The 255,626-nt window shown below is 41.6% G+C and overlaps 1 protein-coding gene and 1 non-coding gene across 2 annotated transcripts; one reads left to right on the top strand and one right to left on the bottom strand.

The window, feature by feature from the left end:
• Nucleotides 1-12,595: 12,595 nt before the first annotated feature.
• On the top strand, nucleotides 12,596-185,591 carry COL28A1 (collagen type XXVIII alpha 1 chain). The gene is made up of 34 exons (XM_068973166.1): nucleotides 12,596-12,716; nucleotides 13,538-14,094; nucleotides 20,597-20,617; nucleotides 22,237-22,293; nucleotides 24,686-24,739; nucleotides 26,764-26,805; nucleotides 30,889-30,915; nucleotides 36,193-36,237; nucleotides 38,736-38,780; nucleotides 39,780-39,833; nucleotides 56,152-56,220; nucleotides 57,641-57,709; nucleotides 64,418-64,486; nucleotides 67,223-67,291; nucleotides 71,721-71,789; nucleotides 75,986-76,054; nucleotides 78,830-78,898; nucleotides 87,878-87,949; nucleotides 88,703-88,771; nucleotides 91,685-91,756; nucleotides 95,089-95,157; nucleotides 95,773-95,841; nucleotides 99,585-99,653; nucleotides 99,861-99,929; nucleotides 111,830-111,898; nucleotides 114,302-114,370; nucleotides 157,114-157,182; nucleotides 158,256-158,336; nucleotides 158,426-158,461; nucleotides 163,746-163,782; nucleotides 165,618-166,172; nucleotides 167,926-168,083; nucleotides 181,243-181,444; nucleotides 185,419-185,591. The coding sequence occupies exons 1-34, from the start codon at nucleotides 12,596-12,598 to the stop codon at nucleotides 185,589-185,591; spliced, it is 3,444 nt and encodes a 1,147-aa protein (XP_068829267.1).
• On the bottom strand, nucleotides 137,465-137,536 carry TRNAC-GCA (transfer RNA cysteine (anticodon GCA)). The gene has a single exon. It is a non-coding gene; the product is annotated as a tRNA-Cys (tRNA).
• Nucleotides 185,592-255,626: the final 70,035 nt, after the last annotated feature.

Below are 255,626 nucleotides of genomic sequence, written 5' to 3'. Positions count from 1 at the left end.
GAGATTCAGTTTACAATAATGTTTATGAATTTGGAGAAATCTAATTTATTAAGTTAATATATTTCATGGATTATCTGTAAAAATAAGGTATCAGTTCAGTTCAGTTCCGTTGCTCAGTTGTGTACGACTCTTTGCGACCCCATGAATCGCAGCACGCCAGGCCTCCCTGTCCATCACCAACTCCCGGAGTTCACTCAGACTAACTTCCATCGAGTCAGTGATGCCATCCAGCCATCTCATCCTCTGTCGTCCCCTTCTCCTCCTGCCCCCAATCCCTCCCAGCATCAAAGTCTTTTCCAATGAGTCAACTCTTCGCATGAGGTGGCCAAAGTACTGGAGTTTCAGCTTTAGCATCATTCCTTCCAAAGAAATCCCAGGGCTGATCTCCTTCAGAATGGACTGGTTGGATCTCCTTGCAGGCCAAGGGACTCTCAAGAGTCTTCTCCAACACCACAGTTCAAAAGCATCAATTCTTTGGCGCTCAGCCTTCTTCACAGTCCAACTCTCACATCCATTCATGACCACAGGAAAAACCATAGCCTTGACTAGACGGACCTTAGTTGGCAAAGTAATGTCTCTGCTTTTGAATATGCTATCTAGGTTGGTCATAACTTTCCTTCCAAGGAGTAACCGTCTTTTAATCTCATGGCTGCAATCACCATCTGCAGTGATTTTGGAGCCCCCCAAAACAAAGTCTGACACTGTTTCCACTGTTTCCCCATCTATTTCCCATGGAGTGATGGGACCGGATGCCATGATCTTCGTTTTCTGAATGTTGAGCTTTAAGCCAACCTTTTCACTGTCCTCTTTTACTTTCATCAAGAGGCTTTTTAGTTCCTCTTCACTTTCTGCCATAAGGGTGGTGTCATCTGCATATATTATTTTAAAATTAATTGTTTTGTTCAGTCACTCAGTCGTGTCTGACTGTTCACGACTATACCAGGCTTCCCTGACCTTCAGCATCTCTCAGAGTTTGCTCAAACTTATGTTCATTGGGTCGATGATGCCATCCAATCAACTCATTCTCTGTCGCCCCCTTCTCCTCCTGTTCTCAATCTTTCCCAGCATCAGGGTCTTTTCTAATGAGTAGGTTCTTTGCATCAGGTGGCCAAAGTATTGGAGCTTCAATTTCAGCATCAGTCCTTCCAATGAATATTCAATACTGATTTCCTTTAGGATCTACTGGTTTGATCTCCTAATAAATGGTGAATATTCCTTTCTATGTAACATATACAAAAGCTTCTGGGATATTAAAAAAAATTATCAACATGAGGTTGTCCCCATTCTGGCCCAAAATATCTTTTCAGCTTAACCCTTTAATACGTTCTAGCTCCAGCCCTACTGAATTGTTCCCAGTTACTTTACACAGCCATTTCCCTAAACATGCTTTTTTTCCACTTTCCCCTGGAATATCCTTCCCTGAGACATAGAAAAATTAAATTCTCTCCATTCCTCAAAATACATCCCTCAGCTTCTCAAAGTCTCCCACAACTGAAAAAATGTCTACTGTTCTGAACTCCTTGGCACTTGTAGCTGGGCCTTGTTTCACATCCTCAGTTTCTTTACATACACACACACGTGTGTGTGTGTGCACACATGCACACATGCTTATATATAATTATGTATTATATTAATGCTATTGCAGATTATATTACAGTATACTCATATGATTCTCTTGTGAATTCCTTGAGGGTAGGATACACATTACAATCATCACTATTCCCCTTATTATTTGTTGAATCAAAACAACAAATACAAGATGAAAAATTAAACAAACATAATGAATGCTTCCATTTCAACTCAAAATTTTAAAATGTTATTATGAAGACAATATTGAAGGACAAGTTTTAAAATTCAGATATTTCTACCATGCACGACTTTTGTCATTTCCCTATTTCAGTTTAAGGATTTAGCCATGCTCATACAACATATTTGTTTATGTAACAGAATGTTAAAAATAGGATTTGTCATCTCTAGTTTTGGCTAAAGCCCCACTAGAGTGGAACAAAATAAGAGGTGATCTCATTCCAAAAATGAGATGCTAACACTTAACACCTATTCAGACCCTACTTATCCTCTGCTCCCTGCACTTCCGACTTCCACGTCACTATCGGGGCCAGGTGCCCTCTTTGCAGGTCTCTATTATGGACATTATCACTCTGTACTGTCGTTGCCTTTTTATCTAACATTTTATTATACAAGTTTCAAATATACTCAGAAGTTGACAGAATTATATAACAAACCCACTACCCACCATCTAGATTCTGCACTCAACATCTGATCTATAATATCTGACATGTTTCCTTGATCATAATGTTCATCCATCCCTCTATCCATCTTCTTTTCTTTTAAATGCATTCAAAGTTGCAGACACCAGTGCTCTTTACTCTCAAACACTTCAGCACGGTACTGTTAGCTAGAGCTGGATATTTAACTACTTAAAAATACTTTCGGTAAAACGTGCCATTGCCTTTTACTCTATCGCTTCCACTAGGCTGAAGTGACTGGGTCTTTTTTGTTTTCTACCCAATGCCTCACACATAGAAGGAACTAGGTTAACATTTGTTAAATGAATGCATTTCAGTTTTCACCAGATGCTAGTTTCTTGATTCATACATAGAGTAATTTTGTCTCTTCTTTGATTCATCTTCTTGTTACCCTACCCAGAAAATCTGTAGGTGGCTACCTGCATTTTACCTGTTTAGCATCCCAGGAAGCTAAGAATTTTAATCTGTTAATGATTGTAGACACTCTCTCAAAGTGTCTTTCTACAAAGCCCCACAAGGTGGTGCCCAAATATCTTTTTTCAAACAATAGTCCTTCAAGACCCATGGTCAGTCCTCACTCATTTCTGTTAGTATTTGGCATTTTTAATTTGGTTAATTAGCATAATAGAATACTTTATATTCATATATATAATTAATTAATTAATTAAAAAGTACTTACTGGTTGAATAAAACTATCCATATGTATTTCAGAATCTGCAGTTCTGGAAATAAACAATGAATAATGATTATATTAGGTACTTTACATTTGTCTTGGTTTGTATTGAATGAAGTATAAGTGGAATGGAGTATGAGTGGGAACGGGAATCCACTCCAGTAGTCTTGCCTGGAAAATTCCATGGACAGAGGGGCCTGATGGCCTAGGTCCATGCGGTCACACAGCATCGGGCATGACTGAGCAACTGAGCATAGTATTGAAAGGTTTTTCATACCCAAAATAATAAAATATAAATTCAAGTCCCTTTCCCTGTAAACTTTGAATAATTTACCCTTGTACAAACTTAAAAGGACAGAGGAGGAAACAAACTATTGTATAAAAGGAGCTATATAATTTAGGTGTAACTCGGGGAAAAAAAAAAAAAGATGACTGCTACCTCAATTGGGGACATTGCTGTGTGAACCAGAGCTGTAATGGATTGACATACTATGAGAAATAAGTTACTTAATGTTCTTAAGATACTTTAGTTCCACGAGTTTGGTTGATTTATTTAAAAAACTTCGTTGAATATTCTTATGGAACACCAAAATGGACCGACTAGAAAACTCATAAGGGTGCTGAGTTTCTATAACTTATTACTCATACAAGTGAAGATATCTATCTCTATTTCTGGCTTTATTTCGATCGGGTATCAATAATATGCACCAAATCATTTTACTTAAATCATTGTAACAATCCAAGGCTACTCTGGCAACCTTGCCCAAACCAGGAGGAGAAAGTTCTTCAACTCTGAGCCCTCAGAAATGGTGTTCATTACCTTTGATGACCTAGGCATGAAGATTTACAGTGAGTGATGAGACTTGTTATTGTGCTGGAATTTAGTCCATGATAATTTACCCTGAGCCAGTTCCTGCTAAAGGAAATATCCACATTTATGAAACATAAATTGTTGGCCAAATAACAGCCTCCTTTTTCTCCTGCTCTGTACAAAGGCCTATAGAGACCTGCTGGGGTATTTAGGGACAGTGAAAGATGGCTGGCTAATGTACAAAGATCTAAACTGTATTCCCTCACTATCTCACGGGATGATCTTTGGATAAGTCTCAACACCCACTCTCTACCTTATCACCTGTGAAATGGAAGAATCAAATGAAAGTGGTCTCAAAGTTTCCCTCAGGTTCTGAGATTTGATGCTACTATCTGTCCCCAATATAAGAAAAGTCTAACTACCATCTAGTGGAGAAATGGAAGAATTTACCAAGATACAACATACTTTCTAACACCTGAAAATAAAACCAGCCAAATGAAAAACAGAAAATACTTTCCAAATTAAAAAAGCAGACTTTGGTCAAAGCTTAGTAAGTAGATCCTATATTTCTCTTTTTGGGTGGATTCTGCATGCAAAAGGTAAGACTTCTTTATTCACTGAAGGGAATAATTTTTTTAAAACTTGGACATTCAAACCTATGATAGAGGAAGACCTGTACACTTCCAGATATTTCTTAGAAAGGAAAATTGTAAAAAATTTCCAGATAGCACCCTGATTGTTTTTTCATAAGAAATCTGCTCTTAGTAAAGAATAGTACAGAAAGAGAAAATATGAATGTTGAAGGAAATTTTTAGAGAAGGATTTTCACAGTCATAAGATTGGTCGATGAGGATTTATGCTGGGTTCTAGGACCCTCTCGTTGTATATGAGACTCAAGCTGAGGATCAGGTGACAAATAATAAAGCAAGATGACAGACAGATAGAGAGTAAATAATACAAGAAAAGTTGTGGGGACTTCCCTAGTGGTCCAGAGTTAAGGAGTCACCTTCCAGTGAGGGTGATATGTGTTCCATCCCTGGCCGGGGAACTAAGACCCCACATGCCTCGGGGCGCCTGGGCCAACGCACCACAACTAGAAAGAAGCCCTGCGCTGCAACAGGCAACTAAGACCTGACGCAGCCAAATAAAAACAAATATATATATTTTTCATTGTGGAAACAGCAGGGGAAGGAGAGGACGGGATCAATAGAGCATTGATATATACACTATCATGTGCAAAATAGATGGCTAGTGGGAAGTTGCTATATAAGACAGGAAGCCCAGCCTGGCACTCTGTGATGACCTAGAGGGGTGGGGTGAGGGGAGGGGAGGAAGAGGGAGGGGATGTATGTATAATCATAGCTGATTCGAGTTGTTGTACGGCAGAAACCAACACAGCAGCATAAAGCAATTTCCCTCCAATTAAAAAATAAATTTTTTAAAAAAGAAAAAAAAATGTAGATGGATGTTAAGGAGCCATGCTGCTCCAGATGTAAGAGATGGCACAATTTCTACATTTTATTACCAAGGATAACGTTCACTTCCTTGTCATTGAATGCTTTGCATCCTTCCCTTAGTTGATAAGTAGACCAATACCATTTGGGTGTCTTTCTAATTTATGGTGAATGACACGAGAGAGTATCTGTTGGACTCAAGTTCAGTTCAGTCGCTCAGTTGTGTCTGACACTTTGCGACCCCATGGACTGCAGCGTGCCAGGCTTCCCTGTTCATCAGCAACTCCCAGAGCTTACTCATACTCATGTCCATCGAGTTGGAGTCAAGAAAGATAACAAATTACAGAACCTCCAGAGCTTTGGGACAAGTGTTAAGATATTCTACTGTATCAACATTTTATACTGAAGTAAATAGACTGCTAAGGACTAACTTCTCCAAGCTGGGTAAGAAGGACACTGGTTTCTCCTTTTTCAGCTGAAAATGTTCTTTTCTACTGTGGATGAGCAGTCTGGGAGGTAGGTGAAATTAGAAGATTGTGAAACACTAAATTATACCTTGGTCTTGGTCCAGATATGCAACTATGAGACAAGTCTGTTCTGATATGTTACTAGCCCTTTTGGTGTTTCTGTAACCCCAGGCACATAATACCTTCCAATATTCACAAGTCATCTCAGGTTTTGGTTCCTTTTAAATGATCCTTAGACCATAAAAAATCATTACTGTTGAAATGGAGACTTTGGCATTGGTACCAAAACAAACACAACCAACATAGGTTCTATATGGTTGAATATTTCAACAAATTAAAACATTTCAAAAAAGGATTTCCTGTCTAGCAGTGCTTTGAAGGAGAGCAATCTGTTGTAACTAGAGAAGGCAATGGCACCCCACTCCAGTACTCTTGCCTGGAATCCCATGGGCAGAGGAGCCTGGTAGGCTGCAGTCCATGGGGTCTCGAAGAGTCGTACACGACTGAGCGACTTCACTTTCACTTTTCACCTTCATGCATTGGAGAAGGAAATGGCAACCCACTCCAGTGTTCTTGCCTGGTGAATCGCAGGGATGGGGGAGCCTGGTGGGCTGCCGTCTATGGGGTCGCACAGAGTCGGACACAACTGAAGTGGCTTAGCAGCAGCAGCAGCAATCTGTTGTATCATGATTCTCAAGTGATTGATGAACACTTGAAAACTACTAATTATCATTCATTCAACAAGTATTTACGGGGTGTTTACTTAGGCCACCTGCAGCAGTAATAGCAAAAATAGCGTGTTATCGTTCTGTATAAAGGCTGCTGCAGACCAACAGTCAGAAGGGCGTGGACTCCAAGTTGCCTTGTTCTAGTCATCACTGTTATCTCCGCTCCTTTATTTGGTCTGTGTGTGTACCAATTCAAGACCCTCCTTTAGGGTTAAGATTGCTTTATTAATGTACCTTTGTGCATTGTTCTTCTGGTTACAAATCAAATTGCTTTATATAAATGAACAGAACACAAGATTTTCTTTTGAGTCATCTACCCAGTCAACTTAGCGGCGATTTCCACACTTGAGAGTGAAAGGCAGGAAATGTTAGGTTTGAGGTACCCTATCTGCCTTTGAGGTGGGCTTTCCTGTTGGCTCAGATGGTAAAGAATTTGCCTGCAATGTAGGAGATCCAGGTTTGATCCCTGGGTTGGGAAGATCCCCTGGAGAAGGGAATGGCTGCCCACTCTAATATTCTTCCCTGGAGAACCTCATAGATGAAGGAACTTGGTGGGATAGAGTCCATGGGGTCACAAAGAGTTGGACGTGACTGAGTGATTAAGCACATCTGCCTTTGGGGTACAGATGAGTACCCCAATGAATGAGTAGGCAGGGTTCTGACCCCTCACTTATTTCAGTCAGAAGAGTTCTAAAGCAGGAGGTCTTTAGTCCAATCTTTCACCTCAGGAGTCACCTGTTTGCAGCCTTGAGGTATTATTTTTCTGCAAGTTGTTAACCTACCCTAAGAAAAAGAGCTGATCTTCTGAAGAACTGGCACTTCCTTGATCCATGACTCTCATCTCACAAAAGTGAAACATGCAGCTAACATCTACAGGCTATTTAAGACACATATGTGGTTGCTTCCTAGATCATTCCGCTGTTACTTCTGTGATATACCCATTATTTCCTTTTTCCTATTACCAGAGTCCCACAAAACTTCCTTAGTTGCTCAAAACCTGCTACATGGTGAGGAGGCAAAGAAAATGTTCACATTTCACATGGATGTCAAACTTAATGGTGCAGCCTCAGGGATCAGAGTGATCTGAGTTAAGATCCTATTCTGGTATTCTCTAGCATTAGCAAGACCATGGGCAAATCAGTGAGCTCCTCTCTTTCTCAACATCCTTTATCTGCAAAACACAAACCCCTGCAGTCCTAACAATCAGCAGATGATTTGCTTTTGGAGGGTTAAATCCCATAATGTGTGTGAAGCACTTAGCCCAGTGCCTGGCCACCTGGTAAAGAGTTCATGGAATGGAAGCTATTACTGTCACTATAAGCGGAGATATAGATGCTAAAATGTCTTCCTGAGAAAGCTGATTCTAAATTATAACATGAACACTGCTACTGCTTTCTCTGACCATCTCGCTCTTCCTGATCCTTGAGGGAGTCTGTAGAGAAACCTGCTATAAATTGTGTAGGGGTCGAGTGGCTTCTTGGCAATATGTTTTGCAGTGACAAATATTGATTTTTTCATAATATGGGCTGTAACCACAGGCAGAAAATAGGACAAAAGGAGAATGGAATGACTATAGTGATCACCTTTCCTGGACAGAGACCTCAGAATATTGACCTTGGCATGTAACTCTCCTCGTCATGTTACAGTTTAACAGAATCTTGATAAATAATCAAATTCCCTCCTTCACTTCATAAGTGGGAAACTGAGGTACCCATGTGAGAGACAGAACCAGGACTAAATTCTATACAATAGTCTATATATTTGATTATGAAGCTTTTTAAAAATCACAAATGTAGAAAGACTAGAATCACAAATTTTTATGCTCATCACCTATCTTCAATAATTATCAACCCATTGCCTCTGTTGAAAAGCCAGATTTCCATCTGAGTCTGGGTTGGGAAGATCCCCTGGACAAAGAAATGGAAACTCACTGCAGTATTCTTGCCTGGGAAATCCCATGGACAGAGGAGCTTGGTGGGCTAAAGTCCATGGGGTCACAAACATTTGGAACAACTTAATGACTAAACATCAACAACAAGACCTTGTTTTCTTTGGAGTCCTAACTCTATAATTATAGTCACTAAAATCCCCCTGCAATGCAGGAGATGCAGGTTTGACCCCTGGATTGGGAAGATCCCCTGGAGGAGTAAGTGGGAACCCACTTCAATGCTCTTGCCTGGAAATCCCATGGACAGAGGAGCATGGTGGGCTACAGTCCATGGGGTCACAATGAGTCGGACACGATTGACGCGACTTAGCATGCACACTCAAGCTGGTATGATTTATCCTCCTTCACAGAGCTCTTCAGCAACAGTATCTTACCGAGCAACTCCCGGGCAAAGGACCAGAAAGAGGACATGGCCTGACAAACAAAGGCAGGCTGTCAATAAATGTCTAAACTGTAGAAAATCTGCCCAGGTTATTTTTACAACAGCCTGGAAAGCACAGACTTATTATGAAAGGCACTGCTCCTTTAAATTACTCACTGATCCCACCCAGATTTTGCACCCTGGCCAAATGCCTAGCCACTCTTGCTTTAATTTAGTCTAAAAAACATGAGTAAAGAATTACAAAAGGTCTAAAGGGAAAGACAATTCTTATTTCCCACCAAACAAATAGTCAGCTCCATCCTCAGCAATGGTCCTTGCTGTTGGCACTTGCTTAACCAGTCTCTAATTCCTGTTTGATAAACTTTATAAGGTAAGACATGACTGTTTTGTTTTAATCACTCGAAACTAGTTCAGACATCTAAGAACTGTGGAAGACTAAACAGTTTACATATTTATTATGTGAAGAAAGCTTATCAGATTTTTTTATCCTTTGTTATTACTTTAATTATATTATCAGGGAAATAATAATTGTTAAAATGTAGAAAAATGTAAATTTTAAAGCTATTTTAAAATTTATTTTTAATTTATAGCCTACTGTGTAGCATTGTTATACTGTTAATATCTTTTGGGACATCTTTTTCTTAATTTGGACACATTTTTATAACTCAGTAGTCATTGCAGAATGCTTTAGAACATGGTAAGTTTAGTGATTTGGATAAAGTATCCGATCACTTTATCTTCATGGCAAAACAAATGAGATGGAAACTGTGAATAAAATTAGTAAACTTTGCTGAAAGATAATGTTATTTCCAAAAAGTCATAAAATATAAGTTCTCTTGGATTTATTGATCCTGATATTTACCCCAAATAAATTTCACACAAAAAAGCCAAAACTATGGCATTTGATTAAAGGTAACAGTTGTTTCTGCATTTATGAAATGCAAACTGTAGTAAGCACAGAGGTTTATATTTCCTTTATTTAACTAATGACTCTTTTCCCCTGAAACCTATTTTGCTTGTATATAACATCTAAATGAGAGAAAGGTGGGAAGTATTAAAAACCGAGGCAAAATAAAGCATGACAAAAGGGATCCAAAATGAGTGGGCTCTTAAGATACTAAACTAATAAGAGATTTCAGGATGATAGTAGAACTGAGAAACTAGAGGAAGTGTAAGGGTGTCCTCTGGCCAATATCGGAAAGAAACAGCACGACTCTGGTTTCGGAGAACTAGATAAAAAATGTCAGAACAAATGGTAGTAAAGTATGAGATATTGTGATTATTGCTAATGAATCAGTTGTGTTAGGGAACGTTATATATATATAAGGCTTCAGTTATGAATTCATAATTACACGTCAACAAACTGTCTGAGCAAGTGCCGAGTGTAGGAGAAAGATATCTATTTAAAGCCAGCATTTCCGAAGCCCAAAATGAGGCCTGCAAATAAGAGAAATAGTGATTTTCATCTCAGGATCCTGCATGGGAATCTCCTTCTTTAGGTTTTTGAAGAGTTGTCTTGATCTATAAGCTACAAGCTTGTAAAATCTCTCTTGTTCTCAATGAAATTAAATTTTCAGTCTCTTATTTCCAGAACTTCTGAGAACTTCTTTAAGTACAAGGGTCAACAAAAGAAAGAAGTCATATGTGATACCAGGGACATGATGTTATACATCTTCCCCCTCTGAAAATTTAACAGCGGCTGCGTTTTGCTACACAGCTTTGAATGTGAAAATGTGAAAGTGTTAGTCGCTCAGTCATGTCTGACTCTTTGCGATCCCATGGACTGTAGCTCACCAGGCTCCTCTGTCTGTGGGATTCTCCAGGCAAGAATGCAGACGTGGGTAGCCATTCTCTTCTCCAGGCGATCTTCCCGATGCACAGATTGAAACGGGGTCTCCAGCATTGCAGGCAGATTCTTTACCATTTGAGCTGCCAGGGAAGTCCCTTTTAATACCTGCTACTGCTAAGTCACTTCAGTCGTGTCCGACTCTGTGCAACCCCATAAAAGACAGCCCACCAGGCTCCCCCATCCCTGGGATTCTCTAGGCAAAAACACTGGAGTGGGTTGCCATTTCCTTCTCCAATGCATGAAAGTGAAAAGTGAAAGTGAAGTCGCTGAGTCGTATCCGACTCTTAGCGACCCCATGGATTGCAGCCTTCCAGGCTCCTCTGTCCATAGGATTTTCCAGGCAAGAGTACTGGACTGGGGTGCCATTAGTACCTAGTTGTCTCCAAATCTTAGCATACCGGGTCTGAAGAGCAGTTAACACTTAGTCAATTGCATTTGAGGCAAATGCCAAGAGATATGGGGCTTCCCTGGTGGCTCAGACAGTACAGAATCTGCCTGCAATACAGGACACATGACTTTGACCCCTGGGTTAGGAAGATACCCTGGAGAAGGGAATGTCGACCCACTCCAATATTCTTGCCTGGAGAATTCCATGGGCAGAGGAGCCTGGTGGGCTACGGTCCATGAGGTCACAAAGAGCTGGACATGACTGAGCGACTCAGCACACACAGCACACACACTTGGTCATACTGATACAAAGTCAGCTTAGGAAGCTTCCTGCTAATCGAGGCTATTTGAGGAGCAGACTATGGCATGGAGCTCTCCACTGATTCATCCCCAGTCCGATAGCTTTGCTTCTCACTGGGGCTTCTCCATCTGGCATGTATGAAGAAATCAGTCTCCCATCTCATTCCTTACTGCCTTAGCATGTATTTCTGACTCCCCTCCCAACACCCCCACCCCGTTGAGAGTCTGGAAAAAATCATGCTCATGGTTTCCCAGATTACCATTCCCTGAAGGCAAGGTGCCAAAGAAGGAAAGCATGATTCTTTTCCCAGAACTTCTAAAGTCTATACACTTCAAGCTGGCAAGCATTTCCAAACCATGCAAAAGATGGGGTTCAAAATAAGCCTTCTTACTTCCATTCTCAGGTACACTGAGCTAGCCACACATGAGTCTTCTTTTGCCAGGGAAGTCTGTGGCTTTTAAAGGCATTTGGTACATAGCTGGGCTTACTGAGCGCTGAAAATTGCTGAAGATTTAAATACAGGATCATATTTTAATCTACGCAGGAAAATAGTTTTACAGGGCCTTTCAGAGGGGATTGCTTCCTGATTTCAAGTCCTATATCTGTCCAGGAGTTCTTCCAGCTAACACTTAGCAAATTTGTTTCCCCCCTTTTTTTTTTTTTTCTCTTATACTCTTTTGACTGACAGGATATGCAGCTGTAGGACAGCTTGAAACTCCAGTGGAGATGAAGTTAACAAAGTAAATGTAGAAAATGGGGTTCTGTGGAAACAGAAGGGCAATTCAATTTTTGACGACCTCTGAACTCATTGAAATCGTGCATGTAATATTAAGACTGAAATCGTGGTGGCTCTCTACAACCCTGTAAAAATATTGGCATGGTCAGGAGTTAGTTATAATGAAAATGGGTAAAACAACCTTGCAGCAATCTGATACTACCTTGGAGAATGTGGATATGTCAAACACCCTGTGATTGAAACACAGTCATCATACAGAGTGGGACTGAAATGTTTTGAAATAGCTCTCCCCATAATATAATGGGAAATTCAGACTACTTGGATGTAATTCTTTGAATATACAAAAATATTTGTTGCTAGAAATTTGGTTGTGTCACCATGGTTTATTTAGATTAGAAACTTTAAAAATCTCCATGTGGATAATTCTCCATAAATACGAATGAAAAACCCTTTTCTCTTTCCGCATGCTAGCTTTCAATTTTATGGGCTTGAAATTAAAAATAGCAAACTCTATATCTTATTAAAGTATTTATAACTGATTTTTTTAAATTAAAGGTGCTACACGGCAGATGAATTTTCACCATCTATCATAATGTGGAACAGATATTTTGTCCTCTATCTCCTGCTTTTGCCAGCTTTTATGAGTCAAGCAATATATGGACAAAGAAAGAAAGGCTCAAAGACCAATTTACTTGCAAGGAAAAATCTCCAGGGTAAAAAAAATGTTTTATCTTTGTTAGTTTTAGTTTCTTAAAACCCTAATATGAATTTTTCCAAATAGCACTTGGTATAAACAGCAAACCACATATTTATGTATATGTGTGATATTCTATTTTGATATGATCATAAGGCACCTTACATACTTACAGAGCATACTTATACGGGTACTTACAGAGCATACTTAAATGGGCACAACAGAGAATGCCACTCACATAGATAAAGAAACTGAGGCCCAGAAGGTGAAGTGGCATGCTTGAGGCTGCAGGCAAATTAACTAGCAAGTCACACAGCTAGGATTCAACCTTCAGTTCTATTAGGTTTCTTTGTCCCTCAGCACTGCTGCAATGCGATGCATCCAGTCATTTTCTCCCTTGATTTAAAACATGTCAAAAAAAAAAAAAACATTGCACCCAAACAAGATGAGGCCTCACCAATATGTTACACAATCTGATAGTGAGGCAGAGTATTATTTACTTCTAGACAACTTTGCCTAGTGTTTGTTGAATTTTTAACTACAATGTACTTTCTTTTCCTCTCACTTTAAGTAAGTTTTACCTTGGGAAGATGCTCAGAATATATGGTATTTTCTTTGCTTTTGATTTGCATTATTTTAGAAGAGGAAAAGAATTTGAAGACTTGGAAAAAGATTTAGTTATTTACTATCTCAGCCCAATCTCTAAGGTGCCTCTCTTTTTCACTTCCTTCTCCTCTTGGAAATCAGCTATTCAGACCACACACCTCAGGGCTTTCTTTATGCAAAGCTGTTTTACAAGTGGGGACAAGGATGCTGCCTAACCTATTTCCTCTATTTCAGACTCCATGTGCTTCATAGATCTTGTCTTTATCGTGGACAGCTCTGAAAGTTCCAAAATTTTTCTCTTTGACAAACAAAAAGATTTTGTGGGTAGCTTGAGTGACAAGATATTTCAGTTGACCCCAGTTGGCTCCTTGAAATATGACATCAAATTGGCAGCCCTTCAGTTCAGCAGCTCTGTCCAAATTGATCCACCTTTTTCCTCCTGGAAGGATCTACAGACTTTTAAACAGAGGGTCAAGTCTATGAATCTCATTGGGCAAGGTACTTTCTCTTATTATGCCATTGCCAATGCTACGAGGCTACTTAAGAGAGAAGGGCGTAAGGATGGCGTGAAAGTGGCTGTGCTGATGACTGATGGCATTGACCATCCAAAGAATCCAGATGTTCAAAGTATTTCTGAAGATGCCAGAACTGCAGGAATATTATTTATCACCATTGGACTTTCTACTGTAGTCAATGAAACCAAACTGCGCTTGATATCTGGGGATTTACCCAGTGTACCCATTCTCCTGTTGAATGATTCAACCCTTGTCGACAAAATTCAGGATCGCCTGGTAGGTACCTAATGTGTTGATTTTATATATATTTCTTATTATAATGCTGATAATTTGTTCACAAATTCTGAAAGGATAATAGGTCAAAAAGATGAAAGGGAAAAAAATCTACCTTTGAAATGGAAAGAAGAATCTTTCTGATGTGTCTCTATATTCTAGACAGTTTGCACCACGTAAACTGGGGAGGTACCAGGCTAATTCTCTGTAATTGCATTCCTAACTTTACTATCAGCCGATGCTGAAGATTTTGGAAGGATTCACTTCCAGTCATCCATCCGGGACTCCTGTTTGTGCGTCGTGGGCTCAGGGAACACTGCTGACTTGCATTCGACTTATGGTCAAATTGCAATCTGCCATATTTGTCTTAAGTTCTTTTTTTTCCTGTTCCACTTGTGCAGATATTTTTTGACCCTTTGTCTCACCATTTGCCATATTATGCTCAAGTGAAGGTCACACACTTCCATTTTTAAAATTTACCTCCTTGCTTCTTAGGTGTTAACAAGGTCATCTAATTTTAAGTCACAATTGGCGGTATCACTGCTTTTCTTTATTGGTTGTAAGAACCCTTCCTTGCTGCTAGGGAAAACACCAGCCAAAGCAATCAAAACAAAATTCCTCTTCACCACATTTCTCAAGGAGGAACTCCTGGAGATGAGGCCATTGCTTTGTTAAGAGTCAAAAATTAATTTTCTTAAAAATGCTGATTTAAAAAAAAATTCTTGATAGGAGGGCTAGGCTCATGTGTCCTTTAGGTCCTGAGTACTTCATATGGCTCTTTGCTATCGGTTGAAAAAACCTCAGGCCCTCTTTCAGAGATTGTCTTGCTCCTTTTGTCCCTTCTCTCAATTCTTTTTACCAACATTACTTTGATTTTGCTACTCTCAGGTGCTTTTAGCACAAGATGCTGAGTTTTTCGTGCCTAAATCATAGTGATTATGTCTTGAGTGCTGTGTATTAGGCATTGCTCTGAGTGCTTTATAGATTTTATTTTATTCAATGTTTACAACAATCTTATGATGTAGGTACTCTTATTATCTCCATTTTATAGCTGAAAATTTAAGGCCAGGCAAAGACCCAAGAGTCTGCATGCTTGACCCTCTAAAGTTACACTGGGAGAGAAGAGAGTAATTTTTTTTTAAAGGTTTTCTCAAGCAAAAATTCCTTGAAACAGTTAAGAAACATCCCTCCTCCAAAATCTACTGCTGTTTTTAGCCTTTTGAAACTTGGGCCTTAAGGGAAGATGAGGGGGCAGTTCTGCCTAGACCTCAGACTATGGGCTCAGTCCCAGGTACCTGGGGTGAATGCTTACGTGAGCATCTCTTCTGCAGGAAAAGGAACGTGCAGGGGGGTCAGGCTAACTGCCTAGCCCTGCCTCTACCTACTTTGAGTCCTCACCACTGAATGGGACAGAAGTTCCCAGCATGTGCAGGAAAGAACCCTGGGGTTGTGATAATGAGTCACCTGCTGCTGCCTGGGGAAGACCCAGGACAGGCAGCTCCTTGTTTGGCCAGCTGTGTCAGCTCAGGAGGTTCCTACTCCCTCCAGACACGCCCTGGCTAAGAACTCCTGCCTAACTGAGAGCGCAGGCTCTTGGCAGTACATCCAAAGCCAAACTGTTTCTGGGGAAACCGAAAAATGACCAAGCATCCTAACGACTCTGCTCTTCCGTAGCATCCTCTGGTTTCGGCTTGTTTGTTCAGATGGAAGCTCTGAGAACAAGCCATTTCTTAGAAGGAGGTGCTGCTTTCCAAACAAATTGCAGGATCCAAACAGCTCATGGGGGTTTTTAAAGAGATATATACTAAGTATCAATGTTTCAAATGGCCACTGTCTAGGAAGCAAAACTGGACTTTTGCTCAGACTATTTGAAAAAGTCCTTACCTAATCTGTTTCTATTACATCTGTAGTTCAATTTTTTAAACTTTTTATTTTGAAATAATCATGAACTTGACTTAAAAAAATGTTACTTATGTATTAAGTGCAAAACTTCATCTACTTTAAGTGCAAAATTCCGTGAGTTTTTCTAGATGTATTCGCCCATGAAACCACCAACACAAATAGGATACGGAACGTTTCCATCATCTCTAAAAGATTCCTTATGCCTCTTTGCAATACATGCATCCCTTGTTCCTGGGGTACTACTGATCTGACTTGTCAACCTAAATTAATGTCCATCTTCTAGAATTTTATATAAACAAGCTCACATCATGTGTCAGGTTCATACTCCCAGTTTAATGATTCTGAAATTCATCTGGGTGGTTTTTTGTATTGTCAGTTTATTCTTTCCATTGCAGAGTAGACTTTAGTTGAATTTATGGACAAGAGTATACACAGTGAATAGATTTTGCAGGAGCCCAGACAAATCAAGGAATCACTGCATGTTCCTTGGCGCCTCTATCAGGGAGTACCATGTAAGAACCCCTGAAAACAATGGTTCTAAATTACCCAAGAGAGACCTGATGACTCCAAGAAGAAAATATTCGTGTTTCTGTCTTATTATGATTTACAGAACAGTACTGAACCCTAGAGAAACACATTCAAACCAACCTTCTGGATATATTACATGGTCCTTTAAAAGAGCATGAGAGAGTATGTGGATATTAAAAAAAAATTCTTTATTACCTTTGACATTAAACTTTTAAAAAAGTCTTTATGGGAATAAAAATTGTAACAAATTGCTCTCTTTATTTGGAGAGTACTAAGAAAAACATTAATTTAGTGCATCTTCTCCCTCACAGAGCAAGAAGGGATCAACTTTAGCATTTCTGTATCATCTTTAGAATCCTAGGCTTCATTGATTTATTAGGATGGTCCACTTCCCGGTTTTTCAAGGCCTCCTCTGTTTAGAGCCTTATTTCTGTTCTCTGAGATTTGATAATGGCTCTTCTTCTGCTATATTAAGTTGCAAATATTATTTTTGTCATGGGATTTATAATCATTGCCTACTAAGTTCTGTATTCTCACCCCACTTGCTGTCATGCTGGTAACTTTGGCAGCTTCCTCACATTTCCTCTGTTCCCTTCTGAGAGCATTGACCTCATGGTCACTCACAAAACTGGCAATTCCAGTCTAGACTTCTTTTTTTCCCCACATATCTACCATCATAAAACTCTGACTCTGTTAATAAAATGCCCCTTCTTTTTGCTCGGATGAGGTCCTTTCTCTATTTATACTTCTTCATTTAAATCACAGTATCCACCTAGACTTTCACTGAACACGCCCTTCCCTCTGGCTTTGACCACGTTTTCCCGACTGTTCTCCACAGGGCCTGCCTCTCTGCTTAAGCAAAATGCCTTACTACTCTCCAAGCCTCCAGCCCTGTCCACTTTTTAAAAATGTCCCTCCTCAGTGCTTCCTTTGTCTGATTGCCCACATTGGTCTTTATGCCTTTTTTCCTTATCAACTTTGACATATAGAACAACATTCCACTAATGAGTTGGTCCTTTGCATTCCTTTATTCAAAATCATCCAGAAGGCCAACCATTTCCAAACAACCATCCTATTCCTCTTTCTCTGCCCGCCAAGTCTAAGCTCTCCTTCCCACGCAGCTTGCGGTGCGGTATTCTCTATCACTGGGGTTTATGGACTACAAGTGTCCTTAGGGAATGCAGCTTTGTTCTTGCTTGAAACAGTCTTATCTATTGTGCGGTTTGGATCCATTTTTGTTTCCACGGAAATATAAATTCAAGCAAACAGAAAAGCCAGTGGGTTCCAAAAATAATTCGTTGCATTGTTATGGCTTTTAAGCCTCATGGCACTTACATTTAAAGGTAATGTGGCAAAACAGAAATTGAATTTTCAAAGGAAAAGCTAAAAAAGTGTAAAATTACACATCTGCCGCACTAACGGCTAAATTCATGAGTTTAAAATCTATAAGGACATTGCTTAGTATAAAAAGGTGACAAAGGGACACAACTTTGAATTTTTCTTTATTTCAGTAGCTATTTTACAATCTGACTGGAATTATTAGTTGCTTTACTGCCTCTCTTTCAGATTTCTTTTCCTTCTCTCCCTCTCAGAGAAAACCAAGTTTCTGGTGTATATTTTAAATATTTTCACAATTTGGATCATGTTCTAGGCATTCATCTTCAACCAACTTTTTAGGAAATTTATCTGTTACAATATATAAATTCAATACATTGATTTTAACTGCTGAGTGGTATTTTGCTTATTGATCCAATACGTTATTGATGGATATTTTATTTCAAATTTTTCACTATTAAAAAACAATGAATGCTGAACTATACAAGAATTTCTCTAGGGTGTGTCTGGAAAGTATGTCAGGATCACAGGTGGAAGCCAGGACTTGTCCTGGGCAGCCTAGAGATAAAGTATATAAATTTCAACTTTCTAGGCACAGCCAAATATTCTGGAGAGGGTAATGCTGTTTTACACTAAAATTATCAGTTTAGCTGAGTTTCCATTGTCCACATCACCTACACAAGTATCCCATCTGCTTTCAGCCTGGGTTTACTTTGCCTAGTAATTTAAAATCACTGGGGTAGGGCAAGAGAACGAGAGCATAGTTGAGATGCTGATTTTGGTAGAGACGGAATGTGGCCAGAGTTGGACCGCTCCCGAGACCACGGGGTCAAGCGTTTTACAGGCATGGAAAATGAACTGCAGGGATTATATGACTTGCCCACGGTCAGGGGCCTAGACAATGGTGGAAACAGGATGAAAATCCTAGATGACACTTAATTCCTAGTCTAAATTTTTCTCTGATTAAATCACCAGAACTACTTGAAGCATGTTGCTATATCTTCTCTAAACAATTCATTTGTATCAAAACAAGCATAGAGTAAAAACAAAACTAAAAGGATGCAGGGTCTTCTGGAAAGGTGCAACTCTGACTTACCTTTAGCTTCCTCATTACATTCTTTATTTTTAACAACTTACAACAAATATTCTAGTGCTTTTTGCTTCCATTTTCTATTTTATCATGTGTGATCTACCCCTCAGATTCAGTCATAAGGCGTTAGTTTGACACATAAATTCAGAGAGTAATAATTCTATCTGCAAACATAGCTTGTGTCCACTGACTCAGACATGGTCTTCAGTATACTTTTCGGGTAATAATACCCCGCTGAACTGGAGTGTGATCTTCAGTATACTTTTTGGGTAATAATACCCCGCTGAACTGGAGTGGAGTAGTGAGGCCTAAAGGTCTGACAAAAACCACGTTGCGAATTTCTCTAAACTTATGAATTGAAAGCAGTTTTGAAAAATATTCTGGCTAATTCATCTCTGTGTGGTTAAGTAGGCAATAGAGCTGAGCTTGGTCAGGTAGCTCAGCCCAAGAGTGTGACCTTGGGCAAGTCACAGCACTGTGTCTCAAATTTCTTTATGACAGAAGGAGCCACTGGACCACACTGACTTCTAAGGCTCATTAATAGTTCATGAAGTTATCACCCTACAATTAATGTTCTAATGCTAAACAATAAATGCACATCTGTTTAGGGATAAAATAGCTTCCCTGATAGCTCAGATGGTAAAGAATCCGTCTGCAATGCAGGACAACCCCATTCAACTCCTGGGTTGGGAAGATCCCTGGAGAAGGGATAGGCTACACACTCCAGTATTCTCAGACTTCCCTCGTGGCTTAGATGTTAAAGAATCCAATCTGCTTGCAATGCGGGAGACCTGGATTCGATCCCTGGGTTGGGAAGATCCCCTGGAGGAGGGCATGGCAACCTACTCCAGTATTCTTACCTGGAGAAACCCCATGTACAGAGGAGCCTGGTGGGCTACAGTCCTTGGGGGTTGTAAAGAGTTGGACATGACTAAATGACTAAGCATAGCACAGCACATAGGGATAGAAAAATAGAGAAGAGAAAATACACAATTACATGCTGCTGCTGCTGCTGCTAAGTCGATAGTCGTGTCCAACTCTGTGCAACCCCATAGATGACAGCCCACCAGGCTCTGCCGTCCCTGGGATTCTTCAGGCAAGAACATTGGAGTGGGCTGCCATTTCCTTCTCCAATGCATGAAAATGAAAAGTGAAAGTGAGGTCGCTCAGTCTTGTCCGACTCTTCGAGACCCCATGGACTGTAGCCTACCAGGCTTTTCTGTCCATGGGATATTCCAGGCAAGAGTACTGGAGTGGGATGCTATTGCCTTCTCCAACACAATTACATAAGTCTTTGTAAATAAAAGAAAGAAAATTCTCATTATGGCTGATTGAGCTTGTAGCCAAACTATGGAGATTTTAGAGCTGATAAAAAGGAACAAGAGAGAAAACATGGGATGCAATAGGATGAAGTTTCCAGAAAAAAATATTTTTAATGAATGTTAGTATCCTTCATGTCTTCTATTAGTATATGGCTCAGAGTGCTCCTTGGGTGGTTGGCTGGGGCTTTACTGCTTTTATAAGATTAAAAAGGCTGAATTGCTATTCTTCTTGGAAATTGCATATCCCATTGGGAATAATTAAGGCTAATAAGAAGCTGGAAGCAGAATCATGAATTGAGTTAATGTTTCATTCTTTTTTCCCTCCTAGGATATCTTATTTGAAAAGAAGGTAAGCACCACATGCTTTGATTACTATGAATTACTCTAAAATGCTCACATAATCAAATCAGCATTATCATTCACATTAGAAGGTAAGGTGTGACTAAATAAAAATCCTTACTTTTTAAAAATGAGCTGCTCTATTTTGAGGCAGCCACTTAATTTCTTTTATGTTGCCATATCCATTGCAGGTTGGAAATTTTAGAAAAAGTAGGAAATATTTAAATGATTTTAGAGAGTGGTTTTAGGAATCAGTGATAATGCACATGACACAGTTTTGCTTCCTTTGATATTGCTTCCTTCATCCTAACTGGGTCTCAATACCCACTGCTCATGAGGGTCCTCCACTCTAGTATGCCTTGAGTTGGCCAGGATGAAGTAGTGTTCCTGGCTAATGGACAGGGCTCAGAGTCACCCCTGCTGCCTGATGACTGACTAAGCTCATTCTCCTCCCTGACGGTGCCCACCAGATCAATTGGCGAAGGAAGCCGGCCAATATTGGTTGGACAGTACTCAGCACAATTGATGACCATCAGCTTGCTGAGGACTGCTGTACTGGACGTATGTTTCTGGGTAGAGGGTTTAGAACATCTGAACTTCGTTTGAGAAATTGCTTCTTTAACATGAGGACACTTATAAGTAGTATCACATAAAATACTTCGGAGCCAACCAAAGCTTGTAGAGAACCATGCTTCACTGAATCATACATGGTCAGATACATCACTATTTTATGCGCCATTTAGAGAGATTTTTAGAAAGCTCTCTGCCACTTAAAATATGATACAGTGCCTTCTTGTGAGTCACAACTTTTAATTTTGTACTTAAGGCAAGAGTCCTTTTAGATGTACTTAGATATAGATTTTTAAATCCTGTATCACTTTTGTGCATACTTAAGAGAGAAAATATAAGCAAACAAAATTGGTTATTTCTGCAACTTCTTTGCATTCAAAGTCAAAATCTTCTGAATCACTTTCTGTCTCAGAGTCATTGCTGCCCTGGCTTTTGCACACAATACCGGCCCCTGTGCCACACAAAGTATAGATGACACAGCATTTCTTCAAGTGCTCTGGTTGTGCCTTTGGAGTTTTCTTCCATCTCATTCTGGAAGAGTGGGAGGGCATGTGCAGAAAACATCCGTTTCATCCTGGTCAAGCCTGACTCATAGAATACTTCTTCTGATTTCAACGATGTGAAAATAAGAAAAAAGATGCATTTCAGAATTGATAAACTATGGTTTAAATAAAAAATTTTTCCTTTGTTGAGTAAAGCAGTATTTGATATTTGTATATTATTGAACCTGGATGTGTTATATAGAAGAAAAACAGCAGAAATTCCAAGTCCACTGAAAGTATTTGTTTTCTCGTTTTAACGGACAAGTAGATGTTATATTAATACATCCATTTTTAATGGAGGTCTACTTTATTTAACCATGCCAACATTTAATACTGTATTAGCTGGCTCATCCTAGCTCAGAGTTTTCTTAGAAGAATTTAACAGAGAGAACAAAAGCTCCATAAATTTTCAAGGTAAAGTTTCTTCAAGGGAGTGCTCCGTTTCGTTATATGTTGAATGAGATTTAATATGCTGTATTTCACTGTGTGTTAACGTTGTGTTTCATTGTTGATTTAGTGTGAACGCAAGATTTGTGAATGTGAGAAGGGGGATCCCGGCGATCCAGGGCCTCCTGTGAGTATATTTCTGCTTTGAACTTAGGGTCAGCTCAGGAAGTCCTAGCCATGATAGTTTATCCTGAAAACACTGGGCTACTTTGTGCTGTTGAAAAGCAAATTGCAGCAAAAACGGAAATGTTGTGTCTTTCTTTTATTCCTAAAGGGATACATTCTGTCCTAAGAAATAAGCTTGGGATTTTACTGACCTGAACTGAGAGCAGATTTGCCTTAAAATCAGAGGTTCTTCCCACAAAGGATATTTCAGCATCTCTTCTGATGTGACAATTTGACCCAGAGTTTCTCAATACTGAAGTGAAAATACAGAGAAAGGGTTCATATAGGTCCTCAGTGAGCTAGGCAAAGCTTCGTCCTACTTTCAACTACAAACAAGTGACTGCTCCAGAAGTTAACTGTGTCTTCACAGTTAACCAAGAGCAACCCCAAAAATGCCTAGTGGGGAGGAAGCTTGTTAGGGAGCTCTAGATGTTAGTGAATTGTGTGAAATGGAAGACACCACTTGGCAACTGGAGATAAATGGCAGGATTTGCTAACATGGTTCAGTACTTGAAATGATAATCCCCAAAGACATGTGTGCTTCCCTTATATCCTGCCCTAATACCTGGTAGGTGCCATGTCTATTCTGGGAAGGTGTTGGAAACGACATCACAATGACTGGAGATGCTAGACATCCCTCTAACACACGCTTTTAGACAAGAGAGTGAAAAAGTTGGCTTAAAGCTCAAGATCATGGCATCTGGTCCCATCACTTCATGGGAAATAGATGGGGAAACAGTGGAAACAGTGTCAGACTTTGTTTTTTTGGGCTCCAAACTCACTGCAGATGGTGACTGCAGCCATGAAATTAAAAGACGCTTACTCCTTGGAAGGAAAGTTATGAACCTGGATAGCATATTGAAAAGCAGAGACATTACTTTGCCGACTAAGGTCCTTCTAGTCAAGGCTATGGTTTTTCCTGTGGTCATGTATGGATGTGAGAGTTGGACTGTGAAGAAGGCTGAGCGCCGAAAAATTGATGCGTTTGAACTGTGATGTTGGAGAAGACTCGAGGGTCCCTTGGACTGCAAGGAGATCCAACCAGTCCATTCTGAAGGAGATCAGCCCTGGGATTTCTTTGGAAGGAATGATGCTGAAGCTGAAGCTCCAGTAGTTTGGCCACCTCACGCGAAGTGTTGACTCATTGGAAAAGACTCTGATGCTGGGAGGGATTGGGGGCAGGAGGAGAAGGGGATGACCAAGGATGAGATGGCTGGATGGCATCACGGACTCAATGGACATGAGTCTGAGTGAACTCCGGGAGATGGTGATGGACAGGGAGGCCTGGCGTGCTGCGATTCATGGGGTCGCGAAGAGTCGGACATGACTGAGCGACGGAACTGAACTGATGATGTTCCTTCAGTTTTTCATTTTCTTCTGTGATTTCAAACCTTAGCGGTCAAGAGCCCAGAGGAGACATTTCACAAAAATGCATGAATAATGGTTTTGAACTGATGCTTGCATTTGGGGGCAAGGAGGGAAATGTGCACAGTGAATTTCTTAGACTCGGACACATTTTCTTCTGAGTCTTGGGTCTAAAACCTATACGTTTTCAAATCATTCTACCAATCAAGGCATCAGAAAGAAAGACTGTTTGTCTTAATTTTTTTCTTCAAAATACACACTAGATACATCACACGAAAATGTGGCAGTCAGTAGAATCTGATTTTGGTCAGAGTAGAGGTTTAACTTCTCCTTCCTATGCAGTCTTAGTTTATACTTGTTACACCAAGAAATGGGCAGGAAAGGTTTGCTTGGGATATTCAATCATGTTTTAGAATAAACAGAAAACTTACGATTGCTAAGCTAATCTGACAATTTCAGTCACTCAATATTGTTAGAAGAGATTACTGTACCATGTTTTTATAGGGATAGCCATATGTGTACATGTATGCATAGTCACTCAGCTGTGTCTGACTCTTTGGAACCCTCTAGACTGTGGCCTGTCAGTCCACAGTCATAGAACTATGTCATTTGGCATTTATTGAGTGTTCCCAAAACCGGTTCACAGAAGAGTGAGATTTTTGGTGATTTGAGAACAGGAAAATAAAATGCCTTTCTGGAACAAATCTGAAGAACTCTCTTATCCTATCTTTCGAAACCCTCCCTTGGATATCAGGGAGAGAGAGACATTATCTTTTTTTGAGCAAATCTAGAGAATCTGCCTATTCGAGACTGCGATCTCCCTGGTGTGTAGTAAGGGAAAGCAGAGTTGAATCTTTGCTTGGTAGGCAACGTTTTGTTTTTATAATCTTCTCTCATTTTATGGGATGAAGCTGATAAGAAATTACTGTAAGGTGTAGGAAACGAATAGAATGGCTGTTCCATATAATCTTTTTCCCCTTTGCCTTCAGGGTACACATGGAAACCCAGGTATCAAAGGTGAGCGAGGACCAAAAGGAAACACGGTAAATGACTAAACAGCTTTTCTTTAAAGCAATGTACTCCTTCTAGTTCTACTTAAAGAACAAAAATTAAGAAAACAAAGCCTTGTACTTTATGCCAATGCCAAAAAATATCTGATGATTCCTGTGAAGAATACAGGCTGTTTGCCTCCTGCATTATCTGTCTGGCTTGTATAAGCTTATATTTACAAATTCAGAGAAGCATATGGCCATTTCGGTCAATAGATTCAGGAAACCTAGGGAGCTGAATAAAGAGAAACTCATTCTTAAATAATGGTGGCCTAAACTGAGTACTACAATGTTTCATGAATCATTAATACGTATTCCAAAACACATTGTGGTTGGCACTTGAGTTTTAAGAATTAAAACTCCTTTATGAATTCCTTAATTCTTTTCTTTGTGTGCCATCCAAAAAAGCAAATCTTTGATTTAAAAAATTATATCATTGTTGGGATGGTCTTTCAAGAGAACAGAACAAATCATAGGAGACAGATTAACAAGTGTGACCATGTGAAAATTTAAAGAAAAATTGTATTCAATGAAAAACAATAATTAAAAGAAAGAGGAAGACATATACAGAAATGTTTATGTCAAATACAATGGACATTGAGGTAATTGCTATAATGCATCCGTCTGATGTCCTAAGTCACTTCAGCTGTGTCTGTCTGACTTTGTGACCCTATGAACTGTAGCCTACCAGGCTCCTCTGTTCATGGGATTCTCCAGGCAAGAATACTGGAGTGGGTTTGCATTTCCTTCTCTAGGGGATCTTCCTGACCCAGGAATCGAACCCGTGTCTCTTAGTCTCCTGCATAGGCAGGAGGATTCTTTACCACAAGCACCACCTGGGAAGCCCTGCCATAATGCATAACAACTTTATAAAATAGGTGAGAAATGAATAATTAAATGGTCAAAAGACACAAACAGTTTTCAAGAGAGGAAAAAACTCCAGTGAATAAAGAAATAGAAAAATGTCTAATTTCACTGGATAATGGATGAAATTTAAAGACTGACAATGAGGTGCCCTTTAATACTAACTATTCACATTTTAGAAACTTTGGACTCCAAGGCTCTTGGGGCATTTTGGAGGGGGCGGTGGAGGGAAGTTCACATAGTTCATATCTAGTTCACATTGTTTTTTCTGTATTTTAAATTTTAAAAAGTTTCTTAAAGTAACTAACATAGCAATATTAAAACAATAATAACTAGCAATATGGTGGAGAAACTACTTTCTTTTTCATTGCAAGGGTAACTTGGCACAAACACAAACATTTTGGGAAGCAATTAGGCACTACATAAGAAGCATTCAAATATTCAAATTTTTAATCCCAATAACTCCATTCCTGAGAATAGGTTTAGGGAGTTAATGAAAAATATAAGTTAGAAGCATGAAAGCATTTTGCAAATTGCCTGCTTGCCAAAGAGAGGGAACGTAAAGTATTCTTGGGTGGCTTTACAACACACACAAAGTCACACTCACACTCCTACACTCACCCACTTTCTACGGATCTGAATTAATGCCATCACGTCTTCTTTTTGTTTTGTTAAATACCTGTTGTAAGTCTTTGTGACCATTTCATTTATTTGGCTTGTAATTGTGTGCCACATAATATATTTTCCTAAGTCTTGCCGAAATCAAGCAATCACTCTTAAGGACATTTTGGAAAACATTCCAAAGCCCCTTGGAGAAAAGCCAGAGTGGCTGGCTCTGAGAGAGGCCACAATGGTCTATTTGAGAACAACGGCCGTGTTGTTAAACTAGCATGCGAGTCTCAGCCTGAGCTGTGAAAACATACCTGCATTCTGCACCCTATACATCTGGCTTCACTTCAAAGGGCAAAGGCTATCTGAACTGCTGGTTTCTTCCTTAGACTGCATGGTGAGAATGTCAGTCAGTGGTCAAGGTCAAAGATACTTTTCCCATCGGGTTGACCTATTAATCTGAGAATTCTGAGGAGTGCATTTTATTGAGCAATCACTTGCTCTGCAGGGCTGTGGAATTTTGACTGAATTTTTTCTTGTCACAGGGTGATGCTCAAAAAGGGGAACCTGGAGAAAGAGGCCCAGGGGTATGTACTTGACTGAAATGCCTTCCTAAGAAAGTAATCCCAGGATGCTAAGATTCGGTAATGGATCATTTTGACCCCTGCAGTGCAAGTGCAAAAATGATTTATGTCTACCTGTGCTCTGGATGGCTCAGACAGGCAATCAGACAGATTATGATCTCAGAAGCTGAAATGTGAGGAGAAAATACTCTGTCCAAAAGGAGTGAGGACGGGACAGAGTGCTCCACCACATGACGCCCCTTGATGCTCAAGCTGAGATTTGTGAAAGGCTCAAATGAGAAAAATATTTTGCTCTGCGTCTTGTGCTTTTTACAAAAAATAAAAAGATTAATTTAAAGATCCGGGGAGCCTAAGAATGACATCATCTCAACTATGGTTTTGTAAATCCAATTCTACAGGCAAAAGAAGAGATCATTCTGGTTGATTTATCATCCCTAAAATTAGATGATGTCAGAGACTGAACGACTGAGAAATAATTACAATACATTTCTTCTTTTGCATTTTCCTGGAGAACTGCAGTGGTGTAGCAAATAGCAGAGAGGTATACAGGAACTTAAAAGGAAGCTGTATTATGTTTCTCTCTCAGCTTATCCCCTTGGATGAAAAAGCCCAGGACCCAGACCCAGAGGTTTAAAAAACACTTCTCTTGGCGTTTGTAATCAATGTCATGGAAAATCTGATAGAAAGCTTGATACGCTCAATGGAAATTCCTTCAGAAATTTGTGTTATTCATTCAGGAAAGACTTCATTTTAGGTATGTTCTATGTATAAAGCATACTGTTAGTGAAAATAAAATTAAGACAAAGTACTTATTTTCAGGAAAATCCATTATCTCAGAGGAGAGGTAAAACAGCTATAATACGAAGCAGAATGTCAAAACAGTATAAAAATTTCATGTGTCAAATATTATGTATAAAGGGCATTCAGAGACTGGAGCTGTCAGAGTGGGTTCTATGGGATGAGCCCTCACGAGTGAAGAATGAAGGAGAAGGTCAGATCAAGACGGACTGGGAGGTGGAGGGGCAGGCACTGCGGCTGGAGAGCGCTGTGAGCAGCAACCAGGGGGAGGACAGAGAGCGAGGAATGGTGAAATGGGGCCTCGGGAGGAGTGCTGGCAGACACAGCCTGAGGGGCCGAGTGGCTGGCCCCTGATGCCTGGAAGGCTGGGCTTTGCTGGGTGATGGACTCCCCTTGAGATTTTAGATGAGGCACATGGCCCCAGAGCTGTGGTTTTGGATTAATTGGGCCTGGCTCTGAAAGCAAAACCGAAGTGGGGATAAGCAGAGAGTGTACTTTGAAGAGGTCTGTTGCTACAGGCCGCATGAGAAGTAACAGGGACATTAATTAGCCAGAGCTGCTCTGGCCAATGTGAGCCTCTGACCACGTCTGCTCAACCGGCGGTCAGGACAGGCAGGCCGGAGGGGCGGTGTGCTGGCGGAACGGACTGCACACTGGATTTTGATGAAGTGAAATGAAGCAAAGTTGCTCAGTCGTGTCCGACTCTTTGCAACCCCATGGACTGTAGATGACTCAGTATCAAAAAAAAAAAAAAGATAAAATGTCTCACTGATAATTTTTTAATATTGATCATGTGTTAAAATGACAGAATTTTGACCTGTTAGGAGACATAAAACATATTATTAAAAATTAATTTCACCTGTTAATTCTTACATTTTTTAAGTGGCTATGAAGGAATTGAAAATGATATATGTGGCTCACGTTATATTGGACAGAACTGAGCTACGGTGATGACAAAACAGAAAGGAGGGGAACATTGTGAGAACCACGAAGGTGCAGAAATGCAGGGATGTGGTGACTCACTCTGCCTCAGCTGGTCAGCAGGATTTACTGAGCACTTGCTATGTGCTGGGCCCTATATTGCGTGCCACGGAAATGGAGGTGAGCAAGGTAGAGAGACCGTGTTTCACGAAGTGTTCACGCAGCAGGAGGCAATCAATAGGTGAATCAGTGAGTAAGAATTCCAGTCAGTGAGAAGGTTCCATTCAGTCACTTAGTCACATCTGACTCTTTATGACCACATGGACTGCAGCACACCAGGCCTCCCTGTCCATCACCAACTTCTGGAGCGTGCTCAAACTCATGTCCATTGAGTTGGTTATGAAAATACAAAACAAGGTCACATGGGCTCCTAGGCAGAAAGAGCAGTAGGTACAAAGGCACCAAGGCGGAAGAAGCTTGGTGGGCGCAGGAAATGGGAAGAGAGCCAGAGCTCGAGGAAGAGTTGGGGTAGAAGATGAGGCTGGGAGGTAGGCAGGGGCTGGATCGCATGGGCCTTGATTTGTAACTAAGGGCCCTGGGACCTACATGCAGGTCCCATGGTGGAGACTCTGTGCTTCCATTGCATGAGGCATGCGTTCGATCCCTGGCCAAGAAAAGTTCCTGTGGTGTGGCAAAAAAAAAAAAAAAAAAAACACTAATTATACACATAGGTGTAATTACCAACAAACAAGAAGCTCTGTATGAAACCAAGTGCCCTGGAAGCTGTTGGAGAATTTTAATTCGTTGGATTAAAAGAATGGAAGGGGTAAGTAGAGAGAAAAGATGATTATAAACTTTTGATTTCTGTATGATTTGAAATATGATGGTACCATTAATAGAAATAGGAAAGTCAGAAACAAATTTTGCAGAGACCAATGAGCACAGTGTTGACTGTCTTAAATTTGAGTATTTTAAAACTAATAAGTAAAACCAGAGATCTCAGGGAAAAAACTAAAAAGAAAACAAACAAACAAAAAAGCAAGAAAATAAAACAGGAAAAAAATTATGCTATAAAAAATAACATTCCTTTATTTTTGTAAACTGTATTGGCTCCTTCCTAAATATAATCTCACATTTCTGAACATAAAATAATGACAGGATTTTAAATATGATGGTGGGTTAGAGGGAATGCAGATCACCCAAGATTCCTGAGATAGGAAGTCCAGCTTTTTTTTAGTGCTGAAAACATGAATTGTTTTTATAAAGAACACCAGTTTAACTATGGGCTTCAACTTTAAGCACTATACTAAACCTTAAACCATTTACGTGGATAAGTGTTTCCAACATGGATTAAATTGTACCGTAACATTTCCTTCTTTTTACTAGTTTTACTCTTCAATTTCTCAGTGACTGCACATTTGGAGAGAAGTGTTATTTGTTTCCTAAAGTTTTCCTTTTTATCTTTTGTAAAGAAGTCCTACACAACAAAATTTTGTACTCTGATTCACACGTAACTACATTCACATCTTGTTTATTCCACTGGTTTCTCCAGCTCACTTAAAAATATATATTACAATTCTATTTTTACACTTGGAAACTATAGTTGTGTGAAAAAGACACTCGATCCAGTTAAAGACTTGATGTTGCTTAAAGCTGGTAATTTCCCAATCAGGTTAAAATTCAGTATCGTGCTACTTAAAGGACTGTGGGCAGTGACACAACGGAGAAGGCTGTGCAGCGTTCCCAAGAGTGACACACAAGAGCTGCAGAATCGCTGGCCCCTTATTTAGCGTGGGATAAAATATAGTAACTTAAAGGTCACTGTCTCACCAGGGTTGACAAAGGAACCATTCATTTCCTTGATGCTCTATATTCGAGACCGAATTTGAAAGGAGGACCTGAATGGATATAAATATTTACGGGCATTTTAAAGGTCATTCTCTCAGCTCGTTTTCAAAGCCAGTTTCTCTAACAGTCTCCATGGAACATCCTCAGCTGTGAGAGTTCATAGTTTAAAAGTCAATATAACAATTTTGAAAGGACTGTTATAGGTTGTCACTGCTACAGTGAGTTTCAGTGTATATAGTCTCTCCTTTTGCTTTGGGCCAAAGGGTAAGAAATTGGGTTTGAAAAAAAAATATGTGGAACTAAGAATAGAATATAATAAAAGGAAACATGGTTCTTTTCTTCCCTCTACTATATGCACATTCCCTAAGAGCAAAGATAAGTGAACGAGCTTATCTTTACATGGTCTTACTTTCCAAGACTGTACAAATGTGCTTTGTTATACTTTATAAATGAAAAACATCAGATACTTCCTCAAACTATGCCTGCTAATATCGTATTCTACTTTTCTTTTTTAATTAGGGAATCCCTGGGTACAAGGGTGAGAAGGTAAGTTGGTAACAACAAATAGAATTTTATAAAGAAAAATAGAAACATAACTGTATTTATATACTCATGTATATGTGTTAGTCACTTAGTCGTGTTGGACTCTTTGTGACTCCGTGAACTGTAGCCCACCAGGCTCCGCCATCCATGGGATTCTCCAGGCAAGAATACTGGAGTGGGGTGCCATTCCCTTCTCCAGGGGATCTTCCCAACCCAGGGAGCGAACCTGGGACTCCTGTATTGCAGGCAGATACTGTCTGTGCTACTAGGGAAGCCCGTTTATAAACTTAATAAAAGTTATTTTACCTTATTTTTGGAAGTCTGGATTCTCAAATTCCTAAGTACATTTTAAACTCTGTTAACATAAAATAATAATAGAACTTAAGATATGGGTATATGCTATAAAGAATAGAAGGTGGCCCAAGATTCCTGAGATCAGAATTTAGTCTCTCTTAGTCCTGCAAATATGAATTGTTTTTAATACAGAATCCTGACTTTTACAGCCATGCATCACAAGGATCCAGCCCAAAAGTTTCTATATACAAAAGAATACAGCAATACTGCAATTAGGCTAGTCCCCTGGCACTTAGCTTCCCATGAAATGTAGACATAAGACCATCTACCGGGGGAAAGAGGATGGGTCATCCTGCTTAAGCAGTAAAGAACTACTTATTTCATTTAGTCAATCATCTAGGTAGAACTTGCAGGAGAAGTGAATTTGACAAACAAAGGTTGTGAGTTGTTATTTTATGATTATTTGAAAATTACAAATTATGACATCAAACTGATTCAAAAGAAATGAATGTGTTAGACTGGAGTTCAGGAATCTTTGAGAGTGTTCAGTTGTTCATTCCTAAGTTTATGCTGCTACTATTATATGCTCTCTATGGTCAGATAAGCTATTTAAAATCAGAACATGTCACTATCATTCATTCTGTCCTAAAACCCTCAGACCTGGGCAAGTGAAAGTGTTAGTTGCTCAGTCGTGTCTGACTCTCTGCGACCCCATGACTATTGCCCACCAGGCTCCTTTGTTCAAGGAATTCTCCAGGCAAGGATACTAGAGTGGGTAGCCAGGGGATCTTCTGTAGCCAGGGGATCTTGCCGATACAAGGATTGAACCTGGGTGCCCACATTGCAGGTAGGTTCTTGACCATCTGAGTCACCAGGGAAGTCCAAGGCCTGCATTACAGGGTCCTGTTCTGGGTCCCCTCCGACCTCCTCACTCATGATGGAGCCAGGAGTCTGCAGGGTGAGAGGCCCATGGCCCCTTCTCCCGGATCATCCTTTGGGTACTAACACCCTAGAAGACCCTGCCAAATGGGTCAAGGCTCACACAAACCTCTTTCCCATGTCCATCGTCTTCCTAGCCCTGAGGGAAACCAAATGGAAGCTTTGCTGGGGCAGGAGGGGCCATGGAGGGGGCTTTGTTACACTGCTTGGGGCACCTTCACAGACACACACTCACAGCTTCTTTTGCTGTGGAAGGAGCTGGAGATGGGAAGTGAAGTGGGAGCTGGGCTGTAGGTCGGTTGCAAAGGTCTGCAACATGGACCTCTGAGGAATTCCAAAACTCCTTTAACTTTTTACTCCTTTTGTAGGTTCATTTGTCAAGAAAGGAAGTTAGAACAGTACTAGTTTATTAGCTTGACTTGTAGCTTTCAGCTACTTAGATATATGGTATGTGGGCCTCTGCTTGCACTCTTGCCCCAGGGCCCTTGTAAACATTAGAGTTAAACCTACATACAAGCAAATAAATATATTCCTAAACTGGAAATGTTAGGTCTTAAAGGGGAAGAGTGCAAGAAATGCCATGATTCTGTACTTGGCCATAAGAACATGGACAACTCAATATCTTAGAATGTCTGTTTTTTCATCTGTATAGAACTGGATCAATGCAGGCCTCCTTAATTTATCAGGCTTTCTCGGTGGTTCAGTGGTAAAAAAAATCCACCTGCCAATGCAGGGGATGTGGGTTCGATTCCTGAGTCAGGAAGAACTGGAGAAGGACATGGCAAGCCGCTCCACTATTATTACCTGGGAAATCCCATGGACAGAGGAGTCTGGTAGGCTACAGTCCATGGGGTTTCAAAAGAGTCAGGCATGACTTATGACTAAACAAACAATTTACAGGGTGATTGGAAAGTGAAATAGAATAATGGATGTGAAAATGTACTGTAAATTATTAGCTGGTCTATAAATATATGGGTCTATTATAAAGAGACAGGGAACAGATGAAAGTATGGGAAAATTAAGAAAGTGTCATGATTGTAAATAATTGTGCTAAATGGGATTCCCTGGTGGCTCAGATGATAAAGAACCTGTCTGCCAATGCAGGAGGTGCAAGAAATGTGGGTTGGATACCCGGGTTGGGAAGATCCCCTGGAATAGGAACTGGCAACCCACTCCAGTATTCTCGCCTGGAGAATCCCATGGACAGAGGAACCTGGCAGGTTACAGTTCATGGGGTCAGAAAGAGTCTGATATGACTGAGTGAGCAACACTAACTAAATTGTCCCAAATACATAGAGCCGAAGAAAATTCTCCATGGTGCCATCTTGATTTACACAATATGTTAATTATCAACACCAGGAAACTCTCTGTATATATATATTTAAAAGATTCACTTAAACTTCTGGAGAATAATAAGTTTACTGGAGGGGCCCTTGTTTGGAAAACACAAGATATCAGAGTGAAAGGACCCTGAACTATCCACATTCAAGCCAGAATTTCACCTGAAGTGGCATCAGAAATTGGAGGCTGGGAACAGAGCTAATCTGTTCAGAGTTTTCTGAAGTGCTTGCTCTCAGGAACTTTGTAACTGTGACCATTCCACAGGGATTACTGAGCCCACCAAAGAAGAAAATGCATTTGCAGAGGCAAATAACATGAGTACAGCATTTTCATTGATGGCAATCACCCTCAAACCAATGCTGCCTCTCAGGACCCTATAGCTAACAAATCTGTCTGGACAAATGGAAAGTGAGTTTTTAGCCAAAAGAATTTTGAGCATATTTACAGTACTTTTCTGTTTTATATTTTGGTGGTTGGCTCATTTTATTCCCACTCATATTTATTTCCATTCATTTTACTCCACAACAATAAATTAATTGCTTTCTAATTGATTCTTCAAGAGTGATTTTCCATTTGCATTGAGAAATAAACGTTCAGCTTGTTTTCAGGGAAAGCTCAGTTTTTCCTGGGTCAGGCTGACTCACAATATGATGGGGAGAGAGGACAGATTGCTTCTGAATAGAGGCATAGTTGGATGTAAAAATTGTACCTCCCTCTTGCCTGCTGCAGATGCCAGCAATATCCCAGGCAGGACCCCAGGCAGAATGTCAGGTTAGTGAAGAGTAACTTGCAGACCATGCCCTGTTCAGCTCCGGGTGGTTGAGGAAGAACACAGACTTGGTGTCTAACAGACTCAAGATTGTGGTCACGAACAAGTTGCTTAATCTGTCTGAGCCTCATTTTCCTTGTGATGAATGGAGACATATATGCCTTGCAAGGCTGTTGTGGGGATCAGCAATAACATCAAGACGTTTTGGCACACACTCTGCATCCATAATTGGTGGTCACAATTATCATTTCCCTTCTTAGAGCAAAGTGTGGTCGGCAGGTTGGCTGTCAGTCTGCAAACTGTTGCTATTTTGTGTGGAGCTGAAGCTTGCAGCAGAGTATAAATCCACTGTATCATTAAACGTCCTGTTTAGCTTAGCTGACATTTTTCATAGCAAGGTTTCCTTAATGAAGGAAGCAGGGCAGTGACGTTCGTGCTAGCATAAGTTACTTACGTCATTGTGTATTAGTGGTTCAAGGCAGCACAGAGATAATAAAACAGCAGCAGAAATAGAAACTCGTAGTGACGGCACTGGATTAAGAGTCACTGGCTGGCATGGACGTTGATGTAAATCATCTACCCTCCCCAACAGAACTGCCTTCTCTTAAAAATATGAATTGCTTGGAGGCTCAGAACAAACAAATATATCTGTGAGCACACTTTGAAAATTCGAACTTTAGTTGTTTTTCTAATTGACTTTGTTACTTTTAAACTCTAATTATTAAAAGTCTTAGAAGTCTGATAAAATGGATTAGGATTCAGAGGCCCCAGTTCTCATTCTATCTGAGCAAGTCACATTTAAATCACAAATTTTCATTCTGTGAGACTGAGCTAATACTATCTACCTCAGACGTGATTTACATTATTAAATGATTAAAGATTTACATCAGTGATTTAAATGATTTACATCGATGTCAGATTAACTGAGATAATGTCTATAAAATAACACTAATAATAAACAGCAATTTAATTTTTCCCCCATTAATATGCCAGGAGAGGCAGGACCGTAGGCTGAGATGATGGAAAATACACAGCACGCTTGCCGCCACGCCTGACCCTCTCTCTCTCTCTCACTGCAGACCTTGCTCATTCATCGTGACTCCCTTCTCTGTCAAGTCAGAACATGCTCTCAGAACCTTTTCCTCACGGATTTCTAGGCAAACGCTGCTAACTGATCAAAGTTGGTGCTCAGGCCAGAGCATGCGGTGTTGTGGGAAGAACAAGGTCTCTGACTCTGAGTAGACCTGGTTTCAGACCTTGACTGCTCTTTACTAGCTCAATGATGGAGTGAAGTTATCTTATTGAGCTTCAGTTTCCTCATGTATAAAATAAGATGACAGTGAAGGGGATCAGGAGGTACAAACTGCCAGTTATAAAATAAATAAGTCACATGGATGTAATATCTAGCACAGGGAATACAGTCAATATTTTAGAATAACTTTGGATGGTGTGTAATCTATAAAAATGTTGAGTCACTGTCTTGTACACTTGAAACTAATCTAATATTGCAAGTCTACTATACGTCAATAAAAAAAGACATCTAAGGACCAAACTGCAAAAAAAAAAAAAAAAAAAAGGAATGGCAAAACTGATCTCACTAGGCTGTAATGTGGATTCAATTAAATCACATATACGCAAAGGGCATATAATATATCGTAGATGCTTATTAAGCCTTAGTTTCTTTCCTCTTAATTTCATCCATGTCTCAAAAATGGGAAGCCTCATTAGGTGGTATTACTAATTTGATTCTGTTAAGTTAGGAATGACTCAAGGATAAAATTTTTCAGAGTTCAATGCGCAAACAACCCACAGTATTGAGGATAAAATTGTGTTTAATTCATCAGACTGCTAATGTCATAAGATTCTGCTGGGAATCTTATAAAAAGAATCCTAACACTGAATGACCATCTTCTTTATCTTGTGTATTTATTTTTCAGGGTGAACGTGGAGAATGTGGTAAACCCGGCATAAAGGGTGACAAAGTAAGGAACATGCTTTTTAAAATGCTAACAGCTGTGATCTCTTTGGGGCTGAGTTTCCTTAAGAGGAAATCCTGGGAAGCATAATGTTGCTCTCACTACTGGAATTAGAGAGTCACCGTTCAATTTTCACATCTGTGAAACATGAAGCCGAAAACAAAGCCACCCCTAACTTTAGTTAATGGAGCCCTCACACGCCTCTGCGGCACCCTAACCTTTGGGACCAGGCCCACTAAATGTTAATGGTAAAAGAGGAACTTAACTGGCAAAGTCAGTTTAAGATCCAGCTGGATCAAAGTGGAATAGTTTTCCAGATGTAAATTAAACCCTGAGAACAAGTACCTTCCAAAACAGAATGAAGAACTCTATGAAATATGTTAATGAGCTACTTTTCAATAATAGGGAAGAACTAGGCACAGATAGGGGGTTTGAAACTGAAAATGCAGCCAACCACAGATAACTGAGTAGTTATTTACCTTTCATTAGAAAATAAATAGGAATAAAATATGTAAACTGGAGACATATTAAAATATTAAGGAGTTCCTTAATGGACCAGAAATACACAGAGAGTGTATTTGAAACATGATAAAGGATCCAAAATAGTACAGAGTGAAAGTAGATAGTTTTGTTAACTGTTAACAGCATGCCACCAACATAATAAAGTGTTTCAGTGTCCATCTTTTAATTATGGGAAGAGTCCAGGAGAGAAAATAAGGCAGAAGGTAAGAAGAAAAGGAGAAAATAGTGACCCTGGCCTGTTAGCTAAACGCTTTAAATAGCTTGAGACTTTCTGAACGCTTTTAAACTACTGTAGAGTTAAAGGACAGGTGAATCTGAAAAATGTAGGCTTGGTAATTATCTCTGGGAAAAACGAAAGGTGTGATAATGAATGGATTCTTCCCAGAGAATAATTGAAAACGGGAGATGGACATGGACTTGAAAACAACTGAAGAAGGGACACACAGAACAGAAATGAAAGTCAAACAATAACTGGAAAAACTATGTGAAATAAAAATGGCTGACAAAGATTTAAAGTAGTTCATTGACTAAGATGCCAGGGGTTGCTAAATGCCCTATTATTTTCAGTGCTAGAAAGAAAGAAAAGAACTGACAATTATAAATGTAAGATGGGGTTGATTGTATAATGTATTCCGATATCAGAGATGTAAAAATCTGAAAAAAGGCATGTCTAAAGTCAAAGAAATGTAGTGTCCTTGACATGATGAGTTCAGGTAAGTTTACATGTAAAATGCACAAAGAACAGGAAAATACATAAAACAGAAAATATAAATGGATAATAAATGAACATATAAGCAGTCAGAGAAGTAAAATTTAAAACATTAAAATATTTTAGCAATAAAATATTAAAATAAAAGTAATATATAATACTCAGTATTGATGGGGGTTCTATAAAATGAAGATGTATTCTCTCTGCTCAGGTAGTGAGAATGGAGATCTGAGCACATTTATGGAGGAAACGTTCCTTTATCCTTCCATATGGAAAGATAAGAGAGACAAGAGAGAGTGAAAGAGAGCCTTAAATGTGCTTACAGGCTCTTTGCCAATCATCATCTTCTAGGAAATTACCCTTAGGGATAGATCAGAAGTTGAACAAAGATTTATACACACAGATATTCACTATAATATCGCTAACAATAGAAATCATAGGAAAGAACTTAAACGTCAAAACTAGGGAAATGACTAATTATAATTATGATAGATTCACATTCTTAGATATTATTCCATTTACTAAGAGTTTTTAATGACATGCAAAATATTTTTGATCAAATGGAAGACCAGATAAGGAGGACATAAAATTGGATATACATTTTGATCAAATTATTTAAAGAAAAAAAATCTATTGGGAACAATATTGTATGAAAATATGCCTAAAATGTTAACAGCAGTTGCCTCTGTGTGATTGTTGTCCGTTAATTTAGTTTTTTCTATAATTGTCATGGTATAAATATTATAAATAAGTTACATTTTGGTAATAAAAAAATAAATTTGAGAAAAGAGAGACTAGATTATACTCTTATAGAAAGAAACTTTAAAGGGCTTCCTAGTTAACAGACATATTGAAATATTTTGTTAGAAGAGTATTGAGTATAAACTGTGTTTTGCCAAGTTCCATGTCCTGAAGATGGGGAAGAGAGTGATGTATACATTGTGGAAACTCACTTAATTTAACTGATATTGCCTTGTTGGAAGAATACAGTATTCCACAAAGTATACTGCTTTCTAAAATTCTGACCAAAATTTCAAATATATATAGGTAACGAATTAATCCAAAATTGTAGTTGCACGGATTTTCTTACTAAAGAAAAGCTGGAACCCAAGGTGGCTTGTTAATAAGGATCATTTTGTTAACAATGAATCTGATGTTTGGATAAGCTGGGAAGACTGGCCATTACTGAGAATAAAGTCCCTTCTGTGCCGCCTAATATCACTGCAAACTAAATAGATATTTAGAATATCTTACTACTAATTTTATTTCACAGGGATCCCCAGGGCCAAATGGACCAAAAGGACCCAGAGGAATTCAGGTAAGGGAGTGAAAACCAAATCTAAGTCTGTATTAGAATCATCTAGGAAGCTTTTAAAATCCCTTTGCCCACTTGTACCCTCTACCAATTCAGTCAGAAGATTCCCAGGTAATTACAGTGTGAAACAAAGTTTGAAAACTGATGCTCTAATATTTTGAATAACTAATCCAGGCTCCCTCAAGATAGTTACCAGCAGGTGAGTCTACTTAGAGAGTAGCTAAAGAGTAAAAGTTAGAAAAAAAAAAATAGAGTCTAGGAAGATAAAAGCATAATGTCAAAGCAATTGAAAACAAAATGTACCTATGTTTGCACTGCTGCTGGGAAAGCTATGCATTTTATCTAAATTACAGCACTTGTATTGTTCCATCATAAGTAGTCACTGCTCAATAACATGCAATGATTCTTCCAGAAAATGATTCGAATCAGTTTTTTCCAGTCTGAGGACTTGCCTTGTCTAAACTTGTAATGGGAGGAGTGTGTGTATGCGTGAAGTGCTAATTTCAGCATTTCAAAAAGTCTACTGAAAATTATACCTTTACCCCAATTTCCTAGACGACATCTTGTTAACCATCATCTTCTTTGTTCTGGTCTGGAATTGTGTCAGGGCAGGGCAGTAACTGATTATTATCAAAGGGTCATTGGACACTCCAATTTTCAGTTATATGCCTTAGATATTAATACGTATTTTTAAAAGCTGTTTAATCAAAATCTTCCCAGAAAGTGGTCCAGCACAGGAATAATGGTGGAAGCACAGGTTTAGGAAATGAACAGCTCATCAATAAATATTCGCTCCCAGCTTTAGGTACTATTTTAGACGCTGTGTGTTTGACACAGGGAATTTTGTCTCATCCCATTTCTCCATGTGAGTAACCTTCACTTAACTCTGAGTCAGACAGTCTTGACTTCCAACTCCAGGATCTCTAGGGACCCTTATGAATGATTCATTCCTCATTGGCCTTTTGTACGCGGAACTAATTCTTCATTTTCATCCTGGAGCAGGGCATTGCTGGACCTCCTGGGGATCCAGGCCAGAAGGGATTTCAAGGCAATAAGGTAATCATACTCATCGGTTATAGACAGGCAGAGTGCCTTTCCCCGATTGACCTATGGTGATGCATGTTTTTATTAAGCAGGAGTCCGTGGATTCTTCGGGGATGAATCTTTGGGAAAACGTAATAATCTCCAGGTGTCACACACAGAATCATGTTTAAGTCTATGTAGGAAGCTAGTATCATAGTTTTTCATTTATTATATTATTCAAAGGGGCATTATTAAATGTAACCATTATCCAGAATTTCTGCAGAGTTTCCGTCTTACTCCTGTGAGTTAGTCATTTTATGACTCACTAGAAATTGAAAAGTAGTAATAAATAACACAATTGAAATCACTCTATTGCCCACAGGTAATGTCAGCTCAGTATACAATTGATAAGTGAAAGGGATTTATAACTTTCATATTGACAAAAATTAAGCTTTTTAATTGAAATAGTATAACCCTGTGGCTCAGATAGTAAAGAATCTGCCTGCAATGTAGGAGACCAGGGTTTAATCCCTGGGTTGGGATTGAAGGGAATGGCTACCCACTCCTTCATGGGCAGAGGAGCCTGTTGGGCTCCATGGGGTTGCAAAGGGTCGGACTTGACTGAGCAACTAACACTTTCAATCTCAACTCTCAGTATCAGCCTTGTAATGTCATTCCACAGATAACCAGGCAAGACAGCCAGGGCGCAGTTGAATAAGTCAGATAGAACCAAAAGACGAGATAGAAGGGATCTTTAAAAGACCAGTTTATAAGATCCTGTTTTCCAATGAGAGTTACCATTAATTTGCAGAAAACAGGCATTTTAGTGCCTTTTTAACTCTTCTAAATGCTTAGAAAATTTCAGATACAGTAAATACCCAGTAAACCTTTTGAGTTAGTGATTGGAGTTCCATAGAATTTATGGTAGTAATAAGAGGAGACGATGCTGTCCCCAGAGGACCCTAGGTAAAGCCAGTCTTTTAAGGGTGCTTTAAATTTAAGTTGTGGGGAGCCGGTGGGCTATTTGAATGTTCTTTTTTCAGAGAGAGGTAAGGGAAGGACACACATAGCATTTTTAATGAGATAATGACAATGCGTGATTTCCCAGGGCAGTTTTAATTGGCAAATTAAAACAGAATGAGCTTCTCAGCAGGTATGTGCTTAAGCTTCCTCTGGGGAAACTGTCTTTTCCAGTCCTTGCTGCTGCTGCTAAGTCGCTTCAGTCGTGTCCGACTCTGTGCGACCCCATAGACGGCAGCCCACCAGGTTCCCCCGTCCCTGGGATTTGCCAGGCAAGAGTACTGGAGTGGGGTGCCATTAGGGAAAGAAATGGCTCTTTTGAATACTGAGTAGACGTTTTTTACAAAATTGCTTTGGCCGTAGGTAAAAATCCTGCAGCCAGAAAAAAATATATATATATTTTTTGACATCCATACTTATTTCTTGGATTCTGTAGTCACCTAAGATGATAATTTTCACCTGTTCATAAAAAAGAGGCTTAAAATCAGGTATCAGATTTGAAGTTTGCAACAGTGATATAATTATAGATATTTTGAGTCACGAGGGATATTAGAATCATACCAGCCCAAAGTTGTCATTTTGGAAAAATGAGAAATGAAGTCTGGAAGTCAGGGCATCTGTGGAGATGCTGGGCTGGGAGCTGGACATGCAGCTTCAGGAGATGGCTGATGGCAGTTCATGTAAGAACGTGATTGCTTGATCATGTCTCTTCATGTCTCATACAATTACTACTTAGAGTTTTCTTTTAAAATGAGTTTATTTCCACAGAATTTAGCTTTTAATTCTAACAAGGCATTAATTCTTAGAAAGAAAATATAATGAGTCAAGTATTTTGAGGCAGGCTGTAGTTTTCTGACATAATGACACTTCATTCTTGTCTTTCACAACTTCGCCATAAGAGGAGTCATTTTTCCAAAAGTAGTTGAGGACTTCAACTTTTCAAGAGCCCCTCTTTTAAAAATTTCCTTTTCCCCCCTAAAATTGTGGTGAAGACATTTAATGTAAAATTATCACAGGTTTAAAAATCACAAACTTCACTGCCAATTGAAAAGATGTCAATATCTAGAGAATACTGAGGGTTGTTGGAAGATAGCGAGATGGGAGTGAGTTTCTCGTTTTTCTCCTAGTTATATTTTTGGCTTAGGGTCACAGATATAATGGTTTCTTGACTATTACTTGGAGACTATTAGTAATTTCTACTCCTCTTTCGATCTGCCAACCAGAGATGCATGCATATTCATTAACTGTCTTAGGTTTTATACACTTATTCTTGTCTTAAAAGTCAGATTTCAGGGCGTGATTTCATCTTGCATCCCTGAATGTACTTCTAAATCTTAAAAACTGGATAAACTATTTTTTCCCAATTTGGACACAAAGTTTTTCAGTGACATTTCTTTTCATTCATGACCATTTTATTACAAAATGGTTTTATGAAATTGCTATTGCAATTTGTGCCCCCACAAAATCTCTAAAATGCAGTAAGTCTGTATTTTCCAGTGGACACAGGGATGACCATTACTGTGAAGTTTCTATAATTATAGCATTATGGAGTATATATTTACTACGTGCAGATGCCGTTCTAAATACCCATTTAACACCGCCTTCTGAGGCATGACCTAGTCTTACCCCTATAGTACAGAGTAGGCTACTATGGCACAGAGAGTGTAAGCAGTAAATTCAAGCCTGCACAGCAATGAAGGGACAGAACCAGGATACCAACCCAGTCAATCTGCTCTTTACCCCCATATTTTATATTTATTATATCTCCTTAGGAAAACTGCTGAATTTCCTAGATAGCCAACCTGAGATAAATGTCTTTCTTTTGGACAGCATGGAAACTGCATGTCTCCCCTTCTAGCATACTCTGGCTAGAAACAATACTCTGTTGGGGCTTCCCTAGTAGCTCAGTCAGTAAAGAATCTGCCTGCAGTGCAGGTGACCTGGGTTTGACCCCTGGGTCGGGAAGATCCCCTGGAGACGGAAATGGCAACCCACTCCAGTATACTTGCCTGAAAAATCCCATGGACAGAGGAGCCTGGCGGGCTACAGTCGGACATGACTTGGTGACTAAACCACCACACCACAATAGTCTGTTGAGTTATAGTCTACTTGGTTATAATGTTCATCTGAAAATGCAAGGAAAGAAGGAGAGGACTCTCATGGGAAAAAGAAGGCAGTAATGTGCGTCTTCAAATATTTTGTCTCCTATGAGACCTTAAAATAGAAACCTTTGGACTTGTAACATTTGCAAAGATTCCATGGGAGTTTCTAGACGAGGCCTGTCTATGAATGTGAAATTATGAATAGTCTCTCTCATGAATGACAATCCCGTTCTGTTGCTCCAGTGGGTGGGTTTCTTCATCAAAGGCTCTGCAGAAAAGGTGGCCAAAGAATAAAAGGAAAAAACTGCATGTGTGAAATCAAAGAAAAATGTGATTCTTGCCCTGTTTCATACATCATTTCTGTCATTAATAGTTTCCATATGTAAAGTGCCTCCTATTCTACACTAAATGACCTCGTTACCTTAGAAACAAAACATAGATCTTAGAATGAAGCCTTTGAGGCCACCTCAGCCTCTCCCAGACATGAGATGAGGGTCAAGAGTGGTATTCATAAGAAGATCACCCCATTGGTCTCTAAAATCAGTTAGAACTATCATCACACAAGTGTCTGAGAAGCCATATCCTTAGGCCCAAACTGACACCACGTTCTTTCTCTATAAAAACTGAAGGCCTCCGAACCCTACGCCACCTCCCAAGGGCTGTTGTGGGTCAGCCAGCCACTCCATCTGGTCATAGAGTGGGCCTTCCAATAACTAGAAAGAATGGCTCAAGACTGGCAGGCCTTTCAAATCACAGAGAACAAGTAACCAAAATTAGTTTGGAACAAATAAACACAGTAGAATGCTGGGTGTGCCAAGCCCACAATGGGTAATTTTTGCCATTTCTTGATGTCCTTCTGAGGTTATTTCTGAAGGATGTTTTCATCTCCAATCTCACCCAAATCTGCTCCTTCGAAGAAGACCCTCTTTGTGCTCTGGGAGGAGGGACTGCTCACTGTGGTCTGAGCAGGAAATAGCTTGTGACTTGCTGAAATATCCTAGCATGAGAGCTCAGTGCTGGGGCCAAAAGGGCTTTAGGAATTATCCCTGATGTATTCCCTTGTGTCAAAGTAGCACAGGCTAATCCTCAAACAATTTAAAACTGCTGTGATATTTATATTATATATTGATTTCTTTCAATAGATGAATTGCCTCCCTTCTTCCAACTTCTTCCATTGTTCTACTTGAGGCTGTTCATACATTTTTCTTTAGGGATCCACTCCCCTGCCCCGCCCCTCGCCACACTCCCACACAAGTGTCTTCTTGTGTGGTACTCAAGTGTAAGAAACTCAAAGTACTCTTACTTTATGTTCAGTTTAGCTTCTGAGATGCTACAAAAACTCAGAGGCAGCGCCAGTCTGCTCCAGTTTAATAAATGGATATGGTCAGAGTAAATAATCTCTGGTGAATCAAACATCCATCTACGCACCCAAAATAAACAACGGACCTAGTATTAATGAATAAGTGAGACTTAGGTTTTAGTGGGATTGGGGGCAAAAATGAAGCATTTAGCCCACTGTACATGATTCTTGGACAGCCTGCTCCTCCTTATCTACCTCTGTCATGGTTCCATCTCATTTTTTTGAGGTTCCCAAGCACAACAGATACTTCTTTAAGTAGTTGATGTTCTTATAAGGAAATTAAGTAAATGAAAGCGAAATGTACAGATCTTGAAATTAAAATTGTAAGGCTAGTAAACATCCCTACACAACAACCCGTTTTCTTCAAAATGCTCTATGAAAAGAGGTTAGTTTTTTAAAACAGGAATGGTTATCTTGACACAGCTACTAGGAATGTGTATGCACGTTGTAGCTGGAAGTTTAGTTAAAGAAACTAATCAAGTTTCTTTATAGCGTTCATGCACTATACCTTTAAACATGGTCAGTCCTCTTTCAGATATGAACCACTGGCAGAAGAATTAGACAGATGTGTACAGGTCCACTACGGTTTTGAAAAAATCCAAAGTAGAAAATCTAGAGACAACAGTTCAGGAGTACCACTATCATATCTGAGAGAGAAAAAAATTATGATATCTACACTCATGTTTAAGATAAGCAGAAAATAAGCATTTGTTGAATGAAAGAATGAGGAAGTGGTCTTACATGGAATGAGCTGTCAACAGTATCGTACTGCAGACAGGTCAAACAGGTAGGACCTATGGAATCACTTGGATTGTCGAGTGATCAATCGACAATTGAGGGTTGAGGGTTTTGGAGGGTTTTGGAAATGTTTGAGAGATTGGGGGAAGGGCGGTGACAAGGGATTGTAGAGGAATCAGAGAGAAGGGTGCAAAAGTCAGGATTCTGACCATTCTTCCAAGATATTAGAATAATATATAGAAACAGGACAGTGTTCACATAACCCATCAAAAGCTTCTTGTGCATTCAATGACCTGATACCTTATTTATAATTCCACTTACTTCTGAGTCAGGCATGGAACTTAATTGTTTTTCCCCCCATAGTTTCAGATATATAAACTTAGAATCTTATGTTTTTATGTCACTATTTTCACTAGAATATATATATCATAAATGATGATTTGTTGTTGTTGTTTAGTTGTTAAGTAGTGTCCGACTCTTTGTGACCCCATGGACTGCAGCATACCAGGCTCCTCTGTCCATGGGATTTCCCAGGCAAGAATACCAGAATGGGTTGCCATTTCATTCTCTAGGGGATCTTGCCAACCTAGGGATTGAACTCGTGTCTCCTGCATTAGCAGGTGGATTCTTTACCACTGAGCCACCAGGGAAGCCCTGTGAAGATTTAGTAATTTTAAAAATACATTCTGGGACTTCCCTGGGGGATCCAGTGGTTAAGACTCTACACTCCCACTGCAGGGGTGAAGGTTTGATTCCTGGTCAGGGAAGTAGGATCCCTCATGCCCTGTGGCAAGACCAAAACCAAAAATTCTTAGTTTTGCTGCTGGAGAGGGTGTGGAGAAAAGGGAATCCTCTTACACTGTTGGTGGGAATGCAAACTAGTACAGCCACTATGGAGAACAGTGTGGAGATTCCTTAAAAAACTGGAAATAGAACTGCCATATGACCCAGCAATCCCACTGCTGGGTATACACACCAAGGAACCAGAATTGAAAGAGACACGTGTACCCCAGTGTTCATCACAGCACTGTTTATAATAGGCAGGACATCGAAGTAACCTAGATGTCCATCAGCAGATGAATGGATAAGAAAGCTGTGGTACATATACACAATGGAGTATTACTCAGCCATTAAAAAGAATACATTGGAATCAGTTCTAATGAGGTGGATGAAACTGGAGCCGATTATACAGAGTGAAATAAGCCAGAAAGAAAAACACCAATACAGTATACTAACGCATATATATGGAATTTAGAAAGATGGTAATGATAACCCTGTATGCGAGATAGCAAAAGAGACACAGATGTATAGAACAGTCTTTTGGACTCTATGGGAGAGGGCAAGGGTGGGATGACTTGGGAGAATGGCATTGAAACATGTATAATATCATATAAGAAACGAATCGCCAGTCTAGGTTCGATGCAGGGTGCAGGATGCTTGGGGCTGGTGCATTCAGATGACCCGGAGGGATGGTGTTGGGGGGGAGGTGGGAAGGGAGTTTGGGATTGGGAACATGTGTACACCCGTGGTGGATTCATGTTGACGTGTGGCAAAACCAATACAATATTGTAAAATAAAATAATAATAATAAAATTTAAAATTAAAAATATTAAATAAATAAATATATAGTATTAATATTTAAATACTTGTTTTGACTTAAAGTTAGCTTAATAGCTTTAGTAGATCGACCTACTGAACATCACTAATATTTCCGCTATGGTTTGGAAATAGTTCAAATACCACATATATGTACAATTATGAAGAAGCTGAAACTTTCTCCTTACACTAGAACTTTGGATAATTTTATTTCCGCTCTCACACAACTCAAAGGCCTAAAAATACCCCAACATCATGATATTGCTTTCAACCACTGAAAAATGCTGATTTCTAATAGGATATAATTCTTTATAACTTGATGGGAAGGAAATCAGGTGAAATACGTAGACCTCAACAGTTGCCAGTACAGAATAATTAACCAAACAGAAAATGTATTTTTAAGTCCACAGATCTCTTAATAACAGAATTACTACATTTTTGGCTTCATGTAAATAAAGTATTTTAAGTCCAAGGTACTCAAAGATGTCAGCTTTTCCAGTTGTCCAAAACCAATAATAGGCCTTCTGGTTCTCCTGGCAGGCTCACACCTTTGAACAAAGTTGTGACTGCTTGGTGCATAGCAGTGTAAAGAGAAGAATCACTTTACAATTTTAATGACAAGTATCTGTCTAATGGATAATCAGAGCCGAGCTGCCAAACTGTGTGACTGTCTTTTTCTTCAGGGATGTCAAACTCTAAATACTATTGCTTCCGGGCCTGGGAAAGAATCCTTAGTAATCCAGCGATACTTGTGGAAAGGGCTTTGACCTCCATGCCTATGTGCCCACCAGGATTCTAAATGAACATGTTAACTCATTTGATGTGAGACAACTGATATTGACAACTTCAAGTGGCTGCCAGAACATGCGGTGTGTCAGCCATTGACTTCAAGATGTGATTTTCCTCCCCAAATATGTGATGCATATGGTCCTCAGCAGATGGGGCGTGCCGTGTGCGCGTGTAAATGAACGCATGCGTGTGCCGAGTCTGCCAAGATGAAAGCTCTGATGGATCAAGGAAGCCAAATGCTGCCCGTGTTTCCCATAAAAGGGTGCTGAGTCTAACCCACATGCCCAGTCAGGTGGGGCACTAATGTGGGACAGAGTCAGTTACTGCAATGTCTTCAGAAGGATGTCAGAGGTTTTTATTTTTTTTTTTAATTGTATCACCGTTCTTAATTAATTCAAGTAAGTCTGAATTACCAGCAACATTGCAGCACGGAAGATCAAGTTTATTCTAAGAGTGAGTTTTTTTAAAATTATGGTAAAATATATATACTATTTATCATTTTAACCATTCGTAAGCATAACAATTCAGTGGTATGAAATACATTTACAGTCTTGTGTAATCATCATCACTTTACAACACTTTTTCATCATTTTAATATAAACTTTGTACTCTTTCAACAATAACTCTTGTCACTTTCCTCTGCCCCCAGTCTCCAAGAGTAAGTTTTTAGGAAACATATCACACTGTTATGAACCTGTCATCTCTCTGTAAATTGACGTCCTTCTCGGATTTATGGAGAGGGTTCACCCTGAGTAGTTTCTAGCAACTCCTTTTGTGCTGGAGGAGTCCTAAGAGTGTCCACCAAAGCTGAGTTTCTCAAAAGCTCTACTGATGGACTGTGGAGCAGTCCCTCCTTTTAGGGAAAATGACACACAATCCCTTAGATTTTACCATATATATAATGAAATATGACTTTCCTAATAGATTGAAACATATGAATCATCCTTTTGGTAAGTGAAACATAGTTGAATGTTGACAGTGCCATGTGATTTAACCTAGCAGCAACTAAGAAAAGGAGCTGAGTTACTAAAACCTGCTACAGCGCTACAGTTTTCACCCCATTCTCCACCATTTCTTCATTGCTGTGGGTTTTTTGCTTGTTTGAAAAGCATAAGTAGGTGGAGAATATGGACAGTGGTCTTTTTTCTTATCCAACTAGATATTATTCAAAAAAGATTGCAACTGGAGATTTTAAATAATCATGGTCCAAATTCAGTGCAGTTGGTTAACAATTGCTTTATATGTAGAGTTACACTGTGTGATCATAGTATTGCCAAATATAATTTAGATGGACTTTACCACTGACTCAGTGACAACACTAATCCAAGTCAACTTTATGTGCCTGAAGTGGCATATATGTTAGCTTGCAAAAGTATACTTTCTCTTGGCTTATTTTTATGTTAGATTCTTTGTCTTCATCTGATGAATCTTCAACTATGGGGAGATGGTAACTATCTGACTTGTGTGTTTTTCATACTAAAATAAAGATATAAATTTAGTCTGCAAGCAAATGATTTTTTAATTACTTTAAAAACTGAGAAGCCCTAAGGGGCACTTTTGCATGGTGGTTATTAGCACTGGCTCTAAAGCTAGACTGCTGGGGTTCAGATCCAGCCTTATACTGTGTTAGCTCTGTGATCTGGGGAACTTACTTTTGCTTCTCATGCCTCAGTTTTGTCATCCACGTAATGGGTCAATAGTAGAGTTGTTCTGAGTATCACATGAGTTAATACATGAAAAGCACTTAGAACAGCACCTGTTACATAGTAAGTGCCATATGTGTTGGCAATAATTAGGCAGCTAAGTATTTTGACAACCTTTTTTTTTCATTAATGTAGAACAGAGCTGGCCTGATACATTTTCTAAAAATAAGCCCCTTATTAAATAACACTTCTCTGAAAGAAAAATTAGGAACTAAAAATAGAGCTTGACTTAACAAGAGCTGATAAATATTAGTTTCCTGTCTCTACCATTCCCCTGCTTTTTTCATTCCTTTCTAAAAAAGGGCTTTTCTTTATTTTTTTTCCCAAGCCTTTTAATATAGTAATCACATCATTGAGTTTCAGGTAAGACTGAATTTTGTGTATGCGTGCATGCTAAGTGCCTCAGTCGTATCCAACTCTTTGTGATCCTATGGACTGTAGCCTGCCAGGCTCCTCTGTCCATGGGATTCTCCAGGCAAGAATACTGGAGTAGGTTGCCATGCCCTCCTCCAGGGGATCTTCCCGACCCAGGGATCGAATCCACGTCTCTTACATTTCCTCCATTAGCAGGCAGGTTCTTTACCACCAGCGCCACCTGGAAAGCCCATTTTGTGCATACTTGAACCATTTTTGCACCTTACAAAATACTCATTCATCATTTCCTTCCACTGGGAAAGTATGAGAATACTTGTCACAAGACTTAAAGTATTAAAGTTGGTGTTATCCATATCTGGGAAATGATAAAAAGAAGTTGCTAAATATCTGCCTAATGTTAAGAGTTCAAGGTATGACTAAATGATCCATAACTGTATTGTTTTAGAAAAGGTAAAGTTCTGCTCTCAAAAAATCCAGTCTTGGACAACCACTCATTATTTATTTTAGGGATATGAAAGATATTGACTTTGGTTAGAGCCAGTTCCAGGAATGAGGAGTGCTGGATTTCTGAACTGAACTTTCCATACAGTGTAACCTTATACCATCTATTTGGGTTTCATTATGACTTCAACTGAAAAAAATGATTAACTGTGTCTGGGTAAGTTTGCAGGAGAAAATGTGATAAGGACTTGATATCACTATGTAATGTATGCACAGTTGCTCTCAGCTGAAAATCTAAGTAAACCAGTGGGAATGCCAGAGGAACAATTCCAACCCCCGAACTCCCCCTGCCTAGACCAAGTTTCTTGTTTTGTTCACCCCTAGCAGGTGGCACAATACCTGCTCTTTAGTTGCTGTTCAGTAAATGTTTGAGGCCTGGATGGTTGAGTAGATAATATCAATTAGGCAAATACTGAGAATGGAAAGCTGAGCAGAATCATGACACCCTCCTCACAGTCTATGGGAAGACATATTAACACATGTAAAAATGCAAAGCTGCAACTGTAACGAATGCTCAGAAAACGGAGAAATGATGCTATCGGTGTCTCTAGAAGAGGGATTTCACCTGACCAGAGAGGGCCTCCCTGAAGCCAAGCTGCTTAAAATGATATCTGAGGGATTAATAAAGACTAACTAGGAAAAGAGAGAGGTAACCACATCCCAGAAGAGACCATAGCACATGCAGAGGTCCTGGGGCAGTGGGGAGCATGGCAAGTACAGGGACCTGAACAAAGGCCAGTGATGCTAGGGTGGCTAGTGAAGAGTTTTGCACACCACAGCGCCACACCATGCAGGGGCTCACAAGCCTTGGAAGGAGCTCTGTCCTTACCCTAAGAGCAAAGGGAAAGGACCTGAAGGGTTTTACTCAGATTACTAGTAGAAGATTGCTCTGGCAGCAATGGGTGGGTGGAGAATAAATTAGAGTGTGCTAGAATGGATGCATGTGGAGTATTAACGTTGTTGTAATCTGAGCAGGAGATGATATTACTTTGGAGTAGACTACAGAGGCATGGTAAAGGACACAGAGGTGGAGGACTTGAGAGTTAGGGGAATATTGCTAGGTGTTGATGATGCATTGCATTCGATGGGTAAGGAAGTGAGAGATGTTAAGAATGACTTGTAGGCTCTCACTTGACATATGGGAGGGGCCCTTCCCTGAGATAGAGAATGCTGAAAGATGATCAGGTTTGCAAGTGGAAGATTATCACTTTATCTTTGGAAACAATGAGTGCCTTTTGAAATTCTCTTTTTCCTGACTTCTTTTATACTGGCTTTGTCAGCAAACACAGCCCACCACCCAATTTTTCTTGACCTCTGTCTTCCGCAGATCCCAAGACACTGTCTTCTTTCACTCCCACCTGACTTAAGTGTCGGTACTCTCCATGGTTCTGACCTGAGCCTCCAGCCTCTTTAATCACTCTAAATCTGTGCTGTTCAGGAAAGGAGAGGTGGGATGAATAGAGAGAGTAGTACTGAAACATATGTATTGCCATATGTAAAACTGATAGCTGGTACAAATCTGCTGTATGATGTAGGGAGCTCAAACCCGACGCTCTGTGAATACCTAGAGGGGTGGGATGAGGTGCGAGGTGGGAGGAAGTTTCAAGAGGGAGGGGACACATATATGCCTATGGCTGATTCGTGTTGATGTATGGCAGAAACCAACACAATACTGTAAAGCAATTATCCTCCAGGCAGGCAGGCTAAGTCACTTCAATTGTGTCTGACTCTGTGAGACCCTATGGACTGTAGTTCTCTGTCCACGGGATTCTCCAGGCAAGAATACTGGAGGGGGGTGCCATGCCCCCTCCTCCAGGGGAATCTTCCTCCAATTAAAAATAAATTAAAAATATAGAGTAGCCACACATGACTTCTGAGCACTTGAAATGTCGCTAGTCTGAACTGAGATGTGCCATAAGTATTAAATACGCATAGGATTTTGAAGACGTCACATTAAAAATAATGAAAAATAAAATTATTATTAAGAGTTTTATATTGCTTATGCTGAAATGATAACATTTTGGATACACTGGGTTAAGTAAAATCTATTATTACTTTCTGGAAAATTAAAAGTTTTAAATGTGTTTCTTCATATATTTCTCATGGGCAGTGCGGCTCCACACAGTGACCCTACCGTCACCTTCATTCCTGTCTGCGTGAGCCCACAGAGCTGCTCACTGTGCCCAGAACATTTCACATCATACTCGCTCCTTTTCCTGGAACTTTGTCCCCTTTTCCTACCAGATGAGATATGATTCATACTTTTTTTTTGTTCAGAGAAAATATCTTCACTACTGTATAAAACTTTCCCAATTCCTTAAGGTAGAATTAAACATTTCTGCCTTAGAGTCTCGTGTGCTGCGCTAATACCTTTGTTATAGCTAATTCACATGCTTGTATTTTGTTTTATATTCATTTATCTCTCCAGCCAGATTGTAAGTGTCTGCAAAGTACAGGTGCAACCTGATTTATGTCTATAATTATGTAAGGAGGTTCTGGGTACCAGGCTGGTGCTCAGTGAAAGTCTAGTGAGCAAAAATTGCTCTACAAATGTTATACAGCCAACCACGTGACTGATTACGACTCAGACATTTTAAGATGGTATTTAGAATCCTTTCAGCAATGCTGCAGGGTAAATATAACGACCCTCATTTTGCATATGGGGATCTTGCAAAAGCTCGAACTGGTTATAAATTATAGAACCAGAATTCAGCTAGACTGGTTGAAAGAAAAAGCCATGTTTTTCCCCCTGTGATACCATGCATACTTAAAAATGAATTTAAAAATAGAGATGATATGCCTACAGCATAAAATGGGAAAAAAATACCAATTTCCTAAGATGGTTAGAAGATTAAGTGAGATAATCTATATAAAGTCTACTTGAAAATAGTAGGTTTTATTAAACACTGACTTTCTTCCATCTTGAGGCCCATGGTATCAGTTCAGTTCATTTCAGTCACTCAGTCATGTCCAACTCTTTGTGATCCCATGGACTGCAGCACGCCAGGCCTCCCTGTCCATCACCAACTCCTGGAGCTTACTCAGATTCATGTCCATTGAGTCGGTGATGCCATCCAGCCATCTCATCCTCTGTTGTCCCCTTCTCCCCATCCTCAATCTTGCCCAGAATCACGGTCTTTTCCAGTGAGTCAGCTCTTCACATCAGGTGGCCAAAGTATTGGAGTTTCAGCTTCAGCATCAGTCTTTCCAATGAATATCAGGACTGATTTCCTTTAGAATGGACTGGTTGGATCTCCTTACAGTCCAAGGGACTCTCAAGAGTCTTCTCCAACACCACAGTTCAAAAGCATCAATTCTTTGGTGCTCAGCTTTGTTTATGGTCCAACTCTCACATCCATACATGACTACTGGAAAAACCATAGCTTTGACTAGATGGACCTTTGTTGGTAAAGTAATGTCTCTGCTTTTAAACCAGACTATGCTGTCTAGGTTGGTTATAACTTTTCTTCCAAGGAGCAAGCGTCTTTAATTTCATGGCTACAGTCACCATCTGTAGTGATTTTGGAGCCCCCCAAAATAAAGTTTCTCACTGTTTTTCTTGTTTTTATTGAAGTGATGGGACCTGATGCCAGGATCTTAATTTTATGAATGTTGAGTTTTAAGTCAACTTTTTCATTCTCCTCTTTCACTTTCATCAAGCAGCTCTTTAGTTCTTTGCTTTCTGTAATAATTGTGGTATTATCTGCATATCTGAGGTTATTGATATTTCTCTTGGCAATCTTGATTCCAGCTTGTGCTTCATCCAGCCCAGCATTTCACATGATGTACTCTGCATATCCTGGAGAAAGAAATGGCAACCCACTCCAGTACTCATGCCTGGAAAATTCCATGGATGGAGTAGCCTGGTGGGCTACAGTCCATGGGGTCGCAAAGAGTCAGACATGACTGAGCAACTTTACTCTGCATATAAGTTAAATAAGCAGGGTGACAATATACAGCCTTGACTCTACTCCTTTTCCTATTTGGAACCAGTCTGTTGTTCCATGTCCAATTCTAACTGTTGCTTCCTGACCTGCATACAGATTTCTCAGGAGACAGGTCAGGTGGTTTGGTATTCCCAACTCTTTAAGAATTTTCCACAGTTTGTTGGGATCCACATGGGGATTACAGGCTTTGGTCAAAGGCTTTGGCATAGTCGAGAAAGCAAAAGTAAATTTTTTTTTGAACTCTTTTGCTTTTTCAATGATCCAATGGATGTTGGCAATTTGATCTCTGGTTCCTCTACCTTTTCTAAATCCAGCTTGAACATCTGGAAGTTCACGGTTCACGTACTGTTGAAGCCTGGCTTGGAGAATTTTGAGCATTACTTTGCTATAGTGTGAGATGAGTGCAATTGTGCAGTAGTTTGAGCATTCTTTGGCATTGCCTTATTTTGGGATTGGAATGAAAACTGACCTTTTCCAGTCTTCTGGCCACTGCTGAGTTTTCCAAAATTTGCTGACATATTGAGTGCAGCACTTTCACAGCATAATCTTTCAGGATTTGAAATAGCGCAGCTGGAATTCCATCATTTCCACTAGCTTTGTTTGTAGTGATGCTTCCTAAGGTCCACTTGACTTCGTGTTCCAGGATGTCTGGTTCTAGGTGAGTTATCACACCGTGGTGGTTATCTGGGTCATGAAGATCTTTTTTGTATAGTTCTTCTATGTATTCTTGCCACCTCTTCTTAATATCTTCAGCTTATTTTGACAGCAAGATCAAGTATTGTGAATTTTGAGTATCAGTTGACTACCTTGTTTCTTGCAGCTGGTATAAAATTTAAAATTGATCTCATGAAATGTCTAGGAGTCAGATTTTCATAAGCGACCATAGATCTCCCCCACTGTGCTCTCTGGCTGGCATCTGAACATATGAACTCCCTGAGTGTGAGAATAAGACTTCATAATTAAACTCATGTTGGTGTCAATAAATAAAGACACATTATTTTGTTAAACAGAAGAAATTAGCAGTATAAAAAAGAAATGGCAATCCATAGCCACCGTCCTTTTCTCTGTCAACATGATGGGACCAGAAGCCTGAAAGACCCGAGGACCCATATCCCTGTGGGTGATACCGAGGTGTGAGTTTGTGCAGGCCAGATAATCCCTCCGGGACTCCGCTTCCTCACCGGTGAAACGCAGGAGTTTGAGTGTCATGGTCACGTTCAGTTGTATAGCACCCAAGCTCCATGATGGGCCTGCCACCTCATAGACTGTATTAACTGAACTGCTTCTGCTATCTAGTAACAAATATCTTGACTAACAGCAGCTCAAATTGTTAAGAATGCTTCTTGTTGAGTGAACTGAGTATTTGAAGGTGGGTAGTCAGGACCGGATCAGGAGCTCAGAGAGGCTGTCCAGCAGCCAGGCTCTTCTAAATTTCTTCTGCCTCACCCTCACCTGGGAGACTGGTGCCTCATGGTTATAAGACGAGCTATTACCTCTCCAAGGAACAAAAGAAGCAGAAGCAAAATTTCCCTTTGCATCCCATAAGGTCCCCACATCTCATTTCTCAGAACTGAGCCAAAGGATTAATGTAGACTCATCAGTGGCAATGAGAAAGAAGAGTCTCCCCTTATTTTAGACTGATTCTCATTCATCTTACACCTCCAAGGGTGAAGAATACCTGCCCACTGACCTGAACAGATCAGATTCATAACAGCAGGGAAGAGAGAAGGGAGAGGATGATCACTGGGTAGGAAACAAATGTGTCTGCCAGAAGCACTTAATAAAGATGTTCTGAACAAATGAATGAGGGCCGAATTATGACTTTTCACGGATCCTAAAAACTTTCGTGCTTCTGAGGAATTTTCCTCCATAAAAATGTTTAAAATTACAGATTTTAACTGAGTTGGTATGAAGAAAATGTGGTCCAGACTGGATTCACTATTATAATCAATATTTTTTTTTTAATTCTGATTTTAAAAATTTAAATGGAGACATTTTCATGAACCCTAGAATCTGGGTCTACTGTGTCTCATGGCTAATTCCACCCTGGGTCTGTGTTGTCTGTCCAGTTGGATGGTAAATACTTGAGGGTGGAGACCGTGAGACTGTGTGTTAGGTTGTACTGATGCCCTCAAAGCCCCTATCACAGCACTGCACATCTAAGAACTGCCCAACAAATATGCTGGAGTTGACCTAACATCTCACTGTTTCTTCCTCCAGGGTGAACCTGGCCCTCCTGGTCCCTATGGTCCTCCAGGAGACCCTGGTATTGGACAGCAAGGTGTTAAGGTAACGATACTTGCCTCTCTGCCCACTGATGATTTCTCAATTTATTGTAAGGCTGGGAAGACTGTGACTTGTGCTCAGTCTTACCCTCAGAGACACAAGGAGTCTGCCTGTAGATGAGTTACTTACAGTCTGGATGCTTGGACACTCACAATGCCCTAGTTTGGGCCAGTTACCCCAAGAATAATCTATGTATTTTTTGATTGTTTGGAATGAAAATTACTCTTGGCTCCAAATACCCGCCCTCTCGCCAATGTACATCTGGTTCTATTGAGTCTTCATGGACTCTAAATGTTATCACGCAAAAATGTCATTAGGGTGTGAAATACATCAACTATCACCTGCTCACATCAAATAAGCATAGAGGGGCAGAAGTCGGAAGAACGCTGACAGTGAATAAGTAAAAGCTGACAGGTTTGTTGGAAACTAGGAAGGGCTGAATCTTCCCAATCCAAGGACTGAATCCGTTGTCTCTTATGCTTCCTGCATTGGCAGGTGGGTTCTTTACTACTAGCGCCACCTGGGAAGCCCAGAAAGGACTGGAACACCCTACACTCTGGAGTGCTCTGCATCAGGCAGGGTGTACTAGAGCAAAAGTGCTTATTTTCAATGGCTTTTCTATGTCACTGGGACAATAAGACTTCAACGTGGGCCTTAAACAGAGAGCAGTACAGAAAAGTGCACTTCGAATGTAACCAGGTGTCCCCATGGATGGCATTTAGACAATAAGCACATTGAGACTCCAGGGAATGTGGAGTTTATACTGGCAGAGTTACTGGAGAAGGGTTCTGAGGGAGATGAAAGGTGAAGCACGAATGGCGAGGTGAAATGGAACAGGACAGGGCGGGGAGGGGAGGGGACGGGCGGCGTCCCAGGACAGTGGCGGCCGGCATGGAAGAGCACAATCACTGTCGGGTGGTCTCCTAGTAATCAGGACGAGTTACACACAGTCTGTTCTGCCAATTGCTAATCATTTCTGAAAACTAAAATTGCATTTACATAGGAAGGAATGAGGAACATTTGGGGGTAATTTGTTCACTTAAATTCACGGCGTTTTTCAGGCTCTGTTGTTTAGTCACTGAGTCGTGTCTGACTCTGCGACCCCATGGATGGTAGCCCACCAGGCTCTTCTGTCCATGGAATTCTCCAGGCAAGATTATTGGAGTGGGTTGCCATTTCCTTCTCCGGGGATCTTCCTGACTCAGGGATCGAACCCGCGTCTCCTGTATTGGCAGGTGGATTCTTTACCTCTGAGCCACCAGGGAAGCCCTTTCCTCCTTTAGATTTTTTTTTTAACCTTTAGGAATTTGAAAAGTTTGACATTTTTGCTATCTATCTTTGTTGAAATCTCCAGAGTACTTTGTGCTATGTGTGTTCTGTATTTAAAATCTCAAGCTTGCATTCAATTATTTCTTCCTCGTAGGGGCAAAGAGGCCAGGAAGGAAGAACTGGGCCTCCAGGACCTACTGGTGTTGGTGAACCGGGCCAGACAGTGAGTAGCAAAAAATTCTAGGTGGAATTAAAAGGATAAATTCTTATGTGCTCCTTTGGATTAGACTATGGTTAAACTAAGCTATCTTTATCTTTTTGAACAACAAAAGTCAATAAATATATACAGGTCAGATCCAAGTGTTAGTCTTCATAATACTTGAAAAATGGATAATTATATATAGGATATGTACATAGTCTCTCTCTTAGTGTAATCTCTTATGAAATTAATCAGCTTGTCCATGAAGAAAAGCGTTCTCATATGTCAAAATTTCTTAGGAGATAGGAGATCTAGGTTCAGACTTAATATCTATAATTTGTACTTGACTTTCCTATAGTCATAAGAAAAATCACTGAGAATAATCCCCCAATCCTGAGTATATTCTAAAGTTAGAATTAATAATGGTAGATGGGTAATACATGTGCTATTTGCAGCTTCTACCTTATGTAGCTTTGATATTCACTGTTGTTGGAAAGGAAAAAGTTTTCTATCAAAAGACAGCTGGAGAGGAAATGAATAAAACATGACTTCTGGAATAAGAAGGTTTTAAACTTTTCAAGTAATCATTATCCTTCTAGAAAAGAACAGTAGCTGACTTGCTGGGCTACAAATAAAAACAACCGACTGAACAGTTGGTCTCTCAATTGGGTTTTGTAGTTTCTCACACGTAAATATTAAGACAAATGTGTGCTTCCTTGCTATACTCTGGGAATGAAATGGCAGCATGCTATTTGAGGGTTAGACTTTTCACCAATGTCTGAATACACAGATTAAAAAAACAGAGCATCAAATAGAGGGAAGATATACTGGTTTATAGAGAAGGCAATGGCACCCCACTCCAGTACTCTTGCCTGGAAAATCCCATGGGCAGAGGAGCCTGGTAGGCTGCAGTCCATGGGGTCACGAAGAGTTGCACATGACTGAGCAACTTCCCTTTCACTTTTCACTTTCTTGCATTGGAGAAGGAAACGGCAACCCACTCCAGTGTTCTTGCCTGGAGAATCCCAGGGATGGGGGAGCCTGGGGGGCTGCCGTCTATGGGGTCGCACAGAGTCGGACACGACTGAAGCGACTTAGCAGCAGCAGCAGCAGCAGTAGCATACTGGTTTAACTATCTGCTGTTTCCACTAACTAGATAGTACTCTTAAAACTTAACTACTGAGAAAGAATATGAGTTCTCTGCAGACGCTGCTCATTCTACACTAGAGGAGCCTGGAAACCTAGAAAAGCAAAATGACATCAGTTAGAAGGACGCAGGCCCACACATGCTGCCATGTGTAGAGAGAGTACAGCAGAGAATTTGGGAAGTTTTTGACAGAAATGAAAAAATCTTCTCACAATGTTCTGAATAATTGGGAATAAAAATGAGGTTCGTGTTTCAACGTCAAATCTTTATGAGCTGTCCAAAAGAAACCTAGATTTTTGAAACAAACATAAGACTTCTTCTTTTTCTCCCATATGCCTACTTTTAAAAAATTAATTTATTTTTAACTAAAGGATAATTGATTCACAGTATTGTGTTGGTTTCTACCAAACATCAGCATGAATCAGCCATAGGCTTACCACCTACTTTTAACTTAATAAACAGCTCTGCCTTGCTGTGCTGAATCCTAAAAGGGACCGCATGGCTAACCAAGGGACAATCCGTGACCATACATGTTGAATTATTAATCATGAACTGGGTGTTACGTAAGACGTCTAGGCTGCATGCAGTGGAAGTCCAGCGTCAATTCTTGAAGATGCAAATAGTTTCATGAGTAATTGACTTGGAGACTCTGATGGCATCTTCTCCATTGTTACTCTTCCCACAAGCGATACCTATAGCCCCATATGAACAGACAAGGAGAACAAAACTGAGCATGTTAGGCTGGCCTAGCTGGAAGTGGACTCCTGTTCTCTTCATGAGCACAGAGTATGAAAATATTTCTGTCCTAGGTGAATGCTCCCCAAACCACATCCATTTCAAAGATGGTTCTAAATAAGCAAATAGACAGAATGTCAATCAGTCTCATTTCCCAGCTCTACTACCATCCACGCAGTTTTACTGAGTGGCTGGGATGGAGACTATACCCAGAAGCAACATCAACTTCCTTTTAACAAAGCTAACTTGGATGTTGCCACTGCTGACTATGCCCAATCTGCAAAAGTTACATGGAAGCCTGATGTCACCTTTCTCTGGAAAGGGCCAGTTACATTTCTGATATGTTGACTATCATGGAGCTCTTTCATAATGGAGGGGGCCATGATGATGGCCATAATCGGTGGGGGGTGGGGGCAAGCAATTAATCAATAATCAAGTGAGGATTTGCCATTACTATCCACCATTGAAGGTCTTACTGTCTCCATAGATTACTATGATGCAAACACATATGGATATATTTTCATTTATATTGCTTCAAATTCATGAGTTTCATATCTCTGAGAAATCAACAATTTTGCAAGTTATTAGTTATGATCTCTTCAGATATTTTCTTTTTTACATTATTTATTTAAGAGTTCTATTATTTAGTTGCATTTTACGGTGGTTTCCTAAAATCTAACATAATGCACAAATTTATTTTTCTCTACTTAGAAAATGTCCTTAAATCATCCCTTGTATTTTTAACTTAATACGTACTTTTTAAAATTCTTGAAGTTATTTTTAAAAATCTACCTCTTTTTATTAATATATTTTTGCTACACTGTCCTCTTCGCTTCTTGTATTTCTATTCTTAAGACCATTAATCATTTAAAGTCTACCTTCCCTTTTTTTGGTATCTATTGGTTCACTTTTACTCACTGAGAATTAATTTCTTGTATGTTTTGTACCCTGGCATCTGAATTTATTGTCAGCCAGGTTTAACTGTGAAATCCCAGGTGTTCTGTGTCGGAGCATGTTTGAGAGGAATGTGCATTTATTTGCATCTCTTATGTATTCCAGGCACATACTTGATGTTAATGCCTTGACTAAGGTGCCCCAGGACCACCAACGTGGTGTCGCTTGAAACTACAGACCCGTATGCAGCATAGGACCCGGTTAGGAGTTGTCAGGTCCATTTAGAGCCCAAGTGAAGTAGACACAATTCTTGTCATTCATAACACTGTGTTGATGGGAACATTGTGTTCACCCCGCCCTTTCATTGAAGATACATAACTTAGAAGGTCCTAGTTTTATGGGGGGATTTCAGCTCTAATTTCCTCCTCGTCTTCCACTGATTGAGCCTGTCTTTGTTCCCATTTCTTCCTCCTAGACTCCTAGACTTTGCCCTAGTACACAGCCACACTTTTCACCCAGAGCAGTTACAGTGTTAGCTTATAGGCATACCTCTAGTGTTCAGCTCTCTTTTTGTTTTGAAACCCTGTAACTTCCCTTAATTATTGATTTTTGGGGGCCTTCATTTTCAAGAAAAAATTTTGTATTATTTGCTTTTCTCTTTGTAGCTAGAGGGTTTTCACAGTATTGGCAGAACATGAAATTCTTGTTTGTTTTCTTGAGATCTAAGCCACAATTACACAAATTAGAGTGACACCATGTAGTCTGTGAAATAACTGGGAACTAAAATCATAACAAAGAAAGGATAAATCTCAAGAAATATATGAAAATACTGTCTCAAAATATCATAATAAAAATCAATAATGAGCTTTTGAAGTATTTCAAAGTAACATAAGGGCTTAGGACTGACAAAGCTTCTGCTGAAAGTTCTTTACGTTTGTTTCTTTGCCTGAATCATTTCAAGTGGTTTCTAGTTTAGTACTAACTACTCTTTTTATACAATAGTAATATAAATCTGATCAAATGAATTAATATTCCAGCACCTTGACTGAACTATTAACTGACAGCTACATCGTTAATTCTATGATGATCACTAGTTGTGTGTTGGTCTGACAGATGACTGATTAAAGAATAATAAATTGGTTCTATACTCTTAGGGTGCTTAGTTTGGTTTTTTGGGAGCACTTTCAGTAAGAAAAATCCCCTGAAGTAAAACTAATTATTTTGAAGTTAAAAATAAATTTCACTGAATATTAAGGATAATTTTTAATATTATTTAGCATATTTATCTTTAATGTTTACAATGTATATTGAAACTACTTTTATTGATTATCCACAGTATTGAGATTATTAAGGAAGATAATGATAATGGACAATTATATTTTATCTTGTTAATGTCTCATATAAAGCATTTCTGGTCAGACTCTGTTAATTGATAATTAGTTTCTTCCACTAGATATTTGGACACCTTAATTAAAGGTGTTCATTAGAAGCCAAATAAGAATGTCAGAGGTATAACTAGATCTGATAGCCTTTGAAAAAGATACTTTTTTACTAAGCATTTTTGTCTTTTAAAAAATAATCTGTTGGTACCATCTTAATAAATTGAAAGTATAGTTCATCTAATCCAAGTACCTGCTCTTTCTCTTCTCTGGTTAGCGGCCATCATTCACCTTGACTGTTTAACTAGAAAACTTGAGAATATACTGATGGTGCAGAATATTACTCTGACAGTTTCCAGGTTTCCAGTAATTAAACCTTGAATCACTGTTTGTTTTTTTTTAATGCCCCTAAATGATTGTTCACAAGCATTAACTCTCTGTTCTCAGCAGCTTGGAAAATGTGACTCCTCCAAGTCTTCCGTATTCTCATTTTCACCTTGGCTAACGCCTTCCAGAAATGCAGAGATGGACGCAAGTGTCAGTGCTTACTCTATGCGGCATGCGTCTCTCCACATTGCTTAACATAGACCATGCTCTGAGACTACTTTATTTGTAAAAACTTCATAAAAGGATTTTCTTAGCAATTGAAGGATCCAGGGAAAACACTTTTGATAGTGATAGCAAGCAGATATTTATTGAGTGCTTAATATGTAAGAGCTTTACATCTCTCTGAGCTAGTCCTTATATTAACACGTGTGGTTGAGGTAGGTACTATTGTTACCACTATTCTGATGAGAATGCTGAACTTAGAGAGATGGAATTATTTAAGATCACACTCCTGATATGTAGCAAGAGGTGGCTTGAACATCAGTCCAAATGACTCCCAAACATGCTTTTAGTGTATCATGCAAGACTGGAAACTCTATGAGACAAGGAGTGGGGCTGTCTGCTGTGTTCAGATGCTAGCACAGTGACTTGCACCTACCAGGCATTTGGTAAACATTTGTCGAATGAATGGGAAAAAAAAAAAGGAATGTGCTGGAAAAAGACTCCTTTGCATTCCATGAAAATTGAGTTATTTTCATTTGAGGAAGAGGAATGACTTGTTAATATTTTTTTGTACAGTGTGTAATATTAGCTAGGGCTTCTCTGTTTAGTTTGCAATCTAGTTTTCACACCATATTTCTTTTTCTCCTAGTTAATTGCTCTAACATTAGATTACTCTGTCATGGATACTAGGACTTTGATTAAGCCCTTGGATGGTTAAAAGCTAGTTTTCCCATAGGCACAGCAATTTAAATTGAATTAAATGCTAGTTTTTTACTTTAATTAAAGCCTTTACTAAATTGGCTATGCATAAATACTAAAGAAGGCTGTCTTTTAAAATATATGATTTTAAGGAAAGCCCCCCAAAATTAGATATGGGGTACAATTAGTTTTCTCTCTCACAAATCTGTAGTTGTGATCGGCCACTGAGGCATATAATGCTGTATCCTAGTTCTGCTCCCAGGCTTGAGTAGAAAACATCTCTTAAATCACCCTAGATTACTACAGACTAGCTCCAAGATCACTCAGTGTCTACAGAGGGGGACTTCCTTTGGGGCTCTGGGCAACTCAGTCTTGTTCCATCATAGATTTACTTCCCTGCCGAGAGAGTCCTAATTATCTTTCTATGTCCACTAGAGGAAAAGCTCCAGTTCATGCATCTACCATTCTTGTTATTAGTCCCCTTTCTACCTTTTTTTTTTTTTTTTTTGGCTTCTGGTCAAGAAGAAAGAGAGAACACATTTATAATCTTTAAAAATTCCTGGTTTAAGTGAATATTTTATTGTTGTCTTTTTCAACAAGCATGCTGCCTGTTCATCCATTTCAAAACCTGAGACTGTACTGTTTTTCTTTCCTTAGGTGAGAAATCCTCACCTTACTGAGTGTCTTTCTGAGCAAGAGTCACGCAGACTTCTTAATTTTAATCATTGAGATCAAAAGTCTTGTTACCTCTTAAAAGATTCTAGCAAGATTTCTATTTGCACATAAACCTCCAGGGGATTCGACCAGTTCCAGAAAGAATTCAAGTCTGAATCCAAATTTATCAGGATGGAAATTAAAACAGCATGTAAACAGAATTCAGTGCTTTAAAACAGCTGTGTGGTGATTTCTTCCCCTGGTGCCTAATTAAATTATTTCATCACTTTGCATCCTTTTTAGGGCCACACAGTCCTAGATTTTTAGCCTTTCCTCATAGGATTGATTTCCTTATCCTTATTCTGAAGTATCACTTCACATCCATTTTCTGCCAATTTGAGAACATCAGAATAGAACATCTCATGCTAATCAAATAGAACAAGTATTTAATACAATGAGAATATTATTCTTCCCAACCATATGATTCTACTTATCAGCATGGTATGTACTAGGAGGATCGATTCTCATTAATCATGTGAATAGGACTATATCATTGCATGCCCCTGTGAACTGAAATGTGACCGTTATCTTTCTTCCTCTCTCCTCCCTTCCCTCTCCTGTCTCCTATTTTCTCTCTCTCTTCTTTTGCTCCTCACTCTCTTGTATCCTAACCAGGGTCCCCGTGGGCCTGAGGGGCCACCAGGAGAGAGAGGCTTACCAGGAGAAGGACTTCCAGGACCAAAGGTAACAGCACCTTCTACATGGAAGAGAAATGCATTCTATTGCATGATCATGAATTATAAATTCAAAAACTGTGTCCTAGCCAATTATCCCAGGTCAAGTATTTTCCTGATCATCTTCACCATATTAAATGAATTTGTATGTAAATTTTCCCTTAACATGAAGCTGTAGTGACATTTGCAATTATAAATAAGTAATTGCAAGGCTGCTGCTTCATACAATTACTGCATATGAAATTAGAAAATCTCTTAAAGTCATTCATAGTCATTAAAACCACAGGGATAAATAGCATCTTTATGCCCCCAAATTAAGTTATTGAGCATAGATATATACCAAGTTTTGGAGTAGGAAATGGCAACCCACTGCAGTATTCTTGCCTCGAGAATTTCATGGACAGAGGAGCCTGGTGGGCTGTGGTCCATGGGGTCTCAAAGAGTCGGACACGACTGAGTGACTAACACACACACACAAGACATACCAAGTTTTACCCACAGCTTTGTTCTGTGAAACAGACAAGAAACAATCTAATAAACCAATTTATCATACTAATGCCATTAATATAAGAAAGGTAACGTGGGTGGATGGAGGGAATCGAATTTGCCTTACTACCAGAAGGAGCAAAATGTTACGTAAGACCTACCTCTCACCTGGCAGTTGAGATGGTAAATGTTTCCACCGCCTCCCACATGTAATTCTTGTAGTTCAAGTTCCTCTAGACCAGGGCTTGGCAAACTTTCTGTAAAGAACCAGACAGTAACTATTTCAGAGTTTGTGAGCCATGTGATTTCTGTTGCAACTACTTAAATTCTGTTGCTAAAGCATGAAGGCAACCCTAAACAATGGGTGATCTTGGCTGGGCCTCAGTAAAGCTGTATTTACAAAAACCATGCAGTGGGCTGGGATTGGCCAATGGGTTGCTGATCCCTGGTCTAGACTCTTTACCCATAATATATGGCCCACTTGATAAAGGCCACACAGGAAATGATTTTCTGAGGCACTTTGTGCAGCAACAACAGAATTTCAGGGTAGGTAAGTTCCCAGGGTTGGGAAGATCCCCCAGAGAAGGGAACGGCTACCCACTCCAGTATTCTGGCCTGGAGAATTCCATACGATCCATGGGGGTCACAAAGAGTCGGACACGACTGGGCAACTTTCAACAGACTGAAAGTGAATGTTCACAAGGATAAATTTGGGGTCCTTTTTCCTTCTTTCCTAAAATGTTTCCCCCAGACATACACGCATGCACACACACTACCCAGAGAAGCATGTGCTGTTTTCTAAGTGTTTAAGACCTTCCACTTCATTCAGTTGAGTCACTGAGATCTGACCTTCTCAGTACGGTCTTACACTCTAAAATTGCTTCTCATTTTCAGCTTCTTCCACCATGATCAATATTCAATTATCTATGAGAAACCTAAATCTCAACTGAAGGGAAATCACTTAGGTAAAACAAATACATCACACCAAGTTGTGAGTGACTGCTGGGTTAAATTTTAAAAGAAGCCCTTGTTAACCAACAAATTTTATGTTGGAAAAAGGGATATTACTAATGCCCTCACCTAACTGAAATATCATCACAAGAAGGCAGAGGTCAGCAATTTGGCACATTTCGGAAAGTTTTATCATACATAATTTAATTTTTTTGGTACATAGTAAATTTCTAATTATGTATAGCCCAAACAACCTGGAAAATTCAAACAGCCAGAATTATTTCTCCTTATAATCTGTGGGGTTTAAAGAAATAAATGAGAACAGAGTAAATAAAACACTGAGAAGCATATTTCAGGGCATGTTTTACTGGCAGTTTCAATGGCATGGTATAATGTTACATTCCTTCATAATAACCCATAGCATTGCATTGCCCTCTGACTCATCAAAGAAAGAACTCTTTATATTCAGTGTTGTTTTAGGACTGACTGTACACAGATGTACTCTGTGGTAACAATCAGAACCCATTAGGCAGAATTCTTCACTCCTCAACTAGCAAGACCAATGGGAGTTCTCTGTATGTACTTCTTGGGGCTACTTTGCAATGACGTGGGGCTTAAGTGAATAAATAACGACTACAGAAAGACATAAAGGTATATTTTCCTAGGTTCCTTGCAAATGTTCTTTGATTTTACTCTTGGTTCAAATGAATTTATGAAATGTGTGCTATTTCTGGTCAATTCTGTGGTTTGTTTTTCATACAAATGAAAAAAGTGTTATGACTTCATTGACATGACATTACAACCAGAGTGATTCACAGAGGCCGTGTGACTCTAGAAGCATACCCCAAAAGATTTTCCATAAATTCTTTTAAAACTAAGTTTTCCATAAATGTTTATAAATTTTGGTATAAAACACTTACTAAATAATTCCATCTTAGCCAATGTTATTCCACATACTGAGAGACAGATTTTCATTATGTAATGGATGCAGTTACAGAAATGGTGAGGAAACAGCAGACTGATTCAGTTGGTTGTAGTACATGATTGATTAGATCTCCCACTTTCAGATATTTCTGATTATATTAGGAATGGGGCTCTTTTCCCACCTCAGTGATGCTGTGTAAATTTTCTGCTTGAACAGATTCTTTTATATTTATGAAATGTTGATGCTATTTTTTTCAATTTGCAAATCTTAGAGTTAGAATTACCCATTTGTAGTTAGCAGTGAATTTTGATGTTTTGAATGCTTTACCTGTTTTAAAATCCTGAATTTTATGACTGCATTGATAGCTCTCCCATATCCTTTCAGGGTGAAAAAGGTTCTCAAGGACCAATTGGCCCACAAGGAGAAGCGGGCCCATCAATAAAAGGGGACAAGGTACTGCATGTAGGGTGGATAACAGAAAATATGCCAATAAAATGACTTTTCATTGTTCTTTATGTATGCGCATTTATGAACTATGTACAACCTGACAACCATACCACACAGGTATCCAGTTAACTATAAACATTTTAAAGACCAGTAGGAAGGGAAAGCTGCCAGAGAGGGAAGGGATATAAGAAATGTGTGAAAAACCCAGATGCCAATTAGTTTGGAGTCATACATATATGTCAATATCTAAACACATCATTATATTAGAATAACAATTGACATGGATGCTTATCTTGGGTCTTATATATCCACTTGAATTACTTATTTCTTTTGTTTACTATTTACTGGTAGCTGTCTCTTCTGGGTGTCTGTATTTAAGTAGCAAAGACAGTAGTAAGTGGTGAATTATACAAATTTCAGACATCATACAATTCTTGGTTCAAATAGTTAAGCTCTGGTGGTGTAACTCCAGTTCCAAAACACTCTAAAAATACACGAGATGCTCTTTCTTCCTTTGGAGTAGTGACTACTGAGTACCACACAAATGCTGTGTTATAAGTTCAGTGAATTAACTTTTCCAGGTGTTGTTGACATGGCATTTGTGGTTTCATATCTGGAGCTCATGCAGAGAAGACACTGAAATATCAGGACAAAGCTTTTATCTGATTTTCATTCCCTTTCCCGTCTCCTTTCTTCTTTCCCTGCTCTTTTATATTCTTGGATTCAAGTGATTAAACACTTCTGTGATAAGGACTCTCAAAAATACACTATTTTACAGAACAAGGAAGTAGCTTTAATACAGATATTTAAATGTAATGTAATTCCCCAAAGAGGTCTGTTATATGAGTTGTTGAATATTTGCAGAACAGTGATTATGAGCTGAGTTCGGAGTTGGAGGGAGAGGACCTGAATCTATCAGTTGTGTGACTGGGATTTGAAAGCAGTAAAGTGTTAGCTGCTCAGTCACGTCTGACTCTTTGTGACCCCAGAGACTGCAACCAGGCTCCTCTGTCCACGGAATTCTCCAGACAAGACTACTGCAGTGGGTAGCCATCTCCTTCTCCACGGGGGCCTTCCTAACTTAACTTCATCTGGAAAATGGGGGTGCTTACTTTCAGAGGGTTTCTGTGAGGATTAAATGAGATAAAGCATGAAAAGCATTTGGCACAATGAATGCCTCACGATAAGCAATCAAGTTCTGAATCAGAATAACCCAGCTTTGAATTAGAACTTCAGTCCATTACCTGTTTCCTTCTATGGACATTTATTTAGACTTGGGGGTGACACATAGTGAACCACCAAGAGGCATATGCCAGGTTCAGGTTTTTAATATTATATAAACTATGATCTAATCATGCGCTTTTGTTCACAAAAGCATATTTATTTAGCCCTGCTGCTGCTAAGTCGCTTCAGTCGTGTCCGACTCTGTGTGACCCCATAGACGGCAGCCCACCAGGCTCCCCTGTCCCTGGGATTCTCCAGACACCCCAGGCATTGGCAAACTATAGGGTGGGCTGCCTGTTTTTGTAAATAAAGTATTAAACAGACACACCTATTCATTTAACTACTGTCTGGTCGCTTTCATACTACTGAAGCAGCATTCACTGGTTTTGCAAGAGACCTTATTATGACTCTCAAGCATCAAATACTTCCTATCCAAGTGTTCAAGAACAAGTTTGCAGATCCTGATGTAGTCTAAATACAACTGGCATTAAAATAAGTGTATTGGGCTTCCCTGGTGGCTCAGTGGTAAAGAATTCACCTGTCCATGCGGGAGACACAGGTTCGATTCGTGATCTGGGAAGATCCCACGTGCTGCAGAGCAACTAAGCCTGTGTGCCACAACCATTGAGCCTGTGCTCTAGGCCCGGGAACTGCAACCACAAGAGAAGCCACTGCGGTGAGAAGCCCATGCTCCGCAGCGAAGAGTAGCCCCTGCCTGCGGCAACTAGAGAAAACCCATACAAAGCAATGAAGACCCAGCACAGTATAGATAAATAAATAAAGCGTATTTACCCATACCCACCACGTAGTCCAGTGGTCACCTCTTGGTTGTCAATTTACTGGGCCTATCAGTAGCATCATCCGCTAGGATCCTCAGCTTCTTGAAAGAATATCTTCACCTGATCTCTCTGGCTGTATACTTTTCGGCCTCCACTGCTGGTTCCTCTTCATCTCTCTGACCTCTAATACTTGCAGCACCCAAAGGACTCAGTCCTTGAACCTTCTCTCTTCTCTTTCTACTTGAAAACTCACCGAGTCTCGGCTTCAAATACCATCTATATCGTGAGAGCTCCCAAATTGACATCTCCAGCTCACACCCCTTTCATCTACTTGATATCTCTGTTTGGATGTTTATTTTAGGTATCTCAAACTTAACATATCCAAAACTGAGCTACTGGTGTTACACCCTTCCCCAGCCTTGCTTCATTTCAGTCTTTTCCCTGTCAATAAGTGACAAGTATGTTTTCCCAAGTATGTTATCTGGTCCCATCACTTCATGGGAAATAGATGGGGAAACAGTGAGAGACTTTATTTTGGGGGGCTCCAAAATCACTGCGGATGGTGATTGCAGCCATGAAATTAAAAGACGCTTATTCCTTGGAAGAAAAGTTATGACCAACCTAGACAGCATATTGAAAAGCAGAAACATTACTTTGTCAACAAAGGTCCATCTAGTCAGGGCTATGGTTTTTTCAGTGGTCATGTATGGATGTGAGACTTGGACTGCGAAGAAAGCTGAGTGCCGAAGAATTGATGCTTTTGAACTGTGGTGTTGGAGAAGATTCTTGAGAGTCCCTTGGACTGCAAGGAAATCCAACCAGTCCATCCTAAAGGAGATCAGTCCTGGGTGTTCATTGGAAGGAATGATGCTAAAGGTGAAACTCCAATACTCTGGCCACCTCAAGGGAAGAGCTGACTCATTTGAAAAGACCCTGATGTTGGGAAAGATTGAAGGCAGGAGGAGAAGGGGATGACAGAGGATGAGATGGTTAGATGGCATCACTGACTCAATGGAAATGAGTTTGGGTGAACTCTGGGATTTGGTGATGGACAGGGAGGCCTGGCATGCTGCAGTTCATGGGGTTACAGAGTCAGACATGACTGAGCGACTGAACTGAACTGATGTTTTCCCACAAACCTCAAAGATATCCTCAATCTGTAGCAAATCCTGATGGCTTTACTTGCAAAATCTATCTAGGATTGAGCACTCCCCACCACCTTCACTTGACAGCCTGGTCCAGGCCACAGTCATCTCTCATACGAACATCGCTTTCGTTTGTTCTCAATGTGGCTTGCAGAGTGAACATCTGAAGACTAAGCCAGATGTTTTACTTCTCCACTCAAAATCCTCTAGTGGCTTCTCAGCTCACTTAGAGAACAGGCAAAGCCCTCACAATGGCCTAAAAGGCCCTATCAATTGCTCTGCCTGAGCCCACTGACACACATCCCTGACTTCATCTTCCACCACTTTCCCTCATGCTCACTAGCTCCAGCCACATTGTCTCCTTGCTGTTTCTGGAATGTTCTAGGAATCTTCCTTGCATGGATGTTTGCTTTGCCTGGAATGCTTTTCCTCCAAGTTTCTACTTGGTTTATCCCTCTCATCCATGAGACCATCCCAAATCACCTTTCCCCAGATTGCAGCTATCTCTCCATTCCTCCACTTGTTTTTCTCCTTAGCACTTATCATCATTCAGCATACTATTATCTCTTCTGTCTTGTTTATTATCTTCTGTGTTCCCCAAGAAAATGAAAGATCTATGAGGAAAGAGAGTTTTGTCTGTTTTGGTCACTGCTATTTCCCCATGTTTGGAGCAATTCCTGGCACATAATAAACACTCAACAAATATTTGTGGAAATACATAGAGAAAGGATGAATGATATTGTTCTCACTGATAACTCTCACTTTATTTCTCAAAATTATTCATGGAATAAGAAGGTGAAGTTCTTTCATTTTGCTGCACTTACCTTAGATAATTTCTTAAGTTTTAAAATGCATTTTCATTAAGATTTGGAGGAAAAAGGTATTTAGAAATTAAAAAAATATTATCCTTTAATTCCCTTCTCAAATACTGATCTTCTTGCATCCTATGAATTTTATGCTTTTAAATATCTCTATGATCCTAACAAGAAGTATTTGTGTCATTATAAAAACCATTTAAAATTTTTTGGTTTCTCTATGGAAAAATGATTAATGAATATAAGCTGGTGCAAACATACACCATTTTTGACCAAACAGTGAAAACACTATTTGCTATTTTGGCAAATTTGAACCACACATTATTTAAAAGCAATGGTGTTTTGTAACTTTCCATGTTGAACTTCTTTACGGTTTAAAAGATAGACTTTAACCCATCATATTGCAAGATTAGCAAAGTGTGAAAGAATGAGGTTAGCTGTATTGTTATATTTCTGACTTATTTCTACACAGGGGGATATGGGACCTGTGGGACCCCAAGGACTGATGGGCATCCCTGGAATTGGGAGTCAAGGGGAACAGGTAATTGATGCTTTTTCTCTTTCCCTTTCATACAGAACATTCTGGCCTAAACCTGGTGTTCACTGAAGGCCAGTCCGACAAACAGCTGTGAGTACATTTGATAGTGGAACTGCAATGGTATATCTAAATGGGTATGTAGGAAGGGATAAGATGGTTCCACGAGATTCTAGTTTTGAGAACTTACAAAGACTTAAAAAATAAATCGTGTGTTTCTTGGTGCTGTGACTGTTAACATTAAAGCCTAATTTACAGGATAAGGGTTTTGCAGTTTTTAGTTTCCCAAGGGAAACTAAATATTTTATATACCTGGTGGGTTGTGTTTGTTTTTCCCCTTGAATCTTTATGACTGATGAAATCCCATTCTGTTCTGATACCAGGAAGTAGTGCTTCCCATTTTCTAGTCACATAGCAATCTAGGGAAAAAAAAAAAACAAAAACACCTAAACAAGGACCAGCATTAGAGGCACTCGCTTTACTGAAGGGGCACCGTTCCTAAATAGAAGAAAACTACAGAGCAGGTTTATAAATGACTCTTGGGCCCTCTTGGTCAGAAGAAAGGAAAGATCTGTAAGGCTGTCTCTACATTCATGGCTGGAACTTCTTCCAAAATCTTCTCATCATAACTTTTCAAAAAGCAAGGCAATTTTGTTTAACTGAAGGAATATGAATATAACATTACTGTCTACCTATATAATCTCATTTATCAAAGTGACCAACAAATCCAAATTTATTTTGAATGTCCTCTTGTGTAGAAAGTGGCAAAAAGTTTAAAATTTATGATTATGGTTTGAATTATTCCATTGCCTTGTGACCAAATAGTACTTCCTTTATCTAGGACGGGTGGCTCAAACGGTAAAGAATCCGCCTGCAACGTGGGAGACCTGGGTTTTATCCCTGGATTGGGAGGATCTGGAGAACAGAATGGCTACCCACTCCAGTGTTCTTGCCTGGAGAATTTCATGGATAGAGGAACCTGGTGGGCTGTAGTCCATGGGGTCGCCGAGTTGGACACAACTGAACAACTAACACTTATCTAGAATAGGGAGAGAAGGATAAAACAAAGAGATAATTGAGAATCTCATTGTTGACATAAACTCTTGAGTTTATTTTTAATTATATGCTAATTAATCAGTATTTTTTGTTGTTAATTCAAGCAACAGCCAAGTTGGATATTACTCCTTTTTCTGTTTCCTTCCCCTTGGTACAGGTCCTAGCATAATACATCAGGAGGATTAAGGTGCAGGAGAAGCCAAGATAAATCTGCATATAAATATTTAGATAATAATTAAGAGCTGTTGTTTTTGGACTACACAAGGATCATGGTTTGACTATGCCACCAGGCATTCTCCAGCTTTGTAGTTTTCTTCGCTAGTTTCAGCAAAGTAGTTTCAGCTAGTTCCTGATCTTGGAAGTGACAGTCCTGTCACATCCTGGGTTTTGTGCTGTTCCTGGCGCTGAGTCACCATTGTGGGGCTGAAAATGAGGTTCAAAGAAAGCCAAGACTTTTCAGATGCTGTTTCTCAGTGAAGCTGTTCTACAGCTTGAAAAGAAAAAAACAAAAAAACAACCAACACACCTCTTTGACTTCTTTTGCTTTCTCACCCTCTTCTTTTCTTTTTCAAGAGTAAAAACCTTTCAAGGTGTATGTGACCATATGGAGCTGACTCCTACTGGGTAGGAAATTGAATGCAATATGTCATTTGTAAACTGAACAAGAAAAAAACTTGTTTACCCTTTTAATACAAAGGATTTATATTCTATTTAAATTTAACCTCTGCACAGGCGGTTACCCATTTTTCTTCTTATCCTTACTATAACATGCTTACCCGTTGAGTTACTGTTATTGTTAAATCTTCCCATTTCTCTTATAGACATTAATTTTCCCATTCATCTGTTTCTGGGGGAGCTTCTGTTTCCAGCAACATGTTTACAATCTCTTTCAAGTGGCCTCTGCAGATATTCATTAAATATCTGGAGGCTTGACTACTTCAAATATCTTATAAAATAAAGTGAAATATAAGTAACCACATATACATGTGCACACACCTATATGTGCATATCTTTTTAATTTTTTGGATCCTCACGTGGTACTTGTAGACTGTTATAAAAGTCAGGAAGGATTCCCTTCTTATAATGGTTCAATGTAAATACTGAACCTTAGCTTCCTTAAATTGTTCAAAGTGCTTCATCTTCATCAACCTGAGAAAAAGAGAATGGTATCTGCACTTTAAAAATGAACAAGCAGCTGTATCATCTAGCTGGAGAAAATAGTATCACATTTGTAATAAAATCATCATGTATTTGCAACCATTATTTGCATAATTGTGACCTGTGGGGGATAAATAAAACAAAGTCTTAGTTTTTCTTTCATCATCCCTTTAAATTTTTTATCAGTGGGGAAAGCTTTTTCTTTTTTCCTACCACAGAAAAAAAATTACCATCAGGCTACAGACTTTCCTATCACTTTTAGGTAGCAGTAAGTTATAGGATCACCTCTAGGGGCTTCCATGGTGGTTCAGGGATAAAAGAATCTGCCTCCAGTGAAGGAGATGTGGCAGGAGCTGTGGGTTTGATCCCTGGGTCGGGAAGATTCCCTGAAGCAGGAAATGACTAACCAGTATTCTTGCCTGGAAAATCCCATGGACAGAGGAGACTGGTGGGCTACAGTCCTTGGGGTCCCAAAAGAGTCAGACACGACTGAGTGACTAAACATACATAGGATTACCTCTAAATTTCAAGTCAGTTTTAATTTGTGTAATACAAACTATTTAGTCAATGTAGGAATTTTCCTTTTAATCTTCATTCATTTCGTGTGAGCTTGTGGTCCATGGGGTAGAATGTACTTCTGATCCCTCCCTGGCTGAATCAAGGATGGGAGGATGGAAGCAGGCGGGAAGGGCATGGAGGTTCTTTCTTGGCTGGTCTATTGTCAGCCGGCTTTGGGTCTTCTGGTCTTGATGGATGTTTGATGCTGACATTCTTCCTGGTGGAGTTCCTGCACTGCCCCTCCTGGGACACTGACAAAGGACTCTCTTCCTCCAGCTGTTTCTCCCCATCAGCCTCTGCTTTTCTGGGAATATATTTACTCTATATGGACTCTCTCAGCTGGAGTTCCATTATTCTTCCAGGTCCTCTTGGACAGAAATCAAAGCAGTTCCAGGCCAACTCCAGGAATCTAGAGTACATCTGGTCCACAGGGAAAAAAAACTTGCACGGCCTTTTCCCTGACAAACTCTGGATGCACAGGCTTACCCCAGCCCAGCCCTCTCTTGGCTATCGCAGCATGGTTTAGCTTTCTTCAGAATGAGTCAGACACTGGTCCATTGTGTTCCCAAAACAAAAATCAAGGTCTCCCAGTGGTTTCACTGATGTTCCCTTTCTATAATGTGGCAAACTTCTCCCCATTTGCTTCAGAGAAAACACTTTAGGGGATTGTGTTCTCTGGAGAAGACCTCATTAAATCCCATATCTTCTCCTTTTTTATACCCACAGTGTGAATGAGAGGCAAGTATTAGAACATTCTTCAGTTTGGTGTTTGCAGGCTTTTGCTTCTTAGAGCCTAGGTCAAATTTTCAATTTCACATCCTGATAGATATCCCTTGGTAAAGCTAGGATACAGGTTTGCCTGTATGTGACTGAGAGGTGAAATAGGTTAATAAGATGAAACTGTATTTCTCCTGTTTAAAACGCCAAGCTGGTGTGTTGCCTTGTTCATTAGGGTCTTCAGAGATTCTGGCTTCTTCATTCTTGTTAGTCTGACATTCCAAAAGTGCTTTCCCCATCCACTTGATCCAGAATAGGCAGGCTCCGTGTCTTCACTTCAGCAAGGGGGAGGGGAACAGGGATGGAGCGATATATCCTTCCTTTAGCGTGAACCAGAAATCACACAAATCCCCTCATTCACATCCCATTGGACAGAATCCAAGCAATACCCGCTGCAACAGGGATTAGGAAAGGTGGTTTTTACTCTAAGCAGAAATGCGGGCCTGTTAAAATTACTCTTACTATGGAAAAATGGTAGAATTGCATATTATGGTTCCACTAGCAGCCTCAGCCACCCATTCAATAAGTATTAATTGAAGTACAAGTAATCAACTATGGGATGTGAACTGAACTTTTACTTTAGAGGATTTGAAACTTCTCTTGCTTAAATTCCTTAATTTCGCTAATATTATTTTTCAAATTTTATTTTAAAGGGAATCCAAGGTCCCATTGGCCCACCTGGTCCACAAGGGCCCCCAGGACAAGGCTCACCTGGTCCCAAGGTAACTTTCTAAATGAGAGAAGAGTTTAATCTATTTTCTAACTGTTGTTTTCTGGTCAGTGGCCAATGCATTGGGAAGGCAGCAGAGGGGATGAACTTCAAAATCAGAGATCTCTATTTAATGCAAAATGCTACTGATATTCCTGATGGTTTAGAAAATGTAATGTGCATTCTTTATGCCCTTAGCAGCTTCCGCATTTGTCCCCTGGCATCCGCTGGAAGGTTGATGCTAGGATTCCCACTCCCTTCCCCATACCAGAATCTTGGGATGCTCTAGTTCCTTAATTTAGTCCTGCTGCTGCTGCTGCTGCTGAGTCACTTCAGTCGTGTCCGACTCTGTGTGACCCCAGAGACGGCAGCCCACCAGGCTCCCCCGTCCCTGGGATTCTCCAGGCAAGAACACTGGAGTGGGTTGCCATTTCCTTCTCCAATGCATGAAAGCGAAAAGTGAAAGTGAAGTCGCTCAATTGTGTCCGACTCTTAGCGACCCCATGGACTGCAGCCCACCAGGCTCCTCCGTCCATGGGATTCTCCAGGCAAGAGTACTGGAGTGGGGTGCCATTGCCTTCTCCAATTTAGTCCTATCTCCCTGTATTTTAAAAATCATCTCTAGATAACTTCTAATACCAAATACATTGTAAACGTTACAAAGCATTTAGTTGGTGGCACGTGGCAAATTCAGGTTTTGCTTTTGGAAATTTTTGGAATTTCTTTCCTGAGTATTTTCCAACCAAGGTTGGTTAAACTGTAGCAGAGTCCAAGCTCATACCACTTGCTGCATGAAGGGCCAGTAAGTTGAGATGCACGGTGTTGGGGAGAGGAAAACCAACTTTTTTCAGAAAGCCAACAAACTGAGAAGATGGTGCGCTAATGCTCTAAAGAACCATCCTAATTTGGGATAGAATTCAAGCTTCTTTATTGCTAGGGAAGGAGGAAGCTGGAAGGGGTTAAGATCAAGAAGAGAGGGACGACCACAGTGAGGGTCCGAGGAGGGTTGTGATAACATTTTGTTCTTGGTCAGTTGACCTGAGTCTGGTCCTGATGTTCCAATAAATCTTGACAAGACAATCATTATTTTTGTTCAAACTTTCTTATCTCCTCATGTGAGGTAAATTTGCATAACCTGTAATCTGCAAGCAGAACCCCTTTAGTGATTAACAAGTCTATATGCAGACCTGAGCAGAGGCTCATGACTCAGCAATTAAAGCAGCAGAACCGGTAGGTACAATATGGAGTCAGAGATGCTAGGCTTCTACAAACAAGAGGCAGGCGGTGGAGGCGGATCTTAGTTCTTAAAGAACAACTCAGAGATATCCATCAGCTTGTTAAGTAGGCCCCCAAGACCTAAAGTTCCTAAAGAGAAGGAACTGCTTTATCACTGAACTTTCGTCCCTACTTTCCTTGTTTCACTGGTTTTCCTTTGTTTCTGTATTCCTTCACTTCCCTAATTAGTAACTGCCTGTGGCTACTCTTTGGAACTTCGGCCCAGGAGACTCAAGTCTTTATCTACAAACAAGAAGTAGGGGAAATGGAGGAGCTTTTGAACCCAGGAGGGGTCCACAGGGTCCTGCTCAGTTTCAATCCCCCCTTTTCTTAGATACTTCTTAATCCTAATGGGAACAGGGCAGACAAGAAAGGGGATAATAAAGCTTTGAATGGAGAGGTTAATCACAAACTCAGCAGAGGGACTTAATTTTATGGGGACTCTTTCAAATCCACAAATGTGGAACCAGTGGCTACCAAGGAGGCAGATTATACTTACACATCTTAATTTATTGTTTTTATTACTTTTACTTGTGAGACCCTATTCGAGCAACTCAAGCAGTAATATCAGTAGAGGTTACTGTGAGTTGGCTAGTTTTTATTTTCACCAATGATCCCACAATAGGTCCAACAGCCAAAATGTTTAAAGATACAGAGTCGGAAATAACCTAGCCAATAACAGTTTTCTATGAACTTGGAGGCAATTTATGTTCTAATTTAGAAGATAAATTATTTATCCTTATTTATCCTTTGGGGAGAAGCATGACACTGTTTAACCAGCTGTCCTCAATGTTGCTCCAAAGAATCACTAAGCATTATTAAATAAACACTTCTCTGAGTGTTTCCCTTGTGGCTCAGCTGGTAAAGAATCTGCCTGCAATGCAGACCCGAGTTCAATCCCTGGGTTGGGAAGATCCCCTGGAGAAGGGAAAGGCTACCCACTCCAGTATTCTGGCCTGGAGAACATATATACAGTCCACGGGGTCGCAAACAGTCGGACACCACTGAGCGACTTTCACTTCACTTCTCTGAGAGTACCTTCCTTTCAGTAGATTCCTTTGAGAGTCGCCTGTGAGAAGTAGCTCAATAGAATACAGTCACTGTCCTTGAAATTTCTGCTTTGAGCTCAATGGTGAAGGCTCAGGTTGTTCTCTCTGGTTACGATACTGCTTTGGATCAGCTGTAATCTTGGAGTCTCATGTGTCAATTATAGTTGCTGTGGATTGTAACTGCTGATCTTTTCCACGTGCCCTTCTTGGGGACTCAAAGTCAATTCTGAGTATTACACACAGCCTGTCTTTTAAATCAGCCCATATATACATAGATTTGCCTGAAATATATCTATATTTGAATAGATAAATGCATAGACACACATATGTGAATGGAGCACATGAAACTCAGTTTTATCTTATTTTGCTGATATGTTTTGCTCTTAGGAGATCAAAGGTAGGTATATGTTATTTTTATTTTGGTGCTAGAGTCAAATACTCTTCAAATACTCTTTCCTCACTAGGGAGAAGTTGGCCAGATGGGCCCTACAGGCCCTAGAGGACCAGTGGGACTCGGAGTACAAGGTCCAAAGGTGAGTTGTCTAAGGTGCTGCTGCTGCTGCTAAGTCGCTTCAGTTGTGTCCGACTCTGTGCGACCCCATAGACGGCAGCCCACCAGGCTCCCCCGTCCCTGGGACTCTCCAGGCAAGAAAACTGGAGTGGGCTGCCATTTCCTTCTCCAATGCATGAAAGCGAAAAGTGAAAGTGAAGTCAGTCAGTCGTGTCTGACTCTTCGCGACCCCATGGACTGCAGCCTACCAGGCTCCTCCACCCATGGGATTTTCCAGACAAGAGTACTGGAGTGGGGTGCCATTGCCTTCTCCTGTCTAAGCTCGTTGGAGGCATTTATGTCATATTATGTAAAGCTTCATTTATATCCAGAGGAGAATATTTATTCAGAGGAGAGTCTGATGCTTAACTGATATGGTTTAAGAAGAACCAAAATATTACTTTATTTTAATGATGCCTGTGTTTCTATTATTAATTCATTAGCATTAGAGGTCCTCTTTCACCTCTTTCCGAGTGATTCTTTAAGAACATTGTTGCCTGCCATATTATAAAAGTTTAGTAGAATTTCAGTAAAGCTTACTTCCCTTCTCTTATTTTGTGGCTGGCTCCTTCTCATCCTTAGGTCTCAGCTCAAAAGACACTTCCTCAAAATTCATTTACTAAACCTAAAATATGTCCACCCCACTATTGTTACCCAGTTATTTAAAAGCACACTGTTTGTTCCCCGTGATTTTACCACTTAACTTGCCTGTTTTTTGAATTACTCTTCATTGTACTACACCCTCTAGAAATGCACTGCCCTCTAGAAACGGCAGGCACCTGCCACATGGCGTCACTGAATACTTGACATGTGGCTGGTATGAACCAAGGGGTGCTATAAAGGTACTATACACTCTGAATTACAAAGCTTGCCGTAAACTACATGATTAATATATTTGTATATGGCGTACATGTTGAAATGACAAAGTTTCAGATGTATTAAGTAAAATACATTATTAGAATTGTCTTTATCTGTTTCTTTTAAAGTTGTAAGCGTGGCTATTAATAAAATTATAATCACATATATGGCTTGCTTTATATCTCCATTGAACAGTGCTACTCCACTGGGGCAGGCAGAATAACAAAGAACACCCATGTGTTCCACAACCCAGCTTTATCAGATGTCAACATTTTGTCACATGGGTTCTAAAATATTTTAAGGAAGTATTGCGGATATAGCTGAAGTTCTCTGTCTGTGCTCCCCAATTCTGCTGTCTCCCCTTCCCTTCCCAGACATAACCATGAATTTAGTGTTTATCATTCTTTCAAAGTTTATGTGATTTTCCCACAATTTTACTCATAAGCCATATATTGCTTGTTTGTATTCTTGAACTTTACATAATATATCATTCAGCAATATATTTATACTCAGCCTTAGGTCTTGTGTTTTTATATGCCTTTGACTCAGTTTAATTGCTCTATGATACTACACTGTATGAGAATACTTCATTACTGATGGACATTTAAATTGCTTTCTATTTTGTGCATTTGCCGATAACACTGCCATAAACATTCTCTGGGTTTCGTCTTATGTAAGGATATAAATTTCTCCTATCAGTAGATGACAGATTGCTGTGGATTGCAAGATCACAGAGTATACAAGTTTTCAATTTTCATATTGTGAAAATTCTGCCCCAAATAATCAATGGGTACAGTGTTCGGACCAGTTTACCCTCCTTCCAGCAACAGATAGCAATGCCCTTTTCACTACATTCTTGCCAGTGTGAAATGTGTAAAAAAATACATCTCATTGGTTCAGTTCTTATTCCCTGATAACTAACTGCACAGTTTTTGACTGCTTAATGGACCTCGGTTTTTCTTTTTTATAAATTCTTGTGCTGCTAAGTCGCTTCAGTTGTGTCCGACTCTATGTGACCCCATAGACAGCAGCCCACCAGGCTCCCCTGTCCCTGGGATTCTCCAGGCAAGAACACTGGAGTGGGTTGCCATTTCCTTCTCCAATGCATGAAAGTGAAAAGAGAAAGTGAAGTCGCTCAGTCGTATCCGACTCTTAGTGACCCCATGGACTGCAGCCTACCAGGCTCCTCCATCCATGGGATTTTCCAGGCAAGAGTGCTGGAGTGGGGTGCCATTGCCTTCTCCATAAACTCCTGTAGATACTCATTTTTTTGGATACTGAGTATTCCTCTCCAAGCTTAAGATACGGCTTGTCTTTTTCACTTAGAGTGCTTTTCAGTGCATAGAAGTTTTCGATTTTGAGGTATTTCTATCCCTTTATGGTTTGAGTTTTTTGGAATATTATTTTAAAACATTTCTTGACCCCAAAGTCATAATATATTTTTACATATTTTCTTTTGAAAATGGTGGTGTTTTACTTTTTAAAAATTTACATCTTTAATACACTTGGAATTTATGTTTGTGGCTAGGGCAAGGTAGGGAATCTATTTTTCCCTATATGATAATCAAATATCCTCACGTCAATTATTAAATTGCCACACTGACTCGTAATACCTCCAGTGTTATGTATCAAGTTTCTGTATATGTGAATATCAGTGCCTGAGTTCTTTATGCCACTCCGTTTGCCTATTAATATCTCTCAGTGCTACTATCTCTCTGTCTGGATTAGGATAGATTTATAATGTTTTATCATCCATAGGGAAAATACTATCATCTTCTTCCCTGGCTATTCTTGGTTCTAACATATACATTTTAGAAATGGCTTGCCAAATTTGACAAAATATTCCATTGGAGTTTTTGAAATTGCACTGAATCTTTAGATTAAACATTGAGTCTTTCAAACCACGGAGTAAAACTCTCTACTTTTTCACAAAAATAGTTTTCATTTTATCCATAAACATCTACTTTTTTTAGTTAAAAAGGTCCCTTGGGTACATTTTTATGATTGTGAATTGTTTCTTTTTTTTTTGTGCTTTTCAATTAACTATAATGTGTCTATAGGGAAAGTACTGTCTTGTTATTATTGTCTTATTTTGCTATATTGATTTTGGTATCCACCCACCTGATATAACCTTTTATTTCTAATTGTAAAGTCTCTTGCATCTTTAATTCTTGTGAACATAGGCATATTGTCTAAAAATAAAAACAGTTATGCCTATTCCTTTTCAGTTCTTTTTCTTATTCACTTTTTACCTTTTTATGCTGCTAGGATCCCCAGAGCAATATTTAAAGGAAGTGGATGTGCTCCTAAAATTTCACTTTTAAATGTGACATTTGCATAGGTTTTTGACAGATACTATTAGGTTAAGGCGATTCTCTATTTCAATTGTACCAAAATTTGCTTATTAATCATAAGTGAGTATTGGATTTTACCAGATTTTACATCTACTAAGATAATCATATTACTTTTCTCTTTTAATTTGTTAATACTACATTTCCAGATATTTGAGATGTTGAAACATCCTGACATTCTTTGAGATAAACTCAACTGATTGCGATATATATTTTTAATAACAATAATTCAATTAATTAATCTTTTATTCAGAATTTGTGCACCCACTTTAAATAATTCTGTTTATTGCATGACTGACATAAAATAAAAGCACATGACTAAAGTGTACAATTTGGTAAGTTTTGACGTGTGTGTGTGTGTGTGTATACACACATGTTCTTGAGAATGATAAAAGCATCTATCGCCCTCCAAATTATTATGTATTTCTTTGTGATATCATCCTTTCACCTCTCCCTAATTTCTCCTATCTTTATTGATCTGTTTTCTGTAGATCTGCTTTCATATCATCTGATAATCACTGATTTCTGCTTTTTGTTATCAGAGATTACTTCACATTTCCTAGAATTTCCTATAAGTAGCATAATTTACTATATACTTTTTTCCAGTCTTTTTTCACTCAGGAAGTTATTTTGAAATCTATGTTTAACATATTTAATAATTTGTTATTGTTTATTGCTGAATAGAACTCCATTGTATGCAGATAGTGAAGTCTGGTCATCCATTCACCTCTTAGTGGCAATTTGGTTTTCTCCAGCTTTTTAATATTGTAGACAAAGCTGTTATGAATATTTATGTACATGTCTTTGAATAGATATATGTTTTCCTTTTTTAGGGGTAAAAACCTAGGAGTGAAATAGCTGGGTCATATGATAAGTATCTGTTTAGCTTTTCAAGCAATTGTTAAATTGGTTTTCAAAAGAGTCTGCATTCTGTCTATATTTTCACCGGGTAGAGAATTCTATATTGATGACTTTTACTTCTTAAAAAAAAATTATATATTGATTTATTTTATTTGGTCTTAGTTGCAGCGTCTGGGATCTAGTTTCCTGACCAGGAATTAAGCCCAGGCCCCCTGCATGGGAGCTCGGGTCTTTGCCACTGGACCACCAGGAAAGTCTCTCTTTCCTTCCCCCCAGTACTTTCATAATGTTGGTCCACTGTCTTCTCACTCACAGTATCTCTGATGAGAAATCTGTTGTATACATCTTTTTCACTACATAATGTCTATTTTCTCTGGTTACTTTTGGGATTTTCTCTGTATCACTGGCTTTGAGCCATGAGATTCTAATGTCCTTAATTCAATTTTCTTTATATTTTTTATGTTTGAATTCCATTGTTTTTCTTGGATCTATGAATTACTGAATTCATCAAATTTGGAAAATATTAGGTTAACATTTCTTGAAATATTTCCCACCCTCAGCCTTTAACCCAGGAAACTCCCGCTTAATTTACAGGCTTGAAGTTTTCTCACAGTTCTCTGATGCTCTGCTTATTCTTATTCAGTCCATTTCTTTGTATTTCTTTTCATCTTTGTTTTTCTAATTAATTAATTTACTTTAATTGGAGGCTAATTACAGTATTGTGGTGGTTTTTATTGTACATTGACAGGAATCAGCCACGGGTGTACATGTGTCCCCCTGCCCCAAACCTGCCTGCCACCGTTTCATTTTGAGTAGAGTTTATTGCTATATCTTTCCATCTGCTAATCTTTTCTTCTGAGATGTCTAATCTGCTTTGAATTCTATCCAGTGTATGTTTATCTCATACTCTGCAGTTTTCAGCTCTAGAAGTTCACGTTGTATCCTTCAATGTCTTTCATGCCTATTCAGCTCACGGGTCACGTATTGCTGAAGCCTGGCTTGGAGAATTTTGAGCATTACTTTACTAGCATGAGAGATGAGTGCAATTGTGCGGTAATTTGAGCATTCTTTGGCATTGCCTTTCTTTGGGATTGGAATGAAAACTGACCTTGTCCAGTCCTGTGGCCACTGCTGAGTTTTTCAAATTTGCTGGCATATTGAGTGCAGCGCTTTCACATCATCATCTTTCAGGATTTGAAATAGCTCAACTGGAATTCCATTACCTCCACTAGTTTTGTTCATAGTGATGGTTTCTAAGCATCAGATTGATTATATTCTTTGCAGCCAAAGATGGAGAAGCTCTATACAGTCAGCAAAAACAAGACCAGGAGCTGACTGTGGCTCAGATCATGAACTCCTTATTGCCAAATTCAGACTTAAATTGAAGAAAGTAGGGAAAACCACTAGACCATTCAGGTATGACCTAAATCAAATCCCTTATGATTATACAGAGGAAGTGAGAAATAGATTTGAGGGACTAAATCTGATAGACAGAGTGCCTGATGAACTATGGACGGAGGTTCGTGACATTGTACAGGAGACAGGGATCAAGACCATCCCCATGGAAAAGAAATGCAAAAAAGCAAAATGGTTGTCTGAGGAGGCCTTACAAATAGCTGTGAAAAGAAGAGAAGCGAAAAGCAAAGGAGAAAAGGAAAGATATAAGCATCTGAATGCAGAGTTCCAACGAATAGCAAGGAGGGATAAGAAAGCCTTCCTCAGTAATCAGTGCAAAGAAACAGAGGAAAAGAACAGAATGGGAAAGACTAGAGATCTCTTCAAGAAAATGAGAGACACCAAGGGGACATTTCATGCAAAGATGGGCTCGATAAAGGACAGAAATGGTATGGACCCAACAGAAGCAGAAGATATTAAGAAGAGGTGGCAAGAATACACAGAAGAACTGTACAAAAAAGAGCTTCATGACCCAGAAAATCACGATGGTGTGATCACTCACCTAGTGCCAGACATCCTGGAATGTGAAGGCAAGTGGGCCTTAGAAAGCATCATGTCTATTAACAAGTTTTAATTTTCCTTTGATTTCTTGAACATATGGAACGCAGTGTAATAACTGTCCTAATGTTATTCATAAATTCTATCCCCTGTGTCACATTTCTGCAGCTTTTCTGAATCCTCAATAGCTTTTGATTAGCTGCCAAACATTGTGAATTTTTACCTTTCTAGGTGCTAGATATTTTTGTATTCTTATAAATATTTCTGAGCTTTTTTTCTTAGATGCTTCTACATTACTTGAAAACAGTTTGAGCATTCTGATCTTGCTTTTAAGATGTGTTAGGTAGGACAGGAACATTATTTAGTCTGGGGCTATTTCCCCCCACTACTAAGGCAATACTCTTTTAAGCTCTCATCTATACCCTGCGCACTGTGAAGTTTTTTCCTGCCACTGGGAGCAGGCACTGTATCTCTCCTGCCTCAGTTCTCTGATCCTTTCAAGGCGTTGTTTTCATGGCCTGGGGTAATTTCTTCACTCTGTGCTGAACAGTATTCACCTAAATACTCAAGGGGGATGCTCAGTAGATCTTGATAGTTCTCTTCATGTCACGCCTTCCTCTCTGGTAATCTATTTTGTGAATTTTTGATATCTTGGCTTATCCAGACTCTCACCTTTGTTGCCTTAAATTAGAGAGACTTCTGGACTTGCCCTGGATTCTCTCTCCCTGAACAATGGCCTGGAAACTTTATCCAGATAGTAAACTTGGGAAACTGTAGCATGAATGTCATTGTTTCCTATATTTTGTCTGCTTTTTTCATTGCATCAGGTGGGAAGTTAAATCTGGTTCCTATTCCTCCAAGGCTTCCCTGGTGGCTTAGATGGTAAAGTATACGCCGGCAATGCAGGAGACCTGGGTTCAACCCCTGAGTCAGAAAGATTCCCTGGAGAAGAGAATGGCAACCCACTCCAGTGTTCTTGCCTGGAGAATCCATGGACAAAGGAGCCTGGGAGGCTACCGTCCATGGGGTCACAAACAGATGGACATGACTGAGCAACTAACACACACACACACACACACACACACACACACACACACACACTCTTCCATTTACATGAGAACCTTAAGTTGGAATCTTTTTCTTAGGTAGAGTGGTCTATAATTTAGTTTTTTTATCTCGTATGGTATTTTAAATCAAAGTTTTATTAGCCTCAAAATAAACTGGATAGAGTTCCCTCTTTTTCTGTTTTAGAAACAAGAGAGGGGGTATCTGTTGTTCAGATGTTTAAAATTTTGTTACGGTTTGACTGGAAGGTCAACTAGCCTGTGATCCTGGAGGGAGAGGAAGTTCCAGACTTGCAGTTACTGCCTGAATTTATTTAATTGCATTGGTTTATTTAGCTTTTCCATTCCTTCTTATGTCATTTATGTCATTTATATTTTTCTTGAAGATTATCCATGTATTAATGTTTCCAATATATTTGTTTGAGATTATCACAGAAATTTTCTATAATCAAAAATTTTACTATGTATATAGATTTACCTTTCATTCCTAATACTGTTTTCTTAATGTCTTTTATTTTACAAATATTTATCATTACAGTTAGATGTTTATTTATTTTCTTAGTATTTTTAAGTTATTACCTTTTAATTTTGTTATTCTTGATTTTTGCTAGCAAGTTTATGATTTTCTCTCATTTTTATTATATCCTACTATTTACTTTTGGAGAAGGAAATGGCCACCCACTTCAGTATTCTTGCCTGAAGAACTCCATGGCAGATGGGCCTGGTAGGCTACAAAGAGTTGCAAAGAGCTGGAGATGACTGAGCGACTAATACTACTATCACTACTACTTACTTTTAGGTTCACTGTGCTTTTGTCACTAGTTTTAAAAGTTGAGTTTAGTTGAAATGATTTTCCATTTTTTCCATACTTTTTGCTGTTAATAAATGCAGTAAGGACACATTTCCCTGGAGGAGGAAATGGCAACCCACTCCAGTGTTCTTGCCTGGAGAATCCCATGGACAGAGGAGCCTGGTGGGCTAAAGTCCATGGAGTCGCTAAGAATAGAACATGACTGAGTGATTAAGCACATACATAAACTCCAGTTGCAAAAGAGTCAGACACGACTAAACAACAACAAAGGACAGCGTTATACTGCTTCATAATAGCGTGTGTTTTCTCGGAACATTTTAAAGGACTTAAATTATAAACTGACTTCAAAGAGGGTATAATAATTGAATTTTACAATTGGAAGCAATGTTTAGGTCCCAATTGCTCCATCTCATTTTTATATTAGTTTTTTTAGGGTTGCTGTCACAAATTACCACAAACTCTGTGGCTTAACATAACAGAAATTTATTTTCTCACAGTTCTAAAGGCTAAAAGTAAAAAATCAAGGTGTCTGCAGGGCCACACTTCCTCCAAAACCTATCAGGGACAGTTTTCCTCTCCTCTTAGCTTCCGGTGGTGGCCAGTCCCTGGCATTCCTTGGCTTGTAGCCACGTTACTCTAATCTTGGCTCTCTTGCCTCATGGGGTTCTCCCTATGTGTCTGTCTTCACATTATATTTTCCTCTTATAAGGACACCAGTCACACTGGATTAGGACCCACAACAATGACTTCATCTCAGCTTTGTTACCAAATAAGGTCCATTCACTGGTGCCAAGGTTTAGGACTTCAACATATCTTTTGGGGGAGGGAGCTGGTCACAGTTCAACCGATAATAAATAACATAATCCAAAACTGAGATCCAGAGATGATAAGTAACTCGCCCAAGGTCAAGCAGCTTAATGACTGTTAATTACTATTCAGATTTCCCTGCTCCTAGACTTTTCTCAGATATTATAATAAGACGCATCCCACTGCAAGTACCTTAAAGTGAAGTTCAGGATAAACGTTGAGCTTCTGGGAAATAAAAATTTCTCCTCATCCACCAGGGGGAGCCAGGCTCAATAGGGCTCCCAGGACAGCCAGGAGTACCAGGAGAAGACGGAGCTGCAGGGAAGAAGGTAACACTGTTTTCCATATTATTGGAATAAAACTATTAAACCACATATATCTTGGTCCTGCAAGAGCTCAAATGAAACCATTCAAGACAAACTTAGTCTCTTTAAGAAAATAAAATCCCACAACTCTAAATTTCCTTTTTCACTTAGTCCGGATAAAAGAGCACCAATTCAAAGTCCAAGTATCTTAACGACCTCTGCCTTTTCTCTGGTGTTTTGGCCACGGTGTTCCAGTGACCTACTCCCTTTGGGATTCCTAGAAAGCACTGTTGTTTAAACTTTGAGAAAAAGGCTTTTTTCCTCCCCTTCAAATAGGAAAAGTCTGTAAATGTATTCAGGAAGTAAGGCCATTATAAAGATTTCCTGAAATATTTTGAGTTGACATTTGAAATACTCATTTTTCAATATAAGTAGAGAAAAACAGCAGATGGTAAGGCTGAAGGTCTTTCTTGTTTTTTCAAAAAACAAACCACCGAATGCGAGTGAAGAGCCAAAAGAAAGTGAGCTTATTGCTTTGGCAACGGGCTGGGAAATTGGGCTCTTTCACGATATTTCAGCTGCTCTGAGCTAAACTGAAGTTTGATATTAATTTATTCATGTTGGTGAACTTCCAAATGAATTCTGAGACTAGAGTGAAGGTCTTTTCCGTACTGGAGGATCCAAGCAGAGACTCTGTTGGCTGTAAGACGAGACAAGGTGGGTGTATTCGTATTGGCTATGCAGGGTCAGCTAAGACCTTGGTGTCATTTTCTCTAGGGAGAAGCAGGGCTTCCGGGGGCAAGAGGCCCTGAAGGACCACCTGGGAAAGGACAGCCTGGCCTCAAGGTATGGAATCCACAGTGGCAGGCCAAGGGAAGCACACTGCTGAGTTCTGGTCTTGATAATAAGAAGCCAACTTAGGAGAAACTTGATGTTATTCTTGCTATGTCAAAGATGTTTACTTCTGGCTTAACATTATGGACTCTAGCTTTTGAGCTCTGGTAGACAGCAAGTATGTATTATTTATTTCCATTTTCCTAACATCTGTCACAAAACCAAGCTTATAGGAAGAGTTCAACACATGTTTTCTTAATAAACAGCCAAGTTGACATTTAAAAAACAAACACACAGTAAGGGAAAAGAAGACTTGAGAGACATCCTGAGACATCAAAGTCCATAATTTTTTTTTCAAATATTTATACAATCTCATAGAGTAGTAAGAAATATAACCTTATGAAGTGGCACTTTTACAACATAGCATAGATTTATTCAACACATTTTAGAAACGCTTGTTGAATAATATCTTTATATGTCAAGAGGAAAATACCCAAATTCATCAATAAGACCATAACCTACAACCTCTAAGGTGTCAGATATTACTACAGTTCTTAGGTGCAGTCATCAATCCCTATATAAATATTCTGAAGAATTATATATGAGCAAAGTAAAAATAAAATCCATATACTTACTAGTGTTCTATTTTTAATTCTATTAAAATAGTAATTGATAGCTTACATGTCTATGTATTATAAAAAATATTGGCTAAAATTGAGTCATCAGCCTTAAATGTGAGAATTTGAAATATGAATGTATTTGTAGCATTTAAAACATTTTAAATGTTTAAAATTTGAAACTGACTAACCAGATTATGAGATCTGGTTGTTTTTTTTTTTTTTTTTTTGCAGGGGGGCGGGCACAGTGGGCAGCAGGGAGTGGAAACATGTACAGAGAATTCCTTTTTAACATCAGGCAAAAAGTACTTTTAGAGATGATTGCCTATTAACATTCAGGAGAACTAATGTTTCCCTGAATATCCTTTTGGAAAATAGCCCTTCTGAGTTAATAATTGAAGCTGTGGGGATGAAAGACAGCTCTGAGAAAGAGAGCTAAGGTTGGAGTCCTGCATTTTACAGCAGCTGGAGAGAGAGCATTCCGTACAGCAGGAAGACAGGCTGAATACAGAGTACCATGTTAGGGGAACCAAGGAGAAAGGACTTAAGAAGAAAGCAATGGGTGGTGTCAAATACACCCGCAGAGCAAGGAAAATGTACGCAAACTGGATTTCTGGCATCGATGGGATATGGGGCTTGTAGAAAGCTATTGCAGAAGAGTGGTAGGTAGGAATAAGTTATATATCAAAGTAGTCAGTGTGCGGTGCTGGCACTTTACTACATTTAGGTGGATCTGGGCTTCCCTGGTGGCTAAGATGGTCAAGAATCCGCCTGCAATGTGGGAGACCTGGGTTTGATCCCTGGGTTGGGAAGACCCCCTGGAGGAGGGCATGGTAACCCACTCCAGGATCCTGGCCTGGAGAATCTGCATGGACGGAGGAGCCTGGCTATATAGTCCATGAGGTCGCAAAGAGTCAGACATGACTGAGTGACTAAACACACACATACTGCTGTTGGTTTCTGGGATCATTTAGGTCAGTAAGTTAAACATGGTACTGAAGAGGAGAACATAAACAGTTGGGGTAGATTTCGATGCTATTGGCAGATGATAATGACATGGTAAGTGATATCTGGATATTCAACGGTTTTTTTAATTAGCTGCCATCACTGCCCTCCATTAGGACGGGTACTAGGGAGTTGTCTGCATGTCTGTGGATTCTATAGGTCTCTCTTCTTTTTAGTGGAGTGTCTGCACTGCTGATGATCTCAGTATAGGCCAGTGGTTCTCAGGGCACAGCCGCTGGAACAGCAGTGTCAGCGTCCCCTGGGAATGTGTCAGAATGTAAATTATTGGGCTCTACTACAGACCTAGTAAATAAGAAACTCTGGATGGGGGGCCCAGAAATCTCCAGGTGATTCTTATGCATGTTTAGATTTGAAAACGTGGTTTAGTCACTTATGTCATAAATATTGGAGAGCCTCATGGTAAAGAATCTGCCGGCAATGCAGGAGACCCAAGTTCAATTCCTGGGTCTGGAAGATTCCCTGGAGATGGGAATAGCTACCCACTCCAGTATTCTTGCCTGAAAAATCCCTTGGATAGAGGAACCTGGTGGGCTACAGCCCATGGATTCACAAGAGTCGGACACAATTGAGTGACAAACACTTTCAGCTACACACCCCAAGAATTCTTTTGTTGAGCTGGGAACATGCTTAACTATGGTGCCTTGGAGTTGAACCCTAGGGTAAGGATAGTTCTGGGATGGTCTGGGGCTTCTGGTTGAAGTTACCAAAGTTCTTTGGTGGGGAGCACTGGTGTACACTATCCTGGTGGGGAACATGAGGCAATTTGCAGCTCTGCACCAGGTTAATGCTCACTCATCTTTCTACCAATTGAATTACTGGCCTCCTTGGGGAGAAAGAATTAAACTCCACGGAGGAAGAACCAGGGCTGATTTTTAAAATGTCTCATTTTATGTTTCAAAACTGAAATAGCACAGAACCTGAAAAACAGCATGGAAAATCATAGATGGCTTTCTTCTTTGAAACTGTGACTGTCTCAGAGCCACTACTTAAATAGACCAAGAGGGCAAAAGAACTGTAAACTCAAATCAAAGCCTCCAAGGAAAGATGCTGAACACAGAGTTTAGGAAGTGTTAAATCATACTGAGTAAACGGTGCAGTCTGGACGGTTTTGAAGTCATGTAATCTGCTCAAGAACATCGACAGACCCTGTGCAACTGAGCTGGGCTTGGGGAACATGACTGTGAAGTTGGTATGCACTGAGAGTCTGGCCAGGATGTAGTTGCTATAAGATGCAGGTGGATATATTATAAAACAACTGTATTTTTATAATTCTTTTTGTCAGGGAGATGAAGGAAAGAAAGGCAGCAAAGGAAATCAAGGACAGAAGGGGTCTCAGGGGCCTGGAGGGCCAAAGGTATGTACCTTAAATTCTCATTTATGCTTTGGGGAGATTGTTCTTGTGTCGAGTTTTAATGGAATCTTAGATCTCCACTGTTTCCTTCTTAAGAAATACTAAACCAAAGTCTCCAAAATGAAAAAGGCTTTAGAAGACATACTATTCCAGACCATTACAAAATGGGATAGAGACTGTATAAAATGTGTGGTCTTCATTGGAATATTGATGTTGCTAGGAGAGAATCTGTGTTAGTGCTCTTTATTAACAAATATTCCATAGTTGGAATACATTAAGACTATCAGTTCAGTTCAGTTCAGTCGCTCAGTTGTGTCCGACTCTTTGCGACCCCATGAATCTCAGCACGCCAGGCCTCCCTGTCCATCACCAACTCCCGGAGTTCACTCAAACTCACGTCCATCGAGTCAGTGATGCCGTCCAGCCATCTCATCCTCAGTGGTCCCCTTCTCCTCCTGCCCCCAATCCCTCCCAGCATCAGAGTCTTTTCCAGTGAGTCAACTCTTCACATGAGGTGGCCAAAGTACTGGAGTTTAGCATCATTCCTTCCAAAGAAATCTCAGGGCTAATCTCCTTCAGAATGGACTGGTTGGATCTCCTTTTGCAGTCCAAGGGACTCTCAAGAGTCTTCTCCAACACCACAGTTCAAAAGCATCAATTCTTCAGCACTCAGCCTTCTTCACAGTCCAACTCTCACATCCATACATGACCACTGGAAAAACCATAGCCCTGACTAGATTGACATAGGAATTGATATTTCCTATGACTAGACGGACATAGGAGATATCAATTCTCTATCATCTTGCTTTGCTGAACAAGAACAAAAAAGTCCCAGACTGAGAGGCAATATGGGGAGGATGTAGGGTGGGGCTTCAGAATGCATGAGAGGGGGATTCTCACCCTGCTGCACCCCAAAACTTTTGGAGGTCAGTCACTTTAATCGTGGAAATAATCATGGTAATAGTGTCTATTTCACAGGGTTGTTGTGATGACTTTAACAAGTGACTAAAGCACTTATCATGGTTCCAGGTACATTGTTAGTGTTCAACGCATGGAGTTATTCAGAGAGGAAAAACATCAGTACAATGAAATGGAAAGTAGGGCATATATTTCCTGATAAACTGCCTGAGACAGGGTGCTGAGGAAAAAGGGAGGAAAATGCGAAGCAAGCAAATAGGCACGTGTCCTGACTTAGCAGGAGAGAATATGGAGGTCATCTGGATGTGTCAGGACACAAAAATCGCACACCTGAGCGAGTTCAGGGCTCCAGGAAGATGCTACTTGTAGGAAAGAAACAAGCACCAGAGGATTAAAGATCAACTTAAAAAAAAACAGGCCCCCAAAAAGATACATGCAGATACAAAGCAAAGGATCCCCCACCTGCCAGTGATTCTTAAACTTCCATGTCATCATTATTGCCTGGGAGCTTGTTACAAAGTCATATTTCATGGAACCACGACAAGAAATCTGGATTGAGTATGTAGGTGGGACCCAAGAATCTGCATTTCCTAAATAACTACCTCCTGCTGCAGGAAGTGCAAGGAGCAACAATGAGAAAAGCCAGTATATAGGAAATGTATTGTATTAACAACAGTGATTACTCTTCATGTCTTAGTTATACTGACTCAACATGAATATTTTCTTGCATTTTGAAAGAAGGCTTTTCCTGATAAAGAATTGCCATATTGTAAAACATACTCACACTTTAATAAGGGTCTTTTAAAAAATTTGTATACTTTCTATGTATACAATTTTATCTTTAAAAGTAATTGGCTTCTTTAGACATATTAGATGACTAGCAGACACTTGAAAAGATGCTCAACATTACTAATTATTAGAGATGTGCAAATCAAAACTATACTGAGGTACCACATCACACCAGTCAGAATGGTCATCATAAAAAGTCTACAAATAACAAATGCTGGAGAGGGTGAAGAAAAGGGAACCTCCATACACTCTCAGTGGAAATGAAATTGCTGCAGTCACTACGGAAAACAGGGCGGAAGTTCTCAGAAAACTAAAAACAGAACTGCCATATGATCCAGCAATCCCATTTCTGGGCATATACCTGAACAAAACTATGACTCAAAAAGATACATGCACCCCTATGTTCATAGCACCACTATTCACAATAGATCAGACATGGAAATAGTCTAAATGTCCATCAACAGACTGATGGAAGAAGAAGAAGTGGTATAAATATACAATGGAATACTACTCAGCCATAAAAAACAATGAAATAAGGCCATTTGCAGCAACATGGATGGATCTAGAGATTATCATACTAAGGGAAGTAAGTCAGAAAGATAAATACCATATATCACTTATATGTTAAATCTAAAATATGGCACAAATGAACCTATCTATAAAACAGAAACAGACTCACAGAATAGAGGACAGGCATGGTTGTTAAGGGGGAAGAGGGGTGGTGAGGGATAGACTGAGAGTTTGGGATTAGCAGATGAAAACTATTACATATAGAATGGATAAACAACAAGGTCCTACTTTATAGTTCAGGGACCTATTAATATATTCAATATCCTGTGATAAACCATAATGGAAAAGAACACGAACATTTATATATGTATAATACATGTATCATATAATTCATGTATAATATGTATACATGAATCATATATACATGTTATACATGGTTCCGCTATACATGAATCACTTCTCTGTATAGTAAAAATTAACACAACATTAAAACATACCTCAATAAAATAAGTTAAAAAGACAGACAATTGCTTTGCATAGTGTTTCAAAGTACAGTAGTAGTACCTATATCAGAATCACCAGAGGTGCCTTACAAAAATTCATAGTACATTTTTTTAACCATAAACTAACTACTTCTGAAAAGGGACATGAGATACCATACAATGGAAGACTGATATACTGTGGAGCATAAAATAACAAAGGAAGAAGCTGTAAACTAGAAAGAACATTATTTGCCTGTCACATGTACCTTAAAACTTACACTAAAGGTATTTGCTATAACTGAATAAATATTTCCCTCTGAGCTTCCGGGCATACAAACACAAAACTGAATCACCATGCATTGCATGATTTTTGTTACCTAATAAAAGGATGCACAAGAGAGAGAAATTTCCTATTACTAAGGAATTAATTTAATTTATTTATTATAGGGAGTGAAATCTTAATTATTAATAACTTTAGTAGTGGTTTAATAAAGATGCTCAAATATTTTCATGTGGTTTGTGAAACAGGTCACAATACTTTAAAATGCTGGAAATATATTTCTGTATTTTTCATAATATAATTCCATATATCATTTCTTTGTTTGAAATGTAATGAGTATTTTGTTCTGTTTTTAGGGTGATCCAGGAATTATGGGCCCTGTTGGGATGCCTGGAATATCAATTCCTGGACCACCTGGACCAAAAGTATGCATTCCTGGGAATATTTTTTTCTTTTACTTGGATTTTTTGGAAGTTGGAGTGGGGAAAAGATTCATAAAATCAGTGAAAGAATTTTAGCTTTGGAAAAACCTAAAGATATTATATAGCTCAACTCCGCCATTTCATGATTAAGCAGATGGAGGGCCAGCAGCAAATTTAAAACTAGAAACCAGGTTTTCTGCTCCTGGTCTTGACCTTATCACTCTACTTTGAACTACCTTCCTTAAATGCTAGCCTTAATGCATGTAAGAATTTATTGCATTTGTTCAGAATAATCTGCTAATCAGAAAGTCTGGCAGAAAAGAAATCTACTCAGATGTAAGAGCATTCCCAGACATTTTCACAGTCTAAATATTTGTGTCTAGAGAGCCACTTATTATTTCAGCTATTCTCCGAAAAGCTTAGAAGTCTTTACTGACAGTTTTTATTTGCTTAAGATTTGAAACTCTTCTCAAATATATTAGAAGGATGTACTCTCTCTGAATCTGATTCTAAGAGATTAAGCTCTTTATAATTGGCCAATGGTTTTTTATGCCCTGTGCCGTGATGGTTTCTCATAAAATCTAAAGCCTGAAACTGAAAATTATTTAACATGTGCAGGGAGACAGAGGGGGACCTGGGGTGCCTGGATTTAAAGGAGAACCTGGAATTGCTATTCGAGGACCAAAGGTATTCTTTATTCATCTTCTTTTATTTACTGAAATAAAAAATGAAAGTAGATTTAATGCATCATAAGTTATGACTGAGATTGTTCTACTTAGAGTCTCTAAACCAATGAACGGAGATATAAGAATATATTATTCCCCTTTTAAAAAATCAAGCCAGCAGATCATTTATTTTTCATAAATGTGGAGGATGATAGCTCCTCTGGTAAAATGTTTGCTGACTAAACAGCTGATTGAAAATGCTGTTTTTCTTTTTGTAATGTCTGTAATATGATATTATATGGCCTCTGGCCTCCTTCATTTACATATTAATGGCCAATGCATCTCTTCTGCAAAACACTGTCCAAAGAGTTCATGTTTAGAAACTTTATTGAATTAGATTTCCCTGCTTGTTGTCCATCTTTTGGAGTTATTTTAAATGAAAATGCAAATAATGATGGGAGAAGACAGTTTTAAGTAATCATCACTATTTTTCCCATGACAACAAAGTACCATTTCCCTCCTCACATAAAACCTAGCCTTACAGAGAAATGCTACTTTCCAAATGTCAACAAGCACATCCCTGTTTATGAGGACAGGCTTCAGGGCTCCATAATCAGTGCTCATTAAATTAGTAGCATGTTGTTATGTAGCTTTGAAGCTGGCTTATTTTATCAAATTGTCTGTGCTCAATGAAAGGGTTCAAGTACTGACACCAGTGACTTTCAAACTTCAAAAAAGATAACTTAGAACCGTCTTTGCATATAATTCAAAGCCTATTACATACTAACATAAGTTGCAGTGATTCCCCTTAAAGCAAGAGGTAGGATCCTGACCTCTGCTGTTCTTAATCACTTTGAGAGTTGTCCTTGCTAGAGTGCTATCTTCTGGCTTACTGGGGACAGAAGTCGTTTCTGGGCTATTTCCAAGCTAAAACTGAGAATGTCCTGGGAAAATCATAACAAGATGGTCACCCTACTGCCCAGACTCTGAGGCACATAGGAACCCAAGCTATGTAAAAGACTCTACAGAAATCCAAGTTATGCATGACTCAAGGAGAAAATTCCAAACTTCCGAATGCTAAAACTACAGGCATGGCCTTAGTCAAGAACATTTGGGTGACAATTTTCGTATTGTTTGATAGCTTCCTGAACATAGGTCCATGATGCAAGGTTATTTCTCTCTACTTACACTGTTCTTTACAAGAGAAGCACCATCTAAACGTATAGTTGATGTTTATAAGCTCTGACTGTTTTCTACTGATCGTTATTGGTGATGGTATTTAGAGTTATTTGCCTTTTCACTCCAGTCATTTTTCTAATCCCTTGGTCTCTGATGATTACTTGTTTTGCCATTTTTCCCTAAAGGATTGTTTTTAAGTTCATGGAGGGTTAGTTGATAAAAATTTTGGCACATTAATTCAGTTTTATGTATTTCTTCAGGGACCTCCCAGATTTTTTTTTTAAAGCTCATTTTGAAACACCTGATTAAGATTTCTACCCTAATTTCTGTTGAATGAGAAAGACACTTCAAAGAGAATCACTCTGCAAAAGATTTTCTTGAATCCAGTGCAGAAAAGCCAAGTGGCAGTATTCCATCCATGAAACTATCAAGAGGCATCCAAAATAAAAATCTGAGCAAGAACACAATCCTTTCCCTACCCCCTGTTAGCATAAGAAGTAACAAGTTAACTGAAATTTCTGCAGGAGACAGGACACAGATCTCTAGGAAAAAAATGTTCCTAAACTATGGATGTTTCAATGGCTTTCCCTGCAGTGTGGGGGCCAGAGGATAAACAATAACAGCTGCTGATAATTTGTTACAGGCTTGGAATTTAGGAATGAAAATGGAAAGTGAATTTTGATTCCAATTTCTTTTTAAATTTCAACTTAACCAGGGGGAAGTTACTGCTTTGTTTTGTGGCTGGCCTGCTCCTTGTGTAAGCACGCAGAGAAATAGGCATCTTACTTGGGGACCTGTCCCCATAGGAAATGCTTAGCACTTCAACCTTGCACATAATTGGAATAGTATAATAAACTACTTCTCAGACATGACCAGTTCCTTAGTGGGGGATCCACCAGAATTCAGTGCTCCAGAATAATTTGTTTTTTGCTTTGTCATACATCTTTAAGAGATCATCTTGGATTTCTGTTGATGTACATTAAGTACATAGTGCATTCTAAATAGTGCATTAATAGTGCATTTTTATAAGTGGCCACATGTTTTCTGAAGACCATTCTTAAGATGGTTAACCATACAAGGCCAGTCTCTTTGTCTTAATAGGAAATGACAGCTGTTGTATTCATGATTTTCAAAATCAATTTAATTTTCTTATGGCATAAAAAGTTTTTTCCCCAGTTATTTATTTATAGGAGTAAAATCAGAAACCGTTTTTGGGAATTAGGTTCGGGGCAACACTTTGGCTTGGAATAACGCAGCTTGATTTCAGCGTTTGCTTACATATAAGACAAATATTAAGAATCTGGCTACTTTTTCCAGTCTTGGAAAACACATGTCTATTATTAGCGTTTCTTCTAATGATGTAGAAAACATAAATATTTTATTTTTATTTTTTAAAATTATTTTTTAAAATTTATTTATTGTAATTGGAGGCTATTACTTTACAATATTGTAGTGGTTTTTGCCACACATTGATGTGAATCAGCCATGGGTATACATGTGTTCCCCATCCTGAACCCCCTTCCCACCTCCCTCCTGGTCCCATCCCTCAGGGTCATCCCAGTGCACCAGCCCTGAGCACCCTGTCTCATGCATTGAACCTGGAATGGTGATCTGTTTCACATATGACAATATACAAAACATAAATATTTTAAATCATGAACAGCTCTTTATCAAAATAATTGATGTGTATTGACAAAGGCCACTGTAAGAGTTATCACAGCAACAGAATGGGATGTGGGATGTAAAGAAATGTTTTAAATACAAGTGCAATAGGCTTACAATGAGTAAATCTTCTTTGGTAAGAGTCGTCTTCATTTTTCTTTCTTTCCATTTTATTCTGGCCAGAAATTTCTCTGAGTTTCACGGGTACAGAGAACTCTTGTTTGAAGGGCATATTTCCTCCTTGATTCCTTATCCTCTATATAAGAGGCCAGTATTACTACTAAGTTTCTGATGCCCAAAGGCATCATGGTAAAGCAATATCTATCACTTCTTCCTAGTTCTCAGGATATGAACCACTAACTCTGTGTCCTATTCTTTTATAAAGTGTTTTTAAAAAATTAATCTGTTTTTAATTTTTATTTGAGCTTTTTTTCCTCACTTAATTTGGGCCTCACTGAGGAAGATAATAGATGTAACATAATAATACATAACACACACTATCTTATTTTATACATAAAATTTTGTTCATATTCTTCTCTACTCTTCCCACATGGTGCTTACTAAATTTTCTCATTTTATACTTCCCCTTATTTTAAGATGCACTAAAGTTTTGTAATTTTTAAAATTAAAACATCAGCAGCTAGCTCTTTTCTAACCCCCAAGCAGTGTTTCCTGCGGAGGACTTTGTAGTAGTTCATATACACTCCTTACACTCATTCTACTCATCATTTGCTTCCCGTAACAGAAACGGGAAAGACTTACAAGGAGATAAGAAGTTTCCATATTTCCTTCTAAAAATCCTCAGACCATTCCTCTGCCCTTATCGAATCTGCCTTTGGTGTGCTGAGTTGGTACTGATCTTAAGCTTTGCCAGCTGTCTCATAGTTTAGGCTCATGATATCTCCTGTGTTGGAATTCACCCAGGGTGCCCAAGGCCCTCAGGGACCAGTGGGCGCTCCAGGACTCAAAGGTGACGGCTATCCTGGTGTGCCCGTAAGTGTGGACGCTGCTGTTATCTCCTCCCTCCCTCCCTCTCTTCCTCCGGTCTCTTTCCTTTCCTTCCTCTCGTCCCTCCCTCCTTTTCTTCCTTTCCCCTCCCTCCCTTCCCTTCTTTTCCTTTCTCTTTTCTCCTCCCTGCCTCCCTTCTCGCTTCCCTTCCTGAACCCTGCACACAGCAAGGTTGCTCCCTCTCCTTTTCAGGGCCCTCGAGGAATCCCAGGACCTCCTGGATCAAGGGGATTACCTGGAGTTGGAGACACTGGAGCAAAGGTAGGCGACAGTAGCTTTTAAAAATGTACCTGTAGTTAAGAGGTTTGGTAAAAGTGACCATCTTTACCGGACCTGAGAGAAGAGAAGCAGCGTCTAAAGAACTGGTTAAGTTATTTATCCTCATCTATGGACTCTCCAGAGCCTTGCACTCACTTGAACATGCAGATCAACCTTATGGTTTTTGTCTTCTGTTACCTTGCTAGCAGCCCTTGCATTCGTTTGCTGCGTTGTCTTCTGGTCGCAAGAATAGACTTCGGTTCAGGCCCCTGCCCTCTCTGGTCACGCTCCTGACTAGGTGCTCTCATACCATCCCATGGCACTAACCAGCGTCCACGCACTGATGGCCTCCAAGTGTCTATCTTTCCTCCTGGAAGCCCTGGTCTCACACACCTAGTTTCTGACCAGACATCTCTAACCTAATATCCCAAATAAAGCCTTTGATTTTCCCTCCATCAGCCTGGAAGTGGTGCTACCCACACTCTTTGCTAATGCCACGATACCTACATCGTTCTTGGTCCTCCTTCCCCGCCCTTCCCTCCACATCTAGTCCTGTGGCAGACCTGCCAGTTCTACCTTCAAAATTATCTCGCCTCTGGCTACTTGTCTCCTGCTGCATCTCCCAAGGAGATCACCACTATCTCTCACCCGGGCTGTGAAAACAACCTCTCCATTGGCTTTTTCTCCTCCACCTCTGCCCTTCTATTACCTAGCAGGCAAGTTGATCTTTTAGAGCCAGAGGTCAGATCACACCCTTTTCCTTCTGAAGAAAAGGCTCTGCTGGCTTCTCTTTGTACAGAGAGCAAGCTGCACCCACTTCCCATGTTATCTGGGACCCTTTGTAACCTGGGCCGCAGCTCCTGTCCTTTGCGCCCTTGCTGCCTGCCTCCCGCCACACTGACCTGGCCTCCTTCAGCTCACTCCTGCTTCCAGACCTTGACTTTGTCAGGCTGGCTCATTCTTAAGGTCTCAAGTCTGACTTCCTTCTCCACCTATACAAAAGGCAATTCTCTCCTCTCCCTCCCTCCCCTACCACTATCATATCCCCTGGTGTATTTCCTCCAAGGCAGGCATCATTCCTGAAATCAACTTCCTTATCTCCTGCTCTGCATATTTTCACAAGGGTTTCAATTTTCCTGAAGGCTGGCTCTTTGTTGTACTAAATTCTTGATTCCAGAACTAGGCTTGCCACTCAAAAGGAACTCTTTAATGTGTTGAATGAATGAAAAAATGAGTGAATGATCAATATTATCCCACAGAGAGAAATTCTCCTTAGAAATAGATCTACACGTTTAGTTTTTCAGATGCTGCCAGGTCATTAAAGAAAGAGGTTTAAGTGCCTAATGTCAGCTTTTTGTCTTGAGTTTTTGGTCTCTGCCATGGCGCCTGTGAGTGCCGCCACCTTGATGCTGCTTCTGTACTGTGGGGCAAGTGCCCTTTCATCCTCTCCCTTGTAGAATGAAAGACTGGAGGCCCAAGGCATTCAATTCACCCCTAAAGGAGCTCTTGAGTCCTGCCCGTCCCTGTCTCTCAGGGTAATTAGGAAAGTCAGGGAGATGTGTCTGAAAGTGCTCAGGAGACTGTGCAGGGAAGAGACACCCTAGGTGCTTTTGTCAAGGTTCTGACTCAGCACTGAATCTGATCTTTATTTGAACTGGGGCATTGAAATATTCTTTTTTTCTTTAAGACAAAGTACCTGTTAAAATTTAAAAATACAGGAACTTTAACATGTAAACCTTGTTATTTTCTGCTGAGTGAAACATTGGTAAAAACTTTTGTTTTTACACTGAATATTCCTTTAGTTAGGGAACTAGGAGCTTATTCCTATTTAAAATATGGTATGTGTGAAATAAAATGTGTTAAATATACTAGACTGTTTGTATTCCAATGGAAACACATAACCATTTCCATTTCCATAGAGTAGATTATTATAAATATTTTATATAAGTATACATTGTTATATTGAATTATACTATTGTATTACTGCTTCACATTTAGCAGTAATAATAAAGGTGGACACTTATGCACAGATAGCACTTAAAAATTTTTATTCTTGTGAATGTTCCACCATGTCAGATTATTTAACATATAGACTAAAACATTTACTAATTGGTTTCATCGATCATTTCTCTCTCAAAGTCCCTTGTGTTTTTTCATATACATTTTAAGGGGGAAAAAAAGGTGTTCTTTCAAAAGTTTATCCTGCCTATTTTTGGTTGTTATTAATAGTCAGCATGTTGCCAAAAGATGTGTCTCAAGTGAAACTCATATTCATTTACGTGCGTGCATGCTCAGTCATGTCCAACTCTGTGCGACCCCAAGGACTGTAGCCCGCCAAGCTCCTCTGTCCATGGGATTCTCCAGGCAAGAATACTGGAATGGGTTGCCATTTCCTTCTCCAGGGGATCTTCCTACCTCAGGGACTGAACCCAGGTCTCCTGTGTCTTCTACACTGCAGGCGAATGCTCTACTGCTGAGCCACCAGGGAAGCCCAAAACTCATATTGTGTCTATTAATTCACACAGGAAGCTGAATGGAGGCGGTATCCTCCAGCTCACTTCTACCGAGGGGAGGAGGGGAGGAGGGAATGTTGGTCAGGACCTGCCTCTGTCCACACCTCCCTCCCAGCTGGGTTTTCCTTCTTCCTGTCTCCCCTTCCTGTCTCCACAAAAGAGACACATCTTTTGTGGATGTTGGGGAGGTGTGTTATCCTGCCCACCTCTAGCCCTGGAAGGAAATATCAGGAGTGCACGCTCTTCTTAGAATCAAAGAACTTGGATCATGAATTTCAAAATCAAGGACATTCAAAAAGCAAACAGCAGCTTCTAATAACTTCCAAAATCACCTCTCTTCTTTTATAGATGCCTTAGAGTCTTTATGTGTCTTTTTTATTTCCTAAAGAAAACTTTTGGCTACCCACACAGCCCAACAGAAGCTGGTAAAGAAAAGGACATTTTTTGAAAAGTCTAATTCCACTTAATTTTGTCCTTTTGGTTTAGTAAGGTGGAGTTGAGACTCTCAAAACACCTAAGGTTGCCAATGGTAGCAAAAGCATAGGACTCAAATGTCTGCGAAATTCCTCTCCTTCTATTTTGTCTTAAAATGGCAGAGAAATTGTGTGTGGAAATGTGTGGGTTTGTGTGCATGGACGCACATGTGTATATAATTGTATAGACATATATATTGGATATGTTTTTTACTTAAATTCTGTGTTGTCACCTTAAAATATTGGCCTTAGGGCATTAACTTACAAAAGAAATGTGTTTTGAAATGAGGAAGCCATTAAGGTTGACGATTAATTTATGGTGGGCTTTGCGATATTTAGTTAAGGTCACATGTGTTTAGCATATGACACAGACATTAGAATCAAAGTGCCTATGTTTCAAAACATCTAAAAAGCAGTCGCTGACATCTTGCAGCCTTGTGGTGCTCCGTGGCTTTTTTCCAAGTGAAGGAATTCCATCTGACATCAGTGGTTATAGTACTTCTCAATACACTTCCCTTGAAGGTACTCCAAATTTTGACAAGGGCTTCTGAGAGATTTCTAAAATTCTTATAAAAACTACAAGTTTCCAAGGAGATAGTAGATATGGTTTTAAAATCTACTTTGGAACATGCCATAAAGAGGAACTGACAATTGGATTTTGCCCAGTAGGACGCGCTCATCCAGTGCCCTGGTCCCTGGACCCAAACTGTCAGCTCACTGAGAGGGAGGGCAAGTGCAAAGATCCTGCATTACACTGCCTGAATTTCTTGACTGGACCCCAAGAGACTAGGCTTCCCTGGTGGCTCAGTGGTAAAGAATCTGCCTGCCAATCCAAGAGATGTGGGTTCAAACTCTGGGTCAGGAAGACCCCCTGGAGAAGGGAATGGCAACCTACTCCAGTATTCTTGCCTGGAAAATCCCATGGATGGGCTACAGTCAATGGGGTCATAAAGAGTTGGACATGACTAAGCATGCACACAGGGCTTCCCTTGTAGCTCAGCTAGTAAAGAATCCGCCTGCAATACAGGAGACCCTGGTTTGATTCCTGGGTCGGGAAGATCCACTGGAGAAGGGATAGGCTACCCATTCCAGTATTCCTGGGCTTTCCTGGTGGCTTAACCGGTAAAGAATCCACCTGTAATGTGGGAGACCTGGGTTCGATCCCTGGGTTGAGAAGATCCCCTGGAGAAGGGAAAGGCTACCCACTCCAGTATTCTGGCCTGGAGAATTCCATGAACTGTATAATCATGGGGTCACAAAGAGTCAGACACCACTGAGCGACTTTTCACTCACTCCTCAAGTATGCACACCAGAGACAAAGAGGACCCTTTGTGATTTGGGGACTATCAGTCTATAAACTGTACTACCTTTTGAGAAGCCCAGATAATTCTTTGCTTTTGTATGTTTCACCCCCGTAGGCTGGTGAATCACCCAGGGCTGAGGCTGAGGCTGAGGCTGAGGCCTCAGATGTCAATCTCTGAGGGTGGGAGCTTGTTCTTGGCCACCTGGAAGAAAACCATGAGGAGTGGCTCTCCGGGGGTCAGAAGGGCAGGGACATCCCACCAGGCACCTCTCTCAGCCCCCATCACTATGCCAGTTCATCACAGAGAAAGCCATGGCCTTCCCCAAAGCTTCAGGGGCAGTGGAACTGAGGCCAGTTCTTGCAAAGAGAACCTTTAACCTGGTTTGGGGGGTTCTTAAGGATTCCCTGGTAGCTCAGTTGGTAAAGTGTCTGCCTGCAATGCTGGAGACCCGGGTTCAATCCCTGGGTCGGGAAGATCCCCTGGAGAAGGAAATGGCAATCCACTCCAGTACTCATGCCTGGAAAATTCCATGGATGGAGAAGCCTGGTGGGCTACGGTTCATGGGGTCGCAAAGAGTTGGACATGACTGAGTGACTTCACTTTCACTTTAAGGAACCTTTTAACCATTAAGTGGTTGGAATCAAGTCTGGGCAGAAAAAACTTGTTGGGTGGTTGTTGTTATATGTTATAACTGTATACTACCTAAATATTATGTGTGACCTAAATATTTCCAGACTATCACGGAATTTTAAAGAACTCTCTTATTTTATAGATAAGGAAATCAAGAGCCAAAGAGGTTAAATGACTTGCCCCTTTACAATCTGAACAGTGTTGATGCTATCTTGTTTGAGTGTCAGAGGGAGACTATAAATATGGATGAATGAATGGAGAACTAGGTGAATTAATAAGTCAGAGGTGGTGGAATGACTTGTCCCAATCTACAGATGCTCAATCTTCAATACTGTCCATTTTCCGACTACCTTGGCACTGTTTAGGGTACAGTTAGGTGGTCTCTCTTTCCATTCTAGCTTTTCCACGGTCAAAACATAAATCACGTAAACATTCAGCAGAGGCATAAGCCCGAACCCCAAAGAGTTCAACGTTTTCCAGAGCTTTAAATGTTTGAATATTGTAAACACATGCTTTCTTTGACAAAAGTGACCCATACTCATAAATTAAAGTGCAAGTCTATGTGGAATCCCTCTGAGTATCATTATTCTGAAAACGTTCCCAGCATCTGAATCGCCTCTCTGTTCTCTGCAATGGCTCACATATGCGCACGCCAGCAGTAGGCAGAGGTGGAACAGGAGTGATTCACAGAGATGCACGAGGGATGTGCGGATTCTGTCAGCGGACGTGGGCTGGACAAGGAGCTCCACGGTGAACCTTGTCTGACAAGGAGGGCTGACCTGGGATACAGACTTAATGATAGTGATATTAAGGGTCCATGATTCCAAATTGGAGTTGAAGACACCCACCGTTTTTAATATGACTGCAAAATTGCTACAGGCAGGGCAATCAGCTCAAAAACGGAACTAATTAAAGCCAGAGCCATATCAAGTTTAAATACTAGGCAGTTTGACCTCTGGATGTCAGAAAAGGTCGCTTGACTAGGTGACTTTTCAAGGTTACTCCTCGATGCAGTTCTATGCATGATCTCTGCAATCAGAGCCATAATCGCGTCTACCTTATCATTTTCAGTATAACTTTCGTTTTTCCTCACTCTTTCCCTCGCTCTGCATTTCTCTTCCCAGGATTGCATACATACTTTCCCTTCAGCCTTAAGGATGCACATTTTATCCTCTTAACATTCAACACCCATGTCACCATCAACACATTTTTTATTTTTAATCATGCAGGGATTTTCCCCCAGTGGAAAATCATATTGAATATCAACATGAGACAGCCTTCTCTCTGACATTAAAGGCACTGTCAACATTTCTATTTTTAAGGTTTCGAACTTGACTAAATCAGAAGGCTCTCCCTCTCCAATGAGATTCTTGGCACAGGGAAATAATTTGCTCATCTTTGATGAGTTGATTTTGAGAAAATGAAGAAACCATCAACAACAAATCCCCACTAAATCCTACAGCAAGTTTTTAAGTTATCACGGACTTTACAATGCTGTTGCTTCGTGGGGAATACTGAAATTCTAGGGGTGGGGGAGTGGGAGGAAGGCTGGAGAGGGAGGGGTGTGTGTATACATACAGTTGATTCACTTTGTTGTACAGCAGAAACTGACATAACATTGTAAACCAATTATACTGTAATAAAAGAAAGTTCTAGGAGAGAAACTGATTTGAGAGAATTGAAATTATTTTAAATGCTTTGAAATGTGAAGCTGGGAAAGGACACTAAAGGAAATGTTACAGTGACTTGAATCTCGTTTTCTAACACCTTCTTGTTTCCCCATCCACTTGAGAATTGTGCCGGTCATTGTTACTGTCTCCCTTTTCATCATTAAAGGGTGTCAGGGAAAAGTGATTGAGTTGTATGACAATGGCCCAGTCAATAATCAATATACATTATCAATAACTGGGTTGTCTGTCCATAAACTTAGAAGAATGCCTCTAAAACTTCCATTGACATCCTGGCCATAAGTGAGGTATTTAGGAGTCACAAACTCATTACATAATTCGTTCCAGAGTGTTGCTTATGTTTGTGGTAATTGGAGCCTTAGTAGGTATATCTTGATTTTCTTTAAAAGCCGTATAAAAAGAAACATTAAGCAACTGCTAATCATCACTTTGATTCCTACCTTATTTTAAAACTCAATCATTCCTTGTTTTCATCATATAGTGGACTCTTCAGAGTATCATTTTGGGGGGAAAAATCCTTGAGAGGCTAATTCTTCTCATAGTGAAATCAATTTTCTTTTTATTGCCCCCAAAGTAAAAAAGCATGAAATCACTTTAAGAACAACCTTAATCTACTTCCACAGCCTCTCAAAGAGTGACAGAGAATTAAATTGGCACAAACAATTTAGATTAGAGCTTTATTAATATGTGAAGGTGGAAACAGTCTAATGGACTGTTTTGTCTCTAAGATTGTCTCTAAGTCTCAGATATTGTACTTAAATCCTATGGAACATAAAAGATATAGCCGATGTCTCCTTATCACTCTTCCACATGAAATCCTTGCCACTTATGAACTCTGTGACCTCAGCAAGTCATTTAATCTCCCTCAGACTTAGCTTCCTCATCTATCACTTGGGAATATAAGCCTGCTTCACAGGGTTATTCTGCAAAGTGAATGGAATCATGTCTATAAGATGTTTTTATGAATTCTAACACACTAAAGTATTCGTAGAAATAGTAGTCGTCAGAGTACACATTACTCTGCCAAATGAAGTGTATTGCAGTATAGATAAACAGAGAGTAAGCGTTTGTGTAAGTAGGGGATCTGGAAAGAGACCAACTGAAATACTGGGGAAAACCACAAAACTAAGGAATGGCAAAGAGGGCGAGGGAAAGGGAAGCCCGAGACAGCAGGGTGCTTGTGTGGGCTGTGTGGACCTCTTGGAAATCTTAAAATCAAGATTTTTTTTTTCTTCTTTTTGAGAGAGTATGATTGACTCAGTATAGGCAAAGCACTTTCACAGCCACACAGCCATGACCTTTGCATTAAATGCCAGCTGGAAACAAGTCTGGGGAGAAGTCAGCACCTTGCCTCTGGCTCTAGTCACCATCATTTAGGAGATGGATTCTGGAGTCAGACCTGGGTTGGAATTGCTTCCAGCTGCATGGTTCTTAGCAAATCCTATATTCTCTTTAGCCTCAGTTTCCTTATGTGTAAAATACAGCAATGATGTTCAGATAAGATTGAATAAAAAGTACATGACACATGAGAAAAACTAAACTTTAGTTATTATTGATTTTATTTAAAAGTAATTATAATTGTTTGAATATTAACCAAAGAAAATATTCGCCAAAGAGAAAATGCATGTGATAGTGCCTTTGCTTTCTTTTTCTTCTTTTTCTTTCTTTTAAAATGTAAAAGGTTTAATGAATGACTACTAGGACCACCATAAAATTACGCATGATTTTAAAGAGGCTGAAATTAACCACTCTGCAAGGTTAAGGTCTAGGTAAAACCTTTACTAAATCATTTGCTAAGTTCACACTTGGAAGCACCGCAGAAAGTCCTAAATTTGACCATTTTCTATGAAATTGAAAGGAGTATCTCCCATCTAGAATCCTTTTGTGGGCCAAGATGAAGCTGAGGACATTCTAAATAGTTATTCTTCTTTGAGGGAGTGGAGATGAAAGGGGAGGGGTAGGACTTGTAAGACTTATGAAATTGATGGCTGTAGTCACAAATGGCAACTCCGGGATTAGCTTTCAGGTCTGTTCATTATCTCCTAATGCAAGGGCTCCCTCTGCAGGCTCCAATAACCTCTGCTCCCACGTGGGAAGCTAAATCTGGCTCTGCAAGTACCTGTTGTTAAGTTCTTACTTGTGGATATCAGCCTATCCGCTGACAATAAAACTGCATATCTAAAAACATCATAGTAAATGCACCTCTTGGGTACCTCTGGGGCTCTCCAGGAGTGAAATGGGTCCTGACCACAGTCCTCTTAGGCAATTTCACCTGGTGTTGTAGGCTAGCATGGACAGGTGCTGTGGAACAAAAGACAGGATACCTTTTTAAGACCCCACCAGAGTGGAGAGACATGTCTATGCGGATTTACACAGCTCATTAAGGGCTTGTTATTCCCATCTACTGAAAAGTTTGGTCCATGAACACCAAGGAACTACCCTAAAACATGTTACTGACCAACGCTAATACCTGCAGAATGTGTTAAGACTTGATTTAAAGTCTATCAGATTCATAAAAGCATAGATCAAGTATACTTACATAGATCGAGAGATTACAAAGGACTACTTTGATAGATAAAACATAGCTATATGTAAACAGCTATACAGAAAAAAAGACAGACAGCTTGTTTGAGGTAAACACTGGAGTGCCACAGATGACATGGGTCACACTGTTACAGTTCACTGGCGAAGGCTCAGACATACAGAGGGCAAGAAGGTGTCCTCAGGGGCAGCTGTTCTATTGCATTTAACCATCAGACATTCCTAAAGGGTGAAGGCCATGGGAACTGAATGAAAGAGAAAATGGAGCAAGTGTGTGAATTGGTCAGGTATAACTGGAGACCCTTATGGGTGAATTTATAGATATCCCTTTTAAAGGTATTTCAGAGGTACACAAGAAAAAAGATAATAGAAGTGTGTATAATACAGGACAAGGTCATGTTCTACTTGGAGCTCTTGATGACAGGCACGATCATTTAAGTTGGGAGAAACTCCAGGTCATTAAAAGTTGGGAATCAGAAGTAGAGAGGTGTCAAAGAGAGAATTAGTATCTGTGGTCTCAAAAGCAGCTAAGGACTAAGTGGAAGAGATGGAGGTAGAAGACAAGAATCACAAAAGTTGCCTGCAAGCAAAAGGGAAATATGTAATTAAGAAGTAGGGAATAAAAGAACGAACTCAGTAATAAAGTTTAAAGGTTTTCCCCATGTTTTAGGCCTTATTTTCTATAGAAGTATTTTAAGGTTTGTAAGTGGACAGTGAAGCTAAATAAAAGATGGGATGTTTTTCTAGATAAATAATGTAATCATTTCTTATAATCTGTGATTTTTGAATTGTTGAAAAGCTAGTTATTTAGCTCCTAATTAGGACGTAGACAAAACAGAACCTAGGGCAAAGAGCTTGAGAGTCAAAGATTGGTTCTAGGCTTTCTTTCTTTATAACTTTATTGAGGCATATTTTATATGTCATAGGATTCACCTACTTTAAGTGTATGATTTAGTGATTCTTTTTAGTATATTTACCAAGTTATATAGACATCATCACAAATCAGTTTTAGGACATCTTCATCCCCCAATAAGATCTCTCACGTCCATTTATAGTTAATCCTCCTTACGTGCTCCTATTCTTGGCTCCAGGAAACCACTGACTCACTTTCTGTCTCTATAGATATGCCTTTTCTGGACATTTCATATACATGGACTCAAACAATATGTAGTCTCACGTATTTGATTTCTTTCATTAGGAATAGTTTTTGAGGCTCATCTATACTGTTGTGTGCAGCTAGCGTTCATTCCTTTTAACTGCCGATTCTATGACATTTTGTCTGTCCATTTACCAGTTGATGGACATTCTGGTTGTTCCCAGTCTGGGGCTATTATGAATAATTCTGCTAAGAGCATTCATATGTTAAGCCTCTGTGTAGACATATGTTTTCACTTTCTTTGGGTATATACCTATGAGTGAGATTACTAGATCAAATGGTAAAATTATGTTGAACTGTTAAAGAAACTGCCAAACTATTTTCCAAAGCAGCTGTACCAGCCACAAACACGGAATCTGTTTCTCCACATCCTCCCAGCCCTGCCTCTCAATAGCTGTGCAGCTTTGGGCAACCTTTAGTTTCTTCTTCAAAAAAAACAGGTGGGGTGGGGAGTTATCAATTACCAAGTGCCTGCTGTGTGCTAGACAAGATGATAGAAGCACGGCATTCTGTGTCTGCCTTCACCGTCATTTCCATGAAAGGTAGACACGATTTTCTGTGTCTGATGGATTTACGAAGGTTCAGAGACGTGAGGGAAGTTAGTTGTCAAAAAGATTTTTGTGAATACGAAGTTATACCAAGTATTATATAAAAACGTGCAGAACATACTACTGGGGACACTGACAGTGATTAACGAAGAGATTTTAATTTCTCCTCTTCTTCCATTGTTCACATCTCAAATAGATCTAACCACAGGGCCTGCCCCACCCCAATCAGACCCCAACACCTTTCTGGTGATTGTTGTTACTGTTTAGTCACTCAGTTGTGTCTGACTCTTTGTGAACCCCAGGGACTGTAGCCCACCAGGCTCCTCTCTCTATGGGATTTCCCAGGCAAGAATAGTGGAGTGGGTTGCCATGCCCTCCTTCAGGGCATCTTCCCGACCCAGAGACTGAACCCAGGTCTGCTGCACTGGTGGGCAGATTCTTTACCACTGAGCCACCAGGGAAGCCTGTTTTTGGTGGTGGTTGCCTGTTATGAAACTGTGATGCTTTGAATCTGTAACCTTGAGAGAACCCACTGTGTACTCACAACCCCTCTAGAGGCAGGAGTAGCCTAAATCCAATCTCGAGCCCAAGTAGCATAATCACTGTCACATAAAAATGTAAGAGCAACTCATTCAGAAAGGTTATATCTTTTAATGCTTTAAAAAAAATTATTATTCTTGTCTCTTCTTTCTCCCTGTCTTCACAATGGCAGTAATTACTTCTCCAAAGTCCCAAGAAGCGAGCTCCATAAAGTATATATTAAGGTTTCCAAGAAGCTAATTAACTTGATTGCTTTGAAATGAACCCATATCAGTTGGTTTGATAAATGGCAATAAGAAATGAAAACAGAGATAATACTGTTGATCAAATATAGAAAAATGATCTGGAAAAAAAGATTATTATCTTAGTCAAATTCAAGGGTTTGGGATTTTAAAGTATATTTCTGAATATGAAAATTCATAGGAAATATTATCCTATGAAATTTTACATAAAATATGATACACAGCACTTTCTTAAATCAACAACTTGCCATTCATTGTGTTTTTGCAGGGAGATCCTGGCATCAGAGGCCCTCCAGGGCCCCCTGGGCCTCGGGGTGTCGGAACCCCAGGGCCAAAGGTGAGTTCTCAGGTCTGTGCTCTGGGTGAGGGTCAGGTGGCATCCAGATGACCAGGGGAACACTCAATGCACGGGAAGTGCTCATATCACGTTGACTTATTTTTTCTTGATACGGATGAAGAGCCTTTCATTTTCATTATCATGTGAACTTTCAGTGAAATAGACCATTTAAGTGTATAAAGTCATTTGCTTCCTCCCAAAGAAATTAGAAAGTAAACGCCTCTTTGAAAAGTGATTGCAGAGTGCTCAAAATATTTCCAGGTTCCTTAGAGGCTGCGCTCACATCAAGAAGCCCATGCCTACTTTGGCCAGAGGTGCCTCAGGCCACCTGGTAACAGGTGATGGGTCTGTTGTGTCCCGTGCGCACAGTCTACTCTGTCAGGGCCCCAGTGCGAGAGTCTAGTTTATCGTCCCCGTAGAAGCCGAGAGGAACTTCCTTTGGCTCCCTTTGCTCTCATTCCACTTCTCTTCCTTTTGTTACCTCCAATTTGGTGATTATTTATCCTTCTATTCTTTTAATCCACTGTTTTTCAATGAAGGAGATTTTGTCCTCCCCTCTCCACCCAGGGGGACCTTTGGCAGGGTCCAGAATCATTCTGGGCATCAAGTCCCACTGGGGAAGAAGGGCTACTGGCATCTAGTGGGTTGACGGCTGGGAGGCACAGGACATCCATCCATAGTGAAGAATCATCGCAGCTCAAAATGTTAATTATGCTAGGGCCAACTGCTCATTCATTTGCTCAACAAATATTCCTTTGATTTTTTCAAAGAGGCGGGTAAGGAAATACCACTTCCCGGGTGGCTCAGCAGTAAAGAATCCGCCTGCCAATGCAAGAGACACGGGTTTGATCCCTGGGTCAGAAAGATCCCCTTGAGAAGAGAATGGCAACCCACTCTAGTATTCTTGCCTGGGAAATCCCATGGACAGAGGAGCCTGGCAGGCTACAGTCCACAGGGTTGCAAGGAGTTGGACATGACTTAATGACTTAACAACAACAAAGAAATATCAGGCATATTCACAGGGAAAACAGGTTTCAGTGAGCCACCCATCACAAATTCAAACTACAGACAGGTATATTCATAGCCCAAATGCACAGAAGTGAATTAGAATCCTATTATCAGAGAGGAAAGAGAGAGAGAGCTTTGTGAATCAAAGATTTGACTAAGGATCCTACAATTACCAAGGTTCTTCGTTTATCCTTTTTTTGTCCATCAACTCCATTGTGACAGGGGGCTATTTCTTAACCATACAGATCCCTTTAAATGGATGGAGATCCCTCTGAGATGTTAGTAGTTGTTATCACTGGGTGATTGAATGATGGGTTGATTTTTTTTAATTGTAATTTTCACTTCTATTTTTACTTTTTTTTCCAATAAGTTCTTCTTGTAATCAGAAAAAAGTAAAGTTTTTCTCCATAGTGGAAAGGAAAAGACTGACCTACACAGTAACTTTGATTAACTCAGGATTCCTGAAAGTTTGTTTCATCAAAATGTTAATTAGAGAACTTCTGGGATAAGCAAAATTAAACTAACCTTTCTATTGTGGGATTTCTTAGAGGCTTTAATATATTCACCTGCCCCAGGGATCTATAAGGAGAGGCATATCCATCGTGTAAACATTTCTCAATCTTACTTGACCACAGAAGTCTTTCCTCAAGAAACATGGGGTCACATTATGCTGTTAGGAACATATACTGGGAACTACATACTTTTTGCTTCATTGACATATTTTCTTAACAATTCAACTCTGATCCATGTCAATAGGTGCTCAGTCTTTAACTGCAAACTCTGTGAATTAAGGTGCTATATTGAAATTGTGTGACATAGTAAAGTGAAAGTGATAGTCACTCAGTCGTGTCCAACTTTTTGTGACCCCATGGACTGTATAGCCCGCCAGGCTCCTCTGTCCAGGGGATTCTCCAGGCAAGAATACTGGAGTGGGTTGCCATCCCCTTTTCCAGGGGTTCTTCCTGACCCAGGGATCTTCCTACATTGGCAGGCAGACTCCACCCCTGAGCCAGCAAGGAAACCTGCTGACTCTTTAACTTCAACCCCCATGAATTAATATGCTGTATTGAAATGGTGCAACATAGTAAAGGCTACCTAGAATTATGTGTGAGCCATGTTTGAACGCCTGGTGTTTAGGGCAGCAAGAGGAGCCCAAGCGGGCAAGGCTATGGGGCCAACACTTCTGCTTATATCCAGCAGTTCTCCCTTATCGCTTTACAGCTGGATTACATGTAAAAATGTTTGAAAGGATTGTGTGGTTTAAAACTTTTGGGAAAACCCTGCTTTATATCACTATGGAAAGACTGAAGTGAGAATGCAGCTAAGAGCAGTAATCTATTGCTCGTTTCTAAATCTCCTTACCCTTCTCTCCGATTTCTCTGTGTCTTCTAATAGGGTGACATCGGGCAGAAAGGCTTGCCTGGCCCTCCTGGCTCCCCTGGCTATGGATTACAAGGCATCAAAGTAAGTGAATGGAACTGTGCTAGGGTCGCCTCTCAACGCACTAGGGCGAGGGCGAGAAGAGGCTGTGGATAATACAAAATACGGCTATTAAGAAATGGACTTAATGTAAGCTTAGCAGTTAAAATCGCATCTGGTATTCAGAGGCATCGTCCAAAAGTGGAAACATGCCATAAGTATACTTGCTTCACAAATGCTTAATGTTCCGTAAGTAGCTTGGAGAGCAACTGCACGGTTACGGCGGTTGGCAGTTCTGTCGGTTTCTGAGCTGAACAGGGAGTCTGTGCCCCCGACTGCACGTGCTCCCTTCACCTTCCTCACCTGCAGCCTCCATTCTTAGCCCAGGGGTGCCCGAGTTTCCAGTTTTAGCTCACAGTGGCATCACCCGGGGAAGCTTTTGAATCATTGCTGTCTTACCCCAGAAGAAGGACATCTGAATCTCTGGGGGGGGCAGAGTTTGAGTCCTGTGGGTTTAAGAGCCGCCCATGTGATTCTCCTGAGCATCCAGGTGAGAAGCCCGACTCTGTGCAACTAGAAGCAACCACTGCATTCTGCTTGATTTCTGTCTCAGCCACAACAGGCCTATCTAGTGAGATGGGACTCCCAGGGTCTCCCCGCCTCGGTAGACAGAGTTTGGCATCCACAGGCTACTGTGTAATTTAAACAGTTCCCTCTTGTACTGTGTTGATTTATGTATTTATTTTTTACTGGCTCACTCTCATTCTATTTGTTTTCCCCCAAATAAACTACAGTGGTTATGCTTCAAAACAGAGTAATTCCCTCGTGGGTAACTGACATTGACTCTAAAAAAGTGGAAGCATTCAAAATAAACTCATTTTCAGATGGCAGAATTTCTTAGTAAGTGGGAGACAGTAGGAGATGAAGATAATACATGTGAAAAATCCTGTGTTGAAATTAAGCCACCTACTCCTGTGTTAAGAGTGAGTTCTGTCAAGAGCAAAACTCATTTGAATCTGTGTTAAACCTTCCAATCTATCACGCAACATCTAGGGCTTCCACTGAAGGTCTTTTAAGTAACAGTTGTTCATCTGTAGGGCTGAGTACCCAAGCAAAGGCCAGCTAACCAGTAGCATGCAAGCACTGGGAAACCCAGCAGAAACCTACTTCCTTGTAAACAGCTTCTCTCACACTTTATCTTTTAAGTTCTACAGTTAAAAGATGGTTTTGAATTTACGAGTTTGCTTGAGCAATGAACCCATGATTGGCTCAGTTCATGTGTGCTATTAATTCGCTATCACTACTGTGTTAAATTCTCTGCCAGTTTTTCCCTTTTGTTATCTGGGAATTATTTCCTTATTAACAAAGGGGCCTCTTGAGTTGTGCTTAACTAATCCTCATCAGTTCTGAGTCACCTGGTATCCTGCCCGTCCTTGCACCCTCCAGGTTAGGCCATGGTCAAAGTCCCTCCTGAGTGAAACTATGGTAGGAAAACTACCATCATAAGGAAAGAACCAAAATGAACACTGCCACGCATCCGGTCCTATCAGAAGCAAGGGAAGTTTTTCCTCCACTGAGGGTTGGGGCCTGATGCTGTTGGCAGTGAGCCTGGACCAAGGCTGCCTCACAAGCCTCCTCTAGACATACTGCCATCCTGCTGGCAGCAGGGCAAACATTTCTCTCAGGATGCCCACCCCATTTTTCTGACCCTGGCTCACCATCCCTCCAAAAGGGAGAGAACTAAGAAATCAAATTGGTGGTCATTTAAAATGACTTCCTCCGAGGCATTTTAAAGCTTAGTGAAATTTCATTTCTTATGTTCATTTGCTGAATCTATTTTATACCCCTTTCTAAAAAACTATTTGAATCAGTAAAATCTGCTTTAGCTGGCCTGTCTGTTCATGAGACTCTGATGGAAGCCCTTGTTTTTAAATTTTCATGTCAGGGCCCAATCTGTACCCTGTCTCTCGATGTCATCCCAACCATGGGGAAAATAGGGGCTCAGGCTGCAATCACAGGAGTGATTTGCTCCACCTTAGTTCCTAGGATATTGGATTTACATTCAATTATTCAACCAACCTGAGGCTCCCCGCTGGTGCGAGTGGCAAAGAACTCATCTGCCAGTGAAGGAGACGTAGGAGACGTGGGTTTGATCCCTGGGTTGGGAAGATCCCTTGGAGGAGGACACGCACGGCAACCGACTCCAGTATTGTTGCCTGGAGAATCCCATGGACAGAGGAGTCTGGCAGGCTGCAGTCCATGGGGAAACACAGAGTTGGACACAACTGAGCAACTGAGCGCACTTGCACCAACCAACCAACCAACACTGCTTGAGCACCATCTATGTCAGGCCAGTAGGCTAAGTGCAGTATAAAACGATGAGTGAAAAGATGTGAACTTTGTCCTCATGGGGTTTAGAGACATCAGACAATCACTTTTTGAGCTGCAGAGAGTCTAGAGGGGGTGGTACAGTGAAGTGCATGGGTTTACAGGTTAGACAAGAGTCCTGGAGGCCACAGTAATGAGTCTGGTCTCAGGCATACAGTGACTGAAAGTCAGAGCAGGGTGACATGATCAGGCAGGGATTTATCCAAGACCCCCTCTTGTCTACCGTCTACAGAAGGGATGGGCATGACCAGAAGAGTGTGGGGGTGCCCCTCCCATACCCCTGTGTAATCTGATTCTCAGTGTGGGAAACATGAGCTTCTGGGCACCCTCTCCTCCTGCCCCCCGCCCTCCCCCCCCCAGGGCTCTAGGACCACCCAGCCCGCTGCTGTGGGAACCCCGGAAAACATGATGGGCTCACTCCCCAGGGCTCACCTCCCACCATTGCTCTGCAGTCCCCACTGTGGCCTGGCTGGCTCCGCACTGCAGGTGAGCTCCAGCTCCTTCAGGGGTCCCAGTGCTTTCTCTCAGCCACAAACATCTACTGACGTATGAATGAATACGAGACACTGCCTCTCTGGTTCCTCAGTGGCCTTGGCCTTTCAGGTTCACGGCATGGATCGGGGGTTGCACGATGCCGCTGTGCTGTCCCACTGTGAGCCCCCAGCACTGATCATTTTCTCCCATTATGTCAGTAGCAGTAGTAGTCCTCAGATTAAGTCAGGAGGGAGAAAGGATGGGGCTTGGAAAGGTCAGTTTTCATTCCAATTCCAAAGAAAGGCAATGCCAAGGAATGCTCAAAGTACCACACAATTGTACTCATCTCACATGCTAGTAAAGTAATGCTCAAAATTCTCCAAGCCAGGCTTCAGCAGTATATGAACCATGAACTTCCAGATGTTCAAGCTGATTTTAGAAAAGGCAGAGGAACCAAGATCAAATTGCCAACATCCACTGGATCATGGAAAAAGCAAGAGAGTGCCAGTAAAACATCTATTTCTGCTTTATTGACTAAGCCAAAACCTTTGACTGTGTGGATCACAAGAAACTGTGGAAAATTCTGAAAGAGATGGGAATACCAGACCACCTGACCTGCCTCTTGAGAAACCTATAAGCAGGTCAGGAAGCAACAGTTAGAACTGGACATGGAACAACAGACTGGTTCCAAATAGGAAAAGGAGTAGGTCAAGGCTGTATATTGTCACCCTGCTTATTTTACTTCTATGCAGAGTACATCATGAGAAACGCTGGGCTCAAAGAAGCACAAGCTGGAATCAAGGTTGCCGGGAGAAATATCAATAACCTCAGAGATGCAGATGATACCACCCTTATAGCAGAAAGTGAAGAGGAACTAAAAGCCTCTTGATTAAAGTGAAAGTGGAGAGTGAAAAATTGGGGTTAAAGCTCAACATTCAGAAAACTAAGATCATGGCATTTGGTCCCATCACTTCATGGGAAACAGATGGGGAAACAGTGGAAACAGTGTCAGACTTTATTTTTTTGGGTTCCAAAATCACTGCAGATGGTGACTGCAGCCATGAAATTAAAAGACGCTTACTCCTTGGAAGGAAAGTTATGACCAACCTAGATAGCATATTCAAAGGCAGAGACATTACTTTGCCAAAAAGGTTCATCAAGTCAAGGCTATGGTTTTTCCAGTGGTCATGTATGGATGGGAGAGTTGGACTGTGAAGAAGGCTGAGCGCTGAAGAATTAATGCTTTTGAACTGTGGTGTTGGAGAAGACTCTTGAGAGTCCCTTGGACTGCAAGGAGATCCCACCAGTCCATTCTGAAGGAGATCAGCCCTGGGTGTTCTTTGGAAGGAATGATGCTAAATCTGAAACTCCAGTACTTTGGCCACCTCATGGGAAGTGTTGACTCATTGGAAAAGACTCTGATGCTGGGAGGGCTTGGGGGCAGGATGAGAAGGGGACGACAGAGGATGAGATGGCTGGATGGCATCACTGACTTGATGGACGTGAGTCTGAGTGAACTCCGGGAGTTGGTGATGGACAGGGAGGCCTGGCATGCTGAGATTCATGGGGTCGCAAAGAGTCGGACACAACTGAGTGACTGAACTGAACTGAACTGAATTCACATTGTAATTTCTTCTTGCTTTCCCTCCCTTTCGACTAGTCCTTCTTGTATTTTCCAGGATGAAGGCCCAGATTCTGACATTCATATGATTTAATGTTCTTAAACCTGAAATATTGATTGCATTAATTAGTGTAGGCCTGACATGTGTACCAAAAAGACTGCCACAAGCATATAATGGCTGAATCACAATAGAGGCTTTCATTCACGTGGCACGCCAGAGCGAGTCTTCCTCGTTGGTGGACAATTTCCTTCCGCATAGCATTTCAGAGAATCTCCACTTCCATGCATGTTTTCTCCATCGCAGGGGTCTCTTTACCACTTACACTCAGCAAGCAGAAAGGGGAGGGTATGGAAGAGGCACACCCGCTTCCTGAAAGTCTGGGCCGAGAGGTGACACACAGCACCTCTGCCCACGTTTCATCAGCAAGAGCTAATCTCATGGAAAGGTGGTGTAAACTGTGTGCCCAGGAAGAAGAGGAACCCAGGGTTCATTAAAGAGCTGGCAACTGCTGCCAGGCAAAATGTAACCAGCTTCTAGGAAAGATGGAAAATGTAAAGTTACACGTTATTCTGAAGTATGCGGGTGCTTCAGGAAGAAAACAGAAAGCAAGCACGGTCTCCATGGCAACTTCCAGAATGCCTGTCACTCTCCTGATACTGTGGGGCACAGTCACCTGGCTTACAAGGACTGGGTTCAGCTTTATCATTCCTTTTATCCTATGTTCCCCACCCCACTCTCCCGCAAAAAAAACCAAAGCAAAACCCTCAGAGTCTTGCTGTCTTCTCACTTATTTCAAGCAGCAGCAGAAGTACCAGTGGATAATTTAGAAACTGCCTTGAGTAGACGTGCTGAGAACTAGCCAAAGAGCTGGAGGAGGCTCGGGGGTGTAGTGGGACCAGGGAACAAACAGGAAATGCTCGTTCCTGTCTTTGGCAGAGCCAGGGACAAAGTATGAGGGCCGCCTGAAACCCAGCAGGAGAGCTGTGGTCCAAGGCTGGAGAGAGACGGGGATGGCAAGAGAGGCAGGAGGCAGAGCTGGTGCAATGAGCCCCACACTGGGAGATGGAGGAGCCGGTAGGTGATCAGGCTCGCGTGGAGAATAAGGGCTAGAGTCCCAGGGCATTAAATGGGAAGCCAGCAGCGATGGAAATCAGCAGGGGTGTGATGGTGGGTGAGTCAGCCCAGCTTGCACAGGAACAGCCAGAAAGAAAACAGCCTTCTCCCACCAAAGCTTTCTGATTAGCAATTCAAAGTAGAACCCAGAACTTTGTAAGGTTCTTGGCTTAGTGTTTAAGCTTAATGTCATTTCTCAGGTAGATTTTTTTTTGGTTAGTCTTTCCAACTATATTGAAGCAACTGTGGTTCTGTAAATTCCATGCATCAGGTATGTGGGCCACCTTCTGGTGTCCGTTCACCAGAAAGGCTAAAGCTCGACAGATGTCAGCGTGCTGTGGTGGGAATCTCACAGGGAACCTGCCAGCTTTCCATTTGCCTCCCCCCTGCCCGCCCCTGTGACCCTGATCACATTGAAAGTGCCTCCAGAATCCATTTGACTAGATATTTTATTAGAGTGGACTTGTTACAGCATGGGAAATTGCCCTCTTTAAAGGTGAAATAGAAATGATTCATTCATTGAAATGAAACTGACTTAAGGGGGAAAAATTCTCACTTATAAGAAGTCAGGGATAGGTTCAATGTACACTAAGTTGCAAATACCTGGGACATCGCCCACAGCTCAGTGGTAAAGAGTGGACTTGCAATGCAGGAGACTCAGGAGACATGAGTTCTATCCCTGGGTCCAGAATATCCCTGGAGTGGGGCATGGCAACCCACTCCAGTATTCTTGCCTGTAGAATCCCATGGACAGAGGAGCCCGGTGGGCTACAGTCCATGGGGTCACAAAGAGTTGGACACTTAGACTGAAGCGACGAAGCACACACACCCACAAAGAAAGGCTAAGGTATACTGACACACAGAAGTTGTTCTAGTCTTCTAAGCTCAGAACCTCAGAACCGTGCGTCTGATGGTGTTAATATTACTAAGGGAGCAACTCACACACTCACACATATTTTAACATGATGACTTTCTGGTATTTCAGTTTAAATTTTTCTTTCCTCCTCCTGACCACAATCTAACAGCAGCATCAAAAATAGAACGCAAAACCAACCGTGGTAACAGTATGCTGACTGTATTCAACCTGAGCACAACTTAGAAATTAAGCTGAAACAATAAGGGATATAGTTGACAGCATAACTTAGGGTATCTTTATGCCAGAAACCATCTCTGAAATAACATCTAATGCTTTCCTGTATTGCAATTTTCAAATTCCTATAATGATTCCTCTATGTAGAAAGGAGAGATTGGAGCCACCTGAGAGTTTAAACCTTAAAACAGTTTATTGTTTTGGGATGACACCTGCCAAAGTGCCTGTGGCAGAGGGGAGGGCAGTGGCTAAAAATTGAGTCTGGTCATCAAAGTCCACAAATCTATTTTCAGACACTGAAGTCATCCTCATACCTTTAAACTTTGTTTTTTAATTATTACTTTTTAAAACCAAATTAAAAACAATTGCATGGTTAGAAACCAAAGCCTAAAGAACAGATCCCATAATACTCTCTACACTGTAGGTTGCTTAGGTCAGGGGCAGTTTGCATTTATTTTGGCTCTGAGCTTAGCTGTATATCTCACTTATTGGTTCTCACTTTCATTTCCCTCCTGGGCCAAGTGGCTCTCATTTCTTCAACCCAGTTAAGATAAAGCATAGTATCTTTTTTTTTTTAATTCCCGAATCTGAATCTGAGCATATGGTATGACATTGGGGTCAACCAAAAAGTTCATTCAGGATTTTCTATAACATCTTATGGAGACATTCAAATGAACTTTGTGGCCAACCCAATATTTTCCTATGTTAATCGCATTATTGAAATTTCCTTTTTAAATAGCCTATTTCCCAAATCAGACTTTGAATGAAAATATTAAGCTCTCAATTTAGTGGGGCTTGAATCATCATTACCAGCTTCTTTTTTACTGTCTAGTTACCATGAACAAGGCCCTGTGCAGTGACTAGTGACCATCACAGAAGACTGTTTTATATCTACCAGCTTCCTTGCACTACTATGAACCTAAAGGAAACACTAATTTCCAAGTCATTTTTTCCAAAGTATGTATTGTATCCTGCCCTAAGATTTACTATAGTTTCCCTAATTCCAAAAGAAAAGTCAAAAGGACTAAAATCTTGATAGTATCCAATGCCATATTTTGGTGATGAATATTAAAAAAAATTTTAAATTAGCACCAAAAGTTAAAAATTATATGAAAGATTTCATTTGAGCAGTTACATACTAAAGCTACTACATAATTCATAATTATACATGCTGCCATTTTGTGTGCATGCTATAGTCAGGCATGTCTGACTTTTGCAACCCCACGGACTGTAGCCCACCAGGCTCCTCTGTCCATGGGATTCTCCAGGCAAGAATACTGGAGAATACTGGGTTGCTATTTCCTTTTCCATGCTGCCATTTTAGATTGTTCTTTTTCTTTCTCCTCCCTCCCTCTGTGCCTCTGGCCCATCCAATCATATTTATCCAATATACAAAGATATAAATACTATATATGTATTCCTTTTCATTCTTGTAACAGATTGTCCATATAAAACCAAGCTGAGTAAAGGACATGGAGAGACTACCCTTAGGTGCTGCTACCATCTTGATAGCCCATAAATTTCACTGTTGAAAATTAATAAAATATATTCTATCTTTTTCCCATCTTTCAATGCTTGGTTAGAAGTAAGATACTAGTTTATATGTTTCCCCTTTTCTGTTCAGTGAGGTCAGAGGAACCTTTGCTACTCAGAGCTTGGAGGGGCATCTACAGCCATACTCTAATCTCTAAATTTCACATGTTATCTTATTCCAGCTTCACCAGCCTGTGACGTAGGCTTTCAGAAACCTAGGCACAGGTATGTTAAGTCATGTTCCAAGGTCACTCACAGCTCTAGATGGCTTTCCTGAAATAACTATGTGTTGGGTAGTAATCAAAGTCAAGGTAGATGTCAGAGAGAGGAAAAGGTCCATTTAAGACTTTCAAAATTAAATTTGGAAAAGTCAAAAATGTTTTTGTACCTGGTGATGTAAACTTGGCCCTTGGAGATGTGAGATATATTAATACACAGTGAGGCTTCTTTTTTCTTGATAATATAAATTTTTAAAAAGAAAGTAGCATAAAAGTACTACTTTTTCCCCAAGCACAGTTGTGTCCCAGCCAGAAGCTTTGTTACCTTTTAAATCCATCACCAGCCACAAGGCTAGAAATTACAGCAAGATTTAGGCTGATGTGTGTAGCTGCCTTGCAGTGAGGCTATTATAACCAAGAAACTAGTCACACATTCCAAAGCTTATCAAGTCCTTTCTGATTTGGGTGGTAGAAGGACATACTCTTTTGTACCGCAAACCTCTATGACAAGTCAGTGGTAGCCAACCAGTCTGTAATCTAAACTTTTTATTGCCTTTATAGATATCTTTACTTTACAGCAATTGGCTTTTTGTTATCAGCATCTCTGCTTATCTAGTTGACTTCTTCTTTTAAATATAACAAGCAAAGGGAAAGGAAGTGATCTTACCTGTTCAAGGTCACTCACAAATCCCTCACAAAGCAAAGATTGTGGAGTTTTACGGGTATCGGTGGTTCAAACTGACAGCTAACCTCAGGACAATCTCCCTTTCATCCTATGAAAGATTCTTCAAGCAATAATTCTTTTGAATTATTAGGAACTGCTTCTCACATGATCACGACGAGACTCAGAAGTCCACGGGGTGTGGACTCTGCCCCGGGAGACCAAGTGAGAAGAGCAAAGAATATGGAAATGGAGAAAAACAGGCAACAAAACTGTCTGCTTCTAAGTCAGAGATGGGGGATTAGGAGGAAGGAGAAAGGGAAAGAAAGAAAAGAGGAACCTGGTCATGCTGACTTCTTTAGGATTCTATGCTTAATAATGCTTTTGACCTTAAAGTTTCAACTACCCGAGATTAATGGAGTTACTATCTTTTGGTTAAATTTCCTGGTATTCTACTGTCATCCTTCTACTTCCACCTTTTTGTACCCTCTTACTTTACATGTTTCTTTTCAACAACAAATATGTGGATTTTTAAAATACCAATCTGACAATGTATGTATTTTGCATGAATTCATTTACATTTAATGCTAGTGAGCTTTTAAAGTTTATTTTTACCTTCTAATTTTGAACTATTTGTCGCACTTACTCCATTTCTTTTTTAAAAAAAAATATTTTCTTTCCCTTTTAAAGATGTATTAATTTTTAACTGTTGCATTTTTTCCTTTACTAGTTAGGAATGTATACATTTTTCTTCCTCTTTTTTCAATACTTACTCTTAATTACCCTGTTGTGGAATCTGGAGTCGCAGAAAACACCTCAGAGGACACTCAAGATAGTGGAGTGCAGTTTATTACCACTCTCCCTCCCCATCCCCGCCAGGTGACTGGTTACATGTTAGCGACCTCTTTGTTGTATATGACTGAGTTTTACAATAAGCAGGTGCTAGGAGAACAAACAAGGTTAAACTGTTGGGGGGCAACAATGATTATACATCAAGGGGGGATGTCTCCATGGTTAATCCAACAAGGGCAGCCTGACCTCAACTACAATCTCCGGTTGCCGTCTGTAGGGAGGGAAGTCTCCAGGAGACCTGGTTCTCATTAGCAACGGTTTCCTCACTTGGGCAGGGCTCAGGCCCAGTTTACATCCAGTCTTCAAGATGGATGACAGGCCACAAAATGGAGTCTCTCCTGCTTCCCTCACACTGGCCCCAACAGCCCCTACCCTAATATTATTCCTGTGCTCTTATATTTTAACTTATTTTAAATCCCTCAAAATATTTTTATATGATCCTTAGTTATTTAGATTTATTCACATACTAGTCTGTTTCTCTTTAATCCATCTTGCATCTCATCCTGGAACCAGTCTCCTTCTGCCTGACTTGGATTTTTCAGAATATCCTTTAGAGGAAATTTTTACTGGCACAACCTCTCTCTGTTTTTGCTTGAGTGAAACTGTATTTATTTTCTGTAACGTCATCTTACAACATACTTTTCTGAGTATAGAACTCTAGGCACACAGTTTTTCCTCTCAGTGTACAGGAGATTCTCCCATCATTTGGCCTCCATTATTGCTCTTGAAAAGTTGCCTGGTGGGCTAGCTATTCTTTTGATGGTAATTTGTCCTTTTCTCTGTGATTTTTAAAGGCTTTCTGTCTCTTTTTATGTGGTCTTGGGTCTATGATGTACTTAGATGTAGATTTCTTTTTATTTATTTTGCTTAAGAGTTGTTAGAATTCCTGATTTTTGTGAACAAACATTTTAAAAATTATTTCTGGAATTCTCTGCCTTATCTTTCATTGCTGAAGTAATCCAATCCAGTCTTCCCATCCCCACACTGTCTCCATCTTTCTGGAACTATAATTAGTTAAATCTTTTCATTCCTTCTTCCTCTGTATCTGTCCTTCTATGTTCTCAATCTTGTCTTTCTGGGATACATTATGGCTGATATTTTTCTAGTCTATTTTCCAGTTCACTAAATCTTTCTTTAGCTGTGCTGAATTTGTTGTTTAAACAGTTCGTTGAGTTTTTAGCTTCAGTTGTAGCTTCAATTATTTCTAGATGTTCTATTTGAGTTTTTTAACTCCACACAGTCATGCTATAAAGACATTCTTTTAGAAAAAAAAATTAGACTATATACCTTTCTTGCTTAAAAAGCCTTTAACGTCTTCCTAGAATATTTTAAAAGTTGAAAGGAAGAAGAAAAGAAAGGCAAGAAGAGAAAGAAAGGAAAGAAGACTCTCTCCAAGGCTGAATATGATCTGGATGCTGCCCGTCTCTCTGGTTTTATCTTGCATCTTCCTTTATTTCACTCAATAAAATCAGGGCCCTCTGGTTTCCTTTCTGTTTTCCAAAAGCAAAGTTCCTTCCTTCTGCACTTTTGTTTCTCCTATGTTGGCCTTTGACATGGGTGAATCCTTCCCTTCATGCTATCTCCTTAGTGAGACCATGTCTGACCACACCATCTGATCCCTACTCCATTCTCAATCACTCTATATTCTCCCATTTTGTTTTCATAACACTATTACCACCTGAAAATGTTTGTTTCTTGGTTTACTTATTATCTGTCTTCTCTTGGGAAAAAGAAACTCTTTGAGAGCAAGGATTTTGTTTCTTTCATTCATCTCTAATTGCCACCTAGCAGAGTGTCTGGCATATAGTAATCACTTAATAAATGTTTGTTTAATTAATCAACAAAGTAGTGAATAATTGAATGTATGTATTAAGGTTGTACAGTAGATGATGGTAAAGTTACACCTGTAACCACATTGTCAACACAGAAAACACTTCATTTGCATATACTTTAGTTCAATAAACCATTCTTGAATTCCATCATTAAGAGAACTCTGAACTTGTGAAATGATAAATTCTTTTCTAAATCTTAGAGCTTAATAGTGGAAGTACCTTGCTCTTACAGATTGTGTACTTGGTATATTTGGTTGGCAGAACGGGTAGAAGTTTAGTCAGAAAATGCTGGATTCCACTTTCTTCAAAGTATATCTTTGTGATCCAGTTATCTATTACTGCAGTGCAACATGGAGAAGGCAATGACACCCCACTCCAGTACTCTTGCCTGGAAAAACCCATGGATGGAGGAGCCTGGTAGGCTGCAATCCATGGGGTCACTAAGAGTCGGGCATGACTGAGCAACTTCACTTTCACTTTTCACTTTCATGCATTGCAGAAGGAAATGACAACCCACTCCAGTGTTCTTGCCTGGAGAATTCCAGGGAAGGAGGAGCCTGGTGGGCTGCCGTCTATGGGGTCGCAGAGTCAGACACGACTGAAGTGACTTAGCAGCAGCAGCAATGCAACAGGACCAAAATGAATGCTATAAAAGTAAAGGTACTTGTTTTATATGAATAAACCTGAGAGTATTGTATCTGGTGGTTCTTTTGTATTCATACTGGGTTCTGCCCACAATAACTAAAGTGTAAAGTGAAAGTGAAGTTGCCCAGTCGTGTCCGACTCTTTGCAACCCCATGCTCTGTAGTCTACCAGGCTCCTCTGTCCATGGGATTTTTCCGGGCAAGAGTACTGGAGTGGGGTGCCATTTCCTTCTCCTGGGGATCTTCCCCACCCAGGGATCGAACCCAGGTCTCCCGCATTGCAGACAGACGCTTTAACATCTGAGCCACCAGGGAAGCTATATTCAATAAATTCTTGATTGATTGGATCTAAATCTAATACTTTTAAAGACCAATGCTAATAAATTAAAGAGCTAAGGAGCAGAAACTTTACCTGCCATTTCCTGTCATCAGACAGGCCAACTATTATGCAATATCATTACATTTTCTATATTTCTCTTAAGTTAATAATTAAGTTTGAAATAGAGAGACCCAGTGCTATTTAGTTGTTAGATTTTCACAACTTTTTAGCTTTTGTCAGGAAGTATAAGACTTGGATATGGACAGATTTTCATGTGAGTTCATATTTGTAGAGATGACATTTAAAGAGTAGTACTAAAGCATTCATTATTGATTCCTATTCATTGGTGTAAAGACAGTAAGCTTTTACAAGACTTCTTTTTAGCGTATGCAATTGTGCTTTTAAATAGTGGTTCTTAAATTTCAAAGGAGAAAATAAATTTTTAATCTATTAGAATACTAGTCTTCTGAAAGTTCTCCAGCTGGCTCCTGTTGGTTTTAAGTCAATAGTTCTTATTATTATTATTATGCTAGTTTCAGAAAGAAATGAATCTTCCACAGACCTCAATCTGCCCTTCCCTTTTACATTACCTTACTGTGATGATTCTGTAAAGCAAACACATTTGCTCTGTTTTCTTGCTAAGTATATACTTAAATAATAGTGCACGTATACTCTCTGCCAGGATTGTGAAATGAATAATACTAATATGGCTTTCAAATGCATGCACTGTGGCTCAGATGGTAAAGAATCTGCCTTCCATGCGGGAGACATGGGTTGGATCCCTGGGGCAGGAAGATGCCCTGGAGAAAAAGGAATGGCAACCCACTCTAGTATTCTTGTCTGGAGAATTCCATGGACAGAGGAGCATGGTGGGCTACAGTCCATGGGGTCACAAAGAGTCAGACATGACTGAGTGACTAACACACACAATATGCCCTCCAAAACAGAATGCTTTTGTTCTGAATATAAGGAAAATAAGTTTATATACCAATTTTAAAATCAGCTCATCTTCCTGTTCAAAATTAAGGACACTGACTCTAATACTCAGTCTTGGCTAATTGTACAAAATTTTTATTCCAGTGACTTATTCAATAAGTATTTATTAAGTATATGTAAATATGTAGGCTCTGTTCTAGGTGCTTGGGATATACTATGAGCAAAAGAGACAAAGATTCCTGCCTTTATAGAAACTGCATTTTATTGACAATACATATAAATAAGTTATATATATGTACCACAGCTTTCTTATCCATTCATCTGCTGATGGACATCTAGGTTGTTTCCATGTCCTGGCTATTATAAACAGTGCTGCGATGAACATTGGGGTACACGTGTCTCTTTCAATTCTGGTTTCCTCGGTGTGTATGTCCAGCAGTGGGATTGCTGGGTCATAAGGCAGTTCTATTTCCAGTTTTTTAAGGAATCTCCACACTGTTCTCCATAGTGGCTGTACTAGTTTGCATTCCCGTCAACAGTGTAAGAGGGTTCCCTTTTCTCCACACCCTCTCCAGCATTTATTGCTTGTAGACTTTTGGATTGCAGCCATTCTGACTGGCATGAAATGGTACCTCATTGTGGTTTTGATTTACTTTTCTCTGATAATGAGTGATGTTGAGCATCTTTTCATGTGTTTGTTAGCCATTTGTATCTCTTCTTTGGAGAAATGTCTATTTAGTTCTTTGGCCCATATTTTGATTGGGTCATTTATTTTTCTGGAATTGAGCTGCATAAGTTGCTTGTATATTTTTGAGATTAGTTGTTTGTCAGTTGCTTCATTTGCTATTATTTTCTCCCATTCAGAAGGCTGTCTTTTCACCTTGCTTATAGTTTCCTTTGTTGTGCAGAAGCTTTTAAGTTTAATTAGGTCCCATTTGTTTATTTTTGCTTTGATTTCCAATATTCTGGGAGGTGGATCATAGAGGATCCTGCTGTGATGTATGTTGGAGAGTGTTCTGCCTGTGTTCCCCTCTAGGAGTTGTATAGTTTCTGGTCTTACATTTAGATCTTTAATCCATGTTGAGTTTATTTTTGTGTATGGTGTTAGAAAGTGTTCTAGTTTCATTCTTTTACAAGTGGTTGACCAGTTTTCCCAGCACCACTTGTTAAAGAGATTGTCTTTAATCCATTGTGTTTTCTTGCCTCCTTTGTCAAAGATAAGGTGTTCATAGGTGCGTAGATTTATCTCTGGGCTTTCTATTTTGTTCCATTGATCTATATTTCTGTCTTTGATTAGGTGGATGAAACTGGAGCCTATTATACAGAGTGAAGTAAGCCAGAAAGAAAAACATCAATGCAGTATACTAACGTATATATGTGGAATTTAGAAAGATGGTAACGATAACCCTGTATGTGAGACAGCAAAAGAGACACAGATGTATAGAACAGTCTTTTGGACTCTGTGGGAGAGGGCGAGGGTGGGATGATTTGGGAGAATGGCACTGAACCATGTATAATATCATATATGAAATGAATAGCCAGTCCAGATTCGATGCATGATACTGGATGCTTGGGGCTGGTGCACTGAAATGACCCAGAGGGATGGTATGGGGAGGGAGGAGGGAACGGGGTTCAGGATGGGGAACACGTGTATACCTGTGGCAGATTCATGTTGATGTATGGCAAAACCAATGCAATATTGTAAAGTAATTAACCTCCAATTAAAATAAATAAATTTATATTAAAAAATAAACCAATATTTTCAATTAAAAAAATAAGTTATATAGTATACTTGAAGATTTAAACTATTATGCAATAAAGGAGAGAGCAAGGTAAGGAGGAGAGAGAGCTTTGATGATGTTTTAAGTGTATGGCCTCATGAGAAGATAACGTTTGAGCAGAGACCTGAAGGAGATGAGGGAGGCAGGCTTGTGGATTTCTGAGAAAAGCACACCCCAGGTAGACAGAGTTCATGGAAAGGCTCTGTGGTAGCAGGAAGGCTCCTGGCTTGTTTAAAGAAGAGCAGAGACAGTTGTGTGGCTGGAGATGAGGTCAGAAAAGTAACATCAGTGAAGTTGAAGGTGGGTCTGATCACATATAGCCATACAGGCCCTTGTAAGGACTTTGGGTAATACCCAGAATGAAGTGAGTAGCAATTTTCTGGGTTTTGACCCACAGCATGATATGACTTTCAAAAAGAATAATGGTGACTGCTGGTCTGAGAATAGACGTAGTAGGACAAGGATTAAACTAAAAAGGTTATTTAGGAATCGAGGCAATTATGAATGGCACTTGAAAATCTAAGTTTTATAATCTAGTTTACATAAATTTAATTCTCTAGGAAAGGGTTTATACCTAGTGGCCTGTCTGACAAAATTGATGCCAGATAGATAAATCTGACTGCAAATCTACCAACTGAATCTTGAACTATTGAACCATATTGAACTATATTTTATATATGGACTGTGGCACAAAAATAAAACATCCTAACCCTAGACATATGGTCTCATCATGCATCTGAAGAGAACAAAGGTGGAATTTTCCCCTCTGCATTATTGGCCTGTTTCCCTTTCAGCCCTTTCTCTCTCCGCAATCTGTGATAATTATATGCTCATACACATAGGTGAAATTGTTAGGTTTATCACATACATGTGCCAGAAGTACCATTTGTTTTGACCTGACTTCTCTGCCAAAGTCCAGTAAAAGAGGTATCTGTCTTCTATTGACCATTAGAAAGCATATGATCTTTTTAATAAACTAAACCTTCATCCATGGTAAAGATATGGATGCAAATATATTATCCAAAATCTATTTTATAATTTTTAAAACCTGTATGTATTTATATATCAAGAAAATAAATCTAAAGCATTTTTAACATGTACCCAAAGAGATAAGGCTTCCCAGTTGGCTCAGGCAGTAAAGAATCTACCTGCAGTACAGGAGACCCGGGTTTGATCCCTGGATCAGAAAGATCTCCTGGAGAAGAGAATGGCAACCCACTCCAGTACTCTTGCCTGGAGAATTCCATGGAGAGAGGAGCCTGGTGGGCTACAGTCTATGGGGTCACAAAGAGTCAGACATGACTGAGCAGCTAACACACATACGCAAAGAGATCAGTTAAAAAATTAGCCGTAGTCTGTATGATCTAGGCACCCAGCCTTAAGTCTTCTCAACCCCTTAGCTTCCAAAGATCTAATCACACTGAAAGCCTTTTCGTTTCCAGTGAAAGCTGTGTTCCCTGGCCCCAGGGCTTTCGCATATACTGCTCCCTTTTCTTGGGGAGATCCCTTTTGCCCCTTACTTCAGCAGGCTCTCTCTTACTCATTTGTCAGGGCACACACTAGATAGCACTGCCAGCAGAAGCTCTCCCTGTCATCTTAACCTTGCGCATCCCTGGTCCACTGGGTAACCCCCATCACAGTGCTTTTCACATTCTACCAAAGGTGCTTGTTTTCTTACCTAACCATCAGACCATGAGCTTTGCGAGATGGCAGATGTCTTGTATTTTTGTTTTCATATCCTGAGCAGCTAACACATGCCTGGCACATCAGTTCAGTTATTCAGTTGTGTCCTGCTCTTTGTGACCCCATGGACTGCAGCACGCCAGGCTTCCCTGTCCATCACCAACTCGTGGAGCTTGCTCAAGCTTATGTCCATTGAGTTGGTGATACCATCTAACCAACTCATCTGGTACATATAGGTATCTAATAAAAAGTGCGCCCTGTCTATAGCTTTCCTCAATATTTATCATCTTGCCTATTTCCAGAGCATTCATTCAACAAATATCAGTCAGCGTCTGCCATGTGGTGGGACTGACCTGAATGTAGGGGACAGCAGTGACTGTGAGGTTCAGTAAAACACCTATACGTGGAGATTAGACGCTATAGGGTTTCCATAGTCCAAAAAAATGTTTTAATTAAAAAAGAGATCAAGGCTTCCCTGGTGGCTAAGGGTGGCTAACGCGGGAGACATGGGTCCGAGCCCTGATCTGGGAAGATCCCATATGCCAGGAAATAACAAAGCCTGTGGGCCACAACTCCTGAACCAGTGCTCCAGAGCCCGTGAGCCACAACTACTGAGCCCACGTGCAGCAACTGCTGAAGCCCACACACCCTAGAGCTTGTGCTCTGCAACAACAGAAGCCAACACAGCGAGAAGCCCACACGCCTCAACTAGAGAGCAGCCTCCGCTCTCTGCAACTAGCGAAAAGCTGGTACAGCGGTGAAGACGCAGCGCAGACAAAAAATAAAATCAATTACTTTTTCAGAAGGTCATGCCATGCAGTGGAGAAGAAAATAGGGAGCGTTTGCGGGCTCTTTACCTTACAAAAGATTAGGTGATTTTGTTTAAGATTTTGACTTGATATTTATTTCACCCACAGTGAAAACCACAAGTCTACACAGTCTGATTCTATAAACATCTTTATAAAGCAAATTTCTTTCCATCTGAGACATCTGCTACAAGCATTCTCTCACATGCTGAGTAAAGACTGGTGTAGGAGACGGGACTGGGAACTCATGAGACCGAAGCATAGTCCACACGTCTAGAAGAGTCTGTGTTTTCTGAACCATAAAATACTTGTATTTATGATTTACCACTTCTCATTGCATAAAGTGGCATTGTGAACAGCCTTGACAAGAAGCAAAATGTCCTCAAATTTAACCCTGATTGCTGTGCTGATGAATCATGAACTGGAACTAAATCCTAATAACATCAGCCAATGTGGGTAACGAACAGCCTCCCAGAGTCTACAGCTGTACTGATAGTGGAGGCGAAAGTGTGAATTAAAGGAACAAAAGACTCAGCGCAACACTGCTCCGATTGGGAGGGAGATTCCCTTTACCACCTGCTTTTGCTTCTTTTGCCAGAACGCTTCCTTGTTGGCCATTTTCTTTGTCCTTCTTTGTTCTGCATCCCCGGCCCTTGACATTCCGGGTTGCATGTTGAAAAACAGGGTAGAAGCTCAAGTAGTGGGTAGGAAAAATTCTGAGGCTTCTTAAAGAGGGATTTGGGATAAGAACCCATGCCTGGAAGCACTTGAAGAGCATCAGGACAGGCTGACCGGCATGCAAGGAGTCATGAGATCTGATGAGAAACCAGTGGGGAGCTTTGGTAGAGGAGTGACCTGACATCCGTCATGTCCTGGCAGCATGTGGGAAGTAGAAAGTTAAATTAAAAGTTATGGTAGAAAGATACTGCCAAAGTGCAGGGAAGAGATGGTGGTGGTTTAGCCCAGGGTGGTAGTGGTGGAAGCAGGGAGGGGTTCTGCCCCTGGAACTGGTCAGCTGGATTCTGGGTTGTATGTGGGGGATGTAAGATAAAGGAGTTAAGGATGGCAAAGATTTGTGGCCCAAACAATGGGAAGGACGGAGTTGCCACTTTCCCAGATGGGAGAAACTACAGGAAAATGGGGCTGGGTTAATAGGGAAAAAATAGCTCACAAAGTCTAAAATTTTGCTTTGGACACAAAAAGCTAAACCTCCATCAGAGCTATTAAGTAGGTATTTGGGGATAGAAATCTAGAGTGTGGAGGAGAGATCAAGACAGGAGATACACATTTGATTTAACAATATACAGATAATATTTAATGTCTTGAGAGTGGATGAGAACATGCGGGGGGTTGAATACACATTGGAAAAAGAAGTGAGCCCTGGGTCCGTAGCATCAGGAGGCTTTTATGGTGAAAAGGACATAGCAAAGGAAACTGAGAAATAGCCAGTAGTAGAGAACCAGGAGGAGGTGGTTCCCGGAAGCCAGGTGATGTGTTTTAAGGAGGGTATTGTCAACTATACACACACACGTTCATGCATAAACACACACACACAGAATAAAACATAGGGGAAAATCTGAACAACTGTTGATAAATCTGGTTGAACATGGGAAATATCTGTGTTATTGTTGCAATTTTTCTGTAAGTTTGAAATTATTTTAAAATAAAAAGTTGTAAGAAGAGATCATGGTAGGAAAGGAAGTGAAGACAGCGCATACAGGCAACACTTTTGAAAAGGGAAACACAGGAATGGCCTGGTAGAGGGAGTGAAATGTGTGATTAAGGAAGGTTTTTGTTTTTCTTAAGGTGGGAGATAAGGTATGCTGTGGGCTTCCCTGATGGCTCAGTGGTAAAGAATCTGCCTACAATGCAGGAGACCCAGGTTCAATTCCTAGGTTGGAAGATCCCCTGGATAAGGGCATGGCTACCCACTCCAGGACTCTTGCCTGGAGAATCCCATGGACAGAGGAGCCTGGTGGGCTACAGTCCCTGGGGTCACACAGAATTGGACACGACTGAAGCAACTAAGCAGCAGCAGCAGCAAGGTACGCTGTATGCTGATGGCAAAGCTCGAGTGAACAAGGAAATATTCATGATGCCAGAGAGAAGGAAGTTGATAGAGGCCTGCCCTTGATCTTCTGAATTATAAGGGCGTCTTCTCATCCACTTCTCATCCGTCACAAGAATATTCTATGACATTCTCAAGGGTATCTAGCCTTCCAGGCCCTGGGTATGCTAGGGAATAGAAGCTTCTCTCCTTTCTTGCATGTTTCCCAAAGATCTTGTAACAAATTTAAAAAAGCTCTGTTACCTCTTAAAATGAAAATTATGCATACTTGTATCAAATCCAAACACCTCATAATCACACAAAGTTGTCAAAGTTCCTCTCTTTCCCCTTTAGTCCTAGCCTGTAAAGCGTGCCTCTGTTTGCAGTCAGGTGTGTGGCTTCCATATGTTCCACTGGACGCATAAACACACACATATACAGCACCTTTAAAAATCATTTTATACATAATTCCCCCAACCGCCTCACCCTACCCACCTCCCTGTTATCTGAGCAAGAATGGCCTTTCAAATCAATGCATAAAGATTTACTATATTTTTTAAACATCTACATAGTAATCTAGTACATGGATATAATTAATTTATATGTTTCTCTTAAGATCGTTCTTGTATTTTCCCATACTTGTATGTTCATTTCATTGTATTTCTAAAGGATTATTCTATATCTACCATTGGTAGACTTTCTTTCCTTATACTGAACTGAGATCTGCCTACTTGTGAATTTTTCTGCTGCTGCTAATCCTTTGATGTGGTTTTCAACTTCACTGAGACCATGAGTGTAGGCTTACAAAAATCTGTGAGTCTAATTTCATTATCCCTATACCTGTTTCTTTTACTGTTAAACTGTGACTCAGGGGCTTTCTTGCTTTATCCTTTAAGCAAGCATGCCGTGATTAAAGCCTGAGTTAACTTTGTTAATAAGAGAATTTTCTTAAAAGATACGCTTTTATAGGAAGCTGTGACTTTGTTGTCAAATTGTTCCATTTGCCTTCATTGTTTCTGGGCCTCAGATATGCCACCCACATCTGTGTGTTCTGTGGTATAGCAAGGGCACCTCGTAGGTTGTCATTAAGCAGCTTTTGCAGACAGTCTAGAAATTTTTGCAGGGAAAAATTATAAGAAAACTTTTCATGTGAGTAAGTTCTGCTCCTCTGAAACTGGTATTCGGATTGTCAGGAATAGTTACTATCACAAGTTAAAAGCAACGAGAAAGGAAAACAGGGCATATAAATGAATGGGGTTGGGGAGAGCCTAAAGGAAGCATGCATTAACCATAAGCTTCCAGTATACTTTTTCTTTTTCAACTTTTAACAATTAATATAATTGTCTTTATTTAATAAAAACAGATGAATATATTTATCATTTCCATTCTTAAAACAAATTCATTATTTTTTGATGAAAAAAATTTTTCAATGAAAAATTCATTGAAAATAATGAATTGTCAGCTATTTCAGTTTTAAATTTTTTGGTGAGAACACTTAATATGAGATCTATTCAGATTTTTCAGTGTATGACAGCATGCAGTATAGGAGATCTCTAGAGCTTATTCATCTTGCATAACTGAGACTTTTGCCCATTATCTCATTTCCCCGAGCCTTTGGCAACTACCATTCTACCCTGCTTCTGTGAGTTTGACTGTTTTGGCTGCTTCATACAAGTGCATGCTTCAGTCGTGTCCGACTCTTTGCAGCCCCATGAACGGTAGCTCTCTGGGCTCCTCTGTCCATGGGATTTCCCAGGCAGGAATGCTGGAGAGGGTTGCCATTTCCTCCTCCAGGGATCTTCCTGGCCCGGGGATCACACTCCCGTCTCCTGCATTGGCAGGCGGGTCCTTTATCACTAGTGCTGCCTCAGAAGCCCACATAAGTACAGTCATGCGGCATTTGTCCTTCTGTGACTGGCTTATCTCCGTCTTCCTATGTTCACTGCAGCGCTATTTGCAATAACCAAAATATGGAAAGAACCTAAATGCCCAATGAGCGATGAATGAAGATGTGGTATAAACACACCATAGGTTACTATCCACCGCCCCTGAAAAAGAAGGAAATTCTGCATGTGTGACAACAAGGATCAACCTGGAGGACATTATGCTAAATGAAATAAGCCTATAACACTCTTGTTTAAGGGCCTCATTAGGACTTTATGACTATTATGTGTTTAATTCCCATACGGTATCCAGAAAGAGACACGTAGAAGAGCTAATACTTTGAATGCTCTGGTGAAAGACATATTCTCAGAGGGCAGCTACGTATTAACCTCTCCTGTACTTTTAATTCCTGGTACAGAGTAACCAGCTTATAGAACGCGACTGTCTTTCAGTAACTGGCATGCTTGGTGACAGGCAATAAAACTAGGAGAACAAGGCAGAGGCATCTGTCCCATAACCTGCATCTCAGATACAAGCGTTTGAAAGCGATGCATTTCCATGGTGGCTTTTCGATGCCAGTGTCAGCAGTGCCTCCAGAATTTCTAGGTGGGAAGGGCAGCAATTTAAGTATCAGGATGGCCAGGGGCCTGATCTGGGAGAGTATTGACAAGGCAGGCATTCTGCTTCCATGGGAGGTCATCAGATTGGCTGACGGAGGTCCTGGGGTGATGTGTGGCTGTAATCCACCCCAGCTCTGTTTTTTCCGATGCACCCCACAAGTTATTAAGTCTCAGCAAACCTACTGACAGGAAGTAACTTTGACCTAATGGAAGGTCTGGCTTGATGTCACATTGGCATATTCTTTTTTTATTTTATGTATTTACTGTTGGCTGTGCTGGGTCCTCATCGCTGTACAGCCTTGTGCTAGTTGCAGACAGCAGGGGCTACTCAAGTTGCAGTGTGCGGGCATTTCGTCGGGGTGGCTTTTCTTGTTGCTGAGCACGGGCTGTAGGGCACACAGGCTTCACTAGTTGCGACTCCCGGGCTCTAGAGCACAGGCTCAGGGGTTACGGTGCTTGGGCTTAGTTGCTCCATGGCATGGGGGGTCTTCCTGGTCAAGTGAAGTGAAGTGAAGTGGTTCAGTCGTCCCCAATTCTTTGCAACCCCAAGGACTGTAGCCTACCAGGCTCCTCAGTCCATGGAATTTTCCAGGAAAGAATACTGGAGTGGGTTGCCTTTTCCTTTCCAGCGGGATCTTCCCAACCCAGGGATCGAACCTGGGTCTCCTGCATTGCAGGCAGACGCTTTACCATCTGAGCCACCAGGGAAGCCACTGGGATCTTCCTGGATCAGGGCTCAAACCCGTGTCTCCTGCATTGGCAGGTGGATTCTTATCCACTGAGCCACCAGGGAAGCCCACTATATTCTTTTCAATACAATCAAACATGTAATATATAGTCTAAACCCACTTCCCTCTCCCCAGACTCATCTGGTGAGGATGTAGAGATCACTCTTCACCAGGTTTCACACCTGGAAGCACAACAGTGCAGACACATTCACTGTGATCCTGGAGCTGCTGCCTTCCGCTCGTGTATAAAGCTGCCTGCTGTACTTTTCTGTTCAACTCGACAGAAAAGACTCTCACCACACATTTCCTTTTGATGTTTCTGAAGTCTGTGCACACTGAGCTTCAGTTCAGTTCAGTCCAGTCGCTCAGTCGCCCGACTCTTTGCGACCTCATGAATCGCAGCACGCCAGGCCTCCCTGTCCATCACCAACTCAGCGGAGTTCACTCAAACTCATGTGCATTGAGTCAGTGATGCCATCCAGCCATCTCATCCTCTCTTGTCCCCTTCTCCTCCTTCCCCTAATCCCTCTAATCATCAGAGTCTTTTCCAATGAGCCAACTCTTCACATGAGGGGGCCAAAGTATTGGAGTTTCAGGCTCAGCATCAGTCCTTCCAATGAATACCCAGGACTGGTCTCCTTTAGGATGGACTAGTTGGATCTCCTTGCAGTCCAAGGGACTCTCAAGAGTCTTCTCCGACACCACAGTTCAAAAGCATCAATTCTTTGGTGCTCAGCCTTCTTCACAGTCCAACTCTCACATCCATAGATGACTACTGGAAAAACCACAGCCTTGACTAGATGGACCTTTGTTGGCAAAGTAATGTCTCTGCTTTTGAATATGCTATCTAGGTTGGTCATAACTTTCCTTTCAAGGAGTAAGCATCTTTTAATTTCATGGCTGCAGTCACCATCTGCAGTGATTTTGGAGCCCCCCAAAATAAAATCTGACACTGTTTCCACTGTTTCCCCATCTATTTCCCTTGAAGTGATGGGACCAGATGCCATGATCTTCGTTTTCTGAATGTTGAGCTTTAAGCCAACTTTTTCACTCTCCTCTTTTACTTTCATCAGGAGGCTTTTTAGCTCCTCTTCACTTTCTGCCATAAGGGTGGTGTCATCTGCATATCTGAGGTTATTGATATTTCTCCCAGCAATCTTGATTCCAGCTTGTGCTTCTTCCAGCCCAGCGTTTCTCATGATGTACTCTGCATAGAAGTTAAATAAGCAGGGTGACAATATACAGCCTTTGGAACCAGTCTGTTGTTCCATGTCCAGTTCGAACTGCTGCTTCCTGACCTGCATATTAGTTTTCTCAAGAGGCAGGTCAGGTGGTCTGGTATTCCCATCTCTTTCAGAATTTGCCACAGTTTATTGTGATCCACACAGTCAAAGCTTAGGTGACTCTAATTAGAATCTTCTCTCTGGCTATACGCTCAAGGATGCATGGCCTTAAAAAGTTTGGTAAACCTGGAATTTCTAGGTTTATGCTTCACGAAGACTGGTTGGCTCTTTCATTCCCTTTTCTTGAAGGCCCCTATCCCAGGGGATTGGGACAAGTGGCTAGTACCAGCTCTAAGGAGGCAGTAGTTACCTGTTGGTAAGAGATTTAGAGTGCTGGGGTGATCTGGGTACAATCAATGGTCCAAAAACATTAACTGAGTATCTGCTTTGCACCACAGCAGACACAAGGGGTGTAAAATGACATCCAACATAAGGCCAGAAAATATAAGGGAACCAGAAACAGACCTGTATGAATCAAGGCTGAGCCGAAGCTTGTGAAAAAAAAAAAAGACAGTTAACAAACAGTGGGGCCCAGACTGTGAAGGGCCTTCATGGCCAAGCTGAAGAGCTTTAGTTGGCACCTATGAATCAGTGACCCTCAAAGCATGGCCACCAACCAGCTCGGTCAGCGTCGCCTAGGAACCTATTAGAAATGCAAGTTCTCGGGCTTCATCTAGACCTATGGCACCAGCAACTCTGAGGACAGAGCCCAGTAGCCCCTGTGTTACACTCAGTAGGCATTTCTGATACACCAAATTTTGAGAGCCACTGCTCTGATGATAGAAAGGCCTGGTGCTTGTGCTTAGTCGTGTCCCACTCCCTGCAGTCCTTTGGACTGTAGCCCGCAGTGTACTCTGTCCCTGGTATTTTTCAGGCAAGAACACTAGAGTGGGTTGCCATTTCTTTCTCTAAGAAAGGCCAGGTAGGGTTTATTTTTTTAAAAAAACTTTTATGGTGATATAATTCACATGCTATGCAAGTCACTTGCTTAAAATATACAATTTAATGATTTTTACTATTTTCACAGAATTGTACATCTAGCAATGCAATCTAATGTTAGGACACTGTCATCATCCCCAAAGGAAAGCCCATCCTTCACAGCGGTCCCTCTTCATTCCCTTCCCACTCAACCTCTAGCCCCAGGCAACCACTACGCTACTCTCTGTCTCTGTGGATTTGCCTGTTGCAGACATTTCACATAAATGGAATCACACAGTTCAGTCTTTCGTGGCTGGCTTCTTCTACTCAGCATAATAGGTCACCCATGCTGTATCAGAACTTCCTTTTTTATGGCCAAATAATACTCCATTGTATAGATATACCACATTTTGTTTATCCATTTGTCCACTGGGGAACATTTGTGTTGTTCCTACTCTTTGGCTATTGTAAGTAATGCTGTTGTGAAATCTGTGGGCACATTTTTATGTTTTCATTTCTCTTGGGTATATAATCTGGAAGAGCTTTAAGAACAGGAGTGACACAGCCGGGCTCCCCAGGTGACACTGGTGGTAAAGAACCTGCCTTCCAATGCAGGAGGCATAAGAGATGAAGGATCCATCCCTGGGTCGGAAAGATCCCCTGGAGAGGGCATGGCCACCCACTCCAGTGTTCTTGTCTGCAGAATCCCATGGACAGAGGAGTCTGACAAGACTGAAGTGGCTTAGCACGCGGTGTGGCCAGCTGAGTGTTTTCATGCATTTGTTTTCTAGTTTGGGACAACGTTCCTCACTCTTTCGTTTCCATACCATTCCAGAGCACTCCGTCAGCCGCTCTTCTCACTTTTCCCTTTTTAGGTAGTGGTGTCGGGAGAGAAGATGGGAAATACTGGAAATATTCTCCTCCCCTTGTATCCTGAGGGTCTCCTGAGCCATCCTCTTCCTCCTGCCTACAGTTGAGAATCCCTGGCACAGAGGCATATGAGAGGAAGGAAAGACACGGATTAAGAAGCTACTGTAACAAATTAGCTCACAGATGATGTATACTGGAGCCAGGGCAAGTTTAGAAGGGATGGACTTGTTGATTCTGAGCCATTACGCTTAGTGACTCAGAGCCTTCTTTGGCCAGTTTCCAACTAGGCTGCAAAGGCAAAGTCATATATATTGCATAGCCTTCCCTTTGGAGTGAAATATTTTTCAGCACTGCTTTCTCTCCTGGAGGGAGAAGAGCATCACTTCTCAGGGAACTGTCTTTGCCTGCAGGACCCAAAGCCACCTTGGGCACTGCTCACAGTCTCTGTGCGTTAATGTTAGACTTTTCCCTTGATGATACTTGAAATACAAATGATTTCCGAGCCATATTAGTTTTTGGTAATTTGTTGCAAAATGCTCTGTGTTGTGAACTGATCTGTTAAAGGTGGGAAGAACTATATAACACGTTAGTCTCATATGATTGCTGTAAGAAATGACTAGAAATGCAGTGATTTAATACAGTACCAATTTATTCTTTTGCAGTTCTGGAACACAGAAGTCTAAAATGAATCTTATGGGGCCACAGTTAAGACACTGACAGGGTGTCCAGAGGCTGGGGGGTGAGGTGGGGGCAGGGAATTCTATTACTTTGGCTTTTCCAGAATCTGGAGCCACATTCTTTGTATTCCTTGTTTTATGGCCCCTTTCTCTATTTCCAAAACCAGTGGCTTACATCTTTTCTCTCCATCTCTGTTTTGCTGTTTCAATCACAAGGACTTCTTTAATGCCAGCTAAGTCTCTTGCATTTCTTTTATAAGACTATTTGCGATTGCATTTAGGACTCACCCAGGTAGTCCAGGGACTTCCCTGGTGGCTCAGATGGTAAAGCGTCTGTCTATAATGTGGGAGACCGGGGTTCAATCCCTGGGCTGGGAAGATCCCCTGGAGAAGGCACTGGCGACCCACTCCAGTACTCTTGCCTGGAAAATCCCACGGAGGGAGGAGCCTGGTAGGCTATAGTCCATGGGGTTGCAAAGAGTCGGACATGACTGAGCGACTTCACTTTCACTTTCAGGTAGTCCAGACAATCTCCCCACCCAAGACCCTTAACTTAATCACACCTGCCAAAATCCCTTTTTCCCTGCAGAGGGCAATATCCACAGGTTCCAGGCGTCACAATCCACATATCTTTGGGGGCCCTTATTCAGCCTACCTGAGCATTAAATCAGCACAGTGCTGCTTCTGGGTCTGTTCTTACCTGTGAATGAAGTGATATATTGAAAAAAGAAGAGTAATTTGAAAGCATATGATATTTCCTGGAATCCTTTCACTCAGCAAGCTTATTCACAGGGACTGAACACTGGGCTGGGGGCCCCAAAGCGGAGGCCCCATTTCCTGCCACTGTGGTGGCCTTTGTGGTTTCCCAGGTCAGCAGCTCCCACCGAGCTCGCACCCTGGTGGCACGGCTGCGGTGGCCTGTGCAGTCAGCAGAATGCTTCTGAAATGAGTCACTGTGCCTTTTCTGACTGGTGACAAACTCCTCACCTGCTTTGTTCAGCTGTCTCCAAGGCCAGTGCCACAGGAGCTATTAATAAAGTCAGCCTACCTATAGACATGTCCTTAGGTTGACCCCCATCAGGAAATCTCTGCTGGCACATTTCCGTGCATCTCAATTTTGTTATCTCTTTTCCACATGGATCCCTAAATGTCTATCATGAATTTTACTGAGATATCAATGGGAGTTTGTGAGGCTCAGTAAGACAGTGTTCAGGATGCATCGTTTCTAGGCAACTTCTACCAAAAAGATGGTTCGTCCCCACACCCACTGTATCTAGCTTGGGGCAATATGCAGGGCCCTGGAATAGGTACCTCAAAGGGCAGAAAGATAAATAAGATGAAGTGCTTCAACTGTGGGAGTTTAAGATAGGTGGGGGTTTCCCAGGTGGCACTAGTGATAAAGAACCTGCCTGCCAATTTCAGAGACGTAAGAGATGCGAGTTTGATTCCTAGGTTGCAAAGATCCCCTGGAGGAGGGCATGGCAACCCACTCCAGTATTCTTGCCTGGAGAATCCCATGGACAGAAGAGCCTGGTGGGCTACAGTCCATGGGGTCTCAAAGAGTCAGACATGAGTGAGCAACCAAGCACACACATGCACGCAAGACAGGTAGGGCAGAAAGGATGTGAGCAGCTAAACATGTTCGGAGACAGGCTACAGGACAGGTGTGGGTAGACCAGGGGGAGCTACTTTTTGACTGGGGCTGGGGACGGTGAGTCAGGGAAGACTCCTTGGATGTGTTTGATGGACTAGAATCTACCCAGTGATCCAGTGATGGGATGAGTGTATTCAGGGAGCATAGATAAGGTCAGAACACAAAAAGAATTGCAAGCCTGGAAGACTGAGAGATGCGTGAAAGAGAGAAGCCAGGAAGGAGGCAGGTATCGTGTTATGCCTGGAGCTTAGAGATGGGAGCAAGACTGAGGATGAGAGAACTGGGGGTTAGCCCCAGAGGGTTACCATGTAAGGATTAAGGGTCCAAGGCAGACCTTGAGGGCACAGAGAGGACCGAGAGAGACATCAGAGTTCTCAACACAAAGTGATCATGAAAAACTCAGAAGGGAAACCAGGAGGCTGAACCATGCAGATAGCCAACAAAGGGAACAAAAAGCTGACCTTGTCATTTTGTGTTTATCATCTGTGGTGCAAGTACATTCAAATGCCAGACAAGACATTCATGAAATCTGGCAGGCTTTACAGAAGGCTATTTAGTTGGGAGAGCAGGATAAGTCAATTTATGCAACTGAATTTGGCCGATAAAACCTGTCAAAGCTATGATGCTCTGTGCCAGGGGTCCCAGGATATAATACCTGATGATCTGAGGTGGAGCTGATGTAATAATAATAATAGAAGTAAAGGGCACAGTAAATGTAATGTGCTTGAATCATTCCAAACCCACCACCACCACCTGCCCCCACCGCCACCATCGGTGGAAAAATTTTCTTCCATGAAACCACTCTCTGGTGCCAAAAAGTTTGGGGACTGCTTCTCTATGCACTGTGACCTATTAATGTACTTAATTCTAGATTTTATACTAAGAACCATTTTATTCATGGAAAATATGAACTGGATAGAAGATTCTAACAGTGAACTCATGTGTCTATAAAGCAATCAAAGAGTCCATGCAGCGGTCTGGCTATCGCAGAGATTATTTTCAAATATTCATGTGCTGCTTGTTCAGGTACTTTATCACCTGCTAGTAGAGAAAAGGGCTTCACTGGTGGCCCAGACGGTAAAGAATCTGCCTGCAATGCAGGAGAGCCAGGTGCGTACCTGAGTCAGAAAGATACCCTGAAGAAGGGAATGACAACCCACTCCAGTAGTCTTGCCTGGAAAATTCCATGGACAGGGGAGCCTAATGGGCTATAGTCTGTGGGGTCACGAAGAGTCAGGCATGACTGAGTGACTAACACTTTCACTTTCAGTATATATAAACAGAAAAATGGAAGCAGGGACTAAAAGTTTAACAAAAATGATTAGGGGGAAATACAGCCAAGTTGAGCACATTTGGCTATGACTGTTGTGAGCTGCACTGGGCCAATTTCAGTTCAGTTCAGTTCAGTCGCTCAGTCGTGTCCGACTCTTTGCGACCCCATGAATCGCAGCCCGCCAGGCCTCCCTGTGCATCACCATCTCCCGGAGTTGACTCAGACTCACATCCATCGAGTTGGTGATGCCGTCCAGCCATCTCATCCTCTGTCATCCCCTTCTCCTCTTGCCCCTAATCCCTCCCAGCATCAGAATCTTTTCCAACGAGTCAACTCTTCGCATGAGGTGGCCAAAGTACTGGAGTTTCAGCTTCAGCATCATTCCTTCCAAAGAAATCCCAATTTAGGGAGTCACAATTTGTCAGACTCTTTTTGATGACTGCCGGCAGCAGCCTCTGGAGATTAGAAGTTGGCAGGCGTGATCTGGCCTCTAGACAACCTTGCTATTGGGTGCTGTTTCAATTAAAGCAAGTTTCAGACAGAATTCTACCCTATGTTCAGCTACGTATTAACAGGTAGGCATATAAACATGTATTGAAAACTGGGTCCAAATTCCAGTTCTGTCACTTTAAGTACTTTGACAAGTACTTTGCATAAAATGATCATTCTGAGGCAAACACAACAATATTCTTGTGATGGGCCCAACTAACTTCTTAATGATTCCTTATTAAAGGGATTCCTTATGAGGGGATGAGGGTAAGAGTGAAAATTTCAGGTGAATAGTGAAAGGACTCAGCTACTCACCTGTCTTTGAAGTATGGACTACTGACTATGGTATTTCAAGGGTTAATTCAGCACCCATCAAGGTAAGTAACTTACATGTACACATATTTGTGTTACTGTTTAAACTGAAGTATCTTAAGGTGAATTACAAAAAATATATAATAATTATCTTTCTTTTTGCATGAATATAGAAAAAGTCACTGTGGTAGGTTTAGTGATGACCCCTAAAAATGTTCAAGTTCTAATCCTTATAATTTGTGAATATTACCTTATATGATAGAAGGGACAGGTGTGATTTAGTTAGGCATTTTGAGTTGGGACGGTTATCCTGGATAATCTGTAGGCCCAACGTGTAATCATGAGTGTCTTTATAAGAGGGAAGCAGAGGGAGAATAGACCATGGAAGAGGTGATGTGATGATGGAATCACAGATGATGAAGTGGAGGAAGATGGAGGAAGAGGCCACTGGCCGAAGAACTCAGGGGACCCCCAGGAGCTGAAAGTCAGGAAAACAACTGCTCCCCCAGAACATCCAAGGAAAGCCAGCCCAACCAACATCTTGTGCAGTGAAACTGATTTTGGACTTCTAACTTTCAGAACTGTCAGAGAACACATTTACATAGTCTGAAGCCACTAAATTTGTGGCCATTCATTACAGTGGCAATAGGAAATGACCATAGTCATCAAGATCAATGTTAGCAGCATCTCGGTCCAGCTCATGGAAATTTCCACAGGAGCTGTTCTGAAAACCCTTGCTATACATGGCTGACAGTTCTTGGGTTATTAAAAAAAAAGGCTGCACTGAGGGCCATAAAGGAGAGGAACAAATGGTGAGAGTTTTAAACTGTTGGTGGAAAAAAAAAAAAAAAAACTGTTGGTGGGCTGCCGTCTATGGGGTCCCACAGAGTCGGACATGAATGAAGTGACTTAGCAGCAGCAGCAGGAGCAAAATCAAAATCAGCCCCGGGATCTGTGAAAAGTAAACTATTTCACTGCCTCTCACCAGACACAGTGGGTCTAGGTCAACATTTGAATGAAAATCAAATGCAAGGAAGCCATGATGTTTCATTAAATTCATTATGACTGTTTTCCTGGCCAGGTACCAGGTAAGCCAGGGCCACACTTCAGCCAAAGGGTCCCTGATGACAAGTAACTCACTCATTCATTCAACACCCAAATGGGCTGCTTTACAGACTGTGCATTAGGCCATCTTCGTCCCACTAGAGAAGATTAACACAGCAAAATAACATATCAAAGTGAAGTCAGAGGAAGCCAACCAGACAAAGGAAAGAGTTTTAAGAAACAGGATGCTCTTGATTTTCAGGTTAGAGATGGAGAAATGGCCTGGTTCCTACTTTATGCCAGGATAGAACTGAGGGATTGAAAATCAGAACTTTTTGTTTGAAGGAACAGTCAGTTGTGCATTGGGGAGAGAGAATTCCCATTCAAAGCGTTGCTGTGAAAGCAGGTTCAATCTGAGGTGACATGGAAGAACTGGAAAAGCCTTGGTGGCATCATTTATAGACTTGCTCCCAGGTTATTACAGAGATTAAGTGAGACCCTGCCTAAGTCTGTCATTACCTAGCTCAGTCTTTGCACATTGCCACACAGTCAATGGCAGCTGTTAGTTACAACAGTAGGTTGCTATGATCACAACTTCAGGGAGACGGAGAGAAATGCCAATGTGCTAGACCCTGAGTTGTTCTAGGGGCCTCTGGATAAGTGCCTTCTATATACACGGGCAATTATATGCTCCATAAGTAACATTAGCTAAACTGAACCAGCAGTTATATTCAAAACGGATAACCAACAAGGATCTACTGTATAGCACAGGGAACTCTGCTCAACGTCCTGTGGCAGCCTGGATGGAAAGGAAGCTTGAGGGTGAATGGATCCATGTCTATGCAGGGCTGAGTTTTTTCGCTGTTCACCTGAAACTATCACAACATTGTTATTTGGCTATACCCCAGTACCAAATAAAAAGCTTTTAAAAAAAAAAAGTAAAGTGAACCAGCAGTAACCACGAAGGATAAGAAAACAACCCCTTTCAACAGAATGGTTCCTGGATTCCAGGCCAAATACTAGATGACTATTTGGGCAGGTCACTACATTTTGCTAACCACACAAGTTATCCACTAAGTCAACATCTTAATACAATACTGGCTTCTTTCTTCAAGCTGGCAGAAGGACTGCTGAATAATAAGCTTTTGCTCCCCGCTTTCAAAATTACAGTTCCCCTGGTTCCTAATTAGCAAGACTCTAATCACCACCAGAAAGAAAGAAAGAAAGGCAAACAGAAGGGGAGGCAGAGGGAAGAATGACAAGTTGACTTTCTCTAGGATCTTTGGGGGCCATTTCAGAATGATGGGGATGGGTTTAGGCTTGTAAGAGGGTTGCATGACTACGTCCTGGCAAAGAACTGAATAATTCAGTACAAAAGCAGAATGCCTTCTCTTCCTGCAGCGTCTACAGCAAGGGCTCTTCTCCACCTAGAATGTTCCAGTTGGCCTCGACTGAAGGCTAGCCAGAGGTTTTTCTTCCTCTCAGTATGTAACGAGGCCTCTGTGATTTCTCAGACAGGACCGCAGATCTTGATGGAGGAGAAACCCAAGCCTCTGACTGAGCTGGATATATTAGGGATTGGATAACTTGTAATCGGTGATTTCAGCCCTTTCCCTTTGAGCAAGAAATAGAAAGGGAGAAGGAAGAAAGCAGCGCAAGAGTAGAATGAAAAGGATGTAAAGGGCAAAAATAAAGTGGCGAAGTGTTTCAACTGAAGCGAGCCTGCGCTGGGCCGAAATTCCATTCGGGTATATTGTAGCTAGGTTTTAGTCTGAGGTGATGGGCAAGTGCTAAAATTCTGGAACAATGAAAACACTTTTCCCCAGCCTTGGGCTTCCTAATACGCTTCTGTAAATGTGAACAAGCGTCTCTAAGTCATCATCTTCATTATTGGTTACAAGACTTTAATAAGGACTTTATCCTTTATTGGGGTATTAAATCCATCAGGAAGGGGACATGGTAACTGCAGGCTCCCTTTCTTGCAGTGCAGGGCTGAGTTCCACCTTCTCTAGCAGCATTTACATCATTCCTATGCAGGAGATGGGGTGGAGGAGGGGGTTGGTTCACAGCATGGTGGAGAGAATGAGCATCAGGCTTATAAACTGTCCCAAGTGGGACAGCGGTATGGTTGGTTTAAAAGGATGAACAGAGCTGGTATGGATGTAAATCCTGAGGAAACAAGTTTCTGGTAACCAGGTAGGCCTCCTGAATGCAAAGAGCATTAGTCATCTCTGGAGGGAGGCGTCCACAGTGCTGGCTTTGCTTTAAGCCTTTCAAGTGTTCTTTTAGCTTGTGGGCCTGCAAACTTTGGGTAAGTAAAGTCTCTGTATCCTCATATGCTTCTGCGCTTATGGGAAGGCGCAGACATCTTTCTGCAAACATTCAATGTCTTCATTCGTTTGTTCCATATATTAATTTTTAACTTTTGAAGTAATTTCAGACTTAGGAAAAAGTTGCCAAGATACAGGAATTATGGGTAATGAGATATTAATTCCCACTGCCCTTTACCCAGACACCCTAAACATTTCCTTTATCGACGCTGTGTGTGTGACCCATACATTACTCATTTTCTGAAACATTTGAGCATAAGTTGCAGATATGCTATTCCTTTACCCATAACACATTAGTATCTTTCATACAAAAAAAAAAAACAAACACATCCACTTTCTCTTATATAATACAGGAAAATTATAAACATTAAAAAAATATCACTGATACAGTATGATTTACTGTGTTGTTGCTTGAGTTGCTAGGTTGTGTCTGACTCTTTCAGACCCCATGGACTGTAACCAGCCTGGCTCCTCTGTCCATGGGATTTCCCAGGCAAGAATACTGGAGTGGGTCACCATTTCCTTCTTCAGGGTATCTTCCCGACCCAGGGATCAAACCCACATCTGCATTGGCAGCTGGATTCTTTACCACTGAACTACCAGGGAAGCCCAACAACAATAGTATTACTTACTCTATAGACCTAAGTTATTCTGCCAAGTGTTCCATTAATTCTTTTTAATTCACCCTTTAAAGCTCTATGTGGTCCAGTCAACACCCAGGAGGCCTCCAATGGTCTGGGCTGAGGATGGCTCCCTCACCCTCCCCAAGCAGTGGGGTCTCCCTAAAGGTCTGCACAGGATTCATTCCTGCAGACTCGAGTCTGTTGCTTTCCCTGAGCTGCCACAGTTCCATCGTCTGTGCTCTAAAGGTGACAGTGTTTGCTGCACTTCTGCCTGCAGTTAAGGTTTCTGTCCCCGGGGGCTTCATGCCTTTTCCTGCTGCCTCCCTTCCCTAGGTCTGCCTCCTCAGGGAAACTCTGGGACTTAGCCTGTCCCCAGCCTCTCTCTTGAGCCCTGGTGAGGCCCAGCAGAGTCTGTGGGTGGGTGGCTATGAATCTCCTTCACGCCTGAAGTTCCCCAGGGTCCTGCCTCCTCACACTGGCCCACACTCAGCCTTGAACAGTGTTAAGAACTGTAGCTGAATTCTTCTTACTGGCAGGTATGATGTCTGTCATCTCCAGCAGGTGAGTATCCATGCCTTATCTCTCCCTGGAGGAGCCTGTGTTTCCTCGGGTTTTGTGTAAGCTGGTTGTTCTGCAACCACGGCTCTATGATAAATTCAAGGAAAGCTGTGGCTTCAAAGATTAGCTTAGCATCTTTGGTGAGGTTTTAAGAATAAAAGCTGTCTTTTCTAGTTTTCTACATCCTAGGAGGAAGCCAGACATCCATTTTACATTTTTTGCTCATCTATGAATTGGATTTTTTCCCTTCTAGCACCTGAGAAAACATTTGGAAAGAAAACCTGTTGTTTACTGACATACCAGTAATAGACCCTTTCCCTCAATCTATTAAGATATTCACATGTTGTTGTTGTTTAGTCGCTAAATTGTGTCTGTTTGTGACCTAATGGATTGTAGCCCGCCAGACTCCTCTGTCCATGGAATTCTCCAGGCAAGAACACGGGAGTGGCTTGCCATTTCCTTTTCCAGGGGATCTTCCCGACCCAGGGATTGAACCTGTATCTCCTGTACTGGCAGGCAGATTCTTTGCCACTGATTTACCAAAAATATTCAGATAGTTGTACATTATCCTTAGAAACTCTTAGAGCATGCAACTCTTAGAACGCTCTCTCCCAGAGAATAAGCAGTCATCTGAAAAGTTAAAAAGATCACGTCTTTAGCACAAAGGATCTAAGACTGAGATACAGTGGTTAAGAAGCTGGGTTTGAAATGTGAACTTAATTATACCTTCAGAGAGACAGGTTCTTTCTTGCAGGATGGCTTCGGACCCATCCTAAAAATCATTGCCTGTCATTTTCCTGAGCCTTGTAAGGGGGAAAAAGTCTGATTGGGAAACATTCACCTCCTCCAAGCTAAGGCATGGACTTATTTGCTAAAGACTTTCAGCCAGATAGTCTAATCTGAAAGTTATAAGGAGCCTTCAAGTATATTGAAGGGAAACTGGTGATTAAAAAGGAAAAACAAAAAAACCCTGCCTTTATTATAAGAAACCCAGCTGCCTGGAATAAGTACAATGTTAACAATGATATATAAAATGTCTATGTTATGAAGTAATGCAAAATAAATTCCTGAAAGTGGAGCTGATTCTAACATGATAATCGGCTAGTCTGAGGCTTTTCCCCCAGGGCATGGCAAAGAAGCCACAGTAGCTTTTAACTTCACAAGGAAATGGTGTTATTTCTTAAAAGCAGCTGGTCAGTCATAAACATTTATTGGACATGTTCTAGATTAGCTGCTGTAGGAATCTGAGAGTTTGTAAAATAATTATTCTGAATAATTGTCAGAAAGGTATCAAGTTCTTTCTGAACCTTCATTTTCTAAATATATAATCCCCAGTAATAATTCACCCTCACACCATAGTCCCAGCCCCTCTTTTCCCCACACTATTCTGTCTTTTACCCTGTCTGGGGAATCCTATGGACAGAGAAGCCTGGAGAGCTACAGGGCATGGGGTCACAAAGAGTGAGACACGACTGAGTGACTGAGCACGCTTGCTGTCCCTTGGGGTTGGAACAAAGCCAGTTACAGATTTCTCCCATGAACCTTTCATCTCCCCTACACCTGGTTAGGAACCCAACTGACTCCCCAAATCAGCTACCTGTGCTGTCAGGCATGTCCTTGACAACCCCAAACTACCTTGCAACCAAGGACCTGGTTGAATTAAAAATGTCCTCATTCCCCTGCTCCCCCCAAATCTGAGAAAGCTAATTTATGCCAAAGTGTCATTTACTGATACATCTTTCTTCAGAGGATACCTTTCTTGGCCTTTTTGCTTGTAATTTTCTTTTTGATGAGAACAGAGAGCGGCAGCATCCCAGACGGGAATCTCCCCACTGTCCTTCAGCTCACTCTAAGCGCTGCTCACTTAGTCTGCACAACAGACTAGCCTGTACACAGACAGACCTTCCGTCCTCACAGTAAAGAAGACGCTGTAGCCCACTCTTGGTAGAGCATGTTTTCCAGTTTGTGTAATGACGCTGGGCTGTGTGATATATGCCTGCCTATACCTCTTCATCCACAACTGGGTGTTGTTTTCCACATCGGGAAAGGAGTACATCAAGGCTGCATATTGTCACCCTGCTTATTTAACTTCTATGCAGAGTACATCATGAGAAACGCTGGGCTGGATGAAGCAGAAGCTGGAATCAAGATTGCTGGGAGAAATATCAATAATCTCAAATATGCAGATGACACCACCTCATGGCAGAAAGTGAAGAATAACTAAAGAGCCTTTTAACGAAAGTGAAAGAGGAGAATGAAAAAATTAGCTTAAAACTCAACATTCAGAAAACTAAGACCATGGCATCCGGTCCCATCACTTCATACCAAACAGATGGCGAAACAATGGAAACAGTGACAGACTTTATTTTTTGGGCCCCCAAATCACTGCAGATGGTGACTACAGCCATGAAAATAAAACTTACTCACTCCTTGGAAGGAAAGTTGTGATCAATCTAGACAGCATATTAAAAAGCAGAGACATTACTTTGCCAACAAAGGTCTGTCTAGTCAAAGCTATGGTTTTTCCAGTAGTCATGTATGGATGTGAGAGTTGGACGATAAAGAAAGGTGAGCACCAAAGAATTGATGTTTTTGAACTGTGGTGTTGGAGAAGACTCTTCAAAGTCCCCTGGACAGCAAGAAGATCCAACCAGTCCATCCTAAAGGAAATCTGTCTTGAATGTTCATTAGAAGGACTGATGCTGAAGCTGAAACTCCAATACTTTGGCCACCTGATGTAAACTGACTTATTAGAAAAGACCCTGATGCTGGAAAAGATTGAAGGTGGGAGGAGAAAGGGATGACAGAGGATGAGATGTGCTATTGGATGGCATCACCGACTCAACACACATGAGTTTGAGTAAACTCCAGAGTTGGTGATGGACAGGAAAGCCTGGCATGCTGCAGTCTATGGAGTCGCAAAGGGTCAGACACGACTGAGCGACTGAACTGAACTGAACTGATTCCTCTTCATCATACCTGTGTTGGCAGTGCAGTCTTTACAGAAAGGAGAGATTTTCCTCCTCTCCCTTGTCCTGCTTGGATCTCCAGCTTGGAATCAGAGTGTTGGTTTACTGTTTGCGGCTTACTCAATAGGCTCCAATCCATATCCAAGGTTCTGCGGCTCCTAAGACCACCAGGTTTCCTGGTGACTATTCTGTAAATTGAACAAAGAATGATCCCCTCCTGTTTCCTCTAACCAACTAAGCAACAAAGAGAAGGGGCACTCCTTCTCATGGGGTGAGTCTCCTTCGACAGACCTGAGACATCTGTGCATAAATACTCCCTGCAAGCCCTCCATGCTAGAGCCTTGTGCTTGACTCAAGGGTTAACAGGGTAAAAGAAACATTTAGTGAATGAATTCTCTGCAATTTGACCACAGTAAGGAACTTGCTATCAGTCCTCTAGAGTTGAAAATCTATGACCCTCTACCTGCCATCCATTTAGAAATTCTACATGAAAGAGATGAAAGGGCCTCAGTTCAGCCAAGCCGGCCTGCTACAAGGGGCTAGGGTGGGAGCAGGAAGAACTGAACACTTCACTTACCAACAAGAGATTCTCCACTTAGGTTCATTTTAGTTTTACTCTTCTGTATAAGATTGGTCTCAATGAAGGAATTCTCTCCTAGGGAAGTGTGCAAAGATGTGTAAAACACTATTTGTTGGAGGATTATTGTAACAGGGAAATACCAGAAACAACATAAATGTCCAACAAGAGGATAATGCGGTCTAGTTATTTAATGGAATACTGTAGAGCAGACGAAATTAATTAGAACTACATATATGTACCAAGATAAATTTCAAAGAGTGTGGATATTTAAAATACAGATTAGAACATGTATAGCTAACACAACATTGTCAAGGAACTATACTCCAATAAATATTTATTTAAAATAAAATATATGCATAAACGTATAATTATTTGAAGTTTAAATATTAAGAACAATATTATGCAAATTAGAGATACCAAGGGAACATTTCATGCAAAGATGGGCTCGATAAAGGACAGAAATGGTATGGACCTAACAGAAACAGAAGATATTAAGAAGAGGTGGCAAGAATACACAGAAGAACTGTACAAAAAGGATCTTCATGACCCGGATGATCACGATCGTGTGATCACTCACCTAGAGCCAGACATCCTGGAATGTGAAGTCAAGTGGGCCTTAGAAATCATAACTACAAACAAAGCTAGTGGAGGTGATGGAATTCCAGTTAAGCTATTTCAAATCCTGAAAGATGATGCTGTGAAAGTGCTGCATTCAATATGCCAGCAAATTTGGAAAACTCAGCAGTGGCCACAGGACTGGAAAAGGTCACTTTTCATTCCAATCCCAAAGAAAGGCAATGCCAAAGAATGCTCAAACTACTGCACAATTGCACTCATCTCACATGCTAGTAAAGTAATGCTCAAAATTCTCCAAGCCAGGCTTCAGCAATATGTGAACCGTGAACTTCCTGATGCTCAAGCCGGTTTTAGAAAAGGCAGAGGAACCAGAGATCAAATTGCCAACATCCGCTATTCGTGGAAAAAGTAGGAGAGTTCCAGAAAAACATCTATTTCTGCTTTATGGACTATGCCAAAGCCTTTGACTGTGTGGATCACAATCAACTGTGGAAAATTCTGAAAGAGATGGGAATACCAGACCACCTAACCTGCCTCTTGAGAAATCTGTATGCAGGTCAGGAAGCAACAGTTAGAACTGGACATGGAACAACAGACTGGTTCCAAACAGGAAAAGGAGTATGTCAAGGGTGTATATTGTCACCCTGCTTATTTTAGTTCTATGCAGAGTACATCATGAGAAACGCTGGGCTGGAGGAAGCACAAGCTGGAATCAAGATTGCTGGGAGAAATATCAATAACCTCAGATATGCAGATGACACCACCCTTATGGCAGAAAGTGAAGAGGAACTAAAAAGCCTCTTGATGAAAGTGAAAGAGGAGAGTGAAAAAGTTGGCTTAAAGCTCAACATTCAGAAAATGAAGATCATGGCATCCGGTCCCATCACTTCATGGGAAATAGATGGAGAAACAGTGGAAACAGTGTCAGACTTTATTTTGGGGGGCTCCAAAATCACTGCAGATGGTGACTGCAGCCATGAAATTAAAAGACACTTACTCCTTGGAAGAAAAGTTATGACCAATCTAGACAGCATATTCAAAAGCAGAGACATTACTTTGCCAACTAAGGTCCGTCTAGTCAAGGCTATGGTTTTTCCAGTAGTCATGTATGGATGTGAGAGTTGGACTGTGAAGAAGGCTGAGCGCCGAAGAATTGATGCTTTTGAACTGTGTTGTTGGAGAAGACTCTTGAGAGTCCCTTGGACTGCAAGGAGATCCAACCAGCCCATTCTGAAGGAGATCAACCTGGGGATTTCTTTGGAAGGAATGATGCTGAAGCTGAAACTCCAGTACTTTGGCCACCTCATGCAAAGAGTTGACTCATTGGAGAAGACTTTGATGCTGGGAGGGATCGGGGGCAGGAGGAGAAGGGGACAACCGAGGATGAGATGGCTGGATGGCATCACTGACTCTATGGACGCGAGTCTGAGTGAACTCCGGGAGTTAGTGATGGACAGGGAGGCCTGACGTGCTGTAATTCACGGGGTCGCAAAGAGTTGGACATGACTGAGTGACTGAACTGAACTGAACTTACAGCATACACGTGTGTAGTTAAAATATAAAAGAGATATGAGTGATGCATATCAATTCAGAGAAATTTCCTCTCTCCTTCAGAGAACAGGATTGGGTACCTTGGGGGTTTCGATCCTATCTGCACGATTTCATTTTTTAATATGGTGGTATAATCGGAGTTTGTGTTTCTTCATATAAAATGTTGTATCTGAAATATTTCATTATGACACTTGTAAAAAGAAAGGGTTCTGTGAATCTGAGTCAGGTGTAGTGAGGTGGATAAACCTAGAGCTTGTTATACAAAGTGAAAAGTCAGAAAGAGAAAAGAATAAATATATATCGATGCCTATATGTGGAATAGAGAAAATCAGTACTGATGACCTTATTTGTAGGGAAGGAATGGAGACACAGAGAACAAACTTGGACATAGCAGGGAAAGAAGAAGGTGGGAGAAACCGAGAGAGTAGCATGGACATATATACTCTATCGTGTGGAAAATAAGTGCTAGGAGGAAGCTTCTGTAGAGCACAGGGGGCCCAGCCGGCACCCTGTGACGACCTAGAGGCGTAGGGTGGGAGGGAGGCTCGCGAGGGAGGGGAGATACATATAATTCTGGCTGATCTGCCTTGTTGTCTGGCAGAAATCAACACAACATTGTAAAGCAATTATCCTCCAATTGAAAAATAAAACTAATTAGTAACCACATCCAAAAAAGAAAAAAACAAACAAACGGGGCGGGGGGGGTGGTGGTTCAGCGTTTAAAAAGCTTGAAAGTCAGTGAGCTAGGACAGGGGGCTCTGAAATGCTGATAATTCAAAGTTAGGGAAAATGGTCTCCAAGCAACCCTTTGTGGCCCCTTCCAGGACTGACCTCCTAAAGCCCATCCTGCCTTCTGGAGCCAGGGCTCTCAAGCCTTCCTATGGCAAAAATGCATATTTTATCCCTACCCACCTCTTGATTCTCGTTTAGTTGGTCTGAGGTTTTTATTGAGCATACCAGTGATTCCACCGATCATGGTCAGGATATCTTTGAGATAGATGCTGATGGTAAGCAAACCAAAATCTGGGAGCCTGTGGTCTTTCAAACCTTTGCCACAGGCTTACAATGATCTGGAGTGAGGCAGGGGTTGCTGCAGTGTCCAAGCAGCATCAGTGCTACGACTTGGTAGACTTGTTAGTGATAACTCCTGGTTCACGTGCAGCATCATGAAAATCTTGTAAACCTGTGTGGTTTTGAAGATGGGGGTACAGGAACAGCAGACAATGGGAAGATATGATGGCGGAAGCTAACAACAAGTGTTGAAAGGAAAAGATGATTTTCTCTAAATTCAATTCCAAATTTAGGAGGTATTCAATTTAGATGAACAGGTTTATGTTACTACAAATGATCAGGGATGATCATTATATGGTGATCAGTGTATGATGAATTATATAAACACCCCTTGGCATTAATTGGGGAGAGATGCTGTTAAACCCTCTTTTATTCCATTATGAAGATAATACACAATTTCAACATATCAAAAATATATAAATTATAAAGAAGATTATAAAAATCACCAATAATATCACCACTGGAATAACAGTTGCTTATTACTTGTAATTTCAAGTTCATAGTTTGAAATTGGCAAAGGTGGGAGGGAGTACTTACACCACAGAAACAGACAAATGCCTTAAGTCAACCCCTTTACTTCTATCCCAAAAAAGTAGTTACATTTTTACTACATTGATCCCATTGAGCTCATCTTACTTACATGTGTATTTCCCCCAAAATGTAGATAATGCTATAATGCCATAACGCAGTTTTGAAAGTACAAATGTATACCTGACTAAAAAGTATATTCTGAGTTACTGTGGGAAACTAACAGGACCATCAATCTCTATTTTGTGCAGGGGGAGCAAGGACCTCAGGGCTTCCCAGGGCCAAAGGGCATGACAGGCCATGGCCCCCCCGGCCAGAAGGTAAGTGTTTCAGGACTGAAGGGAAATGCTCAGCTTTAGGATCTCAGCGGCTTAACCTGAACCCTGGAAGGGCTCTCATGAACTCCTCACTCCTCTCCTTTCAACGCCTGGAGAAAAAAACCTGCTTCAGAGTATATCCTTATGCATTTCTTTTCCTAACTACAAACATGCTTACTTCGTGAAATCTCCTTTTCTTCAAATTCAAAAGCCAGCTGATGAGGAATAAATCCTTACAACCTACCCACATGGAAGATACCAGATAATTCAGGTGTTAACCTGTGTAGTTGGAGCAATGGCACCCCACTCCAGCACTCTTGCCTGGAGATTCCCATGGACAGAGGAGCCTGGTGGGCCGCAGTCCATGGGGTCGCTAAGAGTCGGACACGACTGAGTGACTTCACTTTCACTTTTCACTTTCATGCATTGGAGAAGGAAACGGCAACCCCCTCCAGTGTTCTTGCCTGGAGAATCCCAGGGACGGGGGAGCCTGCTGGGCTGCCGTCTATGGGGTTGCACAGTCAGACACGACTGAAGCGACTGAGCAGCAGCAGCAGCAGCAACCTGTGTAGTAGCTGGAGTTCCTAAAGTCAGTGAATGGATCAGATGGCCTCTCAGGGTCTCCTCACCTTGGGGTCTCTAGTTCATCACGAATTAGACAATGGTGCCTGTGCACGTGCATCTCAGTCGCTTCAGTCACGACTGACTCCATGTGACCCTTTGGACGGTAGCCCACCAGGCCCCTCTGTCCATGCGCTTTTCCAGGCAACAATACTGGAGTGGGTTGCCATGCCCTCCTCCAGGGGATCTTCCCCACCCAGGGATTGAACCCGTGTCTCCTGCGGCTCCTGCACTGCAGCAGGATTCTTTACCAGCTGAGCCACGGGGGAAGCCCCTATGGGACCTGGGAGGATGTAAATAAAATGCCCCCTATTTTTTCATATAGTATATTGATACCAGTAAGAACCAAGAGTCTTCAAGAGGTTCCTCAGTTGCAAAGGAATGAAACTTCAGAGTTTTCCTTACTTGGCTTTGACTTTCACACTCTAAACTTATCTTTCCCTTGCATTGTAAAGGGAGAGCATGGAGAACGGGGCGATGTGGGGAAGAAAGGTGACAAAGGGGAAATTGGAGATCCCGGACCCCAAGGAGAACAGGCAAGAAGTGATTTTTAACACCTTACTGTCCCTGTGCACATTAACTGGTTGCAACCTCCATTGACTGTTACTCTTCTTTCACCAAGTAGGGGTTACCAGGACCAAAAGGAGACCAAGGACTTACAGTGAGTATCCATCCTAGAGGGCAACTGAGGGGTTTGTGCTCACATTTGTGTTTTCACCTTAGAAGCAGGACTTCCTTTGACACAGAATTACTGCTGGCTTCAATGCCGCGGGTGACTGAATTTGAATGTGAGGGGGACTTTACCCCGGCAGCCCTTATCCAGCCTCACTGTAGACATGTAACTATCTACCCTGAGCCCTGGTAGAAATGATAACAAAGAGCTGAGCCATTTAAAAGAAACCAAATGAACAAGGCACTTTTTATTTTTTCAGAATAGGGGCCCCTTTTTTTCTGAACTAGTTCCTTTAAGTGCTCTGAGAAGAACAACAATCGCAACATTGGGATTACATTATGTACTGATTCACTTATTCAACAAACAGTCGTGATGATGCACAAACGTTCCCCTTTTGTTCTCTCTTTTGTTCTCTTTGCTCCATCGCAAACACAAAGCTGACCCCTGAAAGCCCCACAAGATGGGAAGGTTCTAGAATTTCTATAGCAAAGTCTAATTCTTCCTTTCTAGTATCTACCTTTCCTGGAGTTGAGGAGAAAACAGGGAACTTCTCTTGTTCCCTTTTTGGTGGGTCACGGTCTGGGGATGTTGACCTTATATGTTCAGTGTCAGGAAGCCCAGAGGTGAGAGTTCACGTGATGAGGGCGAGAGCTGGCATGTGACACAGAGAACTGTGCATGGTCTTCATGGCCCACCTGCCTTGTTCTCTTTGCTGTTCCACACCATAGGTCAGACCCTCCCCAGATACCTATGGAGGATAAAGCAGCTACAAATGCGGCAATCTCTTCCTACATGTAGCTTAAATGCCCAGAGGAATGTTCCCCGTAGGTTTATACCCTCCCTCCCATCGCTCCATGGAGAGGGGAACCGTCTTCTTCATCCATGCACTTGCTCATTCATTTCACCAACAATTATTGGGCACATGCCCTGGGTCAGGGTCTGAGACAGGCACGGGGGTAAGAGTTGAGAACAAGAGCCCGCATCTCTGGACTCAAGGAGCTCACAGTCTAACGGGAGAGAAAGGCAGGCAGAGGATGTTCACCTACAGTTTGATAAAGGCTGTGACAGAGGTGATGTGTGGGTGTGTGAGGTGTGATTTGATGCAAATTCTCTCTTCCTTCACTCTTCCCTTTGCCTAGCATTTAGAAAGCCAAGGTCAGCATTAAATGAGACTCTAGTATGTGACAGGCTCCTTCATATCAGTACCACCCTGACCCAGTACTGCAGGGTGCCTGGGGGACCCAGGCAGAGTACGGCCCTGACTCTGGACTCCTGGACTTCTAGTCCTTCTCCTGGTACACCCTTTCCTCCAGGTGAGGAGCGACCACCCTGAGTACACACCGCCCTGCCCCTGCTCCACACTCTGGATACTCAGATTTCAGAATTGTCCCCAAATGGCCTCAAGTTTGGAATTGGACAGCACTGGCCTGTATGCATGAGGTAGCCAAGGGGCAGGCATTCGGTGGGTATTTGACAGAGCTTGGGTTCACCTCGCAAGTGCTGGCTAAGACCCGGTGCAGCATAGGACTGGTGAACACAGGGGGGTGGCAGGGAGAAGGGGACAGGCTAGAGACTGCAGCCCTCTCTTGCTCAGGACACACATTAATGCACATAACAGCCCACGAGGCAGGGAGGAGTATCTCCCTTTCAGATAAAGACCGGCCAAGTCTTGCAGAAAGCTTGAGCAACACGCCCCGAGTCACCTCGCTAACAAGGGGCAGAGCCCTTAGAGCTGGAGCTGGCTTGTTGGAAGCCAGAACCAGCCTGCTCCCTCATGGAGGCTATTCTCGAAAGGCCTCCTTTTTCTCCCCACCCCTACTCTCTCCTATCCTCATACACTCTCAGGGGCAGATTCAGTCCAGACTAACAGACTCCTCCTTTAAAAAAAATTTTTTTTATTTTTAATTGGAGGATAGTTGCTTCACAATGTTGTGTTGGTTTCTGCCATACATCAACATGAATCATTACTAGGTAATGATCCCCTCCCTCTTGAACTTCCCTCCCATCTCTCCCACCCAACCCCACCCCTCTGGGTTGTCACAGAGCACCAGGCCGAACTCCTTGTCAAACTCCCCTTTCAAGAGGCAAATACTATTGATGGGAGTTCAAGTTTTTAATCATTCTCACCCAAGCTACTTCAAAAAGACTTTCTCCAACTATGCCTGAAATGCTAGCGTTTCTCAGCATCTTCCCGCAATCGTTTCTTCTGTGTCCTCAAACTCTCAAGGAGGGACAGCTATTAAAGGTGCACGGATGCACAGTTCAAAAAGGTGGATTTAATATTACAGTAAAGTTGTATGGAGGATGGGAAAGCATTTTAGATTATAAACATAGAAAAACTACGCTTGCCGAAAGTGGGCATGGAGGGGTCTCCCAGGTTACACTCAAGCTCTGCTCCACACCATCTCTCCTGCCACCCCTCTTTCAACAGCCAACTGTACGCTGGCCTTTCTTAACCCTGCCTCCAGCTTGAGCCCCTCTCCCAAGCATCAGACCTTACCTCCTACTGCCTTGCCAGCTGGGTGTCCCATAGGTGCCTCGAACTCAGCCAGAATCAAGCTGAGCCCAGTTTACTCTTCATTAGCTCCACCCTGCCCCGTCCCTTCCCTCCCTCCCTCCAAGAGTGGCACTGCTATCGTTTACCTCCTAGATGCCTCCTTCCCCTCATCCTCTCTTCCAGTTACTTACCACCCCCTTCATCTCCTTCTGTAATATCCCTCCAGGCCATCCCTTCCCATCCATCACTCCCACCACGGTTTTCTGGTGTTAATTTTCTTTGCCCGTACTATTTAGGAATCTTAGGCTGCTCCACTGGCCGCCCGAGTCAGTTTTCTTAAATAAAGGTGCACCCAATTCTCTTCTCTGCCAGGGACCACGGCTGTCCTCACTGCTCAGGCTAAGGCCACACTCTTCAACAAGACACAAAGACGCTCTAGAGCCTGTCTGTGTTCACACGTTTTCTGTCGTTCTTCCTGTCACATGCCCTGAGTCATAAGTTTACTCAAGTACTGTAATACACTGCGCTTTGTGTGTTTTGTCCCCTGCCTGGAAGGTTCTTCCTCTTCCTCTCTTCACCCCATTCCACCCTGGTCAGAGTCTACCCACCTCCCTGGACCACAGCACCAACTCCACGCTCCCACCACTGGTATTCCGGCAGATCAACATGGTTCCTTGGCTCTGATCCAACAGCATAGCACTTATAAAAAGTATTTGTTTCTTTGCCTGCTTGCTACTAGACTCATGTTAACATGAGTCCTTTGAAGGATATAAATTTGATGCCTTCATCATTGGCACTGAGAAACCAAGGTTACTTAGCAATCTTAGCAGAAAGAGTGAGACCATTCATTCTGGTGACTTTAAAGCATAGATTACATGGAAAATGTTGATTATATATAAATATGACTACTTAAAGCATATGAGACCTGGTTATGCCATACAGCACAGTGAAAGGAAGTAAATGCAACCTCGATATACAAATAGCTCTTACAAGTCAATACAAGACAAAGATTCTATAGGAAAATTGGACCAAGGATACACAAAGACCACGCATAAGAGAATACAACTGGAAGCACACATTTAAAATGTAGCCTCACAACCAGTGGATTAAGTGTAATTTAAAACTGAGATATTTTTCTCTATCAAATGGCAAAGATTATATAGTAATAATAACCAGTACTGTGTCTCTAAAACAAAACAGGTTTTCTTATATACTACGGTTAGAGCTGTCAGTTACCACAACTTTTCTGGAGGATAGTTAGGCAGTCTGCATCAAGAACCATAAAATGGCCATGCCTCTAACTCCAGAAATCAAGTTTTTCAGAATACTTGGTAATATGGGAAATTAATTATGATATATAATGTTAAGTGAAAAACTATAATCATAAAACTTGCAGTATTTTCTCCACTTGTAAAAATTAAAAATAACTATATTAAATATGTAACATTTCCCCTGCCAGGATATACAATATAAATATATTAATATAGAAAGTTTCCTTTTTAGACATACTCTAGTTTCAGATTTATTAAATGTCTCTCTAAATGTGGAAAAAGTATGACAAAGCCTGAAAAAAAAAAGATAACTGTTGATTCCTTTATTTCATATAATTTAAAGTATCTCGTAGTGGGAGTAATTTTTGTATAGCCACTTGAAATCACTGGCTTTTACTCAATTTACAGTTAAAAAAAATCTAAATTAAGATGCCGTGAATATTCTCCATACATGCTTCTGTTAAGCCAGGCCACTGGCTGTCACCTGCACCCTTGTTCTGTCATTATAGATCTTTTTCTTTAAAACTTTACTTTTGCAGCTGTTACATTTTATCTTCTGAGAAAAGGCCCGCTGCTTTTCCCCATTGAGGTTTTCTGGGCTTCTGCTTCTCGCCTCTGTTAATCACCCCTGTCAGCGTCACGTCTTTGGCAGATGTAGAATCCTGACTTCTCCAGTTCCCATCCGAGTCATCTGTAAACATGCCATGCGGCACAGGCCACTGGCAGATTGGCTCCCAGTATTCAGCTCATCTCAGGCCCCTCTGATGGAGCTAGTGAGGAGCAGGGCCCGGAAGGAGCACCCAGGAGCCCAGGGACCTTTCATGGAGAAACCCAAGTGAGAGTATCAGGAAGCTAGGGAGGAGACTCGCACATGTGGGGACTGGTACGGAAAGAGGGGAGAGAATACAGTATAGAATGAATTCTTTCAAACCAGGTGCTTGTCCTGGTTGGCTAGCACATGTGGTTTAAATCATGTAACTAAAGCATACGTTGCCCACAGCATTGTCGTCCTGGATATCTGCAGGGGATTGGTTCTAGCACACACCCCTCCACCCAGGAGGTACTGAAGCCCGCGGAGGCTCATGTCCCTCATATACAACGGCACAGTACTATCAGCCCTCTGTATCCATGGATGCAGAACTGTAGGGAGTACATCCTTTGGGGGCCATACCCTGTGCTAAGAGCTGTGTGTGTTACCTCGTTTAATCTCACCACAGCCCTGAGACACAGACCACTGATTGGTCACTTCATGCCCAAGGTCACACAGCTGGCAAACACCAAAGCTGCAATTTGAACTTCAAGTCTCAGCTATTACATCTTACAGCTCAGACACATTTCAATTATAATATATCGTAGCCAACTTTTAACCTCTGTACTATGTATCTTATTTGCAGCAGAAGGATTAATCAAATAGCCCAATGCTGACTGTAGTAAGATAGTCCCTTTTATGTAGGGAAAGAATATTATGGTCACACAATTAATACATTTTCCTCTTTCCCTCCAGAAAGAAGAAATCATCAAGCTTATTTTTGAAATATGTGGTAAGATTTGATGATCAAGAAAACAACCATCACTTTAAAGTACCAGTCCCACTATGTTCAGGATATTTGCATTTACTCAGAAGATGTATACTGTAGAGCTCATGGGAAAGTTTCACTTCATTTGCAAAGCTGATGGGAAACCAAAAGGAAGCAGTGTGAGGGGCTGTGGGAATCCTGATTTAAGGAAAGAAAATCATTTTCCCAGAGTGGTTAAGAAGCATGAAGACACCAGAGTCTGTGCAGCCAGGCCTTTTGTTAGCACTGAGCTCATTTGTATTCGGTGACATTTACCTGAGCCTGGGAAGGAAAGAACCACCAAGGAAACATGACTACAGGGGCCTCACTGGTGTTTGAGTCCAGCCCAGCTGGTGACAATAATGTCTCTGTTTTTCCTGAAGCAAAAGGTCTTTCTAAATTGAGTTTTGAGATCTAGAGTGCCTACCACTTCAAAAGCAAGAGGACAGAGTTCAGAGGTCACCTCGTGTCGCAACTCGGTCTAAATGCTTTCATGGTGAAATGTGTGTGTGCTCAGTTGCTCAGTTGTGTCTGACTCTTTTGTGACCCCTTGGACTGTAGCCCACCAGGCTCCTCTATTCATGGGCTTTTCCAGGCAAGGACCCTGAGTGGGTTGCCATTTCCTACTCCAGGGGATCTTCCCCACCCAGGGATCGAACCCGCATCTCTTGCGCCTCCTGCACTGGCAGGTGGATTCTTTACCGCTGAGACCCCCGGGAAGCCCCTATGGCAAAAGAGGCTTAAAACAGAGTTAGTAGAACAAGGAAGTAAAGCAAAAAGATTAGCCAAAAAGCAAGCAATTAATGGATTGTGAAGATAAGAAAACCTTCTGTGTTTAAAATGGACAGAGGAAGGAATATCATTATCCTCCCACATAGGGAACCCCAGCACTGTCTTGTCCCCCAAAAGACTTCTGGACCTTAAGAAGCAGCCTGGGACTCCGTGGTGACAGGCTAATTTAGACGTTGCTTCTGAGTGCTAGACACCCTGTAAAAATAGCAGCCAGTTTCCTGATGATTTATCGTGGGAGTGTTATTGGGCAACATAAGGATACGAATACACCAATGGAGGCCTGATACTTTTTATTGCTTAGGGACTCTGGCAACTGTTCCGAATGATAAACCATAAACAGAAGTTGTTTATTGACCAGTGTTCCTAGATCACTCCCCTTGAACAGTTTCACAGGGTAAACATTCTCCAGGCCTCCGTGATAAGATGGGGGCCACCGTAGGGTCACTGTGGGTGACTGGGGACATAAGCCAGAGTAGCGGGGGGCTTCTGCCCAGTTAAAGATCCAAATCTTTCCCTGACAATTAAAGTTTCATCCCATTACTTTACTCACTGGCCACACCAATGAGCAAGTGTTCATTTTCACATAAGGATATGTTTGAAGACTGAAATAGTAGTGTTCAGATTCAGATTAAATACACGTGGTGGGATGATAAAGAGTAAATTTAGGATGGTGGTTATCTCTTACAGACAAGGAGGGGGATGGGATCAGGAAGGCATGCAAAGGGATGCTGAATCTTTTAAAAAGACTTTTATATTTTAATCTGAGAAATTGGCTAGCTGTTTATTATGTTATCCTCTACAGCATTTTGATTTTTTGTGTGGGAGGTTTTTTTTTTTCTCCCCAATGTATCGTTTTGAAGAGAGTCAGGCATAGAAGCTAGAAGGGAGACAACTGTCAGCTGTGTTCAAGGTCACAGAAAAGGAAGGCTACAATCCAGGTCTCTCGTTCATCCCCGCCCCCTCCCCTCTCCCTGGGATGTTTTCATTTTCATTCCTGCCGTGTTTCTGTGTCCACATCCGTGTTTCAGGCTGTGGGCGTAAATGCAAAGAGACTCCACTGGAGCTGCTGTTTGTGATTGACAGCTCAGAAAGCGTGGGGCTCAAGAACTTCCAAATCATCAAGAATTTTGTGAAGACCCTGACGGACCGGGTCGCCCTGGACCTGGCCACAACCCGCATAGGCATAATCAACTACAGCCACAAGGTGGAGGAGGTGGCGCACCTGACCCAGTTCTCCAGCAAGGATGACCTCAAGCGGGCTGTGGACAACATGCAGTATCTGGGGGAAGGCACGTACACGGCCACAGCGCTCCATGCCGCCAACCGCATGTTCGAAGCCGCCAAGCCTGGCGTGAAGAAGGTGGCCTTGGTCATCACTGATGGGCAGACAGATACCCGAGATGAGAAGAATCTCACTGAGGTGGTGAGGAACGCCAGGGACATCAACGTGGAGATATTTGTGATCGGGGTAGTGAAGAGAAATGACCCCAACTTCCACATTTTCCACCAAGAAATGAATCTGATTGCTACTGACCCGGATAGTGAGCACGTTTATCTATTTGATGACTTCATTACTCTTGAAGGTAAGGCAGTTCCAGGGGAAAAGAATTTATATTGCCTTTCCAAGAACCACATCGCTGGATGATCCTGACCAAAAATGGAAATCAGAAGGCTACTGAGGTTTACACCAGCATTAAATTGTAACACAAACTCTGAAGGAAAAGAGGTTTAGTATCATTCAGTTCAGAGAGGACAGTCCTTATCTTTATTCATTTGTAGTAAGTGCTGAGTTGGCCATGGAGTTGTTTAGCTGGGGTGTATCTACAACTGAAGGGCTGAAAAGAAAGGATAGGATTTGAGGGCATTGCTCAGATTAGCTTATGTTCTAAAAGTTACCTAACTCAGGTAAGAGATGGAACAAGCCCACAGCAAGGCAGAAACTAACCATGGAATCAAAATGAATTAATAAGTCCAAGATGAGTGGGAAAAAGTTATGGTAATCTAAAGAGATGAGAGACATAGCAACTGGAATTATTCTCCTCTATTCCCTTTTCTCTGTTTTTTATGAAAACAGATAATGAAGAGTGAACAAGGTGACATCAGGAGTTTATCTGAAAGAACATTTTGAATACACCTCACACACTCAGGGCTGATCTGATGGGTTTTCCTATGCTGCTTTACCCTTTCACAAGAACTGATATTTCCTAGTGAGGCATGCTAAGACACTGACTCACCTGTGATTCAAGTGTGATCAGTATCACTTTGCAATGAAACATTCCAGGTCACTGGAAACTCATAACACATTCTGGCAGAGCCCACACCCAGAAAGCTTATGAAATAAGTAAAATTTATACTTACTGTATTTGCAGGCTTCAGTTTGACCCAATCCTTCCTTCTCCACTTATCAGGAAGCAGGGCCTGACGTGGCTTGGCATGGGTCCTCCTGGACTCATTCTGCTCCTGGGGCTCCAGGTACCCACACAGCTGGCCCTAAGGAGAGCAGACCACACTCAGAACCATCCCACTTTCCCTCATACTTCAGACCTCCCTAACCTGGGGTCTGGCTTCCTTACACTGGATGACTGGAGGGTTTATCTGGTACCTTCAGTCTCACTGGGCAGTTAAGGTGTTAGAAATGGCCAGAAATATTATGTATTTCAGAGACAAGTTATATTTTAATAACTGAAGAGCTTTGTCATCTTAACCAAAGAAGTTACTAATGTGAGGGGTATATTTTTGGACTGGTTTGTCTTTTGCAATCTCCAAAATCAGAGCTAACTGCCTGGTAAACTTATTATGGGTGAGACTCGGCCCTTCCACAGAGTAGTTCCCTCTGGATAAAATGAATTTAAGTCATCTGTTTGCCTATTTGGACCATTTGTTGTTGTTCAGTCACTAAGTCATGTCCGACTCTTTGCATCCCCGTGGACTGCAGCATGCCAGGTGTCCCTGTCCTTCACAATCTCCTGGACTTTGTTCAAACTCATGTCCATTGAGTCAGTGATACCATCCAACCTTTTCATCCTCTGTTGTCGGCTTCTCCTCCTGCTTTCAATCTTTCCCAGCATCAGGGTTTTTCCCAAAGACCTAGTTCTTCATATCAGGTAGTCAAAGTATTGGAGCTTCAGCTTCAGTTTGGGCCATTCCATATTATTACATTAAATTATTTTAGATGTCCTTTTACAGATGATGTAAAAATGCTTTAAAAACTTGGCTCCCCTAGTGGTTGACTTCAAGAGCTGGGCAAGTGGAGAGTGCAGAAGATCTTATAATAAACAGATTTGAGTAATGTTTCATTGCTCCTCCAAATCCTTTTCTACTTCTCTTTTTAAAAAGATACCCTGAAGCAAAAACTATTTACAAAAAGTTGTGAGGATTTCGAAGCCTACCTCTTCCATATTTTGGGTTCATCACCGCTTCAACCTGGATTTGGGATATCGGGGGAAGAACGCCATGAATCCACTCCAGAGCCCCAGAAAGAAATTTCTGAGTCTGTAAGTAACCATCTTGCTCAATTTGTGAGCCTAAAACGGTATATTCTGTCCGCTCTACACGGAAGATCATCTTGTCCTGAGCTGTCAAAAATCAACTGAGGTATGGATAGTTTCAGGTCCTTGGCTCTAAATATTAGCCTTTTGTTTCTAGATTTCTAGTTCTGAAATAGCTCTGGGGCTTATGAGCATGAATATGAGACTGATAAACATTTCCATGTTTTATAATTATTTATTAAATGCTACAAATAATATTTTTATATTATACCCCGCCAGTGTCAAAAGTAATCATGTCCACTAGAACAGATCAATACGACACTATCCGAATCATGTTTCTGTACCGCGTTGCAAATCTCCCTGTCCGTCTGTGTACCCACTGCACACTTTGTACCCTTTCAAGTTTCTGGCAAGTGCACACATGCTCCGTCTGCTCTCTCCCTCCCTCTCGCCCACCCTCTTGCTCACTTAGCTTCCCCCGAGTGCACCCAGGGCAGGGACAGGGAGGGAGGCTATGCATGCATATGGCACAAGGCGGATGCTTTGTTTCAGAGCTCCCCAATCATGTGCGTACAAGAGAACTACCTCCTGAATGTATTGAGACAAAGGGGATGTCCTTAGAGCAAGCCTCTGAGCACTGACCTCAGCCAATCAGGTCACAAGCAACTCTTAGTTTCTTACAGGTGAGAACTGGAGAGCCTCTCATAATTGCCAGTGAGTGAATGATGTAGTCTCTTTCCCACCAAGTCACAACTAAAGCTGGTGTGAACCTATATCTATTACATGCACAGATGTGGTCTGGCAAGCAAGTACACAGCAGTGTCCATATTTTATAAGCTCAATGAACTCCCCCTGTGGTGTCCTTTTATGAAGTCTTCAAAGACATGCAAGATTTATTTTGAGCCAGTGCAACAATGTTCAAGTATTAGAGTTCCACTAACTGACTAGGAACTGAAGACTTGAGAAACCCCCCCAGACCAACAGGTGAATGCAGGACCATTCAGGAGTCAGGCCTAGGATGCTATTCCTGTTGCTGTTGTTTAGTCATTAAGTCACGTCCGACTCTTTGCCACCCCACAGCCTGTAGCACACTAGGTTTCCCTGCCCTCCACTATCTCCGGGAGTTTGCTGAAACTCATGTCCATGGAGTCGGTGATGCCATCCAACCACCTCATCCTTTGTTGTTCCCTTCTCCTCCTGCCCTCAGTCTTTCCCAGAATAAGCCAACTTATTGAAAAAGACCCTGCTGCTAGGAAAGACCCTGATGCCATTCTTATGGGGACAAATTACAGGACTCCCAAGGTTTTTATATTATATCCCAAAAAAGGACAGAAAAGTCTGTAATCTATTTGATTAAATACTAACCAACTTCAATACGGGTAATTCTGATTAGCACAATAGACTGCCCCTAGATTGTAGATTGAAATTAACACACACTTATACCACATGGTCTAGATCAGGGGGTCAATAAACCCTTTTGTGAAGGGCTATATGGACGTGAGTTTGGGTAGACTCTGAGAGTTGGTGATGGACAGGGGGGCTTGGCATGCTGCAGTTCATGGGGTCACAAAGAATCGGACACGCCTGAGTGACTGAACTGAAATAGGAAAGATTTGGGATTTTGCAGACCACTTCATCTCTGTTGCAGTGACTCAACTCTGCCTTAGAAATGCAAAAGGAGCCATAGCCAGCACTCAATGAATGAACATGGCTATGTTCAGATAAAACTTATTTCCCAAAACAGGTGAAGATTCACATTCAGCCCATAGGGGTTTGCCAACCCTGGTCTTTACTAAGCATTTGAAAGTAAATTATAGACAATAATGTACACAGTCTATCTTCTCCTTCTCCTGTGATGTATCTCTTTGTCCTGGCCCTAATCAATCCATGTTCCTTACTAAAAACTACCTATACAAGAACAAACTCAGGCTACATCCAGCAAGCAGTGTCTAAACAGACCTCTCCTCAAAATCAATGAGTTTCAGTGAGATGTACTGATCATTTACTGCGGTGCTCAAGGGTGGGTCTTAAAGTACAGTTCCTGCCCAATAGAAGTCCATGGTCTCTCAGAGAATGGATGAGTGCAGGGAGTATTAAGAACTTTAGCAGAGCTATGGAGGAGGCTCAAGAGATGCTGTAGATTAATTTCAGGGCAGAGTAATGTAAGGCTTTACAGAGGAGCTGATGTTGAGCTAAGTTTTAAGACTATGTAAGAGTTCTTCAAGGCAAGAGCAGGGGGAAGGGTACTTCCAAGAAGAAGGAACATGTGGGGGCAAAGGGGGAATCCATAGGAAATGGCATTTTAAGAAATTAGGACAAGTTCAGTCTAACTGGATCCAAAGGTGTACCTGCAGAAGGGTGACAGTTAAAATTGGACAAATAATTTGAGGGCTAATTATAAATGTGTCAAACTAAGGAGCTTGAACTTCCTCCATAGCCCAGGCAAACAGAAGAAAGCAGTTTTACAAACAAGGGTCGTACAGTCACATTTGGTTGCAGGGTGAAAGATAAATAGAAGGAGGAGGAAGAGAGGAGATTGGAGGTTGGGATGTGAGGAGTAATGGTCCAGGTGAGAGATAATGAAGCCTTAAACTAAGACGGGGGCCACCAGACTAAAAGGAAGCATGGATTGGAAAGCCATTTCTGGGTAGAAAGAACAGGAATTGGAGAGTGAATGGAGGTTAGGGAGAGGGCTTGGGGATGATGATTGGATTCTAGCTTGGAGATGGGGTGGACTGAAACATCCACTGAGATGGAGAATATAGCAGGCAGGGTAGGGTTCTCTGAAGGAAAATAATGGGCTTACTCTGTACCAAAGTGGAGATGGCAGAGGGACATTCAAGGCAATGGCACAGAACGAGGGACAGCAAGAAGACCCTGTGACTCTGGTGTTGTGACCCAGGAAGTCAGATGCCCTGAGAGACAAGTGACATTAATAGATCATGGCAGAGGAAGCATTCTAGAAGCTGGGGAGGGGAAGGCATGAGAGGAGTACATCCAAAATGGTTTAGATTTACAGCACCAAGAGTTACATGGTAGGCATCAGTTGGATCTCCCTATGGGGCTTCTTACTGAGAGTGGGAGCTTGTAATGAACTCCTAATGGGAGTTGGTAATGACCTTGAACTTGGATAGTCTCTCTTGAATCTACGCCTTCTCACCCTGGCTCTCTTTGCAGAAGCACTGAAGTAAGACTGGATTTTTAAAAATGAATGATCCTAATAGATATTTAGTCTGAACAAACATATATCCATTTATGTTCACACTTAGATCTGTCATGTGTGCATATAATGTATGTTCTTAGTTGCTCAGTCACGTCTGGCTCTTTGCAACCCCAGGGACTGTAGCCTACCAGGCTCCTCTGTCCATGGGGATTCTCCAAGCAACAGTACTATAGTGGGTTGCCATTCCCTTCTCCAGGGGATCTTCCCAACCCAGGGATCAAACCCAGGTCTCCCGCATTGCAGGCAGATTCTTTACCATCTGAGCCACCAGGGAACACTCATAAATACAAAAACATATTTATATATCCATGCATGCACACGCTTTATCTGAAAGTATAATTATAGTATAGAAACCTCCAAAGTAAAATGAATCGGTCAAAACCTTCCAATCTTCAGTTTGTTCCCAAGCCTACCCTAGGCAATACTGCAAAATAAATAATGTCAGAAGTCCTATTTCCCTTTTTTTGTTTCTAATTTCTTTCTCTGTTGTCTTCCTTTTATCAGTCCTTAAGATACCAAGCTCAGTATTCCTTCTTCCTCTCCCTTCTAGCAAAAATCTATTTTTTAGAGGGAAATCTGTTATCAGTTATTTACTCTTTTGTGAGTGGTGTAAGCCAATGGGTTGAATCAAGTCAAGAAAGACGTGCATTTGAACTATTTTATCTAATTGTGTAATGAACATGATGTATACTACATACCTACAAACAGATGTGCTGTGAAATATAGAAAGCAGAAGGACTTCCAAGGTTCTGCTAAGCTCATAAAGCTTTGGCAATTCCTGCTCTGTTGCCCTTTTGGGCCAGTCTTAGGAAACGAGACATGTACATCATCCGTTCTATTCTGCCTCTCTTCTGAAATCTCAGGAAAGCTTATACTTTCTTCTGAAATCTATCACATTTTACATCATTAATAATTATTTTTGTAGGTACCCTAACTTTCCTGATGGATTTGAACTCCTTGAGGACATTTGTATCTAATTAAACTTTGTGTCTCTTGGGACCTAGACTTGTGCTTCATCTTGTACACAGTAGATGCTCAATAAATACGTAAGGACCAAATGAAGGCTATACCAACTATTAGGCTAAAAAAGAAATCTGAAGATTTTCTTCAGGGAAAGTCATCAATTACACTGCAATTCAAAAGACTGTATACATAAGAAATCCTTATCTTTTATGGGACTAACAACGTTGGCACTTCATGTTCTTTCCTTGTTTCAGGGTGTGGCCAGCTGGAGAAAGATTTCCTGGATATAAACTGGAGCAGGGCAATCAAATCAAGTAAACATCATTTAATCAGACCAAGTGGCCATAAGCAGTAATGGCTCACTAGGCAAATAAGTATATGAATTTCCTGCATGAAGTCACTTTTTGTTATTCTAAATGTATTAATAAATAATGTCAATGCACAGGGCCAATTTGCTGGAGCCAGTTTCTTGTAACAAGATTTCAGATTTTTTTCCCCTTGAAAGAGTAGAAAGGAAAGAAGCCCTGTCTATGCTTTCCGCAAAACTCCTTTTTTGTAAGATGAAATATTGTTCCCAGATTGCAAACAACTTAGGTAGCTGGCAGCAAAGTTTTTTTTTTCCTCTCTGTAGAAAGGAGGCTGTGGGATTCCTATGAAGAATGACTGATTCCATAGCAACCCAGGGAAGTCAGTCAAGCTGGTGTGGGAAGAGTCCCTCTGAGTAGCTCCTGCATGGGGTGGACAGGGGATGGAGGCAGAGGGGGAGCCCCAAGTCCTCTCCTTTTATATGATGTGGTCCTGATGTATAGTCCAGGGCCAGCCTTAAGCTGAGCATACAGCTTCCTCATTTCCGTGGAAGTACTGCATGCTTTGTACTGAAGTCAACTACAAAAAGCTAAAACAGCAGGCTGACCCCGCTAGCTGCCCACCCTCTCTGTGCATCCCTATCGCTCGTCCCCATGCCACCGGCCTCAGTTCTCCCCTTCAGTCATGATCACGTATGCTGCTCAAAGATCTTCATCTCTATTTTCAGTCTGCCTCTTCGATCTCTTACTCTCCTTTACTTGTTCTAACTCCATCTCAAGATCCATTCTAAAGAGGGCCACTTCTATAAAGGGGAATGAAATTGGGTCATCTGTGGAAACGTGGATGGACCTAGAGACTGTCATTCAGAGCTAAGTTGGGAAGAGAAAAATAAATACCATATATCAATGCATATATGTGGAATCTAAAAATATGGTATAGATGACCCTACGTGCAAAGCTGAAGTAGAAACCCGGACGTAGAGAACAAATGTATGGGTACCGGTGGGGAAAGGGTGGATGTGAGGAATTGGGAGATTGGGATTGATAGATATATTCTATTGACACTATGTATAAAAATAGATAACTAATGATAAATACTACGTAGCACAGGGAACTCTACTAAATGCACTGTCGTGACCTGAATGGGAAGGAAATCCAAAAGGGAGTGGATGTATGTCTTATGGATGGTTCACTTTACTGTTCAGTAGAAACTAACACTGTGAAACAGCTGCTGCTGCTGCTAAGTTGCTTCAGTCGTGTCTGACTCTGCGCAACCCCATAGACGGCAGCCCACCAGGCTCCACCGTGTCTGGGATTCTCCAGGCAAGAACACTGGAGTGGGTTGCCATTTCCTTCTCCAGTAAAGCAACTATATGCCAGTAAAAATTAATTAAAAAATAAAGAGGGCCACTCTGAAACCAGGGTTCCACGGACAGTTTTTCTGAGAACCGCAGCCCCAGGTGGCTTCTGCCTTGATATTGGAACTGGATGTGTCCTTCCATTCTCAGACCTGACTGTGGACTCTAGCCTCAACTCTGATGTGACACCCGCTTGTCCCCTACTGTGCTCTGGGGCCTATCTATTCTGAAACCAGGACCTTCCTTCCCTGTGGTGTCCTTCCCTGGCAACACTTCCAACTCCTTCCCCAGAAGCAGGAAACAGGCTTCAGACTCTCCCATCTAAAACCTTCCCTAATCCATAGTTCTTATGTCAGCTGTGCTTCTATCCTATCTCTACCTTTATATAATAAAGTTATTCCACAGGCCAATCTCTGCTACTCACATCCCCACCCACACCCTCACTCTCCTCCTCCCCGTCTCCCCCTGGCTTCTGCTCTGTTTCCTCACTTCCATTCACTTCCATTCCTCTGGGAAACCCTCCAAAGTAAGGTTGCTGCCTCGACTGTGTCGCTGAAGCTCTGCTGCGAAAGTCACCACCAACCCTCTCATTGCTAGATCCTTATCATCCTGTTCTTAACCTGATTTCTCTTTTGCATATATCCGCCTGTCACTGCTGATTTTTGATTTTGCAAGTCCTCTTTCTCCCGGTCCTCCTTCTGAGCATTCTTTCTCAACAGCTTTTGGGGTTTTTCTTTCTCTGTATTAAACTCAATTTTTCTGAGACCTGTTCTTGGCCTACTTCTCTTATTCCATAGTCTCTAGGTTTCAAAGCCATGTGCGCTAACGGTTCTCAAATCTGCCTCCCCACCCCAGGCCCTTCTCCTGGGTCCCAGATACACATTTTGATTGTCTGTGTACATCATCTTCTGGGTGTCCTGCAGGCACTCAACGTGAACTGTGTTCACCATGCTGCTCCTGTAGATTTCATTCTAGAATATGGTCCCTCCAACCAGCCGGGCATCCGGCAAGAAACCGGAGACACACCTGGAGCTCTGCTCTCGCTGTATCTTTCACACTCATCGGTAGTGTCATCTCTGGTCTGTTCTTATCATCCCTTGACCTACGCTCTCAACTCTTTTCTCCTCACTAACATTTCTACCGCCTAGATCAGGGCCTCATCATTTCTGATCAGGATTTAATAATATGGTCTCAAAACTCTTATCACGTCTTTCTTTTCTATATTCAGTTTATCCATTACTTGCTGATAGAGTCATTTTATTTTTTTTGCCCTTTTAAAAATAACATCATTGAATTGTTAATATTTCTCATACTTATGATTCTATTTTGGCTGAATTTTCTTAAAAACCTGTCTGTGATGGCCTATATCTTAACTTGGTACTGAGCATCCATAACAGATTAGGAAAAAGACATAAATATTTGAGTGCATCTATATTTTCTCCTTATGTCCTATTCAAGCAAAATTGTATAGGTTGCTCAATCATACTATACTCACTACTGAATGAAGTAGCCTATTCAGGCATACTCAAAGGCCATAATCAATACTTTCAAAACAGAATAACTTTTTAAACTTTCAAAACACTTGAGACTAAGCCCAATATTAGTTTAGTTTCTCCACTGACATGAAAATTAAGTTGATTTCCTGAAATCAGACCTAATTTTTGTAAGTGGCCTTCATGAAGCCACATATACAGATATGGCTATATTGGTCAATACTATAATTTATTTGTTTATAAAGTAAAATTAATATTCCTGCAATGGCAACCCACTCCAGTACTCTTGCCTGGAAAATCCCATGGATGGAGGAGCCTGGTAGGCTGCAGTCCATGGGGTCACAAACAGTCGGACACTACTGAGCAACTTCACTTTCACTTTTCACTTTGATGCATTGGAGAAGGAAATGGCAACCCATTCCAGTATTCTTGCCTGGAGAATCCCAGGGATGGGGGAGCCAGGTGGGCTGCTGTCTCTGAGGTCGCACAGAGTTGGACACGACTGAAGCGACTTAGCAGCAGCAGCATTGTGGTAGTTAAAAAAAAATCAAACTGAATAAAATCTAATTATTAGAATTGCCAGGTTATGTGTCTGTGGAAACCTCATATATTGCTTATCATAGACTTATAAGCCTTAGTATGTAAGATGTTTCTCTCCTACAGAGAAGAAAAAAATAACACATTGCAAACCGATCTAGAAAATAATACCCCAGATCTGGAAGTCAGCAAACTTGACTGACTCAAGTTTCAATTCTGAACTTAAAACCTTGTCTCCAAAGTTTATACTTTTCCTACTTTGTTATTTCAGATATTGATATGCATCTACTTAGTAAGTTGTGGTCTTTTTCCAGACTTAAATTTTTAGTGTATTTCACAATGAATGATATCTTAGAAATGAGATCTGACAGCAGCCTTACATTGCATGAATCACCTATTTCTTAAAGTTTCCTCATTTGTACAATAAGGCATTGTTACCAGAATATTCTTTTGTAAAATATGCCATTAGGAACAGTCAACAACTTTTCCTGGGCAATGCCAGAATGAAGGACATTATACTAATGTATGAGAAGCCTTTAACAGAATAAAACCCTGCAGTTTACCTCTAGGAAAGCTGCAGGCAATTCAGGGAGGCACAGCCCAAACTCAAGGTGCTCCTCACAATCCTCAACAATCTTAAATGCAGACAGAGAGTATTCAGTTTAAGTGCTGGAGTGTTGAGAGACCTGGCTAAGAAGCACTATTTTCTAGGAAGGGCCAGTCAAGGTCAGAACCTAGAAGCCTTGGCATGGGCAGTGGAGCTAGCTGGCAGATGTAGGAGCCCCACAGCTCCCTGGGAGCAACGTGGCTCTGCGCTGCTGGGAAAACCTAAGTCTGAGCACATGAACCAACGTACTTGATCATCGGCATTTGTCCAGGGGAGATAGGAGCTCAGGTTCAAAGAGCTTGTCTATAATACAAGCAAGGTTCAGGGTAATGAATTCCCAGGAAAATGTCTGAAAGTCAGAAACCAAAGGACGCTCTGGAATTGTGTGGCGCCTGGTTAGTAATCCTTTAGGTCACCCGTTCAAGCTCTTGAATGCAGCTCGAAATCTGTTTTCTCCCCTTAAAGATCTGCACGGAGGCTGGAAGGGACTGATCGTACACATCTGCCTGTCCAGCAGCACGGAGTAGGCCCAGTATCTAGGTGTCAGCCCTCACAGGCCCCAGATCCTCCACTGTGTTTTACTGTGTGTGCCCAGCTTGGTGCTGGGAACATTCGTCTCCTCCAAGGCAGGCCGGTGTGTGGCAGGAGCAGAAATGTGCAGAGTTGAGAGGCAGTTTGTTGTGTTTAGGGTTAAGATTTTTTAAAAAAAGAAAATAATAACAGAGAAGGCATATGGCAAACATTGGCAAGCCCCCACCCAGATATAACTGGTGTTGCCCTTTGTTCATCACTCTTGCTCCAGATAAAGTCCTTGCTATCTTCCTTTAGAGTCTCTTTCTCCTCTTCTCTACAGAAGCAGCCATTATCATGAGTTTGGTGTGTATTCTCCCAGTAAAGTTTTGGGCTGCTCAGATCTCACTTTCAGAGTTGGAAGGTACTGTTGTTGTTTAGTTGCTCACTTGTATCTGACTCTTTGCAACCCCATGAACTGCAGCATGCCAGGCTTGCCTGTCCTTCACTATCCCGGAGTTTGCTCAAACTCATGTCCACTGAGTGGATGATAACCATCTCATCCTCTGTCGCCCCTTTCTCCTCCTGCCCTCAATCTTTCCCAGCATCAGGGTCTTTTTTAATGAGTCGGCTCTTCACTCCAGGTGGCCAAAGTATTGGAGTTTTATGTTAGGGTCTAATCTTTCCCTATTTTAAAATGATGACATTAAACCCTAGAGGAGGGAATTCCTGGGTGGTCCAGTGGTTAGGACTCTGCTCTGCTTCCACTACAGGGGCCACAGGTTCAATCCCTAGTCTTGGAACTAAGATTTCACACACCACACAGCGTGCAGCCAAAAATAAAATAAACAGTAAAGCCTAGAGGAATTGAATAATGAATCTAAAGTGTCCCCCAATCCCATCTCTCTCCCTTTTTGTCTCTCTCTCTTACCCATTCTGAACTTACCCAGTGGCAAATATTTACTCTTCCATGCTATAAAGATTTTAAATAAAGAAGCAAAGGCAAGAAGGAAGGAAAAAAAGAGAGAGAGAGAAATGTGGTTTGGCTTATCAGGGAAGTGATATTTACACATGTGAAATAAGAAATGATCGAGAGGACAGGATTAAAGGTTAACTTCTGCACGATCAGGGCCCAGTGTGGAGCCCTGGAAGGCACCAGGCACCTTCTGGACGGGGCGACTTTGTGCTGCCTGGCTTTTGCTGCTGGGGACAAACATGTCCTGCTGGGGCAGGCAGGCTGACTTTGAGAGCTTGAGGCAGAATGAGGAGGAAGGAGTGGAAGGTCAGAGCCAGATGTACTGGGGGTAGTGGGAGGCAGGGCCAACAGCTGTGTACAGGCCGGCAGGGCTATGTAGATCAGCTGAAGGACCTATCAAGCTTTATCTCTTTTTCCAATCAGAATGTCTCATAAATGGTGATAGTTTAAGGAAAGACACTTACCAGTGAGAGTACAAATTGGTAAAACTTTTTTGGAGGGAACTTTGTCTCAGAAGGCTCAAATATGTGTGTTGTTTGATTAGAATGAGCCATGTAGCTTCTAACAGAAAAACAAAAAAAAGCAAATTAAATCCTAAAAATTACCACTATAGTTATGTATATTCTGTATTTAAAATGGTGTCATGGAGCCACGGCAAAATATATGGAAGCATAATTTATTAAAAAAAAAAAAAAGAAAACCAAACATACAGTATGTATTTTGTTAAAAAATACACATGCATATCAAAAAAAAAAAAAAGATGGGGTGGGGGATAAACCATCTGCCTGTCAACAACAGTTATTTCTGGGAGGTGGAATCACTTGTGATTTCTAGTTTCTTCCTGTTGCTTGTCCAGATTTTGCAAATTCCCTTCAATGAACACATTTGCTTTTATAATAAGAAAATTATAAAAATGACAAGCAATTATATATTTATTTAAATAAACTGAAATCCCCTGGAGCCAAAATATAAAATTATTCTCATTTACGAAAAAAAATTTCACTTGTTCTAGAACCTGAGGTATAATGCTCTAGTAGTCAAAATTCCCAAATGATGATGTACCTGAGAAAGAAGCACACTCCTAGACTTCCAAGAGGCAAAGAATAACTTATGAGGCCATAAGACTTGAACAAGATGGCTATTTGGGCTGAGTTATTCCATTAAGAGAACTGAGCTGTCTAGTGAACTTCTTCAAAGGAACATTCTCATGAGACAGATAGTTTATCTCAAGTGTAGCCCTAAAGTCTGTTGTCTTCTTTATGTTCCATAAACTACTCCTCAGTCAAAGATTTTAACTTAGTTTGGCTTAACATGAAATATATGCAAGTTAAAAAAAAAAAAACAACCCACAAGCCTCAGTATTTCTTTCCTGAAAAAGGCATTTCTAATTTTGCCACTAGCTTTCCAATAATTTGGGGGAAGTTTTAGATCATTAATTATTAATTATTTGGTGCTTTAGATTCCCCTGTAGAAAATGAAGTACTGATAAAGGTTTCCCCTAATCTTAATATTCTCTAGTTCTACGAATATAACAAAGTTCATATTCAAATTGTCATTGGTATATACAAGATCATTCTGAAAGAAAGAGGAACGCCAAGTGACCCACAGTTTTACCTTTTTGTACCAAAAGATGTGTCTGTGGTTAGTGAAATGCCACTACTGCATTTGAATTGAGTGCCCTTTACATACACTGATGACCAGATCAGTCCTAATGGAAATATTTGCTCTGATAATCACTTAATTGCCATAAAAATATACATACATGAGTAATGAAGTTAACTAGCCCTTCCCCACTGTGTGTAAGAGTGTGTGTGTGTGTGTGTGTGTGTGTGTGTGTGTGTGTATGTTGTTGTTCAGTCACCAAGTCATGTCCAACTCTTTGTGACCCCCATGGATAGCAGTACGCCAGGCCTCCCTGTCTCTCACCATCTCCCAGAGTTTGCCAAAGTTCATGTCCATTGAACCCGTGGTACCATCCAACCAATTTCATCCTCTGTTGCCCTCTTCTTCCGCCTTCACTCTTTCTCAGCATCAGGGTCCTTTCCCATGAGCTGGCTGTTCACATCAGGTGGCCAAAGTATCGTATGTGTACACAGACTCGAAAGCAGTGGAACATCTTAGATGGCAGAGAGCAGCTAATGATGACAGCTGGCTCTGGCCACAAGATGACAGGAACCACAGGTGAGAAAGCAGCAAAAACGACTTTACCTAGTTCACAGGTTTGCTTATTTAAATAAACACAAACAAACAAGAGAGGGCCTTGCAAGGATAAATGACCACACTGTGCTAGGACTGAAATAAATGATCCATTCAATTCCGTGTAGCTGGGGTCCAGGAGAAAAAGAAAAATAACTTAATAACTGGACCCATAGAAGACTGTTCTAGCTGCTGGCAACTGTAGTCAGGAATAACTGGCGTGACTGTTTTTTTTTTTTTAACTAAAACATATTTTCTTTCTTGTATCATTGCATATCATAAATTTAGATGAAACTTAGAACTCTTAGTTCAGAAAACTTGCTATTGAAATTATAATCCTTCATTCTTTAGCTAGCATACATTTCCCAGAACTTCATAGAAGCTAAGCATCCTGCAGCATTTGGCATTTGCTGGGGTCCAGATAATAGGATGAGATGAGAACTGATTGCTCTTGTTTTTATTTTAGCTGTATTACTGCCCTCTGTCACTCCAATTCCCAATCTCAACGCTGGTTGAGTTTGTGGTAGAGATTTTGGAATATATTGTTAAGCTCTCTAGTGTTAGAAAACAGAGAGGAAAAGGTCATTAAAAAAACCGTTAAAGAAATAGTGATTATTTTCCCTCTTCATACAACTGACTAAGACAAGGATGAAGATGAAACTCCTCTCAGACTCACATGCTTCGTGCCCTGCAGGTAGCTCTCTCTGAAAGGCCCAGAAGAAAAGCATTTGTGCCTAGCAGCGGGACATGTGTGTGTGTGTGCGCGCGGGTGTGCATACACACACTTACACCTGCATGAGGTGGTCAGAAAATCCATAACTCAGGTATTCGGGGAGGCCTGACATAGAGGAGAGGCATCACTTCCTGAGCTTTTGCTGAAATAACTAACACTGGAAAACGAGAGGAGCAGCGGTGCTGGACTTTAAACCTTCCCCAGAGCAGACTAGCTTTCTTGACTTGATATCACCAGGTTCAAAACTCTGGATTCTTTGTGCAGGTACGTGTCTCCGGGGCCCAGGACAGAGAGAACGAGCCTTCAGAGAGGACCTGGGCTGCCAGCCCGGCCACCACTCCTTCACCTGAGGCTGCCACCATCCCGGGGCCACTGCTCAGGCCTCCTGAGGATCAGACAGAGGGCCTGGAAACCAGAGCTCCGAGTTCCACTTTGAACTTAGAGCCAGAAAACTTTGTGCACAAAGGTGAGAGAGTTCTGCCCATCAGCTGCTGTATCCATAATAATAATAAGGCACAGAAAGGATGGTCTCTAAAATCTCACCCAGAGGCAGAGGGAGCATGTTCTGATTCTAAGCAGGGAGGACAGAAGAAGCTTTTCATTTTATTATATATAGAATTGGAGAACAGGCTGGTTGTGGAACAAATTTGATCAAAAATTTTAAAGGTCTTCTAGTGTTTTTTGTTATTGTTAAAATGTGAATGCCTTTAGAGACGATGCTGGTCTGATGTTCACCATAGCTCCTACCATCCCCTACTGCCTTACCTGGAAACTTCGCGACTGTAGACATTTGAAGCTTTGACCCCTGGGTGGAAGAAAGAGAAAGAAGCTAGAATCTAGGTTCCGATTTTACTGTCTATGGTGTGAATGTCCATAAAAATTAATCACTACATACGTAGTTTCTAAAGAACAAGCAAGAGAGAGAATTTTCTTGCCCAAAAGCAGCTTAGATTGGCTTGGAACAGATATTATTTAGTTATTGTTTTCTAAGAATGGAGGGAGATAGAATCCACTGCTCATTTCCATTTGGTCAAAGAGCCAAAGTTAGTGGTCAATTTTAGAAAATAAATTAGCTGAGATATACTTCAAATCTGGGGAAATGATTATGGCAGATAGAGAAAGGGCTTATTTTGCTATTGAGAAATGAAGTTTACGGCATGTAAACTATTGCACAAAACACAAGTGTCGGGCAGCAAGCATCTATTTGGCCTTTTTGGGGAATTTTCCCACCTTGGCATTACTTTCTCAGTAAGAAATACTAACCAAAGGACTAAGGACAACCATGAAATAAAAAAGGGGATTTAACAAATGGCTTTCTTATTGTAGCTCTACTTAGCTTAATTTTTTATATTTTTTGGAGAAGTGGAAGTGTTTCCAAAACTTGTCAACTGACATTAGAATGTCATGTTTTTATTGTTCTGTAAAAGCCGATCTTTTTAAAAGAAAATTGTGATATAAAGAGAGCAGCCATTGTTGGCGTGTATTCAAGCAGCCCCCCAGAAGCAGCCCAGATTCTGACTGCAGCACAGCTGCTAGAATTCCAGGACTACCTTGCTGCATGCCCCAGCCCAAGAAGAGGGAGCATTCCAGCCCCACTCACTCCATGCTACAGCCGAGCACTAGATCTTGAGTGGCCACAGCAGCAGAAAAGACGAGATTGTGGCATGCCTTTGAGCCAAACTACAGACGCTTGAATGGTCAGAGTACACGAGCCCCACTTGCTTCAGTAATCTCTTCCTTTGAAACAAAAATCCCCGAGTAGGGAGAAGGAAAAACACACACTTCAAAGGGCGACGAGTCAGCTCAAGCCTGACCCTCAGGGCTTCTACTCCAGCAACTGGGGAGCAGGTCCTGCCCCTGACAGGGCGGTGACAGCCACTGAGCAGAGAAGTACTGTGCCTCACAGCCGGCTCCAGTTCCAGCTTCTCCATCTCCAGCCCGGCTCCCTTACCAAAGTGGCAGCTGCCAGCACACCCTGAGGAGAGACGGGGCTGCACCCACATCAAACCCAGCTCTCCCACAAAAGGCCCTGGGCACATGGAGATCACACAGGGACACTCCCACATAGGAAAACCTCTTCAAAGCCAGAACAGGTAACGGTCTCATCCAGATTGACAGAGACAGGGAAAGTTGGGTAAAATGAAAAGGCAGAGGAACTACTCTCCATTGAAAGAACAAAAGAGCAAACCCCTGGAAAAAAAAAAAAAAGAAACAATGAAACATAAATAAGCAACTTATGACATAAAGAATTCAAATCATTGGTAATAAAAATGCTAATTAGGGCAGAGAAATGATCTGAATACAAGTCATTTTAATAAGGAACTAGAAAACATAAAGAAGACACAGTAAAACAGATAATTCAATATCTGAGATAAATAATACTCTGGAAGGAATGAAGAACAGAATAAATGGCACAGAAGAACACGTAAGTGATCTGGAAGATAGAATAATGGAAATTGCCCAATCAGAACAACAGACAGAAAGACAAAAACAAAAAACAAACGCAACATATGAGACCTCTGGGGGTAACATCAAACATACCTACATTTGCATCAAAAGGGACTCCAGAAGGAAAAGAGAGACAGGAGAGGATCAAAAATGCATCTGCTGAGATTACTGCTGAAAAGTTCACAAATCTGAAGAAAGAAACAGATCCAGGTACAGGAAGCACAGGGGGTCCCAAACAAGGCGAACCCAACAGACCCACACCAAGACATACTATAGTTAAAATAGCAAAAGTTAAAGAGAGAACTCTAAAGGTAGCAAGAGGAAAAAAAAAAAAAAAAAAGAGTCACATACAAGGGAATCCCCATAAGGCTACCAGCTGATTTCTCTGCAGAAAGTTTGCAGGCCAGAGGGAGTGGCATGATGTATTTAGAGGGCTGAAAGGGAAAACTCACAACCTAGGATACTCTACGCAGCAATATTATCACTTAGAATAGAAGGAGAGACACAGAATTTCTCAGACAAGCAAAAACTAAAGAATTAAGCAATACTGAAAGTGAAAGAGGAGAGTGAAAAAGTTGGCTTAAAGCTCAACATTCAGAAAACGAAGATCATGGCATCTGGTCCCATCACTTCATGGGAAATAGATGGGAAAACAGTGGAAACAGTGTCAGACTTTATCTTTTGGGGCTCCAAAATCACTGCAGATGGTGATTGCAGCCATGAAATTAAAAGATGCTTACTCCTTGGAAGGAAAGTTATGCTAGACAGCATATTAAAAAGCAGAGATATTACTTTGCCAACAAAGGTCCATCTAGTCAAGACTATGATTTTTCCAGTGGTCATGTATGGCTGTGAGAGGTGGACTGTAAAGAAAGCTGAGTGCTGAAGAATTGATGCGTTTGAACTGTGGTGCTGGAGAAGACTCTTGAGAGTCCCTTGGACTGCAAGGAGATCCAACCAGTCCATCCTAAAGGAGACCAGTCCTGGGTGTTCATTGGAAGGACTGATGCTGAGGCTGAAACTCCAATACTTGGGCCACCTCATGCGAAGGGTTGACTCATTGGAAAAGACCCTGTTGCTGGGAGGGATTGGGGGAAGGAGGAGAAGGGGATGACCGAGGATGAGATGGCTGGATGGCATCACTGACTTGATGGACGTGAGTTTGAGTGAACTCCGGGAGTTGGTGATGGACAGGAAGGCCTGGTGTGCTGCGATTCATGGGGTCGCGAAGAGTCGGACATGACTGAGCGACTGAACTGAACTGAACTGAAATCTACCCTAAAAGAAGTGTTGAGATAAAGGAATCCAGGCATACTACAAAAGAAAGTCATCAAACCACAATGAGAGAAGCAAAAATAAGATGAAATGATCGGAGAAGAACTACAAACACAACTGGGGAAAAAAAGGAGAAAATGGCCATTGATGCAAACTCGCATACTCAGTGGTGAACATCTGAGAGCCTTTCCACTATATTCAGGAACAAACTAGGATGCCTACTCTCATAGCTTCTATTAACATATTTAACTTACTACAGGAAGTCCCAGTCTCAGCAGTCAGGCAAGAAAAAGAAATAAAGCATATCCAATTGGAAGGGAAGAACCAAAACTATCACTCTTGGCAGATGACACGATACTCTGCACAGAGAACCCTAAAATCTCCACACAAAAACTATCAAAACTAACAAATAATTTCAAAGTTATTCACAAGAGTATAAGCTAAAGAAGGCTCACAGTATTATGCTTTCAGGGAAACAAGCATTTAATGGGATTTCATGAAGACCAAAAACTTCAATGTTTTCAAGGGAATGTTTATTTAATGGTGAAATTTCAGGCTGTAGAGGAAATATTTGGGGTATTTGGGAACGCTTTCTTAACTTAGAATCACACTTTCTTAGTTGGTGTGTTAGTGTGCATAGAGAATAAGCTTCATAAAGCTTTTACTTTTCAATGAAAGAAAAACCTATAATAACTGGCTATTTTTTTCTCACTCTAGATCCTAGATGTCTGGAACCCCTACAACCAGGGAACTGTAGTGAATATGTGGTTCGATGGTATTATGACAAACAGGTCAATTCCTGCGCTCGCTTTTGGTTCAGTGGCTGTAAAGGCTCAGGAAATAGATTCAACAGTGAAAAGGAGTGTGAAGAAATCTGCATTCAAGGATGAGCAAGTAAATCACCCCACACTGAGTCAAAGCTACGTCTCTATCAACAAGCCTAGAAAGAATCTCTGTAATTTCAATATTCATCCAATGCAAATAAAACACTGCATTTGAGTGTATACTGAGCATTGACAGTTTGTAAACATAGTCAAATCCTACAACCATGCTAGCATGTAACTATTTTTACAGATGAAGAGGCTGAAACGCTCAGAAGTTTAGGAACTCAACTGTCACCCTGACCCCAGGCTATGTAACCTCAGTACACACGTTCTATCTACTTCAAAACCTGCAACGTGGTTCTGATTGCCATTAATTCCTTTGCACGTCTTACATCACACGAAACTCCCACCCCAGACCACCCTACTCCTGCTGGCTCCCCCCATTCCTTAGCACCTGCCTCAGTCCCCTGAACCCATCAAACCCCTGCCTGCTGCAAAGTGTAGCTGGTGGGGAAGAACTCGGGTTTGGGCATTAGAAGGGATGAGAGTATGTTTGTGCAGAGATGGTGGTAATGTAAGAAAGATACCCTGTCTGGGGGAAACCCAGCAAGATGGAGTGGTTCTGGAAGATGAGTGACCCCAGGGGTGGAGAAGGTAGTTAGATGTTTGCTTCATTTGCCCTGAATATGATTAATAAATCAATCTGAATTAAAATGACTTCAATTTATTAACAACTGTTGTTTCCCACTCCAACATATTTGGAAGAAAAGCCTTTGTTGTATGCTTAAGCTATATATTTAACAATTGTAATTAAGATAAAGGAACTTTTTCTACTCTTCCTTTAAAATGTGTAAAAGCAACTTTCAATTTTAGCAGGGTGGAACGGGAAGGCACTTGGCAGCCAAGGACTGCTAGAAGCCCACGTGAACTTGAGCGGGGCATTTTAAAGACAGAGCAGAGGATGAAAAATGAGCCTCCATACTGAAACATGACCCAGCAGAGGAGTGGAGGACCCGCTCCCTCATTTTACAACACCTGATCTGGGCAGATCCCTAGTTCTGAGCTGAAATCAAACGGCATTTGCATGTCTTATCTCACAACACACTTCGCTCTTCCTTCAGGCCTGTGGCCCTGATTCGAGTTTGAGGGTACACGGAAGAGCACCCAAGGAAGAAGAGCTGGGAGGACAGCCACTTGAGCAAAGCCGGTGCTGTGTCGCTTCAGTCTCCATTATGCAGCATGTGATGCTACAAAATAATATACGCGATACACTTGTAAATCAAAAAACATGACACCAAGACAGACACCAGTGAGCACATCACACAAAGAATAAGCCAAACGTAAGCCATTCTGTCCAGACTTCCTGTGTGCTCCCTCAGCAACCCAACCACCTGCTTTCTGCACGAATATCGCATCCTGAATTTTGTGCTTACCATTTCAGTTGATCATTGGCTTTTTATGTAATTTTACATGTAAAACCACATAAATCTACGTATCTCTAAATAATACATAATCTCACTTATTTTAGAGCTTTATAAAAATGGTCTCATACTCTGATCGTCTGAGACTCACTACTTTCATTCAATACTGTAATTAACCCCTGTATTACCATATCTAAGTATATTCGTAAATAATTTTTAGGTTTTTTGAGCTAGAAAAAATTGGTTTCATAATAAGTAATTCTTCGTCATTTAGTATGTTGTTACATTGTAATCCATACCTGTTCCCTATCACAGTTTTATAATATTGGTATGACTACGTCACAACATATTCAGCCACTGCCTTGTCTATGTTAAACTGTTTCTAGTTAGTATTTTTCACTATCCCAACAGTACTGCAAGGAATGCTCTTACATGTGGCTCTGGGTGCCTGTGTACCAGTGCTTCTCCAGGCTATATACCCAAAAGGGGAACTGGGTTCCCTGGCGGCTCAGACGGTAAAGAATCTGCCTGCAATGCAGGAGACCCAGGTTCGACCCCTAGGCTGGGAAGGGAATGGCTACCCACTTCAATATTCTTGCCTGGAGAATCCCATGGACAGAGGTGTCTGGTGGGCTACAGTCCCTGGAGTCACAAAGAGTCAGACATGACTGAGAAACTAACACTTTCAAGATATATAAATATTCAAATACAGTGTGTCATACCAAATGTTCTCCCAAACTGTTTAAACCAGTTCATTGTAAATTTCCACCAGTTGTGTGTAAGTGTTCCCATTGCTTGATATTCTTTTTAACACAATATTGTCAGACTTCTTCATTTTGCTAATACTGGATGTAAAATGGTATCTTGTTTTAATTTGCCTATCTCTGGTAACAGCTTACCATATTTATTTACCATCTGTGCTGTTGCTTCTGTGAAATGTCTTTATAATTGGGGGAGATATTTCCATTGGATTGTCTGTCTTTGCTTATTGAATTTCTGGAACCCCTGATATATCCTGATATTGAATTCTTTGCTCATTATTTGTGTTGCTAATATCTTTGTGACTTGCCTTTATTATACTTTACTCTTTTTTTTTTTTTTGATGAACAGAAGTTCTCAGTTTCAATGCAGACTGACCCATCTTTTCATTCACAACTAGCACTCTTCCCCTTGTTTATGCTGTTTAGCCTCTCGGCCACGTATCTTGGGCAGGAAACTCACTGGGTACAAAATCTGCTCTGGGTTCTGCGTACACCTCTCTGGATTCCCATTTTCACACCTAGTAATTCCTTACGAGTCTATTAGCACGCTGGTCACTTCCAGGTGGCTGTTTTTAATTCTTTTTTTTAGTTTTTTAGTTTTCAGTGTGAGAGAGGGTCTGAGCTACAGGAGGCCATTAGTTCATTTTTGGTGCTGTTGTGGGATGGAAGACTTTGGGTAGTTTCTTACCTCCTGGAGGCCCAGCAATGCACTGAAAAGCTCATATTAGTCACCAATATGGTTGTTGGAAAGTAGAAAGACCCTTCAGAGTATCTAGCCTGCCATTTTGCCAAGAGCAGAAGTTACTTATGTTTATTTTTCCAGCTCCTCCAACTTTTCCTATACAGGAAATTGATATGCAAACACGCTGGAGCATTAACTTGGGTGTTCATCTCCTTGTCTGAAATGTCTTCCTCTTCCTTCGTGTGACTGGCCACATCCTAATACTCTGAGGACAACTTGCAGGCCTCCTCCTGGGTGGTACTTCCTCATCGCTCTCACTCGGGCCACGCTCAACTCTGAGGACCTACAGCACCTGCCGATGCCTCCAGTCAACCCTGAGCACAGTCTGAGCTGCCTTACACCCAGTGGAGATCACCCGCATTAGTTCTGTTTCGCTGCTTTAATGGAGAAGGCGATGGCACCCCACTCCAGTACTCTTGCCTGGAAAATTCCATGGGCAGAGGAGCCTGGTAGGCTGCAGTCCATGGGGTCGCAGAGAGTCAGACATGACTGAAGCGACTTAGCAGCAGCAGCAGCTCCTTTAACGAATTTTCCACAAATTTGGCAGCTTAAGCAACACAAATGTAGTTTCAGTTCTGTAGGTCAGACGTCTGATGCAGGTCCCACTGGGTTAAAATCAAGATGTCAGTGGGGCAGTGTTTCTTCTGGAGCATCAAGGGAAGAATCTGTTTCCTTGTGAAAGTATTAGTCGCTCAGTCATGTCTGACTCTTTGTGACCCCACGGATTGTACCTTTCCCAATTTCTAGAGAGTCCTACACTCATCCTTCAGGGCATGGTCCCTTTCTCTGTCTTCAAAGCCAGTAACAATTGACTGGCTTCTTCTCATACTACCATCTCTCTCTGGTGCTCTGAATACAGCTGGGAAAGGCTCTCTGCTTTTAAGGACTAATGTAATCTGATATGCACCACCCCCACTCCTGGATAATCTAGACTAATCTCCCCATCTCAAGGTCCTTAACCTTAATCACATCTACAAAGCCCTTTTGCATGGCAGGTTCTGGGGATCAGAGAATAGATATGGCCACGCCCATTATTCTGTTGATCACAGCATCTGCACCATTTCTCTGTTCTCTGAGCTTAGGAGCAAAGATGTGCCTTGTTTATCTCTGTGTCCCCAGTTCCTGGCACATATGAAGAACTCAATACATTAAGAAATATTATAACTCACTTTATAAAAGTCATACAGAAATAATTAACTCCTTGAAAGAGAGGAATAGAAGAAGTTGGGGAAAATCACACCAGTTTAAAAGAATAAGAGAAAAGTCGTAAGTCAACAAGTAAAAACTACTACTCTCTCATGCACTTTGGGATTCAGAATATTCCTCCCCTCTCCCCCAACCATGATTAGCAAAATGAAGGAAGAAGTCAGAGGGAATGTTGTCTGGTTAAAGAATCAAAGAGGCTGAACTGAACAACCTGAGAATTAACTGTGGAAAAGAGAAGATGATTCATGTTTTCATTTTAATCTAGTTACAGTGCTAATATGGAAATAACCCAAGTCCCCATGAACAGATGAATGGATAAGGAAGATGTGATACACACACACACACACACACACACACACACACGAGGAATATTACTAAGCCATGAAAAGGATGAAATATTGCCATTTGCAGCAACATGGATACACCTGGAGAATATTATGCTTAGTGAAATAAGTCAGACAGAGAAAGACAAATACTGTATGAAGTAACTTATATGTAGAATATAAAAAATAATACAAGTGAATCAATTTATAGACTCACCAAGATAGAAAACAAACTTATGGTTACCAAAGAGGAGAGGGAGGAGGGACAGACAGATTAGGAGTCTGGGATTAACGGATACAAATTACAATACATAAAATAGATAAACAATAAGGATTTAATGTTTAGCACAGGGAATTATACCCAAATATCCTGTAAAAAACTATAATGCGATATAATCTGAAAAAAAAAAAAAACTGAATCACTGCTATACACCTGAAACTAACACAATATTGTAAATCAATTTTACTTTTATTTTTAAAAAGACGATAGAGATGAGGGAGATATATGACATTTTGTTTCTCCATTTTCAAGTAAAAAAAGGACATACTATGTACACAAAGTGCTGAAACCAAAATGTGTATCAAAAGAAGTCTCCACTTTAAGACGCTGAGAAATTTTTATCAAGTAGCAATGACATTCAAGAATTGTAACAATGACAAACCTCCACTGAAATGTTAAAATATCTTAGACTATCATTTCTATCATATTCATTTAGTTGAAATCTCAGTTTCGCTGACTGTAAGAATTGATTTAATCAGGTATCTAATGAGCATGCTAAATCTATAAAACAACAAGTAAAAGTTTGGTGATTTTGGTCTCAATGTTCATTCTAAACCCACGAAAGAATGAGAGAACGTGTGTTTGCATGTTTCACGTCGCTAAGAAACCAAAAGATCCTATAAATAAAGAAGAATAAAAATGAAAAAGTAGGAAAATGATAGGGGCCGGCAAATCAAACAAGACGGCCAATACACCTCTGAAGCGACACTTAGCTTCCTTAACTGTCAGAGAAATGCATGCTAAGCAGGTCTGGGATGAGGCTGGGCACACATGGGTGATTCTGAGGCGCTACCCTGGTTGAGAACCAGCGAGTGGACATCTGAATTATGCCAGTCTCAGGAAAGAGTCTACCATTTGATTTGAAATTTTAGATGTTCAATGAATTATGCCTTTTTTTCTCTAAGCTATAATTCAATATCTCTCATGAATAGCAGAGCAAAGATGGATTAATGCTGCTGAAGTGTCCAAAAGCTTCCCCTCCTTATAATGTCTTTTAGTGAGACACCACTAAAACATGTTTTGAATACGTGTCTGAGTGTTAAAACAAGAGCCCCAAAAATCACATTTCACACATATGAATGGCATTTCTGATTTCTATGTATATATAGGACTGACTTGATTTCTAAAAGCATTCATTATTTCATATCATTTTTCACAAATTAGTGTGAAAAATCATTCTAATTCATTAAAAGTCACATCAAACTCTGAAAGTTAGAAAATTTTAAGTACTGCTGTAGCCAAGCTGAGAAAATATGGACTCTTAAACTTGCCAAGGATCCTAAGAGGCTTCTAATCCTGTGTCTGCTCTATTCCGTACACCCTTTAGACAAACACTCGTGGTGACCGGGCATTCTTGGGGTGAGCATTTCTGCCAGGACAATGATCTCCTCCCCAGCCAGCCCATTCTTTAGGTAACACTGACTCCCACTGCTCCAGGTGAACTGGACATCCCCTGTGGCTTTCATCCTAACAAACTCCTAACCTGACCTTGTAGAGCCTTTCAGAATGCTGTTATTATTTCAGGATAGCCAGTATGACCTCATTCATTCTGAGCTGCTTTCGAGCTTCTCCTATTTCCATGGGTCTTTTAGCATCCTACCCTCTTAATTCAGAGCATGCCCTCCAGCCTGCAATGGCTGTTCTGGGTACCTAGAGGAGGGGAGAGGTGCAAACATGGTAACACAACCCTGGTTCTAAACAGTATTATGTTCCTGTGGAATAAAATAGACCTAAGGTAACTACCACATCAATAGAAGGCATGGGAAGCTAAGAAAAACAAGAATTACACAGGAGGAATTCTAAATAATAAATCAGCACTTGTGGATTGGAAAGACAGCAAAATAGAGACTTCCTTTCCTAGTTCCCTCTGAAATTAACTGAAGCTTACAATTTTATTTTTACTATCCTTCAAATTTGCCCTTTAACTCTGCACTCACAGTTTCTTGAAATTATTTTAAGTACTACTGGAATTCTCCAGTTATCTTCTCCTTTGTATATTAGCTGGTGTTACCTTAAATTCATCACTTGGCTGTTATCCCTCTCTTGCATCTTAATGAAGAGTGCTGTGGTTTTGCCAGTTTCTGCAATTTGGGATTTTTCTCAAATTGATTTTGTTATGAATAAATCACTGCTCAGGCTTGATTTCGACTCTTCAAAACAAAACATAACATGTCCCTGATGGGAAAAAAAAAATCAAAAACAAAACCTCAACAATCCTTGTTCTTATGTAATCGTCTCATCTCTAGTGTTCCAAGAAACAAATATTGGAATTTGTGCAGACTTTCTTTGAAGTATATTACATACTTGGTTGTCAGAAAAATATCGATACAGTGAAATTGATTAAAATTGTGCCTATTCACATTCTTAAGAGTTTCTTGAGCTTTTCCCATAGTGAACATTGAAGGCCAAGCCTATTACATTTGCTCTGTGCCACCCTCTGCCTTCACCACAAACCAGCAGTCCCTCTGGGTCCCATTTCTCTGAATGGCGTAACCACTCAGCTGGTGACCTGGTTTGGCCCCTGAGAACATCCCAGATTCTCTCCTCTTCCTTACTCCCCATATCCAGTTGCTCACTGCATCTGGTCCATTGTGTTTCTCGCTGATCTCTCCAGCCCAAGTATGTCATTGCTTCCAAACCTCCATCTGATCCCTCACCTCTGATCTCTATCCCCAGTGCTGCTGAGGGACAGTAATGTGACCCAACCACCCCCCTCTGTAAAATGCTTCACAGGCTGTCCATCTTCTCCAAGACACAGAACAAACCTTTCAGCACGGTACTTCAGGTCCTCACTCTTACTTAAATTGCTCATTTGCCTCCTTCCAGGTCCTAATACCTGATCTTCAGTTCAGCTCTACTCAACCAGTCACTGCTTTGTGACAGCACCCTTCACTTCCCTTTGGCATTTTCCCTCTTCGGGCTCTCTCTTCCTTTTTTTCCCCCCTTCCCTCCCCTCCTCCTCTCTCTTCCTTACTTCTTCACCCAGCATTATGGAGATCATTCTGTGTCAGTAGGTGAAAAGCAGTGTTAGACTTAAGAGCTTCACAGCAGTTCATTTCACTTATTCAGTCTGTCTTTGCTGGGCCTTTCAGTGTGGCCAGTCTTTTGTTAATATGACTAAAGCTTCACTGAACAGGCTCATACACATTAGTCTTTGTGTAGGTATATCAATACAATATATTCTTAAAGTGAAATTTTAAGAACAAAGAGGATGTTCTTTTGATAGGTATATCAAAGGACTTTCCTTAAAGATTGTGACAATTTATATTCCCCCCACTTATGAGTTTATCTGCTTTTTCTCTTTTTCACCATTATTGAGTCTTCAGTTCAGTTCAGTCCCTCAGTCGTGTCCGATTCTTTGTGACCCCATGAATTGCAGCAAGCCAGGCCTCCCTGTCCATCACCAACTCCCGGAGTTTACTCAAACTCACGTCTGTTGGGTCAGTGATGCCATCCAGCCATCTCATTCTCTGTCGTTCCCTTTTCCTCCTGCCCCCAAACCCTCCCAGCATCAGAGTCTTTTCCAATGAGTCAACTCTTCCCATGAGATAGCCAAAGTACTGGAGTTTCAGCTTTAGTATCATTCCTTCCAAAGAACACCCAGGACTGACCTTCAGAATGGACTGGTTGGATCTCCTTGCAGTCCAAGGGACTCTCAAGAGTCTTCTCCAACACCACAGTTCAAAAACATCAATTCTTCGGCTTATTGAGTCTTAGCAGTTACTTAATCTTTGTGGTCATCTGATGACTGAAAATGGAATCTCACTTTAGTTTTAATGTTATTTTTTTCTTATTTTTTCATTTCCTTATCCTTTGAGATATTTGATATATTCAGAGGAACATATATGTTACATATAAGTAGGTTTTAAATAAAATAATTATGTAAAATCCTGTGTATCTACCACCCAGCTAAAGAAATGGATCATTACTAATATCACTGAAGCCACCTCTAAGTTTGCACCAAACTGGACAAACTTAACTTGAAAACAAGTGGTCAATGGTGATTTGAGGAGCCCAAGAACATGCTTTATGAGTCTCCAGAGATTACCATGGCCAACAGTGTACCATACCAATCCTGAGACTATTATGACAAGAGATACTCTATGCAGACCCCAGAGGTTACTGTGTCCAAGGACACAGCATGAATCTTCAGAGACCATTCTTGAATGAAGCTTAAGACAGGATAACCTGGGAGAGAGGCCATCTAGCCCTAACCCCAAATACCTGGTACAAATAATCAGAAGGCTGTGCTGGAGCTCTGTGGGAAGCTAACCCAGCCCATGTGGCTCAGAGGGATGCAACGCCAAGTTCTAAATGCCACCAGAAGCCTCACCCAGCTTTGATCTTCTCACCTGATATTCTGCTTCCCGGCAGCCTGCTGCTCAGTAAACCAACTGTTAAAACTGGGCGTAGCCATGGTGGATTCATGTTGATGTATGGCAAAACCAATACAATATTGTAAAGTAATTAGCCTGCAATTAAGTTAAATAAATTTATATTTTTTTAAAAAAGAGAAAGAAAGTGGGAGGTTATCTGCAAAAAGAGACATGCATGGTGGTGAAGAAAAGGCCCTTGAGAAAGAAAGACCTGGTTATAAATCTTAGTGCTCACTAAGATGAAGTGACAGAACAGGGAATAATGCTGATATAAGTTATATTATATTTCCCTCATTCTAGGGCATCCTGTTCCTGAGATGTAAACACATATTTCAAGTTTTATTGTAATTATATTACAATAATGGGGTAAAAGAAGCAGGCTGATAACAGATTTCTACCTTCCTGTGACTGTTAGAATAATAAGAATAGTTATTGTACCTATCTCCCAGTCAATCAATCAATAAGTTAATTAAACATTTTAGAGAAGTACCAGGAATCTCTATATTTGAAAATAACTCCAAGAATTTTTTCTTCAGACAGAATCAGAAATTATTCTGTTTTAATATTAATGACTTTGTTTCTTAATGGGATCTATATAAAAATAATTATATTTTAAAAGATAAAACAAAGTTAATGATTTAAATTCTTCATCTTTTAGTGTGCACTGCTATGCTCTATTATAGGCACAGAGAAAATGCTTTCAATAAAGAACTACATTAAATGACAAAAAAAAAACCAAACTGGGTGCAGTTATGGAGGTTATTCATTTGGGATTATGCCAAGAATCCAGGAATGCTTGAGTGTTGCTCCAAACCCTAGCTCCCCACATCCACAAGAATACGTACAGAGAAGAGCAGCAAGGGAAAGCAAGTCTCCTCGTCGAGTGCCAGGGCTGAGCTGTCTGGCAAGTATGCCTGAATCATGTAGCATCTCTTGGTCCTAGGCTCATGCTCAACAGCTCAGCCACTTCAGTTGTGTCTGACTCTTTGTGACCCCGTGGACTGCAGACTGCCAGGTTCCTCTGTCCATGGGATTCTCCAGGCAAGAATACTGGAGTAGGTTGCCATTTCCTTCTCCAGGGGATCTTCCCAATCCAGGGATTGAACCTGCGTCTCTTATGTCTCCGGCACTGGCAGGCAGGTTCTTTACCACTAGCGGCCACCTGGGAAGCCCTGGTCCTGGGCTAGTGCATCCTAAATAGTTTCTAACCAAATGCCATCTAGCACATTCCTTAGTACCTTGGGAAAATAAGCAGAGAGAGATTCATTCACTGACTCCCTGACTCACTCATTCATCCATATATCAGTTACTATCTGCTACTACTACTATATGCCAGGCACTATCTCTGTATTTATGAAGCTTATTTTCTGGTAGAGGACAGACAAAAGAGTCATATAAACGTCAAACTGAAATTAATCTGTGAAACATATGATGTGCTAAGTACTATGAGAAAGGTGCTCTGTGCCGGCAGAGCACATAGTAGAGAAATACAGGAGGAAAGTGCAAGTCACCAATACTATGGAAGATCATAATTGTTTATAATTAGTTTTCCTTTCTCTGTCTTTATCATGCTTGCTGTAGGTAGGGTGTGCTTTCCCATACATTTGACCCTGGACTTGGTTACTGATTTGCTTTGGCCAGTGGAATGGGCCCACACGTCAGGTATGCCACGACTGAGAAGCTTTAAATGCGGTTGTGTGCTTCGACCTGTGCCTCTCCCTCTGAACCTTCACCAAGAAACTAGCATGCCTTCTTCAACTCTGGTGCCAGAAGGAGCAGCTACACAGAGCTGAAATGAGTCCAGGAAAGCCTAGCTGAAAAAAAGCAGTCCAGGAAAGCCTAGCTGAAAAAAAGCTAAGCTTGCTGAGTCCAGCAGAGCAGGAGCCAACGACAGCCTTCAAGTCATGCAGGCAAGAAATAAATGTGGATACCAGCAGCTCAGATTTGGGATTGCGTGTTACCACTATAAAAGCTGACAAACAAAAATTCCTACTCTCAGACTTGCCTTAGCTGTCTATGGGAGGCTGTAGCCGCTGGCCTGGCTGACAAGGGAGAGAAGAGAGAGGCTGTGGAAGACGGACGGGGCTCTTTCCACGTGGGAAGAAGCTCTGACATACCTACTGTTGCAGCTTCTTAGAAGAGCAAAGAGAGAGACGGACAGTTTTCCTTCCAACTAAGACGGACTAATATGGACCAGATTTATTCTCATTCTGGAAACAATGAAAAACAGACCACATTTAGGCAATGACAGTTTGTGAAACAAGTAAACCCATCAGGCAAGGACAGTGATCCCTGATAGATGGGAAGAAAATGAGGTGAGTCCTGCAACTGCCCCAGTCTACCGTTTTGGCAGCATTTCCAGGTCACAGTACAGAGACAGGGAACCACGCCAGAACCTGGCAGATCCCCTGGGATGGATGAGGACTAAGAGCTGAGAGCCTAGAAAGACCAAGGTGGCTAGAATTCTGAGGATGAGGGCAGAGAGCTGGAAAGAAGTTCATAGGCTGTGAACTTGGGAGGTCTGTGGAGGGCTCCCAGTGAGTATTCAGCAGAGTACTGATGAGTGAATGTACGTGCGGAAATTGCCCAAAGCTAGGAACTGAACCAACTGAGAGGATTAGAGGTAACAGTCCCAGGTGCTAACACTGGGCCAGGAGCAATACCCGCCACACCAGCCAACTGGCAAACCTCCAGATTCACCCAGTGTTGGGTAAAGTACAGATCCTAGACCATGAAATCAGTGCTGATAAATGTAAAAGAATTCAATTCATATAAACTATGTTCTCCTTACAATGAAATTCAATCATAAGCCAATAGCAAAACTATATTTGGAAAAACCTCAATTATTTTCAAACTCTATAAAATACTTCTAGATCCTCAGGTCAATAAAGAAACTAAAGAGGAAAATTAGAAAGTATTCTGACCTGAATGAAAATTAAGTATACAATGGATCAAAATTTGTGGGATGCTACTAAAGCAGTATGAGGGGAAAATTTTTTAACACTGAATGAGAAGAGGGTGTCAGAGGATGAAGTGGCTGGATGCCACTGAAAGTTGTTGTTGAATCACGACGCTGGGATTCTTGGCCCCCCGAGGAGAAGAATTCAGTCAGGGGCCAGAGACGAGGCTTGATCGCTCAGAGCTTTTGTGTAATAAAATTTTATTAAAGTATAAAGGAGATAGAGAAAGCTTCTGACATAGGCATCAGAAGGGAGCAGAAAGAGTACCAGCTTATTAGTATTAGCAATGAAGTTATATACTCTCCAATGAATCCAAAGAATGTCTGGAGGTTGTAAAGACCTCACCAGACCTACTCCCATAATTTACATTTTAAGATAACAGAATTAGCCAGAAAGTTTAATCCAGAGACTGTCCTCAGGCAGAATACATTGTTGTTATATAATCCTAAGGAATGTAGAGAAAGTTTGTCCTTTCTTCCTCCTTGAGAATTCCAGACCCCTCTCTCCTTGGGGACCCCTAGACTTCTTATCAACCTGCCTAGGAAATGACTCTCACCATCACCGATGCAATGGACATGAACTTGCACAAACCTCGGGAGATGGTGGCCTGGTGTGCTGCAGTCCATGGGGTCACAAAGAGTCGGACGTGACTGGGCAACCGAACGGCAGCAATGACTACCAGAGAAGTCCCAAATCAATGACTTAAGCAGAGGGGTGGGATGGGGCCTGGGCTGGGAGGGAGGCTCAAGAGGAAGGGGATATATGTATACTTATGGCTGATTCACGTTGTTGTACCGCAGAAACCCACACAACATAGTAAAGCAATTTTCCTCCAATTAAAAAGAAATTAGAAAGGAAGAACAAATTAAACCTAAAGCAAGTAGACAAAATAATAATGAGCAGAGTAGAAACTAATGAAATAGAATGCAGAAAATAAATGGGTATATACATATTTCAAAACTTAACAAATTGCAGACTTCAAATAGATACAGTTTATTCCACGTCAGTGGTGGCTCAGACAGTAAAGAATCTGCCTGCAATGCAGGAGACCTGGGTTCGATTCCTGGGTCAGGAAGATCCCCTGGAGAAGGGAATGGCAAGCCACTACAGTATTCTTGCCTGGGGAATTCCATGGACAGAGGAACCTGGCAGGCTACAAACTGCAGTTCATAGAGTTCAAGAAACTACAGTTCAAGAAACATGACAACTAACTGTAACCTGGTTCATGGACTTGTCTCCTACGTTAGTGTGGGCTGGAGAAGTCACAGAAATGCCAGTGTAAAGAGGAAGTGGCAGGAAGAGAGAGGGACTGCTTACATCGGAAGTTACAGTGCCACCTTTCTTGGAGCCATTTAAAGACTAAAACCATAAGAACATTAAATTAGAATATTTTCAGAAATATAGCCTCCCCGAAACCACAGAAAAACAACTCTTTCTCATAGAGCAGACATTAGTAGAAAAAAGAGCAGTGTTTTGGGAATTTAGACGTCTGCTATTTTCAGCTCTACCCACCTAGGAAAGAAATAATTAGCTTACTGATAGCGGGACTTGTGTCGCTGCAATGAAGACGAGAGCCAAGGCTCATGCCCCAGGGACAAGAACGAAACTGGTCACTTCCTTTCACAGGCCAGCGTGGCCAAAAGCTAATCAAAAGCCCACGTACATTCTTTTTTGTTAGTGTAGACATTACAATTCACTGAAATAAACATCCATCACTGTGGCAGAAGCAACCTGGAATAGAAGCCAAAACCAGGAAACAAGTTTCCTAATTCAGCTCTGCTAAAAATATTTGCAACTGATTTATCTGGTTTGTTTGATAAAGACGAACAGTTTAAAATATCTTAAAATAATCATGCTTTTAAACTTAACACTATAGATAATATTCATATTTCCATTATCAAAAGGCTCTGGCAAGTAATTTTTAGTGGAATTTTGGCACAAAGAGGTGGAAAGCTTTCCCATGATATATTTGCCATCTATACTTTCCTAGAACTGTTAGTTTCAAATTAATGAGTATCTCTCTTAAACCTCTTTTCCCAGTACAAATCCTGTCCTTTCTCAAGTCATTTGCTTTATATAAAGCTTAAATGTGCTTCTGAAAGGAATTACCTTTCTATTATTTTGTTTTGAGAAAAGCCTTACTATAGCATATTGGATAGTGTCATTTGATTTCCTGAAACATCAAATATAAAATAGTTACGAACATGTTAAAAGCCTTGAGTAGGTTTCTGGTTACTTTCTGTAAGCTTTCATTAGTTTCCTCTTCCACAATGGAAAATCTTGCTTTTTTTCTAATTACAACATTGTACAGCTTTTAAGAGGGAGGATTTTTTGATTCTCATCATTTTAGAAAGAACGTATACCTTTTTGGAAGAGTTCTTTAGTAAATATATAATCTTATTTAAAAAAATAAATTTCTTAAAAGCACCAAACTGCCAATGAGATATTGAGGAATAACAAAGCTAAAATCTGGAGAAGGAAATGGCAACCCACTCCAGAATTCTTGCCTGGAGAATTTCATGGGCGGAGAAACCCGGAGGACTATAGTTCACGGGATCGCAGAGCTAAAATCAAAGGGGAAATGGGAAATTAGAGATGTTAGTGCAATACTGGAGCTGGTTTTGTCATGCAGCACTTAGGATTTCAGAGTGTCTTTAGCTTTGGTAGCTTCTGAGGATGAAAGGGACAAAATTTAAAGCTCTGAACTACATGCTATGGGGTGTTTAATGGGAAGGGGATAATGACTGCAAAAGGAATGAAATAGTTTTAAGGGTGATGAAAATATTCTGTATTTGAAGATATAGTGGTAATCTCAAGTGAAAAAAATTAACTCACAGATGCAAGAAGCTAATGAATTCCAAGCAGGATGAGTACTGGAAAAAAAAAAAAAAAAACCCACCCAGCCACAATACAGTCAAATAACTAAAAGCCAAAAATGAAAGGAAAATCTTGAAAGCAACAAAGAAAAATGTGACATTACCCACAAGGGAAAAACAATATGATTAACGACCAACTTCTCAATAAAAACAATGTAGATCAGGAAACTTTGTCACACTTTCAATGTGCTAAAAGAAAACATCTGTGAATATACATATAATAGAAACAATCTACAAGGTTAAAAATGTACCTAACTTCAACAAACCAAGAAAATTTTATTTTTCTAATGTTTTCTTATATAATATGTGCTGCTTCTTAACCACCTATAGAATGGCTAAATTTGGTCAACAAAATAGCACAGTAATTCTCACGTGGTAATTAAATAATGTACCTTTTTCCTTTTTTAACAGAAATCAAATGATAAGAGAAATAGTAGTTTTCTGAAAGAAAACAAGTGCGTGAAATTCCCCAGGAAGGATTTTCAGCTGGGAAGAGTAGAGCTCTAGGACGTGTTTCCCAAGTAATAGCAACATAAGAGGGTTGGAAATTAAAAGAAGGCTGCCAAGGATCTCCACAGGGAGAGAACTCTGGCATCTAAGCCCAAAAACCCAAAAGGAGGGGGATTCCCTAGGTGCCCAAAGATGAGGAAGCTACCTTGCCATACAAGGGCTGCCAGCTTGATCCCTGGTCTGGAAGGATCCCACATGCTCCAAGGCGACTAAGCCTGTGGGCCCCAACCACTGAGCCTATGCTCCAGAGCCTGACAGCCGCATCTGCTGAATCAGTCCACGCACTGCAACTGTTAAAGCTTGCGTGCCTCAAGCCTGTGCTTAGCAACGAGAGAAGCTACTGCAATGAGAAGCCCAGACACCCCAACTAGAGAGCAGTCCCCACTCGCTGCAACGAGAGAAAGCCCATGTGCAGTAACCACCACAGCCAAAAAACTAACTGAAGTGAAGTGAAGTCGCTCAGTCGTGTCCGATTCTTTGAGACCCCATGGACTGTAGCCTAACAGGCTCCTCCATTCATGGGATTTTCCAGGCAAGAATACTGGAGTGGGTTGCCATTTCCTTCTCCAGGAGATCTTCCCAACCCAGGGATTGAACCCGGGTCTCCCGCGTTGTAGGCAGATGCTTTACCATCTGAGCCATCAGGGAATACATAATATTTTTTAAAAGCTAAAGCAGGAGAGTCAATGGTGATAAACACCACTGAGAAATTTGGCAAGATTTACACCAAAGTAAATCCAATGAATTTAACAGGATAGTTTTGGAGATCTTGGCAAAAACACTCCTAGAAGAGTGAACATTAGCACTGGAGCAAGACTGAGATGCCTGAAGGAGAGAATGGGAAGTAAGGATGCGAAGACAAGAAATGTAGTGTGGTCTTTCAAGCAATACAGTGGGAATTGAGAAGAAAAAGCTAGACAATAGCTGAAAGGAATATGGGGTGTATCAGTTGGTCACTGCTGTTTAACAAACAACCCTAAAACTCAGTGTCTTAAAATAAGAAACATCCCAGAAATAAACCCACACACCTACGGTCAATTAGTTTTTGACAAAGGAGGTAAGAACACGCAATGGAGAAAAAGTCTCTTTTAGCAAGTGGTGTTGGGAAAGCTGGATATCTGCATGTAAATCAACAAAATTAGAACACACTCTCACACCACATACAAAAGTACACTCAAAATGGCTTAAAGACTTAAATGGAAGACATGACACCATAAAACTCGTAGAAGAGAACTTAAGCAAAGTATTCTCTCACACAAACTGTACCAATGTTTTCTTAGGTCAGTCTCCCAAGGTAATACAAATAAAAACAAAAATAAACAAATGGAACTTAGCTAAACTTACAAGCTTTGGCACAGCATAGGAAACCATAAATAAAATGAAAAGACAACTGACTGGGAGAAAATATTTCCAAATGATGTGACCAACGAGGGTTTAATTTTCAAAATATATTGATACAAACAGCTCATACAACTCAATAACAACAACAAAAAGAAACAACACAATAAAAAAATGAGCAGAAACCTAAATAGACATTTCTTCAAAGAAGACATACAGATGGCCAATAGGTACATGAAAAGGTGCTCAACATTAATTATTCAGTTCAGTTCAGTCGCTCAGTCATATCTGACTCTTTGCGACCCCATGAATCGCAGCACGCCAGGGCTCCCTGTCTATCACCATCTCCCGGAGTTCACACAGACTCACGTCCATCAAGTCAGTGATGCCATCCAGCCATCTCATCCTCTGTCGTCCCCTTCTCCTCCTGCCCCCAATCCCTCCCAGCATCAGAGTCTTTTCCAATGAGTCAACTCTTCCCATGAGCTGGCCAAAGTACTGGAGTTTCAGCTTTAGCATCATTCCTTCCAAAGAAATCCCAGGGCTGATCTCCTTCAGAATGGACTGGTTGGATCTCCTTGCAGTCCAAGGGACTCTCAAGAGTCTTCTCCAACATCACAGTTCAAAAGCATCAATTCTTCGGCGCTCAGCCTTCTTCACAGTCCAACTCTCACATCCATACATGACCACTGGAAAAATCATAGCCTTGACTAGACGGACCTTGGTCGGCAAAGTAATGTCTCTGCTTTTGAATATGCTATCTAGGCTGGTCATAACTTTTCTTCCAAGGAGTAAGCGTCTTTTAATTTCATGGCTGCAGTCACCATCTGCAGTGATTTTGGAGCCCCCGCAAAAAAAGTCTGACACTGTATCTACTGTTTCCCCATCTATTTCCCATGAAGTGATGGGACCAGATGCCATGATCTTCGTTTTCTGAATGTTGAGCTTTAAGCCAACTTTTTCACTCTCCTCTTTCACTTTCATCAAGAGGCTTTTTAGTTCCTCTCCACTTTCTGCCATAAGGGTGGTGTCATCTGCATATCTGAGGTTATTGATCTTTCTCCCTGCAATCTTGATTCCAGCTTCTGTTTCTTCCAGTCCAGTGTTTCTCATGATGTACTCTGCATATAAGTTAAATAAGCAGGGTGACAATATACAGCCTTGATGCACTCCTTTTCCTATTTGGAACCAGTCTGTTAAAGAAAATCAATGAGGTATCACCTCATACCAGTCACAATGGCCATCATTAAAAAGTCTATAAATAACAAATGCTGAGAGGGTGTGGAGAAAAGGGAACTCTCCTACACCATTAATAGGAAAGTAAATTAGTGCAGCCATTATGGAAAACAGTTTGGAGTGTCCTTGAAAAGCTAACAGAGAAGGCGATGGCACCCCACTCCAGTACTCTTATCTGGAGAATCCCATGGATGGAGGAGCCTGGTGGGCTGCAGTCCATGGGGTCATGAGGAGTCAGACACGACAAAGCGACTTCACTTTCACTTTTCACTTTCATGTACTGGAGAAGGACACGGCAGCCCACTCCAGTGTTCTTGCCTGGAGAATCCCAGGGACGGGGGAGCCTGGTGGGCAGCCGTCTATGGGGTCACACAGAGTCTGACACGACTGAAGCAACTTAGCAGCAGCAGCAGTAAAAAGCTAAAAATAGAGTTGCCAGATGATCTAACAATTCCATTCCTGGGCATATATCCAAAAGACAAAAAATCTAATTGAAAAGTGCATGCACCCCAACACTCACAGCTGCACTATTTAAAACAGCCAAGACATGGAAGCAACCTAAATGTCCATCGACAGAAGAATAAAGAATATGTGGTATACATATGCAACGAAATATTACTCAGTCACTAAAAAAAATGAAATAATGGCATCTGCAGCAGAACAGATGGTCCTAGAAATTACCATATGAAGTAAAGTAAGTCGAAAAGAGAAAGACAGATACCACACAATATCACTCATATGTGGAATCTAAAATATGACACAAACTTATTTTCAAAACAGAACCAGACTCACAGGCATAGAAAACAAACTTACGGTTACCAAAGGGGAAAAGGGGGGGGATGACAAATTAGGAGTTTGGGATTAGCAGATACTAAGTACTATATATAAGATAAATAAACAACAAAATCCTACTATATAGCACAGGGAATTATATTCAATATTCTGTAATAAACCATAATGGGAGAGACTATAAAAAATAATATGTGTGTATATATATATGTATACACACACACACATATAATATTTTGGGCTCCAAAATCGTGGACAGTGACTGCAGCCATGAAATGAAAAGACACTTGCTCCTTGGAAGAATAGCTATGTCAAACCTAGACAGTGTTTTAAAGAGCAGAGACATCACTTTGCCAACAAAAGTCCATCTGGTCAAAGCTATGGTTTTTCCAGTAGTCATGTCTGGATGTGAAAGATGTACCATAAAGAAGGCTGAGTGCCAAAGAAGCGACACTTTCGAACCGTGGTGCTGGAGAAGACTCTTGCAAGTCCCTTGGACAGCAAGGAGATCAAACCAGTCAATCCTAAAGGAAATCAACCTGAATATTCACTGGAAGCACTGATGCTGGAGCTGAAGCTCCAATACTTGGGCCACCTGATACGAAGAGCTGACTCCTTGGAAAAGACTCTGATGCTGGGAAAAACTGAGGGCAGGAGAAGGGGGCAACAGAGGATGAAATGGTTGGATGGCATCACTGACCGAAGACTCGATGGATATGAGTTTGAGGAAATTCAGGGAGATAGTGATGGACAGGGAAGCTGGGCAGCCTGCAGCCTGCCGTGCTGCAGTTCATGGGGTCACAAAGAATGGGACATGACTTAGCGACTGAATAACAACCACATATATATATAAACTGAATCACTTTGCTGTACACCAGAAACTAACATAACACTGTAAATCCACTATACTTCAATAATAAAAAGATGCACTTATTTATCACTCCTGTGTCTAAGGGTGAGTTGCATGCTTCTGCTGATCTGGGAGCTGGCTTATCTAGGATGGGCTTACAGTTTTAAAATGTTTTTTTCTAGACCGGGGTGATGGAGGTGACTGGGCCATGGTTCTCTCATCATCCAGCATGCTAGCTCACTTAGTGTAGCAGGGTTCTAAGAGACAGCAAAAGTGTGCGAGATTTCTTGACGTCGAGTTATGAGTTGGCACACCATTCTGCCACATCCTACTGCCCAAAGTGAGTGACAAAGTCAGAAAAGATTCAAGGTATAGGGAGACACAGGTACCACTCAGTGGGAGGAGGGACTAAGTCTTGCTGTAAAGCAGGCTGATAAGGATGAAGAATTTTTGCAACGAATCCCCCTTCATGAGATGAGGGCTGGTTTTTATATTTACTTGGTTATTAACATTTACTCAGATGGTAAAGAACCTGCCTGCAATGCAGAAGACCTCAGTTTGATCCCTGGGTCAGGAAGATCCCCTGGAGAAGCACATGGCAACCTACTCTAGTATTCTTGTCTGGGAAATCCATGGATAGAGGAGCCTAGTGGGGCTACAGTCCATGGGGTCCAGACACGATTGAGCGACTAACACTTTGTTTTTAATGGAACGGACTTAACTATATTTAAATGATGTTGGAAAGGAGTTACAAGGAGGGAGAGGTTTTAAAATGTGAGACGAGGTTGTTTCCATGTCCTGGCTATTATAAACAGTGCTGCAATGAACATTGGGGTACATGTGTCTCTTTCAATTATGAATGGATAAGAAAGCTGTGGTACATATACACAATGGAGTATTACTCAGCTGTTAAAAAGAATACATTTGAATCAGTTCTAATGAGATGGATGAAACTGGAGCCGATTATACAGAGTGAAGTAAGCCAGAAAGAAAAACACCAATACAGTATACTAACACATATATATGGAATTTAGAAAGATGGCAATGACGACCCTGTATGCAAGACAGGAAAAAAGACACAGATGTGTATAACGGACTTTTGGACTCAGAGGGAGAGGGAGAGGGTGGGATGATTTGGGAGAATGACATTGTAACATGTATACTATCATATAAGAATCAAATCGCCAGTCTATGTCCAACGCAGGATACAGCATGCTTGGGGCTGGTGCACGGTGATAACCCAGAGAGACGTTATGGAGAGGGAGGTGGGTGGGGGGTTCATGTTTGGGAACGCATGTACACCCGTGGTTGATTCATGTCAATGTATGGCAAAACCAATACAGCATTGTAAATTAAAAAAATAAATAAATAAAAATAAAACAGAAAACAAACAAACAAAAAATATTTTCTTGGCCACATTGCACAGCAGGTGGAATCTGAGTTCCCAGACCAGGGATTGAACACATGTCCCCTGCATTGGAAGCACAGAGTCTGAACCACATCGGACTGCTCGGATATTCCCGAGTGTATTTTTAATCTCTGAACCTGCTCTCCAGCACTGAATTTACACAAACACCCCCAGAGCAACCAAATAAAGGATACTTAAAATGCAAAAATAAAAATAAAAATAAATAAATAAAATGTGAGACGAGATCACTGAAGAAATGAAGTTCCTGGGGCTGAGGGAGAGCATCCGACCTAGCACAAGTGAAAGGACCAGCCAAGATGAAAGTTCAATTATGACAGGAGGGAGGGAGGAAAAGATTAGCGCAGCCAGAGCATGGCATTGAGCTGGTGCTAGGAAGCAGAGTGAACTGGTTGTCTGATGGCTCCTTTTCTCTGAGCAAAAGGATGCAAAAGTAATTTGTCAAGAGAGGAGAGGTGGAAAGCTTGCATGTCTATGAAAAAGGGCACAACTAGGGTTAATAGTACCCCACTCCAGTACTCTTGCCTGGAAAATTCCATGAACAGAGGAGCCTGGTAGGCTGCAGTCCATGCTAAGAGTCGGACACGACTGAGCGACTTCACTTTCACTTTTCACTTTCATGCATTGGAGAAGGAAATGGCAACCCACTCCAATGTTCTTGCCTGGAGAATCCCAGGGACTGGGGAGCCTGGTGGGCTGCCGTCTATGGGGTCGCACAGAGTTGGACACGACTGAAGCGACTTAGCAGCAGCAGCAGCAGCAGCAGCAGGGTTAATAGTAGGCCAGGTTGAGATTTGAGATCATGACTATAAAGTTTCACCCAGTTAGCATGGTGTTACGTTCCTTCTCCAACCACATTAAGGTGGCGAGGTGCAGGCAGGGAGGAGACAGACTGTTAAGCTCATTCAGGGTTTCAACTTGGCTAGACCAATGACTGGAAGGAGAGGAGCGGAAGCACGGACAGAGAGTGGTGGATGGCTCAGGGAATACAAGTCAGATAGAGGCAGATATGTAAGGTAGCCAGATTTGTTTGCTAGTGCTTCCATAACAATACCACAGTCTGGGTGGTGTAAACAGCAGAAAGAGTATTTTCTCACAGTTCTGAAAGCTAGAAGTCCATGATCAAAGTGTCAGCAGATTTGTTTTCTTCTGAGGTTTGTCTCTTTGGCTTGCAGCCGGCCGCCTTCTCCCCGCATCCTCATCTGGTCTTCCCTCTGCTGCTGCTGCTATGTGGCTTCAGTCGTGTCCAACTCTGTGTGACCCCATAGACGGCAGCCCACCAGGCTCCCCAGTCCCTGGGATTCTCCAGGCAAGAACACTGGAGTGGGTTGCCATTTCCTTCTTCAATGCGTGAAAGTGAAAAGTGAAAGTGAAGTCACTCAGTTGTGTCCACTCTTAGCGACCCTATGGATGCAGCCCACCAGGCTCCTCCGTCCATGGGATTTTCCAGGCAAGAGTATCAGAGTGGGGTGCCATCACCTTCTCCTGGTCTTCCCTCTAGGCACACACAAATCTGCATCCCAGGCCCCTCTGCTTATAAGGTCACCAGTCACGTGGGGCTAGAGTCCACCCAGATGACCTTACTTTACCTTAACGTATCTGTTTAAAGGCCCTGTCTCCAAACACAGTTACATTCTAAGATACTGGAGATTAGGACTTCAACATATGAATTTTGGAGGAACATAACTCAGCTGAAAACAGTGGCGATAATTGGGAAGTAAAGGGATTTGGTGACCAGCGGCTTTGTTGATGTCAAAGAACAAGTGGAAGAACACAATTTTGTGATTAAAGAGTGAAATGCCTGGGGGAGGGGAGGGATAAACTGGGAGACTGGGATTGACGAGTACACACTGCTATACATAAAACAGGTAACTACTAAGAACCTGCCGTATAGCACAGGGAACTCTCTACTCAATACTCTGTAACGGCCTACGTGGGAAAAGAATTTTAGAAAGAATGGATTTGTGTACATGTGCAATTGATTCACTCTGCTGTACACCTGAAACTAACGCAACACTGTAAAGCAACTATACTCCAGTAAACATCTTTATAAGGGTTGGACTGCCTGACTGTATCACTTCAGAGATATCGTGTTATGACACAATTAAACACAATGCCATGAGGGTGGGTAGCTGAAGAGCAAAGAGTGGTCATGAACTCAGGAGGCCAGGATTCTGGAGGGTTTTACACACGGACACGGAAGTCAGTTAGGGTGAGGCAGGGCTTGCGGTGGAGGGCGCTGGTAACTGCGGTACAACACAGGGGGACCGTAAGACTGGAGAGAATTTGCCCTTGAGCCCTTTGGTGGGTGTAGGGACACCGAGGCGCTCCTTCCAGAGGGTGAGATACAGAGTGGACGAGGAGACCCTGGTCCCTCTGCAACTTCAGACCGACTGGCTCAAGCATGAGGACTCCAGGATGGAGGGGAGGTATTCCAGCGTGAGGCGTCTGAGACGCTGTGATGGCTGGAAGGAACGGTGGAGTAGCCATGAGGCCCTCATGCTTTGCTCCTTGAGCTGCATTTAGATTGTAACATCACTCCTGACTTTCCTATCAGCACACAGCAGCAGAAAACACGAATAAATGCTGAAATATTGGGAGAATGAATGCTACTCTCCATGTTGTTGCGTCATGTATTTTGAATCTTATTCCACGGATTTAACCTTTCTAGAGTGCTTTCCAAACCAAAACCTGACATGCAGGCTGGCTATAGAACAGAAATTCAAAATGGGAGAATCCTGGACCTGTTTTGATTAGTAATAATAATAATAGCTTATATGAAGGGAATGCATAGTATATGTCAAATCCTGTTCTAAAACTGTATTATTTAATATTCATAACAACCTGCCTTTTAAAATTGACTCTTGGACACTCTACATTTTATATTTGAGTAAGCCCTCACAGCTCAGTTGGTAAAGAATCTGCCTGCAATGCAGGAGACCCCGGTTCGATTCCTGGGTTGGGAAGATCCACTGGAGAAGGGATAGGCTACCCACTCTAGTATTCTTGGGCTTCCCTTGTGGCTCAGCTGGTAAAGAATCCTCCTGCAATGCGAGAGACCTGGGTTTGATTCTTGGGTTGGGAAGATCCCCTGAAGAAGGTAAAGGCTACCCACTCCAGTATTCTGGCCTGAAGAATTCCATGGACTTTTACTTCATGGGGTCGCAAAGAGCAGGACACAACTGAGCGACTTTCAATTCAAGCCATATATATTGTAAAATATTTCTTCTGTTCTGTGGACTTCCTGTTCACTCTCTTAATAGTGGCTTTTGTGTTCTCAATCTGACAGTCCTACTCATTAGGACTATAGCGAGTCGTTTTTCCCTTGTTTGTAACAGCCTTCCTGTTCTGCTTAATAAATTTTTGCTTATTTTGAGGTAAGCAAGATGTTCTATAATGTTCTATAACCACGATGGAAGATGTTCTATATAGGAAGATGTTCTATGAACAAGCAGACATGGGTGACATGTTTCTGGATTCTCTCTTCTCAAAGTATTCTAACAGTGTTATTGCTTAACATTTCATACTTAACACTCTAATCCATTTTGAACTGACTTTGAGTGTAAGGTAGATATCTACCGTACGGTAGATAATGGTGTAAGGTACATATCTATCCTTACCTTATGGGAAAAATTTGTCCCAATACTTCTATCCAGTTAACTAAGTCCCCTGTATTGCAGTGACCATCCTTTCCCCACTGCCCTGCAGAGTCATCTTTGTCATAAACTAGGCAAGCAGACATGGGTGGCATGTTTCTGGATTCTCTTTTCTGTTCTATTGCTGTTTTTATTGTTGTCTTGTTACCATTATTAACCTAATTTTACACAGGAGGACACTTAAGCACAGGAAGGTTAAGGAAATTTGGGCCCTAGTTCACATAACTTATGAGTCCACCCTGTTAATCACATGTGTATCTTCAGAGCAATTTCGACTTGTTCTGTGATGGCAACGAGATGGACTGTATTAATTCCTCTTGCTTTTTCCATAAAGCTCAGGGCTACAAGCATATCGGGAGACACGCGAGCAGCGCAAGGTGCCTGATGCTCACAGTAGTAAACATCTGCCTTTCCCGCCAATTCCCATCACCCCAAGCCACAGCCCACGGCCAAGATTCCAAGCTTTGGAATCTTGATATGAATGCTTCCCTTCTTTATCCTCACGTGCATCGTTCACTGCCTACAAGGCTACTAGTGTGGCTCCTTCACTATTCGAAAATTTATGACATATGGACTGGATGTTGATTCTGGGTCTCAGAAATTTTACTATTTAAAATAAAAGGAAAATTACCCTGGAAATAACCTGTAAATACATTTCAAGTCTTTCTTTTATTTGAAAAAAATGAAGTGTATTTTTCTTTCCTTGTCTGGTCGCAGTCAGATCATATACAGAATAAATATAGCAAAGGAAGAAAAGAAGAGAGAGAGAGGAAAAAAAAGCAAGTTTACCAGAAGTTACTATGTCTTTCTAAGGAGGTCTCTGAATTGATTTTTTTCAGACTATTCCCCCACACTGGGAATTGGTGTTAGGAATTAACAGAGGAAGGTTCACATAAGAGAAACATGGATTTGGATCATCATTCCAATGTTCATTAGCAGCAACTGCTGTGTTTTGCTGTCTAGTCACTCAGTCATGTCTGTGTCTGACTCTTCGTGACCCCATGGACACAGGCTCCTCTGTCCATGGAATTCTCCAGGCAAGAATACTGGAGTGGGTTGCCACACCCTCCTCCAGGGGATCTTCCTGACTCAGGAATTGAACCCCCATCTCCTGCTTGGCAGGTGGATTCTTTACCAGTGAGTCACCTGAGAAGCCCCCACTAGCAGTAAGAACATAGACAATTAAGCTCTCTGCAATGTTTCTTTATCTGTTGCAATGTTTCTTTATCTGTAAAATGAGAAGAGTAATACCTCTGTAGCAAGTTTGGACAAAACACAGTAAGTACCATGTGTATATCATCTAACACATAGTGCTGAACAATGTTATTTTCTCTCCTAATCCCTTGACAAAAATGCTTAGACCCAAAGAAATTTACAGTTGATCTTTCTGGCATACTACATTCTAAGCGATGGAGGTTTGTTTAGTGTGTTATTAATTTGTTGTTTGGGAGGTGTCTCTCATCTGAGTCTCACTAAGGAAAGAAAATAGATGAATGTTAGTACCTAAGGGCAGAGGAAAAGGAGAAAGAAGGTTAGAGCTGAGAACAAAACAATTGGGAGTTCCGGCTGATTCCCATCACGGCTAGTCATGCTCTGTCTTTATTTTCATTCTACTTTGCAAATATTAGTTGTCTAGCGATTTTGGATGAGAAAGACACAGAAAGGTAGCAACTTGCCAAGGGCATTATTGTTAGATCAATCAAGGATTAGGAACGGCCCATTCCTCAGCTCAGATACTCATGTATCCAACTGCCGAGGGAAACCTCTGATCATTGAAGCAGTTTCTGGAAGCAATTTATACCTCAACAAAACGGGTCCTCTTAAAAAACATTTTTTTTCCCCTTTCCTGTCTCTCTCTTACCTCTTCTAATTCTGTTTCCCATGTGAATTTTTCCCACTTCAGCTCTGTCTTCTTCCTATGGTTTAGACCCACCTGTACATGATACCCCTTCAGCATCTCCTCCCAGCCTATGGAAATGCTGCCTCTCCCATCAGTATCAAGTGGCACTTGGGAAATGAACTGATCTGGCCCCAGTGAGAAGTACTTGTACAGCAACTATTAATCCTACTTGCTGTGTCTCTGTGAAATTATCTCTATTCGAGAGACAGTTCACAACTCTCAACATATCTGCAAAACAAAATTATTTTAAATGTATCTTAAAACTCCATGTGGCTGGCACCCAGCCTGTCCCTTCAGAGGAAGAGGGGGCATACCAGTTCAGAGCCCTGCCTGGTGCCCAAATTCGTTCCTGCTGTGGACAGATGCACTCGGCTGGCATGGACTGATGCTGGCAGACATGTGCCTTATCCCACCAAGGCCCCCTGCTCTGACTCCAGGCTCCCGAAGCATCTTTCTTATTATGATTCCCATGAGATACACCTTTGTGGAGAGACAGTACTATAGTCGTGCATTTCTTATTCGCCAAGTACAGAAAAGGAGAGACTGAAATTTCTTAATTTCAGTAATATTTTTAAAAGATTCAAGCTACTGTCATTTCTCTGAAGAACTGGAAGAACAAACCACAGGGAAAGAAGCACCAAGGATTTGCCCTGGAGTCACATTTCAAACTGACGGTTAGTGGGCAGAAGTCATCTAAATGGAATCAAACACTGAATTTCAGAATATATAAACAATGTGGGAAGACTTACTTAAAAAGCTAGGGTATAAGTCTTATACTAACGATGTTCTCCTGCTGGCAGAATCTGAGGTTGCTTTGCGGCTCTATTAAGTGGTGTATGCCTTGGGCTCTGTTCTTTACTAATTCCATTTTCCCCGGAATTCTCACTCTGAACCATTCTAGGATCTAATGATACACCAGAATCTGAAGAATGTGATGAGGATGACTGAGAAACTTAGGTTCTGTTTGCTTCCCTCAGTACTTCAGAAAGCAATCCCAGACATGAGTGGCACCATATAAAATGCAGGCTTTCTTAACCTACGTGTCCTGGCCGGAGACAGCGAACTGGGCTTTTCCCTTGGAGCAAAGAAAAACATAAATAAAAAGAGAGATGATGAGAGGCTTTTGAGTTGGAACAGGGAAGAACCTTCACAGCTCTAGAAGGGGTGAAACCGATGTCTCTATTCCCTTGACAGGGTCTGGAACTCAGGATGAGAGAACAAAAGGTGCCTTCTGGGGTCTGGAAACCGGATATCTCCAAAAGCCCCTGGTCTCCGTTGATAAGCCCATCTGTCCCTTCCCTGCCACTAAAATCAATAAGGGGACCCTCAGTGGTCACTGACAGAGCCATGGTCAAATGCTCACTAACTCCAGGAGGTATGCTTGCTGGCAACGCCAGTTCCTCAAATTCACTTCCTATTGGCAGGGGTTTCTTAGCAGTGCCTGGAGGATAAAGGCTCAGATGAATGTTTGGGCGTGTTTAACAATTTGCTGGCTCTAGGGAGCCAGTGCCAGAGCGGCATGACAAATCCCAGCATCACCAAGAAGGAGGTTTGCCTTAGCCTTGGTGACACGAGCTGCCATGTCACCCACTCCATCACCAGACAAAGCGCCATCAGCGATGCTTGCAGCTATGAAATCTATTTAGAAATCTGGAGCTAATTCTAGTCACGGAAAGACAAATACGGTAGGAGTCTACTTACCTGATCTACTTAAGAGTGGTCGAAAGCACAAAGACAGAAAGCATAATGGCAGTGGCCAGGGGCTGGGAGGGGGTGAGACATTGTTTCAAGGGTACAGAGTTTCAGATTTTTACAAGAGGAAAAGTTATAGGGACGGGTGGTGGTGGTGGCTGCACAGCATGAAAATACTATCACTGAATCATACACTTCAAAATGGTGAAGGTGGTAAATTCTGCGTCATGTGTATTTTAACACAATAAAAAAAAAAAAGGAAAAAAGTCCCTGAAGTTTAATTAACACATATTTGAAAGTGAGATGTAAATTTGCAAGAGGAAGTTAAGAGAAACTGCCTTCAAGGTGGTATTCATCTTCTCAGGCAGCAAGTTTTACTGGGACAATACATTTATTTAGTTGAATCAGTGCTGGGGAGGTAGGGGTGGATGATGAGTTTATAAATCTTTTTAGCTCATGCACCCACAGACTCAGCTCCAGGAGACATCGAATTTCTAACCATTTTACCAAGAGGACGTGTGTACCACAGAGACTTGTGTTATGCAAGCGCCACCAATAAGCTAAGTTACTTTATTAAATGTTTACTTCCTGTTGTATTTGTGCAACTTAGAAAGGCAAGCGTGAAGCCTGGTAATAGTCTGCACACTCTTCCCTTCCCACACTGAAGCCATATGGCTTCCGGTGGCTCAGATGATAAAGAATTTGCCTGCAGTGTGGCAGACCTGGGTTCAATCCCTGGAGAAGGGAATGGCAACTCACTCCAATATTCGTGCCTGGAGAATTCTATGGACAGAGGAGCCTGGTGGGCTGCAGTCCACGGGGTCACAAAGAGCTGGACACAGCTGAGCCACTTTTGCTTCCCTTCATCCTGAGTATAGAGATATACTCTAATAGTTATACAGGGAATGAACTCCATTAGAAACAGGATTCAACGGAAGGGGCCAAGTGAAAGACCTGAAAAACCGTTTTTCTCTCTGAAATTAGAAAAACCAGCGATATAAGAATTATTTGCTATCTGCAAGATATTTTAAGTGGTGAAACAACTTAGAGAACTTTTAGAAGATAACTCTATTGGGTCAAAATCCCTTTTTTCTGCTTTGATATGTGTGATGACTAATTTTATATATTAACTTGGCTGGGCTTTGGTGCCCGGATGTATGGTCAAACACCATATGCTATTGTGAAGGTATTTTTTGAGATGTGATTAATATTTACATTAATAGACTTTGAGCAAAGTAGAATACTCTCCAGAGTGTGGGTGGGCCTCATCCAATCAGCTGAAGACCTTAAGAGAAAAGACTGAGGATCCCTGAAGAGAAAGGAATTTGCCTCTAGACTTGATCTGTAACATCAACTCTTTCCTGGGTTGGCTGGTATGCCCTGCATATTTTGAACTTACCAGCAACCCCCACAGACATAAATTTGCGTGTGTGTGTGTGTGTGTGTGTGTGTGTGTGTCTGTGTGTGTGTGTATATCTCCTATTGGTTTTGTCTCTCTGGAGGACCCTGACTGATGTAACAGTTACCTTTGGAGTTATAACTGCAAATTAAAACGAGTGTGCTGGCACTGCTTCTGAAAGGCTGAGACTCTGAGAACAAGTTCTGTGGGGAAATGTGGGTGGTACTCGGCCATTATGCTCTCTCAGGGACTATACATGAGAATCTGTCTAATGTGATCAAGCTGGATCTCATTTTCAGCCACCGACCTTCTTTTAGGTCAAATGTGCACCATGGTTGGTTTACTGACTGATTAGCTAGGAAGGCAAAAGTGGCATTTAATCAGAAGAGCATGTCCAAACAAGAATCAATGTCCCTTTTCTCCTGGCAGCCTCAATTCAGTTAATAATTAAATTTTTGTTGAATGCTAACTATATTTAGAGTACTGAACTAGATGCTGTTGAGAGTGAAAAAGAAGTTAAAAAACTGTACCTGTGTTGAGCCTACACATTGACGGAGCACATTTAAGTCCACGTGTTGACAGCAAATCAAGTACAATGATATTTCAGAAAACCATCTTGTTAGGGAATGGCAGGTGCTACCCAAAGCATTTTTCTTCTAACCAAAGAGCAAATTCATTTCCATGAATTTTTTCATTCCATACCAAAAATGTATGGTAAAGAGAAAGAGATGTTAAGTGTAAATGTAAAGAGAAAAACAACACTGGAGGTTTCTATAAAGTATCCATATTATCCATTAGTAAGGAAATCCAAAAACGCTGCTATCCTAGTTGAGAATCTTTATTTATAACTCCAAGGTTGACTTAACTGAATCATTTGGGAAATGCCTTGGGAGTTCTGGACAAACCAGATCTATACTCTTCCTCTTAAACCATCCTAATTGACACAAAGTTCATGTTTTTTGTCATAAATCTTAGTAGATCTTAGTTTATCTTTAAGACTTTCATTTTACAAATGCCGGCCTCAGTTCCTGGAGTTGGAGTGATCTGCTCTATCCCTTAGCTAGTTACTTTAGCTAGTTCACCTGGTTAGTCCTACAGCTAGTTATATAGCAATGTCACTTCTCCAAACCAGTTCTTCTAACTCCAAGGAATGTGTTGCTCTTGTTTTCCTGTCCCCAGCTGCCTAGAAACAGGGTAACTGGTCTGTGGGGAGCCCGTCACACATGGCCCACTCCCAAAGGCTAGGCCAGTTCTGGTCCAGACTCAGGCCACTGTCCAGCCTGTGGCTGGTTAAGGCCTCAGAGTCAGATACTGAAGAAATGGTCATTTCCAGCCTTCCTGGCTCCAGGTCACTTCTGGGTTACGTGTATCCAGGAGGGGGATGAGTTATGAGTTAGACATGTAGGTTTGGTTGAAACTGGGAAGCCCAGCTACTGTCACAGAAACTCAGCTTTTAGTCTTTTCTGCACAAGGAACTGCTTTAGAAACATGATTCAGAGAGCAGCAGCTCTTGCCAAACTGCTGTGGACTATTCATAGAGTGTCTCTTCAAGCTGAGCTGAAATTGAAGAGCTGTTCAAGGAATTCAAAACCCACAGCGCTTTAATTTTACATCTATACTTAATCAAAATCCTACCTCTCTTCCTCACAGTATCAGGACCAAACAGGCCCTGTTCAGTCCTCTGTGCTCTGGAAGCAGACTATAATTTAAGCGGGATCCAATTTCATTGGGATTAATACTTAATTCCATACATGATGCTGTGGTGGCGGTGGTTCACTTGCCAAGTTGTGTCTGACTCTTTGTGACCCCAGGCTCCTCTGTCCATGGGATTTCCCAGGCAAGAATACTGGAGTGAGTCGCCATTTCCTTCTCCAGGGGATCTTCCTGACCCAGAGATCAAACCTGCGTCTCCTGCTTGGCAGGTAGGTTCTTTACCACTGAGCTTCCTGGTAAGGCCACATGATGCTGTAGGTATTGTTTTACCATTACCACTGACTATCATTCGTAAACACTGATTCCTCTTCACATTGATACCAAATTTCCTCTGCAATTTCCACAATACAATGTCTTCTATTCAGCAGTCACGCCAGACCCCTTAACAATCTGCCTTGAGCTTCTCACTCCAACTCTAGGGAGGGAAACTGACACATCTCAGATGGGAGCCCAAGGGTGTCAGTAGACATGAATACAGTTGGTAAGGGTGGGCATGGGTGGTCCACTAAGCATTTCATAGCTCCCACCATGCCACAGAATGAGGGGCCAAGAGCTTGCTTTGTGCAGGGGTAGGGTGGATGTCTCCAAGGAGACATGTCGTATAAGAGACAAGGGGTTACATACAATAGACCAGGTTTAGTTCCCTGGGCACCAAATCCATGACCAGTGCTCATGTCTACTGGGAGTGCAGCCAGTCTTTAAGGGATTCCAGCCCTAACTGTACTCATTAACTCACTGCTCAGGGCCTGACCAGCCCCTGGGTCTTCATCACACAGAGAACAATGCTGGCCTTCTGTTCTCACATGTTACGGAACCCCGTTCTCCTTGCTCTCAGCCTAGCACCCTGTCCACACTGCCTCTCCACACCACGCTGCCATGCACAGTTACTTCAGTGACCCCCACGAGAATAAAGTGACTCCTAACAGATGTTAGAAAGTCTGTTCATCATATACAGGCAATACACCGAAACGCTTATTACATCCACCTTCTCGTGGGAAAAGGACATTTATGTTTCTAGAATGGATTCTGATTTAAAAAATTTTTATCCATGTGCCTTTCAATTGATTCCCATACATCTCCTTCAATTATATACATGAGCATAAACTTAAGCATTCTTCAACCCTTCTCAGAAAACCAAAAACCAAAACCCCACCAGCCTGGAATCCCTGCTTCCTCTTCTATCTTTTTTTGCTGTTGTTTAGTCGCTAAGTCATGTCCGATTCTTTTGTGACCCCCTGCACTATAGCCTGCCAGGCTCCTCTGTCCATGGGATTCTCCAGGCAAGAATACTGGAGTGGGTTGTCACTTCCTCCTTCAGGGGATTTTCCTAATCCAGGGATCGAACCTTCATCTCTTGCATCTCCTGCTTGGCCGGTGGACTCTTTACCACTGAGCCAATGGGAAGCCCCTCATATGCTTTAGGAAAGAATTAACCTCTTTGAGTCATACTTTCCTTCCTCTCTCCATATATATACAGAAATGATTGATCAGCAATTGGGTGGCTTGATTCCCAGCCTCCTAAAGAGCAACACAGTCATGCTTGTTTCTGCTGAAATCTCTTCCTTTTAATCATGTTAGTAGTGAGACTCTTTCAGAGAGCAGGGAAGCAGCTCATCGATGTCATTTAGTAGATGGCATCCACAGGGAGGGTAGATGCTGAGAAAGCCACCTCTCCATGCAGAGTCTGCTCCCATTTCAGGGCTTCTGAGACACGGACGTCCAGAGAGCCAGAGGGAGAACAGAAACCTTGCCAATCAGGATTCAGAAGCAGCACTGGTGATTCAGATGTGTGGCACCATCTACTCATCTGTTTCAGTGACTGTCTGAGTCATGTTCTTTCTTCAAGATCAAGAAAGCATAAAGCAATTAGTGGTTTGGAGGAAATGATTATGAAGAAAGGAGGTTGTTTTCACAATCCACAGGTACTCACATTCTTTTGTACATGTGACATGCAGGTCCCAACTTAGATCTAATTTCCATGCATGCCTTGGAAATTCTGGAATATCAGGACCAACTGTGAGTCCAATTTGCACAGGGACATATTCATACTCCTGGGAGAAAAGGCAAAAGCTATCTCAGATCTGATGGTTGTATTCCTCAGATGGGATAACTTGACTGAGCAGAAGATGTGTCCAAAAAGGCCCAAGTCTTCCTCACCTGATGGCTCAGACAGTAAAGAATCCGCTTGCAATGCAGGAGACCCAGTTTCGATCCCTGGGTCAGGAAGATCCCCTAGAGAAGGGAATGGCAACCCACTCCAGTATTCTTGCCTGGAGAATTCCATGGACAGAGGAGCCTGGTGGGCTGCATACAGTCCACGGGGTCCCAAAGAGTTGGACATGCCTGAGCAACTAACACTTGGACTCTGAAGCAACTGGGGCTGCCTGTGGTTCAGCAGTGGTAAAGATAGGGAAGAACAAACCTAGTCTGAGGTCATTAGGAAAAGCTGAGGGTTGAAAGCTGGAAATACCATCCATGATGGTCATTATGAAGGATAATATATCCACAGAGTCTAGGGTTAGAGTCACACTAGATCAGATTGAGAGCAGGACAGGAATAAGTAAGGGAAACAAGATAGATGCTGACTCCGGGTGTTGGTTGGCAGCTGGAGAGAATGGGGCTTGTTAGAGTTGCTCAAGGGATTCCTGCCCACAGCGGTAGAGATGGAGCAACCATCAGAGTCAATAAGAGTCCCAAATGCAGTACTTGGACGCAGTCTCAAAAACGACAGAATGATCGCTGTTCGTCTCCAAGGCAAACCATCAGTGTCACAGTAATCCAACTCTATGCCCTGACCAGTAACGCTGAAGAAGCTGAAAGTGAACGGTTCTATGAAGACCTACAAGACCTTCTAGAGCTAACACCCCCAAAAGATGTCCTTTTCATTATAGGGGACTGGAATGCAAAAGTAGGAAGTCAAGAGCTACCTGGAGTACCAGGCAAATTTGGCCTTGGAGTACAAAATGAAGCAGGGGAAAGAATAAGACTTTTGCCAACAGAACGCACTGGTCATAGCAAACAGCCTCTTCCAACAACACAAGAGAAGGCTCTACACATGAACATCACCAGATGGTCAACACCAAAATCATATTGATTATATTCTTTGCAGCCAAAAATGGACAAGCTATATACAGCCAGCAAAAACAAGACTGGGAGCTGACTGTGGCTCAGATCATGAACTCCTTATTGCCAAATTCAGATTTAAATTGAAGAAAGTAGGGAAAAACCGCTAGACCATTCAGGTATGACCTAAATCAAATATCTTACAGTTATAGAGTGGAAGTGACAAATAGATTCAAGGAATTCGATCTGATAGACAGAGTGCCTGAAGAACTATGGATGGAGGTTCATGACACTGTACAGGAGGCAGTGATCAAGACCATCTCCAAGAAAAAGAAATGTAAACCGGCAAAATGGCTGTCTGACGAGGCCTTACAAATAACTGAGAAGAGAAGCTAAAGGCAAAGGAGAAAAGGAAAGATATACCCACTTGAATGCAGAGTTCCAAAGAATAGCAAGGCGAGATCAGAAAGCCTTCGTCAGTGATCAACGCAAAGAAATAGAGGAAAACAATAGAATGCAAAAGACTTGAGGTCTCTTCAAGAAAATTAGAGATAACAAGGGAATATTTCATGCAAGATGAGCACAATAAAGGACAGAAATGGTATGGACTTAACAGAAGCAGAAGATACTAAGAGGCGGCAAGAATACACAGAAGCACTATACAAAAAAGATCTTCATAACACAAATAACCACGATGGTGTGATCACTCACCTAGAGCCAGACATCCTGGAATGTGAAGTCAAGTGGGCCCTAGAAAACATCACTACAAACAAAGCTAGTGGAGGTGATGGAATCCCAGTTGAGCTACTTCAAATCCTGAAAGATGATGCTGTGAAAGTGCCGCACTCAATATGCCAGCAAATTTGGAAAACTCAGCAGTGGCCACAGGACTGGAAAAGGTCAGTTTTCATTCCAATCCCAAAGAAAGACAATGCCAAAGAATGCTCAAACCACCACACAATCACACTCATCTCACATGCTAGCAAAGTATTACTCAAAATTCTCCAAGTCAGGCTTCAATAGTATGTGAACCATGAACTTCCAGATGTTCAAGCTGGATTTAGAAAAGGCAGAGGAACCAGAGATCAAATTGCCAACATCCACTGGATCATCAAAAAAGCAAGAAAGTTCCAGAAAAACATCTATGTTTGCTTTATTGACTATGCCAAAGCCTTTGACTGTGTGGATCACAATAAACTGTGGAAAATTCTGAAAGAGATGGGAATACCAGACCACCTGACCTGCCTCCTGAGAGATCTGTGTGTAGGTCAAGAAGCAACAGTTAGAACTGAACATGGAACAACAAACTGATTCCAAATCAGGAGAGGAGTATGTCAAGGCTGTATATTGTCACCCTGCTTATTTAACTTATATGCAGAGTACATCACAAGAAATGTCAGGCTGGATGAAGCACAAGCTGGAATCAAGATTGCTGGGAGAAATATCAATCATCTCAGATATGCAGATGACACCACCCTTATGGCAGAAAGTGAAGAGGAGCTAAAAAGCCTCTTGATGAAAGTGAAAGAGGAGAGTGAAAACTTCGACTTAAAACTCAAAATTCAGAAAACTAAGATCATGGCATCTTGTACCATCACTTCATGGCAAATAGATAGGAAACAAAGGAAACAGTGGCAGACTTTATTTTTGGGGGCTCCAAAATCACTGCAGATGGTGACTGCAGCCATGAAATTAAAAGATGCTTGCTTCTTGGAAGAAAAGCTGACAACCTAGACAGCATATTAAAAAGCAGAGACATTACTTTGCCAACAAAGGTCCGTCTAGTCAAGACTATGGTTTTTCCAGGGGTCATGTATGGATGTGAGAGGTGGATTGTGAAGAAAGCTGAGCGCCAAAGAATTGATGCTTTTGAACTGTGGTGTTGGAGAAGACTCTTGAGAGTCCCTTGGACTGCAAGAAGATCCAACCTGTCCATCCTAAAGGAAATCAGTCCTGAACATCCACTGGAAGGACTGATGCTGAAGCTGAAACTCCAATACTTTGGCCATCTGATGCAAAGAACTGACTCATTGGAAAAGTCCCTGATGCTGGGAAAGGTTGAAGGCAGGAGGAGAAGGGGACGACAGAAGATGAGATGGTTGGATGGCATCACCGACACAATGGACGTGTTTGAGTAGGCTCCAGGAGTTGGTGATGGACAGGGAAGCCTGGCTTGCTGTAGTTCATGGGGTTGCTAAGAGTCGGACACGACTGAACTGAACTGAACTAGAGCCACTCGAAGAACCAGAGGCAGGACAGCCCTGTAGCACCAACAGTGAAATGTCTGTTCTATGCTGCACTGGTAATAACCTTTAAATGTCCTCTGGCCTAATTTCTAGGACATTCTTGCCAAGTGGCATGTGTCTAATCATGAGGCAAAGTCCCCAGCACTCCCAGTGCCTAGATAGTCTTTGGAGCGCCTGGACAGAAGTGGCAGCCACAAAGGAGAGGCTACATGAGTATATGGATGGCAGTGGGTGTTGGGAGGTGGTCTACAGACAGACAGAAACGTGGCTACCTGCCGCTAGATACAACAGCTCCTAAAACTGTAAGTGACTCTTTGCCAGAAGCTGCTCTCAGTAGGATGCCCCTTTGATCAACTCTGTAGCAAAGCTCTGTTTTAAGTAACTCCTAATGACTCACCCCCATGCTCTACTCAACTCCTGCTCAAGCACACCTTTCAAGTCTTAATCACACAACAACTTGCCTAACTTGGTAGTTCTTTCACAGATCAAAGGAGTAGAAATGAAGAATGGGTAATTAACAGATGAACAGATCTCTTCCCTAGCGTCAATAATCTCCCAAACTGTGTGAACAAGATAGCATTGTCGACCACAAATTGGCACTTGCGGTGGACACCTGCATCTACTTCTGCAAGGATCAAACCATGTCCTGCTGCAGCTGCTGACCTCCAACACCTCCTGAAGGAGCTCAGGATGGAGAGCAGAAATTAGGCACTCTGTGCACTGGGAAAACTGGCAAGACAGGTCTTCAAATAGTTAGATATTCTTAGGAGTTGATCTTAGGAGTCTAATTCGTACATCTATCTTAAATCTATAAAATCACTAAAATCCTTCATGGTGACAACTGTTTCTCACGACTAGCAGAAGTTTCACAAGAACAGCAGAAACTTTCTTAAAAAATAAAATTAGCAAGCAGTGGGACAGATTCAGGAACAAGATGACACGTTGGGGAGCAGGGTGGGATAAAGGCAATACCTGCTTCTCCAGGCGGCAGTCCTGGAGCGAGGCTGGGGAAGAATCCCTCTGTCTCCACAGTCACTCTCCACTCTCTCCCTTCCAGCTCCAACATGCAATACCTTCTCCCACGGCTGTCTCTGTGGCCCTTGTTTATATAAATTCTGCTGAGCCACTCTCCTGCAAGGAATCACTCAGTGGGTTCTCACAACCCAGACCGCAGGGTCCAGCCTTCACCGGCTCCTGTCTGCCTGGTGGAGTCATTCACGTTTCTTCCTGCTCATTTCTCTTGCCCGGCAGCCACCTGGCAGCCTTTCTGTCCCTCCATGGACAGAGTTCTTTCCCATCCCAGAGTAACTTTCCTTTCTGTTCCCTCAATCGGGAAGGTTCTTCCTCCGGCCCTTTCCCTGGCTAGCTGTGCCTCCATCTCCCAGGGCTCAGCTCACGTGACCTCCCTACATAGCCGACCTCTAATCAGTGCCTTTTCATTACATTCATCCACCTCCTCACAAGGTTCATTCTGTTTTTAACTCTAAGGGCAAGGATCTTGCATGTCTCGCTTATGATGTCTCAGTGAATACATAACGGGCACTCTGATAAGTTTGTTTCATTCTAAGTTCAATGAATGAAAGAATCCTCACTTAGGAGGTAGGGCTAGCATAGGAAAGGAACGAGCAGGACAATGCTGTGTTGAAGGCATTCTGAACCATTACCCCATCACTCTTCGTCCCTGGGATGGGGGCCTTCCCTCTGTCTCTCTGGTTGGCTCCAGGCTCCTTTCCCTGTTATCTTATCCAGAACAGGCAGCAGCAGCCAGTGCAGGCTTCAAGCATAGATGGAGCAGGTTCCAAGGTGCCATGGCATGAAGAGACTGGCCAGAGCTCTCCAGCTCTAACATATCCATCCCACCTACTTGCCATGCCATCTTTTGTTTTTTTAATTTAGATGTAGTTGACTTCATGTCTGAAATTCTTCTATTAGCATTACAAGTTTGCCTATCTGCTAAGACATTGCCTCCTGGGTCCTCTTCCCGCCCCGGCCCAATGTAAACTAGGCAGAGTAACACAAAAAGTCGTCCCAGATCGCTGCCATTAAACACACAGAGGCGGATCCTCCCTGGGACTGAAGCAGAACCAGGTGGCTTCCTTTTGCCAGATACAGAAAGTCCCAGGAGGCCATCACTCCTACCCTGACAAGGTAAAGAAATCATCTTTTTTAAAAAAATAATATTTATTAACAAATAAAACAAATTGATTAATATATTATTGTAATATCATTCCCTTTCCAAGTAATTTATAGCAATTAGCTCTTGTTTATAGAACCCTTTTCTTTATCTTGGCGACACCAGGGTCAGGTGGGAGCTAGCTCCCCCACCAGGGTCCGAACCAGTGCTCCCTGCAGTGGAGGCATGGAGTCCTTACCACTGGACCACCAAGTAAGTCCCACAAACTCAGCTTTACAAACAGAACGTCTGGAGCAAGTGGTGAAGCGAAACCAAGTGAAGCCCAGGGAAGCGCAGGGCCCTCTCAGCTTGCCATGAGCCTGGCCTGCGCACCGCTCCGCTCCGCTCACACACCAGCCAGCCGCAGGCCTGGAGGGTTTAGCCTCATCTAACTTCTACTGGAGGGAGGCCTCCTCCTCCACAAACTGAAGAATAACAGGACTGGATCAGATAATAGCCCTGAACCTGTCCAACTTGCCTCACAGGGCAATTATGGAGATGGAATGTGATGAACGCTGTAATCTGCTCTGAGTTGTGCAAATATAAGCACTGACAAGGACTTGGGGAGCTCAGCCCCGGGCGGTTCCTCTCCCTACATCTCGAATTATTCAGGAGTTTCCAACAAGAGAAAAACTCAGACCCCGGCGGACACAGCTCAGAACCAGCACAATGTATGCTGACATTTTAGGTCTAACTACCAGGGCTTGAAGATGACGTTCTGAAAATCACTCTCTTTGAGTGGGAACACGATTCCCCGGCCTGCTCTTGGGCTTCTCCGTTCTCCTTGCCCCACCCCGACTCCCACACAGGCACAACCCATGCGCTCTTCTTCCTCTGAGAGAGAGGGTCCAAAATCAGTCCTACTGACCTGAAGAAGCATCAGTCTTGAGCAGGAAGCCAGTTCCATAGAGGTCGACCTACTACTCTGGGGTGCACGGAGGTTCGGTCAGCATCTCTAGCTTCCGAGTACTACGGAAGTCTGCCGCAAACCGCGTTGGCGCTTGCGCAAATCACCCAGCTCGCTAACATAGGTGTTTTGACTTGGTAATGCAAATCCAGACCGTGAAACTCATCAAGTGTTTTCACTTAAACCTGAAATTTTTGCTATTGGTTTTCTTGCTTTCTTGGGCTTGGCTTTCAAGCCCCTAAAATACTAAGGGGGCTTCCTAGGTGGCTCAGTGGTAAAGAATCCGCCAGCAATGCAGGAGACACGAATTCAATCCCTGGGTGGGGAAGACCCCTTGGTGAAGGAAATGGCAGCCCACTCCAGTATCCTTGCTGGGAAATCCATGGACAGAGGAGTTTGGCTACAGTCCACCAGTTCGCAAAGAGTCGGACATGACTGGGCAACTGGGCAACTGTGCATGCACACACGCAAAAGACTTTCTATTTATTAGCTAAAGCTCTGTAAGAGTTGGTTTCTATTGTGGCCCACGAATTCTCTCCACAGCTGACCTAATCCAGGTCCCAGAGGTGTACTGCATTCACGTTTACTACAAGAAGCATAGCCAAAGCAGCTCACTGATCACTAAGGAAAAATTAATGCTGAAGAAAAAATATCAGGTCATAAAAGAAGAACAGGAGTAGGCCCTTTTTACAGATGAAAAAAGCAGTTTAAAGACAGCTCCAGAGATTTGGCCAAAACCCCACCACTATGTATAAAACTAGCAGAGATGGTGCCTCCCAGCCCCACTTATCCTTATTTTCATGGTACAGGGTGAGAAGGACTGCTTTGGCAAGATGACCCAAGGTGAAGACTGCACAGCAAGTATACCACTTAGGATTAGGTTCAGTTGTCATATTTCCTGTTATTACAGGAAAAAAAAAAAAAAAAAAATATATATATATATATATATATATATATATATATATATATATAATATGGGTTTCCCCGGTGGCTCAGCTAGTAAAGAGTTTGCCTGCAATGCAGGAGACCCAGGTTCGATACCCAGGTTGCAAAGATCCCTTGGAGAAGGGAATGCCAACTGACTCCAGTATTCCTGCCTGGAGAACCCCATGGACAGAAGAGCCTGGTGGGCTACATTCCATGGGGTTGCAAAGAGTTGGACATGACTGCGTGACTAACACACACACATTTCTACAAAAATAGAAATAAAAAGTCCAAGCCTAGCATGGGGACTCAATAATATCACTGGGCCATCCAGGTTCCTTCCAGCTTCCCTACCCACCTTTCTTAGGGAGCATCCCCTGTCTTCTTGTTGTCACAATGACTTCCAGATTTTCGGCCATTATATCCATGTATCAGGCAAGAAGGGATGAACTAAAAGAAACAGGCACTCAAGCCAGCTTAGTTAGTCCACTCTAAAGAACTTTCCCCCAGATCCCCATTTCATGCCTTCTGTTTGCCCCTAATTGACAAGAACTGGGCTATAATTATCTCTAGCTTCAGAGGAGGTAGATATATTACCACTCTGGATAAAACTCGGGTTCCGTGAGTAAGCAAGGAAAAAACATTTTCATCAATCAACTAGCAGTCTCCCTGATGGCAAGGGTGGGCTCTGGGTGCCACCAGGGGCCAATCCTATTCTATCACACAGGAAAAAATACTGAGGAAGCAGTCAAATCCCATGGAAAACCCTCAGGAAAACCCTCAGTGATTAAGTTTTACTTAATCACTTTCAGCCTTTCAAACACTGATCCCTCCCTCCTTACTGAGCCCCTACTTTTCCTTTGGCTTCCAGAAACCATATCCGAATTTCTTCTCAATGTCCTTGGCTAGGTTCTCTTTCCCTCCTGACCTCTCACACTGGGCAGACCCAGGCTTGGGTGGCTTCTCAATCTAGTCCTCTCCGTGAAGGCCTCATCCAGCCCCCGACTTTATATAACCTTTATATAAAGACTCCCCGGTTTTTATCTCTAGTTCTGCCCTTTATCTTCTAGTTTCTCTATCTGCCTGAAATCTCCCCTTAGGTTTCACAGGCCTCTCAATACTAACAGGTCAAAAGCCGAAGTCTGTACGCAGGCCCCTAAACTGATTTCTCCCCATTGTTCTCCACCTGCAGAATCACACCACCATTCACATGCTCAAGCCCAAAGCTCAGTGTCATTCTTAACTTCTCCCACCCGAAACCCAGACCTTCAAAGTTCATCTAGCAAGCTCTCACCAAGTTCAGAGCCACATTCCTGGTCCAAACCACCATCACACCATCTCTCAGCAGTGTACACAACTGCCTCTTCACTGGTTTCCCCGTGTGTTAGTCAATTTTTTTGTGTCCACTTGACTAGGTCATGGGGTGTCCGCATCTTTGGTTACACAAGTTTCTGGGTGTGACTGTGAGGTTATTTCTGGGTGAGACTAACATTCAAGTCAGTAGGCTGAACACAGCAGATCTCCCTCCTCATTGTGAGTGGGCCTCATACAATTCACTGGAGACCTGAATAGAAGGAAAAACCTGAGCAGGAGAGAATCTGCTCTCTCAGCCTGTTTTCAGCCTGGGTCGTTTGTCTTCTCTCAACTTTGGACTCGGACTTGGAATCTCCAGCTTGTGACTACAGATCATGGGACTTCTCAGCTTCCATAACAATGTGACCCAGTTCCAAACAGACAAATAAATTCAGTTATTCATTCACTCCTTCTATTGGTTCTTTTTCCCTGAAGAACCCAGACTCCTTCACTTTGCTTCATTCCTTCTCTCCTATAGTCAGTTTTTCACACTGCAGCCAGAGGGAGATTTTTAAAATGTAAATCAGGTTCTGCTCTTTTGCTCAAAAGTAGCCAGTGGCTTATGGGATGTTCATTATCTTCTCTAGCTGCATCTCTGTTCTTCCCTCACCCATGCTCCTACAGTTACACTGATCTGCTTGCTGTTCCTTACACACACCAAGCATATTCCTGCCACAAAGCCTTTATCCCTTTATCTTCACATTGCTCGTCCCCCCAGGTGACTCAGGTCTCTGCCCCTAAGCTGTCTCTTCCAGGAAGTCTTTCCTGCTGGCTGGTCTTATCATTCTTCATCCTCTTACTCTACCTTATTTTATTTTCATAACACATATCACTACATAATATGATGGTATCTATCGATTTACTTATTTGTCTTCTCCATGAGAATGTTTACTCCATGAAAGCAGGGATTTTGGTTTGTTCAGCACCACTTTATCCCCAGTGCCTGGTTATGTAGTCAGTTGCAATGGATTAAATATTAATGTCTCCCCTGCCAAATTCACATGGGAAAGCCCTAATGCCCAATGTAATGGTATTAGGAGGTGAGACCTTTCAGAAGTAGAGGGGAGCAAAATTTGCTACCCTAAAATAACTCTTTGGCCTGTGGATTATTTTGAGCTAAAAACAATGAAAGCCCAAAAGACTTAGGAAGAAACTTTGACCTTCTTCCTAATGCCATCACCTGTAGACAGAGGACTGGTTCTAGGGAAGGAGCTACCACCATAGGCAACTGCAGTATGGACTAAGTGTGTAGACAGGGAAGAACCTAGCAAAGTCTGTATGTCCAAATTCCTCTCTGGGTCCTATTGTCTCTGCAGGGCTCAGCAAATGCCTGTTTACCAAACAGTTGCTTTTCCATCTCCATGTGTATTGCTTTCCTCCGCTTTGAGTTCCTAGACCACTACTCACAACACCTTCTTTTGTCTTTAGCTGAAGATTGTACTTAAGGTGAGGGCTTCAACTATATTGGCAAACTTCTTCGTTTTCCTGGACCTCACCTGTGTATACATGTTATTAAACTTTGATTTTCTCCTGTTAATCTGTCTCGTGTCATTTAATTCTAAGACCAGCCAGAAGAACCTAGAAGAGTAGAAGAAACTTTCTTCTTCTCTGACAGATTAGGTCATGAGGGAGAAGGTCTTGTGAATGACACTGGTGCCCTTAATGAAGGGACTGCAGAGAGCTCTCTCACCCTCTTTCTGCCAGGCAAGGATATAACAAGAACGCAGCAGTCTGTGAACCAGAGAAGGCTTTCACTAGAACCTCATCACATTTATACTCTGATCTCAGACTACTAGCCTCCAAAGCTGTGAGAAATAAATGTTTGTTGTTTAAATACCCAGTTGATGGTAATTTGTTATAGAATTCCAAACTAAGTCATAGCACTCAATAAAAATTTGTTGATTGAGAGAGTGAATTCATAAGAGGAAAAAAATAAAACGCTTTAAGAGACACTAACCATGATAGGACTGTAAGTTTTTCCTACAGAGGCTTATATAGGGCTTCAGAACTTTATTCTTTAGCCTACGCTGAAATCCCAAGAGACAGGTGTATCAAGCTGGCCATAATCTAAACGGAATCCTCTGATGAAAGACATAATATGCTCTCTTTATGTTAATACTAATTCCTTCCGTCTTACAATAAGCCCTGCTAACTTTCAACAATATAATCCCTATCTAGCAGGCAATGGAAATTCTAGAAAGTGGGATGGAAAGTTTTGCTTTCTTTTCCAAATGGCGTTGAAAATATAACCCAAGCGTAAGCTCAAGAAACATGAGACAAAGTGTTATATTCTAATCTACGTAGGCTGTTGCTAACCTTGAATTTTAGGAACTGACTGGGTTCCTGACATCAAACTCTCTGTAGCAGGAGGGGTAAGGAAAGCATGGGCTTTCTGACCAAGCTGTGCTTTTTAAACAGAGTTTCAAGGCATGTGTAAGAAGGGCACAAATGTAGAGTAGGGGTCAGCACACATGTGGCCAAGTGAGAAGTAAGAGCAATTAGCATGATGGTAATGGTTCCAGAAAAGTCAGTGACCATAGCAAGGCAGGACCTCAATGATAAGGAGAAAAATACCCTATCAGGAGTGGAAAAGTGCTGGAAGACAAAGTTACAAAAGATTCATTGCTGTTAAAGCAATAGCAGATACTTTGTCTTAAACGCTAGTTGACATTTCTTGAGATCATGTGTATAAACATGAAAGAAAGCACTAGAAAATACCATGAACAATTTTTTTTTACTATTTTTTACAGTGAGGAATATATCTTAGTAGACACTAACCCCAGAATCAACAAAAGAGAATGACTAATTATGTAAAAAATGCTACAGAAAAAACTTATAAAAAATTAGAACGTAGGTAACAAACTGGGAAAAATATTTGTCTAATGTATGACCAAGTGTGAATTTCCTTGGCATATAAAAACCCGCAATTAATCAATAGTTAACGTGAATAGCCCAATGACAAGAAGTAATTAGACTGCTTATAAGCATAATCATTTTGAATAAGCAAGCTGAACTCACTGGGCATAAGCAAAATATAATTTTTCTTTCTCCAAAAGCTTCTGTGAACTGTACCGTCTTTTTTTTTTTTTAAATTGAAGTATAGTTGATTTACAATATTGTGTTAGTTTCTGGTATACAGCAAAGTAATTCAGTTGTAGATAGATAGATAGATAGATAGGGCTTTCCTGGTGGCTTAATCAGTAAAGAATCTGCCTGCAATGAGGAGATCACCTGCAATGCAGGAGGTACAAATTCAATTCCTCGGTCAGGAAGATCCCCTGGTGAAGGAAATGGCAACCCACTCCATTATTCTTGCTTGGAGAATCCCATGGACAGAGGAGCCTGGCGGGCCACAGACTGTGAGGTCGCAAAAGAGTAGGACATGACTTAGTGACTAAACAACAGCATATATAAATATACACTTTTTTTCAGATTATTTTCCTGAACTGTGTGGTCCTGAGTCACATCCCCCACTTCCCTTGTCCCCTATGCACACTTGTTAATAGAAAAACTTAGCAACATCTCAACCTAACTCAGAGTTTTCAGTCATTCAAACAATCTCATTCTACTTCTTTCATTCTAGTTCTTTTATTCTTAGTCATGTTCACTTGTAAAGTTTCAGCCTCCTGAGCAATGGAAATCTTAATTTGTAAAACTTCAGTATCATATGCAGTCCACCCAGCCCCCTCCAGCACAGGCTGAATGGTAACTGGAAATAGTGGGGGTGATCAGCCCTCTCACACACCCCCGCTCCATGACCTCCGCTCCCTGACTGCTAAGGAGGTAGGAAGGAATGTTTCTGCTCAGGCCAAGCTTGTCTCTTCCTGTTGGTTGTTGCCACCTCCTTCTCTAACACTGGTTGGCCTTGGTTTTCATAAATGAGGTGAAGACCAGAGTCAGCTCTCCAGTGGATACATGTCATTCGATTTTTCTACCAAGACCCCTATCTGGGGCTTCGTCTAGAGAGCCATCACTCTGCGAGGCCTAGGTAAGGCCTGACCCCTTCCTTAATGCCCCCATCACCACCACATCAGCCTCAGGGACAGGAGGTCCACCTCTGAACCCTTCTGGATGAGGCTTCCTGATCCTCCCTTTCCAAGGAAACCTCCCCTCAGTGAAACAGGAGGTTGGAAAATCCTACCCACTATGGTGAAGATCTTTTAAGTGATTTTTATTTTGAAACTTAGATCTTAAAAGCATAAAATTAGGGGGTGGGATGAATTGGGAAAGTGGGAGTGACTTATATACACTCCTATGTGTAAAATAGATAATTATAAAATAGATAACTATTGAGAACCTGATGCAGAGCACAAGGATCTCTACTCAGTGCTCTGTGCTGACCTAAATGGGAAGGAAATTCCCCAAAGAGGGGGTGTATGTATCTGTTGGATTCACTTTACCATATAGCAGAAACGAACACAACATTATAAAGCAGCCATACCCCAAGAAAAATAAAAAATAAACAACCAGACAGAAAAAAAAAAAAAAAGAACAAAATGTACAAACTACTTACTAGCAGCCAGGAGGTGGTAGAGATATGCTCCCACCCTCGCAGGCAAGGCTCCCTCCAAGTTTATTTCCAGCCACAGCTGCAGGGCTGCTACCTACCTTACAATGAAGTTCCTCAGTTGCTCAGTCCCATCTGACTCTTTGTGACCCCATGGACTGTAGCCCGCCAGGCTCCTCTGTCCACGGAATTCTCTAGGCAAGAATACTGGAGTGGGTTGCCATCTCTTCCTCCAGGGGATCTTCCCAACTCAGGGATCAAATCTGTGTGCCCCATGTCTCCTGTATTAGCAGGTGGATTCTTTTTCACTGAGCCACCAGGGAACACGCTCCCCCGACCCCCACCCTGCCCTTATAATGAAATTTCTCTTTTAAAAGACTGGTCAGTAGCCTCAAAAGTAATACTCTGATTGTAATCTGCTTCCTCTTCCTTGCCTCGATCAAAAACTGTTCTAGTAAGAAACTCACTACACTCTCAAAGCCTCAAGCATTCAGTTTGCATTTAAAGAAGAATATACCTGTACACTGACATCAACCTCTGTTCCCAAAGGCAAGTATATGAGAAATCTCATCTCTGTTTTCAAAATATGTTAAAATACGTTAGCTTGGTTTTTTTGTACCTTCTCTTTACTTCCATTCTGCTTTTAGGTCACAGAAATCTTTCGGAGCTAAGGCTTAAATCACAAGGACTGTGACTTCTTTGACCAAGGCCTGGCAACAGACACATCCTCGCACCCCAAGCACCTCCTAAGAACACAGCCCTGAAGCAGAACCGTGGCCCTGCTCCTTCACACCACAGCTCTCTCCTCTCCTCAAGCCAAGGGGCAGAATCTCAGTCATCACCTGGTCCTGACCCTTCTTCTCAAGTCCTAAGCTCCTCAGTTGATAAAAATATCTAGGAAAAGTACAAATCAGAGAAGTCTCCAGTCTTCCACAGGCCTCGGCTGTTCACCTGTCTCCATGCCCCATTAGAGACAGTGGAGCACATAGGCTGTTACAAGCAAGCATGGGGGTGGAGAGGGGAAATTATGGTGAGAATATGAATCATACAATTAATTCACCAAAATATTTCCAACCAGGTCCTGTCCTTGTGCTCTGTTTTCTCAGTGCTCAACTCACCTGGACTTTAAGGTGGCCCCTCACAATGTGACGTCAGGGCACATTTCCGAGGAAGTAAGATATGCTGGCGCGTGATTTCATAACAGGGGCCTTAGATGTCAATCTCCATGAATCAGACTCCAAGAAGGGTGGTGAAAAGTAGGGAGACTCCATTTCACATAATCTATCTTTACTCCTGAAAGAAAGGCAAGGCCAAAGAATGCTCAAACTACCGCACAATTGCACTCATCTTAGTTGGACACAACTGACGCGACTTAGCAGCAGCAGCAGCAGCACACACTAGCAAAGTAATACTCAAAATTCTCCAAGCCAGGCTTCAGCAATACGTGAACATGAACTTCCAGGTGTTCAAGATGGTTTTATTTTCAAGGCAGAGGAACCAGAGATCAAATTGCCAACATCCACTGGATCATGGAAAAAGCAAGAGAGTTCCAGAAAAACATCTATTTCTGCTTTATTGACTATGCCAAAGACTTTGACTGTGTGGATCACAACAAACTGTGGAAAATTCTGAAAGAGATGGGAATACCAGACCACCTGACCTGCCTCTTGAGAAACCTGTATGCAAGTCAGGAAGCAACAGTTAGAACTGGACATGGAACAACAGACGGGTTTCAAATAGGAAAAGGAGTATGTCAAGGCTGTATATTGTCACCCTGCTTATTTAACTTATATGCAGAGTACATCATGAGAAACACTGGACTGGAAGAAGCACAAGCTGGACTCAAGATTGCTGGGAGAAATATCAATAACCTCAGATATGCAGTTGACACCACCCTTATGGGCAGAAAGTGAAGAGGAACTAAAAAGCCTCTTGATGAAAGTGAAAGAGGAGAGTGAAAAAGTTAGCTTAAAGCTCAACATTCAGAAAACAAAGATCGTGGCATCTGGTCCCATCACTTCATGGGAAATAGATGGGAAAACAGTGGCTGACTTTATTTTAGGGGGCTCCAAAATCACTGCAGATGGTGATTGCAGCTATGAAATTAAGACGCTTACTCCTTGGAAGGAAAGTTATGACCAACCTACATAGCATATTAAAAAGCAGAGACATTACTTTGTCAGCAAAGGTCCGTCTAGTCAAGGCTATGGTTTTTCCTGTAGTCATGTATGGATGTGAGATATGGACTATAAAGAAGGCTGAACACCAAAGAATTGATGCTTTTGAACTGTGGTGTTGAAGAAGACTCTTGAGAGTCCCTTGGACTGCAAGGAGATCCAACCAGTCCATCCTAAAGGAGATCAGTCCTGGGTGTTCATTGGAAGGACTGATGTTGAAGCTGAAACTCCAATACTTTGGCCACCTGATGCGAAGAGCTGACTCATTTGAAAAGACTCCGATGCTGGGAAAGATTGAGGGCAGAAGGAGAAGGGGAGGACAGAGGATGAGATGGTTGGATGACATCACCGACTCAATGGACATGGGTTTGGGTGGACTCCGGCAGTTGGTGATGGACATGGAGGCCTGGCGTGCTGTGATTCATGGGGTCGCAAAGAATCAGACACGACTAAGTGACTGAACTCAACTGAACTTACTCCTGAAGTCTGTGAAATAATCTACTTGTTTGTCTACTTTGAAGCTTTCACTTGGGTTGAATTCATAGACATTTAGTAGTAAAATAATTGGACAAGAGTAGATGGTTCAAATGCACAGCTAATGGGGTTTCAATCCTCTTTCTACATCTTCTTTTTGGCTTACCTGATTAGCTGCCATTCCTGGTTCAGGATAAGACTTCTACTATTTATGAATAGGCAAGTTTTCATCTGTTTGTGCAATCTAAGGGGTTCAAAAATTTCACCCCATTAACAGAGTCATCTCTATCAACCTGTCATTGCTGTCTGAAATTTTACTCATTAACCATTTACTTCTTTGCAATAAGTAATATCTCTAGGATAGCTAAAGTATCCTTTTAAAAATGCAATTATTTTTTACAGTGCAATTATTAACCTTGGGAAAAAGAACACTTTATGTGGTGTGAATTTATCTGATTGCTTTTAATGTGAAACGAGCAACAAATACGCTGACTCCACTGATGCTCTTGGGAATATAGACCATGGTTACTGGGAAAATGGGGTGTAACTAATACATCCCCAGGCTTGATATGACTGCCACAATCAATAAGGCCACCTTTTAAAACGTATCCATAATTCAAAGACACAGAATCTTCATCCTTTAGATTCTAGGGACTCTACATTTTTTTCAACCTTAACCCAGAGGGAGGGTGACTTGAGTGAGAGCCCTCCCACCAACTCACAGTGAAAATGTAGTGTGAGTCAAAAAGTATCTCTGTGGCCTTAAGCCACTGAAAGTGTTGGATTTATTTGTTACTGACACAGTCTAACCTTTTCCTTTGTCCACCCCCCACCCCGCCGAGTTTGCCTCCCTAATGCAGTCTCTGGAAATCAATGAGGAATGTTTTCAGGGTCCCCAGATCCCCTCTGGCTGTTGTTTGTCCCTTCTGCTGTACTTTGATTTGTTGCTGCTACTGTGTCGGACTCAGAAGTTATCTCTTGACATTTTGTAGGTTCTGCTGTTCTGCTTCTGTGGGCAGCTCTCCTCCTCTGACTCCTCGTCTTCCTTCTCCTCTCCTCCTGTTTCTCCCCCTTCTTCATCACCACTTTCTTCCTTGCCCCTTTGCCAACTCGCCAAATTATATAATTATATAATATAATTACATTAATAGAAGAAAGGAGAAAAAATATGATCATCCCAATGAAACAGAAAAAAGCATTTAACAAATTCCAATACTCATTTATGATTAAAAACTTTTAACACACTAAAAGGAAATTTCCTAAATCTGTAAAAGGGCTTCGATAAAAACTTTACAGTTAATATCATCTTTAATTTGAAAGACTGAGTTCCTTTCCTCTGAGATGAGGAATGAGACAGAGATTTCCACTCCAGCCAGTTTTCATGGTTAATTGTCAACACACACACACACACATAAATCTGTTTCTCTGGAGTTCAGTTCAGTCGCTCAGTCATGTCCGACTCTTTGCGACCCCATGAATCGCAGCATGCCAGGCCTCCCTGTCCATCACCAACTCCCGGAGTTCACTCAGACTCACGTCCATTGAGTCAGTGATGCCATCCAGCCATCTCATCCTGGGTCATCCCCTTCTCCTCCTGCCTCCAATCCCTCCCAGCATCAGAGTCTTTTCCAATGAGTCAACTCTTCCCATGAGGTGGCCAAAGTACTGGAGTTTCAGCTTCAGCATCATTCCTTCCAAAGAAATCCTAGGGCTGATCTCCTTCAGAATGGACTGGTTGGATCTCCTTGCAGTCCAAGGGACTCTCAAGAGTCTTCTCCAACACCACAGTTCAAAAGCATCAATTCTTCGGTGCTCAGCCTTCTTCACAGTCCAACTCTCACATCCGTACATGACCACTGGAAAAACCATAGCCTTGACTAGACGGACCTCAGTCGGCAAAGTAATGTCTCTGCTTTTGAATATGCTGTCTAGGTTGGTCATAAATTTTCTTCCAAGGAGTAAGCGTCTTTTCCCTGGCTAATGCATCACTCTATTCACCAGTGTACTAGAGATCCTAGCCAGTGCAACAAGGCAATCAAAATAATGTAAAGGCATATACATTGGAATGTAAAAGCATACAGATTGTCAAAAAAAAAAAAAAAAAGAGGTACAACTGTTTGTATTTACAGATGATACGATCTTCTATGTAGAAAAGCCCAAGGAACCTATGAACTCTATTAGAATCACTGAGTTTAGCAGTACAACAGGATGAAAAATTAGTGTATACAAATCAATTGTATTTCTGTACACTAGCAGCCAACAACCTGAAAATGAAGTTAAGAAAACAAATATAGTCATAATAGCATCAAAAGGGATAAAATACTTAGGAATAAATTTAACAAAAGAAATGTAAGACCTATACAATGAAAACAATATAGCATTGCTGAAAAAAATGTGAAAGATCTACGTAGATGGGAAAATAGAGTACACTCACAAAATAGAAGACGTCATATTGTTAAGATTGCAGTTCTTCCCAAAATGGTCTGTAGATTCAACACAACCCCAGTTGAAACCCCATTTTTTTGGAGAAGTTGACAAGGTCACCCTAAAATATGTAATGCAAAGGATCTAGATTAACCAAAATGTTTTTTTAAAAAAACAAGTTTCACACTGTCAAGCTGCAATAATAAGACAGTGGGATATTGGCATAAAGACAGACATATTAGATTAAAGACAGATAATAGAGACTGTGGAGGCAATTAGATAGATGAAAGACATATCATAGAGCTCACAAATAATCCTGCACATTTACGGTAAACTGACAACTGACAATGGTTGTAGGCAATTCAGTGTGGAAAGGGTAATAAAGCTCTCTGTGCTACTCACTTGGATACACATATGCAGAGAAATCAAACCTTAGATCCTTATGACACTCCGTACACAGAAATCAACTCACCATGCATCATAGATCTAAATTTTGAGAGCTAAAAAATTCCTAGAAAATTTCTAAATGATAACAGAGAAAAACCTTTATGATCTTGTGATCTTGGCATAGGCAAAGATTTCTTAGAAACTGAAAACATGATCTGTAAAAGATAAAAACTGATACATTGGATTACATTAAAGTGGAAAACGTTTGCTTTTTAAATGAGAACATGAAGAGAATGAAATGATAGCCACAGACTGGGAGAAGTATATATAAACCATATATAATAAAGCAATTTCTGATAAAGGAATTGTTTCTACTATAAAGAATGTTATAGCTCAATAATAGGAAGACAATCTAATTTTTTAAATTAGCAGAACATTGGAAAAGACATTTCACCAAAGAAAACACGCATAAGGACAATAAGCACGTGAAGATATTCTCAACACTGTTAGTCATTAGCTAATGAAAATTAAAATCAGGAAATGCCACTTTACAGCTATTAGATTTGCCATAGCGAAAATGGCTTTCAATACCAAAAGTGGCTGAAGATGTGGAGAAAGTGTAACTGGCTAGAATATACAACAGTATAGTCACTTTAGGAAATAGTCTAGCAGTTTCTTAAAAAGTTAAACAGACATAACTGATGACTCTGCAGTTCCATTCTTAGCCTTGACTCAAGGGAAATGAAAATATATGCTTATACAAAAACTTGTACATGAAGGTCGATAATAGCATTTTTCATAGTAGCAAATTGCAAGCAACCAAATGTCCTAGCATCTGATGAATAAATAAAGAAAGAAACTATGGCCTGTCCTTACATGGGACACAACCCACTCCAGTATTCTTGCCTGGAAAATTCCATGGATAGAGGAGCCTGGTGTGCTACAGTCCATGGGGCCACTAAAGAGTCAAGACATGACTGAAAACTCATACACACTTAGAGTAACATGCGTGAAGCTTAAAAACACTACGCTAAGAAAAGCAGCCAGACACAAGCAACTACAAATTGTGAATGATTCCATTTACCTGAGATGGAAGGTGAGAAAGGAACTAGACCAGAGGACCCATCAGTATCGTGGGCAGCAGTCTTGGAGGGCTTCAGAGCAGACCACTGCAGAGCTCCCTAGGGCTGACTGACACCGGGTGCTGAGCCTGAGGAGGGTGTGGGGTGAATTCCCTGGGTGTAGTGGCAGAAGACACCCAGGAAAAGAACACCTGCCCTACCTCCCAGCCTGGAGGCAGAATCACAGTAAGAACACTGGGCAGGAGCCTGGCTGTGGGCTCCCACAAGCAGCTCAAGGCCAAGGGCCAGAAATGGATTTTCATGATCATAAGAGCCGCACTTGTCCTGCCCCAGCCATGCCTCTGTGGGTGTAACCAAGTGATCACTGACATCGACACGGGAGGTAAAAGTTGGAGCAAAAAAAAAGCTGCAGCCTTTCCTATCACCAGGGTTGTGTTAAGACAAATCTCACATGAGGCACTGTAGACAGTTCTCCCTATTCTTAAAATGAAAATATTAAAAGGAAGCAAATATCATTTCTAACGAAGAGGGACTTTTGACAGGATATTTGCAGACATGGCATGTCCTGTGTTTTGTAGTAATGCAGGTGTCTCTAACGGGCTGTACTGATCTCTCTGTACCTTGCTTACCAAGCACAGACAATAATCAGAGTCGGCTGATGCCGTCTACTTCCCAGAAAATAGGAAGCCCTGCTGACAGTGGGAGGCAAGGAGTCTCCAGCTCCACACAAGGATCTGACCCAAGGTTTGTCCTAAGAGTGCGCCGCAGGTAATGTCAGATATTCCTGCAAGTTGACACATTGTACACACAGTTGTCTAAATAGGGGAATCAGGCAGAGTGAAAACAATGCTTCCCTGGAAAGGTGACAATTATAAGGTTAGAACAAAGTTAGAGTTTCAGGGACTGGAAAGAAAGAAATGGACTAAGGGGGACAGACCTTAAGCACAGGTCAGATTAAAAGAACCATTTACAAAACTACCGTTGGTGGTTGTTGCTGTTCAGTAGCTAAGTCATGTCTGATTTTCTGTGACCCCACGGACTACAGCCATTGGTATCAGACCCTAAAAAAATTTTAGAACAAGTTTCTTTCCTAAACCTCTACAGTGATCAGACATAACTTTTATATTCATGAAAACAAATTTAAAACATGCAAGAAAGCTGATTATGTCTACAGAAGTGGCAAAGCTAAACCCTTACCAAGCCAAGCCTGCCAGTAACTTACAGTCTCTGATTTTTGTTCCTAAATTAAGAAACAGATTTTGAACAAACGTTCAGGGCTATCATCATAAATACCAAGTGCTAATATATCAAAGTGGTTTGTTGATTAAGACAAAGCTAATCCCCACATCCCCCCCTCCACCTAAAAAAAACCACAAAAGCCTGGGTTTGGAACAGGAAGTCCCTAGACTGTCTGCCCTATGCGAATGCCATCACCACCTTAGAAGCCTGCACAATTTGGACAGGAAAGAGAAGATCCTATACACTCATTATTCATGGTCTCGGTTTTAAACTGCTCTCTTCCTAACATTCTCATCACCTTGGTCCATCGTGCTTTCAAGCACTTTGGTCATGAACATTGCTTCTTTTTTCCCTTTATCTTACTTGACATCACTGTTAACTCTGTTCATTTCCTGTATGAGATCATTAGTTCTCCTTAAGAGGATGCTGGGTTAACATGCCTTCAAGGTTGGCCCAAAGCTGGTCTACCTCGGCGCTGGCCAGTGTGAGTGGCACCACCACAGGGCTCCCCCGTGAACAAGAACTGGTCTGGACAGCAACCAACATACCTTTCCTTTGAAGAAACTGTTCTTCAGGAATGGCAGATAGGAAAATAACTTATAATTAAAAAATACTTATAATACAAAAAATTTCCTTTGGCAAATTAAAACAGTAACAAAAATCTTCCTTGGGCCGGAATACAACAAAAGGTGCCCTGCAATCCTAGGCAATGTATGTCTTTCGAAAGTTTATTTAAAAGCCCGCTAGTTAGTAATGATAGTTTGGACAAACCTAGACAGCATATTAATAAGCAGAGACATCACTTTGCCAACAAAGGTCCTCAGAGTCAACCTATGGTTTTTCCATTAGTCATATGTGGATGTGAGAGTAGGAGAGAAGGCTGAGTGCCAAAGAATTGATGCTTTCAAACTGTGGTGCTGGTGAAGACTCTTGAGAGTCCTTGAACTGCAGGGAGATCAAACCAGTCAATCCTCTAAAGGAAATCAACCCTGAATATTCATTGGAAGGACTGTGGCTGAAGCTCCAATACTTTGGCCACCTGAGGCAAAAAGCCAACTCGTTGGAAAAAACTCTAATGCTGGGAAAGACTGAAGGCAAAAGGAGAAGGGGCGGCAGAGGATGAGATGGTTAGAAAACATCACTGACTCAATGGACATGAGTTTGAGCAAATTTCAGGCTTTCCTGGTGGCTCAAACAGTAAAGAATCTGCATGCAATGCAAGAAACCCCTGTTCGATCCCTGGGTCGGGAAGATGCCCTGGAGAAGGGAATGGCTACCTACTTCAGTATTCTTGCCTGGAGAATTCCACGGACACAGGAGCCTGGCAGGCTATAGTGTAAGGGGTTGCAAAGAATCAGATATGACTTAACAACTGAACAACAAAATCAGTAATGGAGAGGTCACACTGAAAACCCTTTTCCACGCTCATGCCTCCTTCTACAGAAAATTGCTCTGCCTCCTGCCTTGCTGTCTAAGTGGCTACAGTTGGATGACATTGCCCTGACACTCTTGGCCTCAGCAGACTAGGAAAGAAGTGAATATCCCACCCAAAGCAGCCACGTTCCAAGGCTGGCCTGGCACCAAAAGATAAGCTGAGCGTATTTGTTTCCTAGGTGGCTGTAACACATGAGGGATGTATTATCTTACTGTTCTAAGGCTGGAGGTCTGCAATCAAGCTCCAGAGGGTCTAGGGAAGATGCCTTCTTGAAGTTGCTGGTGGTTTCCAACAATCCTGGTTTCTCTTTGGCTTCTAGGTGTAATTGTCTCTGTTGTTACATGCCGTTTTCTCTGTGAGCCTTTTCTTTTTTTCTGTGTTCTAAGTTGACCTCTTCTTCTAAGGACACCCATCATATTGGACTCGGGACCTACTCAAGTACAGGATGATTTCATCTGAACTTGATTACATCTGAAAGATGTTATTTCCAAATAAGGTCACATTCACGGGTCCTGGGGCTGGAGATGAGGGTGGGCTAGGACTTGGACTTGAATATGTCCTTTCGGGGGACCCACTTCAACCTTCAAATATTGGATCATTCAAAGATTTTCTCTTTGGAATGTGAACTAAGAGAGACACAGAAAGAATGAGTTGAGAGTGAAGTTCAAAGAGGAATGATGTGGTGAGCTTGAATCAGGGCCATGGCAGCTGAAAGTCATGTGTAAACTGAAGAGCCTTGGGGCAGAGGCCAGGGAGCTGAAGGCAGAGGGAGGAGACAGGAAGAGCCACAGAGGGGCCCCAGGATGCTCAGGATGGCTCTGAAGCTGCCCAGTAAGCTTGACTGTCACCTCCAAGCCCCTCCCCCCCCCAACACTATATTCAGTGGAAGGACTGATGCTGAAGCTAAAGCTCCAATACTTTGGCCATGTGATGCGACGAGCCAACTCACTGGAACAGACCCTAAGGATGGGAAAGCTTGAGGGCAGGAGGAGAAGGGGGTGACAGAGGATGAGATGCTTGGAGGGCAACATCAACTCAATAGGCATGAGTTTAAGCAAACTCCAGGAGATCGTGAAGGACAGGGAAGCCTGGTGTGCTGTGGTCCATGGGGTCACAAAAAGTCATATACAACTGAGTGACTGAACAACAGTGCTATATTAATCCTCTCCACTTAAGGCAACTGCTTTAACAATTTGTTCCTCACAACTGCAGGAGCTAAGATGAAAGTGTCCCAGGAGATCTCCTTTTAGAGAGGACAGAGGCTGGAGAGCTGTGGTGACTCCAATTCAGGGTTCTGCCTCCCAGTATCTGTCCCTCTGGATGCGTTGGACTCTCAAGTGGAATCCAGCCTCAGGCAGTGGGAGGACTCTCCTTCTGTACCTCTCTGAAAGAATGATATTTACCCACAGGAGGCCAGGAACAAGTCAGTTGTCTTCTAACGTGACCCAGGCCTGGCTATCCTGGAGTCCTGGATACGAAGCCAGTCCCTGGGTGGACATGCAGCTAGGCTTAGACACAGTGATTGCTGGTTACCTATTCCATCAAACTCACAAAGGCATGAAAGGGAAGCTGGTACAGGGCCTGGAATAGGCCAGAATGACTTGGTCAAGGACTGTACTTTTCACTTTCAACCTGGGTCTCCCCATCCTGTCTCTCCCACAGCTGCCACAGAACAGGCCACTACAAACTTTCCTACCACAAGTGTGTCTGTGTGTTAGTCGCTTCAGTTGAGTCTGGCTCTTTGAGACTCCATGGACTGTAGCCCGCCAGGCTCCTCTGTCCATGGGATTCTCCAGGCAAGAATACTGGAGTGAGTTGCCATGCCCTCCTCCAGGGGCTCTTCCTGACTCCGATATTGAACCACGTGTCTTAGGTCTCCTGTGATGGCAGGCAGGTTCTTTACCACTAGTGCCACCTGGGAAGCCCATTTTAATGGCTGGTAAACTCATTTTATTTTAAATTTAAATGCCAAGGGAAAAATTTGGAAGTCAGCAAAGTGGATTCTGGTGCTGTGGCTCTCCTATGCCCTGGAGCTCTGAACAGGGCTTTGACTGGACAAGTGAGAATGTGGACCTAAGTGATCTTGGGTGGGGGGGGGTCCCTCGTTTAACCACTGACCTACGACTCCTTGAGACTACCTGGTTCTTGGTCTTAAATACAGAGGTTCTAGAGAAGGTGGTGGGGGGGGGGGATCCTACCGATTTTGAGACCAACTGTCTGCAGAAATATGTAGGAATTTACTACAGATTATTTTATTTAATCCTCAAAACCATGCTAAGAAATAGATTTCACAGTTTAGGAATGAGAGGATCAGAAACATGATGGAAATTTCCAGTATTTGAATTTCTAGTTGAGCAGAATATACTGGGAGATCAATATCATTTGGAACTTTTTATTTTCATCAGTTTTTTTTCCCTTTAGAAGAGAACAAGAAGTTACAGAAATTTAAAAAAAAAAAAGGTAGTGCAGTCTTGGGATCAGTCACTCAGTTCAGTCACTCAGTCGTGTCCGACTCTTTGCGATTCCATGGACTGCAGCACGCCAGGCTTCCCTGTCTATCACCAACTCCTGGAGTTTACCCAAACTCATGTCCATCGAGTCGGTGATGCCATCCAACCATCTCATCCTCTGTTGTCCCCTTCTCCTCCCTCCTTCAGTTTCCCAGCATCAGAGTCTTTTCCAGTGAGTCGGTTCTTCGCATCAAGTGGCCAAATTATTGAAGGTTCAGCTTCAGCATCAGTCCTTCCAATGAACACCCAGGACTGATATCCTTTAGGATGGACTGATTGGATCTCCTTGCAGTCCAAGGGACTTTCAGGAGTCTTCTCCAGCACCACAGTTCAAAAGCATCAATTCTTCCATACTCTCTTTATAGTCCAGCTCTCACATCCATACATGACCACTGGAAAAACAATAGCTTTGACTAGACACACCTTTGTTGGCAAAGTAATGTCTCTGCTTTTTAATATGCTGTCTAGGTTGGTCATAACTTTCTTTCCAAAGAATAAGCATCTTTTATTTTCATGGCTGCAGTCACCATCTGCAGTGATTTTGGAGACCCAAAAGAAAGTGTCTCACTGTTTCCACTGTTTCCCCATCTATTTGCCATGAAGTGATGGGACCAGATGTCATGATCTTTGTTTTCTGAATGTTGAGCTTTAAGCCAACTTTTTCACTCTCCTCTTTCATTTTCATCAAGAGGCTTTTTAGTTCCTCTTCACTTTCTGCCCATAAGGGTGGTGTCATCTGCATATCTGAGGTAATTGATATTTCTCCCAGCAATCTTGATTCCAGCTTGTGCTTCCTCCAGCCCAGCATTTCTCATGATGTACTCTGCATAGAAGTTAAATAAGCAGGGTGACAATATACAGCCTTGATGTACTCCTTTTCCTATTTGGAACCAGTCTGTTGTTCCATGTCCAGTTCTAACTGTTGCTTACTGACCTGCATACAGATTTCTCAAGAGGCAGGTCAGGTGGTCTTGTATTCCCATCTCTTTCAGAATCTTCCGCAGTTGATTGTGATCCACAGAGTCAAAGGCTTTGGCATAGTCAATAAAGCAGAAATAGATGTTTTTCTGGAACTCTCTTGCTTTTTCCATGATCCAGCGGATGTTGGCAATTTGATCTTGGTTCCTCTGCCTTTTCTAAAACCAGCTTAAACATCGGGAAGTTCACGGTTCACGTATTGCTGAAGCCTGGCTTGGAGAATTTTGAGTATTACTTTACTAGCGTGTGAGATGAGTGCAATTGTGCGGTAGTTTGAGCATTCTTTGGCATGTCCTTTCTTTGGAATTGGAATGAAAACTGACCTTTTCCAGTCCTGTGGCCACTGATGAGTTTTCCAAATTTGCTGGCATATTGAGTGCAGCACTTTCACAGCATCATCTTTCAGGATTTGAAATAGCTCAACTGGAATTCCATCACCTCCGCTAGCTTTGTTCATAGTTATGTCTACTTTGGCAGACTCTCCAACGGCTTTTTCTAAGGCTCACTTGACTTCACATTCCAGGATGTCTGGCTCTAGGTGAGTGATCACACCATCGTGATTATCTTGGTAGTGAAGATCTTTTTTGTACAGTTCTTCCGTGTATTCTTGCTACCTCTTCTTAATATCTTCTACTTCTGTTAGGTCCATACCATTTCTGTCCTTTATCAAGCCCATCTTTGCATGAAATATTCCCTTGGTATCTCTAATTTTCTTGAAGAGATCTAGTCTTTTCCATTCTGTTATTTTCCTCTATTTCTTTGCACTGATCACTGAGGAAGGCTTTCTTATCTCTCCTTGCTATTCTTTGGAACTCTGCATTCAGATGCTTATATCTTTCTTTTTCTCCTTTGATTTTGCTTCTCTTCTTTTCACAACTATTTGTAAGGCCTCCCCAGACAGACATTTTGCTTTTTTGCGTTTCTTTTCCATGGGGATGGTCTTGATCGCTGTCTCCTGTACAATGTCACGAGCCTTTGTCCATAGCTCATCAGGCACTCTATCTATCAGATCTAGGCCCTTAAATCTATTTCTCGCTTCCACTGTATAATAGAAGGGATTTGATTTAGGTCATACCTGAATGGTCTAGTATGTTTCTAGACCAAATGTTCTATAAAGTTTCCCTACTTTCTTCAATTTAAGTCTGAATTTGGCAATAAGGAGTTCATGATCTGAGCCACAGACCGGGAGTCAGCTCCCGGTCTTGTTTTTGCTGACTGTATAGAGCTTCTCTATCTTTGGCTGCAAAGAATATAATCAATCTGATTTCGGTGTTGACCATCTGGTGATGTCCATTTGTAGAGTCTTCTCTTGTGTTGTTGGAAGAGAGTGTTTGCTATAATCAGTGTGTTCTCTTGGTAAAACTCTATTAGCGTTTGCCCTGCTTCATTCCGTATTCCAAGGCCAAATTTGCCTGTTACTCCAGGTGTTTCTTGACTTCCTACTTTTGCATTCCAGTCCCCTATAATGAAAAGGACATCTTTTTTGGGTGTTAGTTCTAAAAGGTCTTGTAGATCTTCATAGAACCATTCAACTTAAGCTTCTTCAGCATTACTGGTTGGGGCGTAGACTTGGATTACTGTGATATTGAATGGTTTGCCTTGGAAATGAACAGAGATCATTCTGTCATTTTTGAGATTGCATCCAAGTACTGCATTTTGGACTCTACTGTTCACCATGATGACTACTCCATTTCTTCTAAGGGATTCCTGCCCACAGTAGTAGATATAATGGTTATCTGAGTTAAATTCACCCATTCCAGTCCAATTTAGTTCGCTTCTGTAAAAAAAAAAAAAACAGTCTGGCAGCTTATATCAGAGTTTCTCAGAAGCACTCCAGGCCTTCCGGTTTGGCACTCAGATGGGGAGCGCTGAGCAGAGGGAGGCAGCGGTATGGGAGGAACCCTTGTGATGCCAGAGGCTGAGTGTGTCCCCTCGTGAAGTGTCCACGTCCTCACCCTCTGTCCCTGTGACTGTGAGGCCGAATGTGCCCCCTCGAGAAGTGTCCACGTCCTCACCCTCTGTCCCTGTGACTGTGAGGCCGAATGTGCCCCCTCGAGAAGTGTCCACGTCCTCACCCTCTGTCCCTGTGACTGTGAGGCCGAATGTGCCCCCTCGAGAAGTGTCCACGTCCTCACCCTCTGTCCCTGTGATTGTGACTTTCCTTGGAAATAGGGTTTTTGCAGATGTAATTATGAGGATCTTGAAATGAGACTGATTGGATTTAGGGTGGACCCAATTCCAATGAGTGGCGATCTTCAAGAGAAAAAAGGAAGGAGGTTTGAGATGCAGAGATGCACAGGGGAGACGGCCATGTGAATGTGGGGACTGAGGTTGGAATGACACGTCTACAAGCCGAGGAATGCCGAGGACTGACAGATACCAGGAGCTAGAAGAAAGGCCCAGGGCATTTCCCCTCAGAGCCTCCGAAAAGAACCAAGCTGCCAACACCTCGATTTTTGGATGTCTGGCCTCTAGGACTGTGAGACTGTGAATCTCTATTGTGGTAAGCCACTGAGTGTGTGGTCATTTGTTGTAACCCTAGGAAATGAATACAGGGATGTATTGGAGACAATTTTAGGAGAGCAGTGGAAGGACTAACCATCAAGTCACTGTGATAACTAATTAGAGAGATCACCTCACACGTGGGCAAGAGACAATGAGGTCTAAATACAGTTTGGGCCGTAAGGGTGGAAAGAAGTAGAGAGATGTAAGCGATCTGTATTACCTGTGTTCAAAGGCAGATTATTCCCTTTCAGACTCTGCTGCTCTGGAGTGGAGGCACATCGCCTTGTCAATCATGCTCTTTTCTACCCACGTAAAAACTCCTACTGCACAGATGGTGTAATAAAGGCCACACCTAAGAATTGAACCTATAATGTGTGTTGTTGTTTAGTCCCTAAGTTCTGTCCAACTCTTTGTGACCCCACGGACTGTGGCGCACCAGGCTTCTCTGTCCATAGGATTCTCTAGGCAAGAAAACTGGAGCGAGTTGCCATTTCCTTCTCCAGGGGATCTTCCCAACCCAGGGGTGTAACCGGCGTCCCCTGTATTGGCAGGCGGATCCTCTACCAGTGAGTCTTCATGGTTCTCTATAATGTGTAACAGGGTGCTAAAATGGACTCTTCTTTCAGTCTTGAAACTTCAGCAGAGGCTCCAAGATTCAAGGACAAAACAATAAGTGCCAAGCACTCCCTCATGCTAATGCAAGGCAGTGGCTTGCCTACACAGAGCGTGTGAAGAGACTGTGAAATGGTTTTGCCGGCATCAGCCCATAAGCCACCTCCAGACTGCAGAAGAGAAGGCGAAGGATCATTGTGGGGCTGAAGAGCCTCCTGTGAGGAGTCCTTTGCAGAGAGGTGTCTGTGTGCTCCTGGAACAGGGTAGTGGAGGTAGGGAGTGTTTCCAACACACTTGAAGCCAATGAGAGGAACTTAGAGAAAACCACATTTGGAGAGCTCAAACTTGTTGCCTTGACAATTGAGAGTCATTGTGGAGTGAAAGCCAAGAGGGAGTGGTAGGAGCTAGGTTTGCCTGGCAGCAGCTGCAGGAGGAGAGATGGTTGCTTAGGAATGGCCTGTGCTCTTACAGATGGCAGAGCAAAAATGACTCAGCGTGTTCTGTGGGCTGGGGACCACAGGGAGGCAGCTGGATAGGGCCCTTTGGAGAGGAACCCCAATCCAAATAGGCAACCTGCTAGGAGGCTGGGAGAGCACACGGCAGATACCCAGAAAGGGTAGCATTGGGGATTTCCCTGGTGGCTCAGTGGTTGAGATTTCACCTGCCAATGCATGGTACAGGGGTTTATTCCATCCCTGGTCCGGGAAGATTTCACACGCAGCAGGGCAACTAAACCCATGTACCGCGACTACTGAAACCTGCATGTCTAGAGCCATGCTCCACAATAAGACAAGCCACCGCAATGAGAAACCTGTGCGTCGCAACTAGAGAAAGCCCACGTGCAGCAACGAAGACCCAGTGCAGCCAAATATAAATTAACTTTTGGGTTCAGGATTGGGAACTCATGTACACTCGTGGCGGATTCATATTGATGTATGGTATAAAAAATTTAAAAATTCAAAAAAAATAGAAAAAGAAAAAAAGAACAGGTAGCGCTTTAACCCCAAAAGCCAACACGAGAGAGACTTATCCTTGCTAGGGGTGATAGGGGCTCTCCAAACATCCCCCTGGAACACCAATGAGACCCAGAGCTGGCTCTGACTTTCATCCGACTCCAGCGATGCTGATGAAGATCACAGCCGCCAAGTTAAATATTTTGCACCTATTCCCTCTCATCACGAATCTTCTAGTATTATATCCCTGTGAAGTGAGTAAAAGTCACTCAGTTGTGTCTGACTCTTTGTCAGCCCATGGACTGAATGGAATTCTCCAGGCCAGAATACTGGAGTGGGTAGCCTTTCTCTTCTCCAGGGGATCTTCCCAACCCAGGGATTGAACCCAGGTCAATGGCACCCCACTCCAGTACTCTTGCCTGGAAAGTCCCATGGACGGAGGAGCCTGTTAGGCTGCAGTCCATGGGGTCGCTAAGAGTCGGCACAACTGAGTGACTTCACTTTCGCTTTTCACTTTCATGCATTGGAGAAGGCAATGGCAATCCACTCCAGTATTCTTGCCTGGAGAATCCCAGAGACAGAGGAGCCTAGCGGGCTGCTGTCTATGGGGTCACACAGAGTTGGACACAACTGAAGCGACTTAGCAGCAGCAGCAGCAGCAGCTCCTGCATTGTGGGCAGATTCTTTACTAGCTGAGCCACAAGGGAAATCCTATCCAGAGGGGCCCAGTATCCAAATCATTAAAAAAAGGTAAACACTAGAGAGGAATCATAAAACTAAATTATCCTCCTTATGGCACATTTCTCATCCTGACTCAGGCAAGGGGAGAGGTTTTAAACTGAAAGGGTCTTTTCAGTTTCACTACTACCCTAGGCTGGACTTTTATCTTTTTTTGGACAGATTTAGTTGTGCCTTCTTTCACCTTAGTTCACTGAAAGTGTTTTAAAGATCCTATACCTAAAGTAACCACTTGCTAATGTGGAATACAGCTCACCCTTCTTGGCATGGTTTTATTTATTAAGCAGTATTTCCCAGGTGACGCAGTGGTAAAGAATCCGCCTGCCAACGCAGGAGACGTGAGAGATGCGGGTTCCATCCCTGGGTTGGGAAGGTTCCCCTGGAGGAGGGCATGGCAACCCACTCCAGTATTCTTGCCTGGAGAAACGTGTGGATAGAGGAGTCTGGCGGGCTCCAGTCCATGAGGTCACAGAGTCGGACACGACTGAGCATGTAGCGCAGAGGCAGGCATTCTACATACACAGGGTGAGTTTTGATCCAGTATGTACACAGTCTAAGGTAACATGACTGTGAATTTTCTGTGATACTCTCATGAAAATAGTCAAGAGTAAACCCCATGCAAGAAGCAGGGAAGCATCAAATTGTTTCTTGTATATTAAAACTTAGAAGACATCTCACTCTTGACATTAATATTTGTAAAGCACATATGTGTCCTTTTACTAAACTGATTTCACTCTTGTCATGCACTCAGTACAAGGGAGTTTGGATGGTTGTTTCATCTAATGGTGATACCCGAAGTACTGTTAAAAATGTGAGAAATTAGACCAAATTTATACATTTTTAAGGTTTATATTAATTAGTGGGTTTTTTCTGTGTGTAATTGTCCGAACAAAGTAAGACTTTGCTAATGCTGCCAGAGAGTTAGCTTATGGCGTACTTGCTATAAGGAAACCCTGAACAGCCACTCAGAGTCAGAGTTGTTTTTTTAAATATATCCCCATGTATCCTGCTTTTTGCCAACTTACTATGGCAAATAAGTTTAAGGGGGGTGGTTATGTTTGATGACTTATGTTTATAGATCCTCTATGGAGAAAATGGGCTTCTCTTGTGACTCAACCGGTAAAGATTCTGCCTGCAATGTGGTAGACCTTGGTTTGATCCCTGGGTTGGGAAGATCCCCTGGAGAAGGGAAAGGCTACCCACTCCAGTATTCTGGCCTGGAGAATTCCATGGACTGTACAGTTCATGGGGTAGCAAAGAGTCGGACACAACTGAACAACTTTCACACACATTATGGAGAAAATATCTGCAAATGATATGACTGACAAGGGCTTAATTTCTAAATTATACACACAGCTCACACAGCTCAATATCAAAAAATAAAAATAAAAAAAAACTTGAACAAAATGGGCAGAAGACCTAAATAGACATTTCTCCAAAGAAGACATAGAGATGGCCAAAAGGCATGTGAAAAGATTCTCAGCCTCACTAATCATTACAGAAATGCAATCAAAACTACAAAGAGGTACCACCTCACAGCAGTCAGAATGGCCATCATCAAAAAGTCTACAAATAATAAATGCTAGAGAGGGTGTAGAGAAAAGGGAACCCTTCTGCATTGTTGGTAGGAGTGTCAATTAGTGTGATAACTACAGAGAACAGTATGGCAGTTCCTTAAAAAATTCAAAATAGAGTTACCATATGATTCAGCAATCCCACTCTCGGGCATATATCTGGAAAAGATGAAACTTCTGATTGGAAAAGATACATGCACTCCAGTGTTCATAGCACTATTTACAATAGCCAAGACATGGAAGTAACCTAAATGCCTACTGACAGATGAATGGATAAAGAAGATGGGGTACATATATGCAATGGAATATGGCTCAGCTATAAAAAAGTGAAATGACATCATTTGCAGCAACATGAGCAGACCTAGAAATTATCGTACTATGATAATGTCTATATGACAGAAATAAACTTATTTTCGAAACAGAGACAGATTCACAAGCATAGAAAACAAACTATGGTTACCCAGTGGAAAACAGTGGGAGGAGGGATTTTAAAAAGTCCTCTATAGAGATTTCTCTGCTGCTGCTGCTGCTGCTGCTGCTAAGTCACTTCAGTCGTGTCCGACTCTGTGTGACCCCATAGATGGCAGCCCACCAGGCTTCCCCGTCCCTGGGATTCTCCAGGCAAGAACACTGGAGTGGGTTGCCATTTCCTTCTCCAATGCACGAAAGTGAAAAGTGAAAGGGAAGTCGCTCAGTCGTCTAGTTGAATAGAAAATCCGCTATTAAAAGTCAGCAGTTTTGTGAACCTAAAGGCAGTATATGTCTAGGTGCCTTTAAGTTACTTCTCAAATTTTAAGTTCCTTTTGGGCATTAAAGTAACTCCAACGTCTATCTCATTAGCAACTTACTTTTAAACTCCTGAAAACAAGAGCCCCTAGGTTAAATAATGTAGCTTTTTCAAAGCATGAATGGGCTCATTTGGAGCTCAGGTTTTCTACTTGAAAAACAAAAGCGACTTCTTAAAACTCCTCAGTGGGAACACTCCTCTTTGATAACCAGTGACTGATGAATTGATCAGTCATGGTTGGTAACATTCTGGTTATCTTTGGTGAGGGTTTAAAACACTCTAGAATAGATGCCTTTTATGAGTCTTGCACTAGCGTTTTCATTCTAAGTGCCTCCTGAGAGGCACACGTCACATACAGAAGTTCTTCTCCATCCTTCTCACCTCCTCTTGCTTTACAAATTGCTATGGAAACACCCTCCATTTGTGTCCCTTCAGCAACAGGAAGAAGGCTTGATTAGCATTCAGCTGTATGCCCTTGGAATTATTCTGATTAATTACTCATGTTAACATGATCTGGTCCAAGGAACCTGGCTTCATCCTGTACAGGAAGCTTCCTACCCTTGGATCTTTCTATTATTGCTGGGATTTGGGCAGGATGCTCCTGTGACATCAGCCACAGTTGGGGAGAGGACTGTTGGCAGTGGGGAGGGGGACTTCCATTACATCCCCCTTGCCCTGCAGCCAGGTCAGCAAAACTGGACTTTTTATTACATGACAGGGACCAGAAAGGTGACAAAACTTGCCTGAGATTTCTTCCAGAGCAGCCCTAGAATGGATCTACAGTACAGGTTACACGAGGAGAGATGAGAAGGAAAAACACTGAACTCTGCTTGTACCTACCGAGCCCAGCACATTCAATAAGCCAGCTATTATTAGAGGATTTGGAGGATCTGGGTTCTCAGCAGTGACCTGTCATGCAAGACAGATTTTTGGCCTGGAGAGCTGGACATCTAAAGAAGGTGGAGGAAGGGAGGGGCAGAAAGAGGATGCAGAGGAAGAGGGAAGTTTCCGGAAAAGATTTAAAGGTATTTATATTAAATGGTGAGATCATTTATACTAAATGGAGAAGGAAATGGCAACCCACTCCAGTATTCTTGCCTGGAGAATCCTGTGGACGGAGGACCCTGGCGGGCTGCCGTCTATGGGGTCGCACAGAGTTGGACACGACTGAAGTGACTTAGCATAGCACGCATATTAAGTGGTGGTTTAGTCGCTCAATCGTGTAGGACTCTTTGCCACCCGGTGGACTGTAGCCCGTTAGGTTCCTCTGTCCGTGGGATTCTCCAGGCAAGAATACTGAAGTGGGTTGCCATATCCTCCTCCAAGGGGTCTTCCTGACTCAGGGATCAAATCTGCATCTCCTGCTTTGCAGGGAGATTCTTCACTACAGAGCCACTAGGGAAGCCCATTTATATTAAAAGGCACCCACTATTTCCTTAGGACACAAATGAGAATGCGTTGAATACCAAAATTAACAGTCCTGCCAAGTTTAAATCATTTCCTCAGCTGTTTTTCTTTCTTGCCTCTTTTGGCTGTGCTATGCAGCGTGCAGGATCTTCGTTCTCCATCCAGGGATCAAACCCCCGCCCTCGGCAGTGAAAGAGTTAGCTGAGTGCTAACCATGACTGCCAGGGAATTCCTTCATCAGCTATTTGCTGATACAGCAAGTTAGACAATAAATATCTGTGAATTTAACAGATCTTTTTTTAAAAGAAATGAACTCTGCCCTTCTGTTGTCATCTCACTCCTAGGGTAACAGAAAGGAAGCCAGTAGTTTCAGTACCCCTCACAGAGTTAGTGAATAGTTTGGTCTATAATGCCCTCAGTGGCCCTTCATCACATCAGGGCAGTGGGCTGGGCTATAGTGCTGAGAACCTGTATCTACAGGTGACATGTTTACGTGGTTATTCATCACAGCATTTTGTTGAAATAAAAAGAGGACTGAAAATAACTAAAATGACATCCAAAGGAGATTCATTACATGTTATGTTACACAACTCACTGGAATATAATGCAACTATAAAAACAGTAATTTTTAATGTACTTTAATGGCATCCATACTTAAGTATTAGGTTAAAAAACAAACAACAACAACAAAACCCCCCAAAATGTGTGCATTCTGTGTTATCATTTGTGTTAAAATTTGGTGATACAGAGTATACATATATACACACACATACATCAGTTCAGTTCAGTTCAGTCGCTCAGTCGTGTCCGACTCTTTGCGACCCCATGAGTCGCAGCACGCCAGGCCTCTCTGTCCATCACCAACTCCCGGAGTACACTCAGACTCACGTCCATCGAGTCAGTGATGCCGTCCAGCCATCTCATCCTCGGTCGTCCCCTTCTCCTCCTGCCCCCAATCCCTCCCAGCATCAGAGTCTTTTCCAATGAGTCAACTTTTCCCATGAGGTGGCCAAAGTACTGGAGTTTCAGCTTTAGCATCATTCCTTTCAAAGAAATCCCAGGGCTGATCTCCTTCAGAATGGACTGGTTGGATCTCCTTGCAGTCCAAGGGACTCTCAAGAGTCTTCTCCAACACCACAGTTCAAAAGCATCAATTCTTCGGTGCTCAGCCTTCTTCACAGTCCAACTCTCACGTCCATATATGACTACTGGAAAAACCATAGCCTTGACTGGACATATCTTTGTTGGCAAAGTAATGTCTCTGCTTGTGAATATGGCCTTGTACAATTTTAGGGTTATTTCTGGAAAGACATGCAAGAAACCAGCAATTTTGGGAAGGCACTAGGCAGCTGGAAGCAGAGGTGAGAGAAAGAAAGAGATTTCACTGAAATACTTTCATATCTTTTGAACCATGTGGATGTATTGTACATTCTGAGAGATGAGAAGGGAGGTGGGAAGGAGGTTCAAGAGAGAGGGGACATATGTATACCTATGGCTGATTCACATTGATGTTTGGCAGAAACCAACCCAATCCTATAAAGCAATTATCCTTCAATTACAAAATAAATAAATTTAAAATAAACAGTATTTAAAACCTTAGGTTTACTATCTATCTCATACAAAGTCTTTCTGCATTTGCTCATGGCCTATTGTCAAATTTCCTATTATTTTATTTTTCTGAATTCCTTTTCACAAGACAGTAGAGCATAATTTTGTTCTTTTAAGAGTGTGGGTTTGCAGTGAGGCAGATACAGATTGAGAGCTGGCTCTACCACCAGCTGGCTGTGGGAATTTCGGCAAGTTGCTTTACCTGAATCTCACATTCCTTTTTTTACAAAATGCTCTCTACAGTATAGTGGCTAGCTTCCCCCAGAGTAAGCGACCCAAGGGCAACAGGTACTAAGTGCCTTTTGCGGCCACCACCAGTAACACACCATCATGTCTGCCTTACTCTGTTTCTTTAAAGCCAGCCACTAATCCAGTCCATGGCCAAGGAGTGGAGAAATAGACTCCACCTCTTGATGGGGGGAACTACAAAGAATCTGTAGACATATTTTAAAACCACCTGCAAAAGAGTGACCATATAATTTGTCATTCAAACTCAGACATTTTTAACAGTGAAAAGTGGTGCTATTAGTAATCAGGGTTGGACAGCAAGTGTAAACTGGGACTCTCCTGGCCAAACCCAGATG

The sequence above is a fragment of the Capricornis sumatraensis genome, chromosome 5 (genome assembly GCF_032405125.1).
Source record: "Capricornis sumatraensis isolate serow.1 chromosome 5, serow.2, whole genome shotgun sequence".
NCBI lineage: Eukaryota > Metazoa > Chordata > Mammalia > Artiodactyla > Bovidae > Capricornis > Capricornis sumatraensis.
The sequence above is the reverse complement of the archived record's forward strand: the minus strand, read 5'-3'. Positions and strand labels throughout refer to the sequence as shown.

Bases quoted from the DNA above. Each gene is read 5' to 3' on its own strand.
- COL28A1 (XM_068973166.1), top strand. From the start codon at position 12,596: ATGTGGAACAGATATTTTGTCCTCTATCTCCTGCTTTTGCCAGCTTTT. The intron at 67,292-71,720 runs GTACTGCATGTA...ATTTCTACACAG, and splicing joins CATCAATAAAAGGGGACAAG to GGGGATATGGGACCTGTGGG. The intron at 88,772-91,684 runs GTATGGAATCCA...TCTTTTTGTCAG, and splicing joins AAGGACAGCCTGGCCTCAAG to GGAGATGAAGGAAAGAAAGG.